The sequence below is a fragment of the Suncus etruscus genome, chromosome 14 (assembly GCF_024139225.1).
Source record: "Suncus etruscus isolate mSunEtr1 chromosome 14, mSunEtr1.pri.cur, whole genome shotgun sequence".
In the NCBI taxonomy this organism is placed as follows: Eukaryota; Metazoa; Chordata; class Mammalia; order Eulipotyphla; family Soricidae; genus Suncus; species Suncus etruscus.
Window position 1 is genome coordinate 96,867,092 of NC_064861.1, and position 277,766 is coordinate 97,144,857.

At 50.8% G+C, this 277,766-nt stretch overlaps 16 protein-coding genes, 1 long non-coding RNA gene, 4 other non-coding genes and 1 pseudogene across 22 annotated transcripts in view; 13 read left to right on the plus strand and 9 right to left on the minus strand.

The window, feature by feature from the left end:
* Positions 1–21,562: 21,562 nt before the first annotated feature.
* Positions 21,563–32,527, plus strand: MZF1 (myeloid zinc finger 1). Its single transcript, XM_049787656.1, is given in 8 exon segments — positions 21,563–21,646; positions 26,459–26,880; positions 27,082–27,265; positions 27,793–27,863; positions 27,972–28,077; positions 31,477–32,140; positions 32,142–32,315; positions 32,317–32,527. Coding segments are annotated over 7 exon segments (1,800 nt in total). The 5' UTR covers positions 21,563–21,646; positions 26,459–26,490.
* Positions 32,528–38,325: 5,798 nt separating this feature from the next.
* Positions 38,326–40,542, plus strand: UBE2M (ubiquitin conjugating enzyme E2 M). The gene is made up of 6 exons (XM_049787107.1): positions 38,326–38,495; positions 39,238–39,332; positions 39,452–39,490; positions 39,575–39,678; positions 39,927–39,990; positions 40,060–40,542. The coding sequence occupies exons 1-6, from the start codon at positions 38,387–38,389 to the stop codon at positions 40,198–40,200; spliced, it is 552 nt and encodes a 183-aa protein (XP_049643064.1). The 5' UTR covers positions 38,326–38,386; the 3' UTR covers positions 40,201–40,542.
* Positions 40,543–41,353: 811 nt separating this feature from the next.
* CHMP2A (charged multivesicular body protein 2A) lies at positions 41,354–42,843 on the plus strand. Its single transcript, XM_049787099.1, has 5 exons — positions 41,354–41,528; positions 41,982–42,161; positions 42,261–42,391; positions 42,481–42,542; positions 42,636–42,843. The coding sequence occupies exons 1-5, from the start codon at positions 41,361–41,363 to the stop codon at positions 42,761–42,763; spliced, it is 669 nt and encodes a 222-aa protein (XP_049643056.1). The 5' UTR covers positions 41,354–41,360; the 3' UTR covers positions 42,764–42,843.
* A 493-nt stretch (positions 42,844–43,336) lies between these two features.
* On the minus strand, positions 43,337–63,146 carry TRIM28 (tripartite motif containing 28). Its single transcript, XM_049787657.1, has 22 exons — positions 63,141–63,146; positions 62,170–62,816; positions 61,355–61,412; positions 53,677–54,225; positions 50,595–50,950; positions 50,186–50,551; positions 49,714–50,035; positions 49,455–49,587; positions 47,146–47,281; positions 46,947–47,063; positions 46,735–46,849; positions 46,161–46,307; positions 45,939–46,053; positions 45,673–45,779; positions 45,518–45,554; positions 45,379–45,424; positions 45,051–45,303; positions 44,648–44,967; positions 44,439–44,562; positions 43,994–44,080; positions 43,767–43,904; positions 43,337–43,683 (listed from the first exon to the last, which is right to left on the minus strand). The coding sequence occupies exons 1-22, from the start codon at positions 63,144–63,146 to the stop codon at positions 43,507–43,509; spliced, it is 4,356 nt and encodes a 1,451-aa protein (XP_049643614.1). The 3' UTR covers positions 43,337–43,506.
* On the minus strand, positions 56,487–56,593 carry LOC126029058 (U6 spliceosomal RNA). The gene has a single exon (XR_007502715.1). It is a non-coding gene; the product is annotated as a U6 spliceosomal RNA (small nuclear RNA).
* ZBTB45 (zinc finger and BTB domain containing 45) lies at positions 62,423–68,182 on the plus strand. Its single transcript, XM_049787036.1, has 3 exons — positions 62,423–62,492; positions 64,198–65,434; positions 67,667–68,182. The coding sequence occupies exons 2-3, from the start codon at positions 64,198–64,200 to the stop codon at positions 67,921–67,923; spliced, it is 1,494 nt and encodes a 497-aa protein (XP_049642993.1). The 5' UTR covers positions 62,423–62,492; the 3' UTR covers positions 67,924–68,182.
* A 1,153-nt stretch (positions 68,183–69,335) lies between these two features.
* SLC27A5 (solute carrier family 27 member 5) lies at positions 69,336–81,998 on the plus strand. Its single transcript, XM_049787015.1, has 10 exons — positions 69,336–70,053; positions 71,471–71,680; positions 71,974–72,132; positions 75,589–75,713; positions 78,746–78,940; positions 79,026–79,116; positions 81,059–81,257; positions 81,428–81,525; positions 81,612–81,742; positions 81,813–81,998. Exons 1-10 carry the CDS (start codon positions 69,366–69,368, stop codon positions 81,987–81,989), a joined length of 2,073 nt encoding a protein of 690 aa, XP_049642972.1. The 5' UTR covers positions 69,336–69,365; the 3' UTR covers positions 81,990–81,998.
* Positions 81,999–83,350: 1,352 nt separating this feature from the next.
* On the minus strand, positions 83,351–86,863 carry ZNF446 (zinc finger protein 446). Its single transcript, XM_049787658.1, has 6 exons — positions 86,558–86,863; positions 86,334–86,466; positions 86,067–86,199; positions 84,710–84,831; positions 84,529–84,600; positions 83,351–84,416 (listed from the first exon to the last, which is right to left on the minus strand). Exons 1-6 carry the CDS (start codon positions 86,861–86,863, stop codon positions 83,917–83,919), a joined length of 1,266 nt encoding a protein of 421 aa, XP_049643615.1. The 3' UTR covers positions 83,351–83,916.
* A 5,575-nt stretch (positions 86,864–92,438) lies between these two features.
* ZNF324 (zinc finger protein 324) lies at positions 92,439–96,091 on the minus strand. The gene is made up of 4 exons (XM_049787659.1): positions 96,077–96,091; positions 95,222–95,348; positions 94,811–94,927; positions 92,439–94,245 (listed from the first exon to the last, which is right to left on the minus strand). Exons 1-4 carry the CDS (start codon positions 96,089–96,091, stop codon positions 92,912–92,914), a joined length of 1,593 nt encoding a protein of 530 aa, XP_049643616.1. The 3' UTR covers positions 92,439–92,911.
* A 9,548-nt stretch (positions 96,092–105,639) lies between these two features.
* Positions 105,640–106,983, minus strand: RNF225 (ring finger protein 225). Its single transcript, XM_049787660.1, has one exon. It carries the CDS (start codon positions 106,981–106,983, stop codon positions 105,640–105,642), a length of 1,344 nt encoding a protein of 447 aa, XP_049643617.1.
* An 872-nt stretch (positions 106,984–107,855) lies between these two features.
* RPS5 (ribosomal protein S5) lies at positions 107,856–112,154 on the minus strand. The gene is made up of 6 exons (XM_049787104.1): positions 112,039–112,154; positions 111,043–111,151; positions 110,114–110,323; positions 109,854–109,982; positions 108,398–108,496; positions 107,856–107,973 (listed from the first exon to the last, which is right to left on the minus strand). Exons 2-6 carry the CDS (start codon positions 111,148–111,150, stop codon positions 107,905–107,907), a joined length of 615 nt encoding a protein of 204 aa, XP_049643061.1. The 5' UTR covers position 111,151; positions 112,039–112,154; the 3' UTR covers positions 107,856–107,904.
* An 8,282-nt stretch (positions 112,155–120,436) lies between these two features.
* A1BG (alpha-1-B glycoprotein) lies at positions 120,437–124,492 on the plus strand. The gene is made up of 8 exons (XM_049787034.1): positions 120,437–120,499; positions 120,597–120,632; positions 120,969–121,247; positions 121,406–121,675; positions 121,783–122,079; positions 122,627–122,926; positions 123,700–123,987; positions 124,302–124,492. The coding sequence occupies exons 1-8, from the start codon at positions 120,463–120,465 to the stop codon at positions 124,307–124,309; spliced, it is 1,515 nt and encodes a 504-aa protein (XP_049642991.1). The 5' UTR covers positions 120,437–120,462; the 3' UTR covers positions 124,310–124,492.
* A 4,239-nt stretch (positions 124,493–128,731) lies between these two features.
* On the minus strand, positions 128,732–132,847 carry ZSCAN22 (zinc finger and SCAN domain containing 22). The gene is made up of 2 exons (XM_049787037.1): positions 132,339–132,847; positions 128,732–130,246 (listed from the first exon to the last, which is right to left on the minus strand). The coding sequence occupies exons 1-2, from the start codon at positions 132,736–132,738 to the stop codon at positions 129,165–129,167; spliced, it is 1,482 nt and encodes a 493-aa protein (XP_049642994.1). The 5' UTR covers positions 132,739–132,847; the 3' UTR covers positions 128,732–129,164.
* Positions 132,848–146,311: 13,464 nt separating this feature from the next.
* ZNF8 (zinc finger protein 8) lies at positions 146,312–167,210 on the minus strand. 2 transcript variants are annotated; one of them, XM_049787031.1, is made up of 4 exons: positions 167,059–167,210; positions 154,917–155,043; positions 154,126–154,221; positions 146,312–148,171 (listed from the first exon to the last, which is right to left on the minus strand). In XM_049787031.1, exons 1-4 carry the CDS (start codon positions 167,101–167,103, stop codon positions 146,790–146,792), a joined length of 1,650 nt encoding a protein of 549 aa, XP_049642988.1. In that variant the 5' UTR covers positions 167,104–167,210; the 3' UTR covers positions 146,312–146,789. The 2 variants fall into 2 exon arrangements, with proteins under 2 accessions (XP_049642988.1, XP_049642989.1); XM_049787032.1 differs by lacking the exons at positions 154,126–154,221; positions 154,917–155,043; positions 167,059–167,210 and adding an exon at positions 153,529–153,608.
* On the plus strand, positions 158,200–158,337 carry LOC126028784 (small nucleolar RNA SNORA51). Its single transcript, XR_007502496.1, has one exon. It is a non-coding gene; the product is annotated as a small nucleolar RNA SNORA51 (small nucleolar RNA).
* Positions 167,211–167,798: 588 nt separating the features above from the next.
* ZNF329 (zinc finger protein 329) lies at positions 167,799–239,267 on the plus strand. The gene is made up of 3 exons (XM_049787038.1): positions 167,799–167,871; positions 234,893–234,953; positions 237,409–239,267. Exon 3 carries the CDS (start codon positions 237,472–237,474, stop codon positions 238,948–238,950), a length of 1,479 nt encoding a protein of 492 aa, XP_049642995.1. The 5' UTR covers positions 167,799–167,871; positions 234,893–234,953; positions 237,409–237,471; the 3' UTR covers positions 238,951–239,267.
* ZNF274 (zinc finger protein 274) lies at positions 175,833–190,309 on the minus strand. The gene is made up of 5 exons (XM_049787052.1): positions 190,215–190,309; positions 180,268–180,747; positions 179,188–179,285; positions 177,540–177,666; positions 175,833–176,797 (listed from the first exon to the last, which is right to left on the minus strand). Exons 2-5 carry the CDS (start codon positions 180,686–180,688, stop codon positions 175,839–175,841), a joined length of 1,605 nt encoding a protein of 534 aa, XP_049643009.1. The 5' UTR covers positions 180,689–180,747; positions 190,215–190,309; the 3' UTR covers positions 175,833–175,838.
* Positions 196,469–196,564, plus strand: LOC126029273 (uncharacterized; annotated as a pseudogene).
* Positions 197,254–197,360, plus strand: LOC126029108 (U6 spliceosomal RNA). The gene has a single exon (XR_007502761.1). It is a non-coding gene; the product is annotated as a U6 spliceosomal RNA (small nuclear RNA).
* Positions 239,268–248,346: 9,079 nt separating the features above from the next.
* LOC126028086 (uncharacterized) lies at positions 248,347–251,174 on the plus strand. Its single transcript, XR_007502375.1, has 3 exons — positions 248,347–248,430; positions 250,471–250,527; positions 250,993–251,174. It is a non-coding gene; the product is annotated as an uncharacterized LOC126028086 (long non-coding RNA).
* Positions 251,175–273,328: 22,154 nt separating this feature from the next.
* Positions 273,329–273,519, plus strand: LOC126028907 (U2 spliceosomal RNA). The gene has a single exon (XR_007502591.1). It is a non-coding gene; the product is annotated as a U2 spliceosomal RNA (small nuclear RNA).
* Positions 273,520–273,807: 288 nt separating this feature from the next.
* ZNF606 (zinc finger protein 606) overlaps positions 273,808–277,766 on the plus strand; it is a 5,559-nt gene continuing 1,600 nt past the window's right edge. Inside the window, exons 1-4 of the mRNA XM_049787661.1 lie at positions 273,808–273,825; positions 274,974–275,100; positions 275,335–275,430; positions 277,353–277,766. The exon at positions 277,353–277,766 is cut by the window's right edge and continues 1,600 nt beyond it. Of these exons, the coding sequence (XP_049643618.1) occupies positions 273,808–273,825; positions 274,974–275,100; positions 275,335–275,430; positions 277,353–277,766 (655 nt within the window). The remainder of the gene's footprint in view (positions 273,826–274,973; positions 275,101–275,334; positions 275,431–277,352) is intronic.

The window sequence follows — 277,766 nt, forward strand, 5'->3', positions numbered from 1 at the left end:
TGAACCAACCACCTTAGGTCCTGAATCGGCTGCTTGCAAGGCGAACACAGCTGTGCTATCTCTTCGGCCCCAGTACTTTTTTTTTTGTTTGTTTGTTTTGTTTTGTTTTTGGGCCACACCCGGTGACGCTCAGGGGTTACTCCTGGCTATGCGCTCGGAAGTCGCTCCTAGCTTGGGGGACCACATGGGACGCGGGATCGAACCGCCGTCTGTCCAAGGCTAGCGCAGGCAAGGCAGACACCTTACCTCTAGTGCCACTGCCCGGCCCCAAGGGTTGGTACTTTTATTTTATTTTATTTTATTTTATTTTGGTTTTTGGGCCACACCCGGCATTGCTCAGGGGTTCCTCCTGGCTGTCTGCTCAGAAATAGCTCCTGGCAGGCACGGGGGACCATATGGGACACCAGGATTCGAACCAACCACCTTTGGTCCTGGATCGGCTGCTTGCAAGGCAAACGCCGCTGTGCTATCTCTCCGGGCCCAGGGGTTGGTACTTTTAATAAAAACATAATAAACCATAGATTTAGTCTGTAGTATGTCTGGCATTAAAAAAAATTACATTTTGGGGCCGGGAGGTGGCGCTAAAGGTAAGGTGTCTGCTTTGCAAGCACTAGCGTAGGACGGACCTCGGTTTGATCCCCCAGAGTCCTATATGGTCCCCCCAAGCCAGGGGCGATTTCTGAGTGCATAGCCAGGAGTAATCCCAGAGCGTCAAACGGGTGTGGCCCAAAAACAAAACAAAAAAAAATTACATTTCTGGGGCCTGAGAGATAGCATGGAGGTAAGCAGAAGGACGGTGGTTTGAATCCCAGCATCCCATATGGTCCCTGAGCTTGCCAGGAGCGATTTCTGAGCATAGAGCCAGGAATAACCCCTGAGCGCTGCCAGGTTTGACCCCCATACCAAAAAAAAAAAACAAACAAACATAAACTTGCCTTGCAGGGGGGATGAATGGGGTTGGATCCCCAGAATCCCACTGAGTGCCCCAGGACCACCAGGAAAAATCCCTAAGTGTGGGCCAGGAGGAAGCCCTGAGCACTCTGGGCCTGGCTCAAACAAACAAAGTTACAAAACATGAACGCCTGATTCTGCAATACCATTATATTTTAGAATAACATTTAAATCTCTTTCTTCTTTATTTTTTTGTTTTGACTTTTGTTTGCTTTGGCTTTCGGGTTTACCTTAATTTGGACTTTAATCCTAACCCTACCCATAACATAACTCTATCTTGAGGTCAAATCTTGACCCTAACCTGAATAGAACCTTACCCACGACACTGACCCCAACAATAATGCAAATCCTAACATTCACTCTTTTTTAAAAAAAAACTTTATTTAGTAATTGACTGATTGATTGATTGATTGATTGGTTATCGGGCCACACCCAGTGGTACTCAGGGGCTACTCTTGGCTCTACACTCAGAAATCACCCCTGGCAGGCTGGGAGACCATATGGGATGCCAGGAATTGAACCAGGTCCCTCCCAGGTTGGCTGCATGCAAGGCAAATGCTCTACTGCTGTGCTATCTCTTGGCCCCCACTCTTAATTTCTTTTTTTTTTTTTTTTTTTTTTTTTTTAGTTTTTGGGTCACACCCGGCAGTGCTCAGGGGTTCCTCCTGGCTGTCTGCTCAGAAATAGCCCCTGGCAGGCACGGGGGACCATATGGGACACCGGGATTCGAACCAACCACCTTTGGTCCTGGATTGGCTGCTTGCAAGCAAACGCCGCTGCGCTATCTCTCCGGGCCCCCCACTCTTAATTTCTAAACTTCACCTGAACCCAAAATTTTACCCTTCACCCAACAATAACCCTATTTCTTTTTTTTGTTTTTGTTTTTGTTTTTGGGCCACACCCGTTTGACAATCAAGGGTTACTCCTGGCCATGTGCCCAGAAATCGCCCCTGGCTTGGGGGGACCATATGGGACGCCGGGGGATCGAATCACGGTCCTTCCTTGGCTAGCGCTTGCAAGGCAGACACCTTACCTCCAGCACCACCTACCCGGCCCCCAATAACCCTATTTCTACCCAAATACCTGAGTCTGAGCATAGCCTCAGGAGAATTCTTTATATGATCATAAAACAAACATAACCCTCATCAAAACTTTCAGCATCAATTTCTTTTTTATTTTATTTTTTGGCACACCCGGTGGTGCTCAGAGGTTACTCCTGGCTGTCTGCTCAAAAATAGCTCCTGGCAGGCACGGGGGACCATATGGGACACCGGAACCAACCACCTTTGGTCCTGGATCAGCTGCTTGCAAGGCAAATGCCACTGTGCTTTCTCTCCAGGCCCTCAGCATCAATTTCGACCTTAGCCTAACCCTAAGACTGTAAGTCCCCCCGCCTCCATAACCTTAACCCAAACTCTCACCCTGACACTTACCCTAACCAAACCCTAACCTCACCCTAACCTTAATCCTACTTGGAACCCAAATTCAAACTCTCTCAAGAGACCTAACTCTTACCCTACCTTAACTTGACAATGATCAAACACTCACCTTCCTCTTCTCTTGAAATCTCACTTTGTACCAAGGCTAAACCTTTACCTTCAGAAGACTGCTGACTCGAGGATTTTACCCAGAGACAGAAGCCTTACCCTAGCCATAGCCCAACTACACCAAATACATTAAATCTAACATTCACGGGGCCAGAGAGACAGCACAGCGGTGTTTGCCTTGCAAGCAGCTGACCCAGGACCCAAGGTGGTTGGTTCCCGGCATCCCATATGGTCTCCCGTGCCTGCCAGGAGCAATTTCTGAGCAGATAGCCAGGAGTAACCCCTGAGCACCACTGGGTGTGGCCCAAAAACCAAAATAAATAAATGAATAAATAAATAAATAAATAAATAAATAAATAAATAAATCTAACATTCACCAGTAACCTAATTTCCATTCAGCTTCCAAAGAAAATAACCCATGGGCCGGAGAGATAGCACAGCAGTAGGACATTAGACCTGGGTTCTATTCCCGGCATCCCAGGAGCCTGCCAGGAATGATTTTGTTTTGTTTTGTTGGCGGGGTGTGTGTGTGTGTGTGTGTGTGTGTGTGTGTGTGTGTGTGTGTCACACCCGGCAGTGCTCAGGGGTTCCTCCTGGCTCTACGCTCAGAAATCGCTCCTGGCAGGCTAGGGGGACGATATGGGATGTCAGGATTTGAACCACCGTCCTGCGTGCAAGGCAAAAGTCTCACCTTCATGCTATCTCTCCGGCCCAGGAATGATGTCTGGGCACAGAACCAGGAGTAACTCCTGAGCACCACCAGGTGTGGCCCAAAAACAAAACAAAACAAAAATAACCAAAAAAAAAACAATAAAACCAACCTATAAAATAACCCTCAACCTAACTCAAACCTAATCCTAACACTAAGCCTATCCAGAGGCCTTGGCCTAACCCTAACACAAAACTCAAGTTAATATTCCTCCAGATCCGAAAATACTTTAATTTTGCTGGGCACATCTCAAACTCAATTTACCTGGGGGCTGCAGGAAGCAAAGTCAGTGTGATCCTTGAGTGCAAAGTCAGTAGTAAGCCTTGAACATTGAATGGGGGTGTGTGACCCAAACAACTAAAACAAAACAAAACAAAAAAAAAAGATTCCTCTAGGGCAGGGCCACAAAATGTTGTACAGAGGGCCCCCTCGGGCTGTGAGTTTGAGACTCCTGTGACTTAAGCTAATCATCTTAAGCAAATAGCAAGAGCCTGGCATAAAATGAGATACAGTAAGAACGAAGTATTTTTTGGCAGATTAGATAGGGAGGGAAGCAGGGAACAGCCTTGGAGGGAGTAGTGCGACAGGCCTCTGCAGGAATGTTTTGACGCAGGCTTCCACCTTGGAGAACCTTCTCCTCTATTCTGTTTATGGCGGCACTCTCACAGCCCCCTCATGGCAGTGTTCCCACAAACTCCTACTTTGTAAAGAAAAGGGTCTTAAAGGGCCCGGAGAGATAGCACAGTGGTATTTGCCTTGCAAGCAGCCAATCCAGGACCAAAGGTTCGAATCCCGGTGTCCCATATGGTCCCCCGTGCCTGCTAGGAGCTATTTCTGAGCAAACAGCCAGGAGTATCCCCTGAGTACCGCCGGGTGTGGCCCAAAAACCAAAAAAAAAAAAAAAAGAAAGAAAAAAAGAAAAGGGCCTTAAGAAGGAACACACTGTTTAAGTATCTTTCAAACCAGTCCAAAGAGGGGTTGGAGCAGTGGCGCAGCAGTAGGGCATTTGCTTTGCATATGGCTGACCTAGATCAGACCTCGGTTTGATCCCCAGTATCCCATGTGGTCCCCCAAGCCAGGAGCAATTTTTGAGCGCAAAACCAGGAATCATGGGGTGTGGCCCAAAAACAAAAACAAAAATAAACCAGGCCAAAGAAAATAGTAACTAGGACTAGTTGAACAGGCAGGCTACAAATAAGAAACTGTAACCTGTAACCTGTAACTTGAGACACATTTTCAAATTTAGGATCATATTTTTATTTAATTTAATTTATTCATTTATTTTGGTCTTTGGGCTCAGGGGTTACTCCTGGCTCTGTGCTCAGAAATTGCTCCTGGCAGGCTCAGGGGACCCTGTGGGATGCCAGCAATCAAACCTGAGTTCATGCCAGGTTGGCCGCATGCAAGGCAAACAACCTGCCACTGTGCTATCGCTGTGGCCCCAGGATTATATTTTTAGAGGGATGACAATTTCCAAATTTCTGCTTGTCCAGCAGTTCCTGTCTTCGATAGGGAGGGCACCTCTATATATCTGTGACTGACTGACTAGCTGATCTGTATACAAGAGTCAAAGGGGAAGAAATCACTCCATTAAATAATGTCTTGCACTTGTGATAACAGGACAGAGGGTAAGGTGCTTGCAAAGAGCATGACAGATGTGAATTTGATCCCCAGGATGGCTTAAGGCTCCCAAGAACAACCATAGTGATTCCGAGCACAGAACAAGGAGTAAGAAATGAGCACTGGGGCCGGGCGGTGGCGCAAGAGGTAAGGTGCCTGCCTTGCCTGCGCTAGCCTTGGACAGACCTCGGTTCGATCCCCCGGCGTCCCATATGGTCCCCCAAGCCAGGAGCGACTTCTGAGCGCATAGCCAGGAGTAACCCCTGAGCGTTACCGGGTGTGGCCCAAAAACCAAAAAAAAAAAAAAAAAAAAAAAAAAAAAAAAAAAAAAGAAATGAGCACTGCCAAGTGAAACTTCCACAAAAAAGTTTAAAGGGGCCGGAGAGATAGCATGGAGATAAGGCGTTTGCTTTGCATGCAAAAGGACGGTGGTTCAAATCCTGGCATCCCATATGGTCCCCTGTGCCAGCCAGGGGCGATTTCTGAGCCTAGAGCCAGGAGTAACCCCTGAGCACTGCCAGGTGTGACCCAAAAACCAAAAAAAATTTTTTTAATATTTTTTAAATTACTATCCATGGGCAACAAGGGGCAGAGGTTTGAAAGCACCATGCTGTTTAAATCAAGACACTTGATTATGTCATTGTTTCAATATAAATAGAAAAATATCTAGACTAGGAACAACAGAGATCTGGAATAGATGACTTTGGGTGGACATATGAGAAACACAACATCGTAGGATAATATTACTTGTCTTCTATGTGCTCTATATGACTGTCAAATTGTCTAATGGGGGACACAGCGATAACACAGTGGGGAGGGCAGGTTTGATTGCCAGCATCCCACCATATGGTCCTCTGAGTCTGAGCCTGCCAGGAATAGAGCTGTGTGCTGCAAAGTGTCAACCAGAAGCCAAAAAGAAGATATATATCATACCTAACTTTTACAAATGCTAAAATTAAATGTAGCCAAAATGTAACGTGAACTCAGATGAAACCCTAAACAAAAGTGTTTCCTTGACTTCCTCTTCTGGTAACCTCTTCCCTCTCTATATAAAAAAAGCCCCCCAGGATTGCAGGACCTTCCCCCATCCTGATGGATTTGGTTCTAGAAAATAATCCACACATGGGGCCGGGCGGTGGCGCTGGAGGTAAGGTGCCTGCCTTACCTGCGCTAGCCTAGGAGACGGACCGCGGTTCGATCCCCCGGCGTCCCATATGGTCCCCCAAGCCAGGAGCGACTTCTGAGCGCATAGCCAGGAGTAACCCCTGAGCGTTACCGGGTGTGGCCCAAAAACCAAAAAAAAAAAAAAAAAAAAGAAAATAATCCACACACACTCATGGAGGGAGAAACAGATCTTCAGAAGTTCCCACACATCTGCCCTTTGCTTCTTCCAAGGAAAGGACCACTCCCAAGGTGGGACCAGTGGGCTCAACACGAATGCAAGGTACTACATTCAAAGGCATTTCCAAATAATGAGTAACAGGCGGATATTTTTGTTTCACAGCCAACAGTGGACTTGGGTAGCAGGGTAACAAGACTAACTGGCAAGTTCTGAACAGTGGGAGAAAATATTAATTATTTCAATATGAATGGAATATATAAAAATACTGGGGCCGGTGAGGTGGCACTAGAGGTAAGGTGTCTGCCTTGCAAGCGCTAGCCAAGGAAGGACCACGGTTCGATCCCCTTGCGTCCCATATGGTCCCCCCAAGCCAGGGGCGATTTCTGAGCGCTTAGCCAGGAGTAACCCCTGAGCATCAAACGGGTGTGCCCCCCCAAAAAAAGGAATATTTAAAAATACTAAATTAGGGGCCTGAGAGATAACTCAGCAGTAGGGCATTTGCCTTGTACATGGTCAACCTAGGACAGACCTCGGTTCAATTCCCGGCATCTCTTATGGTCCCCGAGCCTGCTAGGAGCAATTTTTGAGTGTGGAGCCAAAAGTAACCCCTGAGAACCTCTGAATGTAGCCCAAAAACAAACAAAAACCCCCCACAAAACCTAAATTAAAAATCAAGAAAAGGGGCCGGAGAGATAGCACAGTGGTATTTGCCTTGCAAGCAGCCGACCCAGGACCTAAGGTGGTTGGTTGGAATCCCGGTGTCCCATATGGTCCGCAGTGCCTGCCAGGAGCTATTTCTGAGCAGATAGCCAGAAGTAACCCATGAGCATAGCCGGGTGTGGCCACCAACAAAGAAAACCCAAGTGGCTGGAGAGCTATCATGGAGGTAAGGTGTTTGCCTTTCATGCAGAAGGTCATTGGTTCGGGCCGTGAAGGTGGCGCTAGAGGTAAGGTGTCTGCCTTGCAAGCGCTAGCATAGGACAGACCACAGTTCGATCCCTCGGCGTCCCATATGGTCCCCCCAAGCCAGGGGCGATTTCTGAGCGCATAGCCAGGAGTAACCCCTGAGCGTCAAACGGGTGTGGCCCAAAAGCCAAAAAAAAAAAAAAAAAAAAAAAAGAAGGTCATTGGTTCGAGTTCAGGCATCCCATAGGGTCCCCGGAGCCTGCCAGAAGGGATTTCTGAGTGTAAAGCCAGGAGTGACCCCTGAGGGCTGCTGGGTATGGACCCAAAAAAAAAAAAAAAGAAAGAAAAAAATTTTAAAATCCAGGGGCTGGAGAGATAGCATGGAGGTAAGCCGTTTGCCTTGCATGCAGAAGGACGGTGGTTGGAATCCCGGCATCCCTTATGGTCCCTTGAGCTTGCCAGGATTTCTGAGCATAGAGCCTGAGCGATGCGTGGTGTGACCCAAAAGAAAGAAAAAAATGTAAAATCCAAAATAAAGCAGTTGCACTTGGACTGGTTTGGCAGTGAACGTACGTACCCGCTGGCACCCAGAGACAATACCTGGATCTAGGCTCCAGATCCTGGAGCTCGTGCTGGAGACGATGCTGAAACTTCCTCAAGTCATCGTGCATTGCAGGTCATGGAGCTGTCTGCCTGGACTGCTGCTCACTTGTTTAAAATCAAAGAACTGTAAAAACACAGAAAAAAAGATTCCAGCAGGGGTGGGCACAGGCTTTGCACACACAAGATCCAGAGTTAAGTCACTGTCACTTACATCCCCACATCAACGCAACGTGCTGGTGGTCCCTAACAAGCCCCCTCTGCCGCTGTCAGTGTAGAGGGACAGGCAAGCCATGCATGCCCTGAGATACCATGAATCCATCTGCAGCACAGGATGGAGCCAGAACCCGAGAGTCATGTATTTGAATTATTTCTGAACTACACCCACATGCTCTGACCGCCTTGACTCTGTCTCTCTGCTCAGAACTGCGCCCAGCTGAGAGGACATAGATAGGACATGGGACTGGGTGATTGGGCTGCTAAAGAGACAGAGGGGCCGGAGAGATAGCACGGAGGTAGGGCGTTGACTTGCATGCAGAAGAACAATGATTCAAATCCTGGCGTCCCATATGGTCCCCCGAGCCTGCCAGGAGCGATTTCTGAGCAGAGAGCCAGGAGGAACCCCTGAGCACTGCCAGGTGTGACTCAAAAAAAAAAAAAATAAAAATAAAAAAATAAAAAGAAAGAAAGAAAGAAAGAAAGAAAAAGAGACAGAGATCATTCCCACATTCAAAAGAAATACAGTCTTAGTCATTTATTTTCTTCTCCTTTTTTTGGCCACACCCAGCAGTGCTCCAGGGTTACTCCTGGTTCTGTACTCAGAAATCACCCCTGGCAATCTCAGGACCAGATGAGATGCCAGGGATTGAACCTGGGTTGGCTGAGTGCAAGGCAAACGCCCTGTGCCCTGTGCACTCTCTCAGGCCATGTCTGAGTAATTTTTGAGTGCAGAGCCAGAATAACCCAAGGGCTTCCAGGTGTGGTCAAAAAAACAAAACAAAATAATCTAGAATTAGGGGGCCGGGGAGACGGCATGAAGGCAGGGTATTTGCCTTGCATGCAGAAGGGTGGTTTGAATCCCAGCATCCCACATGGTCCCCCGAGCCTGCCAGAAGTGATTTCTGAGCGTAGAGCCAGAAATAGCCCCTGAGTGCTGCCAGGTGTGACCCCCAAAAAAATTAGAATTAGAATTAAGACAAAATTAAATAAACGGTTACAATGGAAGACAGGTGAAAAGCTAGTCAAAGCTAATTGAAATACAATCTCAATTCAATCAAGCATAGGCAACCAGGCACTCCTGGCTTACAAGTCTCTGGTGCCCCCCAGTGTTCAAAACAGTCGCTGCAGCGGTCCCGCCAAAGACTGCATCCCGTTCCCCATCGCACATGTTCAAGGTCACCAGAAAAGGACATTCTGATTTCTCAACCAAGGAGACCAGCTAGAAAAACTGGAAATGCTCGTTTATAAAATCACAGCTAAACAGAAGAATCAATGCATTCTAGCTGCTGGGTATTTTCCTGGAGGGTGTGGGGAGAAACTGGTCACACCCAGGGACTTTCATGGGTTACTCTTGGTTCTGCACTCAGGAACTACTCCTGGCAGTGGTCAGGGGACCAGATGGGAGGCCAGGGACCGAACTTAGGTTGGCCACATGCAAGGCAAGCACTTAGCTGCTATACCACGGCTCCAGATTCCATGATTCATGCCCACTTATGGGCAAAAAGCACTTGTCAAAAGATACCATCAGGGGCCGGGTAGGTGGCGCTGGAGGTAAGGTGTCTGCCTTGCAAGCGCTAGCCAAGGAAGGACCGCGGTTCGATCCCCCGGCGTCCCATATGGTCCCCCCAAGCCAGGGGCGATTTCTGAGCACATAGCCAGGAGTAACCCCTGAGCATCAAACGGGTGTGGCCCAAAAACCAAAAAAAAAATAAAATAAAAAAAAAAAAAAAAAAAAAAAAAAAGATACCATCTGCCCCAAGACTGAGTCCCTCTCTGAGCCAGCCCTTCTGCGGGGAGGGGTGTGGTTGGTCAGAGCAGAAACTTTGCCCCTTTGTCCTGTAAACGCCCAGGTCCGGCCAGGTACTCAGCTGATTTCATTGAGTCCTCCAGGTACCCCCCAGGCTCCATCAGTATGGCCAATTCTTACTGCACCCTTGAGAGGAATCCGGAGATCTCTGTCAAAGATCACCAGACACAAAGGCAGAATCTAGACAGGATCCTGAGGGCTTTACGGGGAAGACATTGGCTCCTGAGAAGACTGGCTCATGAAAAGAGAAAGGAAGGCCTTTATCTGCTCATTCCTGTCCTCTCCCCATCTTCATCTACAATGTCTCACCCTCTTGCGGGACTTTCTGGGACAGATGGCATCTTGAGACCCCAGGGCACCTGCATCCTCTCAGTGATGGTTCCTCCACACAATTTCTACCAACTCAGGGTTTCTTAGGAGACCAATATAGGCTGCATCAAGTGCTACTGGGGCTGCACTTGCTATCTTGGCCCAGTCTGGGTGCAGATGCATATCATGCATGTCCTCACACTCTGCCATCTTCCCCTCTGGGCACATCCTACACCCATCCACCTCCCTAGTGGTTAAGAAACTGCAGTGCAGAACTAGAGCCATAGTACAGGAGGGAAGGCATTAACCTTGCACGCTGCCAACCTGGGTTAGATCCCCAGCAATCCGTATGGTCACCCGAATCTATCAAGAGTAATTCCTGGGGCCAGTGAGGTGGTGCCTTGCAAGCACGGTTCGATTCCCCTGGCGTCCCATATGGTTCCCCCAAGCCAGGGGCAATTTCTGAGCGCTTAGCCAGGAGTAACCCCTGAGCATCAAACGGGTGTGGCCAAAAAAAAAAAAAAAAAAAAAGAGTAATTCCTGAGCACAAAGCCAGGAGTAACCCCTGAACACAGCTGGATGTGGCCCAAAAATAATAAAAAAATAAAATAGGGGCCGGAGAGATAGCATGGAGGTAAGGTGTTTGCCTTGCATGCAGAAGGACGGAGGTTCAAATTCTGGCATCCCATAGGGTCCCCCGAGCCTGCCAGGGGCAATTTCTGCATGTAGAGCCAGGAGGGACCCCTGAGCACTGCTGGCTGTGACCCAAAAACCAACCTCCCCCCCAAAAAAACCCAAAACTTATGGGGCCAAAGAGATAGCATGAAGGTAGTGAATTTGCCTTGAATGCGGAGGACAGTGGTTCGAATCCCGGCATCCCATACGGTCCCCGAGTCTGTCAGGAGCGATTTCTGAGCATAGAGCCAGGAGGAACCTCTGAGCGCTGCCAGATGTGACCCAGAAACCAAAAAAGAAAAGAAAAGAAAAGAATGGGGGCCGGGCGGTGGCGCTCGAGGTAAGGTGCCTGCCTTACCTGCGCTAGCCTAGGAGACGGACCTCGGTTCGATCCCCCGGCGTCCCATATGGTCCCCCAAGCCAGGAGCGACTTCTGAGCGCATAGCCAGGAGTAACCCCTGAGCGTCACCGGGTGTGGCCCAAAAAAAACCAAAAAAAAAAAAAAACAAAAAAAAAAACAAAAAAAAAAAGAAAAGAAAAGAAAAGAAAAGAAAAGAAAAGAAAAGAAAAGAAAAGAAAAGAAAAGAAAAGAAAAGAAAAGAAAGGTGGTTCTTTATTGAATGTTTACTGTTGGAGGACTTGCTGGTGCTAACACCTGAACATCTCTGGGCCCGAACCAGAATGCAGAGAATTGTGCCAACACAGTGACAGAAAATCCTCAGGACCCTGTGTTCCTGGGAATTGCCCTGAGCAGGATACCAGATTGTCAGTCACGAGGCCCCTAACATAAGAGCCTTCGAGAAACTCTACTCCCAGAAACTAAAGACCTGTGTACACCAAAATCTTAGATAGGACCTGAAAGTCTTTGATCTGTAATGATATATAAACTTGACACTCCTTGATTAAAGCAATGTATGCTTGACATGACAATCCCCATCTCTGGTCTGAACTCCTCACATCCCAGGGCCCAGGCCCACTAGAGATGAAAGTTTACCCCAACCCCAAAGAATTTTCACATCATCCCAACAGGTCCCCAAATCCTTTCCTTCATTGTCACTTCATGACAAGGCTTATGTTCGGGGTAAACATCAGTTATGGCCTGTCTTGTGCGGAGCACATGCGTCTCCCCGTGGCTGATGGGTTTTCTCTGGGAACCGTTGTTGCCTCTCACTTCCCAAGGATGTGCAGGGTAACTGGCATGACTCTATCCCAGAGTAAATGTCGATGTGTGAGCCCTGCAGGAAGTGGGGTCCCCCACCGGCTCCACCCTAAATGGCTACAGTAAGTTATGACCATGCTGGACCATGAACTGGGATCACTGCAGTGATGTTCAGAAATCATCAAAGCTATCAGAAATCTTATCCAGAGTGATGGTGCAGGGGTAGGTAGAGCATTTTTGCCTTGCACATGACTGACCAAGTCGGACCACGGTTCGATCCCCTGGCATCCCATATGGTTCCCCCAAGCCAGGAGCGATTTCTGAGTGCACAGCCAAGAGTAAACCTTGAGCGTCACCAGTGTAGCCCAAAAACAAAAAAACAAAAATACAACAAAAAATATGTAGGGGCCGGAGAGATAGCACAGTGGTAGGGCATTTGCCTTGCAAGCAGCCAATCCAGGACAGGTAGTGGTTCAAATCCTGGCATATGGTGTCCTGTGCCTGCCAGGAGCAATTTCTGAGCACAGAGCCAGGAGTAACCCTAGTGCCGCCGGGTGTAAGCCAAGAACCAAAAAGTGTGTGTGTGTGTGTGTGTGTGTGTGTGTGTGTGTGTGTGTGTATGTTTCTTAGGACTTTAATGTTTAATGCCATTAGCCAGTAGAAAAGTTGGTTTCTCTGTTGTTTCAGTTAGTCTCAATTTACAAGAACTTATTAGACTTAATTTTCACAGTCCTCTGACAGAGTTCTCCTTACAGTCTTATACGGAAAACAGGCAGGAGCTTGTGGGGGGGGGGTTCATCTCATTCCCATAGGAATGCAGTTCAGAGTCCCATCATTTTTGATTGCTCTTTTCAATAAAACAAGACCAGAGGACAAGAGGAGGCAGAGGACCTACTGCCTGCCTTGTAGGTTCATTCAGGGACTATGTCTCAATAAACACCAAAGCCTCTGACTCCACAGAAATATTAAGTTGTCTCTGGTCAGGTTGTCTTGGATTAAAATTATTTAGTTTTAGGGACCGGAGCAACAGCAGAGCAGGGAGGGTGTTTGCCTTGCATGTGGCCAACCCAGGTTCAATCCCTGGCATCCCATAGGATCCCTCGAGCCTTCCAGGAGTGATTTCTGAGTGCAGATCCAGGAGTAACCCCTGAGCTCTGCCAGGTGTAGCCCAAAACCAAACCAAACCAAAACAAAACAAACAAAAAACCTACCTTGCTTCACCAAAATAGAACAATAGTGATAGCACAGCAGTAGGACGTTTGCCTTACAAGCAGCCGATCCAGGACAGATGGTAGTTTGAATCACGGCATCCCAGATGGTCCCCAGTGCCTGCCAGGAGTGATTTCTGAGTGCAGAGCCAGGAGTAACTCCTGAGCGCCGCCACCAGGTGTGGCCCAAAATCAAAACCAAACAAACAAAAACAAAAAGAACAAAAAATAAAATGTAGGGGGCATGTATAGCACAAAAGATGTGCCTTGTATTCAGAGACCCCAAATTCAATCCTAGAACCACTGGTTATAGTCCTGGTGGCTGGCCTCAGCACTACTAAGGAGCCCCACCCACCCCCAAAAAGAAAAATGATTAAAGATGTAGCTCATAGCTGAAGTACACAATTTGCAAGTTTGAGGCACTTAGTTTTATTCTCCGTAAAAGAAAAAATTTGAAAAAGAAATAATAGGGGCCGGTGAGGTGGCACTAGAGGTAAGGTGTCTGCCTTGCAAGCGCTAGCCAAAGAAGGACCACGGTTCGATCCCCCCGGCGTCCCATATAGTTCCCCCAAGCCAGGCGCGATTTCTGAGCACTTTGCCAGAAGTAACCCCTTAGCATCAAATGGGTGTGGCCTCAAAAACCAAAAAAAAAAAAAAAAAAAAGAAAGAAAGAAATAATAAAGTGAGGCCGGAGAGAAAGCATGGAGGTAGAGTTTGCCTTGCATGCAGAAGGACGGTGGTTTGAATTCCAGCATCCCATAGGGTCCCCTGAGCCTGCCAGGGGCAATTTCTGAGTGTGGAGCCAGGAGTGACCCCTGAGTGCTGCTGGGTGGGACCCAAAAAACAAAAAAAAAAAAAAAGAAATAATAAAGTAAGCTGTGCACTTCTCACTCAACATGCTCAAACTAACTTCAAGCTCTTTTTAAGGTGCTGGCGGTAGAGGAAGCGAGAACTGTTTAGGGGGATCTAAGTAGGAAAATGTGGTTAGGTGAAAAACAGGAACCATCAGAGAGAACCCCAAAACATCTGCACCTGAGTCCACCAACTCAAATAACCACTGCCGGATCAGGGTCAGAACCTGGCCTTGCGACTCACGAAGCGAGCTGCCCTTCCCTCCTCCTTGTGGGCTTTTTAGTTTGTTGGTTTGTTTTTGGGCCACACTCATCGGTGCTCAGGGGTTCCTCCTGGCTCTGCACTCAGAAATTTCTCCTGGCAGACTCAGGGGACCATAAGAGATGCTGGGATTCGAACTGGGGTCTATCCTATGTTGGCTGCATGCAAGGCAAATGCCTTACTGCTGTGTTATCACTCTGGCCCCTCCTTCTGGACTTCTAAGGTCCCAGAGGGTTCACCGTCCTCTCCTCTACACCCTCCAGGCACTGCACACACCACCCAGATCTTTTCAACAAGCAAGCTAGCAAGGCAGCACCCGCACTCGCCATCCCAGACATCGTGGAAACACGCTGCTGTGTAGCTTTCATGACTACCCTGAGCTCCCCTCTGCCAAGGGGCTGCTTCAGGCTCTTTGGGCCTCTCCCGTCACTATCTCCCATCATGATGGCACCCCAGATTCCACCACAGATGTGGAAATCTAGGGCAGAAGCATATCGATGATGACTCCCTGCACCAGGAAGTGCAAGGCATAGTCAGGTGGCCACAAGACCCACTGGAACATTAATCAGAAACCATAGAGAAGGGCAGAGCGATAAGACAGATAACACAGCAGTAAGGCATTTGCCTTGCGAGCAGCCAACCTGGAACATTTCTAGGTTTGATCCCTGGCATCCCATAGGGTCACCCGAGCCTGCCAGGAGCAATTTTTGAGTGTAGAGCATGAGTAACCGTTGAACACTGCTAGGTGTGGTTCCCCCCACCAAAAAAAAAAAAAATACAAGAACAAAAACAAAAAACCAAGGGGCTGGAGTGGTGGCACAAGCGGTAAGGCCTTTCCGGTGCTAGCTTAGAATAGACCGCGGTTCGATCCCCTGGCATCCCATCTGGTCCCCCAAGCCAGGAGTAACCCCTGAGCATCACCAGGTGTGGGCCAAAAAACAAAAACCAAAACAAACAAACAAAAAAAAACCCCACAAAAAAAAAAAAAAAGAAAGCCAAACCCTAAGAGCACAGACACATTTGCTAGCGGGCAATGGCCACCAAAAGGGCAATAGAGGTCCCAGGAAACAAGTTCTACATGGTGCCAGCTCCCTCACACTCTGAGAATTGTGGCTAGCTTCGTCTCTTCCCGTGGTCCTGGCTACCCAGTCCCCTTCGTACATACCAAATGCATATATCAGTGCTTGGCCACAGCAACACCCTTGGGTGGTAAGGCACTCAGCCATCAGACTTCTTCCCCTCTGACAGCAGAATGATTCCAATCATCCCTGACGAGTGGCCTTTTCCTTTGGATAAAATCCTAACTCTTTCCCCATCATCGCTACCGTCGGTGCGATGAGGTACTGGGAAAGGCGCACTGCATGCAATCTGGTTGGATGCGTGCTGGGGTCGCACATTAGTCTGCACCGCTGGAACACAACTATGCAGCACACAGAGGCTTCTACTCCTTTCAGATAAGTGACATTTGGAAATGCTTCATCTCCTGCCAGCAAGGTCCCAAAGATTTGTCGCCAGCTACCCAGAAAGCTTTCCCTATCTTTTTTTTTTTGGTTTTTGGGTCACACCCGGCAGCGCTCAGGAGTTACTCCTGGTTCTACGCTCAGACATTGCTCCTGGCAGGCTCGGAGGAGCATGTGGGATGCCGGGATTTGAACCATCGTCCTTCTGCATACAAGGCAAATGCCCTACCTCATGCTATCTCTCCAGCCCAGCCCTCCTTCCCTATCTTGACCTCTTAAAAATAGAACACATATACATCCATCTCTAGACTAGTAGTCCAGAAGCTAGGCCCACCATCCACATTTCCCAATACCTAACAGGTAGTAAGTACTCCTACCTTTTGCAGTTAATGCATTTAGTCACCAACATTCTACGATCTACTTCCCTCTGTCACCCCCTCTTGCCCCTGTCCTCAGGAAACCAAGCAGTGGCTTCATTTGACAATTGTCTCTCTAAGGCCAACTCCTCAAGTCCCTGTCTGGCCCGTGACACGTTGACAGGCAAGCCCTGCTAGTGTTAGCTGGGACAGAGTCAGCCAGAATTCTTTCCTCCATCTTTATTTCCTGGCACTCATGAGAGCATGTGCAGGTACACACAGGTAACTCTGTTGAAAGACAACACAGTGCAAGACATGCCCCCATCCAGGTGAAAACACAGAACTCCTTCCGTCTTACAACAAGCTGGAGTGAGGGGAGGCTGTCTAAGGAGAGTGCATCCGTCGCGATTGGAGATGTAAGTCTAAGGTCAAACAGAAGCTGTGATCCTGAGCTAGTGACAGAACCCTCAGAACTGTATTGTTACAGGAAAGAAAGAAGCCAGGATGGCAAATGGAAGAGGCTCTCCAGTGTAGCAGGAAGCTGCCCCTGGTGAGCTACACTAGGTAACTGTTCTCCCACTGGGTGTGATTTTTGTCACAGAGGGGCATTCTTGAACCCCACAGCTCACCTGCCCAAAGGGACATCCACCTCATGCTGGTGCTACATCACTGGACAAAAACCAGAGAGAAGGGCCCGGAGAGATAGCACAGTGGTGTTTGCCTTGCAAGCAGCCGATCCAGGACCAAAGGTGCTTGGTTCGAATTCCGGTGTCCCATATTGCCCCGTCAGGAGCTATTTCTTTTTTTTTTTTTTTTTTTTTTGGTATTTGGGCCACACCCGGCGTTGCTCAGGGGTTACTCCTGGCTGCCTGCTCAGAAATAGCTCCTGGCAGCACGGGGGACCATATGGGACACCGGGATTCGAACCAACCACCTTTGGTCCTGGATCGGCTGCTTGCAAGGCAAACACCGCTGTGCTATCTCTCCGGGCCCGCCAGGAGCTATTTCTGAGCAGACAGTCAGGAGTAACCCCTGAGCAACGCTGGGTGTGGCCCAAAAACCAAAAAAAAAAAAGAAATATGAGAATCGTTAAGGGGTAAGTAGGCATGTCTGTCCTCCAGAAATAGTCTCCTCAGTCAGGGATCATCCAGTATCATACATTATACATCACACAGAAATTTGCAGAAGTCTGCTTCACAGGCTGTGACCTTAGCCACTCGCCCACCTTCACTAGGGCCCTCTTGGGGCAAGCCTAGGCCTCCTGTCACTCCCTCGCTGCCACCATCCTTTGTCCTGCTGAAGGTGCAGCTACCTGAGACTGTTGCCTCCTTTCTAGCTATAACTCTCGGAGGCAGGCAAGGGCACCATTGACACCATGGGACACCTGGAGACTACGCTCTCGGTTAGGGTCATTTTCTGTGAGGATATGCAGGTCAGTGGCAAAGTGGGCCAGAGCCTGGGAAAAATTCTCGGGGGGTCAGTGCCCTCAAAATAGGTTCCTAAGTCCCTACAAACATCATGGGCTCTGTGAAATCTGGCTCCAGTGTTCCAGAATCCAGGCCTTTCCCTGCTTCCCAGAGTAGCTTTACTGACATCCCCACCCTCTGTGTCCTGTAGGGTACCATGGGGCAGGGACTCCCTATGGACCTGCAGTGGGTGAGAAATATCACACTCAGCCGTGTCCCCATAGGCGACACGGCTGGCCAGTGCCACAACACTTTGTCGGGCCTAGGGCACAGCATTGGCCTCAGGGGCATCAGTGCCCACACACTCAGGCCAGAGCTTCCTCCAGGCGCCGTTCACAGTAGCAGGCTGCAGCTCTGCCCAGAATTCAGCAATATTGTCCACAGCTGTCATGACAGTGTGACTGCGCCAGAACTCCCCCACAGAGGGCAGGTTTTCCCTGTTGTCTCCTGGACCAGCTGGTGAATTGTGCAGTGCAGATAATGGGCCTTGAAGGCAGACGTAATCCCCTGGGCTGGATGAGGGCTGATGTATTCTTCGGCAGGAACTCCACATGCACAGGCGCTGAGAGGTCTCACAGGTGAGAAGGGTGGCAGGATGCACTGTCTCTCAGCAACAGAGCACGGCTCGGGAGGCCGTGGCTGGTACTGTAATTCTCAACAGCCAGGCAGAAGCAGCCAGTTGGCGTGCCTTGTCCCGAATAAGCAGTGTACTTCTGGTCCTCGATACACAGGCTCAGCTGGCGTTCCATGTGGCCCATCAAGACACCCCACCTGGCAGGGCCCAGAGAGATAGCACAGCAGCGTTTGCTTTGCAAGCAGCCGATCCAGGACCAAAGGTGGTTGGTTCAAATCCCGGTGTCCCATATGGTCCCCTGTGCCTGCCAGGAGCTATTTCTGAGCAGACAGCCAGGAGTAACCCCTGAGCACTGCCGGGTGTGGCCCAAAAACAAAACAAACAAACAAACAAACAAAAAAGACACCCGGCAGCAGGCCAACTGTGAGGTGTGACTGCCTGAGAGTTGGCCCAGATCTTGTCCTTGTTGACACAAATAGAAGCCACAGTGGAGGTGGCCAACCCCAGGGCCTGAGCAATCTGGGGCAGCTTCTCACCGTCCTCCAACCTCCGAAGCACCTCCGATTTCACATGGAGGGTAATGGACTTCCGGTCCCGTTTAGCACTGTGCTGGAGACCAGTCCCACTGAAGGGTGCCTTCCCCGAAAGCCTCGGGTAGGGGGTGGTCTTCATGCCGTCTCCGAGACCCATGCGCTTCAACAGGCTCTTTCTCTTCAGTGTCTATTCATAGTAGCTACCACAGTTCTTACCTTGGCAGTCTTTGGGCCATTACCACCTCTCCTGCAAGAGGACATTAAAGTGTAAGTACATGGGGACCAGACAACTACCTAATCTTCCCATGTTGACACATAGCACCTGGCTCTACTAAACTTGTGTTCACAACCAGGTCTTCCTCTTTTTTTTTTTTTTTTTTTTTTTTGGTTTTTGGGTCCCACCCGGCAGCGCTCAGGGGTTACTACTGGCTCTATGCTCAGAACTCGCCCCTGGCAGGCACGGGGGATCATATGGGATGCCAGGATTCAAACCACCATCCTTCTGCATGAAAGGCAAACGCCTTACCTCCATGCTCTCTCCGGTCCCAGGCCTTCCTCTTTCCCATTGCTACCACAACTCCCACTCACTTTCGTATCTTCTTTGCATTTAAAAAATAATTTCACTGGAGAGATAATGAAGGGCTTGCCTTGCATACAGCAGATCCGGGTTCAATCCCTGGCATCCTATATGGTCCCCCAAGTACCCCCATGAGTAATTCCTGACTTCAGAGCCAGAAAATAACCTTAAGCCAGTGATCCTTAAACTACGGTCCATGGATCACATATTGTATTTATTCCCGTCTTGTTTTTCACTTAAAAATAAGAAATATGCAGTGTGTGTAGGAATTTGTTAATAGTTTTTGGTTTTTCTATAGTCAGGCTCTCCAACTGTCTCAGGACAGTGAACTGGCCCCCTGTTTAAAGTTTGAGGACCACTGCTGAACTTCCTAATTTGTGCCACAATATACCGTACTTGCAGGTAGGGATGAAGAAAGCTCTCCAGAGCTTTCTGCCCATGGTAGACAGAACAATTCAGTAAGAACTGTCAGCTACTCTATTATTCTCAGCTCAGATCCCTCCTAAGCGTCCCATTTTTGTGTAGAAATGACAATCCTACAAGTACCATCAACCGCTCAGAGCCTCCTTCTCGCCTTCGCTAATTCTCTGTGCCTCTTAAGAGCTGTTTACATCCATCCATTAAGCCTTTTTTCTTTTTTGGTTTTTTGGGCCACACCCGTTTGACGCTCAGGGGTTACTCCTGGCTATGTGCTCAGAAATCGCCCCTGGCTTGGGGGGACCATATGGGACACCGGGGGATCGAACCGCGGTCCTTCCTTGGCTAGCGCTTGCAAGGCAGACACCTTACCTCCAGCGCCACCTACCCGGCCCCGCATGGTTGTTTTGAGACTACAGCAGGTGGTGCTCAGGGATCATTGTCCCTAGAGTAGTGCTGGAGATTGAACCTAGGCTGGCAGTGTGAAAATCATGTGTCTTTCCCCGGTACCATGGACCTGGCCCCTGAAAACAAACAAACAAAAAAAAAGGGGTGGGCAGAGTGATAGCAAAGTGGGGAGGGCATTTGTTCTTTTTTTTTGTTTTTGTTTTTGTTTTTGGGTCACACCCGGCGGTGCTCAGGGGTTACTCCTGGCTGTCTGCTCAGAAATAGCTCCTGGCAGGCACGGGGGACCATATGGGACACCGGGATTCGAACCAACCACCTTTGGTTCTGGATCGGCTGCTTGCAAGGCAAACGCCGCTGTGCTATCTCTCCTGGCCCGACATTTGTTCTTTATGTGGTTGATCTGGGTTCAATTCCCGGTATCCCATAAGGTCTCCCAAACCCACCAGGAGTGATTCTTTTGGTTTTTGGGTCCCACCCGGCGGCGCTCAGGGGTTCCTCCTGGCTCTATGCTCAGAAATCGCTCCCGGCAGGCTCGGGGAACCCTATGGGATGCCGGGATTCAAACCACCGTCCTTCTGCATCTAAGGCAAATGCCCTACCACTGTGCTATCTCTCCAACCCCTGGAGTGATTCTTGAGTGCAGAGACAGGAGTGTGAGCCTGAGTCTCACTGGGTGTGGCCTGAAATAATAATAATAGTAATTTTTAACAAAAGGGAGTGAGAGTGTGTAAAGGCTGGGTGTAATAATAGGTCTGTAAATCTAGAGAGGCTATGCCACCTAGGCAGAAGGCCTTCAGGTGGGGCATTTGCCTTTCATGCAGAAGGTCATGCAGAAGCATGCCAGGAGCGACTTCTGAACACAGAGCCAGGAGGAACCCCTGAGCGCTGCCGGGTGTGACCCCAAAACAAACAACAGCCAAAAAACAAGGTGCCCTAGGGGTCAGAACGATAGCACCGCGAGGAGGGCGTCTGTCTGTCTGCCTTGCACGAGGCTGACCCGGTTGGGTTGTGGCCCCCAAACCAAAACAGAACAAACAAAAAACAAAATGGAAACAAGAGAATTAAAAACAAAAGAAACAGGGAAGGTGATACAGCCACACGTCCTAGAGCAGCTCTCAGGCACAGGTGAAGGCGGCAGAATGGGGAAACTCCGAGCCTGGAAAAGGTCGAAATTCTGAATCTCTGCCGTTCGCTAAGATTTTTGAGTGCGTCGGTCCATCCCTCCGCGCGCGCGACTCGAGACCGAGACTACATTTCCCAGGAGGCCTTGCGGGCGCGCCCAGCGCCGCCATTGGCCCACGTGACGGACGGCTGCGCGCGCAACACCCTCTCGCCCGCACGCTTTCCCACAGCCCGGGAGGAAAAGCGTCTGGCACGAGTAAGCCGAGCCCGACGCGGACTGCCGCCCTCGTCTCTCCTCGCCTCGCCTCGCCTCGCCTCAGAACCGCGGCTGTGGTCGGCCGCTTCATTTTGTACTTCGAGGCGGAACCTTTAGTCGCTAAGCTCGGCTTCTCGGAGACGGCCGAGCTCGGCCTCCATCTTGTGGGCGTGGCGCAGAGAGGCGGACGACGCTCGTGATTGGCTGAGCCGCGGCACGGGGCCCCGCCCCTCTGCGCCTGGCTTCCGGGAAGGTCTGCAGGCGGCGCTCCGGATTGGAGGCTCCCCGAAGGCCCGCCCCCGCCCGCTCGAGGTACGCAAGGCCTGCCGGGAAGCGTAGTCCACGACGACCCCAAGCGCGCCTGCTTCCCCGTGTTCCTGTCTGTTGTCCTTTGGACCCCGTCTAGCCTTTCTCACTGCTCTCTCTCTAGTTCTTCTCTTTCCCGAACAACTGAGTCTCTACAGACCATCCTTTACCATTCTCATATGTAGTTATATATAAATTCATATTATAGATTTATATTATACAATCATTTTTATATAACAACACATATATAAAAAACCTATAGAGTTCACATAACTCAGGCCAGAGAAGGAGGAGTAAGCATTTGTCTCCGGCCTTCTGCTGTCTCCTGGTCTATCTTCGGCTCCACTTCCAGGGGTCAGACCTGAGCATTGAGCCAGGCCTCTCTCCCAAGCTCCTAAGCACCTACAAAGGCCCCGAAAGAAATAAGGCAATTCAGTGAGCCACTTGCCCAAGACTTATTCACCTTGGGGAGAATGACAGGTTTCAAGATAGGTGAGAAAAGAAATAGGAGAAAAGATAAATGGACTGACACACTAAAGCAGCACAAAGTCAGATCCACTCTAGTCCTTCGCGTACTACTGAACAGCAAGTATTTTTTTGTTTTCTTTTGTTTTGGTTTGGTTTTTGGGTCCCACCCAGCAGTGCTCAGGGGTTACTCTTGACTCTAGGCTCAGAAATCGGCCCTGGCAGGCTCAGGGGACCCTATGGGATGCCGGGATTCGAACCACCGTTCTGCATGAAAGGCAAACGCTTTACCTCCACGCTCTCTCTGGCCCCTGAACAGCAAGTATTTGTAGCTGCCTTTTTACAAAAAGTGTCTAAAAACAGTCTCTTTAAGAACTTTAAGCATTAAGATTAAGTTAAGGGGCAGAGTGCTAGCTCAGGGACTGAGCACAGTTTACAGGCACAACTGTCCGAGTTATGAGGCCAGAGCAATAGCACCGCGGTAGGGCAGTTTGCCTTGCATGCAGCCAACAGGGGACAGACTCCAGTTCTATTCCCAGCATCCCATATGGTCCTCTGAGTCTTCCAGGAGTGACTTCTGAGCGCAGAGCTAGGAGTGACCCCAAAAAAACAAAACAAAACAATCCAGGTTAGAACTCTTATCGCTATACAGTCCCCTGAGGACGAGGAGGGGAGTAACTCCAATAGAGCATTTGTGCCCTACCTCACCCCCCAAAAGTAAATTCTCAGGAAGTTGCTACGTATAGGTAAAAGAAATAGCCGAGAGGATCATGGTAGAGACATCACATATCTTAGAAACTCTCGCACAGGGGCCGGGCGGTGGCGCTAGAGGTAAGGTGCCTGCCTTGCCTGTGCTAGCCTTGGGTGGACCGCGGTTTGATCCCCGTTGTCTCATATGGTCCCCCAAGCCATGAGCGACTTCTGAGCGCATAGCCAGGAGTAACTCCCGAGCGTCAATGGGTGTGGCCCCCAAAAAAAACAAAAGAAAAAAAAAAAGAAACTCTCACACATCTATTAGTCATCCCCCCCTTTTCTTGGCCACATTTGGGGCTACAGGGGAGGGGTTACTCCTGGTTCTGTACTCAGGGATCACTCCTGACAGACTCAGACCATATATACTGCTGGTGATCAAACCCGAACAAGCCGTGTTCGAGGCAAGCACCCCTCCCAAATGGCAAGTTTTTGATATTTTCAGAACAAGTACCTCTGATTGTTCTATCATCATTCTGTATGGCATCTTACCTCCTGTGTCTAAAAACTATCTTATTAGGGGCCCGGAGAGAGAGCACAGCGGCGTTTGCCTTGCAAGCAGCCAATCCAGGACCAAAGGTGGTTGGTTTGAATCCCGGTGTCCCATATGGTCCCCCGTGCCTGCCAGGAGCTATTTCTGAGCAGACAGCCAGGAGTAACCCCTGAGCACCGCCAGGTGTGGCCCAAAAACCACAAAAAAAAAAAAAAAAAACTATCTTACTAGATACAATAATGTTTTTTTTTGTTTTTTTGGCCACACCCGTTTGATGCTCAGGGGTTATTCCTGGCCAAGCACTCAGAAATTGCCCCTGGCTTGGGGGGACCATATGGGACGCCGGGGGATTGAACTGCGGTCCTGATCCTTGGCTAGCACTTGCAAGGCAGACACCTTACCTCTAGCGTCACCTCACCGGCCCCTAAATACAATTAATTTTTATGGGGGTGTATATTTTATGAGAGGGAGAAAGGGACATCCAGCTATGCTCAAGGATTTATTTATTTCTTTGTTTATTTATTTATTTATTGTGGGTTTTGGGTCACACCCGTCAGTGCTCAGGGGTTACTCCTGGCTCCATGCTCAGAAATTGCTCCTGGCAGGCACAGGGGACCATATGGGACGCCGGGATTCAAACCGATGACCTTCTGCATGAAAGGCAAACGCCTTACCTCCATGCTATCACTCCGGTCCTCATGCTCAAGGATTCTTCCTGGTGGGGCTTCAGGGGACCAAATAGGGTGCAGGAGATTGAACCCGGGTTGAACAGGAGCAAGTGAAGCACCCTATCCACTCTACTATTCGCTGTCCCTTTTCCAGACCCCTTCTGTTATAATGATTTGTAACTTGCTTGAATTGCAAGGTCTGTATGTCTGACGATGGACATATAATATCGATTCTTTTTTTTGGGGGGGGGGCACGCCCGTAAGTGCTCAGACATTACTCCTGGCTCTGTACTCAGAAATCAGTGCTGGCTGGTTGGAGGACCATATGGGGTGCTGAAGATTGAACCCAGGTGGGCTGCATGCAAGGCAAGCCCTTACTCACTGTGCTCTCAGTCCGGCCCTGGCATTTTAAATTTTTCTTTGTTGTTTTTTTTTTGGGATCACTCCTGGCAGGATCTAACCTGGGTTAGCGGTGTGCAAGGCAAGCGCTCCACTGACTAGAACTAGAGCTCTGGGCCTTCTGTCTAGATTCTTTCTTTCATCCCCATCACAGGTCCTGCACACCTCAGGGTGTGGCCCCCAAAACGAAGAAACATAAACAAACAGCTAATACCAAAAAACCCCACTTTGCACTCCGTGTTAAAATTCCTGTCGGTGGGACCGAAGAGATAGCAGGGAGGTAAGGCGTTTGCCTTTCATGCAGAAGGACAGTGGTTCGAATCCCGGCATTCCATAAGGTCCCCTGTGTCTGCCAGGGGGGATTTCTGAGTGTAGAGCCAGGAGGAACCCCTGAGCACTGCCACTCACTGTCCGGGTGTGACCCAAAAACAAACAAACAAACAAACAAAAAATTCCTGTCGCTGTCTTTCTTGCACTTCTCTCCTAGCGGGTCTGGTCCCCAGCCCAGGCATCCCTGGGAGACGCCGACGCCCTGGTACTCCCAGCTGGACCCACCTCCCGCCTGGGTGACGGGTCCGGGCGTTGCCGCTGACGTGTGTCTCCACCGGGCGCGGGATTGGTGCGGTGCCTGCTCGTCTCCGGAGGTCCAGGGAGTTTCCCGCGCGCCCGGGCAGGTCCTGCTGCCGGTGCCACTGCTGGTGCCCGGGGTCCCCCGAGGAGCTGGCACCCGCCGGCGGGATTCCGGATGCCTGGACCCGAGGCGGGGCCTGTGACCCGATCCTTGTGACCGAGGGCAGGAGGGTGCGGGCCGGGATGCGGGCGGCTATTGCGGATGCTCAGGAGCTCAGAGCTGGGGGTGGGGGTCCTCCAGGGCCAGTTCGGTTCCTCGGCGAGGCAGGATGTCCCCTTGTGTAATGATCAGAGGTCTGACCATCACAGCAGATGGCTTCTGCGGGGATTCTGGAGCCGCCACCCCGTGGCTGTGATGGCACCAGATTGTCCTGGGCCTCCAGGGCAGAACTTGCCAACGCCAGGAATCCTGGTCATGGTAGTCCAGTTGTGGGACCCTTCGGAGGCTTGTTGGTTCAGGGTTTCAAATTTGCTATTATTCCCAGGGATCAAGCCCAAGACAAGCACTGTCCCCGCCCCTGTCCTGAAATCTTAGAGTTTGAAAGCAAGGGTAAGAATCAGGCAGGTACGAAATGGAAGCCACACCTCACTAAAGACTCTTGCACGAAGTTAACAGTAAGGTCCTAGTTGCAGAAGGCAAGGGACAGGTGTCCCCGTTTTGCCAAGGAAGCCTTGAAGGTTCCCAGAGGCACGCTGACCTCTCAGGGTCACCTCACACAGAGCTCAGGCTTTGCTTGCATGCTCCAGGTGGTAACCTTCCAAAGCATTGTTACTCTGGAGTCCCATCTAAACAAGGAAGCTGAGATAATAGGGCATTTGTAAGTCTAGCCTACAGGGGACTAAATGGGGGAAAGTGAGGTTGGAAGGCACTTCCTGGGAGTTGATCCGCACAGGTGAGGTTACCTGTGGAACTCAGCTCGGAGGGGAAGAGATTTTGTGAGCAGAAATCTGCAGGGCTGGGCTGGGCACTGATGTCCAAGGTAGTGACACTGATTCCCAGGCACTGGGAATGGCTATGAATGTGCCATCCAGTAGAAGAGAAAGAGCTGCAAGGTACAACAGGTGGGGCAGGGCCCGGAGAGATAGCACAGCGGTGTTTGCCTTGCAAGCAGCCAATCCAGGACCAAAGGTGGTTGGTTCGAATCCCGGTGTCCCATATGGTCCCCTGTGCCTGCCAGGAGCTATTTCTGAGCAGACAGCCAGGAGTCACCCCTGAGCACCGCCCGGTGTGGCCCAAAAAACAAACAAAAAAAATGAAAAAGGAGGGATGTCGTGGTTCATAAAGGTCCTACCATGTCACTTTCAGTTTCATCTGCCTCCCACTTGGGGTACAGTTCATGTCCAAGCAGCAATCTTGACAAGAGTCAAATGTCCATCCTCATAGTTGCAGCCTCATTCTATTCTTTTTCCCAGGGGCAGACCCTGGCCTCTGCCCAGTCTTCCCAATGAGACCTGCACCCCTGGGCTCCACGGACCACATCCCTAAAGAAGAGGGACCAGTCCTGGTGAAGCTGGAGGACTTGGAGGATGGCAAGGCCGCCCCATGGGATCCTGGTCCAGAGGCTGCTCGTCAGCGCTTCCGGCACTTGCGCTATGAGGAGACCGTGGGTCCTCTGGACGCCCTGAGCCAGCTCCGGGAGCTGTGCCGCCTTTGGCTGCAGCCCGAGGCGCGCTCCAAGGAGCAGATGCTGGAGTTGCTGGTGCTGGAGCAGTTTCTGGGCATGCTGCCCCCGGATATCCAGGCCCAGGTGCAGCAACAGTGGCCAGGCAGCCCTGAGGAAGCTGCGGCCCTGGTCGAGGGGCTTCGCCAAGAATCAGGAGGACCCCGGAGATGGGTGAGTTGAGTTGGCGGCCTGAACCAGGTTGAAGCTGCACGAATGCCTTTTACCCTGGGGTACCTTTTAGGAGGGTGATGTTGTTCAGTGGCTAGAATCACTGGCACATTATTCCAGGGCATTTCATGATGGGTCAACGAATGCCAATGAAGCTCCTGCTCAGGCTTCTAATGGCGGGGTGGTGCCCACCCCCACCTCCAGATCACAGTCCAGGTACAGGGCCAAGAGATGCTACTAGAGAAGAGGGAGCCGTCCAACTTCCAGTCCCACCCTGAAATGAAGCCTCAGACTCCAGAGACAGGGCCTGAGACATGCCCTGGAACCACACAGAAATTCCTGCTGGGCCTGAAGAGGAAGGAGGAGCCTGAAGTTATGGAGAATCTAGGTGAGAGCAAGGCATGAGGGCCCAGGGCCTGGCCTCAACTGCCCAGTTGGCAGTTCTCTGCTGGGTGGGATAGATCCTATTCCACAGTAGCCCTCACATCCTGCCCAACCGAAGCAAGCATTACATTCCAAACAACTGTTGTTTTTATTTACACATTCTCCTTAGGAGAGACATATTGGAGTTCCATGTATGTGAGGAATTTGGGGTTCACGCCCTCGATTCATCCATTGTGGGACAGTTGGAGAGCAGGCGGACCAGAATACATGTGGGCCTAGACCTGTCCACCCACATACCTGCCAGACTGCATGGCACAAACTTAAGCCAGCCTTGTCCTGGAGCAGCTCTTATTGTGGCCCTTCCAGAGGTCTCAGCTCCACCCCTAATCTTGGTCCTTACAGTTGCCCTGCCCAGCCCTGAACCTGCACCAAGACCTCATCCCACCTAGATTCCATCACCTTGCATATCACCTGATGAAAAGGGCAGAAGTGGCACACCCTTGGCTAGCTGACCCCACCCTTCCTCTCCAGGGCTTCTGGATTTGGGGCTTCTGACCAACACCCAGGACACCGTGCCCACTCCCCTGCCTCAGGAGGCCCAGGTGAGTCCCACAAAGATCAGGCCCAGGTCCCTGGGAGCCTCAGGGGGTAGGAATCTGCTTGTTCTGGCCCTGAGCCAGGCACAAGAGTGCAGTGCTGTCTTGTTTCAGAGATGGGGTTTGGTACTAGACCAGGCCTCTTCCCATGAGACCAAGACTCCATGGAGGGAACACTCCAGGGCGCTGTGGCAGGAGGTCGCTGGGGACATCTCCACAGGTAAGACGGGGGCCCTTCCCTTATCTACTTACTCGTTCTTCTGGCTCTTGTTCAGGCATCCCCGTTTCCTATTCCATCTCTTGCTCTCCATTGGCCTCACAACCTCTTTCTGCTGTTCTCACCACAGTAAAACCTTCCAATGGCAAAGCTTAAGTGTCCTGTGCACTATATGGGCTATATGGGTTCAAACCCAGGCAGCTAAGTGCAAGGTGAGCACCACTCTTCTGCACTATTGCTCAGATCCCCCGTTATTTTATTTTATTTGTTTCGGTTTTTGGGCCACACCCAGCAGTGCTTAGGGGAGCCTATGGGATGCCGGGAATCAAACCCAGGTCGGCTGTGTGCAAGGAAAATGCCCTACCACTGTCCTATCCCTCTGGCCCAGACCGTTATTTTTATTAACTCAGTTTCCCGACATTTTTTTTTTTTGGGTGGTCCTACCCAGCAACGCTCAGGGGTTACTCTTGACTCTACACTCAGAAATCGCTCCTGGCAGGCTCGGGACCATATGGGATGCCGGAATTTGAACCACTGTCCTTCTGCATGCAAGGCAAATGCCCTAATTCCATGCGCTCTCTCCGGCCGCAATTTTCCAACATTTTGTGTGGATTTTTTTGTTTGTTTGTTTTGCAAGGGTGGGGGCCACACCCAGTGGTGCTCAGATGTTACTCCTGGCTCTGAGCTCAGAAATTACTCCTAGTAGGCTCAGGGATGCTGAAAGTTGAAGCCAGGTGCAGGCAAACAGCCTACCTACTGTGCTATTACACTAGCCCCACAATTGCCCAACTTCTTTTTTTGGTTTTTGGGCCACACCCAGTGACACTCAGGGATTACTCTTGGCTGTGTGCTCAGAAATCGCTCCTGGTTTGGGAGACCATATGGATGCCAGGGGATCGAACCGCATCCTAGGTCAGCTGTGTGAAAACACCCTACTGCTGCACCATCACTCCTGCCCTGTTATTAACAGTCTTACCTAATTCTTATTTCTTAGACTCTAAAAGACTTAGAGGATAGCAGGAATTTTTTTTTCATTTTTCTTTTTTTTTTTTTTTTCTTCCGCGTTTGGGTCACACCCAGCAGCGCTCAGGGGTTAATCCTGGCTCCACACTCAGAAATCACTCCTGGCAGGCTTGGAGGCTTGGGAGACCATATGGGATGCCGGGATTTGAAACACCGACTTTCTTGCATGCAAGGCAAACACCTTACCTCCATGCTATCTCTTTGGTCCTTTTTTTTTTTTTTTTTTTTTTTTTTAGTTTTTGGGCCACACCCTGCGGTGCTCAGGGGTTACTCCTGGCTGTCTGCTCAGAAATAGCTCCTGGCAGGCACGGGGGACCATATGGGACACCGGAATTCGAACCAACCACCTTTGGTCCTGGATCGGCTGCTTGCAAGGCAAACACTGCTGTGCTATCTCTCCGGGCCCCTCATTGTTTGTTAACATGTAAAACAGAGATATAAATCTCTTAGACCTGAAGTGTGGGTGAAGAGCATATCAACCATGACAACAAACCACACCTAGGAAACATAGTGGTTGGTTACTCACCCAGGACAATCACTTTCTTTTTTTTTTTTTTTTTTTTTTTTTTTGGTTTTTGGGTCACACCTGGCTGTGGTCAGGGGGTTATTTCTGGCTCCAGGCTCAGAAATTGCTCCTGGCAGGCACAGGGGACCATATGGGGCGCCAGGATTCGAACCGATGACCTCCTGCATGAAAGGCAAACGCCTTACCTCCATGCTATCTCTCTGGCCCCAGGACAATCACTTTCAAGGGGACATAATTATCAGTAGGGCAATGTGGCTGGACTGGTTGGGAGCAGCCTTTTTCTGAGCAGGTCGTTTTTTTCAGTGATTTTTTTGGGGGTTGTTTATTTGGGGGGGGAATCACATCCGGAAGCACTCAGGGTCACTCTTGGCTTTGCGCTCAGAAATCGCTCATGGCAGGCTCAGGGGATCATATGGGATGCTGGGATTCAAACCACCGTCCATCCTGGATCAGCTGTTTGCAGGGCAAACGCCCTACTGCTGTGCTACTCTCTGGCCCATTTTCAGGTCTTTTAATCCTTCCAAGAAAGCAATTTTAGGGCCAGAGTGATATAGTACAACAGATAAAAGCATTTGTCTGGCATGTAGTTCACCCAGGTTTGATCCTCAACATCCCATATGGTCCTCCAAGCCAGGAGTATTTCTGAGCTCATAGCCAGGAGTAACCCCTGAGCATCGCCAGGTGTTGCCCAAAAACAAAAACAAAAAAAAAGTAATTCCCTGATGGGGCCAGAGCAATAGCACAATGGTTGGGCATTTACCTTGCATGCAACTGCCCAGGATGGACCTGGGTTCACTCCCTGGCATCCCATATGGTCCTCCGAGCCAGGAGTGATCCCTGAGCATCACCGGGTGTGGCCCAAAAACAAAAATAGTGATCCCTTTGCACAGTAAGTGGGTACACAGCTGGATGTGGCCCAAAAGTAAAAAAAAAAAAAATTAGTGAGGCTGGAGAGATAGTAGAGCAGGTAGGGCACTTGCTTTTGCATATGCCCAACCTAGGTTTGATCCTCAGCATCCCATATGATCTCTCTCTCTCTCTCTCTCTCTCTCTCTCTCTCTCTCTCTCTCTCTCTCTCTCTCTCTCTCTCTCTCTCTCTCTCACACACACACACACACACACACACACACACACACAAGTGAGGGAGAGGGGAGAGGGTGCTCAGTTAATTTTACTCTCTTGCCAACATCCAGAAGACCATTTTCCCAAATCCACTGACCCATGATTGCCCCAGTCGGGTCTCCCACCCTCAATCCAGCCTTATGTCAGGCATATAGAGATCGTAGAAGCAGCCACAGTGGCCAACATTCACTTACAGTTCTGTGCTATGACCCTGCCACCCTTTCCACTACCTCTCAGCGGGCTGGGAGCCCCTGCCATCCATCTTCACAAGAGGTACCTGGCTCATCTCAAGCCAGGCACATCCAAGTCCCAGCATGTGTTTCCTGCCTTCCCCACCCTCACCTTTTCCCCTTCCCCTTCCTCTTGGCTCCACTTCCAGTCTCCCTCAGACCCAACCACTTCCCTGCACTTTTCAAAGCCATCCTATCATTGCCACCTGGACAGTCCCGGGAGTGTCTCACCCCACCTTGGCACAACAGCCCTCCCAGACAGGCAGTCCTTGGGCATGCCATTCCAGGTTTCGCTTGCCAACTTAAGGCAGACCTAGAAAATAAAAAGGCAGTCATCTCTCCAGTTTTCTCCAGGCGTGGTGTCATCATGCAGAGAAGTCTTTGTCACCTCAGTCTTAGCTCTGGCTAGAAACCGGAATGACCTCCCTGCATCCCCAAAGCAGATGTGGGTCCAGGCATATAGGCTTTATGCAGAAATAAGCGGATCCTTGTGCAATGCAGGGTTTGACCTCCGGACGGAAAACGACTGTGCTGGCTCGGACCCTGTGGGTCCCCACCTCCGAGTGCCGTGGGATCTCGGCGTGGCCAGCCTCGCACGCCACCTCCACTCGCCCTCCCGGGAAGGTGCTTTCTCACATGTGCTCGTGCTCTCCAGCGACCGGGGGAGTGAACAGGACCCCCCAGATGAGGAGGCCCAGGGGGACCTGGACCCGGTCTTTGCCACTACCCAGTGGCATGCCCCCAGGAGCCAGGTCCGGGGCTGCCCAGGCACGGGCTCCGGGGCGGTGCGAGGTGGCCGCTGCGACATGTGCGGGAAGGTGTTCAGCCTCCGCAGCAACCTGCGGAGGCACCAGAAGACACACACAGGTGAGCGTCCCTTCCTGTGCGGCGAATGTGGCCGGAGCTTCAGCCGCAGCTCGCACCTGCTCCGCCACCAGCTCACACACAGCCAGGAGCGGCCCTTCGTGTGCGAGGACTGTGGCCAGGGCTTTGCGCGCAGCGCACGGCTGGAGGAGCACCGGCGGGTGCACACGGGCGAGCAGCCCTTCCGCTGCGCCGAGTGTGGCCGCTGCTTCCGCCAGCGTTCCAACTTGCTGCAGCACCAGCGCATCCATGGGGACCCGCCGGGGCCCTGGGCTGCAGCCCCCACGCCGCCCGGGACCCCTGGGCCCCTTCCCGTGCAGCCCGTGCCGGGAGAGCTTCGCGGAGCGAGCCTCCCTGCGGAAGCACCAAGCTGTGCACTCTGGTGACGAGGGTTTTGGTTGCGTGGAATGCGGCGCGCGCTTTGGCCTCCGCTCCAGGCTGCTGCAGCACCGACGGGTGCCTCGCAGGGAGCGGCCAGACCTTCCTGCAGCACCCCAGCCTCACGCAGCACCAGCGCACCCACAGGCTAGACAGGCCCTTTGCCGGCCGGGACTGCGGTCGCCGCTTCTTCCAGAGCGCCAGGCTCTGCCAGCACCAACGTGTCCACAGCGCAGTTGCCAGCGCCCACCACCGCCTCTCTGCTGTGTCCACCCACCCAGTGCCAGATCCCACAGTTGGTGCTCAATAAAATGTCTGAAACCTGGGTCTCACCCACAGTGCCTCCCACCTTTGTGGGTCTCTCTCGGACTCACCCACCAGCAGCAACCTCATGGCTCCTCTAAGAAACGGGCCCGTGGCCAGAGTCAGCACGAGGGGGAGGGCGTTTGCCTTGCATGTGGCAGCCCAGGTTCAGTCTCCAATGCCCCACAGGGTCCCCCGACCTGCCAGGAGTGACTTCTGAGTGCACAGCTAGGAGTAAAGCCTGAACACCACTAGGTGTTCCCGCCCCCCCCCCCCAAAAAAAAAGAATTGGGCTCTGTGGAGGTGGTTTCTGTCCATGTCTAGATGGGTGTTTCCATGCATCGTGTTTCCTATACCATTTATCCAAGATGCCTCAACCACGCGTCCTCAGTCTGAACCACCTGCCAGGCGAGAACCTCACTCATTAAGACTGGCTGCAGGGACATAATCCTAGTAGAGCAAGAAGGGCACTTGCCTGACATCTGGCTGGCCCTAGATTTGATCCCTGGCATCCCACACAGTCGTCCAGGCCATATCAAGAATAATCATGTAAGCACCGCTGAGTGCGACCCCAAAACCAAGAGTTGTTTTTTTTTTGGTTTTTGGGCCACACCCGGCGGTGCTCAGGGGTGACTCCTGGCTGTCTGCTCAGAAATAGCTCCTGGCAGGCACGGGGGACCATATGGGACACCGGGATTCGAACCAACCACCTTTGGTCCTGGATCGGCTGCTTGCAAGGCAAACGCTGCTGTGCTATCTCTCCGGGCCCAAAACCAAGAGTTTAAGGGGAAAAAGAACCTGGCTTCCCTCCATATTTGTTGCAGTCCTATTCCCCGCCAAACACCCCAGCATGCCCAGGACCAGGGGCATTCTAGCTAGCACCCAACATATCTGGTATTGTCAACAACTGATGGGGAGCACATTTTGTGCAGAGCAGGTGAAGGGACATTGTCCCTCGTCCAGTGATGACATTTGTCCTCTCCAGATACAAAAGAGGCTCTGAAGATCCTGGTCTGAGACCCAGAGAATCAGAATGGTGAGGAAAACAAATGCTGAGCCCCTAAACTTTGGCTAGGACTCAGATCCAGGAACAGGGAAGGACTTACTGTGCTCAAATTCAGGGAGTCCCAGAAATTCAAAAATCCTCTTAGGTGAATTTTAGCAAGACTGCGACTTTATTTAGGAGCCAGGTACTCAGGGCACCATATGCAGTACAAGGGACCAAACTGGAGTTAGCAGGGGCTGAAGAGATATCACAGCCGTAGGGCATTTGCCTTGCACACAGCTGATTCAGGAAGGACGATGGTTTGAATCCCAGCATCCCATGTGGTCCCCCGTGCCTGCCAGGAGCGATTTCTGAGCTCAGAGCCTAGAGTAACGCCTGAGGGCCACTGGGTTGACCCCTCCCCCCAAAAAAAACCCCAACAAACTAGAGTTAGCTAAGGCAGATGCCTCAAATTGTGTGCTAGCTTTCTAGCATCCTATGTGACTTTCAGAATCAGATACTGAGGAAAGGGGCCAGAGAATCAAGCACAGGCGTCTTAATCGTGCTATGTCCATGGCTGACTTAGCTTAGATCCCTCACACCCCAAGCCCTACCAGTAGTGATTTTATGAATACACAGCCAGGAGCAAGCCCTCGACACCCCATCAGTTGTGGCCCAAAAAGAGAAAGCTGCCTTGTTCTTATCTTGGAGAGAAGATAATACAAGAATCAAGGGTGTTTGCCTTGATTATTGGAATCACATAGAGTCTCCTGAGCACTACCAACAGTGGTCTCTGAGCAGAGTCCTAAGCACGGCTGGGTATGGACCAAAAATCAAAACAAAATAGTTAATATACTGGAGTCAGAGAGACAGTATAGCAGGTAAGGCATATGTCTTGAATGTGGTTGGTTCCCTCACATTCTAGATGATGTCCCTGAGCACAGCCTCTTATAGCCCAAAATCCAACTCAGAGTAACAAAAAAGTGAGGTTTGTGGCTAGAAGAGAATGTAAAATAAAGCATGCAAGCAGCCATCCTAAATTCAATCTCCAGCACCCTGTATGATCCCTAAACTTTGCTAGGTATGCTACCTGAGCACAGCCACAAATGGGTCCAAAATAACAGCCAAAAAAGTGAGATTCTACTCATAAAAACTACAGCATGAAAGACCTGGAGATATTAGGCCAGTGGTCCACACTAAAATTTTATGGACCCTCCTGTGGGTTGAACAATAACCCTTGAGTAAAAAACACAGAGAGCGGCTGGCATGGTGGCACTAGAGGTAAGGTGCCTGCCTTGCCTGCGCTAGCCTAGGATGGACCACGGTTCGATCCCTCGGTGTCCCATATGGTCCCCCAAGCCAGGAGCGACTTATGAGCGCATAGCCAGGAGTAACCCCTGAGCGTCACCGGGTGTGGCCCATAAACAAAACAAAACAAAACAAAAAAACACAGAGCAATGTGAAGTCATTTCTGTAGTTAGTAAGAATGCCTCCACAAGTTGGTCTGGAAGCTGGATGGGGGATGAGAACCTAGATGCTGCCGTACCATGAACAGGCTTGGACTAACAGACCATTTAGGTGCTCTTGGCTACAGCCATAAGAGAAACTCTAATTCCCTGGTCTAGCTGGCAAAGCTGCCTATCTGTGGATCAGCTAAACCTGACACAATAGTGTTTGCTCCAAAGCCCAGCTCCAGCCTCCCCATAGCATATTTATAGAATTTTTCTTGCCCCAGCTCTGTCCACCTCCCAGCACTGTTCTTATCACTGCCACCCAGCTGTCTCCCTTTCCTGCCAGTTCTTGGACTCACCTTTCAAAAATCAACTCTTAGGAGCCTGAGCATAGGACTGCGGGTAGGGTCTTTGCCTTACACATAGCCGACCAGGGTTCAATCCCTGGGATCCCATATGGTCCCCCGAGTCTGCCAGGATGATTCCTGAGTAGAGCCAGGAGTAACCTCTGAGCACTGCCAGGTGTAACCCCCAAACAAAAAACAAAAAACCAGCCTCTTAACTTTCCAGTGTCAGTACATAAATGTTCCCACTAACATCCCTAACTTACACCTTCACTCTTTGCAAGCTGAATACTATTTGCATAGTTAGTCTTTCCAAGAAACTGCGCCCAGCTCCTTTCAGGACTTTTACACACACAGATCTTGTACTCCTTTCCAAGATACACACCCAGAATATATGTAACATCGCCCATCATCCTTTGCCAGGGTGACAAGAAAGAAAGTGCTGGTCCTTTTTCTACGCAGCTTCTTGTCTTTTTAATTTTTTTGTTTTGTTTTGCTTTGTTTTTGGATCACAACCAGCAGCACTCAAGGGTTACTCCTGTACGCTCAGAAATCGCTCCTGGCAGGCTCGGGAGACCCTATGGAGTGCCGGGATTCGAACCACCGTCCTTCTACATGTAAGGCAAACGCCCTACTTCCATGCTATCTCTCGGGCCTCTTGTTTAACTTTTTTTTGATAAAGCAGTTTATTGATTTTTTTGGGCCATACCTAGTGATGCTCAGGGGTTACGCCTAGCTCTGAGCTCAGAAATTGCTCCTGGCAAGCTTGGGGGACCATATGGGATGCCAGGAATCGAACCAGGTCTGTCCTGGGTCAGCCACATACAAGGCAAATGCCTTACCGCTGTGCTATCTCTCCGGCCCCCCAGCTTCTTGTCTTAACTCAATCAACTTCTTCTCCCTGGTCCAGACCACGTGCCCCCCTTGCCCCATCATTCTGTTACTTGCCGAGTACCTCGTTGGATAATAAACCATAAGGTGAGAGGTCTAAAGCCCACTTTTTGTTAGCCCAACAACCCTGGAGAACTAACAGCCCACCCGAATATAATGATCTCCATAACTGACCTGCATAGATGTCTGAGCAAACAGAGCTACCCCGGGACTTTGAAAGGATGGTCAATCACTACCTGAAGATATCAGCTCTGAATATAAGAAACAAACAGAAGATGAAGATTTGGTTATGTTGAAGAACACTGGGCTAAGGCTGAAGAGCATTGTGAGGTGTGGCATCGGGGACCCAAGGACGGCATGGAGAAGCCACTGGAGAACGCCAGGCGAGGCGATCAGTCCTTGAGTCCAAGGCCTCCCGCAGAGGAGTGCCTCCGTGAGACACTACGGCACGCACTGCGCGACTCAGGAAACAGGCTAGTCCCTGGGTCAGGGGTTCGGGATACCCTGCAGTCTGGGCCGCGATGGGCACGAAGAAGGTGCCATCCACGCCAGGCCCACAGCACTCGGCTGACTGAGCCGGACGCTGGCAGGCGTTGACTGAACCCTGGTCAGCCATGTGCAAGGCCGCGGACCCTGCGCTCCTCGTCCTGTTGCTTGGACCCCCAAAATGTGTGGCAGTCAACTCAGCCCTTGCCAGAGAGCGCCCAGCAGGTCCGTTGGTCGCCTCGACCTGCCCTGCCCTGCCCGGGTTTGGTTTCAGGACCCCATGTGGCGGATGTGATGAGGGGCAGCTGGGCTTTGCTTTGGGTTATTTGGGGGCTACGACCCGCAGCGCTCAGAGGACCAGGTGGGCGCCGGGGATCGAACCCGGGTCGACCGCCTGCAAAGAGCCGAACACCCAGTGTTCCGCGCGTGGGGCAGTCAAGGAGGGCTCAGGATTCAGGGGCTTGCGAGACGCCGCCTCAAGCACGGTCGTAGTCGGCGCGGACTGCGGGTGAGCTGGTGGGCCGAGAGCGCCAAGTAGCGGGACCGCCCCTGAGGGAAAGGCGCGCAGTGATTGGGCGGAGGGATGACCACGCCCATCCACAGAGAGAAAAGATGCGCAGCGATTGGGCGATCGGTAGGTCACGCCCACTAGCCACAGGAACTGCGTAGCGATTGGACAGGCCATTGGCCACGCCCACTACCCTGAGGAAAAGGTGCACGGTGATTGGGCGAACGGCTTGTCACGCCCACTCGGGGAGGGTACAGCCAGCCGGAAGCGGGAGAGGGCACTCGGCGTGTCGAGAGACCGCTCCGGGTTCGCCTGTGTGACGCCCCACAGGCCTCAGGGGCACCCAGACACGAGTTCTGAATGGGTTTACCTCCACCAACACCTGGGTGCTCGGCCCCGTACCCGCGCCTAAGCCGCGGCCCTCACTTTCCCCCTCAGAGATACGGGTCCGAGTTGGAACGTGGGGCCGCGAGGGGGCCCCAGCTAGCTCCACGGCCCCAACATGGCGACGGCCCCGCCCCGTCCCGCCCTCCCGCCGTACGCGCATGCCCGGAAGCGGCCGGGGAACGAACGGAAACACCCGAGTCCCTTCGCTCGGCAACGCGGGGGGGGGGGGAGTCGCGCGGGTGGCCGGGGCTTCGCAGGCGCATGCGCATTGCGCGGCCAGGCGGGGTGAGGCTGCGCACGCGCACTGCGCGGCCCGAAAGGCGGAGCCGAAGCGGCCGAGTGGCGGAAGTACCCGAAGCGGTGGGGAGCCTCCGGGGCCGTTGCGGACCTCCGCTCCGAGCGAAGCCGAGCCTCCTCCGGGACCCGGCTTCCGCCGCCCCCATCCGCCCGCGGGAGGAGCCGAGCGAGCGGCGGCGGCGGCCCCACGGCCGCGGCAGCCCCGCCTGCGGAGAGCCGAGCGGCCGCGGAGGGGGCGGGGCCGCGCGCGCCGAGGAGAGCCGAGCGCGTCCGGAAGCGGCCGAGCGCGCCCGAGCCCGGCGCGGGCAGGCCGGAGCCCGAGTACGGAAGCCGGCTGGGGCCGCGCTGTGGGCGCGGAGCGGCGCGGCGCGGCGCGGCGCGGACGGGCGGCGGGCGGGGAACGGAGCGACGGCGGCGGGGCCGCGGCTGCTGGCGCGAGGGGCGGCGGCGGAGCGGCCCGGCAGCGGGGGAGCCGGGGGCCGGTCGCGGGCCCCGCAGCGGCGGTCGCGGCGGCAGGATGATCAAGCTGTTCTCGCTGAAGCAGCAGAAGAAGGAGGAGGAGTCGGCGGGCGGCACCAAGGGCAGCAGCAAGAAGGCGTCGGCGGCGCAGCTGCGGATCCAGAAAGGTGGCGGGCCGGGCCGGGCCGGGCCGGGCGAGGGCGAGGCGGGCGGCGGAGCCCCGGACGCGGCCTGGCGAGCGCGGGCCTGCGGCTCGGAGGAGGCGGGGTGTCGGGGTGCGGGGACGGGCGCCGAGGAACGGGGCCCGGTCGGAAGGTCGGCGGGGACGTGGGCGGCGAGGCGGGGCGAGCCGGGGTCCCCGGGCGGCTGCGGGCTCGGGGTGTGGCTGACAGGTGCAGGACGCGAGGGAACGCTGCGAGTGCGACCGACGGGCAGGGGGTCGGGGCCGGGGCCGGGTCTGTGGGATGATGGAGGGGCGGATGGAGCGAGGCCGCCTCGCCCCGGCCGGGGTCTGAAGTCGGGAGCCCGAGCCCGGAAGCGAAGGTCACTCGCTGCGGCAGAACCCGGACGGGCCTGGGGGGGCGGCCACAGTCCGTTCTGGGCATCCCCGGGAGGGGCGTCCATTTCCGCCTCCACGGCAGGACTGCGCTCTCCGCGCTCGCGTTTCCTGACTCAAAACCAACTGTTTACTCGCTGCGCAGAAGCGGGGCGCGGGGGAGGAACGGGCAAAGCTCGAGGCTCGGGGTTCAAAAGCGCCGAGAGCTGGCGCCCAGCCGCCGTGGAGGATGCAGGTCCGGGGGGAGCTAGCCGGAGGAACAGGTACGAGGTCGGGCTTGGGGGCCCTGCTGACAGCCGCACTCATCCGAGTGCTTTCCTCCCCCCGTCGCCCGTCTCTGCGACGTGAACCAGACATAAACGAACTGAACCTGCCCAAGACGTGCGACATCAGTTTCTCAGACCCCGATGACCTCCTCAACTTCAAGCTGGTTATCTGTCCCGATGAGGTGGGCTCCACAGCCATCTTCCAGGGAACGGGGATGGGTGGGGGCACGCAGCCCCACCTGGAGGAAAACCTCTCGTGTCCTGGCCAGACCTGACACCTTCCTCTTCTCCCCCTTCTTAGGGCTTCTACAAGAGCGGGAAGTTTGTGTTCAGTTTTAAGGTGAGTTGTAGGCGGGGTGGGGGAGATGGCTTCCTGGGCCGAGGCCTTGTGGGGCACCTACCGATCTTCCCGCTTTCTCTCCAGGTGGGCCAGGGTTACCCGCATGACCCCCCCAAGGTGAAGTGTGAGACGATGGTCTATCACCCCAACATTGACCTCGAGGGCAACGTCTGCCTCAACATTCTCAGGTGAGGGCGTCAGCCCTGCTGGTTCGTCCCTTTCCTCGCCCTGCTGTCTCCCTCATGTCTTCGGTTCCTGAAGTGGTTTCCCTCCAGGACTGACCTTGGCATCTCCCAGGTGTGTCCAGAAACCCTCCCAAGAGCCCTTCACGTGTCCACTTGGCTCTGCACGCGGGGCCTGACTTGCCCTGTCCAGCGGGGTCTGTGGGCCAGTCCACTCCCCAGCCCTGACCCTGATTCCCTCCCTCTGCCCACAGAGAGGACTGGAAGCCGGTCCTTACGATAAACTCCATAATTTATGGCCTGCAGTATCTCTTCTTGGTGAGTAGCGGGGCTGGGGAAGGGGGACCCTCTGCCCCTTGGGCCTGTTGACCCCCGTCCTGGCCGCAGGAGCCCAACCCTGAAGACCCCTTGAACAAGGAGGCCGCCGAGGTCCTGCAGAACAACCGGCGCCTGTTCGAGCAGAATGTGCAGCGCTCCATGCGGGGAGGCTACATCGGCTCCACCTACTTCGAGCGCTGCCTGAAATAGGGTCGGCGCACACCCGCCCCTGCCAGGGCCACCAGCCCCGGCGTCTCCTGCGAATATTTATTGGGGCCACGGGTGGGGGCGTGAGGCGGCCTGCGGTGGAAGCCCATGCCCTGGCCTGGTCTCCTCTCCCTTCCACCCGCTCCTCCTCGTTATTTTTTTTTAAACCACCGTGTGATTAAGGTCGGCGCAGCCTTCCCCAACCTTCTCGGCGACGGGAAATGAATTGGCTTGCCTAGCGTCCAGCCCCCCATTCCGGCCTCTGGGATGGGGGCGAGGGCCCAGCCCCCCAGCCCTCCATCCCTGGAGGTCCCACCAGGCTATTAAAGGGGAATGTTACTGCATGGCCTCCGCCTCTTCCTTCTATGGTGGGGCGGGCAGGTGGAGTGGCGGGAGGCCTGCGGTTGGGGCGCCCCGACTGCCTGTGCCTTGGCAGCTGAGTTGAAGGTAGCGGGAGGGATGGGGAGGATGGGCCGGACCCCGCAGCCGGCCACCGATTGCCGGTGCCCTGCAGCTCCACGGGCTCTGCCGCTGCCAGGTGCACAGGCTTGGGCCCACAGGGAGAGGCCGGGAACTGCCCCTAAGTCCTGCGGCCCGAGGGCACCGGCGTCACGGGCCTCCTTGAGACACTTACCAGCCCGCCCGCCCACCCACTCCATCCTCCCTGCGCCTGACTCTTAGGCGTCTTGGGCCCGGACTTGCACCTAGCAAAGACCATGGGGAAGTCGAAGGCAGTGCGCACGCGCACGCGCCCGGTCCCGGCGGCCCGCGCGTGCGCAGTAAGACGCCTAGCCTCGCAGCGTTCCGGGTGGGCGGGGCGCGTGACGCCAGCGCGTTCGATCCGGAAACGGCGGCGACGGGCCGAGGAGCGGGGCTGTCGGTGGGCGCGCCGGGGAAGTGGAGCGGCGTGACCCGGAAGCGGAAGCGGGGCCGCATCGCAGCTCCGGTGAGTGAGTGGCTCCGGCGGAGCCGCGGGCCCCGGGTGGGCGTGGGGCGGCGGCCGGGAGGGTCGGGGGCTGCCGCGTCCGTGGCCCCCCGCCGCGGGGCCCGCGCCCGCCCGGAGCCGCCATGGGCGCCGGGGAGCGTTCGGTCCGGTCCGCTCTCCCGGTCTCGCGCCCCTCCACCCAGGCCCGCTTCCCCCGCCGCAGGCCCCCGCAGCCGCCATGGACCTGCTGTTCGGGCGCCGCAAGACCCCCGAGGAGCTGCTGCGGCAGAACCAGCGCGCGCTCAACCGCGCCATGCGCGAGCTGGACCGCGAGCGCCAGAAGCTGGAGACGCAGGAGAAGAAGATCATCGCCGACATCAAGAAGATGGCCAAGCAGGGCCAGATGGTGAGGCACGGCCAAGATGGCTCCCGGAGAGCCAGCTGGCGATAAAGACCAGAGAGAGGGGACAGAGCCGAGTTGGAGGCGGTGGGAAACCCTGCCGCACGGTGGTGGGTGGGGCCGCGAAAACAAGGGTGAGACCAGGTAAAGTTTTAGGTTGGTTATTCAGCCCGGAGAAGGCAGAGAGACCCTTTGTCATTTACTCCAGACTCTTGACAGCAAAGCTCTAAGGACCAGAGAAAATGCTAGATGCTTAGGTCCATTTCCCGGAGTCTTGTCATTACCTAAGCACTGCCTGCAATGCGCAGGGTGTGGCTGATTTCAGCGCTAGTGGACAGGCAAACACCGTAGCCGGACCAGTGGAATGAGGCTGAGGGAATAAGCGCGGCTTTCAGATGTCCCTCAAAGCATCAGGAGGGACGGGGGACTGGCTCAGCTGCCCTCCCCTCGCCTCTGCAGGATGCCGTCCGTATTATGGCCAAAGACCTGGTTCGCACCCGCCGTTACGTTCGCAAGTTTGTGCTGATGCGGGCTAATATCCAGGCCGTGTCCCTCAAGATCCAGACACTCAAGTCCAACAACTCAATGGCACAAGCCATGAAAGGAGTCACCAAGGCCATGGGCACCATGAACAGGCAGGTGAGTCTCTCTCCTCTCCCTAGTCCTCTGCACACTCCCTCTGCCCCTCCTTGGGAACCACGCACACACACGCCGCCGCCCCCCCCCCCCCACTTCCAGCTAAAGCTACCCCAGATCCAGAAGATCATGATGGAGTTTGAACGGCAAGCAGAGATCATGGACATGAAAGAGGAAATGATGAACGATGCTATTGATGACGCCATGGGTGATGAAGATGATGAAGAGGAGAGGTTTGGAGAGGGAAAAGGAGGGTGGGGGTGAATTCCTGCTCTTCTTGCCACAGCCCTGGCCCTCCTGAGTCCCTTCTCCTTTTCTCTAGTGATGCTGTGGTGTCCCAAGTACTGGATGAGCTGGGATTGAGTTTGACAGATGAGTTATCAAGTGAGTGCTGCAGACAGTGGGTGGGTCCTAACCCACCATTACTCCTTCCCATAAAAACTCACTCAACTGCTTTTCATTCCACTTTGTTTGCAGACCTCCCGTCCACTGGTGGCTCACTCAGTGTGGCCGCAGGTGGGAAAAAAGCAGAAGCTGCAACCTCTGCCCTGGTAGATGCTGACGCAGACCTGGAGGAAAGGCTCAAGAACCTGCGAAGGGACTAACAGTCCAAACCCCAGGGACCGGTAGAAGTACCAACATTTTCATTGTATAACCCTCTGATAATAAAAAAATTTTAAGAGTTCTCAAGCCTGATGAATGCTAGGCACATTGAGGACACTTGTGGCAGTATATATATATATATATATGTACAGCATGGAGAAGTTTGCCTTGTAGGTCACGGACACGCCTGTTAGCTACCAAGTGCAGCCCAAATAAGGTTCCACATCCGTTGAATTAATATCATGGCCTTCAACACCTGGTCAAGCTTATCAGAGTTTGATGATACAAGATTACCTGCCAGAGTATCAGGCACACCCATTCACCGCACCATTCTGACTAAACTGCTTAGAATGCAAGTTGCTATTTAAATGATGTGTTATGTATCCTTGGTCTCCCAGGTCTTGCAGCCTACCCGACTGCGGGAAAATTCCCAGTATGTCCACCGCATCAACACACAATGCAGGGAAATGGCCCAGAAAGTATGTTTTATTTACCAGTTAGCTGATAATGACACCCACCTACCAAGTTTGGTAAGAAAGAGGTTCTAGTATCACAACCCACAGCAACACCTGAAGCACTGGTGAAGTTTTTATTAAATCCACATAAGTAAAAACCATCTTGTGAGAGGGCAGGGGATGGGACCACCAAGAAGTAGGAACCAGACCACCAAGGATAGAAGTTGTGAAGGGGGGGCGTTGACAGGACAGAAAACAGCCAGGCTGGGCTGGCTAGGGAAACTGGAGTCTCAGGGGCCACCCCCAGGGCCACTGGACAGCTCCTGGGCTCCCAGGCCAGCACCAGGCAGGCTCAGGGGTGGTGGCTCCACCAGCACAGCAGAAAACTTGGTATCGCCAAAGGCCTCATTCATGCGAGTCTCGAAGAAGCGCTGCAGACCGATGATGGACTGCACATCTGCCTTATCCTGGGTTAGGGAGACACAGTGATGGGTCCTGGCTCTTCCCCTTTGCCCTCTCCTGCAACCCCAGCTAACTTCTTTCGGCTCACCTCTATTAGTTTGTTGAACTGCTTGAACATGCGGCCCACATCCTGGGCAAACTCTTGGGGGGAACTGTAAGGGGGTGACAACTTTTCCTGCAGACGGGCGCGGATGAGTGTGAGATCCAAGGTGCCACCTGGCTGATCCTAAAGTAGAAGCCACAGCCACAGGCTGAAGATGAAGCCAGACAACCCCAGCCCCTGCCCACCTCATCCCAGAAGGTACAGGGACTCACCAGGGAGAAGGTAGAATCAGTAGCCAGTTGGTGCAAGGGCCGGCAAGGTTCATGACAGAACAGGGCCAGGAGGACACGCTCACACTTCTGAGAACAGGACAGTAAGAGAGCTATTAAGGATGGAGGCCAGAGGGGCCAGAGAGAGATATCCTGGAGGTAAGGCGTTTGCCTTTCATGCAGAAGACAGTGGTTTGAATCTCTGAGCATAGAGCCAGGAGTAACCCCTGAGCGCTGCCAGGTGTGATCCAAAAACAACAAAAAGATGGAGGCCAGAAGACCTGCAGGCTAAGGAGACTTAGAGGGCCTAATCTCCAGTACAGCCTGGGTGTGGTCCAGGAACCACCTGCACCACCAGGACCAACTGCAAGCACATGGCTGGTTTTGGGGGCCAGGGAACCCAAACAAGAAAAATAAAATAGAAACTGCTGCTATAGCCCGCCCTTACCCGCTGGTTGGCTGCTGAGAGTTTAGCCACTACCCCAGCGCTGTCTCCACCATCCAGACTCAAGCTGCTGTCCTCCTCCTTCATGTCAGGCAGCACGTGGCAAAGAGAACAACTCCATTCCTCGCTGGAGAGAAAATAAAAGTAAGGAGCTGCACAGAATCCACCGGAGGTAAGCCAGCCCTCATCCCTGCCCAGCCCCAAGAGCGCACCCTGGCACGTCCTGCAGTGCAGGCAAGTGGCATTCCAGGTGGAAGCAGAATTCACACTGGTTGCACATGACCAGGTCACCCGGCTTCTGGCAGACACGACAGATTGTAGCGCTGTCATCCAGGGCACCAGGCCCACCAGCTGGTGCTGAGGTACCCTCTAGAGCCACTATCTCCAGGCCTGAACTGGTGCTACCACTGGGGGAGGCCAGGCGAGGGCCTTCAACGCCAGGCCCCTCAGTCATAGCCATCAGCACTGGTTTGGTTTCTGGTCCCTCAGTGGCAGCCGATGGGGCTCCGATGGCAGCCTCTGTCTCTTCTTCCTGAGTGGGGATGAGGAGTGTGTTCAACACAGTTCAGGCTTCAGCTGCATCCCATCTTCCTACCGTGCATCTGGCAAAGTTACCTTGACAATGGCCATGCCGGGTAGGGGGACCCCCGGGGCCCCAGGGGCAGCAGTCCCAGGCTGGCCTCCAGCAGCAGCAGAAGCAGCACCACGCTCGATGACGATGAGGTTGTAATCCTCAGTGGTGTTGCCCGGGAAGACCTTGAAGACTGGGGGCTGGCTGTCAGCAGTGAGGTCCAGGTCCAGGCGCTCAAGGCTCACCCTTGGCACCTTGCGCATGAGGCCACTCACTTCCCCATCGCCTGAGCGGGACCTGTGGGGACAGCCTCACATAAGCCCTGATCGTCCCATTCCCACCGGGCTCTAAAGGACAGCCACACTCACTCACCGCTTCACGCCAGAAACATGAGGCTCTGCGCTGGAGTAAGGGTCATCTGCTCAAAATAGATAAAGGGAAAGTAAGTTGAGGGGAATCTAGCACCTGGATGCTGGCACTCCCTCCCACCTTTGCAAGCCAACTCGCTCACCTGACCCAAAGCCGTATCCTTCCTGCACCTCCATAGGCTGTGGGCAGAGCAGGGGTACTTCAGTGAGCAGGTGTCCCCCAGAAGCCCCCACAACCCTCTTCTCCCTCCACCCACAACCCACTTCTCCCTCCACAGGCTTCCCCTGCCCTGCTCACCTGATTGCTGCCAGAGCCCTGCTTGCTTAAGGGCCCTGGAGCCCGAGGTGGGGCCATGGATGCTGGGCCTGTTGAATTGGTGCCAGGACGCTCTGCCACAATCTTGCCTGTGATAAAAGACCAAGCACAGATGAGAACAATACCCGAAATGTCAAGCAGAAGAGAAGAGAAAAAGAGAAGAGAAGAGAAGAGAAGAGAAGAGAAGAGAAGAGAAGAGAAGAGAAGAGAAGAGAAGAGAAGAGAAGAGAAGAGAAGAGAAGGCTCACCAAAGGCCTCTGCGCTCTTTGTCCAGGCATTCAGGTCCCACTGGAATTTCATCTCACCATGGGGCTCCACGGGGTCCACAATCATCTTGAGGGCCCGGTGCAACTGGAAGTAGATCTGAAAGCGGCACAATGCATGAGCACAAAAGCAGTGAAGCAGAATCAGCAACACCAGTAGGTGCCGGCCTAGACTCCACCACTATCCCCCGGTCAACCAGCACACACCAGTTTCTTGGACAGCAGTAACGCTGTGTTGTTGTCACTCTCCAGAGCCCATGAAGCAAAGCGCAGAATGTGTTCTTGGTGCTTCTGGATCTTGGTCATGGTCCAATGCTGCCTCTCCAGACGTTCTTGCTGCCCCTCAGTCACCTTCTGTAGGTCGAGAAAAATTATCAAGAGGGCTAAAGTGATAGTATAACGAACGGCAAATCCTGGTTCTATCCCTAGCAGAACAGTTTCCCCACCCCAAATATAAAGTGACCTTTGAGCACAGAGCCCTAATCACTGCCAGATATGGCCAAAAAATAAAAAATGGAATAAAAAATGCAAAGACGGGCCAGAGATAGTGCAGCTGTAGGGCATTTGCCCTGCACAGGATTGGGGTTCACCCCCCCGTATCCCATATGGTCTCCCAAGCCAGGAGCAATTTCTGACCACATAGCCAGGAGGAACCTGAGCGCCACTGCGTGTGGCCCAAAAACTAACAGAAAGCAAAACTGAGCACTGCTGAACCCTACTCAACAGGCCGTACAGGAGCTCAGGGATGAAGGTTTGCTTATCCCACAAAGGGAAAACAAACCTGGGCATCATTGACCAGCACACGGCCCCGCTTATTCAACTCCTTCATAATTTGCAGGATCGCCATCTTTACATCCACCTGCACGCGTTTCTGTACATCAGACACTTGACGAATTCTGGCAGGAATTCAGAAACAAGAAACAGGTCATGTTAAGTAATCAAGACACACAGGTAAGGAGAACGCCACCGCCCAGACTCAATGGTCAAACTTACGAGGTGCGAACCTCCTTGGTATTCTTCTGCAGTGTGGCATGTTTGTCCCCAAGACGCTTCACCAAGGAGGCCAGAAGTTTTCGTTGGTTCCTCACCGCATCCTCCAAGAACTGATACCTGTGGGCAGATAAAAACCACAAATCAACCTGGGGAACAAGGATGGAACACGTATAGGACCCACCCGGCCCAAACGACTCACTGGTGGTCTTTGTGGGCATTAAGCTGGCAGTCCCGACAAGTGAGTGTGTCGCAGCTCTCACAGAACAGTACAAGGGGCTCATGCTTATGCACATTGCAGTACACGGTGCGCTCACCATCCCTGGATTTAGCTGGTCCTGCAGAACAGAAGTCGTAGAAAGGACCTCACAGCATTGCCATAGTAACTCAGGTGCGGGCCAGAATTTGGGCTTCCTGCTGGTCCTAAAGCCATGGACTACCCACTACAAAGCCCAGAGGGTCCTGAGAGCTCACTGCCAGGAGAGCAGACGTGCCAGTCTTGTGCTCTCAAAGCCGTACTCCTGAGTCGAAAACAAGAGACCGACCCCTTCCTCCCAACTGCTGCCAAAGACGATGCATGTATGAATTATGGGTCTCTAGAGATCTTACACCTGCAGCACCCTTTATCGGGCAGACGAGAGAGCTTGGCGCCTAACCCCCACTGGGCTGCCCTGCTTCTCGACTCACAATAGATTCTATGCAGCAGGGGAAGGGACTCTGGCTACTGTGGCAACCCAGCACTCAGGACATTTGCTTTCTAGCACAGAGAATGCAATATTAGGGAGGGCCTACTTCAAAGTGCAGTTTCTTCAGAAACCAAACCAGGTGTGCTCCCTTCTCCTCTGGTGAAGAAGGCCACAACTCCTAAACAATCCAGCAGGTCTGCCAAAGCCTTTTCAGTTAAAGATTTTTTTTGGTTTTTGGGTCACACCCGGCAGCGCTCAGGGATTACTCCTGTTCTATTCTCAGAAATAGCTCCTGGCAGGCTCAGGGGACCATATAAGATGTCTGGATTCGAACCACCATCCTGCTGCATGTAAGGCAAACGCCCTACCTCCATGCTCTCTCTCCAGCTTCAGTGAAAAGATTTTCAACCAGAACCTTCAAATGTGTCAACTCCCACTGTGGGGAGGGTCACGGTATTTAGAGAAACACTCCCCAAAAAGTGTTGTCCAGCTGACAACCCACCCTGAACACAACCTACCACCTATTAGATTAACTTGCAACAAATGTTTCTTTTACGCAACTAAGATACATTAACTATTAAGTAGGGGAGAGAGTGCACAGCGGTTCGGCGTCCCATGTGGTCCCCAGAGCCTGCCAGGAGCTATTTCTGAGCAGATAGCTAGGAGTAGCCCCTGAGCACCGCTGGGTGCCGCCCAAAAACAAAAAAGATGCATTAAAAGTCAAGGGCCTGAACAACAGCGTGCCTTGCTCGAGGTCGGATCCTGGGTATCCCATATGGTCCAAGCCTGCCAGAAGCTATTTCTGAGCGCAGAGGCAGGAATAACCCTTGAGTGCCATGGGTATGGCCCCCCAAGAAACAAAAGCAAGGTACGTTAAGTCAGCAGCAGCCAGGTTTGATCCTTCAATTTCACCCTGACCTTGGCTGGAATCCCAGACACCACACACACCACCGGAGCGAGCCCCTTTTCCCTCCTGGCTCCTTAAACCCTTCCTTATCAATAGGATCCTCCAGGCTTGAGAAGTCTTTAGTAACCAAATTAAGGGTCCCTAAAGAAAAACCTAAAAAAAAAAAAGAAAAACCTGACAGGGCCAGAGAGATAGCATGGAGGTGGGGCATTTGCCTTGCATGCAGGCAATCCCATGTGGCTCCCACCCTCCGAGCCTGGCAGGAGTGATTTCTGAGCGCAGAGCCCCGAGCACTGCCAGGTGTGACCCAAACACCAAAAAACAAAGAAAAAAAAAACCTGACACTAAGACTCTCAACTCCCACTCCCTTTCCACAGACCATTGCCAGCATACAGAGAAAGGGAAAACAAGCTAAATTTTGAATGGGAAATAAACGACGCCGACACGGAAACAGTTCCAAAACTCACGGCTATAATGGGGTTCGTTAAGGCGGGCACAAGAGCACAAGAGCCGCCCTTGCAAAGTCACAGTGGAATATCAAGAGAGCCCGGACTCAATGGGAAGGGGAAACCATTCGCCTACCCTACCCAAGTGGTCTCTCTCTCAGCTTACCACTAGATCTCTGGGACTCCCTGCCTGCCCGAAGCCTTCCTCCAACTCAAAAAGCTTCCTTAAGCCGCTCACACACCACTGTGGCAGAATCCGTCTGCCGGGCACCCCGCCGACCTACTTGGGATCAATTCACCCTCCAAATGACTTTAGAGCGCACCGAGAGGGATGGTTCGGGATTCAGCTAAGGCACTTGGGAGGCTGCAACCCTGAGTGGCAGGCACCCTAGCAGTCCGCACGGTGTCTGGATAGGCCCAGCCCTGCAGGGTGTGGCCCCACAGCGCCTCCCCGAATCCCCTCGCGTAGTACCGGTGGAGCGCACGGTGTGGTCCTTGGTGTACTTGACCCGCTGGTGCGCCTCCACGCACGTCTCGCACAGCGGCTCGGAGCACTCCACGCAGTAGCTGGTGGCGGGCGCGTTGTCCTCGCAGCTCGTGCAGCACTGGGAAGCGGAGGGAAGCGGAGGCGAAGGCGGAGTCGGCGGGCGGGATGCGGGGGCCGGGCCGCTGCCCTCCCGTCCTGTCCGCGTCCATTGGGCCGGTGCCTCCCGTCCCGTCCCCCCGCGCACCTGGTTGGCGTCCTGCGAGTCGGCCGCCGCCTTGCCGCCGCTGTCGCGCATGAAGTAGTTCTCCACGATGTCCTTGGAAAAGCACTGCTGCTTGCACACGGGGCAGTCCACCACTGCGAGGGGGCGGCGGTGAGCCGGGGCGGGACCAGGACCCACCCGCGCCCTCCCGTCCCTCCGTCCGTCCCTCCCTCCCGGGCCGAGGCCCAGGCCCAGGCCCAGGCCGCACTCACCCGCGCCGTCGCCGCCCGCGGCCCCGCCGTCCCCCGCGCTGCTGCTGCTGCTGTTGGCGCCGGCGGCGGGCGCGGCGGGCCCGAGGCAGGCGCTGCAGGCCGAGTGCAGACAGGGCAGCAGGCGCGGCTCGCGGTCGGGGCGCAGGCGCTCGCGGCACACGCCGCAGTTCTCCAGCAGCTCCAGCGCCGCCTCCCCGCCGCCGCCGCCGCCCGCGGGGGACGCCGCCGCCGCCGCCCCGGACGCCGCCGAGCCCGCCGCCCGCTTGTCGCCGCCCGCCGCGCCCGGGCCCGGGCCCTCGCCCGCGCCGGGGCTGCCCGAGGCCGAGCCCGAGCCCGAGGCCGAGGCCGAGGCCGCCGCCGCCGCCGCCGCCGCCGCCGAGGCCGCCATTCGCCCGCGGGGAGGAAGGGAGGGAGGGAGGGGGAGGGAGCGGAGCGCCGCGCCGCGCAGGCGCACACGGGGCCGGGACCGAGCGCGCGCCGCCAACCGCCGCCGCCGCCGCCGCGAGGCCTCGCGCCGCCCCGCGCCGCCGCCCACCGCGCGCCGCCTCTCGGGACCCGCCGCGCCGGCCTCGCCGCCGCCGCCGCCGCGCACACGGCGCTCGGAGCCCCTGCTTCCCCGCCCTCAGGCCCGCGCCGCCCGCGCCGCACGACCGCTCGCCCGCGCGCCCGCTCGCAGAAAGAGCCGCGGCCGGGGGGCGGGACGGAAATAACTGGCGCCGACGCCGACGCGCACGCGCGCTGGCGCACACGGAGGGGCGGGGCCCGAGCCCGCGACCCCCGGCGCCGCGGCCCCCGGCGCAGGCGCCGCCCCGGCCCCGCCCCCGCGGCCTCAGGGACGTCCGCGAGGAGGCCGAGGGCGGGCCGCACGCTGCGTTCCTCGAACGCGCTCGCTCGACGACGAGCGCCACGCCCCCCGCCGCCCGACTGCGCACGCGCGGCCTGAGCGCCTGCGGCTGACTCGGCGCCTGCAGAGGGGGCGGGCCCGCGCGCACCCCGAGATCTGGGTCCTGCGGGGACCGGAAGGGCGCCGCTTAGCCCCCAGGCCGAGGCCGTCAAGAAGCCCTGAACCCTGCGCTGTTGAACGCCGAGCCCTGGGTTCTCCTAGGCCTGCCTTCGGGGGCCCCTTCTCCGTCTCCCCCTTTTCTGATTTTTTGTGGGTTTGTCGGTTTGTTTTCACGGCTTAACACCGCGACCGTCGGTGCTCAGAGGCCACCCTCCCCTCCCCCAGCTCCTTGGTGCTCAGGCCAACCGGAGCTGCCGTTTCCTGACCCCTCACTCCCCTTAGTGTGTCCCGGGGTACCCTTTTGTTTGCTCGCTTGCTTTCGGACGACACCCCGAGGCGCCCCGGTTTTTTAGTCCTGGCTCTGCTCTCAAAAATCGCTCCTAGCAGGCGACGGGGGCCGTAGGAGGTGCCAGGAATCGAGCCCTGATGGGCCGCGAGCGAGGCGAACGCCCTCCCCGCTGCGCTATTGCTCCGAACCCCTGGGACGCCTTTATTATGCGCTGGGCTCGAGGTGCCGAGGAGAAATCGGCCCCTTCCATGCAAAGCGAACACAGGACCCCAAGCACATTTCCTGGCCTACTTTCCCCTTTGGGTTTGCTTTTTTGGCCACACCAGGTGGTGCTCGTGACTGTGCTCAGAAGTCGCTCCAAGAGCAGACCCCGTGCAAGGCAAACGACCTTCTTTCTGCTGTTCTATTGCTCTGACCCTCTTTTCCCTTTTTTTTTTTTTAATGTGGTGGGGGAAACATCTGTTGGCGCTCAGGGCTTACTCCGGCAGGCTCTGAAGTACATATAGGATGCCAAGAATCAAGCCCGGTCCGGTCGGCCACGTGCAAGGCAAACACCATCCGTATCTGCTGTGCCGTGGCTCAGCCCCCCCACTTCCACTTTTTAGTTAACGTCTGCATTCACAGTTTTTCCACCTGGGAGAACTAAACCTCAGTAGGTAGAATTGTAAAGCAGAAAGTGAAATCCCTGAAGGTAAATCTCATCTGGGGAGGAAGCAGGATCTGTAACAGGCATTCTAGAGGCCCAAGAGGCAGTACAGAGGGTGTAGCACTTGCCTTGCATATGGCTGACCCAGACTCAATCGGGCAGCCTATTGTGTTGGGCTCCCCCCAACACTATCAGTAGTTTGTTTTTGTTTTTGTGTGGGGGCCAGACACAGCGATGCTCAGGGGTCACTCCTGGCTCTGTGCTCAGAAATCACTTCTGGCTGGCTCAGGGGACCCTATGGGATACCAGGAATCGAACCCGGGTCCGTCCAAGGCCGACCAAGTGCAAGACAAACGCCCTGCCTCTGTGCTATTGCTCCGGCCCCAGTGGTGATTTCTGAGTGCTGAGCCAGGAGTAGCCCAGTTATGGCCTAAAAGCAACAACCACCGAAAAAAGAGGCGTTCTGCCAAAGTGAAAATAACAAGATCTGCTGTGTAGGGTGGCTTCTGTATGGGGAAGAAGCAAAGCATCTGGAAGGTTCTGTCACCAGGAAAGGAGAAAGCCTGTGAGGCCCCTTTTGAGAGTGAAGCAGGATTCGTACTCAGTCCTTGGGAATGACCACAGTCAACCTACGTTGGGTCCCTGGCACTACATATGGCTGATGAGTGCCTCCAGGAATGATCCTTGAGCATCACTGAGTGTAGTTACCCCCCCCCCCCCCGAAAAAAAAATCTGTGGATGTATCTTGATGGAAAGCGGGATCTGTGGAGGGGATCCTTTCGAGGGAAACAGGACCTGTAGGAAGAATCCTGCGAGAGAAAGCAGGATCTGTGGAAGGGGGGTGGACCCTCTGATGAGAAGCAGGATCTGTGGAAAGAATCCTGTGAGGAGGTTCTGTGGAAAGGCTACTTTGAGAGGAGGCTTCTAAAAGGAAGCAGGATCTATGGAAGGATCTATGGATGGAATGCTGGATCTGAGAGAAGAAGCAGGGTCTGTGGAAAGGATCCTCGAGAGGAAGCAAGATCTGTGGAAGGAATCTTTAGGGGAAGCAAGATCTGTAGGAAGAGTCCTAAGGGAACCAGAACCTGTGGAAAGAATTCTGAGGATCTGTGGAAAGGCTTTTTGAGAGGAAGCAGGATCTGTGGAGGGACTTTCAGGGGAAGCAGGATCTGTGGAAACAATCCTGCGCGGAGGTTCTGTGGAAGGGGTCCTCTCAGAGGAAGCAAGATCTGTGGAAAAGCTCCTGAGAGGAAGCAGGATCTGTCTGTGGAAGGGGTCTTCTGAAGGAAAGCAGGATCTGTGGAGGGACTCTTTCAGGGGAAGCAGGATCTGTCTGTGGAAGGGGTCTTCTGAAGGAAAGCAGGATCTGTGGAGGGACTCTTTCAGGGGAAGCAGGATCTGTAGGAAGAGTCCTAAGGGACGCAGGATCTGTGGAAAGAATCCTGCGAGAAGGTTTTGTGGAAGGGGTCCTCTGGGGGGAAGCGGGATGTGTGGAAGGGAGACGGATCCTCTGATGGAGACCGGGATCTGTGGAGGGACTTTCAGGGAAGCGAGATCCGTAGGAAGGAGGCCAAGGGAAGCCGGATCTGTGTTGAGAATCCTGCAAGCCAGGAGGAGCGGTGGGAAGGCTCCTCCGAGCGAAGCATGGTCTGTGGAGAGAGTCCTGCGGGAAGGGAGGGGTCGGTCCTCTGAGAGGAGAGGAACGGATCCCTGAGGGGCAGCACGAGCAGTGGAGAATCCGCGGGGAAGGGGCGCGGAGGGTCGGCCCGGCCAGCAGCTCCGCGCGAGGACAGACCGTCTCCGAGGCCTGTGTTAGAGCGGTGGACAACGCTGGAGGGCTGCCTCGGAGCTGCCCCGGGGACAGACTCCGGGTGCCGAAGGCTCTGGCCGGGGCAGCGCAGGGCAGGGCAGAGGCGAGGCGTGGGGGATGAAGCGGGGGCCGGTCGAGGGGCGAGTCCGGCGGCGAGCGGCCGCACCTTGGGGCGCCCAGGCGCGGAGGCGAGGCGCGGGCCCGGGGGTCCTTTGTTCGGGCAGGCCTTTGTTCGGCGGGCCTTTGTTCCAGCCTGGCGCGGTCCCCAAATCGGGGTCCCGCCCCTCGCCGCAGCATCGGGGGCCCCGCCCCACCTCCCGCCTGCGGCCCCGCCGGGTCGGCGTCTGGGGGCCCCGGGCTCCCCTGCACCCGCGCGCCGAGGACGTGGCCGGGCGAGGGGGCCTGAGGGAGGAGGCGGGAGCCGCGGGCTGGAGCGGGGCGGCCGGGCCCCGCACCCCGGCAGGGGCTCTGCAGGGGACCCAAGGCCCAGCGGGCTTTGTTGGCTGCTGGCGGGGCGAGGAGCTTCGGGAGCTGCTAGAGGGAAGGAGGAGGCCCTCGCGGGGCCCTGCGCTGCACTTTGGCAGCTGGTCGAGCTCTTCCCTCGCTCTGAACCCCCTCTTGCTTCTCCCCGGGCCTTAGACTTTGCTTTCCCACCTGCCCCGAGAACCCCCTTTCCACCGGGTACTGGAACACGGACAGGCTGAATTTTCTTAATTTTCAATGAATTCATTGGAATTAGTTTCAATTAACTTCATTTTCAAAATGCTGGTGACCCCAAATTTCTGGAAGTGCAAGCGACCAGGCTGAGGCCAGTTCAAAGGAAGGAGGGCCCTGGAAATCAAGGGCGAAGCAGAACCTCTTAGAATTTCTGGTAGTGGCCTCCAGGAAGTCCAGAGCGCATTTCTTTTCTTTTCTTCTCTTTCCAGGGAATGGGCAACACCCAAAAGTGCCTCACATTACTTAAGAAATGTTAGTTTGTGGGCCAGAGAGATACTGCAAATGTAAAGTACAGTGTTGGCTTTACCTGTGGCCAGCCCTGCCTCCATCCCTGACTCCATATGTGGTCATATAGTATGGCCCAGAAATTCAATTTAAAAAATGGGGGGGGGGGGCCGAGCGATGGGATAGTGTGGTAGGGCCTTTGCCTTGCACACGGCTGACCCAGGACAGACCTCGTTTGATCCCCGGCATCCCATATGGTCCCCCAAGCCAGGAGTGATTTCTGAGCGAATAGCCAGTGGTGATTGAATCCGGTCAGCCACGTGTAAGGCAAATACCCTACCCACTGTGTTATCTCTTCAGCCTGTCCCTCCAAAATCTCTTTTATCAGGACTAGAAAGATTGCTCAGAGTAAGATGCCTGGTTTGCCCCTAAGCACCATCAGTTATGGTTCATATGACCGCCCTCAATACACTTTCTTTTGGGGGGGGCCACTCCTGGTGGCGCTCAGGCGTTACTCCTGACTTCAGTGCTCAGAAATCGCTCCTGGCGGGCTCCGGGGACCCTAAGGGATGCTGGGAATCAAACCAGGTCAGTCCTGTTTGACCCTGTTCAAGGCAAACGCCCTACTGCTGTGTTATCTCTCCTCCCCTAATCCACTTTTTTGTTATTATTATTGGGTTTAGAAGCCACACCTTGGTGATGCTCAGCTGTTGTTTTTGTTTTTCATTTAGTTTTATTTTTAAATCACGCCCATTAGTGTTCAAGGCTTACTTCTGGCTCTGCTTACAAAACTGTCCTTAGTGGGCCATTCTCTGCAATGCCAAGGAACAAAATGAAGGAAGTAAAGGAAGACAACTCCTTTGGAACACAAGCTCCTTTACCTGTTCTGTGTTCTCTCTCTCTGTTTCCGTCTCTTTGTCTCTGTCTGTCTGTCTCTCTCCCCTCCTCCTCCTCCTCCTTAGGAAGCTTCTCTTTGCTAGGAATTACCCGGGAAACCTCAGCTCAGGGCTTTTCCAGAGATATATCTGGAGATACTCAGGGGACATTATAGTACTGGGAATTGAGTGGGCGAGCTTCATACAAGGCATGTTCCTTAACCTGTGTAGTAGTCTTTGGGCCCCCAATTTTTGTTGTTGAATTTTTAATTTTTTTACGTGGCTCCCCACGCAGTGCTCAAATGATCTTGGCAGTACTTGGGAAATCATATGTGATGTTTGGAAGTTAAACCATGGTCAGCCTTATGTAAGCCAAATACCTTATTTCCTGTTCCATCTCCATATTTATATTTAAAAGGTGCATCCTGAACCAGAGAGTGATAGCTCAAAGGACTGGAGTGAGTGCTTTGTAGGCAGAAGGCCCAGGTTCAATGACCAGAACAGTGGGTCTCCCAAGCACTGCTGAGAGCAATACCCTGAGCACTGCCAGCTGTGGCTCACAGACACGAATAATGTATCATGTGCCATGGTAGAGCACTAAAACACTTGCCTTACGTATGTGAGGTCCAGGGCTAAGTTCTTGGCACCACACACACACACAGACACACAAAATGATAAAAAAGAGAGATACTCGGGGCCGGAGAGATAGCATGGAGGGTAAGGCATTTGCCTTTCATGCAGAAGGTCATTGGTTCGAATCCCGGCGTTCCATATGGTCCCCCGAGCCGGCCAGGAGCGATTTCTGAGCATGAAGCCAGGAGTAACCCCTGAGTGCTGCTGGGTGTGACCCAAAAACAAAAACAAAAAAAAAAAAAGAGAGAGAAAGATACTCAATGGATGGAGGGCATGATTTGATAAGGCATTCTGGTTTGGATAGCCTGCACTGCTGAGAGTGACCCCTCTGTCTTTTTTTTTTTTTTTAATATGGAACGCTTCACGAATTTGCGTGTCATCCTTGCACAGGGGCCATGCTAATCTTCTCTGTATCATTCCAATTTTAGTATATGTGCTGCCAAAGCGAGCACCTCTGTCTTCTTTAAGCACTGAACAATGTAGCCTATGAGCACTGTCAGATGTAGCCCCTAAGCAAAAGATATGTGGTCCAGAGAGAGTTCACAAGGTAAAGAACTTGAACTTGTCTTATCCATGGCTGACCCTGGTTCAACCCAGGCACCACACAGGGCCCCCAAGTTCTACCAGGAGTGACTCCTGAATACAGAGTCAGGAATAAATCTTAAAAACCACAAGGTGTGGGCCCGGAGAGATAGCACAGCGGTGTTTGCCTTGCAAGCAGCCGATCCAGGACCAAAGGTGGTTGGTTCGAATCCCAGTGTCCCACAAGGTGGGGGCCCGAAGAGATAGCATGGAGGTAAGGCGTTTGCCTTTCATGCAGAAGGATGGTGGTTCAAATCCCAGCATCCCATATGGTCCCCTGAGCCTGCCAGGAGTGATTTCTGAGCATAGAGCCAGGAGTAGCCCCTGAGCACTGCTGGGTGTGACACCACCACTCCTCCGAAAAAAAGAAAAAAAAAAAAAACACAAGGTGGCAGGGCTGGAGAGATAACATGAAGGTAGGGCCTTCCAGAACCCCTGAACGCTGCCGGGTGGGAATGAACCAAAAAAGAGAATTATTCCTGGAGCTGGAGGGATAGCACAGTGGTAGGGTGTTTGCCTTGCACGTGGCCATTCCTGGATAGACCCAAGTTCCAATCCCATATGGTCCCCTGAGCCTGCCATGCTGCCAGGAGCGATTTCTGAGCACAGAGCCAGGTGTGACCCAAAAACAAACAAACAAACAAACAAAGAAACCACACACACACACACACACACACACACACACACAAGATGGGGAGGGGTACAGAGAGGAGAGATAGCACAGCAGTGGGGCGTTTGCCTTGCAAGTAGTCAATCCAGTAGGAACGAATCCCAGCCTTCCCTATGGTCCCTCGTGCCTGCCAAGAGCGATTTCTCAGCTCAGAGCCAGGGGTGACCCAAAAACTAAAGGAAAAACATAAGATGGGGCTGGAGTGATAGCATAGCAGTAGGGTGTTTGCTTTGCAAGCAGCTGACCTGGGACAGACCTGGGTTCAATTCCCGGTATCCCATATGGTCCCCTGAGCCTGCCTGTAGTGATTTCTGAGCACAGAGAGGAGTAATCTCTGGGGTGTGACCCCAAAATAAAATAAAACAGAAAAACAGATATGTTCTGTTCCCCCCACAAAAAAAAATTTAGAGGACAAAAGAGATGGCTCAAAGACTGGATTTCTTTTTTTTTTTTTTTTTTTTTGTGGTTTTTGGGTCACACCCGGCAGTACTCGGGTTATTCCTGGCTCCAGGCTCAGAAATCTCTCCTGGCAGGCACGGGATTCGAACCGATGACCTCCTGCATGAAAGGCAAATGCCTTACCTCCATCCTATGTCTCCGGCCCCAAAGACTGGATTTCTTATACACAGGAACCCAGAATTAGATGCCAGTACCATTAGAGAGACGCAAGTGTTCACTTGGGGTTTTCCATAGCGTACTGGAGTGAGTCAAAAACCAAAAAATGTTGCTCTCTCAGAGACTGAACCTAGGACTTCACACTTGAAAGTCAAGCGAGCTATGTATCCAATACTAGAATTTTCGGGGTGAGGAATCCACACCCATCAGTGTTCAGAGAACATTCCTGGCAATGCTTGAGGGAACACATACCATGCCAGGGACCAAACCAGCCTGGCTGTGTGCAAGGCGAGCATACCTGGCTCCAGGTTCAGAAATTGCTCCTGGCAGGCACGGGGGACCATATGGGACGCCGGGATTCGAACCCATGACCTCCTGCATGAAAGGCAAACGCCTTACCTCCATGCTATCTCTCCAGCCCCCCTTACATTATTTTCACTAGACCAAATATAGATGCAAATGAAGACTGGGCCTCAGAGAAATAGGACAGAGGGTACAGTGTTTGCCTCGCATGTTTGACCCCAGCTTCCCATATAGTCCCCTAAGCGCTACCAGGAATACTCATTTTTTGTTTGGGGGCAGCACCCAGCGGCGCTCAGGGCTTACTCCTGTCTGCTCAGAAATCGCTCCTGGCAGGCTCAGGGGACCCTATGGGATCCCAGGAATCGCACCAAGGTCTGTCCTGTGTTGTCCGCTTGCAGGGCAGATGCCTTACTGCTGTGCAATCACTTTAGTCCAGGAATAATCTTATAGGATACGTAGAGCCGGGAGTAACCCCCGAGCATTGCTGGGTATAACCCCTCCAATTTTTTAATTCTATTTATTTATTTTGGTTTTGGGGCCACACCCGGTGACGCTCAGGGGTTACTCCTGGCTATGCGCTCAGAAGTTGCTCCTGGCTTCTTGGGGGACCATATGGGACGCCGGGGGATCGAACCTCTATCTGTCCTAGGCTAGCGCAGGGAAGGCAGGCACCTTACCTCCAGCGCCACCGCCCGGCCCCAACCCCTCAAATTTTTTAATTCTATTTATTTATTTTGGTTTTGGGGCCACACCCGGTGACGCTCAGGGGGCTACTCCTGACTATGAGCTCAGAAACTGCTCCTAGTTTGGGGGACCATATGGGACGCTGGAGGATCAAACCGTAGTCCATCCTAGGTCAGCCACTTGCAAGGCTAACACCTACTGTTGCGCCACTGCTCCGGCCCCTCAAAAGTTTTTTGTTTGTTTTTGTTTTTGTTTTTGGGCCACACCCGGCATTGCTCAGGGGTTACTCCTGGCTGTCTGCTCAGAAATAGCTCCTGGCAGGCACAGGGGACCATATAGGACACCGGGATTCGAACCAACCACCTTTGGTCCTGGATCGGCTGCTTGCAAGGCAAACGCTGCTGTGTTATCTCTCTGGGCCCCCCTCAAAAGTTTTTAAATAGACCAGATTATTTCCCAACTCGGAACATATATACAGTATATACAGTTTTCTATGAAAATTGCCTCTTTTGGGCCCAGAAGATAGCACAGCGGTGTTTGCCTTGCAAGCAGCCGATCCAGGACCTAAGGTGGTTGGTTCAAATCCCGGCGTCCCACATGGTCCCCCCTGCCTGCCAGGAGCTATTTCTGAGCAGATAGCCAGGAGTAACCCCTGAGCATCGCCGGGTGTGGCCCCAAAACAAACAAAAAAAAAAACAAACGAAAAAAAAATTGCCTCTTTATTTTTTTGTCTTGGGTCACACCAGTACTATATGGACTGATGGAGATAAAACCAGGGTTGACTGCATACTTTCCCTTTTTTGGAGGGGCACACTCAGCAGCGCTCAGGCGTTATTCCTTGCTGTGCACTCAGAAGTTGCTCCTGGCAGGCTTGGAGGACCATATGAGATGCCTGAAATCGAACCCGGGTCTGTCCTGTGTCAGGACAGCAGCGTGTAAGGCAAACATCCTACTGCTGTGCTATCTGGTCCCTGCACACTTTTCAAATTAATCCAAAAATTCCTCTAGAGAACATTCAGGGCACAGGGACTCTGGAGAGTGGGAGAAGGATTATTGTTATGTAGTTCTCTTCTCCTTCATCCCAGTCCACACCGAGACTCACAGGATTTTCTTACTCGTTTACATATGAAAGCACTCTAAGCCCTTTCTAAATAGCTAGTGCTCTTCACTCTACCACACCATTTCCTTCATTGTCTCAGATTTAATCTGTCTAGATTCTGGAAAAGTACCAAAGACTCTTGGCTCTTGGCTCTACCCTCACCCGTTGCTTCTGTAGTCTGGTCACTTCTCTAGCCTGGTGTCAAGTTCTCTGCTGTAGGCCTCAGCCCTCAGCCCTCAGCCCCCATAAACAGATCCAAGCCAGGTCACCCACCACTCCAGTATTCTCTCTCTCTCTCTGTCTCTGTCTCTCCTCCCTCTGTCTCTCTGTCTCTGTCTGTCTCTCTGTCTGTCTGTCTCTCTCTCTCTCTCTCTCACACACACACACACACACACACACACACACACACACACACACACACAGAGCAATGCTCAGATGTTACTCCTGGCTCTACGCTTAGAGATCACTCCTGACAGTTTTAAAGGAAGAATTTGGGGTGGCGACGACTAATCTTGAGTTGGTTATGTGCAAGGCAAACACCCTACCCGCTATGCTATCATCCTAGCTCCTAACTCTGCACCTTAAAGTTATTTCTTTCCTTTGGTGGGGAGGGACGCTCACTTCTGGAAGTGCCCGAAGGACCTTAGAATGCTGGCAATCGAACCAGGGTCAGCCATGTGCAAAGCCAACGCCCTGCGCTCTGGCTCTGTGCTATTGTTCACATCCTACAGTAGCTTCTGTTCTGCTCTTTGGAATGTCCTGTCTGCTGAACTAAGCACCACAGTCACCGCCTCCCCTGTTGACCTTTGGTGGAGGGTTCTGTATCCAGGTGTCTGTTCACACCTAGCCCTAGAGCAGATAGGCCTGGTGCCTCTCCCGCAGGCACCAAGTCTAAACTCTGTTTCAAGACTGAAGGGGACCTAGAGTGATAGCACACTAGATAGGGCATTTGGCTTGCATGCAGAAGGATGGTGGTTCTAATCCCGGCATCCCATAAGGTTCTCCGAGCCTGCCCGGAGCGATTTCTGATCGCAGAGACAGGAGGAACCCCTGAGCACTGCCGGGTGTGACAAAAAAGAAAATAAAAGTGAAGGGGACCCGGAGTAATAGCACCATGGGTGGGCATTTGCCTTGCCGGGTTGTGGCCTATAAACCCAAAACAAAGCCAACGCCCCCCCCCACACACAAAAAAGGAAAGCGAAGGTGGGTCCCTTTCCCCCCTCCACTCGCAGAGAACCACACTGGTTACACAAAGGTTACCCCTTTCCCCTCCTCCTCCTCCTCCTCCTTCTCCTCCTCCTCAGTGGAGTCCAAAGGCCTACTTTTTAAACAGGGGGCCAGTTCACTGTCCCTCAGACCATTGGAGGGTCTGACTATAGTAAAAACAACACTTATGAACGAATTCTTTTTTTTGTTTGTTTGTTTTTTTGTTTTTGGGCCACACCCGTTTGACGCTCAGGGGTTACTCCTGGCTATGTGCTCAGAAATCGCCCCTGGCTTGGGGGGACCATATGGGACGCCGGGGGATCGAACCGCGGTCCTTCCTTGGCTAGCGCTTGCAAGGCAGACACCTTACCTCCAGCGCCACCTACCCGGCCCTGAACGAATTCTTTTTTTTTTTTTTTTTTTTTTTTTGTGGTTTTTGGGTCACACCCGGCAGTGCTCAGGGGTTACTCCTGGCTCCATGCTCAGAAATTGCTCCTGGCAGGCACAGGGGACCATATGGGACGCCGGGATTCGAACCGATGACCTTCTGCATGAAAGGCAAACACCTTACCTCCATGCTATCTCTCCGGCCTCCCCTGAACGAATTCTTATGCACACTGCATATATCTTATTTTGCAATGAAGAAACAAAACATACAAATACAATCTGTGGCCCGCGGGCCACATCTAGCCTCCTCCAAGTTCACCAAGAGACCAACCGCAGGGGAGAGATAAAGCAGCCTAAAACAGGAGGAATAAGGGGGTCACAATTTTTTTGGGTGGGACATGCCCAGTGATACTCAGGGCTTACTCCTAGCTCTGCACTCAGTGATCACTGCTGGGCAACCCCAAGATCAAACCCAGACCAGCCCGGCTGCAATCCGGCTCCGGCCTCTAGGGGTCGGACCTTCCCGCAAGCTGCAGAGCTGCAGAGCGCGGTGGGGGCCGAGGCCGAGGAGGAGCCGCGCGGGCCACGCCCCCGCCCGTCTCCTTAGCGACGAGGGACGCGCGCGTGCTGCCGCCTCAGTCTTCCGACCGGAAGCAGGCACACCGGAAGTGTGTGTCGGCCTAGCGTTTCCCCGCGTGCGGCGGCCGCGCGGACTCGGGTTCCGCCTGCGACGCGGCCGGAGTGTGGCCTGGGCGGTGGCGAGCAGGAGGCGCCGCGGCCCGGCCGGAGCCCGAGGGAGCCGGAGGTGGGGCTGCGCTCGGCCCCGCGCGGGGAGGCTGCGGGCGGGCGCCCCGGGCCGGGGCTGATCCGAGCTGGGTGCATGGGGGGTAGCGAGGCCCGCTGGCCCGCTGGCCCCAGGGGGTGCGGGCCTTTGTCCCTTGTGCGCCCGGGGCCGGAGGGGGGCCCGGAGGGAGGCTGGTGCCAACCCCAGAGGGTGGCACTCGGGGATCTCGGAGGGTGTTGGAGCAGAAGGGGTGATGGGCCCGTGGGGGTCTTTGAGGGGTGGAGGGGCCCAATGCAGCCTGCAGTGGGGTTCTCCTGGCTGCAGCTGGCGGATGGAATTGAGGGGCTGGGCAAGGGCCGTGCCGAGTGACCCAGCAAAGGGGCCAGTTGGGGTCTCGCCTTGCTCATAGAAGGCTTATATATGTCTTAGGAGACTTAGAGTCTAGGCAGATGTCCTGTTTTTCTTGCCCAGCTCCAGCCCTTATCTGTTCTTCAGTCATGACCATCTCTTCTCCCAGTGGGGTTGGGACTGCAAGATCTTTCTGGGGGGGTCACACACGGCAGCGCTCCTGGTCCTATGCTCAAAAATCGCTCCTGGCAGGCTCGGGGGACCCTATGGGATGCCGGGATTCGAACCGCCGTCCATCTGCATGAAAGGCTAACGCCCTACCTCCATGCTATCTCCGGCCCCGTGCCTGATTTTTAAACCCTGAAAGCCTTACACTTTTTTTTTTTTTTTTTTTTTGGCTTTTGGGACACACCCAGTGATGCCCAGGGGTTACTCCCGGCTCTGCACTCAGAAATCACTCCTGGTGGGTTCATAGACCCTATGGGATGCTGGAGATCGAACCTGGGTTTTGCACGTACAGTGCAAAAGCCTTCCCCACTGTGCTATCTCTCCTGCCCCTGTGTTGGGTTTGCACGCTTTGAAGTTGGGGCTGTGGCTCGGAAAACAGTTCCTCTGTGACTGGAGTCCCTCAGTGTTCCTGCCACAGGAGATCTGCTCTTTGGTTAAGACCTGGCAGCCAGTTCCAATGTCTTTGCTTTTGCTCTGGTGCGTCAAGGGGAAGATTTAAGAAGGGAAATAAAACAAGCCCCAAACACCCCGCAGAACTTTGGCATCTCCCTACTCTTTTTCACTTTTTTATGTTTTGTTTTTGCTTTGGGGCCACACCCAGTGACGCTCAGGGGTTACTCCCGAGGATCTAACCGCAGTCCGTCCTAGGCTAGCTCTTGCAAGGCAGACGCCTTACCTGTAGCGCCACCGCTCCGGCCCCTCTTCTTCACTTTTTGTTTGTTTGTTTGTTCATTTTGCTATACTTGGCTCTGCTCAGAGTTTACTCCTGGCAGGCTTCGGGGGACCATATGGGATGCCGGGCATCCAACCCAGGCTGGCAGCTTGCAAGCCAAACGCCCTTACCTCTGTGCTAGCGCTCTGGCTCCCTCTTCATTTTTTTTTTTTTATTTTGGCTTTTTGGCAACTCCTGGTAGTGCTCGGTGGACCCTGTGGGGGTGCGATGGGAATCGAACCTGGGCGAGCTGCCTGTGCCACCCGTCTCTCAGGCCCCTCACCCTCTCCTACAGTGTTGCGGAGAGGCAGAGGGTCATGCTGGGTGGGGACAGCGGCTGCGGAGCTTGTTGCATTGTGTGGGAGCCCCTGGCAGGCGGGCACAGGGATGCCGGGGCCCCGCCTGACCCCGGTCGCCCCCGATCCTCGCCCGCTGCAGATGGCGGCGGCGGCCACCGAGGCCGTGCACCACATCCACCTGCAGAACTTCTCCCGCTCGCTGCTGGAGACGCTCAACGGGCAGCGGCTGGGCGGCCACTTCTGCGACGTGACGGTCCGCATCCGCGAGGCCTCGCTGCGCGCCCACCGCTGCGTGCTGGCCGCCGGCTCGCCCTTCTTCCAGGACAAGCTGCTGCTGGGCCACTCGGAGATCCGCGTGCCGCCCGTGGTGCCCGCGCAGACGGTGCGCCAGCTCGTCGAGTTCCTGTACAGCGGCTCGCTCGTGGTGGCGCAGGGCGAGGCCCTGCAGGTGCTCACGGCCGCGTCGGTGCTGCGCATCCAGACGGTCATCGACGAGTGCACGCAGATCATCGCGCGCGCCCGGGCCCCGGGGGCGCCCCTGCCCGCGCCCGTGCCCACGCCGCTGGCCCCCGCGCAGCTGCGCCACCGCCTGCGCCACTTGCTGGCCGCGCGCCCCGCCGGCCACCCCGCGCCCGGGCACAGCCGCAAGCAGCGCCAGCCCGCGCGCCTGCAGCTGCCCGCGCCGCCCGCGCCCGCGCCCGCGCCCTCGCCCGCGCCCGCCAAGGCCGAGGCGGGCCCCGACGCCCTGGCCGTGGCGCTGCCCGCCGCCCCGGACCGCGCCGGCGACGAGGACGAGGACGACTCCGAGGACGACTCCTCCGGCGAGGACGGGGAGGGCAGCGGCCTGGGGCTGGGCCTGGGCGAGGGCCCGGCCGCCGCCGCCTTCGCCGACTGCGCCCGGGAGGAGGAGCCGCCCGACTACCCCGGCCTCCAGCGGGGCGCCCCGGCCCAGGAGGCCTTCCCCGACGGCTACGCGGCCGCCTGGCCGGAGGAGGAGGCCTGTCCCCCCGCCGCCGCCGAGACCCCGGCGCCGGCCGACTGCGCCCTGGCGGGACCCCGGCCGCCCAGCGCCAAGACCCCGGGGGCGCCGCTCACGCTCTTCCCCTTCCACCTGGGCGCGCCGGGCCCGCCGGTGCCCGCCGGCGCCGCCCCCGCGGCCCCGCCGGCCTTCTACCCCGCGCTTCAGCCCGACCCGGCCCCCGGCGCCCCTCTGGGGGAAGCCCCGGCGCCGCCGCCGCCCGCCGCCGCCACCGCCGCCACATCTGCCGCTGCGGCGCGCACGCCGGGGTCCGAGCCGCCCGCCTACGAGTGCACCCACTGCCGCAAGACCTTCAGCTCCAGGAAGAACTACACCAAACACATGTTCATCCACTCCGGTGAGCTGGGGCGGGTCGGACTCCCTTGCTCCCTGGACTTGCGACCCCCGGGGAGCTGGGCCTTGCTGTTTTGGAGACCCCCAAAGGAGGTAGAAGGGAAGCTCCCGGCACCGGAGTGAGGGCACAGCGGGAAAGGCGTTTGCCTTGCCCTCGGTCGACCCAGGTTCTGTCCCTGGCAGCCCATAGGGTCCCCCAGTACTGGTAGGAATGATTTCTGAGCACGGAGCCAGAAGTAGCCCCTGAGCACCGATAGGTGTGGCCCCAAACAAACAAAGATTTAATTTCACATGCATGCAGGAGAAAAGAAAGTACTGGACATTGGGAGCAGCAGACACTCACTCTTGCTCTTTCCCCGCCTCCCCGAACCGGACCCGGAGAATTAAAACTGGGTTCAGGGGCCGGAGTGATAGCACAGTGGTAGGGCGTTTTACCTCGCAGCCGACCTGGGACAGACACAGGTTCGATCCCTGGCATCCCTTATGACCCCCTGAGCCCCTGGATGCCACCGGGACCGGATGCTGTGAATGTGGATCTCGGGCCTGTGGGAATGGACAGGAGCAGCAGAGGTAGCCTGGACAGGTAGCGGAGGGCTGAAGGAAGGAAGGAACAGGACGAGGCGCCCCGAGTCCTGCCTGAGAATTGACTCCAGGAGCTGGGGAAGAGGTGCTTGATGGTGGAGCCCAGGGAGGATGAAGCGGGGACCAGAGTCAGGGCTGGCACGTCCCAGGTGAGCTCCAGGGCCCAGAGATTCCTGGGGTGTGGTGACGAGCCAGGTCTGTAAGGAAGACCTTAGCTGGACTCTGCGGGAGAAGCTAAAGAAGACCAGTCGGCAAGCTCTGGATGGGCAGAAGCTCGGGTTTCATGGTGTGCGTGCTGCAGAGGGCACCAGCAGTCTACGTTGGAAATGTCTGAGAAAACCTTAAAGGGCACCTTGGGGAAGAAGGAGACAGGGCCTCGGTTGGATAGGGATGCGGTACTCCTGCCCTGTGCTCAGAAATCGCTCCTGGTAGGCTTAGGGGACCATATAAGATTTTGGGGATCCGACCCGGTCTGTCCTGGGTGCGCTGTGTGCAAGGCAAACGCCCTATTACTGTGCTATCACTCTAGCCCTACTTTGTTTGGTTTGGTTTGGGGCCAGATCCAGTGACGCTCAGGGGTTACTCGTGGCTCTGCACTCAGAAATCACTTCTGGCAGGCCCAGGGTACCCTGTGGAATGCCTGGGTTTGAACCCAGGTTGGCTCTGTGCAAGGCAGTTGCCCTCCCCGCTGTGCTCGCACTCTGGTCCCAAGGTTCACTTTCTCTGAGCTACTCTGTTGGTGCTTAGGGGTCACTCCCCACAGTTCTTGGGGACCATGGAGTCCCGGGTCAAACCCAGAGCTTCTGTGTGCTGAGCATGGGCTGAGTCATTCTGGTTCTGTTTAGTGGGGTTAGCTATCTGAGCTGTCTCCTGGCCGGAGATTTGCTTTGCTTCTACCTGGTAACCCCAGGGACCAACAGTCTCCCCTTCTCTGACTCAGATTTTGGGGACGTGATAGGGTCTGACACATCAGGATCTGTGCAACCACAGTGAGTGCAGGGAGGAAGGCCCACCAATGTGCGGCGTAGCTCTTAAGGATGGGTGCTGGACACGTTGACTGACAATCCAGGGTGCTCTGTGGAGCCAGGGAGCCATTTCTAGAAGCACGTGGTCTCGACTTTGATCTCTAGCATGTCATGGCCACGTAAGTGGCACTGAGTGTCACCTTGGTGGCCCCTAGCACCGCTAGGAAGCTCCAAAGTCATGATCAAGATAGTCTATATATAAAAAAAAAAAAAAGAGTAAAAGAAAAAGAGGAGCAATAGCACGTGGGTAAGGCGATTGTCTTGTACACAACCAACCTGGGTTCGATCCTCGGCATCCCATAGGGTCCCCCAAGCCTGCCAGGAATCGTTCCTGAGCTCAGAGCCAGGAGTGACCTGAGCACTGCCAGGTGTGGCTGAAGGGGGGAAAAATAGAATATTCTGTGGGCACGGTGAAATGGAGAAGATGCAATGCTGGAAGCCGAGGTGGGAAGGGACCTGGTCAATCCCTAGTGGGCCAGGCTTGGCCTAGGCCAGTGGGGTTCCCTGCAGGACAGGCAGAGGAGGGTCCGACGGGACAGGACCTGGCCAGTGCAGGGTTTTGGTGACCGGGCCTGAGGGGTGCTCTGCTGACCTCTGCTGCCCCTCCTCTTTCTGCCCCCTCCCCGCAGGCGAGAAGCCGCACCAGTGCGCGGTGTGCTGGCGGTCCTTCTCCCTGCGCGACTACCTGCTCAAGCACATGGTGACGCACACGGGCGTGCGGGCCTTCCAGTGCGCCGTGTGTGCCAAGCGCTTCACCCAGAAGAGCTCGCTCAACGTGCACATGCGGACGCACCGGCCGGAGCGCGCGCCCTGCCCGGCCTGCGGCAAGGTCTTCTCCCACCGCGCCCTGCTCGAGCGGCACCTGGCGGCGCACCCCGCACCGTGACGGGCCAGGATGTCGCCGCACCCCGCCTCACCTCTCCCCTCCCCGGCTGCTGCCCCTTCCTTCCAGACCCAGCTCTCCCCGCACATGCAGCCGTGGGGACGGGGGACGGGGTGGAGGCTGGGACCATTCCTTTCCTGTGCGGGGCTCTGGGTACTGACCCCCGACACCCACCCAGCGAACCCCTCCTCCGTCTGGTCCTCCAGGGCTGGGCACCCCCACTTTGTAATAAAGGACTGTGGGTCTGGACTCCCGGACTGGCTGTAGGGTTTGGCGCCTTTTCAAGTTCCTTTTCTTGGCTCGTGTTGGGACACACCCACCGGTGCTCAGGGCTTACTCCTGGCTCTGTTCGGGAACCGCTCCCGGCGGTCTCGGGCCAGCTGTGTGCCAGGCAGACGCCCTTTTCACTGCTACCTGCCCCGCTTGGTGCCTTCCTAGAGGAGGGAGATGGCCGCCTCTACACCTGCCTGTCTGGGGGGGGGGGGCCTGGGGTGTACCCGAGTCTGGCTCTGACCTTCTTACACCAAGCGCCACTGGGGAAGGGTCCCACCACCCTGGTTGCTGCTCCAGCCCTGGTGCAGGATTGATGCCCACAGTTGTTCAACCGGATCCTCAAGGCCCTACAGATTCCCCTCCCTCGTGGATCCCATGATAGCTGCAACCTTTTGGGATTCTGAGGGGCCCTGGTGCCTATGAAGATGTCTTAACCCCAATATTCCTGCCCAAAGAACTGAGGGTGCAAAGTTCTTATGTTCTTACTTTTTTATGGTTTGGGGGCCACACCCAGCGGTGCTCAGGGCTACTCCTGGCTCTGAGCTCAGGTATTCTGGCAGGGATTGGAAGACCACATGGAGTGCTGGGGAGCGAGCCCTGGTGGGTGATGTACAAGGTAAACGCCCAACACTCTGGCCCTCTCCAGCCCCGGCCCTTTAGGGCGCTAAGTTCTGAAGTAGGTGAAGGTGGGTGAGGGCTGTGGTGGCAGTAAGGACCCGAGACTCCCTCCTAGTGGTGCAGTGTTGGGATGCCAAGTGAGCGTGCTGCCACCCCAAAGGGAAGGGGAGTTCTAGTGAAGGGCAGAGTTGAGCCTTCGGAACTGCCAGCCAGGGGCGTAGTAACCTTGCAGGCAGCCTAAATTTGGCTCACAGAAAGGCTCTTACTAAGCACTTGGCAAGTGACCATGGGTTCCACCACCCCAGGCACTTGGCAGCCATGCCTGCCTGCCTGCCTGCCGGCTTGTTTTGCTGCTGCTGGCTTATATAACGGAGCGCTTTCCAAAGCGGGCCTTCTAAAGGGCTTTTGTCCCAGCAAATGATGACAAAACGGGCCGCAGTCAGCAGAGGGCAGGTGGCATTGAAGAGCCTCGGGGCCAAAGTCCTGGGGGTGGGCCTGGATCTAAACCAGATGGACCGACAGGCACATTTGACACAGTGCAGCCAGGAGGTGCCATGGGGCTGCAGCTGCGACTGGCCATTCTGCTGTCACTGCTGTCTCTGGTGCGGTGGCTGGGGTATCCCATCTGGCCGGCAGCCGGGGCCTTAGCCCTACGCTGGCTCCTGGGGGACCTCGCCTGCTGCGGCTTGCTTGGCCTGGCTGTACTGGCACGGCCATGGCTCGGTCACTGGATGCCCCCTTGGTGGAGCCTGGTGGCCACCGTGCCCACGCTGAGCGCGTTACCTGCCCGGCCACCAGCTGGGCTGCTCTGGCTGCCGGCTGACCTGACCTACATCGCGAGGATCTTCTCTTTGGGTCGCAAAGTCGAGGCACTTCTGGCCCGCCAGCCCCCCCACACCTTTGTGGACTGCTTCGAGCAACGAGCACGAGAGCGACCAGACAGCGTGCCGCTGGTGTGCACGGGGCCCGGGGGACAGTCAGTGACCTACCGGGAGCTGGACACCCGTGCCTGCCAGGCGGCGTGGGCCCTCAAGGACAAGCTGGGGAAGCCCCCGGGTCAGGCTGCCAAGGAGTCGGCTGCCCTCCTGGTGCTGCCTTCCAAGACCATCCCAGCCCTGGGCTTGTGGCTGGGGCTGGCCAAGCTGGGCTGCTCGGTGGCTTGGATCAATCCACAGAGCCGGGGGGAGCCCCTGGCCCACTCGGTACTGAGTTCCGGGGCCCAGTTGCTGCTGGTGGACCCAGGTCAGTTTTTCAAAAATTGGTGGGAAATGGAAGGGAGGGATGTGTGTGTGTGTGTGTGTGTGTGTATGTGTGTGTGTGTGTGTGTGTGAGAGAGAGAGAGAGAGAGAGAGAGAGAGAGAGAGAGAGAGAGAGAGAGAGAGAGAGAGAGAGAGAGAGAGAGAGAGAGAAAGAGAGAGAGAGAGAGTGTTTGGGTTACAGCTGGCTCTGCGCTCAGAAATCGCTCTGGCAGGCTCGGGGAACCATATGGATGCCAGATATCGAACCCAGGTCTGTCCAGGGTCTGCCTCGTGCAAGGCAAACTCCCTACCCTCTGTACTATCGCTTGTGGTCCCTAGGGGAGGGTTTTGCTGGGATTAAGAACCGTGTCCTTTCCTATCATCCTGCCTCATTACTGGCAGGGAGACAAGGGCAGGGAAAGGAAAGATGCTTGCCCTGGGTTCAATCCCCAGCACGACATCTGGCCCCGTAGGCCCCACTAAGTGATCGCTGAGCATTCAAGGTGGTCCAGAAACCAAAACTTTGGGCCCAAGATAGTGCAGCTGCTAGGGCATTAGCCTCGCATGGCCAACCTGGGTTTGATCCCTGAGCTCGGAGCCAGGAGTAAGCCCTGGGTACTGCAGAGTGTGCCCCCCCAGACACAGGAAAACACCATAAAACTTAATTGCCAGAAAGTAATTGAGAGACTTCTTCTGAATTTTATCTTGGAGGGGGTACATCTGATGGTGCTCCCAGGAACATTGAGTGCGAGGGATCAAACCAGGGCTCCCACATGCAAAGATGTGCTCTAGCCCTGTGAACCAATTCCCTAGGCCCAGTTTGTTTGTTTGGGGGATATACTCAGCACGTCGGGGAACCATTTGAAGTGCTGGGGATTTTACCCTGGTCACCTATGTGCAAGAAAAACACCCTCTCCTCTGTATTTTATCTATAACTCAATCCCACATCATTTTTAAATTATTTTTGTTTTATGGGCCACACCCATTGACGCTCAGGAGCCACTCCTGGCAGGCTCAGGGAACACTATGGAATGCCCTTTCTGCTGTGCTCCAGCCCCCATCCCACTCCAGTTTTAACTTTTTCCCTCACTGGAGTAATTTTTGATCCTTTTTTTTTGGGGGGGGGCACATCCGGTGACACTCAAGGGTTACTCCTGGCTCTGCACTCAGAAATCGCTCCTGGCTTGGGGGACCATATAGGACGTCGGGATCAAACCGAGGTCTGTCCTGGGTCAGCCACATACAAGGCAAGCACCCTACTGCTATGCTACCATTCCGGCCCCTTTTTGATTCTTTCTGCCCGAAAGTACTAATTATGTACAGAGGTTTTATCTAGAAGCTGCTTCACCTTTAGGTCTCGGACCCCCTCCTAAGCTCAAGGCTGGGCCTTGCTTCCATGTCTGCTTTGCTACACCCTGCAGACCTGCAGGAGAGACTGGAAGAGATCCTCCCCACACTGCAAGCAAAGAACATCCACTGCTTCTACCTCAGCCACTCTTCCCCTACGTCGGGCGTGGGGGCGCTGGGGCCGGCCTTGGAGGAAGCACCCCTGGATCCTGTGCCTGCTGACCTGCGTGCTGGCATCACGGGAAAAAGCCCTGCCCTGTTTATCTACACCTCGGGGACCACCGGTGAGCTGACCCGTGGCCCTAACCCCCACCTCTGAACATACACACTGACCTGCCCTGGCTTGATATGTGCTGCAACCAGACCTCTGAAGCCTCTCCCCGGTTTGGACCCTGAACTCTGGTCTATCATGAAATCGGAATGGTCGGTGTCATAATCCCGGGCAAGGGCAAGGAAAGCCCAGCTGAGCTGTCGAACTCAGCCTCTGAGCCCTCTGCCAAGCCCACTGCTTGCCCCAGCTAAGAACCTCGATCCAGGACTCGTCCCACTGACCCCTGATCACCCCCCCCCCCCACAGGACTCCCAAAGCCCGTCATCCTGACGCATAAGCGGCTACTTCATATGTGCAACACACCGTCTCTCTGCGGGGTCACCAGTGATGACACCGTCTACACAGTCTTGCCTCTCTACCACGTCATGGGGCTGGTCCTGGGGGTCCTTAGCAGCCTGCAGCTTGGTAAGCTTATCTCTGAGGGTCCTTCCAAGGCATTAAACCACCAGAGTGATAACTCCAGGGAAAAGCCTCCATAGGTTACCCAGAACCCACAAGGGAAAGGACACACAACCCTCAGCCCTGGGGCTACCTGGCCAGACACTTGGATACCCGGATAGTACCTAATGTCTGCTCTACAAGGGAGGACAGGTGCTAAAAATTCCATTGGACGGTCTCCCTGGGTACCAAAAAGGAATTTAAACGGAAAATTCTCCAGTTTTTGCACATGTGCATGTGTTTTTGAGTGTGTGTGTGATGGCTGAGATCAAATCCAGGTATCATGCATAGAAGGCATTCACTGAGCCAATCCTCATTCAAAGTTTTTGTTTGTTTCCTTTTTGGTCATACTGGTGGTGATTAGGAGCTACTCACAGCTCTGCTCATCCTTCAAAGGTATTTTTTTTTGGGGGGGGGGTTGTGGCTACACCTGGCAGCAGCGTTCAGGGATTACTCCTGGCTCTGCATTCAGAAATAACCCCTAGCAGGCTCAGGGGACTTATGAGATGCTGGTATCGAACCCTGGTCCATATCAGGCCGGCCAATGCAAGACAAATGACCTACCACTGTGCTATCACTCTGGCAACCTTCTTCAAAGTTAAAAATCTGGAATGTGGGGGCCAGAGAGATAGCATGGAGATAAGGTGCCTTGCATGCAGAAGGTTGGTGGTTTGAATCCTGCCATCCCATATGGCCCCCTGAGCCTGTCAGGAGGTATTTCTGAGCATAGAGCCAGGAGTAACTCCTGAGTGCTGCCGGGTGTGACCTAAACCGCACCCCCCCAAAAAAACTAGAATACGGAGGCCAGAGCAGGATGTAAGGCGTCTGCCTTGCACGCACTAGCCTAGGACAGACCGGGGTTCATTTCCCTGGCATCCCATATGGTCCCCCAAGCCGGGGCGCTTTCTGAGCGCATAACCAGGAGTAATCCCTGAGTGTCAACTGGTTGTGGCCCAAAAACCAAAAAAATCAAAAACAAAAACAAAATCTGGAATATGGGGGCCAGAGCGATAGCACAGAGGTAGGGCATTTACCTTGCACACAGCCGACTAGTCAAGGACCCGGCATCCCCATATGGTCCCCGTGCCTGCTAGGAGTAATTTCTGAACGCAGAACCTGGAGTAACCCCTGTGCTTAGGAGTGACCCTGAGTATCTCTGGGTATAGCCCAAAAACCAGAAAAAAAAAATCTGGAATATGGGGTTGGAGTGATAGCACAGCAGTAAGGCTTTGCACATGGTCAGCCAGGGATTGACCCAGGTTCAATTCCCAGCATCCCATATGGTCCCGAAGCCTGCCAGGAATGATTTCTGAGCTCAGAGCCAGAAGTAACCCCTGGGGGCTGGTGAGGTGGCGCTAGAGGTAAGGTGTCTGCCTTGCAAGCGCTAGCCAACTGCGGTTCAATCCCTCTGGAGTCCAGAGAATTTCTGGAGTCCAGAAATTGCCAGGGGCAATTTCTTTTTTTTTTTTGGGGGGGAACCACACCCAGCAGTGCTCAGGCGTTCCTCCTGGCTGTCTGCTCAGAAATAGTTCCTGGCAGGCATGGGGGACCATATGGGACACCGGGATTCGAACCAACCACCTTTTTTTTTTTTTTTTTTTGTGGTTTTTGGGTCACACCCGGCAGTGCTCAGGGGTTATTCCTGGCTCCAGGCTCAGAAATTGCTCCTGGCAGGCACGGGAGGACCATATATGGGACGCCGGGATTCGAACCGATGACCTCCTGCATGAGAGGCAAATGCCTTACCTCCATGCTATCTCTCCGGCCCCAACCACCAACCACCTTTGGTCCTGGATCCGCTGCTTGCAAGGCAAACACCGCTGTGCTCTCTCTCCAGGCCCCCAGGGACAATTTCTGACTGCTTAGCCAGGAGTAACCCCTGAGCATCAAACGGGTGTGGCCCGAAAAACAAAAAACAAACAAACAAAAAAAACAAAACCGAAGTAACCCCTGAGTGCTACTGGGTGTGATTCAAAAACCAGAAGAAAAAAAAATCTGGAATATAGATTTCTTTCTTTTTTGGTTTTTAGGCCATACCCAGAGATACTCAGAGGTCACTCCTGACAATGCTCAAAGGACCATATGCAATGCTAAATGAGTCAGGGCTGATCAGATGCAAGGCAAGTGCTTTAACCCCTATACTATTTCTCCAGCTTGAATCAGATTTGTCTTTTGGGGGAGCTGGAGAGATAGCATAGTACATAGGCATTATGCCTTGCATGAGGCTGACCTAGGTTCTATCACCGGCACCCATATGGTCCCCCAAATCCCAGTAGGAATAATTCCTAAGCACTGAGCCAGGAGTAAATCCTGAGCGCACTGTGTGTTGTCCTAAAATCAAAAAGAAATTAGGGGGCTGGAGCGATAGGATAGCGATAGCATGCAGCTAACCCAGAACAGACCTGGGTTCAATCCCCAGCATCCCAGACCTATCAGGAGTGATTTACAAGCACAGGCCAGGGGAAATCCCTGAGTGCCACTAGGTATAGCCAAAAAAATAAATAAAATAAATGTATTCAATTGTTGTTTTTTTTGTTTTGTTTTTTGGGCCACACCCGTTTGACGCTCAGGGGTTACTCCTGGCTATGTGCTCAGAAATCGCCCCTGGCTTGGGGGGACCATATGGGACGCCGGGGGATCGAACCTCGGTCCTTCTTTGGCTAGCGCTTGCAAGGCAGACACCTTACCTCCAGCGCCACCTACCCGGCCCCTATTCAATTGTTTTTAAGCCACCTGGCAGTGCTCAGGACTACTCCTAGCTCTGTGCTCTAGAGGTTGCTTGCACTGGGGCTCAGGAGACCATGTGCTGGGAGGTCAGAGAAGGAAAAAAATAGACTCCAGGGCCTGAATGATCGCGCAGCAGGAAGGCGTTTGCCTTGCAAGCGGCCAAGCTGGGGCAGATAGGGGTTCAGTCTCTGGAATTCTAAATGGTCTCCCAAGCCTGCTAGGGGCAATTTCTGAGTGCAGAGCCAGGAGTAACCCCGGAGCACTGCCGGGTGTGGCTTAAAAACCAAAAATAAAACAAAAACAGACTCATCTATATTGTTTTTGTTTGTTTTGTTTTTGGACATCTGGCGATGCTCAAGGGTTACTCCTGGCTCTGCACTTAGGAATCAATCCTGGAGGGCTCAGGGACCACATGGGGTGCCGGGAATCAAACCTGGCTAAGCGGTGTTGCAGGCGAGTGCCTTATCTACTGTGCTGTTGCTCCGGTCCCACATCTAAACTCATTCTGAAGGGGCAGCCCAGACTGTGCCAGTGACAGATACCTGTCCCTCAGGAAACATCTCAGTGATATTTTGTGTGTCCATATGTGTGTCTGCTGTGCTCAGGACTGACTCCAAGGCCTCTCGCACACACAGCAGTCATTCCACCGATGAAAGTGCCTGCGCATATGACAGGAAGGCTTTTCCTTCCTCCTAGGAGCGACGTGTGTCCTGGCTCCGAAGTTCTCAGCCTCCAGCTTCTGGGACGACTGTCGGCAGCATGGTGTGACTGTGGTTCTGTACGTGGGTGAGGTGTTGCGATACCTGTGCAGCTCTCCTCAGGTGAGGTGCAGTGATTACAGCTCCACAGGAAACTACGCTAGGTCTGAAAGCCAAAGAGCTCCCGGGCAGTGTTCACAGGTAGATTTGGGCACGAGGCTCAGGCAAGAAGCCACAGGTCACACACCTGGCCAAGAGTCCCAAATGGCAAGTCCGGTACAAGGTTTACGTCGGGCTTCTTCAGGAAAGAGCCACCTGGGAGACTTCCCCCTCTCTCGGCTGGGTGTCCTCACTCAAGAGGCTACTGTAAGAATATTTGTAAAGGGCCTTGATCGGCTCTCCCAGGGGAGCTGGCCCCATCCTTACAAAGCACTGACCTGTGGCCCTACATAACTATCTCGAGGCAAGGTACCCAGAGGTCTTTCTAGGTAAGCCGAGAGAGTGGTGTTCAAGGCTACTCCTGACTTTGCATTTAGGATTCACTCTTAGGGGTGTTCAGGGACCAGATGGGGGTCAGGGATTGAACCTGGGTTGTCTGCTTGCAAGGCAAGAACCTACCCTATCTATTGCTCCAGCCCCTTGTAGAAAATTCATGTTAGAGAGACTAGAATTTAGTATAGTAGGTAGGGAGCTTGCCTTGTACACAGCAGGCCCAGGTTCAATCCCAGGTATCCCATATGGTCCCCAGCTCCACTAGCAGTAATTCCTGAGGACAGAGCCAGAAGTAGCCCCTGAGCATCTCTGGGTGTGGCCCCAAAGCAAAGAAAATTCATGTTAGGGGCTGGAGCGGTGACGCAAGCGGTAGGCCACTTGCCTTGCAAACCTAAGACACGCTAACGTAGGATGGACCTTCGTTCAATCCCAGGCATCCCATATGGTCCCCCAAGCCAGGAGCATTTTCTGAGCGCAGAGCCAGAAGTAACCCCTGAGGGTCAACTGGGTGTGGCCCAAAAACAAGAAAGAAAGAGAGAGAGAAGAAGGAAGGAAGGAAGGAAGGAAGGAAGGAAGGAAGGAAGGAAGGAAGGAAGGAAGGAAGGAAGGAAGGAAGGAAGGAAGGAAGGAAGGAAGGAAGGAAGAGAAAGGGCCCGGAGAGATAGCACAGTGGCTGTGTTTGCCTTGCAAGCAGCCGATTCAGGACCAAAGGTGGCTGGTTCGAATCCCGGTGTCCCATATGGTCCCCCGTGCCTGCCAGGAGCTATTTCTGAGCAGACAGCCAGGAGGAACCCCTGAGCACCGCTGGGTGTGGCCCAAAAAACAAAACAAAAAATAAAACAGTTGGTAGGGCTATGTCTTGCATGTGGCATACCTGGATTTGATCTTTTGCACATCCCATTTGGTCCCCAGAGCACCGCCAAAACTAATTCCTGTGTATAAAGAGAAGTAGCCCCAAGTATCACTAGGTGTTGCTAAAAGAAAAAAGAGAAAATTCACATTAAAAACTTAAGTCATCCCAGGATGCCTCTCCATTTAACACCCTAAACCACTTCTCCAGGCTTTCAGATAAAACTTACCTTAGATAAAACTCCAGGTAATTTCCCCGACCTAATTAAAACACCAGAGAAGGGGAACAACACAACAGTATAGGGCGTTCACCTTACCTGGGGCCTACCCAGGCTACCCAGGATTCCCTCCAGGCATCCAGTATAGTCCCCTGAGCCTGCCAGGAGCAATTTCTATTTTTTTTTGTTTTGTTTTTGGGCCACACCTGGTGGTGTTCAGGAGTTACTCCTGGCTCTGCGCTCAGAAATCGCTCCTGGCAGGCTCAGGGGACCATATGGGATGCTGGGAACAGAACCTGGGTCCATCCCGGGTCAAGCTGCATGCAAGACAAACGCCATAGCTCAGTGCTATCTCTGGCCTCCACCAGGAACAATTTCTAAGTGCAGAGCCAGGAGTAACCCCTGAGCACCTCTGGGTGTGGCCCAAAAGACCAAAAAAAAAAAAAAAAAAAATCAAACAAACAAAAAAACACCAGACGGGGCTGGAGACAATACTGTGGGAAGGGAATTTGCCTAGCATGAGACCAACCTGGGTTCCATTCCCAGTACCCCACATGGGCTCCCAAGCCCTGCCAGGAGTAATCCCTGAGCATTGACGGATGTGGCCTCCAAAACCAAAGCCAACCAGAAAAGAATAAAATCCTAGGTATTTCTCCTAGGTTAGCCTCCCCAAAGGAGTTCTGTGAAAATTGAGAATGTGACCTTTGCAGGTGACTCCAAGTAACTAAACTCAGTTAAACTGAATTTAACTGACTGGGCGAGACGTAGCCTTACAGGCGGGTGGTCTGGGTTTGATTCCTGGCACCACACTGTCACAAGTACCACCGGAAAGATCCCCCGGGCTCTGAGCTAGGAGTAGTAACTGAGCACTGCCAGAAGTGACTCAAGGCTCAGAAACTACAAACGTTCTGTCTCTTTGTTTTTTGTTTTTTTTTGGTTTTTGGGCCACACCCGGTGACGCTCAGGGGTTACTCCTGGCTATGCGCTCAGAAGTTGCTCCTGGCTTGGGGGGCCATATGGGTCGCCGGGGGATCGAACCGCGGTCCGTCCGAGGCTAGCGCAGGCAAGGCAGGCACCTTACCTCCAGCGCCACCGCCCGGCCCCACGTTCTGTCTCTTAAGTGGCTCTGCTGATAGCATGTCATTTCTAGGCAATACCTCAAGAACTCTAACTAGCTTTCCCAGTTGAGTTCCCGAGTATGGGGCTGCAAGGGCTGGAGTGATAGATAGCTCGGCGGCAGGACATTTGCCTTGTCTGCTGCTGACCAGGACAGACTCCAGCTCAATCCCTGGAATCCCATATGGTCCCTCGCACTCCTATCAGGAGAGATTTCTGAGCACAGTACCAGGAGTAACACCTGAGTGCTGCCAGGGGTGGCTCCAAAACACCACAATAAAAAAGTATGGGGCTGGAGAGAGAGCACAGTAGGTAAGGTGCTTGTTTTGGACATTCTCCAGCTCCCCGTATGGGCCCCTGTGCACCACCAGGGTTTCCTGAGTGCGAGCCGGGAGTAAGCGGAGCGGTGTGATCTAAGCACCCAATAAAAGAGAGCCTGGTACGCCTGAGCCTCCTCTTTCTTCTTGGACATCCCCGCAGAGACCCGAGGACCAGAGGCACACAATCCGCCTGGCCATCGGCAATGGCCTCCGAGAGGACGTGTGGAAGACCTTCCAGCGGCGCTTTGGCCCCGTGCAGATAGTGGAGTTCTACGGCTCCACCGAGGGCAATGTGGGTTTTATCAACTACGCTGGGCGCTGTGGCGCGCTGGGCAAGATGAGCTGCTTCCTCCGAGTGAGTTGGCTGGCCCTGGGCCGCGCTGCTGTCTGGGGGCACAGGCCCTGTTTACGCCAGGGGCCTCTTCTGCCCTTCCACTCAGATGCTGTGCCCCTTTGAGCTCGTCCAGTTTGAGGCTGAGACGGCGGAGCCTGTGAGGAACAGTCAGGGTTTCTGTGTCCCTGTGGGGCCAGGTATGTGTGCGGGGCACCGTCCTGAATGTGGGAGGGCGGCCAGTTTCCTTCTTGACTGACTGGAATGTTGCCCAGAGTCCAGGGCTGGCGCCTGCATTCCTCAAGCAGTCTGAGCACTCCCTGGAACTCCCCATCAGCTTCTCAGCTCCACAGAGCCCCTGCACTGGTGGTTTGTTCTCTTGGGTTTTTGTGTCCACCTGAGTTTTGCCTTTCGGTGAACCGACACTGGATCTGATCCTGGCAGTGCTCAGGGGACCCTAGGGTGCCAGGGATTGAACCTAGGTGTCTACCATGTAAAATAAGCTCGTTAGCCAGCTTGGGTTTTTTTTTTGGGGGGGGAGCACAGCCCTGGCTATGTGCTCAGAAATGGTTCCTGGCTTGGGGGGCCATATGGTCACGGGGGGATCAAACCGCGGGCCGTCCAAGGCTAGCGCCTGCAAGGCAGACGCCTTACCGCTCCACGCCATCACTCCAACTGGCCTGTTGAGAGCATCAAACGTTCTGTGAAAGTCTGTTTCTCGCGAGTCATTCTCTCCTCCCTTCTCTTAAGGTCTCTTTTTCTGGGGCACTGTAAGGTTCTCATCAAATTCATTGGTCAAACTGTCATTCATCTGCATTTTGTTCATCCTTCTCTTTTTTTTTTTTTTTTTTGGTTTTTGGGTCACACCCGGCAATGCTCAGGGGTTCCTCCTGGCTCTGCGCTCAGAAATCGCTCCTGGCAGGCTCAGGGGACCCTATGGGATGCTGGGATTCGAACCAACAACCTTCTGCATACTATCTCTCCAGCCCCCTCTTTTCTTATTTTTATTGCCCCCCTTTTCTTATTTTTATGGAGTCTTGTTGGTGTACATGTAGCTCAGTAGTACAGCACATACCTTGCATGTGTGAGATCTTGGGTTTGACCCCTGGTTAGTTTTTTGGGCCACACCTGGTGATGCTCAGGGTTTACTCCTGGCCCTGAGCTCAGAAATCGCTTGGCTTGGGGAACCATATGGGATGCTGGTGATAGATCTGAGGCCCATCCTGGATCAGCCGCGTGCAAGGCAAACATCCTACCTCTGTGCTATCTCTCCGGTCCCCCAAAATCCATTTTGTTTTTGTTTTGGGTCACACCCGGCAACGCTCAGGGGTTCCTCCTGGCTCCACGCCCAGAAATCGCTCCTGGCAGGCTCGGGGGACTATATGGAACGCCGGGATTCTAACCAATGACCTTCTGCATGCAAGGCAAACATCTTACCTCCCTGCTATCTCTCAGGCCCCTTTTATTTTGGGCCACACCCGGCGGTGCTCAGGGGTCACTCCTGGCTGTCTGCTCAGAAATAGCTCCTGGCAGGCCCGGGGGACCCTATGGGACACTGGGATTCGAACCAACCATCTTTGGTCGTGGATCTGTGCTCTCTCTCTCTCCGGGCCTCAGGCCCCTTTTAATGCATTTTATGTGACCCTCTCTCGTGTTCTTTCGTTTGGCTTGGTTTTTCGAAGGGGTGTGCCAAGGGGGATGTTCGGGAAGACAAAGGGAAGGAAGGGAAGCCCTCTGCTAGGGATCCCAAACCCTGCCATGCTGCTGCTGCTGCTCTCTGGGCGCTGGGCACACCCGGAGGGGCTCCGAGGCGACTCCCAGGCCGGGGTCCGGGTCCTCGAGTCCAGGGGCCGGAGCCAGGCGCCGAGACCTTGGCTGGAGCTCCCCCAGAGCCCTCAGCTCTCCACTGATGTGCCTCCAGATCCAGCCCGGGCTTTCTGGGTCTGTCTCTGGTCCAGCGGAACGCCCCACTGTTTCAGGGCGCTTCCCGCGCGGGTGCACCGCGTCCCGGCGCAGGCCTCCCTTTCCTCCCCGGGACGGCCGCGGGGCGAAGTGTCCCTCTGCGCATGTGCACACGGTGTCGCGGGGGGGGGCGCGCTTTTGGCGCGAACTTCGGGCCTCCGCGCTGCCGTGTCCCCCCAGGCGAAGCGGGGCTCCTGCTGACCGAGGTGTCCGTCCGCAACCCGTTCCTGGGCTACCGCGGGCCCCGCGAGATGACGGAGCGCAAGCTGGTGCGGGGCGTGCGGCGGACCGGCGACGTCTACGTCAACACGGGCGACGTGCTGGCCATGGACGGCGAGGGCTTCCTCTACTTCCGGGACCGCCTCGGAGACACCTTCCGGTGGGCGTGACCGGCCACTTCCGGCTTCCGGGGCGGGGCCAGCGGGGTCCTCCGGCTAGAAGGGGCGGGACGGGCGGGCGTGTCCCGGGGCGGGGCTCCCAGCCTCGAGGGCCGCGATTGGCCGCCTCGCCCGGGGGCGTGGCCACGACTCGGCCCTCCTGTGCCCGCAGCTGGAAGGGCGAGAACGTGTCCACGCGGGAGGTGGAGGGCGTGCTGTCCCGCGCGGACGGCCTGGAGGAGGTGAACGTGTACGGGGTGCCCGTCCCAGGTGAGGCGGCGAGGCGGGTGGGCCCCCCCGGCGCTCGCGGGTGGACGCGCAGCCTCCCGGCGCCCGCTGACCGCGGCCTCCCGCAGGGTGCGAGGGCAAGGTGGGCATGGCCGCCGTGAAGCTGGCCGCGGGCCGGACGCTCGACGGGGCCGCGCTGTACCGGCACGTGCTCGCGGCGCTGCCGCCCTACGCGGTGCCTCGCTTCGTCCGCGTGCAGGTGAGCCGGCCGGCCGGGCGGGCGGGCGCGGGGCGGGCCGGGCCGCGGGACTCAGCGCTGCGCCCCGCAGGACCGCCTGGAGCTGACCGCCACCTTCAAGCACGTCAAGTCGCGGCTGGTGCGCGAGGGCTTCGACGCCGGCGTCGTGGCTGACCGCCTCTTCGTGCTGGACCACCAGGCGCAGGCCTTCAGCCCACTGACGCCCGACACCTACCGGGCGGTGTGCGACGGCAGCTGGAAACTCTGACAGCCCGGCCCGCCGACTCCCGGACGTGTCCCCAGAGGCCCCGGCCCAGTCGCAGAGTGAGCGTCGGCTGAGGGATGCGACGGGGTGGGCACAGAGAGCTTCCCAAAATCCCTTCGCCTACCACACCACTCTGTGCCCTTTCCAGAAGAGAAAAAAAACTCACTCTGCACCTTCGGGAATTGTCCTATTTGAGAGAGCAAGGAGAGCGCGCACACGCACATCCCCGTCCCATCTGAGGCGACGCTTGCCCCATTGCGTTACTCTACTGTCATAGGGGAGAGTACAAAACCACCCACTTCGGGAAACACTTCAACAGAAGCAGAAGGAAAGATAAATAAACGGGAGACAACCCAGAAACAAGCCTAACACTGTCCACAAACGCACCTGCCGTCTTCCCCTGCATTTCTACCCAAGAACCTCGGCTTACAGTAAGCAGAGATCATGTCTAGAAGGGCCAGAGCTTTGTGGAAGTGTAGCCACACCCAGCAGAGAGGTGAGAGCGCCAGCTCCACCCGTGGGTCCTGCATGGAATTCTGAATGCTGGTCATGCATGGAGAGAGGGGAGGTGCAGCTCTGTTAAGTCAAACCTGGGATTCTGGCTTATTTTTGTTTGGGGGCCACACACGGCAGCGCTCAGGTTACTTCTGACTCTGTGCTTACAAATCGCTCCTGCGGGCCGGCGAAGTGGGGCTACAGGTAAGGTGTCTGCCTTGCAAGCGTTAGCCAAGGAAAGATCACGACCAACCTCCAGCGTCCCATATGGTCCCCCCAAGCCAGGGGCAATTTCTGAGCGCTTAGCCAGGAGTAACCCCTGAGCATCAAATGGGTGTGGCCCCCCCCCAAAAAAAAAAACTAACCAGGGGTCAAACCCAAGATCTCACACAGGCAAAAAAAAAAAAAAAGTCGCTCCTGACAGGCTCAGGACCATATGGATGGGATGCCAGGAATTGAACCCAGGTCATCCAGGGCTGCTGCTCAGACCCCAAACCCAAGATTCTGAATTCTAGAACTACAGTTCTAGACGGTGCAATGACTAGTCAGAATGATGGTGGCCACTTCAGAATAATGTGATCTAAGGGGTTTTTATTTGAGAATAGGGATTCGAATCTGGGTTTGCAATTAAGGGAAGACCACAACTCTTGCCACAACTGCTTGAAGGAAGTCCCTGTGCTTTCACCCACAACACAGAACTCAAAAGCTGCAAGGAGGCATAGTGGGCAGACAATCCAGATCCTGGCTACCGATACTGTGTGTCTCTGGCTCAGCCAAGACCAAGAGCAATGCTCATTTTCTGACCAGCAGGTCTGAGATCAGGATTTTTCTGCAAAAACATTTTAAAAGTAGGACTTGCTGCGCCAGAGATTTAGCATGGAGGTAGGGCTTTTGCCTTGCATGCAGGACAATGGTTCGAATCCCAGCATCCCGTATGGTCGCCCGAGCCTCTCAGGAGCGATTTCTGAGCTTAGAGTCAGGAGTAACCCTTGAGCGCTACTGGGTGTGACCCCAAAACCAAAAAAAAAAAAAAAAAAAGGACTTGCTTAAAACATAAAAAGCACATGGAGGGTAGTTACCCACATACTTGGCCACAGCAATGCCGTGCTCTCCTGGACTTTCCTGCCTGCCACAGGGAGGCCTTGACCAACCATTTAACTAAGGGGTGAAGAGGAAAGTTTGGAGCCTCTGCTCAGGATCAGCAGTCACAGCGAGAAAGGCCCTGAAGGCCACTTGTGGAAGGGGGGATTTGCACTCAGCTCTTACTCTAGGGAGAGCAGGGGGAGAGTGAATAGTTTTTCTTTGTACCTCAGGTTTTTCTCGGGGGATCCTGGGTCGGTGCAGTTCCTCCTGGAACTGATTTACTCAGAACCCCTCAGCTGCCTAGAACCAAGAGCCCAACACCTTGTCCCAATGGTGTTTCTCCAGTTGTCTACTATGAGGTCTCAGGCCGGTGACTCTTCCTGTGAATGACTAGCTGGGACTTCCAGTCAAAACTACGGCCACAGTCACTGCACGAGTGATGCCGCTGGCCAGCGTGGCTCTTCCGGTGGATGACCAGCTGGGACTTCCAGCTGAAGCTGTGCCCACACTGGTCACACGCATAATTCCGGGAGCCTGTGAGTGTGCGCCGGGGGTGGTGAGGTCCAGCTGGCTCCTGGAGACCCTGTGGTAGCTTCTCGGTGGCCCCGAGGGCCTGTGCTGGATTTCGAGCATTCTGCCCAGCCACATGGGTACGGTGATGGATGACGAACACCGACTTCCAGTCAAAGCTCCGTCCGCACTGCTTACACGTGTATGGCTTTCTCGGGGTGCCACTGCCCCCAGGATCTGTGCTCACAGATCGAGGCAGGTTCTGGGGCCCAGGCAGGCCTTCCCAGGCCACAGGTCCCAAGCCCTGTGGCTGCCCCTTCTGGTGGCCATGGCTCTCCTCACCTGGAGGACAGGAGGTGGCGCAGTTGCACTGACATCACCCAGCCCTTCCCCCCTTTGGGGTGACAGGGTTCCCATCCCACCTGAGAGAGGATCCTACTAGAGAAGCACTCACCTGAGCAGAGGCTCCCTCGGCCTTCAGAGCCCGCGTGCAGTGACCCTGGCTGGGCCTCCCCAGTTGTTAACCCTGCTGGGGGGGGGGGCAGTCAGAGCTGTTGGAGGGCGCAGGGCTCGGACAACAGGGCAGCAGGGAGAGGGACCGAGCAGTGCGGGTGCAGGGGTCGGGCCAGGCTCACCGAGGGAGACCACCGTGCCGTACTTCTCCAGCATCACATCCCAGGACAGCTCCTTCTCTGAAGGCTTCAGCGGCCCCCACTCCTGTGGGGATGCCAGCGGGGGCTGCGGAGGAAGCCGAGTGCTGGGAAGCAGACAGGAACATGCTGTTCTTCCACTGCCCAGGGGGAAATGCCAGCACCCGCACCCCTCAGCTGCCCAAACAAGCCCACAGGCTGAAACCGAGGACCCCAGGCACTGAAGTATGCGTGGCATGGGAAGCAAAAACCCTGTGGCACCTCTCTGCAGAAATGAGAGTACCTTGGTGGGGGGTTCTGGGCTACTCCTTGGTGGGGCACTGGCTGTCAGGATTCAACTCAAATCCATGGGACTCTACTTAAACCCACAGTGCAACCATGCTGATGGCAGGCGAGGTGGGCCTGGGGTGTGTGTAAGAAGCTCCTTTGGGTAGCTATAGGCAAGCTGGGGTCTAGGCCATGTTGATTCAGTTAATTAAAAAACCCTTGGAGTTTTGTTCTAGAGCCACACCCAGGTTTACTCCTGGCTCTCTGCTCAGGAGTCATTCCTGGAGGGTTCGAGGGAATCATATGAGATGCTTGGGATCAAACCCAGTTCAGTGTGCCTTACCCATTGTATTATTGCTGTGGCCTCACCCTTGCTTTTGTTCTGTTTGTTTTTTGTTTTGTTTTGTTTTTTGGGCCACATCCAGTGACACTCAGGGGTTACTCTGGCTACGCGCTTGCACTCAGAAGTCACTCTTGGCTTGGGGAACTATATGGGACGCTGGGGGATCGAACCGCGGTTCGTCCTAGGCTAGCGCTGGCAAGGCAGACACCTTACCTCTAGCGCCACCATGCCGGCCCCTGTTCTGTTTGTTTTTAATCCCCAGCAGTGCTCAGGGATTACTTCTGGCAGGTTCTGGGCACCTTATGGGATGCCTGAAATCGAACGTGGGTAGGGCAAAAAACCCTACCTGCTGATATCACACTCTGAGTCTGGCCCCTAACCTGAAATCTCTTGGCTCTCCCTCAAGCCTGCTGAAGATGCTGGGCCGCTGTATGAGCATCAAGGTCAGTGATCTTGCCCTCATTCCCTGCCATATACACACCTGAGAGTTCAGTCCCCACGTTTCGACTCGGGGTGCACGTAAGCCGACCCCAAGAAGTTTAGTCCCACTAAACCAAACTTCTGCTCTGTGACCAGTGTGCCTTGCACCTGGACGGACACCAGAGCTTTGCCCCTGATCCTGGCCCAGCAGGGTGGCCAGGAGGCAGCCCCTCTTGTGAGCAGCAAAGGGCAGGAAGTGCCCACAGAAGACCCTGACAGGCGGACTTGGGGGCGGGGCGGGGGTCTGCCCACCTGCCAGCTGCAGGACAGGCTCTTCCCCTGTGTGCCTCCTCCCTGGGGCGGCTCACCGCAATCCTGGGCCCAGGGAGCGTCGACAGGGTCGGTTCCTCTGGGGACAGGGCTGGAGCTGGAGGGCTGCTGGGTGCTGGAAGCAAGGGGCACAGGGTGAGACGCAAGGAGAGAGTTCCAGCCCCTGCACCTGTCAAGTGGGCAGCGACCCCGGCACCACCTGCCACGGGGCCCCAGCCCTGATGCCATCACCTCACCGGCTCCTCTCACCCCTGTCTGGCCCTTCGGGCGCAGGCTCCTCCTTCACGCAGTGCTCGAGTGGAGCGGGGTGCGGGCCGCCCGAGGGCTCCCGGGTCTTCTGGGCCGCGGGGACCGCGTCTCGCTTCAGCACCTGGGCTGTGATCTGGGGGGAGAGAGAGAGAGGGAGAGAGCCGGTTGGGGCGACGGAGGGGGCCGGCCGCTGCGTGTCCCCGGGCGGCGCGCACGGCACTCACCCAGCCGAGCAGCGGCGCGGGGTCCCGCTGCAGGCCCTCCACCAGGGCGGCGGCCGCCTCGGGGCCGCCGGGCCGCTGCGCTCGCACCCAGGCCTGGAGCTCGGCGGGCAGCGCGGCCACGAACTGCTCGAGCACCAGCAGCTCCAGCATCTGCTCCTTGGAGCGCGCGTCGGGCCGCAGCCACTCGCGGCACAGCGCCCGCAGCCGGCCCAGGGCCTGGCGGGGCCCGGCCGCGTCGCCGTAGCGGAAGCCGCGGAAGCGCCGGCGCGCCGCCTCGGGCTCCCCCGGGCCGGCCGCGGGCTGCATGGGGCCGCGGACGGGGCGCCCCGGGGAAGGGCCGGCGGGAAGGGGCGTGCGCGCGGGCCGGGCGGGCCGGGCGGGAGGCGGCGGCGGCGGCGCTTCAAGCAGCGGCGCACATCTGGGTCTGGGCAGGTGTGGGGAGGAGGGAGCACGACGCCGCTGGACAGCGGCGGGGCGCCCCTAGCCGGGGCGGGGCGCTGAGGCGGACTCCCCAACACTGGGCGCCCGGCCTCGGCGGCGTCTCCCGTCCTCCGTCCCGCCCTCCCGGGAGGCGGAGCGAGGGGCAGCGGCCGGGGCGACCGGCGCCGGCTCTCCTCTGCGCAGGCGCGCGGCCACTTCCGGCGCCGGCCCCGCCCACGCCGCGTTGCCGTGGCGACGACGCCCCGGGAAATCGTCGCGGCGCTCGCCTGGGATGCGCTTCCCGGGAGCCTCCGCCCGCCGGCGGACGCTGCGCTGGGCTCCTGCGACCCGTGGGACTTGCAAGCCGGCGAAGGTCCCAGGCGGGGCCGAGCGTAGCCGCGGACGCGCCCCGCGACCTGTCGGGGTTGTCACCCGCATCCCGGGCCGTGGGGCGGCACGTTCGCCCCCCACCGACGCGGACTCGGAGTCCCCGGCTCGCGCTCAGTCCGTGGCACGGCGCTGGGGACGGTGCTGCAAGGAGATGGTGTTTCTTGGAGGAGAAACAGCCCGTGGGCCGGCGCTTGGGCCACCGGCACCCCCGACCCCTGGAGCCCCACCGGGCCGCACCCCCAAAGCGAGTCAGCGGAGGGCGCCGGACTGGATGCGGACCAAAGGCGGGAGCGACCGAGCATTCGCCCAGGGTCGCGGGGCACACGTGGCCCTTGGACGGGGCGCGTCTGGGCAGGAAAGAAAACGGGCTCCGCTTCGCCGCAGTCGACATCTCAGGGCTGGGGGAGAGACACGCAAGCCACGAGGACACACTTGGCATGCAGGAGGCCCGATTCAAGACTAGATCCCGGCACGGCACGGCACGGCCTCCCTAGTAAGGGTGGCCGACAGTCGCCAGCAGCCCCCGAGCACCCTCCACCCAAAGCCTCGGGACAATTAGAACCCCAAGGCAGGGGCCGGAGCGCTGGGCCCAGCGGTTGGGCGCTTGCCTTGCTTGCGCTCACCTAGGACGGGCCGCGGCTCGATCCCCCGGCGTCCCCTACGGTTCCCCAAGCCGGGAGTCATGATTTCTGAGCGCTGAGCCAGGAGTATCCCCTGAGCATCACCGGGTGTGGCCCCAAACCAAAAATTAAAAAAATCCGAGGGGCCGGAGCCTTAACACAGCACGTAGGGACTTCGCCTTGCACTTGGCCAACCCAGGTTCATCCTACATCCTATATCACACACACACACACCCATCCACCAGCAGCACGCACACGCACGCGCACACACACACACCAGGTTCATCCTACATCCTATATCACACACACACACACACACACCCATCCACCAGCAGCACACGCACGCGCACACACACACACCAGGTTCATCCTACATCCTATATCACACACACACACACACACACACCAGGTTCATCCTACATCCTATATCACACACACACACACACACACACACACACACACACACCCATCCACCAGCAGTGTTTGCTTTCTTTGGGGAGTCACTCCTGGCAGGCTCAAGGGACTACATGGGATGCCGGGATTCGAACCGCCATCCGAACCAGATAGGCTGCTTGCAAGGCAAACGCCCACCGCTGTGCTCTTCTCTCTCCAGCCCCACCAGGAGTGACCCTGCGCGTCGTCAAATGTGCTCCCCAAATAAACAAAAAACCAAGGCCAACGGTAGAGCAGGGTGCTGGCCTTGCATGCTGCTGACCCAGGCTTGACCCTCTGGAACACTGTGGTCCCCACGAATACTCTTCTCTTGAGGACAGGGCCAGAAGATAGACCTAGTACACCTAGGTGTCCCCCCACTACAAAATCAATTCCAGGGCTTGGAGTGGTGGCGCAGAGTAGGGCGTTTGCCTTGTACGCGGCTGACCCAGGACGGAACATGGTTTGAGCCCCCAGCGTCCTATATGGTCCCCTTAGCCAGGAGCGATGTCTGAGCGCAGAGCCGGAGTAACCCCTGAGCATCACCAGGTGTAGCCCCAAAACAGAACCAATTCCACCAGCAGGGCTGGAGCCGGAAGACAGCTGGTAGAGCATTTGCACTGCACCCAGCCAACCCAGGTTGGATCCCCGGCATCCCTTATGGGATTGCCAGGTAATTTCTTTTTTTTTTTTTTTTTTTGGTTTTTTGGTCACACCCGGCGGTGCTCAGGGGTTACTCCTGGCTGTCTGCTCAGAAATAGCTCCTGGCAGGCACGGGGGACCATATGGGACACCGGGATTCGAACCAACCACCTTTGGTCCTGGATCGCTGTGCTATCTCTCCGGGCCCGCCAGGTAATTTCTGAGCAAGGAGTGATGACCACCACTGGGTGTGCCCCATAACAAATTCTAATTGGGACCTAGAAATAGTACAGCCAAGAAGGCTTTTGCGTACAGCCGATCTAGTTTCAATCCCTGGCATTCCATAAAGTCCCCTGAGCACTACTAAGTGTGGTTCCTGAGCGCAGAGCTAGGAGTAACCCTTTAGGATCATCAGGTATGGCTCCAAAACAAAAACCCCACCGGTCTTTTGTTTCTACCGATTTCCAAGTACCCTATCTACCCTACCATGGACAAAGGCTCATAGAAGGGCAAAGGACAGGCAGCCTCCCATAGCACATGGCATCTCCTAAGCAGGATTTCCAAAGCGACCATTTTTGGCTTTGGACAACACCTGAAGTTCTTCAGGGACCATACTGATGAGCAAACCTGGATGGCGTGGACAATGCAAGCACTTTCCCTGCTTTCTTCTCTTCAGATCCAAGACTGTTTGCGAGCTGAATAGGACATTGGCTAAGGTGTACAATCCCAGCATCACACAAGGGTCACTTACCTGCCTTTCCCTAAATGAATGACACTCCTCACTGCCTTCCCCTTTTAACTTAAGCAGGTTGTTACCATGTATATATTTCTGAACCAAGTATTGATCTGACAGAATGCCCAATGTCATTTTTAGTTAGTCTGTTATGTTGGGAGGAGATATGGGGAACATATTTCTACAAGAACTAACTGCCTGGAGGCTGCTGACCAGTCTTGAATTTGGGACATATTTGAAGAGAGTGGAGGAACTGAGGGATAGCAGGGCACAGAAAGCAGAGTGGAAAGCAGTGAATTGGGGGCAAACGCTGGGGGGGGGGCGCGACAGGAAAAGCACCAAACTCAGCTAAAGATATCAGGTTAGGATGGGCTCAAATAGCTTCACTCGGGCCAGAATGAGAGCACAGTGGCAGGGCATTTGCCCGGCACACTGCAGACCCAGGATGAACCCCACATCCCTGGCATCCTATATGGTTCTCCAAGCCTGCCTGGAGTAACCTCTGAGCACCTCTAGGTGTGCACCCCCCAAAGAAAACGCTTCATTCAAGGTATACACAAAATTGCATGTGACTCCTAAATACACACTTGTTATAATCCCATGGGCTTGGGAGTCTAGCGCAACAGTACAGAGGGTAAGGCACTTGCCTTGCATGCAGCCAAGTCAGGTTAGGTCTTCAGCGTCCCATATGGTCTCCAAGCATCAACAGGAGTGATTCCAGAGTGCAGAACCAGGAATAGGACCCAAGCATCCCAAGGCCTCACCAGAAGAAACTGTCATTTCATACACTCCTAGCTGTGCAGACAAAGGCCCATGTGAGTGCTCCAGATTCCCTCATTAAAGTTGGCCAGCCATGGGACTGGAGAGATAGCATGGAGATAAGGTGTTTGCCTTGCATGCAGGACGGTGGTTCGAATCCCAGCATCTCATATGGTCCCCTGTGCCTGGCAGGAGCGATTTCTGAGCATAGAGCCAGGAGTAGCCCGAGGCTCCTGGGTGTGACCCAAAAACCAAAAAAAATAAAAATAAAAAATAAAATAAAAAGTTGGCTAGCCTGGGATAAGATGCAAAGCTAAGGGAAACCCACAGGGACTTATCTAGAGCCCTGGCTTACAGGACCTGTCCTTCAAGGGAAGGACCAGGGGAGAACAGTTCTACATATTCCCTCTCCTTGAGTGAAGCTGAGGTGCTGGGGTGGAGATGGGCCTGGCCATAAAGACAACCGTGTGTGTGCTTCTCTGGTTTGAGGGATGGTTGTGAAGTTTGAACGAGGTGGAACTAGAACAGGAAGTGGAAGGTCAGACTGTAGGGGGCTTGTCATCTGTCCGGATGAGTCCTGTAACTACAGCCAGCCCACCTTTGGCTGTCCCAGTTAGCACAAACAGCAGTTCTGCTCTGTGGCCTTCACAAGAAACAGAACTCTGGGGCCGGGAAGGTGGCGCTAGAGGTAAGGTGTCTGCCTTACAAGCGCTAGCCAAGGAACGGACCGCGGTTCGATCCCCCGGCGTCCCATATGGTCCCCCCAAGCCAGGGGCGATTTCTGAGCACATAGCCAGGCGTAACCCCTGAGCGTCAAACGGGTGTGGCCCAAAAACAAAAAAAAAAAAAAAAGAAACAGAACTCTGTGATATGAGGCACCCCACTGTCAGGTATGCACAGTGCTAGGGATCACATATTTTCAAAAAGGATTTTTTTTTTATCATAGAGCCTCTATAGACTCTCAAACCCTTGAGAATAGTGTTCTGGAAATGGGAGTTGTGTGTCCATCCCAAATTTGAACTTCTCAGGCTAGAGAAATAGTCCAGTGGTAGGAAGTTTGCCTTGCAGTTGGCTTACACAGGATGGACCCAGGTTTGATTCTCAGCAAGCCATGTGGTCCCAAGCCCGCCAGGAGTGATTTCTGAGTGCAGAGCCAGGAGTAACCCCTGAGCACCACCAGGTGTGACCAAAACAAAACAAATAAACCCAAGTTTGAACTTTTCTCAGATGGTGCTCCAACTGCTTGGGGCAACAGAGGGGTTAGTGCCACGGATCTTGGGAGAGCATCATACATGGCCTTAAACCCATAGAAGAATCAACTCTCCTCACCACTGACATCTGAGCACAGGTGAATGCCAGGGTAACCAGACCATGCAGAAATAGCCCCCAGCTAATGTTCTCTGAAAATAATGAGTTACTCCTTGTCTGGGCCACAGACAAATTCTCCAAAAACAAGATATGCTGAATCTTAGTGGAAATGCCTTCACTCTTGATCTGTCATTCCAATACCCCAATTCTATTATTTCTGGGGTGTCCCCAGTTCAGGGGCCCAGGTCAGGCTCCAGCCATTTTCAGTAGCCAGTAGGCTAATATGTGAGGGCTAGATGGTCTAGATGCTGGGCTGGAGGCTCCATCCCCACTGTTGGAAACTGCCATCTTCTCCTATGGTTTGAGAAGTGGAGATGCCACCCACAGCAAATACATCACAGGCTATCACAGAAGGAATTTGGTGGTTGACACTCAAGACGGGGCCTTATCAAGACTGTAGGCTTGAATCTTTTCCATCCTTTCCCCAGGATAGGAAGCTTATGTTTAGAGCATAGTTCCTTGCCCAAGGCCAGCACCAACCACACATTCCCTATCATTTCCTATCTAGAAGCCACCTACCCCCATCAACCTCTTCACCTCAGCTTCCAGTCAAGACTGCATGAAGTGGCATGCAAGAAGTGTTACCACTTCCAACAGTGGATTGCCAAGTCTCAGCCTTTCAAAGTGCCTGCAGCCAAGTCCATCCCTCTCATGTTCCTGCATGGAGACCATGGGGATTTCCTGGGGATGAGACGTTGTGACTGCAATGGCAAATCCTGTTATCATACACAGATAAAAACCACAGTTCACTTCTCCCAAGCGTGGTCTACAGAAAGCACAGGAGGGCCGGAGCGATGGTGCAGCAGTAGGGCATTTGCCTTGCACACGGCTGACCCAGAACTGATTGCCGTTTGATCCCCTGGCGTCCCATATGGTCCCCCAAGCCAGGAGCGATTTCTGAGTGCATAGCCAGGAGTAAACCCTGAGCGTCACCGGGTGTGGCCCACCCCCCAAAAAAAGCACAGGTGTCTTAGCCATGGAGGTACGAACTCAGCTCTCAAACAACTGTGGGACTACAAAGGTATCTGAGGCAGGACTGGCCCCAGTTTCTTTCATGCTGTCCCTGGATGCCCCTGAAGAAGGCCTAGTCTGAGTGCGGGCCCGGGGTCGCATCAGGGCCTTCTCGCCAGTGTGTATCCGCTGGTGGTGGAAGAGGGCTGCGCGTTCTCTGAAGGCCCGACCGCACTGCCCACACACGTAAGGCTTCTCGCCAGTGTGTATACGCTGGTGGCTGAGCAGCACGGAGCCCTTGGCAAAGGCCTTGCCACAGTCCCCACAGCGGAAGGGCCGTTCACCCGTGTGCAGCAGCTGGTGCTGGGTAAGGTTGGAGCTGTGGCTGAATGCCCGGCCGCACTGTGCACAAGTGAAGGGCTTCTCACCTGTGTGTACACGCTGGTGCTTGAAGAGGGAGGAGCCCTGGCTGAAGGCTGCACCGCAAAGTGCGCAAACGTAAGGCTTCTCACCCGTGTGTGTGCGCTCATGCTGAATCAGATGGGAGTTTCGGCAAAAGCGGCGGCCACACCGAGCACAGGCGTAGGGCCGCCCACCGGCGTGAATCTTGAGGTGCTGGCTAAGGTTAGAGCCGTGGCTGAAGGCCTTGCCACACTCGCTGCAGCGGAAGGCCTTCTCTGCTGTGTGGATGCGCTGGTGCCGCACAAGTGAAGAACTGTGCCGGAAGGCCTTGCCACAGGTGGGGCACGCGTATGGCGTCTCGCCACTGTGGATGCGTTGGTGCTGCGTCAGGTGTGAGGTCTGGCTGAAGGCCTTGCCGCACTGTGCACACTCATAGGGCCGCTCGCCAGTGTGCGTGCGCAGATGCTTCAGCAGGTCAGAGCTCTTCACAAACACCTTGCTGCACAACCTGCACTCAAAGGCCTTCTCCCCTGGAAGAAGGCCAGTGCCCACCTGAAAGGCATCACCGAGATGGTCCCAGTTCGTTGGCTCTTGCCAAACTCTGCTGATGCCTGGTTCCTCGTCAGTATGACTAGCCGCAAAGTCTGGAGTTTGTCCAGATGACGTTGAATGGTTTGTGAGGGCCTTTTCCTGGAGTGGGATCCCCTCGGGGGAAATCAGCCGCAGACTGATGTTGGTCTCACTGTTGCTAGGACCCAGTAGAAGCTTCTCCCAATAGATCACTGACACTCCCGTGGACTTTCTCTCCCAGGAAGGGGTGGTTACCTGCAAACTCTGCAGGCTTTTTTCATGTTCACTGGCACCAGTAGCACGGAGCATCCAAGGAAGGACCTGAGGGGGTCCACAAGCTAAGGTTTCTGATTGTGCCACTTCTGCAGAAACAGTTTGGTCCTTTAACACAAGCCGTGAACCTGAAGGCAGAGAAACGGAATGTGCCTGAGTCATCCTGTCCAGAGCAAGCTGAATAGGAACCAAGGGGATCCCAATGACTAGGTATGGGGGCTGGGGAGAAAATTAGGGCACAGTAGCTTTACTCTACGGGTACTGTCCAGCTTGCCTTTGCCCCTTACACCACTGGTGAACTGATGTTATATAGAGTGCCCTCCCATGAACTCTGGATCCAAGTGAAAGCTGTGCCCCAGTGCCTAGAACAGGCCTGGCAACCAGTGTTCAAAAAACAATAAAAACATGGCAAACACACACACAACACAGCAAACAAGTGAGGTAAACACCCATAGATGAGGTGCTGAGACAGAATAAGCAAGAACAGAGGTCACACAATCTAGGCTCAGAGCACTAAGACATGGTGAGCAAGTGTCTTCCTTTCAAAGACAGCCAAGGCTGGCGCCTCCAGTAGAGGCTGCGGAGCAGACATAGAAAAGGAGTTGAAGAGAGGAAGAGGAGAGTCCGGCCCTGAGAGAGGGGTTAGCAGGTCAGAGGTTAACCCCAAATCAGGCCCCTCGAGGCGTCACTCACCAGGGCTTGGCTTTCTGTGGGTGTTCCCGGCTGGGTTCACATTCTTCCTGCGGAGAACCCACGGCTCCTCACCACGCTGGAGCAGGGTAACCACCCGGGGCTTGGAGGTGGCAAGTCCTACAGAGGAGGTGAAGCAAGGGAAGGCCAGAGTCAGCTTGTAAGGACCCAAGAGGAGTCGGGACTTTATGGCAATGGATGGTGCCCTCTGTTTCGAGGACCGCATCAATGGTTTCCACGGGAATCGCAGGAGGCGTGCCACAGAAAAGGGGCTGGGCCAAGCACAAAGGCACCAGCAAGAGGGACAGTCGGCAAGAGGGCTGGGGCTGCCTGAGATGAGAAGGTAGGGAACGGGGGTTGGCATCACAGTCTGCAAACATCTGCGCTGCCCGTGGAGGCCCCGCGCAGTCTTACCCAGGGAGGCCACCATCGCGAAGTTGTCCAGCATCACCTGGCGGTACAGGGCCCTCTGGGCTGCGTCCAGGAGCCGCCACTCCTCCCTGGAGAAGTGCACCGCCACGTCCTCGAAGGCCAGCAGGCCCTGCGACAGCAGGCAAAGGAAGGGGCATGCTCTAGTCAGAGGTCGCTTTGTGTTTCTACGCGCCCTACTGCTGGGGACGGGGCTGGGCATGCTCCCAGTCTGGAGCTCGGCCACTCTGGCCCTGTGGGGTGGATGCTATGGCGGGGTGGAAGCCTAACGGGGTGTCCTCACCCTGCAGGCCTCTCCCTGGACTAAGCCAGTCGCTTCCGGCTACCAGTCAACGAGAGATAGCAGAAGGTCGGTGACAGGGGTCCTCACACTTTTTAAATGGGGCCAGTTCACTGTCCCTCAGGCCATCGGAGGGTCTGACTCTAGTAAAAACAACACTTAGGAACGAATTCTTTTATTTTTTTTTTTTTTTTTTTGGTTTTTGGGCCACACCCGTTTGACGCTCAGGGGTTACTCCTGGCTATGTGCTCAGAAATCGCCCCTGGCTTGGGGGGACCATATGGGACGCCGGGGGATCGAACCGAGGTCCTTCCTTGGCTAGCGCTTGCAAGGCAGACACCTTACCTCCAGCGCCACCTACCCGGCCCCAGGAACGAATTCTTATGCGCACTGCAAAGATCTTATTTTGCAATGAAGAAGCAAAACAGACGCAAATGCAATATGTGGCCCGCGGGCCATAGTTTGAGGACCCCTGCTTGAAAGGGGCCATAAGATCACAGCATCTTAGGAGTCAGCTCTCACAGGGGTCCTCAATCTTTTTAAACAGGGGGCCGGTTCACCGTCCCCCAGACCATCGGAGGGCCTGACTGTAGCAAAAACAACACTTAGGAACGAATTTTTTCTTTTTTTTTGGTTTTTGGGCCACACCCGGCGGTGCTCAAGGGTTACAGGAATGAATTCTTATGCACACTGCAAAGATGTTATTTTGCAATGAAGCAACAAAACAGACGCAAATGCAATATGTGGCCCGCGGGCCAAAGTTTGGGCCCCCGAGATCTCTGAGGACGGAGCCAGGCGGGGGCCCCGAGCGCTGCCCAAAGCCCAACGTCCACGAATGAAACGAAAGAGCGACGTGGTTCGAGACGGCCAAGCGCCCCGAACGGCGGCCCTGGTGGGCCCGAGCGAGGGGGAGCGGGGCGGGCCGGCAGGGGCGCGAAGGCCGGTGCGCCCGACCTCCCCAGGAGCGGCCCCCGGGCTGCGGCGCGACAGAAGGACGGACGGCCGCCTCCCCTCACCTGAGGCACCTGAGGCGGGCCTGCCTGCGCCGCCGCCGCCATCGCCCTCCGCCCAGGCGCCCTGGGCGCGGCCCGCCCGGGCCACGAGGCGCGCGGCCCGAGAGGCGCCAGGAGCCGGGGCCCGAGGCGGCGGGCGGCGCGGAGCGAACGGCCGTCTCTCCGCCTCGGCCTGGCTTCCACCTCGGCGAGGAGGCTCCGGCGACGGGGCGCGAGACGGCGGCGGCCCGAGGCCCGGCGGCGGACGAGCGGCCCGACGCGGAAGTCCCGCCCCCGCGGGGATCTCATTGGTCGAGAGCGCGGCGGACGCGCGAACGGCACTCTGGGGAGCGCGCTCCACCCCGACCCCGCCCCCGTCTCCACGGCAGCGCCTGGGCGTCGCCGCGAGGGGTGCTGGGAAATGTAGTCCGCCGGCCCCGCCCCAGAGTCCCAGGCTTCTATTCTAGCGCGTCTCAGCCGCTGGGCGAAATGATAGATCGCTGCCCGGTGACCCTAGCAGGGCGGACGCCGGAGTTGAAAAAGTGGCAAAAGAGGGGCCTCCTCGGATGAAGAGCACCAAACAAAGCTGGGGGCAGTTTCGACAGCACAGCGGGGGTGGCTTTAGATTTCTGGCCTCCCAGGTGGTCCCCTGAACACCGCCGGGAGTGATGCACAAAAGCAAAAGCAAAGAAAAATGATTTTAAAAAGGCAGAGCGCTTACTCTGCAATGTGTTGGACTCGGGTTCAATCCCAAACACCTTATATAGTTCCCCCAAATCTGGGCTGGGGCCACACAAGGTGGTGGGAAGATACACAAGGCCTATTCCTAGCTGTGTTCAGGAGCGACTTGCCACTCTGTAGATTATTGTGGTATATAATGACAATGGAAATTGGCCACTTTCAAGACAAACATCTTATATCCTGTCTCAGACTAAATGTTTTTATATTGATGAAAAAAATTACTTGAGCATTAATTAATCACCAACTATTTGCATATATGTAGCATATGAAAAAGTTTCCATAAGATGATTCTTGGAATTGTATATAAAAGTGTTTCCTTAGGATTGTTCTTTAACTATTGCCCCACCTAGCCCTTCCAGGTGGGGCGCTGTGAAGTTGGGAATAAATAGCTTGAGGGACAGGAGAGAGGGGTCCTTCTGTGAAAGCTGCTGGCTGCAGGAGGATTCTCTGGCTCTCCTTGCCCGATCTTTTAAACCCTATCCTTCTTGTTTGTGTGGATTATTATTTGCTGCGGATAAATATTACCAAGGTCTTCCCCCGAAAGGGGACAAGGGGATGGGAAGTAATTTCTCATTCTGGGGACTGTTCTTGGATTCACAAATACCCAGCAAAGTTAACAGCGAAGATACATTGCACATATATACTTTGACTAAACTTTGAAATAGCTCTCGTTTTTGTGTTTTGTTTTCCAGGCACACCAACTTTTTCAGGGGCTCTTCCAGGCCCACGCCAACATTTTAAAGACAGATGAAATGTACCATGACCATATGTTTTTGCATACAACATAGACAGACATTATGTATACTACAGACAGACATTAGACATATACTGAGGTGGCCAACACATACACTCATACACACACATAGTCCACACACTGAGGATACATCCATGGGTTACAGCTGAAAGGCTGACCCAGGTGGAATGGGTCAGAACACTTACCATGACCATTTTAACTTAGATGAAATTAAGATACATGTCCGAGTGTGGGTCAGTTATCAGCCAGATGGGAAACGAACCTGCAATGTGTGACTTAAGAATTTCTGCCTTGGGGCTAGAGTAATAATACAGTGAGTAGGGCATTTGTCTTGTGTGCGACCAACCTGGGCTAATCCACTTTCGATCCCCAGCATCCCCAATAATTCCTGGAACCTGCCAGGAGTAACTCCCGAGCGGCACCGGGTGTAGCCCAAAAGCCAAAAAATAGGGGCCGGAGAGATAGCATGGAGGTAAAGCGTTTGCCTTGCATGCAGAAGGACGGTGGTTTGAATCCCGGCATTCCATATGGTCCCCTGAGCCTGCCAGGGGCAATTTCTGAGCATAGAGCCAGGAGTAACCCCTGAGCGTTGCCAGGTGTGACCCAAAAACCAAAAAAAAATAAAATAAAATAAAAATAAAATATTAAAAAAAATTGTTTGTCTTTAAGAGTTTATCTTGGGGGGCCGGGCGGTGGCGCTAAAGGTAAGGTGCCTGCCTTGCCTGCGCTAGCCTTGGACGGACCGTGGTTCGATCCCCCGGTGTCCCATATGGTCCCCCAAGCCAGGAGCAACTTCTGAGCACATAGCCAGGAGTAACCCCTGAGCGTTACCGGGTGTGGCCCAAAAACCAAAAACCAAAAAAAAAAAAAAAAAAAAAAAAAGAGTTTATCTTGGGAGAGCAGAGCCAGGAGTACCGGTAAGCCCAGAACACAACCAGATGTGGCCAACAAGCAAAATCAAAAAGACAATCTATATCTGGGACTTAACTGCAGGGAGGGTTGATTTGCTTGATATGTTTTTGGTTTTTTTTTTTTTGGTTTTTGGTTTTTGAACCACACCCGTTTGAAGCTCAGGGGTTACTCCTGGCTATGTGCTCAGAAATCTTGGGGGGACCATATGGGACGCCGGGGGATCGAACCACGGTCCACCCGCTTGCAAGGCAGACACCTAACCTGTAGCGCCACCTTCCCGGCCCCTGCTTGATATGTTGATAGTAACAGGCAACCACAACGCCCAGAATTAAAGTGCCCAGCATATGTTAGCAATAGTCCTGGAGGGCAATTAGGATCATTAGGATGGAAGTAGAGCAACTCCTGGTAGTGTTCACAGGAGGTGCACCACCAAGATTGGGTATTTAGCGTGGGTTGGGTCTTGGTGAGTGGGAGATGAGTCTGAGTAAGGCGAGAAAAGAAAAACCCTGCGGTCTGGCCATCACCGTAAGACTCTGTAATTCTGAGGCCAGAGAGATAACATGGAGATAGGGCGTTTGCCTTGCATGCAGGACAGTGGTTCGATGGGCCTGGAGAGATAGCACAGCAGCGTTTGCCTTGCAAGCAGCCGATCCGGGACCAAAGGTGGTTGGTTCGAATCCCGGTGTCCCATAGGGTCCCCCGCGCCTGCCAGGAGCTATTTCTGAGCAGACAGCCAGGAGTAACCCCTGAGCACCGCCGGGTGTGGCCCAAAAACCAAAAAAAAAAAGGAAGGGGGGCCGGGCGGTGGCGCTAAAGGTAAGGTGCCTGCCTTGCCTGCACTAGCCTTGGACGGACCGAGGTTCGATCCCCCGGTGTCCCATATGGTCCCCCAAGCCAGGAGCAACTTCTGAGCACATAGCCAGGAGTAACCCCTGAGCATTACCGGGTGTGGCCCAAAAACCAAAAAAAAAAAAGTAAGGACGGTGGTTCGAACCCAGCATCCCATATGGTCCCCTGAGCCTGCCAGGAGCGATTTCTGCCATAGGGCCAGGAGGAACTCCTGAGTGTTGCCAGGTCCAAAAAAACAACAACAACAACAACAGACTCTGGAATTCTTCAGACGTCACCCTATGATAAGGGAAGTCATGAAACCAGCCCCAGCCCCAGCCTCTTCACAACTGGAAAGCAATGGTATCAGAAAAAAGGGATAAGACAGAAAGACATATCATGGAACTGCCAGCAGACACACACTTGCTCTGGATGACAAAAAGGACTACTGTGATCCCACTCCACAACACTTTTGGTTTTGGTGATGGAGAGGAACCCAGTAATGCTGAGTGGCCACTCCCAGTAATAGTCCTGGCATTCTCAAAGATAATACCTACTTGGACGGGGGATGGAACCAGAGTCGGTTACATGCAAGAAATGAGGTGAGGCCAGGGCTGGCACTTACTCACTCTTTACCAGCCTTGCTTGGCAACCCTATGGATCCTGAGGTTTTTGTCAGGAGGGTGGAGTCGTTCAGTGGCAGACAGCTGAGAGTACTGACTCTACATAGACATGGATCGGAGTCCCAATATTGAAGGGCCCTTATGCAATATCGCCTTTATTACCATGTGTTCCAGAACTGTGTGAGGCAGTCAGTCCAGGGTTGGATAAAACTATTATGGTTACCAAGTATAAGTCAACAGGATCCATGAAAATAATTAATGTTCCCTGGAAGGACTTGTTAGACATTGCAAAACAAACACCCTACCGCTGTGCTATCTCTCCAGCCCCCTTATTTTTTATTTATATTTATTTACTTTGGCTCTTAGGCCACACCTGGCGGCGTTCAGGGCTTACTCCTGGTTCTGTGCTCAGAAATCGCTCCTGGTAGGCTCAGGGGACTATTTGGGTTGCTGGGGATAGAACTCGCACCCATCCTGAGTCAGCCCTGTGCAAGGCAACCGCAATATCGCTGTGCTATCGCTTCAGCCCCCGTGTTTTATAGTTTTTTTTTTTTTTTTTTTTTTGTTTCAGGGCCACACTGAGCAGTGCTCAGGAATCACCTTTGGGCGACTTGGATCGTTAAGGGCTGCTGGGCATAGAACTCAGGTCAGGCAGACACGTAGCCAATTTGTGCTGGCCTCTCCTACAACCATTCCCAAGTATATCTTCTCTCTCTCAGTACAGGCCGAGTACCCACCTGGTCGCAAGCCCTTCTACGCAAAGCACGTACATTTTGGGGAGCGGGGGTTTGGGCCACACTCGGATCATTCCTGGAGGGGTTCTCAGGGCCCTATGAGGAGCCAGGGTTGAACAAGACAAGCGAGGCACCACTGTATGATTGTTCGGCCCCCTCCCAGCACATGCAGGCTGCAACTCTGCAGCCCGTCTGGCCTCAGCAGCTCGCCTCCCTGCACTTGGGGTCCCCGGGCTGCCACCACAAAGAGCAGCCAACAGCCCAACCTAAGTTGAACCTGCCAGGGCAGCCCCATCTCTACAGGGGAGACCAACACCCGGACTCCTTCGGCTCCTCCGGCTACAACCCTCGGGAAGCCCCCAGCACCCACTTAGGACAAGCCCGGGCGGGGGACAGAAGAGGCTGTGGGGGCTGCCTCAGGAAGGCGGAGCCACGGGTAAGGGGCTCGGGTTGGCCGAGGGGCCAGGGCTGAGACAGGGATCGCGGGCGACCGACCGCCTCCTCCTAGGAGATGGGTCTCCGGGGCCCGCAACGACCCGGACACCCCGCAGGCCGCACACCTAGCCCGGCCGAGTCGCCGCAAGTCCCGAGTCTCGGCGGCCGCAGGTGCAGCTAAGCGTTGCCAAGGCGACAGGCAGGGGCGGTGCCGCTCGCTTCGTCATGTGACCTCGTCTTGAGCTCCTATTGACGGAGCCGAAGAGCGACGCTCATTGGGGGCGTGTCCTGATGGCTGGCAAGGGGGCGTGTCCCTGTGGGTAGGAAAGGGGCGTGCCCTGGGAGGCAAGGGGTGTGTCCGTATGGACTAGGGAGGGGCGTGTCCGGGCGGAATAGGAGAGTGGGCGTGTCCGGATAGAGTAGAGAGGGGCGTGTCCTCACGAGCTAGGAAAGGGGCGTGTCCTGGCAGAATAGGGGAGGGGGCGTGTCCACATGGGATACCAAAGGGGCGTGTCCTCATAGGCTAGAGAAGGGGCGTGTCCTGACATTTTATGAAAGAGGCTTGTCCTGATAAGCTAGAAAAGTGTCTAATAGTGTCTAGTAGCCTTAGAATGGTTGCATGGGAGCCGTGGCGCAAGGGGTAAGGTAAGGCATGTGCCTTGCCCACGCTAGCCTAGGACAGACCGCAGCTCCATTCCCCAGCTCCATTCCCCGTCCCATATGGTTCCCCCAGGCCAGGGGCGATTTCTGAGCACAGAGTCCGGAGAACCCCTGAGCCTCACCGAGTACAGAGGAGGAAGGGCATTTGCCTGGTATGTACCCAACCCGGCATCCCACAGGGTTCCCCAGCACTGCCAGCAGTGATTCCTGAGTGCAGAGTCAGGAGTAAGCCCTGAGTGCCACCGGGTGTGGTCCTAAACAAACAAACAAACAAACAAACAAAAAAAACCAGGAGGAAGGAAGAAGAGGCTGCAACTTTGGCAAAATCGGCATCCTTGGCATTTGGTCCACTTGCAGAGGCCTAAGGAAAGCGTCCTTGGCTTGAGCTCAGTGAACAATGGTGGAACCTCAACCGTGGGAGGAAAAGAGGGAAAGCTGGGAAAGGCCCTCAAGTGGGATTAATCTACTGAGGTAGCTTTTTTGTTTTGTTTTGTTTTGGGATCACACCTGGTGTAACTCCGGGACTACTCTGGCTCTGCGCTCAGAAGTCACTCCTGGCCGGCTCGGGGGACCATATGGGAGGCCGGGATTTGAACCGGGGTCTGTTCGAATTACCACTTATGCTATCGCTCTGGCCAGATTTACCTACCAAAACTACACCTGGTGCTGCTCAAGACCTTTCTGACCCCATGTTTGCTCAAGAGTGTCCCTGTCAGTGTCTAAGGATCCGAGCAGTAAGCACCCAAGGTTAGCACTATCTCTCCTTCCTGGAAAACAAAACAAGCACCTCACGGACCTACAGAGACAAACAAGGGAAGAGCTAGTGGGGGACTGAAAGTCATTTAGAGCATCGCAAGGGTGGCAAAGGAGCAATCTGGACAGGAAGATGACCCATCTGTTCAGGCTTCCTAGTATGTGATCCCCATTTGCTTCAAAATATGACCCCAAAGCATTCCTGATATGTCACAGATGCTCAATAAATACTACACAAATTATCTCTTCAAGTAAAGATGTTTATTGTTCATTTTACAGAAGAGAAAACAAAACTGACATCGTGGCATCCCTCTGAGCACTCCCAGGCACCAGGCCTGGGAGGAGGAGCAAGCTTGGGGACAGGTCGAGGAGTGGGTAGGGATAGAGCGAGCAGGCTGGGACAAGGCTGGGTGGGCACAGAGATGCCTGGGGAGGATGAGGAGGCCCCCATGGCCCACTTGTTCAAAGGCGGTTGGTGGGCAAACCTAAGGTAGTAATCAGCAAACAGTGATGTTCACTGGCCCGACTCTGTCATCAGCTGTGTTTTATGGTTGAGTGAGGCTTCAGGCTCCTGACAGGGAGGACTGCTTGGGCGCCTGCTCTGAGAAGGAGGCGTCGGGTAGAGAGCAAGTGGGTCATTCCTATCCACTGCCTTCAGCCATCACCTCGATGCCCCAGGTCCCTTCCTCAGTGCCAGCCCTTGTTCTTTTTGTTTGTTTTTTTGGGTCACACCCGGCCACGCTCAGGGTTTACTCCTGGCTCTATGTTCAGAAATCGCTCCTGGCAGGCTCAGGGGACTACATGGAATACTGGGATTCTAACCACCGACCTTCTGCATGCAAGGCAAACGCCTCACCTCCATGCTATCTCTCCAGCCCCAAGCCCTTGTTCTTCTAAGAAGCCTTTTCTGTCCTCTGGCTGACTCCATCCCTGCCCTTCCTTCCCCACTCTCCCACCTTGAGGTGGGAGGAAATGAGTAGGTGCATGCTGAAGACCCCCCCAATATTCTTAGATTACAGAGTGAACTCCTCACCCCTGGGCTCTATGATCCTGGACTTCTATGTCAAAATAAACTTGACACTTATGATCACAGAAGTAAAGACTTCCCAGGAGTATCTCAACAGGTCTAACCGAGTTCCAATGCCCCTGGCGTGAAGCAGCAAAGTTGCACATCAAGAGATGTGAAGACAGAAGAAAAAGCCAAGGAATGACTAGAAGAGTTAGATGCTCTATGTAGAGTCTACAGAAACAAATTAGTCCCCAGAGCTTCCAGAAGAACCAGTCCTGTGGCCATCTCGGTAAAACCTCTCCAAGACTTCCGACCTGCAGAAGTACAAGAGAACCAACACCGGCACTGTTCCAGGGCCCTGTAGGTAACATGAAAGCCTGGCACGGACCAACAACTGGTCTAGGAAGACACTCCCTCCCCTGGACTCCAGGAATTCCTCTCTAGAAGCAGCATTGGGAGAACTCCTCTGACTGGCCTGGGCTGGCAGGCAGTTGGCCACTGATGGGACCAAGAGCCATTTCCGGGCCTCCTCTTGCTCTTGCTTGGTCACTCCCCAGATCACAATGTGGTGCTCATGATGTGTCAAGCATTGAAATCACCCAGAAACAAATCTAACAGGAACCTCCTCTGGCCCATACAAGCAGCATTTCTCTCTGGAAAATGCCGAATGACCAGACTTAACACACAGTGGTACCCCATCCCTGCGTGGAGAAGCAGTTGGAGCCCTAAGAATCTATTGAGAAAAAATGAAAAGCCTATGTTCATCTTCTTTTTTTTTGTTGTTGTTGTTGTTGTTGTTTTTTGGGTCACACCTGGCAGCCCTCAGGGATTACTCCTGGCTCTGCACTCAGAAATCGTTCCTGGTAGGCTTGGGGACCATATGGAATGCCGGGATTTTAATCACCTAGGTTGGCAATGTGCAAGGCAAATGCCCTACCGCTGTGCCATCTTGCCGGCCCTGGAAAGCCTATGTTCTATTTGTGCTGAAGGTGGCCATCTTACCCAGGAAGGCTTCCAGGAGGAAGTGAAGCGCCATAAGCCACCCTCTCTGCAGACTGGCACAAAGAGGAGGGGATGAAAGGAGGAGCAGAGATGTGGGTCAGTGACAGAACTCACTTCACCTGCTGAGGCACTGGTTCAGCTGACACCACCCAGAAGGGGAAAACAAAACAGAAATAGGAGCACTGGAGGAAGGAGTGGTGCTGAGCAGTGGTTTCAGCTCCCCTGCCCATGATGAGCTCCAAAAACGAAGCTGAAGACTGAGGGCACTGCAGCAAGGCCCTTCCGCCATGTCTGCAGGGTCTGGGCAGCCGCAGGTGACAGACACACTCGGGGATCAGAGCCAGAGGATCTAACATCTAGGAGGGCGCACGCAGGAACCGTGTGCACGGAGCCAGGGCGCTTCATAGTGTCTGAGGGACCCTCTGCGGAGGGTCCTCCTCATCCATGTCCTTCTGATAAAGTGATCAAGTGAGCGGGCTCAGCCTGGCCACCTCCGAAGCCATGGGCACTCATCCCGCAACCTGCTAGAGCCGCGGGGACCTGGCCAAGCAGCCACGCACCCACCGCGGGAGGACCGCACCGAAGTTGGGGCGAGCCTGGAGACTGGGCCCAGTCTTGCAGTGCATTAGGGCGGCCCATGCCTCCAGCCCCGAGCCCGCGGGGCCCAGCCGGGGCCGGTCTCAGCTCTGCCAGCGGGGCCGGGGGGGCCAGTGCGCGCCTTGTGTTAGGCCCGGGGACCTGTGAGCATCCCCGTTGCGGCCTGGAGGACCGTGCACGCGTCTCGCGTGGCCCGGGTACCAGTGGACAATCCCTGCGCCATCCGGGGCCCAGTCTGCGCCTTCTGAAAGGTCGGGGGTCCAGCGGGCATCCCCTCCTGCTCGGTCCGGGGTCCAGTGGGCATCCCCTCCTGCCCGGTCCGGGGTTCTGTCCGCGGCGTCTGGAAGGTCCGGGGGCCAGCGGGCATCCCCTCCTGCTCTGTCCGGGGTCCAGTCCGCGGCGTCTCGAAGGTCGGGGGGCCAGCGGGCATCCCCTCCTGCTCGGTCCGGGGTTCTGTCCGCCGCGGCGTCTGGGAGGTCCGGGGGCCAGCGAGCATCCCCCCCGGTGCGCCCCGGAGCGCCGTGCGCGCCTGCTGCTGCGTGGTCGGGGGTCCGGTCCTCCGCCGTCTCCCGGGTGTCCCCGGGCCCCGCCTCCCCCGGCGTGTCCCCCGCAGCCCCCGGCGGTGCGGCCCCCTCGGGGCGCGGTGTCCACGGAGGCCGGGGCGCGGGGGGCCGGGGCGGGAGCCAGGAGAAGCCGGGCGCGGGCGCGAGCGCCACGAGCTGGGGCCGCGCGGGGCCGGAGGCGGCGGAGGAGGCGGCGGCGTGCGGGATGAGGAAGAAGATGTAGACGCCCGAGACCACCAGCCCGGCGGCCACGAGCACGGCCAGCGCCACGGCGGCGTTGAAGGCCCAGGCCTGGCTGGACATGTTCAGGCGGCGCGACAGGGGCCGGCCGAGGCGCAGCGGGGGCGGCGGGGGCGCGGCGCGGGCCTTGCGGGGCGCGGACGCGGGCGCGGGCGGCGGGCGCAGGTACAGGAGGCCGCGGCGGCGGTCGAAGCGCACCTGGCCCTGGCCCTGGCCCGGGTCCTGGCCGCGGGGCGCGCGGGGCAGCAGGCCGGCCTGCGTGGGCAGCGCGGGCAGCCCGCGGCGCGGCGCCAGGCGGGTGGGCGCGCGGCACACGGGGCAGGCCACGGCGTGTCCGCCGCCCGCCGTGGCCAGCGACAGGCGCGCCAGGCACTCGAGGCAGAAGACGTGGCCGCAGTCCAGGCGCTTGGGCAGCTTGTAGACGCCGTCGAAGGGGCAGGCGCAGATGAGGCACTCGGTGGGCGACGCGGGCGGCAGGATGGGGCCGGCGCCCGGCCCGTCGGCGTCGTCGTCCTCGTCCTCCTCGGCCCTGCCCGGGGTGGGGGGCGCCGAGGCGGACCCCGGGGAGCCGGGGCTCTGGGGCGCCCGGGGACGGCGCAGCCAGGGCGGCCGGGGACAGGGCATGGGGACCAACCTGCAGGGAGACGCGGGGCGCGAGGGGCGGTGCGGGGCAGACTGGGGCTGCCACCCGCAAGCGCCAGCCAGGGCCCAGGCCCCTACCCACCCACCCAAGGCGCCCGGGGACCCCCCTGGACCCCCCCCTCGGCTCAGCCCGCCCTACCTGCAAGGATCCTCTCCCTCAGGCTGCTGAGGCGGTAGCCTGTTCTGACCCCGTCCCTCCGGGCCTGGCACACTGAGGGCTAAGCCGCCCCGCCCCGGGTGGGTGCGGGCCAATGGCTCCCGGGTTCCGGCCTGACCTGCCAGACCGCCCGCCCCGCCCCCCAGCCGGTATCACGGGGGTGAGCACCCAGCCTGACTCGACCCGGATGGCGGGGGTGGTGGGAGATGGCTGAGGTTCGCGCAGGTCAGAGACCACGGGGCAGGGTATGCATCCGCACCCCACCCCAAACCCCCGCAGAACTGTCTGAGCCAGGGAGGTGTGGGCAAGGGGCAGCGCTGACACTGTAGTGAGGGGCTGGGCTGCAGCCACACGGACCCCTCAGGCTACCTGGATGGCTCAGGGAGGCATGGCATGCCCTGAGTCCGATCAGATCAATGTGTGGCCCTGACCCCAGAGGGTGGCCTCCATTCAGGCAACACCTCAGGACAGCAAGCCTTCTCCCAAGACAACCCCACCCACCCCTCCTATTTCCAGCACTGGCAGGAAAACAAGTCTGGCATCCAGGCCTCCACCCCAGGGTGCCATGGCTCTGAGTCAGGGAGCAATGCTCCCCAAACCATGGCCCCTACATGGCAGAGCAGCAGCAGCTCCAGAGTGCTTGGGTCCCTTTACCCTACACCTACTGTCCCCAACCCCAAGGAAGTGACACAATAGGTGGAATGTTCCAAAAGGCAGACAAGTTTATTGAAACAGCAGCCTGGAAATCAACGGTTGGATTTGGCCACACGCTCCAGCTCATCCTTCTTCTTGATAGCATAGGAATTGGAAGAACCCTACAAGCAAAGATGAAGACAGTTAGTCCTGCAGAGGAAGATTAGTTCTGAATGTTCAAGAATATCTGAAACCCAGGGGCTGGAGAGAATACAACAGGAAGTGTGGGTAGGCACAGCCCAACCTTGGTCCCCAGCAGTGCAAAGAACAATCCCTGAGCACTGTGTAGCTCCCAATCAAAAGAAATGAGGGCCTGGAGATATAGCACAGTGCGGTGTTTGCCTTGCAAGCAACCGATCCAGGACCCAAGGTGGTTGGTTAGAATCCCGGTGTCCCATATGGTCCCTGGTGCCTGCCAGGAGCTATTTCTGAGCAGACAGCCAGGAGTAACCCCTGAGCATGGCCAGGTGTGGCCCAAAAACAAAAAACAAAAGAAAGAAACAAATCCCTGAAATCCTGAAACCCCCAGCTCATACTCGCCCTCACCTTGGCTGCATTGATGAGCTCGTCAGCCAGGCACTCAGCAATGGTCTTGATGTTCCGGAAGGCAGCCTCACGGGCACCCGTGCACAAGAGCCAGATGGCCTGAGAACACAAAGGCAGAAATCGGCTAAGCCCTAGCAAATGTTTTCAGACTTGCAGCTACCAACTGATCTATCGAGACAAGGCACAGAAGAGCCTGCTATGCAGGACAGCCGCACCAACAAAGATGCAGGTGCCACGGTGCTGGCTGTTTTTCAGGGTCAAGTTCCAGGTCTGATTCTGGCACCACTTGGTTCCCCAAAACACTGCCATGTCACCGGGCCCTAGCACTGAACTAGGTGGCCCGTTGGCATGGCATCACAAGGTTGGCCCCAGGATCCCTAGCACTGCTTAGGAAATGCCTCACCCACCCCAACTAAACCAAGCATGAAGTCATAAAGACTGAAGTTAGGTCACTGGTAACAGTCTGGTTTGCTCCACAGCACTAGAAAAAAAAATAAGGTGGGGGCCAAAATAAACACAAAGCAGGTAGAGCGTTTGCCTTGCATGGGCAGACCAGGGATCGATTCCCACTATCCCATATGGTCCCCCGATCCTGCCAAGAGTAATCTCTTGATGCCACCAGGTATGGCACCAAAAGAAAAAAAGAAACAAGTACAGATGGGAGGGTTGGAGTATAGCAGACGGGGCACTTGCTTTACATGTGGACAATCTGGGTTCAATCCTCAGTCCCACAATGATTCCTGAGAGCAATTAGTAGCTAACTTAATCCAGAGCACTGCTGGGTGTGAACCCAGATCAAAAGTACACAGTAGGAGATATTTTATCACCATCAACTGTCAGTACAGATATTAAGGTGCTTGCCTTGCATTTAATTGACCAGATTCAATCCCTTTGGCACCATGGGAGACTCTGTAGGTATGGCCCAACTCTCCCCACATTTCATGAATAACATTAGGGAGACAATCCTTATTCTTTGGAGAAACCCAGAAGTCACCCCCTTGCATCATCAGTGAACAGTCAAAATGTTAAAAACTTAGCTGGGGAGATAGATAGCTCACAGTGTGAGGGAAGCCTGGGCTAAAGCCACTGGCACCAACCTGTGTTAACACAAGCATGAGCGACTCTGGTGGTATGTGCCAGTATGAACATATTAACGTCTAGCTCCATGTATACCCCCCCCAAAGAACTCCCAAAAGTGACCCCCAAACAAAGATTACCAGCAACGAATTCTCCTATAGTCAAGCAAACACACACGCCCAAATGAAACTGTACCTTAAACCAACACCACCCAGGAGAGGGCATAGTGCTAGAATATGCCTAGCATGGGACAGGAATCCAGGAAGGCTTCCCAAAGGAAATGACAGTCCAAACGAAATATGTAGACAGGGATGAACCTTCCCACCCAACAATCTTGATCCTCAGAGCCTCATAGCCGTGTCAAAGGTCTCAGGCCCACCTGATTCACTCTGCGCAATGGGGACACATCCACAGCCTGTCTCCTCACAGTCCCAGCTCTTCCAATTCGGGTTGAATCTTCCCTGGGGCCACTGTTGATAATGGCGTTCACCAGGACCTGCAGAGGGTTCTAGAAAGAGGGGGGTGTCCATGAGTCTGAAACCCCTCCACCCACAGATCATCTCTAAACACCAAGCAAGAACACAGGACCCGTCCAATATAATTTTTTACTCGGGGCTCTACCTCGCCTCAGGGTCTTACCTCCCCAGTAAGCAGATGGATGATCTCGAAGGCATGCTTGACAATGCGGACAGTCATGAGCTTCTTTCCATTGTTGCGGCCATGCATCATCATGGAGTTGGTGAGGCGCTCCACGATGGGGCACTGTGCTTTGCGGAAGCGCTTGGCAGCATAGCGCCCTGCGCTGTGGGGCAAGTATTTGGCATACTTCTCCTTCACAGCTATGTAATCCTGGAGTAGCAGGAGAGAAGGGACCATGGTGAGGAGGATAAGTCATGAGCAGAGAACAGAGGGACTCAGGATAGTCTCCAGCCACATGCACAGGACCAGTTCTCAACTGGTCTTCCAGAAAACAAATTCTTATGTGTCAGAGGGCTTTTAGGTGCATATCACTAAAAGCGAAAAAACAGGTTCCCCTTTAGTGAAATGCAGAAAAGTGCCTATAAGAGAACCTCCTACAATTGGCCCGCTATGAAGAGAACATGGGAAAAAACCCCACCTGGAAGAGTGGGATCTAGGGTCCACCTTTTATGTTTTTGGGCCACACCCAGCGGTGCTCAGGGGTTACTCCTGGCTATCTGCTCGGATATAGCTCCTGGCAGGCACGGGGAACCATATGGGACGCCGGGATTCGAACCAACCTCCTTAGGTCCTGGGTCGGCTGCTTGCAAGGCCCTAGGGTCCATCTTTTTATATTCGACCTTTTAGTTTTTTGTTTTGTTTTGGGGGTCACACATGGTGGTGCTCAAGGATTCCTCCTGCCTCTGCTCTCAGAAATCGCTCCTGTCAGGCTCAGGGACCATACGGGATGCTGTGATTCGAACCACCGACTGTCCTGGATAGGCTGCGTGCAAGGCAAACGCCCTACCGCTGTGCTATCTCTGCAGCCCCGCTTTTAGTGTCACGCACATCAATTTTCATCGGGAAGGGAATGCCCACGTGCACCTCACCTGCAAGGAAATGTCATTTATCTGCACATCGTCGGTGCTCCACTTGCCGAATAGCTTGATGTCGGGCGTCTCTGCCACTGCAGGTGCAGCCGTCTCCCACTCGGTCATCCTGGGGACAGAAAGGGCCAGTCAGTCGGGAGCCTCCCACCAGACCGGAATGCTAAGAGAGAGGCTCCATCTCCTTTCTTTTTGGGTCCCACCCGGCAGCGCTCAGGGGCCACTCCTAGCTCTATGGTCAGAAATCGCCCCTGGCAGGCTCCACGGGGACCCTATGGGATGCCGGGATTCGAACCACCATCCTTCTGCATGCAAGGCAAACGCCTTACCTTCATGCTATCTCTCCAGCCCCATCATCCTTCGTTCTGACCCTAGGAGAGCGCTCAACTCCAGTCAGGGCCCCGACTCACAGTTGGGCAGGGGACGCCAAAGGCTCTCAGGGATGCAAATCCCGGGCACTGGGAGTTAGCCAACGACTTTGGTCGACACATACTCGGTTCCTCGCCCAACAGGCAGTTAAAATTATCTAGCATCGGGGAGCATGCAGAAGGACGACAGTTCGAATCGCGGCATCCCACATGGTCCCCCGAGTGCTGCCGGTGGGACCCCAAAGCCAAAGAGACAAAGAGGGAGTCTGAACTCGTCCCGCCAGCCAGGTCCTGGGTCTGACCACGCGGGCCAGGGCGGTGGCACCGAGGAAAGGAGCCGGGCAGGCCAGACGGGGCCTTCTGCGCGAGAGGCAACGGCACCGGGAGCGGAGCCCAAGATGGATCGGGCCCGACGCTCAGCCCCGCGCCGAGCGGCTCAGCGGCGGGAAGCAAGGCCAGGCAGGCGGCCGAGGAGACTTCCCGGCTCGCGGCCATCTTCCCTCGGCGCCCGCTTTCCGCGGAAGGGCGTCGGGAGCGCTCGGAGAGGACGTCCCGGACCTTGGGCTCGCCCGCAGCCTCCTCGAAGCCCCGGGGGCCTTCCCGGGGGCCCAGGGCGCCGCGGGACCCTCACCTGGAGGCACAGCGCGGGCGTCTCCACCGCTCGGCGCCGACCACGCGTCGCCTGGCACAGACAGGAAGAGGCCGCGCGTGGCGGACGGACGCTTTTAAAGCGAGCGATCGCTTCCGGGTCGGCGCGCGCGGCGCGTGCGCAGAGGGACGCAAGGACGTCACGGGTCAGATCGCGAGGCGCCGTCAGGGTCGGGCAGGACCGGATGCTCCGCGCGTGCGCAGTCGCCGAAGTGACGCCGAGGCCGAGCCGGGCGGAAGTGCGACGTCCCGTGGGCCGCCTCGGCTAGGCCAGTGGGAGCCCGGTCTGCCCGTCGAAGCGTCCGTCCTGCTCGCCGGTCGAGCGCCCTGTTTCTTGGTCTCGGGCGCGCAAAGCGCAGGAGGCCCAACGATCGCGGGCGAACCTGAGGGAACGGATCTGAGGGAATAGGCCAGAGGGAGCCAGCCTGAGGGTGCAGAACTGAGGGGACGTCCCTGAGGGAGCCACCCTGAGGGAACTGACCTGAGAGATTGGTCCGAGGGAGCCGCCCTGAAAGAACTGACCTGAGGGGACCCGTCTGAGGAAACGGGCCTGAGAGCGACCCTGCCGTGCCTGGGGAGTGGGCCTGACAAGCGGGCCTGAAGGAACTGACCTGGGGGCCCGTCTGAGGGGGCCACCCTGAGGGGACCGACCCGGGGGAGCCGGCCTGAGGGAGAGGCTTTGGGCCCCGCTGCCCCCGGGGCGCTCTTCGGCAGCTCCCCTTCTCGCGGTTCCTCGAAACCGAGCTCCTCTTGGCGATCCCCGTCTGGCGGCCCGAGCCGGTGGGGACGAGGCCTGCCGCAGGCGGGACGGCGCCCTTTCCTTTCTGCGTGCGGGGCGGGTCTGCGCGGGAGAGCCTTCCCCTCGGAAACCCCAGGGAATGCGGGAGAAGGCGCCTCGCCTGCCCCTGCCTGCCTTTCGCGCACCCGCGCCGGCCCCGCTAAATTGGCCGCCGGGGGGCTGAGCGAGAGCTCCCTGGGCCTTGCTGCGCAGGACGACATCTGCCCCAAGGGCCCCAATCTCCGTGCTCACTCAGCCTCTAGGAAGGTGGGGTTTCTTTCGGGGACTCGCTCTGCACTCAGAAATCGCTCCTGGCAGGCTCGGGGGACCCTATGGGATGCCGGGATTCGAACCACTGTCCGTCTGCGTGCGAGGCAAACGCCTTTCCTCCATGCTATCTCTCCAGGCCACCCCTAGGTTTTTTTTTTTTTTTTTGTCATAACCAGACCCCAAGAGATCCTCCTGACTCAGAGAAATGATACAAGAGTAATACAGCCCATCCTTATTGATCCTCAGCTCCCTATACGTGCAGCGCTGCCAGGAGTGACCCCTGAGCAGCATCTGCTGTGGCCCAACACCCTGCACCTCCCAAAAAAAGAGCCTTCTCTGTCAGCCCCAGGGCTCTCTCCAGGAGAGCTCAAGCCTCTACCCACATGCTGATGCACCTCAGCTGCAATTTCTTTTGTTTTTTTTTTTTTTTTTTGGGCCACACCAGGTGATGCTCAGGGGTTACTCCTGGCTATGCACTCAGAAATCGCTCCTGGCTTGGGGACCCTATGGGACCCAGGAATCAAAATTAGGTCCGTCCTAGGTTAGCGCTTGCTTGCAAGGCAAACACCCTACCACTTGCATAACCACTCTGGCCCCCTCAGCTGCTATTTCTGCTCTTAATTCCAGGGAAGTGGCAGGCAGAGACTTTGGACCCTTCTGATAGCCAGTCACAGTTCATTCCACTTCTGAAAGACAGGCCACAATCCAAATAGACTCAAGGTCTCCCCTCAGTCAGTGTTCATGTCATGTAGGGTGATAAGATCTTAGGCAGAAGGGACTCAGAAAAAGTCCACTGTGCAGTGGGCAGATCAGCCCCTTTCAATGTTCTGCAGGGAGAGCATTTGCCATGAACATAGCTGACCCAAGTTCAATCCCTGGGATCCCATATAGTCCCTCAAATCTGCCAGGAAGAACCCCTGAGCACTGCCAAGTGTGACCCAAAATACAAACAAGAAAAAGGAGCCAGCTCCAGACTCTGCACCCAAATTGCCTCACGGTAAAACCATACAAGGAGGGGCTGGAGGGAGAATACAGCGGGTAAGGCACTTGCCTTGCAGGCAACTAACTGACCAGGATAAAATCACCCCTGATAGCTCCCCCCCCCCCAGCATTGTTGGGAGTGATTCCTGAGCATAGAGCCAGGAATAAACCTTGAGCACTATCAGCATGACCCAATGTTCCCCCAACCCTTGCCAAAAAGAGAACTGGGGCTAGAGCGATAGCACAGTGGGGAGGATTCTATTCCTGAGTTCTATTCCTGCTTTCCCGTATTGCCCCCCCCCCCAGCCTGCTGGGAGTGAGTTTTGAATGCAGAGCACCAGGAGTGACCCCCGAGTGCCTCAAATAATAATAAAACAAAACAAAACAAAGAAGCAGGCTGGAAAGGAGCTTGGAGCAGTTAGTGACCTGAGGGGGCTTATGGTGCTTATTCCATGTGCAGGAGCGACCCTTAGGATTTCACCCAGGTCGCCACCCAGTTAGCCATACCTCCCGTCCAGTTTGCCTTTCTGTGTTTGCATTTGGGCCTCCTCCCCTGGATTCTTGGCCAACTTGGTGCTGGTTCAGTAGCCAGCGCCAGGAACTATATACAAGTCTGCTGGGGCCCCCTCGGGCACTTGACCTGCCTCTGCACTCTGCAATGGTGCGTGAGAGAAATGCCTGGGAGCCCAGCAGAGCTGAGCATTTTGTGGTTTCAGCTTCCGTGTGTTTTTCCTTTTGACTTTGGTCCACACCCATCTTTGCTCAGGCCCCCCTAGTTCTGTTCTCAGAAAGCACACCTGGAGGGTCTTATTTTTATTTTATTTACTTTTGTTTTTTTAGGCCACACCTGGTGGTCCTCGGGTTGCTCCTCGGGTTGCTCCTGGCTCTGCATTCAGGAATCACTCCTGGTGGATTCAGGGTACCATATGGGATCGAACCTGGGTCGGCGGCATGTAGGGCAACGCCCTCCTCGTTTTGCTATCACTAGGGCTCCCAGCTCCTGGAGGGTCTTGGGATGTCCAGGATTGCACACGGATCAACACTGTGCAAGGAAAGCGCCCTCCCCGCTGCCTGCTCTCTACGATCCCAAGCTGGGCAGTTTTGACATCAGATTCCGATTTCAGCGGCTTAGCTGAGTAACCCGCTCACCCAGGTATTATCAAGCCCCCTGACCCTCGTGACAGTCGCCCAGGCAGGGAGGCACCGCTTCTTGGTCTTCACTGGCTCACCGCTGCTTACAAGGATTGGGTGCTCATGACAGACCTCCCAGTCGGGCACATTTTGGTGCTCTCATGGGCCTGAGCTCCCTAGGGGTTACTTCATGCTGCCTCCTGGGTGTGTCCCAGGACCCTCAGTCATGATGCTCAGAATCAAGGTCGCCTCCAGGTGGCCTACACTGGCCTTCCTGCTTCCATCTTTGTCATATAACCCAGCTTGTCCCCGCTTCTGTGCAAACTGATGTCTCCTCGTACCTAGGACGTTCTTGACGCTCGCTACCCCCCGAGATCCAGAGGTTCTGCTGGATGCTGCTCTAGGGTCCGCTCTGGCTGGTAGCGGTTGTGCAGGTCTGAACAGGTGCCCGGGCCATGACCTTGAAGGAGTGGCAGCTCTCACTGGAAACCGGGGGCAGGACTGGTAGGAGTGTTAGGGGCCTATTGTCTCTTACACCTGGACAACCTGGTTTCATACCCATGAGACCGGATTCCAGGGTTACACAATCGAGGAAGTACTGTTCCCTCAGAGATGAGGATGCATGAGAACCGGGTGCCTACTCTTTTGTTCAGCACAAGTTGGGGCTCCCTCTCTGGGGAAATGGTAAACAGGAACCCAGGTGTGGGGTTCCCGGCCTTCATTCCTGCTCAGAGCCCATTCCTCTCTGTGTGGGGCCTTGGAGTTGGCCTGGTTGTGTCCCTGCACTCATTCCCTTCCTGGAATGCAGGCAGCTTCCTCAACATCTCTGCTCTGGGCTTTCTTCGGTGATACCTGGTGCTGGGCCTGGAGCAGAGGCCTTCAGCATTTGTGTATATCTAGAAGTTCTGCAGACCCTGTTGTTCTTTTTGGCCACACCCAGCGGTGCTCAGGGGTTACTCCTGGCTGTCTGCTCAGAAATAGCTCCTGCCAGGCACGGGGGACCATATGGGACACCGGGATTCAAACCAACCACCTTTGATCCTGGATTGCCTGCTTGCAAGGCAAACGCTGCTGTGCTATCTCTCCAGGCCCGACCCTGTTGTTCTTATTACAGATTTTTTTTTTTTTTTTTTTTTTGCCACCCCTGGCAGCGCTCCAGTTATTTTTGGTTCTGTGCTCAGGAATCACTCCTGGCAGGCCCATATGACCATATAGTTTGCTGAGGATTGGACCCGAGTTGGCTGCATTCAAAGCTAATGCCTTACCCACTGTGTTATTACTTCAGTGCCAGCAAATGTATTATTTGGAAACTGAGAAATAGTACAGCAATTCCATCTCCAGTACCCTAAATGGTACCCAAGTCAGGTGTGATGCATGAACACCCAGTAACCCTGAGTACCGCCAAGTTTGGTTCAAACCACAACCCCAATTTTTTTGGTTGTTTTATTATTATTTTTGACCATAACCAGAAGTGCTCAGGGGTTACTCTTGGCTCTGGAATTACCCTGGCTGTGCTCAGAGGACCAAATGAGATGCCTGGGATTGAACCCAGATCAGCCACACTCAAGGCAAGCACCCTACCCACTGTGCTATTACTATGGTCAAACACCAATTTTTTTTTTTTTAATTTTGGGCCACATTCGGCAGTGCTCAGGGTTACTCCTGGCTTTGGTCTCAGAAATCTCTCTTGGCAGGCCAAGAGACCATATGGGATACCGAGGATTCAACCCAGTACCGTTCTGTGTCGGCCATGTGCAAGGCAAACACCCTATTGCTGTGCTATCACTCCAGCCCCTACCCCCAAATTAAAAAAAAAATTATTGGAGGACAGGGAGGACCGGAACATATGCTTTGCATGTGGGCACAGTGCCAGGAATGATCCCAAACATGTCCTGGTGTGGCTCAAAGACCAAAATGAAAGAAAATACAATGAAGCACATGCCTCTGTGTGTGATGCCGTCCCTGACGGCACCTGGGTCTTACTGGCTGGACTCACCGGCCTGCTTTGAGGTCTTCAGCCCAGCATGCCAAGGCAGGAGTTTCCCGTCAATGTTGCATTCTGCTCGTTAGCAGTGCTTGGGGCCTGGGGCCACTACACTGTCCATGTGGATATGATAGCTTAGGGAGGTTCAGGCTGGCAGTGCTTTGGATTTGATGGTTCTGGGGTGCCAGGGATCAAGTCAGGGCCACCATGTATAAGGGATACACTCTAGCACATTGAATTCTTTTTCTTTTTTTGTCTATTTTTTGGGGGGACCCACACCTGGCACTTTCCAGGGTTTGCTCCTGGCTCTGCACTCAGGAATCGCTGCTGGCAGGCTTGAGGGACCATATGGGGTACAGGGGTTACACTTGGACTTACCACTTGTCAGGCAAGTGTCCTACCCACTGTACTCTTTCTTTTTTTTTTTTTTTTGGTTTTTTGGGGCCACACCCGGTGACGCTCAAGGGTTACTCCTGGCTATGCGCTCAGAAGTCGCTCCTGGCTTGGGGGACCATATGGGACGCCGGGGGATCGAACCGCGGTCCGTCTCCTAGGCTAGCGCAGGTAAGGCTTACCTTACCTCCAGCGCCACCGCCCGGCCCCACTGTACTCTTTCTAGCGCCAGTAAAGTTTTTGTTTGTTTTTTCTTTTTGGGAGCCACACCCAGGGACACTCAAGGGTTATTTCTGGCTCTGTGCTCAGAAATTACTTCTGATAGGCTCGGGGGACCATATGGGATGTTGGGGATCAAGCCTGTCACATGCTAGGCAAGCATCCTACCCACTGTAATTTCTCTAGCCCCAACATTCTTTTTTTTAATTTTTTGGATCACACCCGGCAGTGCTCAGGAGTTACTCCTGGCTCTATGCTCAGAAATCTCTCCTGGCAGGCTTGGGGGACCATATGGGATGCCGGGATTCGAACCACCATCCTTCTGTGTCTAAGGCAAAAACGCCTTACCGCTGTGCTATCTCTCCAGTACCTCTTTTTTGTTTATTTTATTTTTAATTTTTTTATTTAAACCAATGTGAATTATGAGTTTTTCACAGATGTATTTCAGGCACATAGTGACAGTGAATTAAAGCAATTTCCACCACCAGCATTGACCTCCCTCCATCCTAGTTCCCAGCATGCCTCCTGGACTGCTAGAGTAACAAGTCCCTTTTGTGTCTAGCTTGTTGTAGTTTGGGTCTCTTGATTCAATTATCGTTGACTTTAGGTTGGGTATTTAGGTCTGACCATTTTTTATTTCCATTCAGTGCTCCTGAGACCTCTTGGCTCCTGGGTCCCATCCACTTCCCAATGTTCCTTTTTTTTTTGGAGGGGGGCCACATCTCGTGACCCTCAGGGGTTCCTCCTGGCTCTGAGCTCAGGAATCGCTCCTGGCTTGGGGAATCATATGGGATGCCAGGGGATCAAACCGCAGTGTGTCCCAGGTCAGCCTGTGCAAGGCAAACGCCCTACTGCTGTGCTACCGCTCTGGTCCCCCAACATCCCTTTTGAATGTCCATATAGGCATACCTTCATTTAAGTGCCTATAACTAAGAGAAATAGGGACTGGAGAGATAGCATGGAGGTAAGGTATTTGCCTTGCATGCAGAAGGCTGGTGGTTCAAATCCCAGTATCCCATATGGTCTCTCAAACATGCCAGGAGCGATTTCTGAGCATAGAGCCAGGAGTAACCCCTAAGTGCTGCCGGGTGTAACCCAAAAACAAAACAAAACAAAACAAAAACTAAGAGAAATAAAGAGGGAAACTTTCCAGGAGGAGAAATGGGATCGGCTGTATTCGTCTTTGTTTGAAGGGCTTAACCATAGAACCTACATAAGGAGCAACCAACAGACCTCACCTTCTGCCTCAGAATGAGAGCCCGGGAAGGGCAGCCTCTCACACTCGCACCTTCTTGAAAAATGTAAACATTTCCTTCAAAATGTAAACAGTTCTCTGTGCTTTAATTCGGAAGAGTCAACAATTTGGAAATTCGCAGACCCAAGGCCATTCTCTGTGTGCTGTGTCAGCCCAGATGTGGCCTGTGTGGGGCGGATCAGAAGAGAGATGATCCCACAAGGATCATATGTTTCACACAAGGGCACATATGCATTAAATATGTGATGAACACTTTTTTGGTTTTTGGACTACACCTGGCTGTGCTCAGGTCTTACTCTTGGCTTTGTGCTCAGCAATCACTTCTGGCAGGGTTTAGGGACCACACAGGATGGCTGTCTGATGGGATTGAACATAGGCTAGCTCTATGCAAACCCCTGTACTCTCTCTCTCTGACCCAGGTTTTGTTTCCATTTAAGGATGTGCATAGAAGCAACTGCTGGTAAACAGATCTGAGAGTACAGAAAGGTTCCTGTTAGATAAGAAGAGAAACTGGCTCCTTATCTTTATGGGTATCGTACAGCAGAGCTGCCGCCCCTGTGAAGAGCTCCATAAGTGTCATCCTAGACTTGATTGAAGTAGTTGTGTTTTTTTGGGGGGTGCACACCTGGAAGCACTCAAGGATTACTCCTGGCAGTGCTCTGGACCATATGGATGCTGGGGATTGAACTGCATGCAAGGCAAACGCCCGATCTGCTGTAGCATTGCTCCAGTCCCTTGGTTGAAGTAAGTCCTTCATCCCAGGGTCAGTTTCACGATCTTTTGGGCCTCTTTTCCCATGTGTGAAGTGCAGGTTGTGTGGAAGTGATCCATTGTTGAGACTGTCAGGGAATCCAACAGGCTGGCTGTAAGATGGCTTGGGCCCAGAGTATGAATGATCTTTCCCCCTTTTGTCTTTTGGACATACCCAGTGGTACTTCTAGCTCGCCTTCAGGTTGTTCCTGATGGTGCTCATGGCACCCTGGGATGCCTGGGAGCTGGCCCAGGAGGCTGTGTTGAGCCTTTTGAACTGTTTCCTGTGCTCAAGATGATCAGTTCCTATGATGATGTACTGGTGTGCTGTGTGTGTGCGTGTGCGTGTGCGTGGCCTTGGGCCTGGACCCGCACTGTCCTGCGTGCAGAGCCCGCTCCAGCACCGACTAGTCCGGTCCGTCTCCCTGTCCCCCTCTCCCTCTGCCTGGTCCAGGGTCAGGAGGGTTATCAGGGATTATCGATCCAGCGCGGCCGCCCAGAGGAGGGAGTTCCGCCCCCTTTGTGCCAGCTGGGGGCCCGCCCGCGTTCCCGGAAGGTCAGCGCCCTTCCGCCCCCCGTGGGGTATTATCTGCCCCGCAGGCCTGGGGACAGCAGGCACAGCAGGGCCAGCGGGCCGGCGGGCAGCATGACGGCGTGCACCTTCTCGCTCCTGCTGCTGTGCGGTGAGGGCTTTGGCCCGGGCCCGGGTGGGCGAATCGGGTCGGGCCGGGACTGGGCCGTACTCACCGGGGCGCTGGCTCTTCTTTCTCTCCTTCGCAGGCATGGCCTTGGGGCCCCTGGCCGAGGCGGCTCTCTGTGAGTACGCGGGCTTGGCCTGGGTCTGAATTTGGGTCTGGGGATGGGTCTGGGATCTGGGGCTGTGTCTGAGTCTGGGATCTGGGGATGGGTCTGGTTTTGGGTCTAGGTCTGGGTTTGGATTCGGGGCGGGTCTGGGTCTGGGATCCGGGATCTAAGTATGGGATTGGCTATGGGTCTGGGTCTGGGGTCTGGGGTCTGGGGTCTGGTCTGAGCCTGGAACTGGTTCTGGGTCAAGGTCTGCGTCTGGGGGTCTGGGTTTGGGTCTGAGGTCTGGGGTCTGGATCCGGGGCGGCGGCCCCGCTCAGGGCCCTGACCCGGCTCGGTCGCCCGCAGTCGTGGACACGCGTCCGGAGCTGTGGGCAGAGCCGGGCTCTCTGCAGGAGCCCTGGGCGCAGCTGGAGCTGCTGTGCCGGGCCCGCGAGCCGAGCGGGTCCTTCCAGCTCTTCAAGGACGGCTCGGCCCAGGAGCCCGTGCGCCTCGACGTGCCCGCCCTGGAGCGTCGCTTCCCGCTGGGCGCCGTGACCGCGGCCACCCGCGGCCTCTACCGCTGCCGCTGCCGCCTGAGCGACCACTGGAGCGAGCTCAGCGACCTGGTGGAGGTGTCCGGGCCGGGTGAGTGCGGGGCCGGGGTCCCTGGAAACGTGCGCGCTCGGGCGGCCGGAGCCCGACCCCCCTCCTGGGCTCGCCCGTGCCTGTTCCGCTGCTTAGGGTCCCCAGCCCCGGGTCCCCCCTCCGCCCTGCCCGTCCCATTCGTTGCGCTCCGTCCCCAGGGTCGCTGCCGCCGCCGTCGCTGGAGGCCACCCCGGTGCCCTGGACCACGCCGGGCCTGCAGGTCAGCCTCCGGTGCCGCGCCGCGTTCCGCGGGGTGACGTTCCAGCTGCGCCGAGAAGGCGACGCCGCCCCGCAGGCCGCGCAGAAGCCGGACGGGCGCGAGGCCGTGTTCCCGGGGGCGCAGGCGGGCAACTACAGCTGCAGCTACCGCACGCACGCGGCGGGCGCGCCCTCCGCGCCCAGCGCCACGGTGCTCGTCCGCGAGCTGGGTGAGGGCTCCCGGAGGCGGCGGCGGCGGCGTCCCGGGCGGGCGGGCTGGGTCGGGGCGCCCGGGGGCCGCTCGGGGTGACCCACGCGCGCCCGTGCCGCCCCGCAGCGAAGCCGCCCGCGCCGACGCTGAGCCTGGGGTGGCAGGAAAGCGCGCTCCGGCGGCCCGGCGAGGCCACGACCCTCGTGTGCGCGGCGCCCCTGGACGCCGGCGTGGACTTCCAGCTGCGGCGGGGCGACGAGGAGCTGCGCCTGCCGATGAGCAGCACCGCCCCGGACCGCGTGTTCCTGCGCCTCGCGGACCTGGCGCCCAGCGCGGGCGGCGCCTACACCTGCCGCTACCGGCTGCGGGAGGCGCAGGGCTGGTCCGAGGACAGCGAGGCCCAGGAGCTGCGGCTCAACGACGGTGGGTCCCGCGCCGGCCGGGCAGAACTCAGCCAGCCCTGCAGGGCCGCGGGTGTCCGGCTTTGCGGCGGGGCCTCTCCAGAGTGCTCAGGCCGGTAGGGTGTTTGACCGGCACGCGGCTGACCTGGACGGACCCGGCTTCGATCCCCGGCATCCCATAGGGTCCCCCAGCCGGCCAAGAGCGATTTCTGAGCGTAGACAGCCAGGAGAGGAGCCCCTGAGCTCCGCCGACTGTGGCCCCAAAGCCAGCCAACCAACCAACCAAACCCCAAAACACAAAGCGCTGAGGCCGTGGGCCTGAGCGATGGATAGCCAGCGGGAAGGGTGTTTGCCTGGCACGCGGCCCCTCCCCACCCCGGGGTTCGACCCCCGGCATCCCATAGGGTCCCCCCCAGCCTGTCAGGAATGATTTCTGAGCGCAGAGCCAGGAGTTCCTGAGCATCGCAGGAGGTGGCCCCCAAACCCAAAACAAACAACAAAAAGCCCACCACCCCCTACAAAAGCCTGTGGCCACTACCACCGGGCCTGCATCCTCCTCCTCTTCACAGAGACTCTCCCCGCGCCCGAGCTGTTGGCAGAGCCAGCGACCTCCAGTCCCCAGCCTGGCACTCGGGTGCAGCTGCGGTGCCGGGCGCCCCGGGCGGGCCTGCGCTTCGCCTTGCTGTACCAGGAAGGCAACAGCCACACCCAGGTGCTGCGGTTCCTGAGCCCCGAGGGCTCCGAGGCCCTCTTCGAGCTGCGCGAAGTCTCGGTGGCCGACTCCGGCAACTACAGCTGCGTCTACCTGGACACCAATGCGCCCTTCTCCGGGTCCAAGCCCAGCGCCCCTCTGGAGCTGCGAGTGGACGGTGAGGGGGGACCCTGCTGGGGCCTGGGCGCAGAGAGGCGCAGCCTTCCCCCCTGCTTAGTGACCCCACGGATTTTTTTTTTTTTTGAGTCACACCTGGCATCGCTCAGGGCTTACTCCTGGCAGGCTCGGGGGACCCTATGGGATGGCGGGATTCGAACCACCGTCCTTCTGCATGCAAGGCAAACGCCTTACTTCCATTTATCTCTCTGGCCCCGACTCCAGGGATTGTAAGCACAGACAGGCCCCTTCCTAGGGACAGGTCTTGAGGTTCCTGGGCACGAAGACTTAAGAGGGAACTTAGACTCAGATTTCACCCTTCAAGTCCCCGGAGACTTGGCACCCACGGTTGTCAGTGTTACCCTCACACTTGTCCCTGTGCCCATGACGTCCCTGATGCGTTAATTCCTCTGATGTGCACATTAGCTGCAGTGGGGAGGCAAGTGCTGAGCCCAGAGCCCAGAGTGAGCCTCGTCTTTGGAAGGGCCACGTCCTGCATCCAGGGACCCTGTTTCTTTTCCTTCTCTTGGAATCCTAAGAAGCCTTGGCACACCCCCCAGTCGGGGGACTTGCCGATCTCAAGGAAAGGATAACAAAGACAACACAGTCACCGTGCAGTAACCTTAGAGAGAGGTTGTGAAATGGCACGGGGCGTCCTCTGATATGCCACCTCAAGGCACACAAGCACTGGGCCCTAGTGTGGGGGGGCGGACAGGTGCAGGGGTGCTGAGTGGCAGCTGCCAGAGCCGGCATTCACCAGGCTGTTCTGCCCAGGACCGGCTCCCAAGCCACGGCTCTCTGCCCTGTGGACTGGCCCCGTGAGCCCAGGGCATGATGCTGTCCTACGCTGCGAGAGCCCAGTGGCCAAGGTCTACTTCCAGCTGCTGCGGGCAGGTGACGAGAAGCCTTTCCTACAACGCTGGTCTGATCAACCCTCTCTGGACTTCAAGCTGTCCTACGTGGGGCCCCAGCATGCCGGGATCTACAGCTGCAAGTACAAGCCCAGGGGGCCCAGTCCGGTCCTGTCAGAACCTAGTGACCCAGTGGAGCTGAAGGTGGCAGGTGAGGCGTCCATGGGGCCAGAGGGCTGGACTCCATGTCACAGCTTTTGCCCACATTGTGCCCACTCCCTGGAGCTCAAGCATGTTGGATAGTGAGCCTGGCACTGGAACCACTAGCCCAAGGTCGAGTCAGAGAGTGGTTCAGTCGTTGGGAAGGAGATCCAGGCATAGGGTAGGGGTAGAGGGTCTCGGGTGGCAGCTGACATCACTTCCTTTCCGCTGGCCTCATCCAGGCCATTGAGAGCAGCCCTGATGCCCCTGGGGAGGATAGAGTCACTCAACTCAACCTTTTCTCCGTTTGGCCCATCTGTCCAGTAAGCTGATGCTGCTGCAGGCCCTGACGGTGGATGTCCTCTTGGGAAGCACTTTCTCCACTCTGGTTCCGATGTCCCACTGCTGGAGCTCAACTGAGGCTGGATTTCCTGTGAATGTGTGTGTGTGTGTGTGTGTGTGTGTGTGTGTGTGTGTGTTAAAGGTGCTTCCTTTTCGCTCCCAGAATCAATAAATAAAGATTTAAAACACATCTGGTGTGTGTGTGTGTGTTAAAGGTGCTTCCTTTCCGCTCCCAGAATCAATAAATAAAGATTTAAAACACATCGTTGGTCAATGGGGCAGGACATCTAGGGCTAGGGGAAAAAGTGTGGGCCTGAGTGGCCACTGAGGCCTGCTTGAGTCTGTTTTGGTTTTAAAGGTTTGTCTGGGGTTAGTCCTAAAGGTGGAAGGGCTGAGCACTGGTTCCTAGACCGTTTTTTATTTATTTTTTGTTTTTTTGGGCCACACCCGGCAATGCTCAGGGGTTACTCCTGGCTGTCTGCTCAGAAATAGCTCCTGGCAGGCACGGGGGACCATATGGGACACCAGGATTCGAACCAACCACCGTTGGTCCTGGATCGGCTGCTTGCAAGGCGAACGCCACTGTGCTATCTCTCCGGGCCCCCTAGACCGTTTTTTAAGACCTTCTCCCACTAAGAGGCCACCTCCTCCCTAGGTACTTTTTTTTCTTTTTTGGCTTTTGGGCCACACCCGGTGACGCTCTGGGTTCAGGGGTTCCTCCTGGCTGTGTGCTCAGAAATCACTCCTGGCTTGGAGGACCATATGGGATGCCTCGCATTGAACCGTGGTCCATCCTAGGTTAGCGCACATAAGGCAAGCACCGTACTGCTTGTACCACTGCCCCGGCCGCTCACTAGGTACCTCTGATCAGTCAGCTCTCCATGGATCAACCCCATATGCAATGCAAGGATTCAAACGGGGTGAGTGCACACCAGGCAAGCACCTTTCTTCCTAGTCTCTCCAGCCTTTTAAACAGGGCTACTGACTTGCTCTTCAACCTCACTGTCCTTCCTTGAACATGTATTTTGGTTGCTTGTCTCTATCTTGCTTACAGTTTAGTGCCTACAATATATACCCTCTATATTCCTTTATTTCATTTTATTTTTTTTGGTTCTTGGGTCACACCTGGCAGTGCTCAGGGGTACTCCTGGCTCTATGCTCAGAAATCGCCCCTGGCAGGCAAAGGGGACCATATGGGATGCCGGGATTCAAACCACCGTCCTTCTACATGAAAGGCAAACGCCTTACCTCCGTGCCATCTCTCCGGCCCCTGCACTCAAATTCTATGAGGATCAAATGAGATGATGAGATATCATCAAATGAGATTGTGATTATCCGGCAGAAAGAAAGCACAAGTGGTCATTAAGAAAGATCTTTATTCCCTCTGACTTAACCTCCATGCTATCTCTCTGGCCCCTATTTATTTTTTATTCCTGGGTCACACCTGGCAGTACTCAGGGGTTACTCCTGGCTCTGTGCTCAAAAATTGCTCCTGGCAGGCAAAGGGGACCATATGGGGTGCCAGGAGTTGAACCACCGTCCTTCTGCATGCAAGGCAAACAAACGCCTTACCTCCATGCCATCTCTCCGGCCCCTGCACTCAAATTCTATGAGGATCAAATGAGATGATGAGATATCATCAAATGAGATTGTGATTATCTGGCAGAAAGAAAGCACAAGTGGTCATTAAGAAAGATCTTTATTCCCTCTGACTTCCTCCCCTTTCACATAAAATTGGGCAGGGGATAGAAACATCAATTCTCCGGTGCAGACATGAGGAGAGCAGACATAAGTAAGGCATAAGTAAGAAAAAAGATGGAGACATGAGGAGGAAACCAAATCCTGGGTCAGGCATGGCACAAAGCCCAGTCTTTTCCTAATGAGCAGGTCACCAAGGTTCAGGAGAGTCATCTGAGGGCCCCAGAGCAGCTCTGGCGAGGAATGGGACTCGAGAGTTATGACTTTAGGCCTAGGTCTGTTTGGTCACTTCACTGAGAATGTGTCTCAGCTCTGAGCTTTCCCTGCCCTGGTCAGTTTTCCCTATCTTTCAGTCTTTCTTGGCTACACTATGTGTGACAAACTGTGTCTCAACTTAATGGACAACTTCTCTCCTTGGTTAGTTTTCTAGTCTCAACTGATGTTGGGAGAATGCTCAAAAACTGCCAAAAGCAAGATATTGACAGAGTGAGAACATTATGGCAGGTCAAATGATTCACATATGATGGGATTATTGAAAAAAAAAAAAAAAAAAAGGAAGGCCAACACCCTGACAATTAGGAAAAGAGGCTGCAACTTCCCGTGACAGACACAACCTGTCAAGAGGGTCAGGGATGCAAAACTGTGAGGCCAGAGAGTGTATCAATAGGATACAATCAATACATCAATAGGATGCTGGTACCACTCAGTCTACCTTCTGGGGACTCAAGAGCCACAGAAAGGACAAGATTCAGTACAGTAACATTACTGAGACCACTGAATACTGGGCAGGTGTGAGAATTAGGGACCCTAGAAAGGTCACACAGTTCTGGCCTTCTAGGGTCCATACTTGGTAGGGAGGCAGCTATGTAAACATATATAAGGATGACGTGGGCAGAGTTACTGTCTCACAGAAGGCACCAGTCATAGTCTATCCATTCAGTGGCAATAAGAGCCCTGTGCCATGGATACTGAGGGTAGGATATGGCCCCTGTTTTGGAAGCCCGATAGGCTGCACACTCTGCAAGGAATAAATACAGCAGGTAGGAGGATTGAGAGAGGTAAACAGCAAGTGCTCTGGAAGCAGGGAGGGCAAGCTGAAATCTCAAGGAGCTTGGGGGAGGCTTTGTTGTGAAAATATATTTAGAGCATTTGCCCTCCAGATTTTATCTCAGCACATATTCCCTCAAGCACTTCCAAGACTGATCCTGAGCACAGAGCCAGGAGTCAGAACCTGAGCACTGCCAAGTGTGACTCCAAAACAAAACAAACAAACAAAAATGAAGAGAAAGAAGAGCTCCAATCACAAAGGCACATAGGCTGGAAGAAATATGGCTTCTTTAGGAACCACAAAGAGTTCTACACAGCTAGTTAGTTCTATGTAGCCTACCCTGGAAGGTGGGCCTCAGCAGGAAATGAGACTGGGGTCAGGCCACAAATGATCAGGAATGGCAGAAGGAACTTTTTTTTGTTTTAATTTTTGGGCCACACCCGGTGATGCTCAGGAGTTACTCTTGGCTATGAGCTCAGAAATCGCTCCTGGCTTGGGGGACCAGATGGATTGAACTGGGTCCATCCTAGGCTAGCGCTGGCATGGCAGATGCCTTACCACTCTGCCCCAGACGGAGCTTTGAACACATTTTAACATTGCTATTTACACAAGCAGGTGACTATAACTGAAGAAACTGCTAAGGGCCCAAAGTGATATAGGTAGGCAGATGTGTACCCAACTCAGCCTTGCTATACAGAAATCACAAAGGGAGCTCTCCCTCAGGAAGTGACATGATAAGATTTGGGTTGCAGAAAAGCCCAATGGAGGCTGGTAAAGAATGTACCTGGGGGGCCGGAGAGATGGAGGTAATGCGTTTGCCTTTCATGCAGAAGGACGGTGGTTCGAATCCCGGCATCCCATATGGTTCCCTGTGCCTGCCAGGGGCGAATTCTAAGCATGGAGCCAGGAACCCCTGAGCGCCGCCGGTGTGACCCAAAAACCAAAAACCAAAAACCAAAAAAAAAAAAGGAATGTACCTGGGGGTGGTGGTGGAGAGATAGCATAGAGGCAAGGTTTGCCTTGCGTGCAGAAGGTCAGTGGTTCGAATCTCATATGGTCCCCTGAGCCTGCCAGGAGCGATTTCTGAGCCTAGAGCCAGGAGTAATCCCTGAGCGCTGCTAGATGTGACCCAAAAACAAAAACAAAAACAAAAAAAGAATGTATCTGGAAGCGGGATGGGCAGAAGAGAATGAAGGCAGAAGTGGTCAGGAAGGAGATCCCTGCTGGACCTAGGATAAGAAGTGAGAAGGTTCCCATAAGATCACGATGGTGCTGGGGCCGGAGAAATAGCATGGAGGTAAGGCGTTTGCCTTTCATGCAGAAGGTCATCAGTTCAAATCCCGGCGTCCCATATGGTCCCCCATGCCTGCCAGGAGCAATTTCTGAGCCTGGAGCCAGGAATAACCCCTGAGCACTGCCGGGTGTGACCCAAAAAAAAAAAAAAAAAAAAAAGATCACGATGGTGGAGAAGAGATAAAAGTGAGTTTAGGAGTAAAACCATCAGGGCTGACGAATGTGGAAAGAGGGAGAAATGGGCACTGTAAGAAGCAAGTAATAGCCTTGATTAAAATGGAGCATGTCAGAGACAGGGTATGGAGAAGACTTTCTGGAAAAGACAACCTCACAGGTCAGAGTTAAAAGCATACAGCGGAGAAAGAGAAAGATGTGAAGACACAGGTGGATGTGAACAAGCCCCTTTCTGGGCTAAGCATGAGGAACAGTGAAGAAGAGGAGCCACATGGAACACGAAACTGGACCTTCCCTGCCCAGAGCATCTCGAGACCAACAGTCCTGACAGAGGCTTCATTCAGCCTTGCTCTGAAGGCCAATCAAAACTCTCAGCTCAGCTGTCCTCTGAGATGAGAATGGGGGTGGCAGAATCCTTTGGAAGCTTCTGAAGCTGGCATGAACACTTTTGCATTCATCAAGAGATTCGAGCCACCAAGTGCAGAAGTGTTTCTGGACAGTGCCAAAGCCTGTCCTCAACCAACTTATCCTTTCTGGGCTGTCGTTACTCACCCTATCCTTGGCCCTTTAGAAGCTCAAGATTCCTAGCTGTTGGTCCTGAGGAGAGACTGTGATGTCCAGGCTTTCTCTGGTCACTGCAGCACAGTAAAGTGGATCCTCAGGTGAAGCATGAGTGCTGAGCTGCGGCTAAAGGACTTCCCACAGTCCCTGCACTTGTAGGGTTTCTCCCCGGTGTGGATTCTCTGATGTTCGATGAGGGAAAAGCTCTGCTTAAAGGCCTTGGGGCACATCTGACACTGATACGGCTTCTCCCCAGAGTGGGTCCTGAGATGCCGGATCAGTGCCGAGCAGTCACTAAAGGCTCTCCCGCAAGTATCACACTTGTAGGGCTTCTCGCCAGTGTGGATGCGCTGGTGCTGAGTCAAGTGGGTCCTCTGACTGAAGGCCTTGCCGCACTCCTCGCACTCGTAGGGCCGCTCCCCCGTGTGCACCCGCCGGTGCTGGGTGAGGTGGGTGCTGCGACTGAAAGTTTTGCCGCACTCCCCACACGCGTAGGGCTTCTCCCCCGTGTGGATCCTCCGGTGCTGAGTTAGGTGGGTGACCCGGCTGAAGGCCTTGCCACACTCCTTACACTCGTGGGGTTTTGCTCCCGTGTGGACAACCAGGTGCTGGGCCAGGTGTGTGCTGCGGCGGAAGGCCTTGCCACACTCTCTGCAGGCATGCGGTGTCTTTCGGGAATGGCTCTTCTGGTGTGCCTCCAGGGTCAAGGGGCTCTGGAATGTTTTCCCGCATTGGCCACACTTGGTGGACTTCCTCCCAGAATACAGACGTGGAAGTTCTGTCCCATAACCATCCAATGGGTCAAATTTCTCTTCTAGAGGAGGCTCCTCCTGGGAGGTGAAGTTTGTCCACGCATTGGGCATATTCCCCAAGACACCAGATTCACAGCTGGGCTGCTCGGTAGGAGCATCCTTGTGGAGCACTGATGTTTTCCCGAGATCTATCTCTTGGGTGCCAGACTTGGTCCAGATAACCTCTGAGAGGTCCTCCTGCCGCTCCGAGCTGCCCTCGGATTTACAGGAATTGCCAAAGGTAGATCCCAGGGAAACACACTCTTCCTCAAGAGTTTCAGTGGCCCTGTCTGAAGGTTCTGACTCTTCTGAGTCACTCTGTTTGTCGTTTGCCTCTGACAGTTCGGCTTCTGGTTCCCATCCTGAAACGATCCAAACCACAGCATGACCATTCCTCCACTCTAGGCCTTCTCCACTCCACAGATCCTGGCCTTCCTCTGAAAGGGAAATGGGAACCACTCCTGACACCTGGCCCTATTTCCAAGGCAAGCTTTTCATTTGAAGTCTTAGATGGGATGACAATGGGCACAAGGTCCTTCTTTTTTTCTTTATTGTTTTTGGGCCACACTCAGTGGCACTCAGGGGTTACTCCTAGCCCTGGAAGACTTGGAAGACCATATGGGATGTCAGGGACCAAACCCAGGTTGGTAGCGTGCAAGGCAAATGCCCTACCTGCTGTGCTATCACTCTGGTCCAGGTCCTTCTGTACCCCTGATAAAGTGACATCACAGGTTCTAGTCCCCTCTTCCTTTTCCTTTTCCTCAAATGCTTTTTTTGGGGGGTTTGGGGAGTTTGTCCACACCTGCCAGCCCTCAGGGATTCTGGCTCAGCACTCAGAAATTACTCCTGGCAGGCCTGGGGGACCATATGGGATGCCAGAGATCGAACGTGGGTCGACCATATGCAAGGCAGACCCTCTGTCTTCACGCTGGCCCCAAATGCTTCATTCTTCAGGGCTCCTGATTTTCGCTATGTGTCAGAAGGAAAATACTATTGAGAATAGATAAGAGTAGGGGAACAAGTAAAAGAGGAGGGTGGTGTAGGTCGTCTGTGCCAGGTGCTCTGTACTTGCTCCCTCATGCTAGGCCCCAGCTCCTGAAAGTTCTTTTCTGTCCAAGTCCATGCTCATTCTAACCAGGCATGCTATCCAACCATCTGCTATCATCAGGCCAAGCCAGAGTCTATCACAACTGTCCGCAACTCATTCTGCTTTTATTGGGCAGGGGGTGTTTTGTTGTTTTTTAGGTTACCCCTAGTGGTGCTCAGAGCTCACTCCTGGTTCTGTGTTTGGGGATCATTCCTGGTGGTCTTTCTGGGTTCATATGTGATATCGGGAATCAAACCAAGTTGGACGCATGCAACACTACCTGCTACACTATAGCTCAAAGCACATTTTTTCTCTGAACTGACTCAGATATGGGTTTTTCCTGGCTGGAACATGCCTCTGGCCTGGGACAGGTGTTTTTGTTTTTGCGCAACACCCAATGTGCTCAGGGTTTGCTTCGTTCTGTGCTCAAGGATCGCTTCTGGTGGGCTCACAGGACCATCTTGGGTTCTTAGGTTATGGGGATAGAATAACGGTTGGCTGCATGCCAATGTCTGATCCCTTGGCCCAAGCCCAAGAGGCAATGCAAAGAGGAATCAAAGGAGATGCATAGGGATACCTAAGTTCTGTTCCTCATCCCCACTTCAGCGCAAGGCCTCTTCTGGTACCAGCTGGTTTTCTTTGGGGCTTGCTAAAGACAAGAGTATCAAGCTCGGCCTGAGGGCCTTGCACGTTTTTCCCTGGGGTCTCTCAGTCAGTATAACACAAGCTTGGGGTTGCTGTGCCAACTGGGAAGAAAAGTCACTTAAGGATGAAGCCAATGTAAAGGAAGCTCAAATGAGAAACTGAATAGGAGTCCAGAGCTAACCAGGAGGCTTCTTACTTGGACATAAGCAATCAAAACAGGTGAAGAGTCTGGTAGAGGGAAACACATGAGACTGTGCCTAAATCAAATATGAATACTGCACCCCCACATTCCAGTCCCAAACTAAGACCTGTTTCCTCACCTTTCTTTCTTCTTCTTCTTTTTTTTTTTTTTTTGTGTGTGTGGGGTTGGGTCACACCTGGCAGCGCTTAGGGGCTACTCCTGGTTCTACGCTCTGAAATGGCCCCCGGTGGGCACAGAGGACCCTATGGGATGCCAGGATTCGAACCACCTTCCTTCTGCATGCAAGGCAATGCCCTGCCGTTGTGCTATTTCTCCAGCCCTGTCTCACCTTTCTTTTTCTTTTTTTTGGGCCACACCCGGCGGTGCTCAGGGGTTACTCCTGGCTGTCTGCTCAGAAATAGCTCCTGGCAGGCACGGGGGACCCTATGGGACACCGGGATTCAAATCAACCACCTTTGATCCTGGATCGCCTGCTTGCAAGGCAAACACCGCTGTGCTATCTCTCCGGGCCCCTCCTCACCTTTCTTAATCAGCACTTGAGTCACATCTTCCACCATCACGGCAGCCTCCTCACTGCTCTTGGGGCACTGGGCTTCCACCCAGGTCTGGATCTCAGGGGGTAGTGTCCCCAAGAACTGCTCCAGAACTAGTAGCTCCAGGATCTGCTCCTTCGAGTGCATCTCTGGCCGCAGCCACTGCCGGCACAGCTCCCACAGCTGGGCAAGTGCATCCTGTGGACCAGACGTCTCCTCATAACGGAAGTGCCGGAAGCGCAGGCGGGCAGCCTCCGGGTGGGGAGTGTGGCTGAGGCTAGATTCCCGGACCAGGGGAAAGTCTGCCCTTTCGTTCTCCACCTTCACTCGGAGGAAGTCATCCTGTTTCCAGCACACAGTGCTCAGGGGGCTCTTGGGGATGGCCATTGGACGAGCCCTCCAGCAAGACAAGGGCGGAGTCTGGGAACTGGGTCTGCAGGAGGATCAGAATTTGGTCAGCACAGGAAATCTGGGGCCCCCCCAGGAGACGTGATTCTTACTTGGCAAAGGCATAGATGATCAAAATAATCACGCAGCACCCACTCTTCTAAGTGACCACACGTAGCAACTAACTTAAAATCCACAGCAAGCTCAGGAAATGGAATTTTCCCCATTTTATGGTTACGCATAAACAGACCCTGAGGAAGAAAAGATTTACCCAAAGTTTCCTAAAAGTGGAAGGATGGTGGCTGCTGAGTTAAAAACCAAGGCAGCCTGACCGCGAGGGAGCCTGTTTGGGGTATGTACAGAACACAAAGCCAGATGCTTGCTATCTATTTGTAGCTTCTGAGATAGATATAAGGACCATGCTTTCAGCGTTTGGTCTTTACCTTTCCTCAATTTTAGCTTTTTTTTTTTTTTTTTTTTTTTTGGTTTTTGGGCCACACCTAGCGTTGCTCAGGGGTTACTCCTGGCTGTCTGCTCAGAAATAGCACCTGGCAGGCACAGGGGACCATATGGGTCACCGGGATTCGAACCAACCACCTTTGGTCTTGAATCGGCTGCTTGCAAGGCAAACGCCGCTGTGCTGTCTCCGGGCCCCCCTCAATTTTAGTTTTTGGGTCACACCCAGTGGTGCTAAGGGGCTACTCCTGGCTCAATGCTCTGGGCGCCACATTCTTGTGCACGCAAAGCATATGCTCCTTTTCTTCTTTTCTAATGTATTTATGGCCACATATTTTTTTCTCTAAATGTAGCTTCAGATGCTCATCCTCAAGTTTTGTTACACTATTATTATTTAGCTCAAAATATTTTTTGTAGGGGTTAGAAAGATAGTTCAAAGATCTAACATGCCTACAGGTTAAGTATTCACTTCCTGGCATTGCATGGTCTTCGACTACCTCCTAAACTCGAATTTTGTTGTTTGTTTTTGGACCACACCAGGAAGCAGTCAGGGGTTACTCCTGACTCTGCACTCAGATATTACTCCTGGCAGGTTAGGGGACCATATGGTATGCCGGGATCGAACCTGGGTTGGCCACATGCAAAGCAAAAACCCGACCCACTGTGCTATTGCTCTGGCCCCACAGGTGGTTTTCTTTTTTCTTCTTCTATTATGATTTCTTCCTGATCTTCAATTTATTTAAAACTCTGTAGTTTTTTTTTTTTTTTTTTACTTTTGGGCCACACCCGGTTAGTGCTCAGGGTTTACTTTTGACTCTGCTCGGGGATCATTCCTGACAAGCTTGTGGGGGCCACCTGGGATTGAATTTAAGTTGGCTGCATATAAAGTGAATACCCTACCTACTGTGTACTATTTATAAATGCTCTGGTCCCTTAGAACCCTAACATTTATTCATTTACAAAGAACTAGGTTTTTTTTTTTTTTTTCAGGGGTATACCTAGTGGTATTTAGGGATCACTCCCGGCAAAGCTAGGGGGAATATTTGGGGTGCCAGAAGCAAACCTAGGTCAGACACATGCAAAAAAAGCACTTTACCCATTGTGCTATTTTTCTGACCCTGGGGTTTTCTTTTCTTTGTTTTTTTTTTGGGTCACACCCAGCAGTGCTCAGGGGTTCCTCCTGGTTCTATGCTCAGAAATTGCCCCTGGCACACACACATGAAGGATTGGACAAACAGTACTAGGGGATGAACTGGAGCAATAGTACAGTGCATAAGGCTCTTGCTTTGCCTATGGCTGGCCTGGGTTTGATTCCTAGCAACCTGTAAGCTCCCAATCCAGCCCTGCCAGGACTGATTCCTGAGCACAGAGCTAGGAGTAAGCCCTGAGCACCTCTGGGTGTGGGAAAAATAAATACTGTGTGTGTGTGTGTGTGTGTGTGTGTGTGTGTGTGTGTGTGTGTGTGTGTGTGTGTGTGTGTGTGTGTGTGGTGGTTGTCACACTGGCTGTGTTCAGGGCTTACTCCTGGTGGGGCTTGGGAGACCATATGGGGTGCCAAGGAACTCCAGCCCCAAATCTCTAGTTTGATCATTGCACAGGGTCCCTAAGTACCACTGGAGATAACTTAATGACTTCTGGCCCAATCCTTTGTCACAGAAAACAAAAACAAAAGACCCCAGCATAATGAAATACCATCTTATAGCTGCTTGAAGAAAAAAAGACACACGGGCCTGAAGCGATAGCAGGAAGGGTGGGTACTTGCCCTTCAAGTAGGGTTTGCTTTGAGCAGGGTTCAATCTCTGGCAACACCTATGTTCTTAGAATCTGCCAGGAATGATTCCTAAGCATAAAGTCAGGAGTAACCCCAGGCATTGCTAGGTGAGGCCCCCCAAACAGAACAAAATATAGAAAACTGGTATCCACACAAAAACGTGTACACAGAGGTCCACAGTAGCATTAAACAGTAACAGCCTCCCCCCCCCCGAACAACCTAAATAAATGTCCATCAAATAAGGAATGGGAAAATGTTGTATATACTGGCGACAGACTATTCTTCCTAAATGGGAATGAAGCACTGAGCAGGCTAGAGGCGATCATCAGATAATAATGTCATGGTCACGACCTATGCAGAGGAACAGCCGCACATCTTAACAGGTCTTGTTCACAGCTCTTCTCCTGTCCTTCCGCCGCCAGAGCATTCCCGAGTCCCTTCCCTTCCGGACAGCAGAGAAAACTTTTTGCTTTGGTCGCTTTGGGGCCGCACACCCGGCGTGTTCAAGGCGGCTTACTCTGGGCTCTGCACGCACAATTGCTCCCGGTGGGCCTTGAGGGGGGCCCTGTGGGGTGCTGGGGTTCAGACCCGCACTGGCCACGAGCAGGCAGAAGGGAAAAACACCTTCCCTGCGGTGCGACTGCCTGGGCCCCGGAACTGGGAGAACCTGAGGGGTCCTGGGCACAGGGAGAAGCGGATGTTAAGCGCCTGGGCCTCTTGTCTTCCTGTTCTTTGCTGGGGGAGACAGAGACAGGGAGGGAGGGAGGACACAGAGACAGAGAGGGAGGGAGGACACAGAGACAGAGAGGGAGACACAGAGACACAGAGACAGAGAGGGAGACACAGACAGAGACACAGAGACAGAGAGGGAGACACAGACAGAAACACAGAGACTGAGAGAGACAGACAGAGACAGAGAGACAGGGAGAGACAGAGACAGAGACACAGAGACAGAGAGGGAGGGAGAGACAGAGACAGAGAGACACAGACAGAGACACAGAGACACAGAGACAGAGAGGGAGGGAGAGACAGAGACAGAGAGACTGAGAGAGACACAGACAGAGACACAGAGACAGAGCAGAGAGGGAGAGACAGACAGAGACACAGAGACACAGAGACTGAGAGAGACACAGACAGAGACAGAGAGAGGCGAACCCGGGCTTGTCAGTGCCCAGTGAGCCACCCGGGCCCGGAGGGTCCCTGCGCAGGGGCCGCGCCGCCCGCCCGGCCGAGGCGCACTTCGCCGCCCGCTCCCCGCGCCCGCCCCGGCAGGGCCCCCGCGCCCACGTCTCTCACCGCGCCGCACGCCTCCGCCGCAGCCCGCGAGCCGCCCACTCGGGACTCCGCGCCGGCGGGACCGCCGGACTACGACTCCCAGGAGGCCCCGCGCCGACGCCGGCACTACGGCTCCCAGAAGGCCTCGCGCCACGGCCCGCCGCCGCCCGCCGGACTACGACTCCCAGGAGGCTTGGCGCCGACGCCGGGACTACAACTCCCAGAGGGCTTCGCGCCGCGGCCACCCGGACGCCCCGCCGCGGGGTCCGAGACGACCGGACTCCAGCTCCCTCTGGCCCGCGAGAGTCGCTCCGGGGAGCCTCGGGGCTGCTGCGACGAGAGAGGGCGCTCGCTGCTTGGTGCGGGGTCCGAAGGGGCCTCGGGGACCCCGCGTGGGGTCTGCAGCGGGCGCAGGGGCTTGTCGCGCGCCACACGCGGGGTGCCCAGTAGCTGGACGGGGCTCCCGTCCGCAGGGCCCGTGGGCGCAGGGTGCTGCCAAGTGCATCCAGGCTCCGGACGGACGGATGCGGCGTCGACTTTGTTTTCGTTTGTCTGTCTAGGTCTGTCTGTCTTCTTGGGGCTCCCACCGGCCGCGCCCAACTGGGGTCCCCCCTGGCTCTGCGCTCAGCGATCGCCCTGGCAGCTCGGGGCACCCAGCGGGGGCCGCGATTCGGACCACCGTCCCTCCGCGCTCGCTCCGGCCCGAGGACCCTCGGTGACAGCGCGCTCGTGTGACGGGGGCTGTGGTCTTGGGGCCTGAGCGGCAGCGAGAGTCCGCGGGGGCCTGGGCCGAGGACGGCGCGGCTAGCCACGTGGGGGCCAGTCCGTGACCCTGGACCTGCACCGATTCCTCCAGCTCCTGGCCGGAGCCAGAGCGAGCACCCCGAACCGGACTCGAGTCTTCTGGGGAAAGGACTCGCGTGCTCCGAGTGTCCGCAGCTGCCTCGGCATCCAGCGCCGTTCGGGAGTTTGTACGTCCTTAGAAAGTCATGTAGGCCTGGAGAGATTAAGGGCTCCGGCGTTGGGGACCGGAGAGAGAGCCTGGAGGTTGGGCGTTTGCCTTTCATGCAGGTCAGCGGTTCGAATCCCGGCATCCCATAGGGCCCCCGAGCCTGCCTGGGCGATTTCTGAGCGTAGAGCCAGGAGGGACCCCTGAGCGCTGCCTGGTGTGATCCCAAAACAAACAAACAAAAATTTGTAGGACTAGGGAAGTGCCTCAGCGTTGCTGAAGGAAGCCCCAGGTTCAATCCCTGGTTCCCCAAACACTTAACTGCTGTGACTCCTAAGCACCATGGTTGTGATCCAAAATCTGAAACTAAAAAAACAAAAAGGCTGGGATGGCAGCATAGAACACTTGATAAAAGCGCCTGTCTCAGGGCTGGCCCGGTGGTGCAGTAGTAGTGTGTTTACTTTGTACACAGCAGACCTAGGACGGACCGTGGTTTGAGCCCCCGGCACCCCATCTGGTCCCCCAAGTCAGGGGCGATTTCTGAGCGCATAGCCTGAACGTCACCGGGTGTGGCCCAAAAAACAAAACAAAAAATTCCAGTCTTACACACATGGCTGCCCTAAGTTCAATCCCCAGCACTACATGTGGTCTCCCAAGCACATCTAAGAGTGATCCCTGATTGCAGAGTCAGGCGTAGGCCTGAGCACTACCCAAAACTCACCCCTACAAAAGTATCTGAAGGACCCAAGCACCATTAGGTGTGACCTGGAGGCCATGAGCACTGCTTGGGTGGCCCTGGAAATCTCCAGCATAAGGTGCAAGCAGCAATGCATCCTTGATCCCCCACCTAGATCCACTGGCATGGTTGGCCGGAGTAGCCTTAGACATCCCAAGCAGCACTGGGGAGGGATGCCCCTGCAGTCAGAAATGTTTACAGGATGCCCGGGGAATCCTACATGCTACATGCAAGGCAAACGCCTGAACTGCAGTGCTCTTGCTCTGTCTGACTCTAGGCCTGGGATTGTGGAAACGGAAGTGCTGCTGGGTGAGATAGGCAGCAGCAGAATGGGTGTCGGAGCCAGGATCCCGGAACAGTTTCACTGGGAGACACAAAGATACACAGACAGACACACAAAGAAAAGAGACACAGGGCCCAGAGAGATAGCACAGCGGTGTTTGCCTCGCAAGCAGCCGATCCAGGACCAAAGGTGGTTGGTTCGAATCCCGGTGTCCCATAGGGTCCCCCGTGCCTGCCAGGAGCTATTTCAGAGCAGGCAGCCAGGAGTAACCCCTGAGCACTGCCGGGTGTGGCCCAAAAACCAAAAAAAAAAAAAAGACTATTCAACTACTTCCCTCCACTCACCAGAGAGGATTTGGAAGCCAGATGATTGTGGCATATCTACCCTTCAGTGTTTTGTATTTTGGACCACACCGGAAGGTGGGGCTGCGGACTGAACCCGGGTTGGCGGTGTGCGAGGCAACCACCCTAGTTGCTGTCCCTAACAGATCCATACTTTTGTTTTGGGGCCGCATCTGGTCCTGTTCAGGAACCGCTTCCAGCGATGCACAGGGGTACCACGTGGTGCGGAATACCAACTTAGTCCTCCTGCATGCAAAGCGTGTTCTCAGCTCCTTGACCTCTCTCTCTCTCTCTCTCTCCCCCGATTTTTATTTTTCAAACCCCCCAAAAGTGCTTTGCATCCTGCCGCACTCCCAGCTACAGTTGGCTTCAGTCTGGAATGGAACCTCAGCATCAAGAGAAATTATAATCGAGGCTTTGGCAAGGGGAGGGCTGTTGCAGGGGTCCCCAGGACCCTGTGTGGGTAGCTGGGCACTGCAGTGCGACCGAGGATGTAGTGGCTTCCCCTACACTGCGTGCAAGTGATGGTCTGGACCACCAAAGTGGTGGTCTGAGAACTCCAGGGCCATCAAGAGGTTGGGAGGGTCTTCCGGGACTGGTGTGTACACTTTTCTCCTTTTAAAAAAAGGATAAACCCTGTGTGATACAAATTACCTTCCCTAACTAAGGATACAATGTGGGACATAGAAATTGAACTCAGGAAGACTGAATACAGTGGCACTCAGCTACTCTTATCCATTCCCACTAGATCCCAAAGGGGAAAGGGAAAAAAAATTCCCCTAACTAGCTTCCCTTAGTACCTTTATGTGACTACTGTAAAAGAATTTTCTGCAGTCCCCTGTGCCTGCCAGGAGCTATTTCTGAGCAGACAGCCAGGAGTAACCCCTGAGCATCTCTGGGTGTGGCCCAAAAACAAAAACAAAAGAATTTTCTGCAATAATTTTCTATTTGTAAGTAATGAGTTGAAATTAGTGATTAAACATTTGCTAATTTGGGCTGGAGCAATATAGCACAGTGGGTAAGGTGTTTGCCTGTAACAAAGCCAACCCAGGTCTGATCCCTGGCATCTCATATGGTTTCGAGTCTGCCAGGGGTAACTCCTGAACATCCAAAAAAAAATTTTTTTTTTTGGTCGCTAATTTAAAATTAATTGAAAGAGGGGCCGGTGAGATAGCACAGCGGTAGGGCATTTGCCTTGCACGCAGCCAATCCAGGTCAGACACCGATTCGAATCCCAGCATCCCATATATCCCCTGTGCCTGCCAGGAGTGATTTCTTTTTTTTTTTTTTCTTTTTTTTTTGGGGGGGGGGTCACACCCGGCAGTGCTCAGGGGTTACTCCTGGCTCCACGCTCAGAAATCGCTCCTGGCAGGCACAGGGGACCTTACCTCCATGCTATCTCTCCGGCCCCTAGGAGTGATTTTGTTTTTTTGGGCCACACCTGTCAGTGCTCAGGGATTACTCCTGGCTCTGTGCTCAGAAATCGCTCTTGGCCAGCATGGAGAACCATACGGGATGCCAGGATTCGAACCACCATAGGTCCTGGGTCAGCTGCTAGCAAAGCAAGGCAAATGCCCTACCGCTCTGCTATCTCTCCAGCCCCAGCAAGGAGTGATTTCTGAGTGCAAATCCAGGAGTAACCCTGAGCGTCGCCGGGTGTGACCCCAAAACAAAGAACAACTACCAAAATTACCTGGAAGGTATTCACTTTGAATTTCCTTATAATAGACCTACATAAAAATATTTTTAAACAACTATACTGGTCTGGTTTAATTCTTTTCACATGTAGGTGAGACGACTGTTGCCAATAGAAGTTCCATAAGTTCTATAACATCAAAAGCGGAACCTACTGATATGTAAAAAGAAAGTATTAGAATTTAAAGTAACAAAAGTAGTTGAAAATCCTGGAATGAGGTTGTCACGTGGATCACCCACCTTATCTACCCAAAGGCAAATTCAAAAGCCAAAGATCTGCTATAATAAAAACCTTGCTGCAATCACAAGTCTTTATGGTCCAATAGTCAGTTTTCAAACAGTAACTTAAACCAAGGCCAAAGTGGACTTGGTTATCTCCAAGGGAAACTTGGGCGTCTTCTGCAATTGCATTGCTGTACAAGCTGGGCCAGATACTAGAACCATAGTGTTACACAAGGGTGGAACTTTTTTGATTGGGTACAGGTTTCTTCACTGACATTATGTACAAATAAATTAATGGTTAAGAATTTGCAAGATAATGGGCCACAGCGATATGTCTGCCTTGCACTTACTGACTTGGGACACACTCAGGTTCGATCCCAATGGTCCCCGAGCCTGCTAGGAGCGATTTCTGAGCACAGAGCCAGAAGTGCCGCTTGGTTGTGGCCTCAAAACCATAAAAAACAAACAAACAAAACAAAACGAAACAAAAGAATCTGCAAGATATGTAAAATGAACTTGGTTACTGGTACAATTTTTGTGGAAACACAATTTAGACAGATAATTTAGTAATTTGGTAATTCTTGTTTTTGTTTTTTGGGCCACACTCAGCAGCACTCAGGGGTTCCTCCTGGCTCTATGCTCAGAAATCGCCCGTCAAGCATGGGGGACCATATGGGATGCCGTGATTTGAATCACCGCCCTTCTGCATGCAAGGCAAACACCCAACCTCCATGCTATGCTATCTCTCAGGCCCAGTAACCTGGTAATTTATCTGCCGCAAATTTGTAACTAATCAAGCTAACTCCGGTGAAACTTGTGATTATTTCTACTGTTACCCTGCCCTTCAGACCCGCCGGCTGAAGGACCTTATATATTTTATTTTATTTTTTTTGGTTTTTGGGCCACACCCGGCGGTGCTCAGGGGTTACTCCTGGCTGTCTGCTCAGAAGTAGCTCCTGGCAGACACGGGGGACCATATGGGACACCGGGATTCGAACCAACCACCTTTGGTCCTGGATCGGCTGCTTGCAAGGCAAACGCCGCTGTGCTATCTCTCCGGGCCCAGGACCTTATATTTTATATTAACACAACATGTATAGACCAAAAGCAAATGAAACAAATCATCAAATTAATTTGAAAGTTAGTATTTTATTTTAACTCGTTAATATTTTTACATTTTCAAAATTTAAAAAATATCAAAAGATAAGTAAAGATGGTTCCTCACCCCTTTCCCCCAAACTAGTACGCTAAGTTACTTTGTACTCAGGGTGTGTGTGTAAAATGTTTACATGGAAACAAGCTATAAAGATGTCTTTAACCTATTTAACAAATCTACCTTGGAGCGCTTTCCCACACTAGTATATAGAGTGCCCATTTTTGGTGGGCGAGTGGGTAGGAGAGATTGGGCCGCACCTGGAGGTGCTCAGGGGTCACTCCTGATAGTGTTCCAGGGACCATAATAAGATGATGCAAGACAGAGCACTGGAAATGGAAGCACATTAAATCCCTGTACTCATTGGTCCAATGACTATTTCCAAATTTAAGGCTGTGCAGTTCTCTCCATTCCAATAAATCAGTTAGTCAATCACAAATCACATGGTGGAGCTGTAACTGTTTTCAAGTTTTCCATTTTGAAGTCAATACCATAGTGAAAAGCATAAATAAATCTATAGGATTTATTCTCAGAAATAGGTTGTTAAGACAAAAGTTTTGTGTAATTTTGACAGCAAGAGATAATCTGCTTATTATAGTCTGTGTCAATTTATAGCTCAGAAATCGCTCCTGGCTCGGGGGACCATCTGGGACCCTAGGGTCTGTCCTGGGTCAGCCGTGTGCAAGTCAAGTGCCCTACTCCTGCGTTACCGCTCCAGCCCCAGGAAACCAGTTTTTTAGGAAAAAATCAAGGCTAGATGGAGTATATTGCTATAATACTGGAAGTTTTAGAGTTACATGAAATTCACCATCATAGAAAAATTACAAGTTATCATAAAAAGCATGGGTTACAAGAGAACTAGGATTATACTTTTCTAAATCGATAACCTTATAACTATACATATATATATAGCCACACACAATATATATAAAATTCAGTGTATATATTTAAGAAAAATTTAAGAGCAAAGTGCAAAAAAAAAAGAAGAAAAATTTAAAGTTATTTTTGTTTTATTTATTTAATTTTGGACCACACTCAGCAGTGTTCAAGGCTTACTCCTAGCTCTGTGTTCAGGACCAGGTGCCAGGAACAAACCTTGGCCAGTTGCAAACATAGCAAATACTCTATCACTGTAATATTGCTTCAGCCCAGGAAAATAAAAAAAAAAAAAAATTGATAATATGAATTATCTCTGAACAGTGGGAAAATATGACATTAAAATTTAAATAAAGCTTCAACTTTTGCATAGTTACTTATAAAAAAGACAAATCATATGTACTATTGCTCTGGCCCTATTTTAAGAAATTATACAAAAATCAGATAAACTGAAATCGAAACGAGGAATTTGCAAAGTTCTCCACTGCCTGGAAGACCTGCTTATTGCAGCTATCCACTGAGTTGCGAAAGCGTGACCTTTCAGGAGTTGCTATTCTGGGGGCCAAGGCAGAGTAATACGAGCAATATCAGCTCAACTTTCAGCGTGGCCATGTCTCCCCAAAGAGCCGTGGTAAACTGGAGCATCCTAGACTATCCTTCCCCACTGCTGATGGTCACTGCGGGGCTCTGTGGGCTGGGAGGTAGTATGAAGGATGCCCTGTATGGGGCCAACCTGGCTTGATTTTCATGTGTGGCCCCAAGCATTGGCAGGGCGGCCAAGGTAATCTCTGGCAACGTAGGCTCCAACAACACTGGACTCTTGGCCCTTTCCAGCACGGATAGCCAGGAATCTAAGCACCACTCAGGAGGTCCAATAGAGTTAGGGGAGATGGTGCAAAGGACTTGAGCACATGCTCTGCATGTGGGTATCCTGGACTCACTTCCTGGTACCGTGTGGCTCCCTAAGCACTGGGAATCACCCCAAACATGGCTGGATGTGGTCTACCCTCAACACAGGGGGTCTGATAGCTGGATCACTTTTTGGGGTTTGTTTGGGGGACATACCCAGAGGTGCACAGGGCTTACTCCTGGCTCTGCACTGAAGAATTACTCCTGGAAGTGTTTGTGCAAGGCAAATGCTCTTCCTGCTGCATTATTATCCCTCTGGCTCCTCATTACAGACATTAAGTGAGAAAGAATCTTGCTTTTTGTTTTAGGGCCAAATCTGGTGGTGCTCAGGACTGACTCCTGGCTCTGCGCTCAGGGATCATTCCTGGAAGAGTGGGAAGCACCATATGGAATGCTTGGGGACTGAGCCCAGACTAGCCATGTTCAAGCTAAGAGTCCTCCTTACCCACTGTACTACTGCTCTGGACCTGTGAAAGGCATCTGATTTACACAATGACCTCTGGGTCACTCCTGATAGAATCACGATCCAGCAACCTGACTTACTGTTGCTTCTGGTATTCCCTGTACAAATATCCAAATGGTTTTTCCACATGAATCACATGATTCTATATTGAAAAAAATATTTTTTTTGGTTTTTGGGCCACACCCAGGGACACTCCTGCCTCTGCACTCAAAAATCGTTCCTGGCTTGGGGGACCATATGGGACACCAGGGGATCGAACCCAGGTCCGACCTAGGTCAGCCATGCACAAGACAAACACCCTACCTCTGCGCCACTGCTCTGCTCCCCCCACTTTGGTATATTTTAAAGATACTTGATTTCTGGGATTGATGTTAGGTATCAACTAGCTAATTATAGTATCTGTTAAAATCGAACATATAGGGCTGTTCAATGATAAGGAATTGGAAAATGCTAGCTATAGCATCCTGGGCATCACTTATCTACTTTTTTGGGGGTAAGCCACACCCAGTGGTGCTCGGAAATAGCTCCTGGCAGGCACGAAGGACCATTTGGGATGCCGAGATTTGAACCAACCACCTTACGTCCTGGGTCAGCTGCTTGCAAGGCAAATGCTGCTGTGCTATCTCTCCGGCCCCCATTTATCTACTTTTTCCCATTAAGAACTAATAATTTGGGATGGAGATATAGCATGGAGGTCAGGCGTTTGCCTTGCGTGCAGAATGTCGGTGGTTTGAATCCCGGCATTCTATATGGTCCCCATATGTGACCCCTGAGCACTGCCGGGTGTGACCCAAAAAACAAAACAAAACAAAAAAAAAGAATTACCTACCCATAAAACCTATCAGTAAGAGCATTGTAAAAAAATCACATGGGGGCTGGAGAGATAGCATGGAGGCATGGAGGTAAGGCGTTTGCCTTTCATGCAGAAGGTCATTGGTTTGAATCCTGGCATCTCATATGGTCCTTGAAGCCTGCCAGGAGTGATTTCTGAGCATAGAGCCAGGATAACCTCTGAGCACTGCTGGGTGTAACCCCCCCAAAACAAACAAACAAACGAACAAACAAACAAAAGCACTAATAGGGCCTGGAGAGATAGCACAGAGGCGTTTGCCTTGCAAGCAGCCGATCCAGGACCAAAGGTGGTTGGTTCAAATCCCGGTGTCCCATAGGGTCCCCCGTGCCTGCCAGGAGCTATTTCTGAGCAGACAGCCAGGAGTAACCCCTGAGCACTGCCGGGTGTGGCCCAAAAACCAAACAAACAAACAAAAAAAAAAAGCACTAATAATTTTTGGGGGCCGAAGTGATGGCATGGAGGTGGGGCATTTGCCTTACGTGCATAAGAACGGTGGTTCGGGGGGCCGGGTGGTGGCGCTAAAGGTAAGGTGCCTGCCTTGCCTGCACTAGCCTTGGACGGACCGCGGTTCGATCCCCCGGTGTCCCATATGGTCCCCCAAGCCAGGAGCGACTTCTGAGCGCATAGCCAGGAGTAACCCCTGAGCGTTACCGGGTGTGGCCCAAAAACCAAAAAAAATAAAATAAAATAAAGAACGGTGGTTCGAATTCCGGCATCCCATATGGTCCTCCGAGTCTGTCAGGAGCGATTTCTGAGCACCGAGCCAGGAGTAGCCCCTGAGTGCTGCTGGATGTGACCCAAAAACCAAAAAAAAAAAAAAAAAAGATTTTTTGTGGAAGAGTTGTCTTAACTCTTGCTGATGCTTATAGTGGCATCTCCCTGGCCTCTAGCCACTGTGATGCTTGCCAGTAATGACATCATTAGATAGCACCAAATGTCCCCTGGCTAACAAAATCATCCAACTAAGAACTCTCAATTAGAGCTAAATGATGGTTCTAAAGCTAAAGCAATGTCCTGTTTCAATAGCTGATGACATCCTATAGGAATGCCAGGAATTTTCACATGGACTATCTGTCATTTGAGTTAGTGAGAGTATACCTGAGGGCCAGAAAGATACTACAGGCAGTAAGGCACTTGCAGCACACTGCTGATTCCAATATGATCCCTGGCACAAAATATGGTCCCTAGAGCACAGTCAGGAGTGATGCTAAAGCACAGCTGGGTGTGCCCCCACCCCCTAAAAAGGACAAAAGGATGTGTGGTGACATCCAAGTGTGCTCTTTGATTATTAAGTACAGAACTGGGCACAGTGGAGCACATATGTGTATACGAAATAACCTATAACATATGAATTGGGTTCGTACATCAACTGGACATATAAACACAAATTAATCTAGCATGCTTATAATATTACATTAATTTCCCAGAAATGTTCTGAATTGTTTGATTCAAAAAAATGCTGGAGTCGTCCATTTTGAAAACATACCCTTACAAAAATGTTCTTCACAAAATTTAGTGGTTAATCCTATAGCCTACATACCAGACGGAGCAATGTCCAGGCCTTTAAGAACACCCATACAGTGACATGGCGAGATAGTCCACCAGTTTAGTATATATTATTCTATCACAAATTCATTTTCATTATTCTTTACAAAACAGGCTGTATATATTTTTGACATTAAACACACTTATCAGTAACAGTACAAAGTTTGTGGTCATAGGGAGCAGAATTGAGAAACACCCACCATAGGTGTTTGGGAAGCTTTCTTTACCTAGGAAACCAGGGGTCACCTTCGTGTTTGTTTGTTTGTTTGTTTGGGTCACACCTGGAAGCGCTTAGGGGTTATTCCTGGCTCTGTGTTCAGAAATCACTCCTGGCAGGCTCAGGGGACCATATGGGATGCCAGGAATCAAATCCGGGTCGGCTGTGTGCAAGGCGAATGCCCTATCCTCTTGCAATCAGCTCCAACCCTCAGCATTCTTCTTCTGTCCCTCTTTCTGTAAAATGCTACATGACTTACCTCAGTTTTGTAACCGAGTCTACAAAAATCACCTGAGGAGTTTCTCCCCTATGAGGATTCTCTGATGTCAAGTAACACCGAAGCACCCACAGAAGGCTCTGCAACCCCAATAACATGCACCGGGTTTTTCTCTTGCATGATTTCATGGATGTCAAACAAGGTAAGTGCTCTGGCGGCTGGCTGTCCCGCCTTTGTTCCGACCCCAGCAGTTTCTCCCGAGCATGCCTGCCTACCGATCTGTGAGGGCTGGCGCCTGTTCCGTCCGTGGGGCTCCTCCCTGGTGTGAGTTATCTGATGTCGGATCAGATGAGAGCTCTGAATAAAACATTTTCCACACTGATTGCACTTAAAGGGCCTGTCGGTATGGGCTGCCCGCTCTCCGGGACTCAAAGTGGAGTCACAGCCCAGGGCTTCTGCCCACTCCTGCTTCATCAGCGCTGAAGCCTGCTCAAAGAACAGCCGCTGGCGACACTCGTAGGGCTTCTCCCCAGCATGCTTCCGCTGGTGCTGGGCCAGGGAAGAGCTGTGGCGGAAGCCCTTCCCACAGTGGTTGCACTCGTAGGGCCTCTCCTCCGTGTGGGTCCGAAGGTGGAGGAACAGGCAGGTGGTCCTCGAAAAGGCCTTCCCACACACGCTGCAGGTGTACGGCTTCTCGCCGGTGTGCGTCCGTTTGTGTCGGCCCAGTGAGGAATTCTGGTTGAAGGCCCGCCCGCAGTCCTTGCATTCATAGGGCTTCTCCCCAGTGTGAATTCTCCGATGGACAGTGAGGTGTGTGCTATGGCAGAAAGATTTGCCACATTCGGCACACTTGTAGGGCTTGTCTCCGGTGTGGATTCGCTCGTGCTGAACCAGGGAGGAGTTCTGGCTGAAGGCTTTCCCACACTCTTTGCACATGTAAGGTCTCTCTCCGGTGTGGATTCTTTTATGCACCGTGAGGTGTGCATTATGGTTAAATGACTTCCCACAGTCTGGACATTTGTAGGGTTTCTCCTGACTTCGGGCAAGTCCTGTAGCCTGCATGGCCTGACGGAAAAGTTTTTCATAGTCAATGGGGTCACAAGGCTGCGTTTCTGAGGAGACTGTGGGTTCAGTGCCCAAATCTGAATTAAGTTCCAAGTTTGTAATCTGTGAGTTGTCAGTACTGAAATAATTTCTCCTAGAAATTTCCAGGAATAGATCTGAATTTGGGACATTGTGATCCTCAAGTTGGCGATTTTCATAGCCTCTACCTTGAACTGGTGTTTCCTCAAAACTAAATTCCAACTGCTTCAAATCATTCTGGTCCTTCTTGGGCTCCTTTACATGGTCTTCACCTTCCCATTCTTTCTCCAGCACTACAGGACAAGGAGTAGCTAGGATATGGGGTGACTTTTTCACAGGAAGGCCCTGCTCCTTGGGTGTCATTTTACTTTCAGGTTCAGGCTCCCAGTCTGAAATAAAACCAAAGAGCTGTGAAGAGGCAGCAGAAAACATATGGGGACAGGTCCCCAAACCTTGGGTGTACGTCCACCCCTACCTGCATTACCAATAAATTGGTACAGATTCTGTACTAATTATCAGACTGACTTCTGTACAGAAGTCAGTAACAAATGCCCCAAACAAAAAACAGCCTCATTCATTCAACAAAAATGTTTCTCATTCATTCACTACTTTTGGTTCTACTGTACAGAAGTCAGTAACAAATGCCCCAAACAAAAAACAGCCTCATTCATTCAACAAAAATGTTTCTCATTCATTCACTACTTTGGTTCTTACTCAACAAACATTCTAATTTTAGGACTTAAGTGATAGCACAGAGTATTGGGTGACTCGGGTTCGATGCCCAGCATCCCATATGATCCCACACTAGATGAACTGGAAGTGATCTATAAGTGCAAAGCCATGAGCACCACTGGAGGTGACCCTCACTAAATCAACAAACATTTTGGTTTTGAAAGATAGGATGACGCTGGTGGGAATGTCCATTAGTCTAACTCTACCCGTTCTGGAAACCATTAGATACTCCTAAAAAAAAAAAAAAACCTAGGAATTGAGTTTCCACTGGATTCAGCAACACGATAACTCAGAATATATCCCAAGGAGCCAAACAGAAAGTGAAGAAAAGACATTTGCACCCCAATGTTCTCTGCAGTGTTATTTACAATAGCACAAATCTACAAACAATCTGAGTGCCCAAGAATAATAACTGAATAAGGAAATCATGATATATAAGGCCGGAACGATAATATAGGAGGGTAAGGCACTTGCCTTAACTGCGCTGACCCATGTTCAATCACTGACAGCCAAGATGGTCCACTGAGGACCACCAATAGGAGTGACCTCGGAGCGTCACTGGGTTTGTGGGTCCCCTCCCAAAACAAAACAAAACAAGCTTATGTGTTGAGGTAATGGCAGCTGGACTGGACACATCCCTTGGATACCCCACTGTAATGAGAGTTGAACCTGGACACACCACCTGGTCATGCTGGGTATAAAAGGAAAAACATGAGCCGGAGCGGTAAGGCGTCTGCCTTGCCAGCGCTAGCCTAGGATGCGTTTGATCCCCTGGCATCCCATATAGTCCCCCAAGCCAGGAGTGATTTCTGAGCACATAGCCAGGAGTAAAACCCCTGAGCATCACTGGGTGTGGCCCCCCCAAAACAAAACAAAACAAAAAAAAAGGAAAAATATGAACCTTTCAGGAAGGGGCTGTTCAGGATAGAGACCAGAGCAGTGCCTGCTGCTCGTAGTGGGGCCAGAGATAAAGCATCTGGGAGATGCTACCTGCTTTGTATCTCTTTACTTTCTTTTTTGTACTAGGGCTTCACCCGGCCACCTCTGGCCAGGAAATTTCCTTCTATCTCTCCCTCTCTCTCAGAAACCCATGGGAGGCGGTGGCAGGCCTTAGACTCTAGAAAGAGTAAAAAGTAGATTTGGTTTCTACTTCTCTCCTCTCTTTCTCAGTCCTGGGCAGGCAGTCGTTACATGTTGGTGTCCCTGAGTGGGCACGAGGCCCCACCCACAGCCAGGCCCCATGGGCTCATGAGACTGGAAGCACCAGGCCCTGGCAGGCTTGGGCTGCTGCAGCGTGCAGCCCTGGTAACCTTTGCACTTATGAAACATATACATAATGGAAAATTATTCAACTATCATAAGAGATAATGGTAGAATAACAAATGCCCAAAGACAAAAACAAAGAAACGAGAACTGGTAGACAGTAGGAAAAATGCCATTTGAGTGAGCCAGGGGACAGGAAAAGGGCAATGACAATGGTGGAAAATATCATTCAACCAGGAAGAGGAGATGGTATTAAAATGTGGTTGTGTGGGGCTGGAGAGATAGAAGTGGTAGGGCGTTTGCCTTAGAAGATGCTGAAGGATGGTGGTTCCAATCCCGGCATCCCATATGGTCCCCTGAGCCTGCCAGGAGCGATTTCTGATTGTGGAGCCAGGAGTAACCCCTGAGTGCTACCGGGTGTGACCCAAAAAACAACAACAACAACAACAACAACAAAGAGGTGGTCATGTAAAAAAAAAAAAAAGGTGGTCATGTATTATGTATCAAACCAAAATGCAAAAACTTATTTAAATAAAGGGGCCGGGCGGTGGCGCAAGAGGTAAGGTGCCTGCCTTGCCTGCGCTAGCCTTGGACGGACCACAGTTCGATCCCCCGGCGTCCCATATGGTCCCCCAAGCAAGGAGCAACTTCTGAGCGCATAGCCAGGAGTAACCCCTGAGCGTCAACGGGTGTGGCCCAAAAACCAAAAAAAAAAAAAACTTATTTAAATAATGCTTCTCTCGGGCCGGAGAGATAGCATGGAGGTAAGGCATTTGCCTTTCATGCAGGAGGTCATCGGTTCGAATCCTGGCGTCCCATATGGTCCCCCGTGCCTGCCAGGAGCAATTTCTGAGCCTGGAGCCAGGAATAACCCCTGAGCACAACCAGGTGTGACCCAAAAACCACAAAAAACAAACAAAAAAAAAAAACGCTTCTCTCGGGGCCGGAGAGATAGCATGGAGGTAAGGCGTTTGCCTCGCATGCAGAAGATTGGTGGTTCGAATCCTGGCATCCCATATTGTCTCCCGAGCCTGCCAGGAGCGATTTCTGAGCGTAGAGCCAGGAGTAACCCCTGAGCACTGCTGGGTGTGACCCAAAAACCAAACAAAAAAACCCAAACCCCCCCCCCCAAAAAAAAAATACACTTCTCATAGAGACAGATTGGTGGGTGGGAGGCAAAGTAACAATGATTTTAAAGGGCTGCAGAAGAAGGGGCCGGGCGGTGGCGCTAGAAGTAAGGTGCCTGCCTTGCCTGCGCTAGCCTTGTATGGACCGCGGTTTGATCCGGTGTCCCATATGGTCCCCCCACAAGCCAGGAGCAACTTCTGAGTGCACAGCCAGGAGTAACCCCTGAGCGTTACCGGGTGTGGCCCCAAAAAAAAAAAAGGGGGGGGGGCTACAGAAGGGCTGGAGCAATAGCACAGCAGTAGGGCATTTGCCTTGCATGTGGCCAACCCAGGAAGGCCCCAGTTTGATTCCCAGCATCTGAGAGGGTCCCCGAGCCTGCCAAGAGCAATTTCTGGGCACAGAATCAGGAGGAACCCAAGTGCTGCTGGGTGTGACCAACCCCTCTCCCACCCCACCCCCCGAAAAAAAAAAAAAAGGCTGCAGGAAAAGAGACTGGAAGAATTTTAAAGCTAGTCTCTTTGGCTGTTCAATCTACCAGCTACTGGGTAATGCCACAGAGAACTGAAAGGTGACATTAAAGCTCTTCATATACTGCCTTAAAAATCTTTTTTTTGGCGGGGGTTGGGTCACACCTGGCAGTGCTCAGGGGTTACTCCTGGCTCTATGCTCAGAAATCACTCCTGGCAGGCTCAGGGGACCATATGGGATGCCAGGATTCGAACCACTTTCCTTCTGCGTCTAAGGCAAATGTCCTACAGCTGTGCTATCTCTTCCGGCTCCAAAACTTTTAACATTTTTCTTGGGGGTGTTTGGTTTTTGGGCCACACTCAACAGTGCTTAGGGGTTACCCCTGGCTCCGCACTCAGGAATCACTTCTGGCAAGGCTCAGGGGACTCTATGGGATGCTGAGGATGCAACCTGTGTTGGCTGTGTGCAAAGCAAGTATATCATGCTGTATTACCACTTCTGGCCCATACTAACGTAAATCTTTTTGTTTGTGTTTGGGCCACACCCAGTGATGCTCGGGGGTTCCTCCTGGCTGTGTGCTCAAAAATCACTCCTGGCTAAGGGTATATGGAACCCGGGAGGGACACTAGTGATCGAACCAGGTCCGTCCTGAGTCAGCCGCGTGCAAGGCAAGTGTCCTACCGCTCCGGCCCTACTACCCTAAATCTTTTTGTTGTTGTTGTTTTTGGGTCACACCCGGCAGCGCTCAGGGGATCATAAGGGATGCCAGGATTCAAATCACCATTCTGTATGCAAGGCAAACACCCTACCTCCATGCTATCTCTCCCGCCCTACCTTAAATCTTAATAGGGAGATGTACTAGATTATCCAGATGGACCTTAAAAGAAGTAGGAGAGGCTGAATGTGTCAGAAAACAAGAGGCAGGGGCTGGAGAGAGAGCACAGCGGCGTTTGCCTTGCAAGCAGCCGATCCAGGACCAAAGGTGGTTGGTTCGAATCCTGGCGTCCCATGTGGTCCCCCGTGCCTGCCAGTAGCTATTTCTGGGCAGATAGCCAGGAGTAACCCCTGAGCACCGCCAGGTGTGGCCCAAAAGCAAACAAACAAAGAAACAAACAAAAAAGAAAACAGAGGCAGAGAATGGTGCGCCTGGAATCTGGGAACACTCTTGGCTAACAGAGTGTAAAGAAACAGAAGCTCAATCCCATGAATGTAGGAATTGAATCCTGGCCACAACCTAACAAAGCTGAACACAGAATCTTCTCCAGCCTCTCTGCAGTCCCTCGATCGAAGCTCTGGCCTGTGAGAGCAGTCAGACAAACTACTCTGGTTTGATAGTAATAAGAGATTACCAAGTACTAAAAGCATTACCAAGTATGGCCCAAAAGAAGACTAACAAAAAAAGAAAAAGCAAACAACATACGTTTTCTTTGTTAATCTTCTGAAGGTAGGAGCCCTAAAATGAGTAAGTAGTAAGGCCAGATTCCTTTTGGTATCTGTATTCTTGCCAGTTTCAGCTTTTCATTTTTGGTTTTTGAGCCATACCTAGCAGTGCTCAGACCTTAGTCCTGGCTCTGCGTTTAGGTATTACTCCTGGTAGGCTGGTGAGACCACATAGGGTGAGAGAGGTTAAACCTGGGCAAGCACCCTACTGATCCATATTCATTTAGGGACCCTAAATTCTTCTTTTTGTTTGTTTTTTGGGTCACACCCGGCAGCACTCAGGGGTTACTCCTGGCTCTCTGCTCAGAAATTGCTCCTGAAGGCTCAGGGGACCTTATGGGATGCCAGGATTCTAACCACTGTCCTTCTGCATGCAAGGCAAATGCCTCACCTCCATGCTATCTCTCTGGCCCCAGGGGTCCTAAATTCTTTTGCTCTTTTCTTCATCTTCAGAATCAACAGTGACTTTAAGTCTCACTATCTGATGCCAGATTACTATTTCTTTTTCCTTTTTTGATTTTGGGCCACACCCACGGTGCTTAGGGGATCATATGGGACGCTGGGGATTGAATCCGGGTTAGTTGCATGTAAGGCAAATGCCCTACCCACTGTGGTATCACTCTGTCCCGACATGGACATGTTTAGAGGTCAGATTTCCCTGCTCACTCCCCATCACCTGCTGAAAGCCTGTCCACAGCACACTCTGGGTTCACACCTACATCACAGTGTCCAAATTATGCCAAGAGTCCATAGGTAGGATGTACTCAAACATGTGGATCCAAAGTGAGGAGATTTAAGTGTGTAGAGATTAAGTTGCTGATAGTGTCTGTCAGGATTCTGACCTCATACATGTCACTGTTTTGTTTTTTTTTTTTTTTGGGTCTCACCCGGCAGCGCTCAGAAGTTACTCCTGGTTCTATGCTCAGAAATCGCTTCTGGGGATAGGCTCAGGGGACCCTATGGGACACCAGGATTTGAACCAACCACCTTTGGTCCTGGATCGGCTGCTTGCAAGGTAAACGCCGCTGTGCTATCTCTCCAGGCCCCATCCCCTAGTTTCTAATAAGTTACCGTTATATACATTTTTCTCATGTACTATCACAAATCACTGCGAGGGAAATTCAAGGGTAGCCATATGACTAGCACATTTTCAAGGGATTTTTTCCTTTTGGCATTTCTGTTCCTTTGCCATCGTCAGTGGATCTACAGAGATGGGTGGTTTTGGACCTTTAAACACTATTTTTTCCAAGTGGCTCCTATGTGTCACCTCCTTAGCTGCTCCCTTAAGGGTTCCCACTGGAAGTGTTCTCACCTGAATAATGGGCCCAGGCAATTCCTCTCTCCATGACCCACAGTTCAGCCCCATGTTCCAGCCGCGATATAACTTCAGGTTTGGGAAGTTCAGGCCCTTGAATGGAAAGAACATGACATGAGGAATTTAGGGAGAGAAATAATGAGCCTAGGGTCTAGTCCCAGTTCTACCCACTAAGTCACAGGGATGTTCAGGGATGAAGAGAGCATTATTTACTCTGCATGTGGCAGGCTGACAGGACCTGATTCTCAGCATCCATATGGTCCTTCAAGCACCACCAGGATTTATTCCTCAACACAGAGCCTGGAGCACCACCAGCTTTGCCCAAAACCAAGACCACGCAAAAAAGAATTCATAGTAGAGAGGCCAGAGCAATAGCACAATGGAGGGTGTTTGCCTTGCACGCAGACAACCTGGAACAGATCGAGGTTCAATCCCCAGCATCCCATATGGTCTTGCCAGGAGAGATTTCTGAGCGCAGAGACAGGAGTAACTCCTGAGCACTGCTGAATGTGGCCCCAAACCCCCCCCTCAAATCATAGTAGGGGCTGGAGATATAGCATGGAGGTAGGGCGTTTGCCTTGCATGCAGAAAGACAGTGATTCGAATCCCGGCATCCCATAGGGTCCCCCGAGCCTGCCGGGAGTGATTTCTGAGCCTAGAGCCAGGAGGAACCCCTGAGCGCTGCTAGGTGTGACCCCCCAAAAAAATCCATATAGATGCCATCGGGGGACCATAACCCATGTAATACCATTCGCAAACCATTTGCTCTAGGTATCTGTTGGCCTTACCGACAGAAAGCAGGTGCCCAAATGTTTCCAGCATCACATCCCGGTACAGGGTCTTCTGTGCAGGGCCCAGCTGCCCCCACTCCTCCTGGGTGAAGTCCACAGCCACATCGCGGAAGGTTACTGGTTCCTGAAATACACATCTGTCAGCTCACTGCTCTCAAAGGAAGGAAGAGGGAAAAGAAGACGAGCGCACCAGAGAACTGAGAGAACAGGATAAAGATGTGAAGCATTTCTCATTGGGAACCTCCTGTGCTAGGCATGCAGATGTGGGTTATAAAGTGAGAAAAAGTCAAAGCATCAAGGTAAGATCAACAAAGTCAACCACAGGGGGCCAGAGCGATAGTATGGAGGTAGGGGATTTGCCTTGCATGCAGAAGGACGGTGGTTTGAATCCCGGCATCCCATGTGGACCCTGAGCCTGCCAGGCGCGATTTCTGAGCGTAGAGCCAGGAGTGGCCCCTGAGCGCCGCTATGTGTGACCCAAAAACCAAAAACAAACCAACAAAAAAAGTCAAGCACAGCTCAGCCACGACTCATTAGATGATGGTGCGGAAGCAGACTGGTCAAAAGCACTAACGTGCATGCAGTCTGTGGGCTAAAGAAATAATTATAAGTCACAAATTATAGAACTTTTTCCTATGCCAGTAATTGAAAGATGTTCCCTGAAAAGACGGGATACAGCTGAAATAAAGACTCACCTGCCTCAAGGGACTCACAAATAAATGAAGGCTCAACACAACCTATAAGGGTATCAGTGACATGGTGTAGTGGTAGAGTACATATTTTTCTTTCTTTCTGGGGGACGAGGGCACACCCTGTGACGCTCAGGGGTTACTCCTGGTTATGCGCTCAGAAATCGCTCCTGGCTTGGGGGACCATATGCAACACTGGGGATCGAACTGAGGTCCATCCTGGAGCAGCCTTGTGTGCAAGGCAAGCGCTCTACATACTGTGCTCTCTCTTTAGTCTTCAGTCTCTCTTCAGACACATCTCTCTAGTATGTGTAAGGCCCCAAAACTGATGCCTGGTACGATATGATTCCCAGAGCCCTTCTGGGTGTGGCCTTGTTGAGCATACCCACAGCATTGCTAGGTGTGGTGCTTGTGGGTATCCCTTCCCCAACTCATCTATCCCACCTGAATTCAGAACTGGCCACTCCTGGAATGGGCGGGGAGAGGAGTCTGCAGGGCGGAGAGAAAGGGGAGAAGGAGGAGAGTTAGAGGGAGAAGTGGGAGAGAGCCATCATCCTCAGAGATACAGCATCGAATTCAGCATCAGCAGTTCAGTATCATCAAAGCAGAAGTAACATCACCAAAGGGAGTTGGTCAGCCTGGAAGCAGTTAGGAAGCCTGGTCAAAGCAGCTGAAAGGGAGACAGAGGCCAAGAGAGCCCAGCAGGAGTAGAGAAGTACCTGCTAGGAAAAGACTGAGTATAAGAGGCCATGTGAGGAGGTTTGCATGGCAGTAGGGACTGTGAAAAAAAAACTGGCTGGCTCCTGGAATTTCATCTGACTGCTTTGTGAATCTCTCTGCCCTCATCCTGCAATCTTCAGACCTGCCAGATCATAGGGGCTAGCTGAGAAAGGCCTCACCATCCCCCTACCAACAATAGGACTCCTTAATTTATATTAAGACAACAGTGCTTAGTCAAAAGAAAAACAAGAGGTGAAGGAGTCAAGGAAAGCACAAGCAGACGTCTGCTGAAGCCTTTGCACACAGAGCCTTGAGGCAGACAGGACAGGCAAAGCCACAGTTGCAACGTCTTGTTCTTGATACTGCTGAAAAGTTCTCACGTGCTTTTCTTAGTAAGTCAACAAGTTCATTTTACAAATGTATGTCTTGTTTAAATGAAGTAAAATTTCTGGGAGAAACACTAAGGGTTAACATGAAGCAAGTCTTTGCTAAGCACACAATAAAAGAGCTAAAAAGAGGCTGCTTGGAAAAGAAAGAAAAATGGGGCCGGAGAGATAGCAAGGAGGTAAGGTGTTTGCCCTTCGAATCCCGGTGCCTCATAAGGTCCCCTGTGCCTGCCGGGGCGATTTCTGAGCATAGAGCCAGGAGGAACCCCTGAGCGCTGCCGGGTGTGACCCAAAAACAAACAAACAAAAAAAAAAAAAAAAGAAAGAAAGAAAGAAAAAAGAAAAGAGGAAGCTTGGGGCCAGAGTGGTGGCATGGTGTCTAACCAGATTCAATCTCCAGCATTCCATATCCCCCTCCACCCCCAGCCTGCCAGGAGTGATTTTTGAGCAGAGCCAGGTGTGATTACTGGGTGTGGTCCAAAAACCAAAAACCAAATCAAAATAAAAAGAGGCAGCTTGAGGCTGGGCTGATCTGTAGCTCTCTGCTTTTCCAGTACAATCTCATTTCAGTGCTGCTTGAGTGTTTGGGTACTGGTCTACACCAACAGGAGGAGCTGGAGAGAAGCACAGTTGGGTAAGGTAAAATTGCTTTCTTCTTTTTTTTTTTTTTTTTGCTTTTGGACCACAACCAGCAGCGCAAGGGTCACTCCTAGCAGGCGTGGGGGGACAATATGGGATGCCGGAATCTAACCCAGGTCGGTCCGTGCAAGGCAAAAGCACTACCTGCTGTGCTATCACTCGGGCCCCAAGGAAATTGCTTTGTGCACAGCTGACCTGGGCTCAAACCCCAGTATCCCCATAGGGTTCCCCAAGCCCCTTAACGAGAGAGCCCTGAGCACTAATTTACTGCTAAGTCCCCAAAACAAAACAGAAAGATACCCCAGTGCAGTGGTCGGCAAGCCGAGAGCCGCACGCGGCTCTTGACACTTTTTTTTTTTTTGGTTTTTGGGCCACACCCGTTTGACGCTCAGGGGTTACTCCTGGCTATGTGCTCAGAAATCGCCCCTGGCTTGGGGGGACCATATGGGACGCCGGGGGATCGAACCGCGGTCCTTCCTTGGCTAGCGCTTGCAAGGCAGACACCTTACCTCCAGCGCCACCTACCCGGCCCTCTTGACACTTTCTAATGCCCTCTTCTGTGTACCGGGCGGTCGCTCCAGGAGTCAGGACTCTGCTTCTAGCCTCTGTCCGCCCGGCACACAGAAGAGCCACATTAAAAAGTGTAAAGATTTTGTTATGATAATTCTCAGTGTAATTATTTCTGTAACTGCACTAAACGTGACTGAAGGAGGGAAGTAGAAAGCCTGTCTAGAGTACAGGCCGGTGTGGGGTGGGGAGGAAGGACACTTGGGATATTGGTCATGGGAATGTTGCACTGGTGAAGGATTATATATACATATGTATATATATATGTTAAAAAAGAAAAGCTTCCCAATTCTTACCACAGGCTGTGTTCTTTACACCGACTGTATAGAAAGAGGAGGTACAGTAAATGCACCCCATATACACCTCAACACAGGCCCTTTGCTTGGTCTGTATTGTGATGTGAATTGGGGGACAAAAAAAAAAGTGTAAAGAGCCGCAGCTTGCCAACCACTGCCCCAGTGCTACAATGCGGAGAGTATACTAGGTGAGGTGGTTCCCTTGAGTGCGACTGGCCTGGGTTTGATTCCTGACATCCCACCGGGTCCCATGAGTACTCCCAGGAGCAATCCCTGAGCAAGAATCAGGAATAAGCCCTGAGCACTGCTGTGTGAGGCCCAACCTTTCCCCAAACCCTATTTTTACAACCTATAACTGTTACCCTAACAGTTAAAAAAAGAACTGTGTGGGGACCAGAGCAATAGCACAGCAGTAAGGCATTTGCCTTGCACGCAGCCAACACAGGACGGCCCGTTCCAACCCCAGCACCCCATATGGTCCCACAAGCCTGCCAGGAGTGACTTCTGAGCGCAGAGCTAGGAGTAACCCCTACGCGCCACAAAGTGTGACCTAAAACAAAACAAAACAAACAAACAAAAAGAACTGTGTGGCTAAGATTAAGGATTTTAAGACGAGAATTTCCTTGGACTATCCAGTTGGGCTCTAAGTAAAAGAAATACAAATGTCCTTCTTTTATTACTATTCTCACAGGGACCAAACTATACCAGAGATTAAATCCAGGGTCTTTCATATGCTTAAGCCATTTCTCTAACCCATAAAGGGAAAATTAGAGGGAGATTTACTTATAGTCAATGTGCTCACTAAAATAAAATGGGCCTGGAGAGATAGCATAGCGGCATTTGCCTTGCAAGCAGCCGATCCAGGACCAAAGGTGGTTGGTTCGAATCTTGGTGTCCCATATGGTCCCCTGTGCCTGGCAGGAGCTATTTCTGAGCACACAGCCAGGAGTGACCCCTGAGCACCGCTGGGTGTGACCCCCCCCCCAAATGCTATGTTACTGGCTCTGGAGCCAGATAAAGAGTAATGAAGCAAGGAATGCAAGAAATACAGCTCTAATAGCTGGACAAGGAAATAGATTTCCCTGGCAGCCTCAATAGGAAAGATGGCTTTGCTTACACTTTATTTTTAGGCAAGTGGAACTGTAAACTAGATGGTATGGTTTTAAGTTCAGAAGAGCGGTTATCAGTTATGTTCATGTGGAACTGATAACAATGGATTTTGAAGCTCAGTCTTTCCTAGCTTCCTGTCATGGCTGGCCTCCATTATGGCCACGGATCTCCAGTCCTTGCATAGTAGGTACTCCTGCACTGAGCAGAGTTGATTCGTGTTATTTACACAAAATCTGACATAAAAAAGTCAGATGTGAATCCAGATCATAAAAAGCATCTACTGTGTTCTGCCTACATCATCTGCCCTATAGCTTCCACTTTCTTCTTGCCTAGATCGATTCCCCCAAAAGAAAAAGAATCCTCTTGCTTTCTGTCACAGGAAGAGGGTTAGAGTGACAAAAACAAAACAAAACAAAACACACGCACACACAAAGAATGTGCAATTTAGAAGGTGGAGCCTTCAGCTACAATGATGTTTTTGGTATTAAAAGTCCACACACAAAGAATGAGCAATTTAGGGGGACAGTCGCCCAAGGACTGGGACTTAGTTACTGCTGCTATTCAGGAATAATCCAATTCGGAGAAATTGGGCCACATCATCTGACATCCTGTCCCTAGGGCTTTGTGAGCTTCCCCCCAGAGGATGGACACGACTGAGTGCCTCTCAGAGGAATCTCTACAGAGGTGATGCTCCCAGACCCATGAGCACCTGCGGGCAGTAGGTATTACAGTTTGAAGCCTGTGCTGATCCCCTGGTTGGAACCAGGAGACCTGGGGAAGCGGCAGGGATCCATGTTTGCAGGGCTGAAGCAGTGGTGCAGCAGCAGTGTGTTTGCTTTGTACACAGCAGACCTAGGACGGACCGTGGTTTGACCCCCCCCCCAGCATCCCACACGGTCCCAAGTCAGAATCAATTTCTGAGCGCAAAGCCAGGAGTAATCCCTGAGCACCACCAGGTGTGGCTCCAAAACAAAAAATATGTACTTTTTAATAATGAAATATTCTGGGCCCGGAGATATAGCACAGCGGTGTTTGCCTTGCAAGCAGCCGATCCAGGACCAGAGGTGGTTGATTCAAATCCCGGTGTCCCATAGGGTCCCCCGTGCCTGCCAGGAGCTATTTCTGAGCAGACAGGAGTAACCCCTGAGCACCGCCAGGTGTAGCCCAAAAACCAAAATAATAATAATAATAATAATAATGAAATATTCTTGTTATATTAATAGAATATAGGAATACTGGAATGTTAGAATATTGGAGTATTAAAATATTGGAGAAATGCAATGTAATACTGCAATGTTGGAAATCTTGAAATATTGAGAATGGAATATTGGAATGTTAGGATATTGAAATTATATTTGTATTGTAATTAAAACTACATTTTAATATTGGGTTATTGGTGTGGTGAGATAATGTTGTGAACGTGCAGTGAAAGAATGTGGTATTTTGTGGGAGTATTTTGTTTTTTTTTTGTTTTTCGGGCCACACCCGTTTGATGCTCAAGGGTTACTCCTGGCTAAGCACTCAGAAATTGCCCCTGGCTTGGGGGGACCATATGGGACGCCGGGGGATCGAACCGCGGTCCTTTCCTTGGCTAGCGCTTGCAAGGCAGACACCTTACCTCTAGCGCCACCTCACCGGCCCCTGTGGGAGTATTTTGTATGACTGAATTTCAATCATGAGTATGTTTGTTTCTGTATTTCATGATGACTACATTAAAAACATTTAATTTTAAAATGTATACCACAATCAAAACTGAGTTTTCCAGGAAGGTACAATGTGGATCACAGGGCTCCATGGTTCATTGATGATGGAAGCAGACTTGAAATAGGTGACTGTTAGAATATTTTTTGTGTGTGTGTGTGTGGTTTTTGGGTCACACCAGGCAGTGCTCAGGGGACCATATGGGACGCTGGGATTCGAACCGATGACCTTCTGCATGAAAGGTAAACGCCTTACTTCCATGCTCTCTCTCCAGCCCCTGACTGTTAGAATATTATGTAATGAAATTCTGTTGTTAATAACACTGAAATGTTATGGAACCCAGGGATTCAAACATGCTAAAACACGTGCTTCACCACTGAGCTACATCCACAGTCTAAATTTCAGCCTGGTTCCTTCCTCTCAGTATCTCAACTTAGGCCTTGACCTTTGAGAATCTTTGTTCATTTTAATTTTGGAAAGTTTTTGGGACCACATCTGGTAATGCTCAGGGGTTAGTCACTCCTAACTCTGTAATCAGGGATCACTCCTGGCAGTGCTCAGGATACCCTATAAGATGTTGAGGATGTAACACGGAATGGCCCCATGCAAGGCAAACACAGTGCAAGGAAAGCTGCTTACCTGCTGTTCTATCTCTAGCCCTCTATGCCCATTCTTAAATAAGGGCAACATCTAGCAGTATACAGAGGAATTGCATGCATGGCAAATAATTCAATTTAGGGCCTGACATGCTAGGTATCTGTTCTAACATTTGAGCTATCTCCCTGGCATCTTTTATAAATTATTATCAAGATAGTTTAGCCAGAATCCCCATTATCCATATCTGATAATTAACATTATTTGGGGTGGGGGTAACACCCAGCAGCGCTCTGGGGTTACTCCTAGCTCCCTAGCTCTGTTCTCAGAAATCGCTCCTGGCTGGCTCGAAGCACCATATGGGATGCCAGGATTCGAACCACCCTCTTTCCTGGGTTGGCTGTGTACAAGGCAAACACAGTGCCATCTCTCTGGCCATATTCATTTTATATTTTTGGGCCACACCCTATGATGTTCAGGGGTTACACCTGGCTACATGCTCAGAAATCGCGCCTGGCTCAGGGGACCATATGGGACGCTGGGGTTCGAACCAAGGTCCATCCTGGGCAGCTGTGTGCAAGGCAAATAAATGTCCTACCACTGTGCTATTACTCCAGCCTCCCATTCACATTATTATTATTATTTTTTATTTTATTTTTTTGGTTTTTGGGCCACACCCAGTAGTGCTCAGGGGTTACTCCTGGCTGGCTGCTCAAAAATAGCTCCTGGCAGGCACGGGGGACCATATGGGACACCAGGATTTGAACCAACCACCTCTGGTCTTGGATCGGCCCCACAATATTATTTTTATTTATTTTGCTTTTTTTGGGCCACACCTGGCAATGCTCTGGGGTTACTCCTGGCTTGGGGGACCATATGGGATGCAGGGGGATCAAATGAGGTCTGCCCTAGGTTGGCACGTGCAAGGCAAAAGCCCTACTGCTTGTACCACCACTTTGGCCCCCATTCAATTTTTTTTTTTTTTTGGGTCACATCTGACAGCGCTCAGGGGTTACTCCTGGCTCTATGCTCAGAAATCGCTCCTGGCAGGCTCAGGGGACCATATGGGATGCCAGGATTCGAACCACCAACCTTCTACATGCAAGGCAAACACCTTACCTCCATGCTATATCTCCAGCCCCTTTTCAAATTATTTTTAAAAGTCTTTATCACCCACAATTCTCTACATACTACCTAATACATTTGGCCTGCTTTAGGAAAAATTTGTTTTAGCCTCACATCCCAAGAAACTACAAAAAGATGAACTGGGAAGATAGCTGGAGTGAATGCTATATATGAGTGGCCCAGATCTGATCCCTTGCTCCACATGATCCCCTGAACACAGTTCAGGAGGGTTTCCTGAAGACCAGAATGGATGTTCATCCCGAAAACACACACACAAAGAGGAAAAAAAGCAATAGATAAAACCAAATTAAAGAATGAAAAAAAAAAATAGCTGTAGGTAGGGCATTTGCCTTGCACGTGCTAACCTAGGACAGACTGCAGCTTGAACCTGGACATCCCATATGGTCCCCCAAGCCAGGAACGATTTCTGAGCGCACAGGCAGGAGTAACCCCTGTGCATCACCAGACACCAGGGGATCAAACCTGTATATACCATATATACACAAATAAAACACACAAGGAAATAAAAAAACTATTCCATGTTCATGAATTGGAAGAATCAAATTGTTTTTATTATATATATATATTTTGTTTTTTTGGGCCACACCCATTTGATGTTCAGTGGTTACTCCTGGCTAAGCGCTCAGAAATTGCCCCTGGCTTGGGGGGACCATATGGGACACCTGGGGATCAAACGGCGGTCCTTCCTTGGCTAGCGCTTGCAAGGCAGACACCTTACCTCTAGCGCCACCTCGCCAGCCCCTTATTATACTATTTTGGGGACCACATCTGGCTATATTGAGGGCTTACTCCTAGTTCTATGCTCAGGGATCACTCCTGATGGGCTCAAGGTAACATATATGGGATGCCAAGTATAGACCTATGCAAGAGCAGCCATCGGGAAAAATGAACTCATGAAATTGTCCTATACATGGATGGACATGGAAACTATTATGCTGAGTGAAATAATTCAGAGGGAGGGAGACAGACAGAATAGTCTCAATCATCTGCGGGATTTAAGAAAAATAAAAGAGGGCCGGGCGGTGGCGCTGGAGGTAAGGTGCCTGCCTTGCCTGCGCTAGCCTAGGACGGACCGCGGTTCGATCCCCCGGCGTCCCATATGGTCCCCCAAGCCAGGAGTGACCTCTGAGCGCATAGCCAGGAGTAACCCCTGAGCGTCACCGGGTGTGGCCCAAAAACCAAAAAAAAAAAAAAAGAAAAAGAAAAGACAGTATTGTATAATATAGAGACAATAGAGATGAGAACTGGAAGGACCAGCCCACAATATGAAGCTTACAAGAGTGGTATGTGCAGTTAGAGAAATAACTACACTGACAACTATCAATTCAGTGGTAGTGAGTGAGAGAAGAATGTCTGTGGAATACAGGCAGTGGGTTAGGGAGGATGGAGATGAGGGGCACTGGGAAGGTTGCACTGGTGAAGGGGGGGGTCTTCTTTTTTTTATAACTGAAATCCAACTACAAACATGTTTGTAATCATGGTGCTTAAAGAGAATATAAAAATAGGGGCCGGAGAGATAGCGTGGAGGTGGGGCGTTTGTCTTGCATGCAGAAGGACGGTGGTTCGAATCCCAGCATCCCATATGGTCTCCCGAGCCTGCCAGAAGCGATTTCTGAGCGTAGAGACAGGAGGAACCCCTGAGCACTGCTGGGTGTAACCCAACCCCCCGCCCCCCCGCAAAAAAAGATAATATAAAAATAGGGGCCAGAGCGGTGGTGCAGCACGTAGCTGACCCAGGACGGACCACGTTCGATCCCCCAGAGTCCCATATGGAGTGATTTCTGAGCGCATAGGCAGGAGTAACTCCTGAGTCACCGGGTGTGGCCCAAATGCCAAAAAAAAAAAAAAAAAAAAAGGATATTATAGAAATAAATAGAGGCCAGAGAGATAGCATGGAGGTAGGGCGCTTGCCTTGCTTTCAGGACGGTGGTTCGAATCCCAGCATCCCATGTGGTCCCCAGAGCTAGCCATGCTGCCAGGGGCGATTTCTGAGTGTGGAGCCGGGAGTAACCCCTGAGCACTGCCCAGTGTGACCCAAAAACCAAAAATAAATAAATAGATAAATTTTAAAAAATAAAGATATATGAAGGAAAGAAAAGAACTATGCAAGGCAAGTGCTTAGCCACTACACTGTATGCCGCTACACTGTTTTTCTTGCCCCAGATAAAAAGACTGCCTCCAGGGGCCGGAGAGATAGCATGGAGGTAAGGCGTTTGCCTTTCATGTAGGAGGTCATCGGTTCGAATCCCGGGTCCCATATGGTCCCCCGTGCCTGCCAGGAGCAATTTGTGAGCCTGGAGCCAGAAATAACCCCTGAGCACTGCCGAGTGTGACCCAAAAACCACAAAACAAAACAAAAAAAAAAGACTGCCTCCTTGCATGCAGAAGGATGGTGGTTCGAATCCCAGCATCAAATGGTCCAGGTGCCTATCGGGCGATTTCTGAGCGCAGAGCCGGAGTGCTGCAGGTTGTGACCCAAAAACAAACAAACAAACAAACAACAAAAAGACTGCCTCCTCAAAGCATTATACAGATTCTATATGATTCCTTTTGTTACTGGTGGTGGTGGTTTTGGAACCACACCCGGCGGTGCTCGGTGGATATTTCTGGCTCCACGTTCATTTAATCTCTCCAGGCAGGCTCGGGGGAGTACATGATGTGCCGGGAATCAAACCCCTAACCCCAGTCTGCCCCAGGTCTGCCCTGTGCAAGGCAAATGCCCTACCGCTGTGCTACGCTCAGGCCCCAGATTCTATAGTTCCTATCAAAATTCCGATGACATTTTTCAAGGATATGGAATAATTACCACTAAAAAAAATGTATGCGGGGCCGGAGAGATAGCACGGAGGTAGAGCATTTGCCACGCATGCAGAAGGACGGTGGTTTGAATCCTGGCATCCCATAGGGTCCCCCGAGCCCACCAGGAGCAAATTCTGAGCATAGAACCAGGAGTAACCCTTGAGCGCTGCCGGGTGTGACCCAAAAACCCAAAACCAAAAAAAAAAAAAAAAACAACAGAAAGTATGAAACCATAACTGCCTCCAAATAGTTAACCAGATTCTAGGAAGGATGATGAGAGGCACATTAATCCCTGACTTTAAATTATACTCTAATATTGTATGTTCCCCGTAGAGCAGTGAGTGAGTCCTTAGGTACAGAGCCAGGAATGAGCCCTGAGTCCTGCTGGGTACGGCCCGAACACCAAAACGTAGAAAGAAATTCTATATATACACACAATGGACTCACAGCTGTTAGGAAAAAATTCCCTCTTGCTACAACTTGAACTCGGAGCGTCTGGAAGATAAATACGCCCAGACAGGCCAAATGCCAGATGATCTCACTCCTGAGTGGTTCAGCAAGAAACAAAGAGAGGAACTGGACAGTGGCCAAGGGCAACAAACCCTGGGACTCTGACAGGCGGGGATGGTGCGGGGGAGCGAGATAGCAGTGACAAAGGACGGAGTGAAGGGAAAGGAGGCCCAGTTAACTTTGAGCAAAACGCCAGAAGGAAAACGATTGAAAGCTGTGAACCAAGCCTGCTGCAGTGACAGTCAGAGTTAAAACAGATGGTGGGTCTGGAGCGATCGCACAGTGGGTCTGCCTTGCACGCAGCGGGTTCGGGTTCGATCCAGGCACCCCAGGGTCCGGTCCTTCCGAGTCTGCCGGGAGTGGATTCCGAGCAGTGGCTGGGGAGCTGGAGAGACAGCACGGAGCAGGGCGTTCGCCTTGCATGCAGGACGGTGCTTCGGATCCCAAGTGGTCCCCGAGCCTGCCAGGGGCGGCCTCTGAGCATAGGGCCGGGAGGGACCTGAGCGCTGCCCGGTGGGACCCAGACGTCGAGCAACTGCTGGGGTAACCCGAGAGCCGCCTGGAGTGGCCCCCAACTAAAACAAAAGCAAGTAGTAAATAAAATCATTTTACATTTAAAATCACTGGGTTGTTTTAACAGAGAATATAGATCTAGCATTCAAAATCATGAAATCATAAATATGAGATTTAAGAACGATAAAAAGCAGATTTTTCCTTTGTTTTTGGGTCCCTCCTGGCTCTGCGCTCAGAAACCGCTCCCGGCAGGCTCGGGGGCCCCTACGGGATGCCGGGCTTCGAACCGACGACCTTCTCCACGCGAGTCTCGGGCTCCGCAGAGAACCCCGCGCGCCCCTGCGCCGGAGCCCGAGCGGCGGCCGAGGCGGAGGGCGCGGCGCATGCGCACGGCCGGCCGGCAGCGCGGACCGAGGAGCCTCGGCCGGGCCCGGCGCCCGTCCCTCCCCGTGCCACGGGCGGCTGTTACCTGTGGCCGCTCCGCCGGCGCGCCGGCTTCCCCCTCGGAGGCCATCGCGGCCCGGCCGGCCGAGCACGGGGCAGCGGGAGCCTCGCAGCGCGAACGTCCGCCGCCCAGGGACCGCCGAGCCGCCGCCCGCAGGACAATGGCGCCGCGCCGGAGCCGCCCGCGACTACGACTCCCACAAGGCAGCGCGCGTCCCGGCGTCCGGGCAATGCGAGGCGGGCCTCGCCCCTACGGCGATCAATCGGAGCGCGCGGCGGGGCCTGGGGGCGCGGCCTCCGCGGGGCCTCTAGCCAATGGGAGGCGGCCCTCGCCCGCGCGGTGACCAATCGGAGCGCGCGGCGGGGCCTAGGGGCGCGGCCTCCGCGGGGCGTCTAGCCAATGGGAGGCGGCCCTCGCCCGCGCGGTGGCCAATCGGAGCGCGCGGCCCGCCTGGGGGCGCGGCCTCTAGCCAATGGGAGGCGGCCCTCGCCCGCATGATGACCAATCGGGGCGCGCGGCTGGAACTGGGGGCGGGGCCTCTCGCCGCGCTTCCCTCTGGGCGGCTCGCTCCTCGTCGGAATCTTTCCTGGACCGGCAGGCCAGGGACAGGTGAGCCGGGAGACTCGGGACTCGGAGTCGGCCCCCCGCGGGGACCGTCTGAACAGTCGCCCGCGGACAATGGCGGCCGCACCGGCATCGCTGGAAACTACAACTCCCAAGGAACATCGCGGCGCTCCCTGTAGAGCCCGACCAATGGGAGCCTTCCTCGCCCCGGTTTGACCAATGGGAGCCGTTCGCTTCTGTTGGTGGGCGTGTCCTCCGCCGGCTCAACCAATGGTAAGCTCGACTCGGCCTCGCTCGCTCGCAGTCTTTCCGGAGGTTGCTCCGGGCGCGCTGCGGGGGCCGTGGGACGCGATGGCGGGGCGGGGCGGGCGGAGGCCTCCTGGACGTCTCGCCGGCGCTCGCGGCCTCTCCTGCGCGACGATGGCCAGCGGCATCGGCTCCGGCAGCCTCCGCGGTCTCCCCTGGGCGGCCTGCTCTTTGCGGACTGAACCGGCCGAGCAGCTCCGGGGTCCCCGCCCCACCCCGCCCGCGTCTTTGCTGCCGGAGCAGCCACTGCCAAGCCGGCCCGTCGCCTCGGGTGGGGACAGCACGGGGCCAGCCTGGCCGCATTCCCCCGAGCACGTAACTGGGGACAGACCCAGAAGCGAACCCCGTTTCCCCCTTATTTTCCCCCAGAAATGTGTGAGATGAGGGCCTGCGCGACAGCACAGCGCGGAGGGCGTTGCCCTGCATGCCACCTCCCAGGCATCCAGCCTACGCGTCCCATAGGGTCCCCCAGGCACCGACTGCCGCAGTGACACCTGAGCACAGCTCTGGGAGTGACCCCTGAGCATCGTCAGGGGGGCACCAAAACAAAAAACTCGCCCCCCCAAAAAAAATTTGGGGATTAAAATTAACTAGCTATTGCAAAAATTGGTTTAAAATTTCAGAAGGGGGGCCGGAGAGATAGCATGGAGGTGAGGTGTTTGCGTCCCATAGGGTCCCCTGTGCCTGCCAGGGGCGATTTCTGAGCGTAGAGCCAGGAGGAACCCCTGAGCGCCGCTGGGTGTGACCCCAAAAACAAACAAAAAACAACTTCGGAAGGGAGTGTTGGTGTTCAGTTTTCCTGTTTGGCACAGTTCGCTTTGTGATGGGACCTATAGACCTGTCTGAAGCTGCCTAAAGGGGCTAGAGACGGGGTAGGGAGAATTCTTTGTAGCTGTTCACCTGAGTTAAGAGTCCCAATCACCCCACCACATAAGGTTTCTAGAGCCCCACCAGGAGTGATCTGAGTGTAGAGCCAGGTATATCCCTGAGCACCTGGTGTCTCCCTGACACTTCCCACTTAAAAATAAGTAAATGGGCCAGAGTGGCAGCTCAGTGGTAGAGTATTTGCCTTGCACATGGCCAACCAGGAACTGACCCAGTTGATCCCAGAGGATCCCCTGAGCTTGTCAGGAACAATTTCTGAGTACAGAGCCAGGAGGAACCCCTGAGCGCCGCCGAGTATGCCCCCTCCAAAACAAAAGTAAGTAAATAAAAGTTTATTTGAAAGAAGGCCTTGCACGCAGCCAACCCAGGTTCGATTCCCAGCATCCCATTTGGTCCCCTGAGCCTGCCAGGAGTGTTTTCTGAGTTCAGAGCCAGGAGTAACCCCTGAGCACCACTGAGTGTGGTCCCAAAGCCAGATATGGAATAGAGATCCTCCTCTGATGCCGCGTGATGAGGGGGACAAGCTACCACCTGCACAGGGGTGAGTGACAGTGGCGGCTGGTCTCCTGCCCTGAGTCCAGCCCGAGGGTCCTGAGAAGTTCTCAGGCACCCCCACTCACCTGAGCAGGTGGCAGTGGTTGTGGGAACATGAACGAGGAGCTTCCAGAACAACTTTAGGGATGTGTTCAGAAATCACTCCCGCTGGATGGAGGTCTGGAAACCCCACGTACTGCCAGGGGTTGAACCTGGGTTGGCCTTGTGTGCGGCAAGAGCCTTAACCCCGTGCCATATCTCCAACCCCCAGAACAAATCTGGCTCTGCTGGAAGCCTGAAAAAAATCCCCCGGCAATCCCTCCATCTCTGTGGAATAAAGGCCCAAGAGAACCTATATTTTCTCCATAGCAGCAGCCTCCAGGAGTGGAAAGGTCTGAGGAGAGCCCCCAGGGGCCTATTACCATCTCTTCAGCTCCAAGTCATTTTGTTTGTACTTGGGGCCATATGTGTGGTGTTGAGGGCTGTTTCTGGCTCTGTAATCCAGTTGATTCAAATGGTGCTGGCGATGACTATGTGTTGCCAGACATCAAATTATGGGAGTTGCATGCAAGTAAACAACTTCTGTATTATCCCTTTGGTCCCTTATTTTATCTTGGTTTTGGGTACACACCAAGAGGTGCCCAATATCTACTCCCAGATCTTGGTGGTGCTCAGGAAACCAGACCTCAGAATCGAGGACAGGCTTTCCACATACATAGCATACATGTAGGCTTTTCAGTTCTTTCTCTGGCCAAGCTTTCATTGCTGGCTTGATTACTTTTGTTATTCTTGATTCATTCCTAGCAGTGCTCTAGAATACTCCCAAGTCAGTGCTCGGGAACTCTGGTACTGGCACTTGAACTTAAGGTCTCACATATGTAAATTTGTGAGGCACAAGCTATACCATTGAGTGACAACACAGTCTGTCTTCTTTCTTTTTTGGGGGGGCATACCCGGAGGCATTTATAGGCTACTCCTGGCTCTGTGCTCAGAAATTACTCCTGGCAGGTTCAGGAGACCATATGGAATGCCAACTTGGGTTGGTCCCGGGTCGGCTGCTTGCAAGGTAAATGCCTTACCCACTATGCTATCACTCAGATCCATTCTTTTTTATCTTCTGTTTGATTTTTGGATCACACTTGATGCTCAGGACTGGTTGGGCTCAGGGATCATTCCCTGTGGTGTTTAGAGGATCCTATAGGGTGCCAGGGATCAAACCTAGGTTGGCTGTGTACAAGGCCATACAGCTGTATATAGCTCTATAGTTCTAGCTGCTCTACTGTCACTTTGGTCCTATTCTGATGACCTTACCATCTCAGTACACATTTTTTCAGTTTTGGGGCCCACACCTGGTAGTGCTCAAAGCTTGCTCCTGGTTCTGCCCTGAGGAATCCTTCCTGGCAGGGTCAGGGTACCATCTGGGCTGCTGGGAATTGAACCTGGTTGGAAATTGAACCTGCGTTGGCTGCAAGTGCCCTACTCGCTGCATGATCACTCTGACCAGTGATCTGACCAGTACACATTTTTATGTGGCTGTGACTTTACCTTTCTCAATCTTTGTTGACATGACAGTACGGGGAGAGTAGCCCTAAGTTGGTTCTAGACGTGAATATTTGGTCCCAGCTTGTGAACACTTGTTCCAGGTGTATATACTTGGTCATGGTATGTGAGGACTCGAACCTGGTACATAAACACTTGGTCCTGATGCCTGAACATTTGTTTGTGATGTTTGCTGGACATCAGACATCCACCCTGCTTTCTCAGCCCGACTCTTCACTAGGTCTTGCAATCCTGCTGTACTGTTTACACATCTGAACCTGCAATGATGGCGCATCGCTGATTTAGATGCTGGGGACCCCAGACAGCAGAGCTGCCGGTGGGTGGGTGGCAATAAATATAGAATATGTGGACTGATGCTTGCAAGAAAGCACTTATAATCTCTGAGTCATCCTCCAGTGTAATGTTTTGTGTTTAGATTAATGTTGGCTGTAGTTTCATTACACTTGCTAAATATTTTACATATTCCTGTAAAACAGGTTCTGATGAGTAAAGCTAATTACGCAACAAAATTTAGAGTACAACAGTACTGCTGGGGACCAGCCCCAGTGGACAGGGTTAAAGCAGAAACATCGCAGAGCCAAGGTACTAACAAATGTGTGGACCAAGAGTTCCAACTGTTCTTCACGTAAGGTATTTATTGCTTTGGGGGAATGGAGTGATAGCACAGTAGTAAGGCATTTGCCTTGCGTGTGGATGACCGGACAGACCCAGTTTCAATCCCCAGCATCCCATATGGTCCCTGGAGCCTGCCAGGAGTGCAGTCAGAAGGAACCGGAGAGCCACTGGGTGTGCCAAAAATTTTTTTTTTGCTTTGGCCTGGAGTCATAGAATGAGAACTACATTCTTGGAGCTGGTGCCTAACTAGCCAACTCTAACCAGGCTAAACTCTTGCACATCATCTGGCCTCCGTATATGGGAACAAATCCCTTTCTTGTGGACTTATCTCAGGATTGTTTCCTCCAGGAAGGTAGAGCTAGAGCAGTACCAGGACCATCTCAGTGGTTGTTCACATCAATGAGGACCATTGTCTTGTCTGCCAGGTTCCAGTTTTTTTGCTGCTCTTAGCACTTTGTTCTTCGCTTACTATTTTAGATGCCAGAGACAACAAAATGTGTAAATGCATGTTTGATGAAAGCCGTGCATGTTTGACCCCATTATTACATGGTCCCCCTGCACACTGCCAGGCATGATATGATATCTTTTTTTTTTTTTTTTTTGGTTTTTGGGCCACACTCGGTAACACTCAGGGGTTACTCCTGGCTATGCGCTCAGAAGTTGCTCCTGGCTTGGGGGACCATATGGGATGCCGGGGGATCGAACCACAGTCCGTCCAAGGCTAGCGCAGGCAAGGCAGGCACCTTACCTCTAGCGCCACTGCCCGCCCCCCCCAAAAATTATTATTATTTTTTTTTGGTTTTTGGGCCACACCCTGTGATGCTCAGGGGTTACTCCTGGCTATGCGCTCAGAAGTTGCTCCTGGCTTCTTGGGGGACCATATGGGGTGCCGGGGGATCGAACCGCGGTCCGTCCTAGGCTAGCGCAGGCAAGGCAGGCACCTTACCTTCAGCGCCACCGCCCGGCCCCCCCAAAATTATTTTTTAAAAGTTGTGACTAAGGTCCAAAGAGAGAGCCTAGTGGATTAGAGCACTTGCTTTTGCATGTGATAGGCCAGGGTTCAATCTTTAGCACTACATGGTCTCTGGATAATCAGTAGGAATGATTACTGGTCACAGAACAAGAGTAGATTATGAGCACTGCCAAGCATGATTCTCCCCACCCCCAAAAAAACCCCACAAAAGCACCAACTGATTTTTTTTAAATCATTGATCATATTCAGCTTTCCACCTGAAGGACAAGTGAAAACAATAGTTTGCAAATTCCAAATTGTAGTTTGGAAACTGTAAGTTAACACCATTGGCTAAAGGCCTTTTTAGTCCTTGTTATAGTGACTATGTTCCTAGGTTTCTCAATGTGTCTTCTTATGCTGTGTGCAGAATGAGTCATTGTAGCTTCCTCACAATAATCACATTCACAGGGCTTTTCTCCACTGTGTGTTCTCCGATAGGTTCTCAATAAGGTCCAACCTTTGAAGCCTTTGAAACATGTTGCACCGATAAGGCTTTGTTCCAAAGTGTACTGGCTGATGCAAAATGAGGGGAAACTGGCTGAAAGTTCCCCACTATGACTACATTCAAAAGAGTTCTTCCCAGTGTGAGTTCTCAGTTCAGTATGATGGAATCCACAGTAAAAGCTCTAGCACACTGATTTCATTTATTTGGCTTATTTCCAGTGTGGAGAGATGTCTGGTAAATTAGAATATGCCTAGTAAGTTGAGTGCTTCAAATGAAGATTTTCCACACCAGTGACATTCACAGGATATTTCCTCCAGTGAGTTTGTTTGTGCTCAGGCCACACTCACTCCTGGCAGACTCGGGGACAATATAGGATGCCGGAGGTCGAAGCACGATGAGCCAAGTGCAAGGCAAAAGAAAAAAAAAGGCCCAAACTGCTGTGCTATCGCTCTGGCCCCATTGAGTCATTTTTATTTGCAACAAAATTAGAGCTCTTATTGAAATACTGGAGCCAGGGACTAGAAGTAGTGTTGACTACATTGAAGCGCAAATGCTTTACTTCCTGTACTGTTAGCCCTGGAAGCCCTATTGGCCCCAGTGATCCCAAGCAACTGGCCCTGGCAGCACCACTTAATTAGGCCCTGGCAGTGAACCCTTGGGCCTACCTACCTTTCAAATACTGCCAGGAGTGGCCCCTGGGACCCCAGTTTGCTACATCAGTAGACTAAGAGTCTAGATCGGTAACCTGGATTGAGGCAGAGTTAAGACTTGTTAGTTTCCAGTGGCTTCTATAAAAAAAATTTCCAACATAAAACAAAAACTGGGGCTTGGAGCGATAGCACGGCTGACCTAGGACGGACCTGGGTTCGATCTCCGGCGTCCCATATGGTCCTCCAAAGCTAGAAGAAATTTCTAAGCCCATAGCCAGGAGTAACCACTGAACGTCACTGGGTGTGGCCCCCCCAAAAATAAAACACTAGGTGAGTCATGTTGAGTTTGAAACTGTGGTTTTTGTATTTTGTGTGACTTTGAATTTTTAACAGTGTGAGCTCTTCGACTTTTGAATTTAATATTTTTCATAGCTTAGAATCCTTACTTGTTTTTCTTAAATAAGTTTTTTTTCACACTCCTGACAGGCAGGAGCTGACCCACACTGCAGAATGGATCCCCTTGGCCGGAGGCAGCCTGGCCTCAGGAGGGTAAGAAATGCTCATGCACGTTTGACGTGTGCAAGAAAACCTAGCTCTCAAAAGAGAATAAAGAGGCTCCTACAAAACAAGACTCAGTAAGGATATTAGGTATGACTCTAAGTAAGTTCAGGGTGATAACTCTGATAACACCCTGCTACGGGGCACCACCACCCCTCAGCAGGAGACATCCCTGAGCCAAATCAGCAACACACCTAGGGACCACCTGGAGGGACATCAGGCCCAAGGTGGGACTCCTGTGGTCTTAGGGGGCAGGATTCGAGCCATTTCCCGAGATTGTCATTAGTTAAATTCAAACGCATACAAATCTGTACAACCTATGGAATGCTTTGATCCGTTTGCTAATTACCATGTGAAACTCCTTAAAAACCTGTATGTTAAGATGCTTGGGTTCTCACTGCAGACTGAAACCCCTGCTGCGTCAGGTGGACCCAGAGCTCTCTGTGATCCAATAAAACTGCGTGTGATTGCATCCTCCAACGTTTGTTGTTTCTCAATTCGGTGGTGGGCTTTTCCTCGGACCCTTGGATATCCCTGATCCCGGAGACTCTTCCTCAGGCTCAGGGTATCTCCGACCCGAACTCTAGTCTGGGTCTAGGCCTGGCAGGCAGGATTTAACAGTCATAGTACTACAGTGTTGCATGTAGTCAACCTAGTATTGATCCTTGACATCACTTATAGTCTCACGGGTCTTAGCAAGCCCTTTACTTGCCTCTGACAGGGTCTCAAAAATATTTCTCATAATTGTGGTTGGCTGTGTCCTCCAAGATACTGACTCTAGAACCTGTGAATATTACTTCACATAGTAAGAGACCTGACATTTGATTCGACTCAGAATCTTGAAGTAGTGAGAACATCCTGGGCTTCCTGGGAGCAACCTTTCCAGCCGCCTCTGCTTTCCTTCTCAGTAACTTGCCACCCGGGAGGGGGGTTCGGTACAGGTGGTACAGGTGGTTTCTGGCGTTGCCTCAGGCTCACATCCGGCCCAAACTTCCCTCCTCCACTTCCAGCCAAAAGTGAGGAGTATCTACTTAGATCAGGGATCTCAAACTCAATTTACCAGGGGGCTGCAGGAGGCAAAGTCAGGGTGATCCTTGAGTGCAAAGTCAGTAGTAAGCCTTGAACATTGGGGGGTGTGACCCAAACTGCTAAAACAAAACAAAACAAGATTCCTCTAGGGCAGGGCCACAAAATGTTGTACGGAGGGCCACAATCAGCCCGAGGGCCCGAGTTTGAGACCCCTGACTTAGATGTGGCAAGATGAAGCTGAAATGATCCTGTCACCATGCTTTCTGTCAATCATCTGAAGGTCTCTATTATTTTCCTGCAGCGACTTTGCTTCGGACCCGTTCTCCTCGGATTAGTTTATGGCGAGCGGACCAATACATTTAAGGAAAAGGTATTTGGCGAAACAAAACAAAAACAAAAAACAAACAGGTTCTATCACAGAAATACATAATTTATTTCATGTTCTCTTTTAGTCTCTGTCATAGGCATAAGTATTTTACCTCGAATAGAGTGTCAGTGCAGACTTTGGTTTGTGGGACCAGTCTTTTAAAATCTACAGCATAATAAGCACTAAGTGAACAACTTTTACTCAAGTAGGTTCCCTAAGCCAGGCCTGGTCATGAAGAACCAGGTTGAAGAGATGCCCTCTCTTGTGGTCTGAGGACTATCAGGCAGTTGCTTTCTTCTTGAACTTGGCCCTGCTATGCGTTTTCTGGTGCTCGGTGAGGTGTGTGCTCTGAGTGAAGGCCCTTCCGCACCTGGTACACTTGTACGGGCGCTCTCCTGTGTGCGTGCGCATGTGCCTGATGAGATGGGAGCTCTGGCGGAAGGCTTTCCCACAGTACTGGCACACGTAAGGCTTGGCCCCGGTGTGGGTCCTCAAGTGCTGAGAGATAGCTGAGCGATCGTTGAAAGACCTGCCACACTCCTGACATTTGAACGGCCTCTCTCCAGTGTGAGTTCTGATATGCTGTGTGAGTGAGGAGCTCTGGACAAAGCCTTTCCCACAATTCTGACACACATAAGGCTTCTCTCCGGTGTGGATTTTCTTATGTACGGAAAAGTATCGCGGGTTCCGGAATACTTTTCCACAGGCACTGCATCGGCACCCTTGGCTTCCTTTACGAACCCTGGTGAAGGTGATCTGGTGAGCGCTCCAGACTTTGCTGCTGCTTTCGCTGGTCTTCTCTCCTCTGTAGCTCTTTGGCTGAATTTTGACGACCGAAGTCTGTGTCACATTGCTAACCGGTGAAATGCGCTTGCGCAAGTGTTTCTTAGGAGGATTTTGTGGGAGCGAAACATGGCTTTTATCAGAAGCAGTTTTGGCCTGTGACCTGAGGCTCTGACAGTGCTTCTGAGGAAGGGTCTTTTCCTGAGTAGGCTTTGCCTTTCTAAGTGCAATTAAGGTGACTTTGGGAGTCCCACCTTTTTGGCAGTCTCTGGAGGTGGAGGGCCTGACCTTCTCTCTTGAGACTGCTTCCATTTCCAAATCAGGGACTGGTTTCTGCTTAGGATTGCCAGACTCCTGTTCAGGGCTGCCAGACTCCTGTTCAGGACTGCCAGACTCCTGTTCAGGATTGCCAGATTCTGGAACTAATTGTTTATTTTCCTGTGTAGTCTCCCATCCTGAAAGAGAAAAAAAAGGTGTGTATCTCCAAAGATAAAACTGTTGAACTGCATTGACAGTCTGACCTCACTAAAAATTTCAAAGTTGAGGGTTCAGGGAAATAGCTGCAGAGCATGCTTGGTGCTTGGGAGCCCCAGGTTCCATTCTCCACACCGCATGTCACTGAGAAGTATAGAACAGCAAAACTCAAGCCATCTGAGGCAATGAGCTGACAAGGCAGTAAAGCAGTAAGAAGGAAGCAGTGAGGGGCCCGAGCATGTCACTGAGAAGTATAGAACAGCAAAACTCAAGCCATCTGAGGCAATGAGCTGACAAGGCAGTAAAGCAGTAAGAAGGAAGCAGTGAGGGGCCCGAGCGGAGGCTCAGCGGTAGGGCGTTTGCCTTGCACGTGGATGGCCTAGGACAGACCATGATTCAATCCCCCAGAGTCCTATATGGTCCACGTGCCAGGAGTGATTTCTGAGCGCATAGCCAGGAGTAACTCCTGAGCATCACTGGGTGTGACCATACACCAAAAAACAAAAAACAAAAAAAGAAGGAAGCAGTGAAAGCAGTGAAAATGGCAGGTGGAGTTGTCCCTCAAGGCACTACCAGAGTGGACAGTTAGTCTGCCCTGCACTGTACTTTAGATGCCCCTGTTCACAGAATGTTCACATAGTGCCTCAAGGCCCAGGTCCTCTGAGGTCATGTCCAGTCTTCACAATGACCTCAGAGAAACTAGGGGCCCAGAGTGCAACTCACCTACAGAAACTAGGTGCCCAAAGGTCTCCAGCATCACATCGTGGTACTCAGTTCTCTGGGTAAGGTCCAACAGCCCCCATTCCTCCCTGCTGAAGTCCACGGCCACGTCAAGGAAGGTAACAGGATCCTATAATGTCACACTTGGTGTTTGCTCAAGAGGTTTAGGATTTCACGATAGGGACAGAGGAAGGTTGGGAAATTCTGACAAATCTGGCTGTGATAGGGACACACTTGCTCCCTTTCTCATGAAATCAAGAGTCTGGGGCGCAGGCTGTAAGCAGAGTTACTACTTTATAGGAGGAAAAAATAATACATAGGTCAGAGAAATAAAAGGGCATGTAGAGTGTTTGCTTTGTACATGGCTGACCTAGGTTCGATCCCAGACACCCATATGTTCCCAGAGCCTACCAGGAGTAACCTGAGTACCATTATGTTTGGCCAAAACCCCCCAAAAATGAAGTAACATGAGCAGGGCTGGAAAGAGAGAACAGGGGCCAGGCGGTGGCGCTAAAGGTAAGGTGCCTGCCTTGCCTGTGCTAGCCTTGGACAGACCTCGGTTCGATCCTCCGGTGTCCCATATGGTCCCCCAAGCCAGGAGCAACTTCTGAGCACATAGCCAGGAGTAACCCCTGAGTGTTACCGGGTGTGGCCCAAAAACCAAAAAAAAAAAAAAAAAAAAGAAAGAAAGAGAGAACAGTGGGTACACCGGTGCTTGCTTGGAACTTAGCTGACTGGTTTTGATTTCTTTCACCCTTTATGGCCCCTGCCTCTAAAACAAAACAAAACCAGAAAACTCACAAGCAAATCACAGATCCCTTCTGCAAGAGTGCTCCCAGACCTTCTAGGCCCTGCTCTTCAGTGTTCCACCTTATCCTGGGAACAGCCCTTCCACTGTGGGGAACAACTCCCTGTACCTGCGGCCAAGGGCCAACTGCAGGATTATCCAGGCTCAGCTGTAACTGACTGAATCTTTTTTTTTTTTTTTTTTGGTTTTTGGGCCACACCCGGTGACGCTCAGGGGTCATATGGGACCCCATATGGGACACCGGGGGATCGAACCGCGGTCCGTCCAAGGCTAGCGCAGGCAAGGCAGGCACCTTACCTCTAGCACCACCGCCCGGCCCCGACTGACTGAATCTTTCCAGGAAGGTAACCCCACTTTCTTCTGAGTTCTGACTCTCATTGCTATTTGCCCAGATCTAGGTTATGACCGAGAGAGAGAAAAGCCTACCAAAGGCTGAATGGAAGAGTGCAGCCATTTAGACGCTGAGACTTTGCTCACCACAGCCTTATGGGAAACCAGGTGATTCATGACACACGCCCATTATTTCGTTCACACACCTGAGTCACCTGCAGTACCAATAACACCGACTGACTCCACATAGACACGAGCCTTGGTGAAACTTCTCGTTTTAACAACGAGGCCTGACAGGCCCAGTTGGATTTCCCCACTACTCAGCTAATATTTACTTGGACTCAGACCCAGAATGCAGATGTGACCTCACACATTTCTTCTGTGTGTAAACACTTTGTCTCTCCTTTCTGCACAGATACTGTCTGAACCTTTTCTTGGTCTCCACAAGTAGCTGGAAATGGGCCTGACTCATAGGGATGTTGTTCTTGCAGGTGGTCAGTACTCCTCACTTACCTCAGGCAGTGCTTTCTCTAGACTGGCAGCCATGTTTTCCTCCTTCGCTAGCAGAGTGGTCATATCCAGAGAGTTGCTGGATCCATGGGTGGACAAAGCTGGAAGGAGAAATTAGCTAGATATGGGCTAGCACTCCAAGGAGATGGCAGCCTGTGTCTTCCACCTTCAAGGACAGTTCTATCTCATTAGAGGCCTCACATCTCTCAAGGCAAAGCCCTATTGTTGACATCCATCCTTTCTTCCTTGGCTCCTCACCCATAACGACTTAGACACCTCGGTCCCCGAGCTAAATCCCTCTTTTCACCCTATCCATACCCATCTTAATGTCAATCTGACAAAGTTCCCTCCACTTTAGGAAGTAACAGCCCTGTCTGGCTTCATGGCCCCACCATGCAGCCCAAATTTTCTGTATTGGGCAAGCTTTATGGGCTCTACTGTGATGACACTGCCTCGGGCATCACAAAGAGCAGGGACCCAGCCTGGCCCAACAGACCAGTGCTACCTTTTCACTCATGACTGGTTCAGGTCAACATGGACCCAAAGTCACTCAAGAGAGGCCATGGTCGGAATCTTCATGACAGAAATTCTAAGCAGGACTCCCATGGAGACTGCAGGGGAGTGAGGCATCCCCCCCTTTACTCAGGAAACTTCTATCAAGGAATTCTCCAGACACTGGGCAGTGCTGAAAGTGAATGAAGTGACCAAGTTCAGGCTTTATGCCAGAAATAAGTCTCACGGAGCTGCACTGGCAAATCTTCCCCAGACAGATGCTCTCACCGTATCGCAGGCACAATGGCGGCTATAGGGTACCCATCTGCATCTAGTCTTGCCCTAGTCGCCATCCACAACTTGCTGAACCCAGTGCATCATAAAGCTTAGAGTCAGGGCTGGGAAGAAAGTACTGTGAGTAGGGCACAGGCCAGCTTCAACTCCTGGCCCCCATCTTGAGTTCCAATGTTGGGGGAATAAGGACAACAGGAACAGTTCCTTGGGAAATGCTGTGTTACATGTGTGTGGAGGAGGAAGCGAGTCCCCGCTGTGCTTCCCCTACCTCTGCCCTTGCCCTCACCTTGTACTCACCTTCATCCTCGGAAACCCAGTTCACATCCTCCGCCAGGGCCACAGCTGCTTGGCAGCTCTCAGGGTGCTGTGATTCCACCCACATGCGGAGCTTCTCAGGCAACACCGCCAGGAACTGCTCCAGCACCAGTTGTTCTAGAATCTGCTCTTTAGAGTGGATCTCAGGCTGCAGCCACTGGTGGCAGAGCTCTTGCAGCTGGATCAGAGCATCCTGTGGTCCTGCAGCCTCTTCAAAGCAGAACCTACGGAACCTCTGGCGAGCGGCCATGGCGTCCACTGAACACTGGCCCTGCTGCTGACTAGGGTCCCTGAGTTTGGGGCTAACATCCTCCTGTTCGGCATAGAGGGCTTGTATCTGAGCATTCCGGGTACGAGCCACCTCCTCATTCAACGTGAGGACTTCAACGAGCTTGATTTTCATCAGAGGATTCTCAGCCTGAAGCAGATCAGACTCAGAGTCCAATGGAGCTTCAGGAGCTTCTGAAATGGAAGTAGAACAATACTGATATGTAAGAACCATGTGAGAAGGGGCTCCAGGTCATTTGCCATGGGGAAATACAAAACAAAAAGCCAGATCACGCCACTGCACACTCACTCGGTTGGTTATTAGGAAACATGGACAGCAATAAGTATAGCTGGAGATGTAGAAAAATTTGAACCCTCATCCACTCTGGTGGAAATACAGTTAAGCAGTTTCTCAACATGTTACAGTGTTTGGGTGGTAGAATATGTATAATGGGGTAAGGCACTTAAATTGCACAGGCCAACCTAGGTTCAATCCCCAGCACCCATATGATCTTTTAAGTCCCACCAGGAATGAACTTTTTATTTTCGGTTTTTGGGCCACATCTGGCAGCGCTCAGGGGTTATTCCTGGCTCTGTGCAGAAATCGCTTCAGGCAGGCTTGGGAGACCATATAGGATGCAGGGAATCGAACTCAGGTCTGTCCTGGGTCAGCCACGTGCAAGGCAAACGCCCTACTGCTGTGCTATCTTTCCGGCCCAGGAATGATCCTTGAGCATAGGCACCAGTAGTTAAGTTCTGAGCACTGCCAGTGTGACCAAAGACCAAGTAAGAAGGGCCGGAGTAGTAGGGCGTTTGCCTTTCACGTGGCTGACCTAGGACTAACCACAGTTTGATCGCCTGGCATCCCATTAGGTCCCCCAAACCAGGAGCAATTTCTGAGCACATAGCCAGGAATAGCACCTGAGTGTCACTGAGTGTGGCCCCCAAAAGAAAAGAAAAAAAGAAGAAAGAAAAAACTCCATACTGTCATGCTCATCAAAGCACTATCATAGTTAAAAGAGGAAAATTTAATGTCATAACTAAGTGTGTGTATTAGTTCAAAAGAAAGTTACTTGTGGGGCCGGAGAGGTGGCGCTAGAGGTAAGGTGTCTGCCTTGCAAGCGCTAGCCAAGGAAGGACCTGGTTTGATCCCCCTGCGTTCCATATGGTCCATGGTCCCCCCAAGCCAGGGGTGATTTCTGAGCGCTTAGCCACAAGTAACCCTTGAGCATCGAAGGGGTGTGGCCCAAAAAAGAAAGAAAGAAAGAAAGAAAGAAAGAAAGAAAGAAAGAAAGAAAGAAAGAAAGAAAGAAAGAAAGAAAGAAAGAAAGAAAGAAAGAAAGAAAGAAAGAAAGAAAGAAAGAAAGAAAGTTACTTGTATGGAGGGTTAAAAAATGTTACTTGGAGCTGGAGATAGCATGGAGGTAAGGCGCTTGCCTTGCATGCAGAAGGTCGGTGGTTCAAATCCCGGCATCCCATATGGTCTCCCAAGCCTTAGGAGTAACCCCTAAGAATTGCCGGGTGTGAATCCAAAAACCAAAAACAAAAAAGTTACTTGGCAATAACAAGAAACAAAGTACTTATTTATATTATACAAATCTAGATAGTATTATGTTACAGCAAAGAAGTCAGATGCAAAAGGCTGCATGTTAGATGATTCTGTCTGTATTGTTTATCCAAAACTCACTAGTATGAAAGAAAAGCTGAGATGGGTGCATCCCAAAGATACAGCATTTGTAATTTGGAGGGAAGGAGGTTAAGACATATCAGGTGCTCATCTGTTAGAAGTCATACCCTTCCATTAACCAAAGAGGCATTCCCTCAATTCCCTCTTCCTTTGATATGTAAAGCCCACTTGGACCTCACTCAACCCTCGTCCCAGGTCAGTCTGGCTTGGTATCTAGAGACCTTGAGGGGAGAAGCCACTGACTCCATGACTCTCCTGAATGGCTCGGTTTATTTATTCTTTGAGGCTACCGTCTTCAGACCATTCACCTGGAGTTGGAAATAAAAGAGTGTGTGGGTGATTTTACATGAATCTACGGTCAAGCCTATTTCTTTGCTGAGGGATTCCTGGATGTGCTCAGGGGACCACTGATGGTCCCAGGGATGTAAAACCAGGGTCTACTGCAAAGCAGCCAATCAACTTACTTCCTGTCTCATGGGCTTCTTACTGGGGATAATGAATATGTGCCAAAATTTATGGTGATTGTACAACCTTTCAAGTATATACTTTGAAGGATGAACTTTATGCATTGAAAATTGTTTAATATGGGAATCTTTTTTTGCAGAGGCATTACTTTCATTTGCTATTAACTTGGTACATTCTTTTTTGATATAAATAATTTAATAGAATCCATCATGAGATAGTGACAAAGTTGCTCATGACTGGGTCAGTCCTACAATGTCCAACAACTCCACCAGTGCACATTCTGGCTAACAATGTCTCTGGCTTTCTAACCAGAGACAACCCCCTAAAGTGAGAAGTTTTTTAAAGTTAGAGGAAGAGGGGCCAGAGTGATAGCACAGACAGGAGGTCGCTTGTCTTGCACGTGCCAACCTGGGTTCAATTCCCAGCACCCCTAGGATTATCTCCCACCCATAGCCTGTCCAAACCCAAAATACTTGGGATGTGGTCCCCCCCAATAAAAAGAAAGAAAGAAAGAAAGAGAGAGAGAGAGAGAGAGAGAGAGAGAGAGAGAGAGAGAGAGAGAGAGAGAGAGAGAGAGAGAGAGAGAGAGAGAGATTTCTGTGGGGCTGGAGAGATAGCATGGAGGAGAGGCGTTTGCATGTAGGAGGGTGGTTCGAATCCCGGCATCCCATAGGGTCCCCAGAGCTTGCCAGGAGTGATTTCTGAGCACAGAGCCAGGAGGAACCCCTGAGCGCTGCCGGGTGTGAACCAAAAACCAAACCAAAACCAAACAAAACAAAAATAAAAGATGTGTGTGTAGATGAAGGGAAAGAAAGTTGTTATTTTTTGGGGGGCCCCAGAAACCATGTCGATGCACGGTTATACTCCTGGCTCTGTACTCAAGAATCTGTTAGGCTGGGAGAACTACATGGGATGCCGGAAATTGAACCTGGGTCTATTTTTTGTTCTGTGTTTGGGCTGCACCCGGTGATGCTCAGGGGTTACTCATGGCTATGCACTTCAGAAATCGCTCCTGGCTTTGGGCACCATATGGGATGGCGGGGGATTGAACTGGGTCCATCCTATGTCAGCCATGTGCAAGGCAAAAGCCCTACTACGCCACAGCTCCAGCACCTGAACCAGGGTCATTTGAATGCAAAGTAAACACCTTCCCTGTGAATAATCAATTGGGCTCCAGCAGGCTTTCTATGGAGCTAAGAATGATGACGGAAGACCAGAGTGACAACACATGGGTCAGGCACTTGCACAGATAACATCGAGTCCTGTTGTCCAATGAATTTTCTGGGTTCCCTTTTTTTTTTTTTTTGCTATGATCCATAGTACTCAGATGCTATTCCTAGACTGGTGCTCAGGAAGCTACACATGGTGCCAAGGATCTGAACCACAGTTGATGGCTGCTTCAACCATATGTAAAGCAAATGCCCTACCCTGGGACCATCACTCTGGTCCTCACTATGAATTCTCTGATGTTGAGGGCAGAGGACTCCTACTGAATAGCTTCTTGCCCGACTGTATTCCCAGGCACTCTACTGATTTGTGTCTGTGATGTTTAGTAAAAATTGCTCATAAAATCTTTTCCATAGCCATCATTTTCTCTGGTTTGCAGAGTTCTCAGATATAGTATTCTTGTACTAGAACTTTTCCAAATTCATCACAATTGAAATTTCCTAGTCCAGCATGAATTCTCTCAAGTCAGAGAGAAATGTCATAAATACTTTCTATTATAGTATTCCCAGAAAATCCCTCCTATTTGATTTTTTTTTGTTTGTTTCGTTTTGGGCCACACCCAGTGATGCTCAGGGATTACTCCTTGCTATGCACTCAGAAATCATTCCTGGCATGGGGGATCATATGGGATGGTGGGGAATTGAATCGAGGTCCGTCCTAGGCTAGTGCTGGCAAGGGAGACACCTTACTGCTCCGTGCCACCACTTCGGCCCCCTCCCCATTTGATTTTCATGTTTACAAATTCTTGAAATTTTTAAATTTTAATTTTTCCTGGAAAGTGTTTCCCTCATTTAGGATATTTTCAGATGTTGCTCTCTGTTGTGAGACTTCTCTTAATGAGACCAAGATACCTGAAAGCAAACCTTGTCATATGAACACCTTTTTTGGGGAGTATAAAACTAATTTCTGGGGCCAGAGCAGTAGCGCAAGTGGTAAGGCATCTTCCTTGCGCACACTAGCCTAGGAGGGACCAAGGTTCAATTCCCCAGCATCCCATATGGTCCCCCAAGCCAGAACTGTTTTCTGAGCACATAGCCAGGAGTAGCCCCTGAGCATCACCAGCTGTGGCCGAAAAATCAAAGCAAAACAAAATAATCCCAGTCTCCTTTGTCAACCACATTTATTTATTTATTCATTTATTTATTTATTTATTTATTTATTTATTTATTTTGGTTTTTGGGCCACACCCGTTGACGCTCAGGGGTTACTCCTGGCTATGCGCTCAGAAGTCGCTCCTGGCTTGGGGGACCATATGGGACACCGGGGGATCGAACCGCGGTCCGTCTCCTAGGCTAGCGCAGGTAAGGCAGGCACCTTACCTCCAGCGCCACCGCCCGGCCCGTCAACCACATTTAATGACAGTTCATGAGTACTCTCAAGTTATAAGAGGCAGAAATTAGAGAAAGTTATTCTTTTTTTTTTTTTTTTGGTTTTTGGGCCACACCCAGCGGTGCTCAGGGGTTATTCCTGGCTGTCTGCTCAGAAATAGCTCCTTGCAGGCATGGGGGACCATATGGGACACCGGGATTCGAACCAACCACCTTTGGTCCTGGATCGGCTGCTTGCAAGGCAAACACCGCTGTGCTATCTCTCCGGGCCCGAGAAAGTTATTCTTATATAATTTCTCTGTTTCAGGAGAATAACGATAGCACAGCAGTAGGGCAATTACCTTGTATGCGGCTGACCAATAGAAACCCAGATTCGATTCCTGGCATCTCATATGGTCCCTGCTAGAAATGGTTTCTAAGCACAGAGCAAGGAGTAACCAGAGTGCCACTAGGTGTGGCCCCCAAACCAACAAAATATACATATATAAAAAGAAATCTGTTTCAAGTACATTTGGATACTGCCATTCATATTTGTAGGTGTTTTTAAGGGCTGGAGCAATAATACAGTGAGTAGAGAGCATTTTCCTTACAGTGGGTGACCCAGTTTCAATTTCTAGCACCCCATATGCTCCCGCAAACCCACTCGAGTGGGCAGCCAGGAGTAAACCTTGAGCACAGCCAAGTGTGACCCCAAGACAAAAATGGAAAAAGTGTCTTGCAAGCTTTCCTATGATCATGATCTTTGAATCAATACCTTTCCTCTATTACTTCCATAATAATTAAATCTACATAACAATTTTTCACCCAAACCACACCTGTAGCCCCTATTTCAAATAGTTAACTACACTGTCATCTTTGCTATCATAGAGGAATAAAGGCATGCATGCAAACTGCTTCCATCCTATCCTATTTCTCTTCATTTAAGAGGCATAAATATAGGAGAAAGACTATTGCAGGAAATGGTTGCTTCAACAAACAGTAAAGTATGTACTCCAGTTTCGCACATGCCCAGAAAGCATAGAAAGGGAGCAGTATTCCATTTGGAAGCATCTATATTCAACTGATTTTGCAAACCTCTACATAGATTCCAAGTTCTATATGAGTCATACTTTACTAGTAAGAAGTATTCAAGAGGGCCCGGAGAGATAGCACAGCGGCGTTTGCCTTTTTTTTTGGGTCACACCCGTCAGCGCTCAGGGGTTACTCCTGTTTCTAAGCTCAGAAATCACTCCTGGCAGGCTTGGGGGACCATATGGGATGCCGAGATTCGAACCACTGTCCTCCTGCATGCAAGGTAAACACCCTACCTCCACGCTATATCTCCAGCCCCTATCAAAACTTTTAATTAATTTTTTTGTTTTGTTTTTCTGTCTCTCCAGCCCATTCTTATACTTTTTTTAAGGTGACATGATACACAATGAAATAATATGTGTAGGACTGAAAGATAAGATTGTTCAAAGGAGGGGCCGAAGAGATAGCACAACGGTAGGGCATTTGCCTTGCAAGTAGCTGATCCAGGACGAACAGTGGTTCGAACCCAGCATCCCATATGGTCTCCAGAGCCTGCCAGAAGAGATTTCTGAGTGCAGAGCCAGGAGTAACCCGAGCACCACTGGGTGTGGCCCAAAAACCAAAAACCAAAAAAAAAAAAAAAAAAAAAAGATAATTCAAAGGAGTTAAGTGCATGTTTTGTATGTGGAAGTTCCTGGTTCAACTCCCAGCATTCCATGGTCCTGAGTACTGTAGGGGTTCACACTTGAGCATGGGAGTAGCCGCCAAGCACTGCCAGGTGTGACCCCAAGACAAAATTTATGTAGTAAATAAACCTCTTTTCAAGTTTCTTTTTTGGGGGGGTAGGGAGGGTTGGGTCACACCCGGCAGTGCTCAGGGGTTACTCCTGGCTCCAGGCTCAGAAATCGTTCCTGGCAGGCTCGGGGGACCTTTTGGGATACTGGGATTCGAACCAATGACTTTCTGCATAAAAAGCAAACACCGGGCCCAGAGAGATAGCACAGCGGCGTTTGCCTTGCAAGCAGCCGATCCAGGACCAAAGGTGGTTGGTTCGAATCCCGGTGGTGTCCCATATGGTCCCCCGTGCTGCCAGGAGCTATTTCTGAGCAGACAGCCAGGAGTAACCCCTGAGCACCGCCGGGTGTGACCCAAAAACCAAAGTAAAAAAAGCAAGCGCCTTACCTCCATGCTATCTCTCTGCCCCCCCCCAAAATTTTTATGATGAACTTTTGAAGGGGCCAGAGAGATAATATGGATGTAATGTAGGTATGACCCAAAAATTAAAAAAAAAATTTTTTTTTAAGTTTCACTCAGTCACTTTGCTTTTATAAAGGACCCACATTGATATTACTTCAGTTGTTTTCACCCACTGAAATAAAATGTGTGAGTTTTTCACTATTACAACAAAAAATGTGGTAACACAGTAAAGGTCACAGAAGTAGATGAGCATGGGAGTGGTATTTTCGACAGGCTGTGTTAACCACATATGGAATGATTTTTCATTTATGGCAATCCTAGGAGCTCTACAATTTAAGGTCTAAGCCAAGGGTCCTCAAAGTTTTTAAACAGGGAGCCAGTTCACTGTCCCTAGACTGAGACTACTGGAGGACTGGACTCTACTTTAAAACAAACCTGTGGGGGCCGGAGAGATAGCATGGAGGTAAGGCGTTTGCCTTTCATGCAGAAGGTCATCGGTTCAAATCCCAGCGTCCCATATGGTCCCCCGTGCCTGCCAGGAGCAATTTCTGAGCATGGAGCCAGGAATAACCCCTGAGCACTGCCGGGTGTGACCCAAAAACCACAAAAAAAAAAAAAAAAAAAAAAAAACTGTGAACAGGGGCCGTAGTGATAGCACAGCAGTAAGGCGTTTGCCTTGCACGCAAACAACACAGGATGGATGGCGGCCGATGGTTCGAATGCCGGCATGCCATATGGTCCCTCGAGCCTGCCAGGGATGATTTCTGAGCACAGAGCCAGGAGTAACCCCTGAGCTGAGTGCCGCCGGGTGTGACCAAAAAAAAAAAACAAACAGAAAAAGAGCCCTTGTGAAGTGGCCCGCATGCCATAGTAGTTGGAGGACCCCTGCCCAAGACTGAGAAGGGGTGGGAGACAGTGGAGGGGAGTCGGAAAATACTGCACATGTTCCACACGTGCACACTGAGGGCCCAGGACAAGTCAGGTGCTCAGCAAACAGGCAGTGGTGGCAAAAACACCCAGGCTGGCTCAGATAAATGTGCTCTGTGGGATGCACGTGACCCGTGCGGCAGTAGTTGGAGGACTCTCGGTCCAAGCTCTACCACCTCAGTCCCAACCTGGGCCCGTGCTCCTGCTCTTACAACAGCCAGTGCTATTTTTTGTTTTACGTATTTGTTAGTATGACGTAGGACAACTTCTAACAATGATTAATAGATTATTTCGTAGGTCTGAGAATACTCAAAAAATTTTTCAATGTGAATCAGTGCACATTGCTTCATTTACCATCTCTCTAGAAGGAAAGTTTCAAAGTTACCTCTGTAATTTTGGATAGTAAAGAAACATGCATTACAAGCTATGATAGCAAAACCTCGAGAAGGCAACTTTCCTTTGGCCCACTGAACCCAACTACATGTGGGGAGAAGACCTGCCAAAGCAAGAGTCATGAAGATGGGAGGAAAGTACCAGACTGGCATCACAATGGGATGGAGTGAATGTTTGTTTTTTTTTTTAGGGTCACACCCGTTTGGTGCTCAGGGGTTATTCCTGGCTAAGCGCTCAGAAATTGCCCCTGGCTTGGGGGGACCATATGGGACACCGGGGGATAGAACCGTGGTCCTGATCCTTGGCTAGCGCTTACAAGGCAGACACCTTACCTCTAGCACCACCTCGCCGGCCCTGGAGTGAATGTTTTATATGATGGACAACACGGTGCCCTAAGCAGCTTAGGAGCAATTCCTGGGAACTACCCAAGTGCTTCCCAATGTATGAAAACAGAAATTAAAAATTTTTTTCTTCAAAGCTAAATAAATTATTTTTATTTTATTTTGAGATTACACCCAACGGTTCTTAGAGATTATTCCTGGCTTCTCAATGAGGAATCACTCTTGGCAGCCTAGGAAGACCATATGGGATGACAGGTCAGTCAAATGGAGGCAAACGCCCTACCTGCTACACTATCACTCTGGACCTTCAATCCTAAGTAAATTCAGGGTCAGAACGAAAGCACAGCGGTATGGTGTTTGCCTTGCATGTGGCTGACCCAGGATGGAACTCTGTTCAATCCCCGGCGTCCCATATGGTCCCTCGAGCCAGGAGCAATTTCTGAGTGCAGAGCCAGGAATAACTCAAGTGTCACCACCAGGTATGGCCCAGAAACAAACAAAAATCCCGAGTAAATTCTTGTTTGTGCCAACACTGAACATACCAATTCTGCAAAAAGGACTTTCTAGGGCCAAAGAGATAGCATAGCAGTAGGGTGTTTTCCTTGCACGTGGCCAACACAGGACAGACATTTGTTTGTATCCCCCATATGGTTCCCTGAGCCAGAAGTGATTTGTGAGTGCAGAGCCAGGAGTAACCCCTGAGTGCTGCCAGGTAAGACTCAAAAACCAAAAACCAAAAAAAAAAAAAAAAAAAAAGACTTCCATGCTATCTCTCTGGCCCCCAGAAGTGATTTTCAAGTGAAGCCAGGAGTGTAAACCCTGAGTGCCATGAGTGTAGCCCACCCACCCCCACACACACAAAAAAAAGAAATGAATCCAGGAAGGACTGAAGACAATGAATGGAGCAGTAGCTGTCCGTATAGATACCCTGCAACCAGCAACTGTGTTCCTCAACCACACAGTATATTTACCCTTCTATGAAGCCCAAAGACAATGAATGAAAAAGTCTGATTCACCTTTTGTACACCAACATTTGCTAAGCAGGTAACTATTCCCTGCCAGGACTCCCCTGTGCCTGGTTCTTACCTGAAAAGGAGACTTGAATTCCTCTTTCTGTGGAACACAGCCTTTCTGCCTCCTCTAACTGAGATACCACATCTGGTCTGGAAAGCTGATGTTCTGCTCAGGGAAAAAAAATAGGGCTAAGGATCTGGGCTTGGAAGAAAATACTTCCCTGCCCTGACATGTTTCTTTTCCCAAATTTCTCTGCTGCCAGAGAGTAATTTTTGGCCTACAGCTGAAGTAATCTTATTCATCTCCTTTGTCAATTCTTTCCTTTTGTGACTTCCTAAGCTGCACAGATGGCAGGAACCTAATTCTGGCCAGTGAGATACAAAGGAAGCTGAGGGCTTTGGCTTTTCATACATCATGGCTGTGTCTTCCTTTCGTCTTGATAGGAATCTGTCACAGTCAAAGGACAGATTCATACTCACTGGACAAATCAGTCTTTGAGGATACATCAGCGTCACTTGATACTAACGCGTGCTTCTGAAATTTTTGGTACAAGAACAATAAACACCCACTATTTCTACTAAAAAACAAAACAAAACGGAGTCACCTCCCATGGAATTTCAGGCTTCCGAGGCACCCTTTCTGTAGTTTTTGCTACACCTGCAGAGCCAAGTCTTAGGTTCCGATCTCTGGCAGCCTAAGCCCGAGCAGCACGCTTCAGACTAGAACGAGAGCGCGGCAAGGAAGCGCGGGTCTTCCTTGCTGCGAAGCCTTACCCACGGAGACCAGGTTCCCGTAGTTCTCCAGCATCACCTCCCTGTACAGGGACTTCTGTGCGGCGCGGAGCAGGTCCCACTCCTCCGGGGAAAAGCTCAGGGTCACGTCCTCAAAGGCCACTGGCTCCTGAAAACCCAGATTTCGAGTGAGTGCGAAATCAAAGCGCTTGTGGGGGAGGCTCTGCTCTAGGGGCTCCTTCGCCAGAGCTGACGGCTGGGTCGGATGGCGTCAGACCGTCTAGAAATGCTGCTTGCCAAAGCTTTGGTCCCCTAACTTCTCTGTCTGCAGTGAATCACTTGTGGCGGATGTGTTGCCGGCGTCTCCTCCAGGAGGAGGTTTGACCTTTCTCTCTGGGAGACCACCAGCAAGGGGTTCGGGTGAAGGCGCCTTCTCCAGGGAGGACGGAGTCTCCTGCTTATGGACTCCAGTCCTGCGAACGGAACTGCAGGGGCCAAAGCCGACCCTGCCGGGATCACGCGAGCAGACGGCAGACCTGAGGCTGGCGCGATCTTCACTGGAAAGACCGAAAGCCACAGTGATCGTCGTCTCAGCCGGGGGTCGCGGGGTGCAGGCCCCGATGGGGGGCTCCTCGAGCTGAATAGGAACCTGCGAGCCCCCCCGCCGGCGGCGGCTTCCTCCCCACCCAGGATCCGGGCGCGCAGGGCAGATCGAACCCCGGGCCCGAGCCCGCCACGGCTGACGCTGGGCTCGGAGCCAGGGGACCCCGCGCCCCCAACGCTCTCCAAGAACCCGGCCGGGTTCCAAACGGAAAGGGCCGGCCTCTCCCCGCTCGTGGGGTTCGTGCCGGTCGGGGCCCCACGCCCACGCCTGCCCGGCCCCGCGGCGGCTACTCACGCGGCCCCAGCCCGTCGCGCGTCCGGCGGCCATGGCTTCCGGGCTTCCGGCGGCCCGAGGAGAAGCGCGGAGCCCGCCTCACACCCGCCGGGCCCCGTCAAGGGGCGCCCTGGAGTCCCACCGCCAGGCGCCCGCTCGCCTCGCGCTCGCCTTCCGCCCGTCGGCCGCGCTCCGGGACCCCCGACGGCCCGAAACCCTCCCGCCTCGCACGCGCCCGACGCCCGGCGCCACTTCCGCGCCGCCACACTGCGCGTGCGCGCGCGGCGCCGTGCGTCGCGTCGGCGCCGCCCGGACTACAACTCCCAGGCGCCCTCGCGCGGGGCTTCCGCTCGCGCGGTCCTCTTGGCGGCCCGAGAGGCCTGATCAGAGCGGAAGTTGGCCGGAGGCGCCCCTGGCGCGTGGGCGGGGCGGGGCCTGTCAGTCTCCGGAGGCGACGCAGAACTCTCCTCAGGCCGAGAGAGCTTCTCGGAGCGCTCGTCTCCTCAGGCCTGGCGTCTCTCTGCTCGGAACGGAGGGAAGGGGGCCAGTGGGCCCTGTGGAGAGGCGCAGTCGGTCGTGTCTTGGCGAGAGGGGAGAGCACCGATCTCGGGCGCGTCTCCTCGGGGGCAGAGGGCGCGCTGGTCGGGGCCGCCCCGGGCCTTGGCGTCCCGGGGAGCCTCAGGCCTGTCTGGACGGGCGCACGGCCCGGGCGGGCGCCTGCTGGGAAGGAGGCGTTGGCGGCCCGCATTTGCCGTGTTTGGCGAGAAGGGCCCCTGAATCGCCCTCCTGGGCAGGAGCTAAGCAGGGAGAGTGGGTGTCACGCCAATCTCTGCAGAGATCGCCTGGCACACAGCTGACCCAGGGCGGACCGACGGACTCGAGGAGGGCTGCCGTTGGGGAGCGGAAAGGATGAAGAGGAAACATCAGCTCTGGGACCCCCACGGTCCCAGGGGACAGTGCCCTGCGCAGGGCAGGCCAGGGCGATCCCATGCTAAGGGCCCTTCTGCACAAACTTGGCAGGATTTTTACAAAATCCTTCTGCAACCCAGCACCTAGAAACGCTCTTTGTTGGAGAGAACCCTCTGTTGCACCGAGCAGACATGAAGGCCAGACGAGCAGCAGGTGGCTGAGATCCTAGGTCCAGGCCCTTTGGGGACGGTCAGGTGCCACGTCCAAAAGCCCGAGGACGCCAGGGCTGGGTGCACACATCCTTGGGCTGGACGTGCCGCCTCTTCTACGACGCCCAGGACCTGGGATTTCTCTCTTCGCATTCCGTTTGTGGTGGTCTCTCGTGCTTGGGTTGCTGGGAACACATGACATGTGTCCTGTTGTTTTCTCTTTGGAGACTCACCCGTCCTGGGCCTCCGTATCCTCTGCTAGCAATTCCCTGCAGCCCTCTGCCTCCTTTCAGGACAACGCTCGTATTTAAGCCTGCTCAATGTGTTGCCATGTTTTCTTTCTGTGGACATCACGGAAGGCTTCCACCCGATGACATGTTCTTCATCAAAGTCATTGCAATGAGCCAGTAAGTCTGCCGGTTCTTACTTGTTTGTGCAAATTCTTAATTTTTGTTAGAATGCGATTTTATTTCCTTGATCTTTTTTTTTTTTTTTTTTGCTGCTGGTGGTTTGATACTTTTTACTATTGTAAAAACACTATACTTATTTTACAAGTTGGCTCCTTTTCGTTATTTTTATTTCAAAATGGTTTTACATGCTCTGAGAGGTAAGTCATTGAAGAACAGCTCATGCTTTGCATCTGAGCCATTTGGCTCAGTTTCTGGCACTGTATGGACCACCCCCCCCAAGCACCAGCAAGAGTGACCCCAATGAACTGAGCCAGGAAAATCCCCTGAGCACTCCTGGGTCTGGCCTTGCCCACATTTATTGTTATAGCTCTCAACCCTGACATGGGCCATGTTAGTCATGTCCAAACAGCTGTTTTGACTTTGCTGTGGCTATGGATCTAGTACACTACAACCTATGTGTAGTCATAGGGATCATATAACAAACACACCAGGAATATTCTTCATGACTCAACAACATGCAACTCTCACTGTCAGGTTTTTTAAAATAATTTTTATTGTGACCAACATGAATTACAAATCTTTCACAGTAGGCCGGAGCGGTGGCAAAAGTGGTAGAGTGTTTGCCTTACATGCGACTAACATAGGATGGACTGTGGTTAGATTCCCCCAGCATCCCATATGGTCCCCCAAACCAGGGGCGATTTCTGAGTGCATAGTTAGGAGTAACCCCTGAGTGTCACTGGGTGTGGCCCAAAAGCCAAAACAAAAACAAATAAAAAATCAAATCTTGGGCCGGAAAGATAGCACAGTGGCGTTTGCCTTGCAAGCAGCCGATCCAGGACCAAAGGTGGTTGGTTCGAATCCTGGTGTCCCATATGGTCCCCCGTGCCTGCCAAGAGCTATTTCTGAGCAGACAGCCAGGAGTAACCCCTGAGCACTGCCGGGTGTGGCCCAAAAACCAAAAAAAAAAAAAAAAAAAAAAAACCCAAATCTTTCACAGTAATATTTGAGGTATGTAGTGGCAATGAATGAGTGGTATTCCCACCACCAGTGTTGTCCTCCCTCCACTCCAGTTTCCAGCATTCCCCTCTTTTGCCCCCTGGACTGCTAGTATAACTGGTCCCCTCTGTGTATAGCTTGTTGAAGATCAGCTATCAATTCTGTTGTTGTTGACTTTGGATTTGGTGTGTAAGTCTGATCTTTTTTTTTTATTTCTATTCACTGTTCATATGACTTTGGTTCTGGTACCATCCATTTTTCCCCCTCAATTTATGAGGCAGAACAAGATGATTTGAGTTATGTGGTTCTGTTTGAAAAAACTCACTGTCAGTTTTTAGTTGGTTGGGTTTTGTTTTTTTGTTTGTTTGTTTGTTTTTGGTTTTGGTTTTGGTTTTTGGTCACACCCGGCAGCGCTCAGAGGTTACTCCTGGCTCTACACTCAGAAGTCGCTCCTGGCAGGCTCGGGGAACTATATGGGATGCCAGGATTCAAACCATCATCCTTCTGCATGCAAGGCAAATGCCTACCCCCATGTTATCCCTCCGGCCCCAGTTTTTAGTTTTGATAAAACTTTAGGGTCACAGGGTATATAGTGTTCAGAGAGTTAGAGCCTCTCCTGGTTATGCTTGAATAATCTGTCCCATAGACAACATAATGCTACCAGGCCTGGCCCTATCCAGGGTTCCATGTGATTCTGGGATCAAAGCCTGCAAGACAACACCCTAATCCCTATCTTGTCTCCTGGCCCCTAAACTTGAGGCTTTTACAATCGTAATGAAGCAGCCTTGGAAGACTTTCAGTTCTTTCTTTTTATATGGTACAAGAAAAGTCATGAGCATGGTGGATTTTTTCCTGGTTAATGGAACTACTACACCCAGTGGAGCTAGTGCTTACACCTGGCTCACTCCAGGTGGGCTCAGAGAATTATAGAGGGTACCAGGGCTCAAGCTCAAGTTTGCTGCATGCAAGGCAAATGCCCTATTGAGTAAGGTATGCTCCAGACCCTCAAGGATGAATTTTAAAGCATAGTACTTTTTTTATTAATGAAAGCTAGTTAAATATAACGTATCTTTCAATGTATTTAATAGATAATAGATATCAAGTATTTAAATACAAAATAAGTGGTGTATGTTTTGTTTTGGGACTATACATGGCTGTGCTATGGGCTTATTCCTGGCTCTGTACTCTGGGATCACTCCTGATGTGTTCGGGGAACCATAATATAAGGGTGCTAGAAATCAAATTAGTTTTGGCTGCATACTAGGCAAGCACATGACCAATCCCATTCAATCCCAAGCACTATATAAGGTCCCCAGTACTACCATAAATGATCCCTGAGCACTGAACCAGGAAAAAAGTCCTAAGTACAGGCGGATAGAGCTCCAAAATAAAAATTAATCATAAAATAAATACATTTTTTATCATGAAGGTGACTTAGATGGGGGGAGGGCAAGAGGGCAACGGGAGACATTGGTGGTGGGAATGTGCACTGGTGAAGGGGTTATATATTGTATGCCTGAAATTCAATCATGAACAGAAAGAAACTAACTATATTATAAAACAACCTTGTAACCATGGTGTTTAAAGTAATAAATAAATACAACTATGACACATATACACAATGTAATGCTGTTTCACCATAAGAAAAAGATAAGATCATGAGATGTGTTGCTATACGGATATACCTATAATATATCAGACTAACTGAAGTTATTAGGAGAGACCTACATAGAATGAGCTCTCATACAAATATAAAAATATATAGGGGCCGGAGAGATAGCATGGAAGTAAGGCGTTTGCCTTGCCTGCAGAAGGATGGTGGTTAGAATCCCGGCATCCCGGGCCGGGCGGTGGCGCTGGAGGTAAGGTGCCTGCCTTGCCTGCGCTGGCCTAGGATGGACCGCGGTTCGATCCCCCGGCGTCCCATATGGTCCCCCAAGAAGCCAGGAGCAACTTCTGAGCGCATAGCCAGGAGTAACCCCTGAGCGTCACAGGGTGTGGCCCAAAAACCAAAAAAAAAAAAAAAAAAAAGAATCCCAGCATCCCATATGGTCCTCCGAGCCTGCCAGGAGCGATTTTTGAGCACAGAGCCAGAAATAACCCCTGAGCACTGCCGGGTGTGACCCGAAAACCAAAAAAAAAAATAAAATATATATATATATATATATATATATATAAAATATATAATGTTGAGCTCACTTCGGCAGCACGTATACTAAAATTGGAACAATACAGAGAAGATTAGCATGGCCCTGCACCAAACCTCAAAGTGACAGTACAGTGTTAGAGTAGCCAGTTATTACACTATTTAGAATAATTCTTTGCTTGTGCTTCTCCCTCAAGGATGGGAAATACCTCAGCATTGGCCCCCTACCCCTACATATTTTCCACCCATGGGGTGGTCCTACTCTTCCCAATAAAGACCTTGAGTCAGAGAGACTTCTTTTGGCTTCTATCCCAAAGGTAGCCTGTCTGCCTGCTGACACCTATTGCCTACTTGCATATACCTTGTGGAGGAATTTACTGAACCAGTTTTATCTCCCTAATCCTATGTGGATTATTTCCTGTGTCTGCATTGCTTCCAGAATCCCTTGGGATTGGGGCGTGAAGCTTCCACTACAGCACAGCACATAGGTTGCTTTACTCTCTACTGGCCTGTTTTCATCCCCAGCATCCAAAATGGTCCCCTGAGCCTGCAGGACCATTTCTTAGTGCAGAACAAGGAGTAATCCCGGAGCATTTTTGGTGTGGCCCAAAACCAACAACAAAAAAGAAACATCCGGGGCCGGAGAGATAGCATGGAGGTAAGGCGTTTGCCTTTCATGCAGGAGGTCATCGGTTCGAATCCCGGCGCCCCATATGGTCCCCTGTGCCTGCCAGGAGCAATTTCTGAGCCTGGAGCCAGGAATAACCCCTGAGCACTGCCAGGTGTGACCCAAAAACCAAAAAAAAAAAAAAAAAAAAAAAGAAACATCCGTGCTCGCTTCGGCAGCTCATAAACTAAAATTGGAACGATACAGAGAAGATTAGCATGGCCCCTTCGAAAGGATGACACGCAAATTCGTGAAGCGTTCCATATTTAAAGAGAAAAAAAAAAGAAACATCCACGAGCCACTTGGGGAAATAACTTTTTTTTTTTTAGTTAGGAAAGGGATATTTATATTAGGGGAAAGTAGGGCGTGAACACTGTGTCAGCCAATCAGGTAGAGTGTGAGAACGGATTAAAACGATGTGCTGACCAGAGTAATAGCAAAGCAGATAGGGCATTTGCCTTGCACATGGCTGACCCAGAAAAAAAGCAAACAAAAAAAAAGGTGTGTGCTACTGTGTTTAACCCTAGGGAAGAGGTTATAGGGGATTAGGAAAGCATGCTGTGTGCTTAATGTGTTTAGCTACACCTATGAATTATGATTATCATGTCTTTGATGAATTGGAGGTCTGTTTATAACTGTTACACCTTTACTAAAAGATGAACGATCAGAAATAAGGTCTGTGTCAAGGTACTCTAACCCAGGCTAAGAGAAATACCAGAGAAGTTGCTTGCCTGGCGCCAACCAGCCCTGGTTCCAGGGAATCAAACCCTGATCACCAAACAAGGAACAGCTGTTGAACACCTTAGAGTGCGACCCACTTCATCCCCCCCTCGAAAAAAGATAATTGTTGGGGCCGGGCGGTGGCGCAAAGAGGTAAGGTGCCTGCCTTGCCTGCGCTAGCCTTGGACGGACCGCGGTTCGATCCCCCGGCGTCCCATATGGTCCCCCAAGCCAGGAGCGACTTCTGAGCGAATAGCCAGGAGTAACCCCTGAGCGTTACCGGGTGTGGCCCAAAAACCAAAAAAAAAAAGAAAAAAGATAATTGTTGGAACATCCCGCTTTTATCCAAAACAAAGGCAGTTGGAACACCCTGCCTTTACCCTAAACAAAGGCATTCCAGCTTCATATACCTTTTCACTTATCCCTTTGACATGTCAATGTGATCAAGTAGATCGGTTTATAGGTACTTTTGTCTCTCACTCAACCCTCTCCCCTCCTGATGGGGATTTGAACTGGTAAATAGAGGTTTGAGTTCGCTGGCCCCACAAGGTGAGAAGCCACTTGATTACATGATTCTCTCTCCCTCATTACTAGCTCGGTTTGTTAATTTGCCTGGTGACCCTGCATCAGACCAGCTCACCTGGAATTGGAAATATGGCACGTGAATTTATTTACATCTTGTGTTCAAACTGGGACCCACCCAGAGACCCTAGAAAACCCCAACAATAGTGAGTGACATGACCCCCTGGTGAATAATCACCAAGAAGTCTCCCTCAAGCTGAACTGAATGTGCAATGCCAATGCCCTTCCCCGGAACATGGGTGCACGTGATCCCCCTTCTGAATGGCTTCACATTGCTCGGGTCCATCTACCTGCATTTCTTGCTCTGAACGGTACATGCCAGGCTCCCTGGAGATTCTCCTGTGCACATACCCAAGAGGGGAGGAGTGCTGTACCAGTGGTGACGAGTTCTCGAGCTAAAGGCCTTCCCATGGTTCCCATGGCTGATAATTTGCAAAGTATGAGTTCGCGACTGGCATTAAACCAGAGACACTTTCCCCACCCCCCACCCCCATCTCCCAAGGATGATGAGCCAACTACTGCCTCTGATGCCAGAAGTCAGGTAGATAAGCCAGTGCTGGCAATCCAAGACCTGGGCACTGTCAAAAGGTTCAATGTCTGGAATGGTGATGGACTTATCAACAGAAATGACACCAAAGATGTTTTTGTTATTAATTATAAATTATAATATGAAATAAATATAAATAATATATATTTAACATATATTTATATTATATATTAATAAAATATGTGTGTGATATATTTATATAAATAAAATATAAAATAAATATATAACATAAACTTATAGCAAATTCTAAATTATAAATATTTTAAATAGATATTAATTATAATTATAAAGCTGTTAAGAGATTCCATCTCAGGCAGTTTCTGTGTAGTGTCGGAGATGGGGAAAGCTATGGAGTTTGATGTCATGAAAGGAAAGAGGTGTCTAAAAGCTGCTAATGTATCCAGACCTGGTGGTGTGCAGTGAAGGGGAGAGAACTGAAGACTGGGCAGTGTCCCAGACACTGATGTCCATTGCCTTTCTTCTACTGAAGGCACTTTGTGCTAGGACCTTGGCCTGCCAACATGAGCAGCTTATTGAGATCAATGATGGTGTAGAAGCCGAAGAGACAGCCCCATTGGAGGGGGACCAACAGCAGAGATGAGTGAGTCCTCCCCACCCAGATTCAGGCCCAGATACCAAAGGCCGTCCCAGGTGACCTCAGCAGCCTACCACAGAAGGTGAAGATGAAACCAAGCCCAACCAAAATCCAACTTGATGAGAAACTACTTTAAGAACCTCCTGCACCTAGGTCAATTCCAAAAATTTAACTTTCTGGGGACCAGAGTGATGGCACAGCAGTAGGATGTTCGCCTTGCACCCTGCGACCTGGGAGGGACCCAGGTTCTATTCCTGGCATCCTGTATGGTACCCTGAGCCTGCCAGGAGCAATTTCTGAGTGCAGAGCCAAGAATAACCCCTGAGCACCATCAGGTGTGGCCCTAAAATACACAAAAATAAACAAATAAATGGGGTGCCGGAGCCATAGCACAGTGGTAGGGTGTTTGTTTGCCTTGCATGCGGCTGACCCAGGATGGACCTGGGTTCGATCCCCAGCATCCCATATGGTCCCCCAAGGCAGGAGCGATTTTTGAGCACATAGCCAGGGGTAACAAGCGTCATAGGGCTTGCCCCCCCCCAAATAAATGAGAAATTAAAGAAAATTAACTTTCCTCTAGGTTACTCTCCTGAGCCTATTTTCATTGGTCACTATATTTCTGGTTAAGCTGTGTGTTCTATCTGTACAGATAGACCTTAATAGCTACTTTTGTTCTTTTTGTTTGTTTTGGGGCCACACCCTGAGGTGCTCAGAAATCGCTCCTGTCAGGCTCGGTAGACCATATAGAATGCCAGGGTTTGAACTTGGTTCTGTACCGAGTCATCTGCCTGCAAAACAGACACACTACTGCTGTGCTATTGCTCTGCCGCCTTTTTTTTTTTTTTTTTTAATTTTTATTTCCTCAGTTTACTTGCCTATGCAATTAACAGCCACTTTTCTAGATCCTTTCTGGTGGTTCCCACCTCTTGCAGAAAACAATATAACAAAACTTTATGTGGCCCTTCTGAGTTTTTTATTAACAGAAAAGGGTGAATTGTTGGAATACACTGCCTTTACCCAAAACAAAGTCATTCCCCAGCTTCCTCTTTCCTTTTCACCTATACCTTTGATTGCTTTGTAGGTATTTTTGACCCTCCCCCACCGGTGGGGATTTGAACTGATAAAGAGAGGTTTCAGTTTGGCCAGCCCAAAGGGAACAGAGGCAAGAAGCCCTCGGAGTCCGTGACTCAATTTCCCTCACGGCTGGCTTTATTATGGCTTTATCATGGCAGGGATTATTAGTTTTCATGGCAACCCTTCTCAAAATAGTTCACTTGGGGTTGGAAATACAGTGTGAATTTATTTTCATTAAGTAATTGAAGGGCAGATAGTCTGAGCTTTGGGCAATGGCTGATTACAAACAGCTTTTTGAAAATGTTCTATATCAGAACCAGAATGATAATATGGTGGGTAAAGAAATTGCCTTACTTGTGTTTGTTTTTTTTTTGGGGGGGGGGGTCACACCAGCAGCGCTCAGGGGTTACTCTACGTTCAGAAATGGCTCCTGGCAAGCTCGAGGGACCATATGGGATGCCAGGTTTCGAACCACCGTCCTTCTGCATGCAAGGCAATTGCCTTACCTCCATGTTATCTCTCTGGCCCCCTGACCTGGGTTTTATCTCCAGCATCTGATATGATGATTTGAGTCCACCAGGAGTGATTCCTGAGTGCAGATCCAGGAGTAACCCCTGCACAAAACTGAGTGTGACCCAAAATAACAACAACAACAAAGTATTGATCTTGCTTTATGGTGAGAAGGAAACCTATTAACCCCAAATCCTTCAATAGATTCAATGTAAGAGCAAACAGGATTATAACATGGGCCTTTGAACTATATATTTTTTGGGGGCCACACCCGATTTTCTCAGGGGTTATTCCTGGCTATGCCCTCAGAAATCGTTCCTGGCTTGGGGGATCGAACCATGATCCATCCTAGGATAACACTGGCAAGGCAGACACCTTACCGCTTGCGCCACTACTCTGGCCCAGACCTATGAACTTTTGCCTTTTTCTTTGTACTTCCCGATTCAAAGGAATGACTTCTCCTTATAGGCCATTCATTTCAGTATAACATTCTTTATTTTTTGAAGTAACACCATTTGAATTATGCAGGAGAAGAATATTATTTTTAGACCTCCTTTTATACACATTAGTGATCCTAAAGATGAACAGTTTTTGGTGGCTAGAGTAATAGTAGGTCAGGGTCAAACTGAGTAGGACATTTGTCTTGCACCAACGTTCAATCCTGGCATCCCATATGGTCCCTAAGACCACAAAAAGTGATCCTTGAACAAAAAACCAGGAGTAATCCCTGAGCACTATAGCCAAAAAAAGTAATTAACTTTGTACAATATGTCAATACAGTTCTTGTATTCACTGATGTAAACAGTTGTTACTGGTAACACTACTACATATAGTAGCTATTTATCTGAAACATTTGTTAGACATAGACCCTAAATTCCATCATATGGTATTTTTATGGTAAATTAAGAACATGTATAGACTGTAAGTGCCCAGACTGCTTGCTTTGTCTTCAGGGAGCTAAAAAGGCAATAGGACTAAATTTAGTGACCTATTTCTGAGTCAATGATAGTTTAGAGATCTTGCTTTCTTTTGTAGCTTATTTCTGATGTCAAATGAAATTCCAGGCAATAGCTTTTCTATATTATATTCAGTGAATTTCTTGGAGTCAAAATGAAAACCCGTTTGGCATTAGCTCTTTTCATAAGATCCTCCAGCAGGAGTCCTCAGTTGTTGAATAAAACAAGAACTCTGTTAGAAAACTCACAATGACTACCTCTATAGGATTTCCCCCCAGTATGAGTTCTCTTACTATGTCATAAACATCTTTTTACAGCCTTGCACATACTTTCCTCTGTAGTGTGTATTCTGTGTATATTGAGTGAAGTAGACAGTACTATAAACTAAATTATTTCTCTGAATGAAAGCACTGTAGGGTTTCTCATCTCCAAAGATTCTTATAGGTAGAATTAAACAATTATTCTGATAATTTCTCACAACTAGAAGTTGTACGGTATCAGTAAGATACGTCTATCCATTCATGGTGGTTTATTTTTGGGGGGGAGGTAACACCTGGCGGCGCTCATGTTATTCCTGGCTCTGCACTCCAAATTCACTCCTGGCAGGCTCAGGGGACCATCTGAAAAGCCCCAGGATCCAAACTGGAGTCTGACCAGTGTTGGCACGTGCAAGGCAAACACCCTACCACTGTATTATCTCTCCGACCCCGTTTGTCAATTTTTTTGCCCAAGTTCTAAAATACACTAAAAGGCAATTTTCTCAGTAGAAATTCTTCCACCATTGTAAGGTTTGCCATACCACTGAATATTTTAAGTCTATCACTGAATAAATGTCCTCTTAAGAGTTAATGGGGCTGGAGTGATAGCACAGAGGAGAGGACATTTGCTTTGCACGAGGCTTATCCAGGTTCAGATCCCCAGCTTCCCATATAGTTCCTGAGCATTCCAGTACTAATTTCGGTGCACAGAGCCAAGAGTAACTCTGAAGGTCACCAGGTGTGGCTCACCAAAAACAGTTGAGCAATGTTCAAAGGCTTCTCTACATTCAGATTTGTTATTTTTTCATATGAATTCTTTTTTTTTTTGTTTTTGGGCCACACCCAATGATGCTTAGGGGTTACTCCTGGCTATGTGCTCAGAAATTGCCCCTGGCTTGGGGGACACAGTGGGGGATGAAGTGCGGTTCGTCCTAGGTTAGCATGCATAAGGCAAATGCCCTACTACTTGCACCACCACTCCGGCCCCTAATATGAATTCTTAATGTATAGTGAAAGATGTGAAATGTAACCACTTTCGCTCAGAATCCATTATTATTGAAGCCTCTGTCCTGTTACCTCAAGTCATAGGCTCCATATACATCCAACATACATGTTGGTTCTGCTGCTTCTCTGAGTGGTGCCTACAGTCTCATTTTCTACTAACTGTGAAAGGATTACTAGGTCTGATGTATGGGTTCCTTGTGAAACTTTCTGTTTCTTGGATGACATTCTAAGAGAATTCTGGTTCTAAGAAAAATTCCCTATAGAGTTGAGTATTGCAAGAGACTATATGGTTCACTAAACCAAAACTTAGTGGCCCTCCCAAGTTTGCTACCTTTGTTTTTATTTATTTATTTTGGTTTTTGGGTCACATCCGGTGGCGATCAGGGGTTACTCCTGGCTCTGTGCTTAGAAATCACTCCTGGCAGGCTCTGGGATGCCAGATATCAAACCGGAGTCTGTCCTGGGTTGGCCGTGTGCAAGGCAAATGCCTTACTACTGTGATATAGCTCCGGCCCCACTACCTTTGTTTTTAGTCATTCCTTTGCACTGATTTTTTTTTCTTTGCTTGGCGGGAAATAGAAGGTGGACCACACCCAGCAGTGCTCATCAAGTGCCTTTCCCTACTGTCCCATCTCTCAGTGCTCTGTTATAGAGCAGGACTTGTACTTGCTAAGTGGATAACTCTGGGGCCTACTTAGGGCTTACTCTGGGCTCTGTACTTAGGGCTCATTCTGTATTCAGGGATCACTCCTGCAGGGTTCATGGAACCTTATGTGGTACCAGGTATCAAATAAGTCTGCTACATGCAAGGTAAATGACATACTTGCTATACTCTCTCCTGTCCCCATGGAGCGGTCTTGCAAGTTTCCAGCAATATAGAAGTTATATAATCTTTCAGAGAAGACAGTGAGAAATATTAACAACAATCCAAGTATTTGGTTTTTGGTCAATGAATATTCAAGTAACTCATGTACATCAAATCTTTTTTTTTTTTTTTTTTTTTTTGGGTTTTGAGTCACACCAAGTGGTGCTCAGGGGTCACTCCTGGCTGTCTGCTCAGAAATAGCTCCTGGCAGGCACGGGGGACCATATGGGACACCGGGATTCGAACCAACCACCTTTGGTCCTGGATCGGCTGCTTGCAAGGCAAACGCCACTGTACTATCTGTCCGGGCCCTTTTTTTTTTTTTTTTTTTTTTGGTTTTTCGGGCTGCACCCTTTTGATGCTCAGGGGTTACTCCTGGCTAAGCGTTCAGAAATCGCCCTTGACTTGGGGGGACCATATAGGACGCGGGGGATAGAACTGAAGTCCTTCCTTGGCTAGCGCTTGCAAGGCAGACACCTTACCTCTAGTGCCACCTTGTCAGCATCTACATCAAATCTTCTTTTATTTTTTGGGGTTTTTGGTTTTTGGGTCATACCTGGCGGTGCTCAGGGGTTACTCCTGGCTCTGTGCTCAGAAATTGCTCCAGCAGGCACAGTGGACCATATAGGATGCCGGGATTTGAACCACTGTCTGTCCTGTGTTGGTCACATGCAAGACAAACACCTTACTACTGTGCTATTGCTCTGGACCCATACATCAGATCTAGTAAAGAATTAAAGCAATGAAGTGCCAGAGTAAAAGCACAGTGGTAGGGCATTTGCTTTGCATGCAGCCATTTAGAACCAACTTGGGTTCAATATCCAGCATCCCATATTGTCCCCCCCACCCACCGGGCCTGCCAGGAGTGATTTCTGAGTGCAGAGTCAGAAGTAACCCGAGTGCCACTGGGTGGGGCTCAAAAAACCACGAAAAATTTAAATAAATAAATAAAAAAGCAAGCAATGAATGTATGGTGAAATTCTGGTGGTACTAAGGGGAACAGCAATAAGAAAACGTAAGGTGCTCTGACCTCTGTGAGTCCTGGAGATAATTCAATATAGTCTGCACTTGCTCAGCTCATCCAGTGTGTCCTCTCCGTGCTTCATTATTCTACATATCATTCAAGGAAAGCTTAAAGTTTGCAGAGAACTGTTGCATACTGACCTGGTGAAACACTGTACTTATTGGGGAAGTGGATGCTGATGAAGGAAGAGATTAGTGTTGAAACATTTTACGCCTGAAAATCTATTACAAATGACTGTGATTTCACAGTGACTAAATTAAAACAAAAGCAAAATTGTAAAACTTATTTTATCACCAAGAGAAGCAGTTGTTGGGCCAGAGCAATAGCACATAGTAGGACATTTGATAGAACTTTGGTAGGACATTTGCCTTATATGCAGCTAACCCAGATTCGACCTTCAGCTTCCCTTATGGTTCCCCAAACCTGCCAGGAGTGATTTTTGAGCACAGAAGCAGGAATAACCCCTGAGTGCTGCCACATGTAGCCAGCCCCAAAACAAAAAAGTAAACAAGAGAAGCAGAGTTTTGGGACCAGAGCAGTAGCATAGCAGATAGGATATTTGCCTTGCATGCGATCAACCAGGGTTTGAACCTCAGCATCCCATATTGTACCCCAAGCATGCCAAGAGCGATTTCTGAGTGCAGAGCAAGGAGTAACCCCTGAGCATCACCGAGCGTGTCCCTAAGTGTTCACTATGCTGAGTGAAGCATAGAGATATATTTAGCCTGCCCTTGCACGCAGTGGTGTAAATGTGCATCACTTAGGCTGGTGTGTAAACTTTTTACACTGAGGAAGCTGGAAATTGCTGAAAATCCTGAGCAGCTGTGGGAGATACAAAGAACCTCTCTGGCTGCCGTGGAGAAGGCTATGAAGACAGAAGAGAAATCAGAAGTTTGGTGAGATGATCGCTCTACCTATGGGTAGGTCTGAGCATGCTGCTTGTTGGATCTGCAGCACAATCACATGTGATATGGATCAGGACATATGAAAGTGGTTTAAGGGAGAGGAGTGATAGCACAGTGGGTAGGGCATTTGCCTTGGAAGAGTCCGACCCAGGATCCATCCTTAGCATTCCATATGATTCCCCAAGCTTGCAGGAGTGATTTCTGAGCACAGAGCCAGGAGTAACCCCTACGCACTGCAGGGTGTGGACCAAAAACCAAAAGAAAAAAAAGTTTTGAACCTGTACCTTAGGAATATCACAAATGCTGGTGAACAAGGTTGGTGAGAAGATGAGGAAAGCTGAGATGGCCAAAGCACCTGTGTTTAGTTTGGGCCACTTGATGCTCTTGAGTCTGTTGAGACAGTGACTGCTAGTCTGAAATTCAGGGAAGAGTCCCACTGGCATCATTGAGAGTTCAGGATAAATGGAACACTGACCAGAAGCAGCAGAGAGGTGAGTGTACAACAAGCAGACGTGTGAAAAACACTGAGGAGGATTGTAGCAGGCAGTGAGGCACACTGACCTTCTTGGGCACTTCAGTCCTCCGTGTAAAGAAACTACCAGGGGCCAGACAGCTAGTACAGCAGTAGCCTTTCCTGTGGACAACCCGGGTTCCAGCTCCAACATCCATCTGGTCCTGTAAGCCCACAAGGAGTGGTTCCCGTGCGTACTGCTGGGTGTGCCACCCTCCAGAAATTTTATGAGGCTCGAAAACTGCATAGCAAACAGGGCACTCGACATGCACATGGCTGCCTTGAGTTCCATCTCTGGCATCCCATATGATTCCCAAGGCCACCAGAACTATTTTTTGGGGGGCCACACCTGGAGGCACTCAGGGCTTACTCCTGGCTCTGTGCTCAGATATCGCTCCTGGCAGGCTCAGGGGACCATACGGGCTGCCGAGGATCGAACCTGGGTATGTCCAGGGATGGCCGCGTGCAAGGCAAGCACGCTGCCTCTGTGTTATCTCTCCGGCCCTAGGAATAATTATACTTTTTTGGGGGGTCACACCTGGCAGTGCTCAGGGGTCCCTCCTGGCTCTATGCTCAGAAATCGCCCCTGGCAGGCTTGGGGGACCTTACGGGATGCTGGGATTCGAACCACCAACCTTCTGCATGCAAGGCAAATGCCTTACCTCCATGTTATCTCTCCGGCCCCCACCCAGGAATAATTCTCGATTTTAAAGCCAGGAGTAAGCACCAGGTGTGACCCCAAGCCCCCCCAAAGGGGGGATTAACATCTTACTCTTTTCTGGTTAAAGCCTAAGCCATTGCTTTCCCTCAGTCCCTGGCTGACAGCAAAGCTCAATTGAGGGAACGGTGATTGTTGGCTGCCCCCTGCAGGCCGGTCTGGTGCACCACGCGCTTGCCTAAAGTGAAAGTATGGGTGGGAGAGATGAGATTAGTACAGCAGGTAGAACAGGTAGGGGAATTCCCTTGCATGCAACTGACTCGGGTTTGATCGGACCCCCTGAATCCCATATAGTTTTCGGAACACCATCAGAAGGATTTCTTCATCAGGAGGAATTCTTTTTTTTTTTTTTTGCTTTCTGGGCCACACCCAGCAACGCTCAGGGTCTACTCCTGGTTCTGTGCTCAGAAATCGCTGCTGGCAGGCTCAGGGGACCCTATGGGATGCCAGGAATCAAAACTGGATCTGTCCTGGGTCGGCTGCATGCAAGGAAAATGCCCTAGTGCTGTGCTCTTTTCAGCCCTGTGGAGGTATTTTTGTGTGTAACGTAAGCTCTGATTTCGAGATCCAACCTCCAAAGACCACCAAAGAGACAAACAGGCTGCAACTCATAAAGGAGTTTATTTACCAGCATGCTAGGGTCACCCCTCCTTACTGAGCTCTCGGGCTCCTTTTATTGGCTAACAGAGGCTTCAAATGATCACTGTTACCGTTAAGTTGATTGGCTGTTGTTTAGGGTGTTTCCTTTATGACTTAGATGTCTAGAGTGGAATGTTGTACGTTTTAGGGTTTTGTCAGCTGAAGTAGTACAGGAGGAACTTGGGTGTCCAGTGGCACCTGTGACTGACCACCTGCAGACCCCTGGGTGTTTCTAGTTTATCTGTTTTAGTACATACCCTTGAAGTTCCTGGAAATGGCTGTTCTGACCAAGACCCTTCTGCCATGTATCTGAGGCTTGTCATGGCAGTAATGTCTAAAGCAAAGCCAGGATTGCAGAAGCAAACAGTAGTTCCAAACTTACATTCCCTTCTAGCTTTTCACAGTAAACCCCTGAACATCACTGGTATGACTCTAAAAATAACAAATCATCCCAACCAACAAAAAATAAAGATATTAAAAGTAGGGCCGGAAAGATAGCACAGCGATAGGACATTTGCCTTGCAAGTGGCTGACTCAGGACCTGATTTGGTTGGAATTCCGGCATCCCATATGGTCCCCCATGCCTGCCAGGAACGATTTCTGAGCAGAAAAACCGGAGTAACCCCTGAGCGCCGCCAGGTGTGGCCCCCCCCCCCAAAAGAAAGAAAGAAAGAAAAAAAGACACTAAAAGTAGATGAGGGGCCCTGAGAGATAGCACAGCGGTGTTTGCCTTGCAAGCAGCCGATCCAGGACCTAAGGTGGCTGGTTTGAATCCCGGTGTCCCATATGGTCCCCGTGCCTGCCAGGAGCTATTTCTATTTTTTTTTTTTTTTTTTTGTGTTTTTTGGGTCACACCCGGCAGTGCTCAGGGGTTACTCCTGGCTCCATGCTCAGAAATTGCTCCTGGCAGGCACGGGGGACCATATGGGACGCTGGGATTCGAACCGATGACCTCTTGCATGAAAGGCAAACGCCTTACCTCCATGCTATCTCTCCAGCCCAACCAGGAGCTATTTCTGAGCAGACAGCCAGGAGTAACCCCTGAGCACCGCCGGGTGTGACCCAACCCCCCCCCCAAAAAAAAAAAAAAGTAGATGAGAAGTCACATACCAAGGGACTGGAATTGGAGCTGGTAACCTGGAGCTCGTAACCCAGGTAACCTGGGTGAAGGAAGGGTCATACTTACTTGAGGAATGGGGCACCACACATACTTTTGCCCAGATTCCCTGTTTTGTTTTTGGGTCACATCCGGCGGTGACTAGAGGTTACTTCTGGCTCCGCACTCAGAAATTGCTCCTGGCAGGCTCAGGGGACCACACGGGATACAGAGAATTGAACTACCCGCTGTGCTATTGCTCCTGCTCCAACACACTGCTCGAATTTTTTGTTTTGTTTTGTGTTTGTACTACACCCGGCAGAACTCAGGTGTTAATCCTGAATCTGCGCTCAGAAATGGCTTCTGGAAGGGCGATTGGGATGCCCGGGGTTGAACCCAGGTCGGCCGAGTGCAAGGCAAACACCCAACCTGTTGTGCTATTTCTTCAGCACCCACCTGTTATTTCTTGGTGCCAGAAGACTCATGTTAACACTTAGTATTTCTCCCAGGAATTTTACTTAAGGCATAATATACATTTGTAAAATGTACTTGTTATAAATTACTAAGAAAAGTATATGTATGGGAGCTTTTCTGGAGTGTCAGGGATAGAATATTCAAACTGGTCTCTGAGGTGTGCTTTCTCAGTGCATCTATGGTTGGCATATTAGTGTGTGTGTGTGTGTGTGTGTGTGTGTCACACAGGGTGGCGCTCAGAGCTTAGTCCTGGCTCTATGCTCAGAAATCGCTCCTGGCAGGCACCAGGAACCCTATGGGATGCGGCGATTAGAACCACCGGGTCGGTACGTGCAAGGCCAACGCTCTACCGCTGTCCGATCTCTCAGGCCTCCATGGCTCCCATTTTCACTCTTTCTCTTCCTATTTCCCTTTTAGACACTCTGGCTTGCAACACTGCTACTGAAGGGGTATCCCACACATCATTTTATCTCCTTTCTGCCTTTCAAAGTGATCCTTTCCAACTACCATTGCCACAGTGGTCCCTTCTCTGCCTAACTGCACTCCAGCTATTTGTGGCAAGCTTCCTAGCAGGGATGGGTCCTGGTCTCTATTTCCTTTGGGCATTACTACCTTACTACCTAAAAACTAGATGTGTCACGAGGAAAGGGCAATTTTTAAGTGTAATGGTAATGGTACTTGTATTAACATGTAGCTTTGTAAGGCTCACACTCGGAGAGAGATCCAACACATTCTTCTCTAGTCCAAGTCTAAACCGCTGCTTGTCCCCAGAACTGAACTGAACAAACCAAACCAAACCAAAGCAGGCAAGAGCAACGTCAAGTAAAGGGAGCAGCAGTCGTCGGCTCTCCCTGCTGGCCGGTCCGAGTTCCGCGCGTGGCCGAACGTGAGAGGCTTCCAGCCCAGCCGGCCTGCAGGGAGATCCAGCCCGGGGCACCTGCGCCTCTCACCTAAAATCGCCCCAAGGTCTGGTCCGGGATGAACCTCCACTTCTTCCCGAAGGGGGGCGGGGCGGCGGAGAGGCAAGCGTGGTACGCGCACGCGCATTAGCGGGGGTCGCTAGCCGCAACGCCTTCTGGGAGATGTAGGCGGACCTGGCACGCAAGCGCAGAGAGAGCTCGCCGCGGGGTATTCTGGGAGATGTAGGCCTTGGGCGCGCGGATGTTACTTAATCGGACGGCAGCTCGGCCTAGCAAGAAGCCGAGGGCGGGGTTGATTTGGGGGCCTTCGGGGAGAGCTTCAGGCAGCTCAGCGAAAAGAGGCAAGCGGTGCGCATGTACAAGGTAGAGAGGAGGCGAATTCGCCGGATGGCTTCCGGGAAATATAGCCGATTAGGCGCGTCAGGGCTAGAATTTTGTACCGCGCATGCGCACTGGGAGCAAAATTCTGGCGCGCGTGCGCATGGTTGGAGAAACATCGCTACGCCTTCTGGGAGGTGTAGGCGCGGCGGAAACTCGAGCACAACGTGTTGAGAAAACGTGTGTACATACATTGACCGTGCAATCGCGCGTGATCGCGCAGGGCCGCGTCGCCTTCTGGGAGATGTAGGCGCTGGGCATGAGGGACCATGGTGGATTCTCTCTGAGAATCTTACTCTCTCTCTCTCTTTTTTTTTTTTTTTTTTTTTGTTTAGGTGACTCCCCTTTATTATTTGGACAAGTCGCCTACGTGGATATGAGAAACAGATTCTTTCCCAGCTAAGCCTCGCAGATAACTGAAATGCAAGTAAAAAGACTACTTTTTTATTTGCAAATAAATATGCAAAATAAATTTAAAAATGCAAAAGTAAATAAAGTATTTTCATTGAGTTGTTGGAGCATCACTGTTTATTAAGAGATATGGACACGACTGTATTACTTGCTTCCTTCAGTCATTTTCGTCAGTACTTTAAGGGCTTAAATTACATATGAATCAAGAATGAAGTTAAAATGCCTAAGTTCTATTCAGGGTAAAAACGCTCTGGCAGAAATGGCTCACTCTGAATGGATCAACCTGTGAATCTGCCCAAACAATATTGCAAACACACTGTGCACGTTTAGTTTGCTGGTTAGAACACTCACTGTATACAAAACACTCCAAATATACTGGAATCTTCCCAAATATGGTTTTCTTTCTCTCCTTCCAGTTTTATTAGGAAATAATTGACATTTAAACTGTACAACATGACTTGGCATATATCCAATGTAAAAGGATTTCATCCAACTTGCAAACATGTCCCTCATCTCTACATACTTTGGTTTTAGTTAGAACGTAAGATATATTTTTAGGGAGCTGAAATGCTAGTACATAGGGTAAGGCATTTGCTTTGCATGCAGTCGACCTGGGTTCAATTCACAGAATCCTATTTCCCTGAGTACCACCAGGAGCAATTCTTGAGTGCAGAAACAAGAGTAACTAACCCCTGAGCATTGCTGGCTGTGACCCAAAAGAAAAATAAAAGCCCCACTCATTTTATGTCATTTCAATTATATTATTTATAGTCACCAGGTTTAATTATTTTATGTTATAATTATTTAAATTAAAAGAGCTGGAGAGATAGCATGAAGGTACAGCATTTGCCTTGCATGCAGAAGGACATTGGTTCAAATCCTGGCATCCCATATGATCCCCCGAGCCTGCTAGGAACGATTTCTGAGCGTAGAGCCAGGAGTAACCCCTGAGCGCTGCCGGGTGTGACCCAAAAACAAAACACAAAACAAAACACAAAACACAAAAACAAAGCACAAAAACAAATAAAGTGTTACACATTACATATTAAATCCTGTAGTTTACTTTTTTCTGTTGCACCTTGCTGTGCTCAGGGGTTACTATTGGCCTTGCACTCAAGATTTATTCCTGGTGGTATTCAGAGGTTCATACTGAATATTGGGGATTGAACCTGGGTGCAAGATAAGCATCCTACTCACTGATAGCTGAAAATTGATTTACTTATTTTCTGTTTCTTTCTTTCTTTCTTTCTTTCTTTGTTTCTTTCTTTCTTTCTTTCTTTCTTTCTTTCTTTCTTTCTTTCTTTCTTTCTTTCTTCCTTTTTTTTTTTTGCCACATCTGGTGGTGTTTAGGGGTTACTCCTGACTCTGTGCTCAGAATGATCCTGGCAGGCTTGGAGGACCATATGGGATGCCAGGGATGAAATCTGGGCTGGCTGTGTGCAAGGCAAACCCTACCTACTCTGTTATCACTCTAGCTCCTATAGCTGAAAATTTATACCGTTTTACTCAGCTCCACCAATTTCCTCCTTAGCAGACAATCATTTTTCTATTTCTGGGTTTGACTTTTTTTTTGGGGGGGGCAGGGGTCACACCTGGCATCGCTCAGGGGCTCCTCCTGGCTCTATGCTCAGGAATCGCTCCTGGCAGGCCTAGGGGACCATAAGGGATGCCAGGATTCAAACCTCTGGCCCCGGGTTTGACTTGTTTTAAAGTACTTGAATATAATGATTACACAGTGTTAGCATTTAATTTATGTTAATTAGCATAATGCCCTACAAATCAACCTAATGTTGGAATTATAGGATGTACTCTTAGCTTGGTGATGGTCCTTGCATGGCCTTTAACATCATAGACTGTGTTCTTGTTGGCATGAGTGTGGTTTCCATCTATCAAGCCCAGGAAATGGGCCTTTCAGGGCCATTATCCTGGGGGAATTCTCCGCCTCGTATCCCTACAAAAATGCTAAACAAAAGTTTTCAATTTGGGGCTGGACCAATATCACAATTGTAGGTCGTTTGCTTTGCACATGGTCAACCTGGGACTGACCCAGGTTCAATTCCCAGCATCCCGTGTGGTTCCTCGAGCTGCCAGGAGCAATTTCTCTTTTTGTTTGTTTTTGTGCCTTACCTTGCAGCGCTCAGGGGTTGCTCCTGGCTCTGAGCTCAGAAATCGCTCCTAGCAGGCTCAGGGGACCCTATGGGATGCCGAGAATCAAACTAGGGTCCATCCTGGGTTGGCTGCGTGCAAGGCAAACGCCCTACCGCCATACTATCACTCCAGCCCGCAGAGCAATTTCTGAAGGCAGAGCCAGGAGTAATCCTTGAGTGCCACCAAGTATGGCGTCCCCCAAAACAAAAGTTCTCAAGCTAATGGAAAACAATACTTGATATTTAACTGCATCTTTGAGCAAGAATAAAAGAGTATTATGGCTGTGGAGGGAGCACAGAGAACTAGAGCACACTTTGTACATGGGATTCAGTCCTTGGCAATGGAAGAAGTAATTTAAGAGAATGGTCTCAAGCTGTCTCTGATAATTTCACGGTGAGTCTGAAAAAAGAAATCCAGAAGTTGTAATTGTCTGGTTAAGTAAACAACTTTAAATTTTTTTAGGTTTTGGGTCACACCTAGTGGTGCTCAGGAGTTACTCCTACCTCTGTGCTCAGAAATTACTCCTTGCCGTCTTTGGAGACTGTTTAGGAAGCTGGGTATCAAACCCAGGTTACCTGCATGCAATGCAAATGCCCTCCCTGCTGTGATATCACTCCAGCCTCAACAACTTCCTTTTGTTTGTTTGTTTGTTTGTTTGGGCCACACCGGGCCGGTGCTCAGGGGTTACTCCTGGCTATCTGCTCAGAAATAGCTCCTGACAGGCACAGGGGACCATATGGGACACCGGGATTCGAACCAACCACCTTTGGTCCTGGATTGGCTGCTTGCAAGGCAAACACCGCTGTGCTATCTCTTCGGGCCCAACAACTTTCTTTATTAAATATCTGCATATTAAAAGCAAAAACTATAGGGCCCGGAGAGATAGCACAGCGATGTTTGCCTTGCAAGCAGCCGATCCAGGACCAAAGTGGTTGGTTCAAATCCCGGTGTCCCATATATAAAAACCAAAAAAAAAAAAAAAAAAAGCAAAAACTATAACATCCAGATATTTTTCAGTATGTATAGATATAGATATAGGTGGTGGTAACGAGATCTATATGACTGTGTCTACATTTTGCTTGAAGAGCAAAATACTAACTTTAGACTAAAAAGTTAGATTTGCATTTTAAAATTTCTAGATGAACTACTAATATATAGTACAATTCTAGTAGAAAAATGTGTGCCGGCCAGCAGCTTCAGTTTATTCATGGTCGTGGGAAGGGTCTGCACCTGAAAAGGAAATAGGTGGGAAAAAGGGGACCACCACGGATTCTGATTATAGCGTCGATTTATTTTTGAAATGCCATGACTTAGTTTTTACACAAAGGGAGGAGGGGACAATGCAAACATTTGTCAAGCATTTGTCATCATGCAGTTCAAAAGGTTTGGCATGTGCCTGTTAATTTAACAAGTTTCCTGAGGAACATCCTATTATCACACCAAATACTCTATCTATAGGTCTAAGTTTCTGAAGCCAGAAAAGTGTAACCTTATGGTTCTTTTAATCTGCATCAACTCATGGCCAGTTGGCACATACACAATGTATAGCTCAATTAAAAAACAGGCCCGTTGGGCCGGAGAGATAGCATGGAGGTAAGGCGTTTGCCTTTCATGCAGGAGGTCATCGGTTCGAATCCCGGCGCCCCATATGGTCCCCTGTGCCTGCCAGGAGCAATTTCTGAGCCTGGAGCCAGGAATAACCCCTGAGCACTGCCAGGTGTGACCCAAAAACCAAAAAAAAAAAAAAAAAAAAAAAAAAAAAAAAAAAAAAAAAACAGGCCCGTTAAAAAATGGCAGTTTGCTACAAGATGGCTGTGCTTATGCTAAGACTGTGAGGGGGAATCTGGCTCCCTACAAAAATGGAATGCTAAAATATGTCAAATAATCCAAAGAAGGGAGAAAAGTGTGAACAATACCAAACAAATAGAAGAAAATAATAGTCTATATTCAACATTATCAACAATTACATGAAATATTATCAATGAAAACATACCAACTTAGAGGCCAGAGAGGTGGTGCAGCAGTAGGGTGTTTGCCTTGCACTCAGCTGACCTAGGATGGACTGTGGTTCAATCCCTCAGCATCCCATATAGTCCCCCAAGCCAGAGATTTCTGAGCACATAGCCAGGAGTAACCCCCTGAGTGTCAACCGGTGTGCCCCCCCCCAAAAAAAAATTACCAACTTAAAAATGTAAATGGTCACTTTAGATAAAAGACCATAAAAGAGGGCCAAGGAAATGACAAAACGACAAAGTGCTAGAATACAGCCTTTGCATACAGGAAGCCTGGGTTCAGTCTCTGGGACTGTATGATCCCCTGAAAACATCCAAGGTGACCTTGGAGCACTGCACTGCAAATAGTTTCTTTTTTCTTTTTTTTTTTTGGGGGGGGGGGCCACACCCAAGCTCAGAAATAGCTCCTGGCAGGCACGGGGGACCCTATGGGACACCGGGATTCGAACCAACCACCTTTGGTCCTGGATCGGCTGCTTGCAAGGCAAACGCCGCTGTGCTATCTCTCCGGGCCCTGCAAATAGTTTCTAAGCACTGCTGGCTTGAAAAGAAAACCAGATTTAATTAGAACATCCATTGTACGCTAGGTACAAGAAATTCTTTTTACGTATGATGATACAGGGAAATTAAAAGGAAGAGGACATAGGCATGGCAGATACAAAGGAAAGAAAGATATTATAATGATATTATCAAGGTACACTTCACAGCAACGACAAATATCAGGGAATGTGGCTTAGTGATAAGTACAAGGCCATGGGTTTGAGATTTAGCCCAACGCCCCCTAAAATTAACAGGGATTTTAAGACCATCATTACATAGTGACAAGAAGAGAAATGTCAAGAAGACAATAATTCTAAATATGTATGCACCTTATACTAGAACTCTAAAATATATACTATATTATATACTTATATGTATACTTATCTTATAAATATATACTATATTTATATACTATAAAATATACTAGAACTCTAAAATCAATGAAGCCAAAACAGGTATAATAAAGTTCTGCTGGTGAACTAGTAGTGGTGAATTAGCTCAAAGGGCTGAGAAAGGTCCTGGAAGATTTTCATACCTGACTTCATGGACCAAGCAAGCATTACCATTATGATTATTCTGCTTGACCCTGTGCTCTTTTGGGGGAAACTGCATCAAGCTTCAAAAAGAAAAAAAAGATGAACTAGATCTATAAATAAAATTCAAAAATTTAACATTCCTCTGTAATAGAATAAGTATATGGAACATCTGTAAGGATGAAGATTTGAAAATCACTATCAATCAACTTTACTAATTTGTGATTTGGGCCTATAAAAACAAAGTTAATTTCTAGGCTCACCTTTTTTGTGGGGGACCATGGAGGGGGGAATGTATTCTGGGCCACACCCGGTGGTACTCAGCGCTTGCTACGGTTCAGAGAACAAGGATCACTCCTGGTGGGCTCAGGGCCTATACAGGACAATGAGGATGTAATCCATAGAACCCAGGTCAGCTGTTGGTTGTACAAGGTGAGCACCCTATCCTAGATAAGCTCCTCTTTCTTTTTTCCCTTCCCCTTCCTCTTTCATTTTATTTAAAAATGATTTTAGTTTTATAGACTTTTTTTTTTTTTTGGTTTTTGGGCCACACCCGGCGGTGCTCAGGGGTTACTCCTGGCTGTCCGCTCAGAAATAGCTCCTGGCAGGCACGGGGGACCATATGGGACACTGGGATTCGAACCAACAACCTTTGGTCCTGGATCGGCTGCTTGCAAGGCAAACGCCGCTGTGCTATCTCTCCGGGCCCTATAGAAGAGTTTTAAAAATAGTAGAGTTCCTGGGCCCGGAGAGATAGCACAGCGGCGTTTGCCTTGCAAGCAGCCGATCCAGGACCAAAGGTGGTTGGTTCAAATCCCGGTGTCCCATATGGTCCCCCGTGCCTGCCAGGAGCTATTTCTGAGCAGACAGCCAGGAGAAACCTCTGAGCACCGCCGGGTGTGGCCCAAAAACCAAAAAAAAAAAAAAAAAAAATAGTAGAGTTCCTAGTGAATCACCCGCCATGTTAACATTTTCATAACATAATATATTTGTCAAAACTAAACAATTCTATTAAAATGAAAACATAAAATTATAATCTCTCTGGCCTCCAAGAAACCCTCTCTCTGTCTGTCTGTCTGTCTGTCTGTCTGTCTGTCTGTCTGTCTCTCCTTTTCTTTCTCTCTTTCTCTCTAGGACCTATAAGGCAATGTACACTGCTTACTTCAGCCTCTGCGCTTAGGAATCACTCCTGGAAGGCTCAGGGAACCATATGGGGTCCTGGCAATACCCAGTACTATCGCTTTGTTCCTCAGAAGCCCATTCTCTGGATTCTAAAGCTGACTGTTGTATTGCTTTCTCCATACCATTGATTTCTTGCTAATGGTCTTTTTACATTTACATATTTTAAATTAATATCTTTATTTAAGCACGATGATTACAAACATGTTTGCAGTTGGGTTTCAGTCATAAAAAGGACATACTCCAGGGCCCGGAGAGATAGCACAGCGGTGTTTGACTTGCAAGCAGCCGACTCAGGACCTAAGGTGGTTGGTTTGAATCCCGGTGTCCCATATGGTCCCCCATGCCTGCCAGGAGCTATTTCTGAGCAGACAGCCAGGAGTAACCCCTGAGCGCCGCCGGGTGTGGCCCAAAAACAAAAACAAAACAAAACAAAAAAAGGACATACTCCCTTCACCCGTGCAACATTCCCAACACCAATGCCCCCATCCTCCTTCTCCTCTCCCACCCCTGCCTGCAATCGAGACAGGCATTCTACTTCTCTCACTACCATTGTCATTATAGTTGTCAGTGCAATTTCTGTAGCTGCACTCACTTTACTCAAGGTAAGCTTCTTATTGTGGGCCGGTCCTTCCAGCCCCATCTCTATTGTCTCTGAGTATTATTACAATAATGTCTTTTCTTTTTCTTTTCTTTCTTTAACCTTTTTTTTTTGGGGGGGGGGTCACACCCTGCAGTGCTCAGGGGTTTCTCCTGACTCTATGCTCAGAAATCGCCCCATATGGGATGCTGGGATTTGAACTACCATCCTGCATGCAAGGTAAATGCCCTACCTCCATGCTATCTCTCTGGCCTGTCTTTTATTTTTCTTAAATCCCATAGATGAGTGATACTATTCTGTATCTTTTTCTCTGTCTCTGACTTATTTCACTCAGCATATAGATTCCATGTCCATCCACGTATAGGAAAATTTCATGACTTCATCTCTCCTGATGACTGCCTAATAGTCCATTGTGTATATGTAACACAGTTTCTATAGCCAGTTGTCCTTGGTTGTTTCCAGAGTCCAGCTACTGAGAACAGTGCTGCGATGAATAAAGATGTGCAGAAGGCATTTTTGTATTGTGTGTTTATGTTCCTGGGGTTTATCCCTAGGCTAATGGTCTTAACTAAAAAGAAAGAAAGGAAGGAAGAAGAAAAGAAAAAAGAATGAAAGAAAGAAGGAAGGAAGAAGAAAAGAAAAAAAGAAAAGAAAAGAAAAGAAAAAAGAATGAAAGGAAGGAAGGAAGAAAGAAAGAAGAAAGAAAAAGGAAGAAGAAAGAAAGAGAGAGAGAAGAAAGAAAGAAAGAAAGAAAGAAAGAAAGAAAGAAAGAAAGAAAGAAAGAAAGAAAGAAAGAAAGAAAGAAAGAAAGAAAGAAAGAAAGAAAGAAAGAAAGAAAGAAAAAGAAAAGTAAAAAGAAAGGAAAAGGGGAGGATGTTTGCCTTGCTCGAGGCCTACCCCATCGGGACCCTCACACCCTTACACGCGTCCCCGAGCACCGCCAGGGCTGATTCCTGAGCGCAGCGCCAGAAGCACGGCCAGGAGCGGCCCCAAACCAAAACCCAAAACCCGCAAGAACAGACGGTGCGCGGAGCGTCGGGACTGCCCGGGGCGGGAGTCGGAAGGCTTTCAGGGCTGCACCGGAGTCCGGAACGTTGGCAACCGGCGGCGGGGAAACCCGGAGCCATTTGGGGCGCACACCGCCGGCCCCACTGCGCACGCGCGCCGCCTTCCGCCGCGGTCGCCGCCGCCGCCCCGGCCCCCGAGGTAGTGTGGCTCCGAGCTCCGGCCGCCTCCGTCGGCAGCGCGGCGTGGGTGCGGGCTGTGGGCTCCCCGGGCCTGGGGCGGGCGCGTCGGTCTTCTGAGGCTCCGAGAAACGTTTCCCGGCACGCCTGCGACTTCTAGATGGCGACGATCACATACTACATGTAATGACTATACGTCCCTATATTGCATATACTGCATCATCAATATATTATCGATACATCATACATTACTGATAACATTTCATTAACATAGATTACGATATACAGTACATGATTGCATATAATTGATTTGTATTGTATATTGCATTATACATTATTATAGGATGACATATTATTGATATGTATCATTCTATGATTATGTTTTATTATTGATATATACTATATATTGCTGTAAAATTACATATTATTGATATGTTGTCTATCATAATAAATACTATGCACAATTTCACAAATATATGATGACTTATAATCAAGTCATCTTAAATACAAAAAGGCCAAGAAGAAACTCACAGCAAGTCATTTTTTTGGGGGGGCAGTTGTTGAGTTACTCCTGGCTCTGTGCTCAGGAACCACCTCCGTGGGCTGGGGGACCTTAGGGGAATCGGGGATCAAACCCAGGACTGCTCTGCCCCCCACAGCCAGTCACTATTCTCTTCTTTCTCTCTCCCATCCGACTTTTTTTTTTTTTTTGGTTTTTGGGTCCCACCCAGCAGCGCTCAGGGGTCACTCCTGGCTCCACGCTCAGAAATCGCCCCTGGCAGGCTCTGGGGACCCTATGGGATGCCATATGGGATTCGAACCACCATCCTACTGCATGCTAGGCAAACACCTTCCCTCCATGCTATCTCTCCGGCCCTCCCATCCGACTTTTTATTTTAACAAGTTTGATATCTGCAGGAAAGTCACAGCAAGAGGATTGGAATAAGGCACCTTCGCCCCCGAAACTTGTCCCTTATCCCTGACTGAAACTGATTGGGCCACCCTAGCCCACTGCTTCGGGGGCCTTGCCGTCTGCATGTCTCAAGGCAGAGTTTTTCTTTCTTTTTTTTTTTTTTTTTTTTTTTTTGGTTTTTTTTTTTTTGGTTTTTGGGCCACACCCTGTGATGCTCAGGGGTTACTCCTGGCTATGTGCTCAGAAGTTGCTCCTGGCTTCTTGGGGGACCATATGGGACGCCGGGGGATCGAACCGTGGTCCGTCCTAGGCTAGCGCAGGCACCTTACCTCCAGCGCCACCGCCCGGCCCCAGAGTTTTTCTTTCTTTCTTTTTTTTTTTTTTTTTTGGTTTTTGGGTCACACCCAGTGGTGCTCAGGGTTACTCCTGGCTGTCTGCTCAGAAATAGCTCCTGGCAGGCATGGGGGACCATATGGGACACCGGGATTCGAACCAACCACCTTTGGTCCTGAATCCGCTGCTTGCAAGGCAAACGCCGCTGTGCTATCTCTCCGGGCCCAAGGCAGCGTTTTTCAACCTCTGTGCCATGGCACACTAGTGTGCCGTGAGATATTCCTCGGTGTGCCCTGGGAAAAATGACAATTTCATCCGTAGCATGCGTCTTCGGCTCACACAGACCAGTCAGGGCTGAACAGGCCCAGATTTTGCACTGAGTAAGTAAAGAAAAATATGAACCATTATAAAATACTTTATTATTTCATAATAAAGTAATTCTAAAATAATTTCTTTGTGTTTATGTGATTCCTATTCCAGAGAATTACTTTATATGTAGTCCATATAAGCACAGTTAAATTCTTTTTAACATTTTCTTTTTTTTTTTTTTTTTTTTTTGGTTTTTTTGGGCCACACCCAGCGTTGCTCAGGGGTTACTCCTGGCTGTCTGCTCAGAAATAGCTCCTGGCAGGCACGGGGGACCATATGGGACACCGGGATTTGAACCAACCACCTTTGGTCCTGGATCGGCTGCTTGCAAGGCAAACGCCGCTGTGCTATCTCTCCGGGCCCTTTTTAACATTTTCTAATGGTGGTATGCCTCATGATATCTTTTCATGAAAAAAGTATGCCTTTGCATAAAAAGGTTGAAAAAACTGCTCTCTGGGATATTAAGTCCTATCTCTCCAGCCCCTCTAGAAACTATGTTAAATACAAAAATACCAAGATGTGCCCCCCCCTGCACAGTGAGTCACTTTATTCTCTTCTGCTTACTCTCTCCCATCTGACATCTGAAGGAAACTCGGAGGTGTAGTTCAGGAAGTACTTGTGAACTCAGCCAGATTCTAACACTACATACGGTAAATACTTTTCCACATTTTTTTTCATTTTTTTTTTCTTTTTGCCTCAAGCATGTCCACACACTTTGTTTTCTTTCATTTACTCATTTATTTTTGCACCTTGGGGTTGAACTTGAGCCTTACATGTGCCAGGCAAGTGGTCTTCCACTGAGCTGCAGCTCTCACCTGTTTCCTAAAGTGTTTTCACTGGAAAATATTTTCCTTTTATGGTTCATGTTGTGATTCTGACTGGGTGTCACTCATGCCTGCCTGGGGTATTGGGTCATCTCACTCATGGTGCTCACCGGCGTGAGGCTTCAGTGCTTTCACACTGGCCAAGCAGGGTACTCACTGCATTTCCTTCATTGTGGTGCTTGCACATATGATTGTTAGGAATGCATTGTTTCTCCACCACCAGTTTTTAATGGCGAAAAAATATATATTTTAAATAGCCAATGGAAGTGAATTTAGATGATCTCCATTTTGCTGGCAGCATCCAAGGTATCATGGTCAGAGCCAGCCTGTTCTCAGTCAGGTTTGCGGACAGTGACTGACCACCTCTGTCAGAGGGGCTTCACGGGCTGTTTAGCATGGTGCTTATCAACCTTAACATCCTCGGTGGACACAGCTCCAGTGTCGTCATCTTCGCTTACTAAGTCAGAGAGAACTTGATGCGTCATGGTATGCTGTGTTCTGGGGTGCTGTTCTGGGAGATGAGGATTGCTGGATGAGTTGCAATGTGATGGATTGGGCAAAGGTAACTTAAGGTTTATATTTGTGGTGTTCAGGGAGTGGCAGGTTTTTTTTTTGTTTTGTTTTGTTTTGGTTTTTGTGTCAAGCCCACAGCGCTCAGGGGTTACTTCTGGCTCTATGCTCAGAAATCGCTCCTGGCAGGCTCGGGGGACCATATGGGATGCCGGGATTTGAACTACTGTCCTGCATGCAAGACAAACATCTTACCTCCATGCTATCTCTCCGGCTGAGTGGCAGTTTTGACACATTCTAGTACTGTTTTTTTTTTGGGGGGGGGATCTCACCCAGCAGTGCTCAGGCGTTACTCCTGGCTCTACACTTAGAAATCGCTCTGGTAGGCTCGGGGAACCATATGGGATGCTGGGATTCGAACCACCGTCTTTCTGCATGCAAGGTAAACACTCTACTTCCATGCTATCTCTCCGGCCCCATTCTAGCACTGTTTTCTTGACCCTAAAAGCTTTTTTTTTGTTTTGTTTTGTTTTGGGGCCACACCCGTTTGATGCTCAGGGTTACTCCTGGCTATGCACTCAGAAGTCACTCCTGGCTTGGGGGTACTGTATGGGACGCCGGGGGATCGAACCACGATCCTTCCTTGGCTAGCACTTGCTAGGCAGATATCTTGCCTCTAGCGCCACCTCGCCGTCCCCTAAAAACTTTTTTTGCTGTGGTTGGGAATTTTTTGGAAAAGAGGCCCACACCTGGCGATTCGAAAGGACTACTCTTGGCAGCACTCGGGAGTATATGCCATGCTGGGGGTGGAAGTCAGGTCAACCACATCCAAGGAAAGCACCCTACCCACTATGCTCTTGTCCCTAAAAACATTTTCTTTGGCTTCAGCTTTTGGAGGGACCAGAGCTTTTTTTCTTTGACTTTGGGGTCATCTTTGTGAAAAGGCTTCTTCCTGACTAAGCTCAGGGGTTACTCCTGGTCACACTTGGGGGAACTGTATGTGGTGCTGAGGATGAGCCTGGGTTGGCTGTGTGCAAGGCAAGCACCTGATCACTTTTACATCTCCCTGGCCACATGGGGTTCAGTCTAGCACTCACAGCTGTCCTTGTTGCAGAGCTTTTTGGAACTGCTTGTGTTCATGCGTGTGCTCCTCGGTTCACACTTCCTGCCCATGGTATCTTCACATTTTTTTATAGTGCCCACACTTACTTGGACTGTACCTTTGAGTTGTGCTCTCAGACACGTCTCTGTGTCCAGAGATCATTTGGACACTGGTGATTCAGAAATTAGAGTTGTCAGGGCTGGTGACATCTGGGTTTGTACTCGCATACAAGACTGATTTCTAAGTTAATGAGTTATCCTTCACTCCTTGTGGTACACTCCATGCAACACACTAGCAAGCTGTCACACAGTGTGACAGTCTTGGTAAAACTGGGTAGGCTTTCAGGTAATTCAGAAGTTGGCTGAGAGCAGGAAAAGGACTGGCTGGGCCATTATGATTAGAGAATGGATCTGTTTTGAGGTTGGTCTGTACTGTTGGTAATGGGAACTTCCTGCCAAGGAGAAAGTGCTCAGGCTTCCTTTTTAGTTTGTTTTGGGGACACACTCAGCAATGCTCAGGGATTACTCCTGGCTCTGCACCCAGTCATTACTTCTGATGGTTCTCAGAGCACCAGATAGGATGCTCAGTATTAAACCCAGGTCAGCTGTGTGCGAGCATCGTCCCTGCTGTACTGTGGCTCTAGCCCCAATGCTCAGCCTTTGTTAACCTGCTTAGATGTGGACTGGAAGAAGAAGGGAGCTAAATGGAGTGAATGCAGTCTAGATGGGTTTTTACATTTCAAAAGCCCTGGGAGCAAGGGTCAGAGTCTTTGTATCAGAATAAAATAAGGTGTGACCTAACAATTCCCTCTTTTTTGTTTACTGAAATACAGAAATATGAGATAAACCATATGGGTCATGTTTTATTGTCCTCACCAGAGGTGGGAGCCCCCAAATCAGAGCTTATAAAAATGACTGGTATTTTGCATAGGCACAGTAAAAGCTGGGAAATGAAAAGAAAACACTTAACCTAGATAAGAGCAGAATAGCCTTTTCCCGGAAGCATTTGGTCATACATTCCAACTGCAGGCTTCAGACCAGTCTATAGTTTGCCTAACTCGAGAGTCTTTCTTTTGGGTCCTGGGTAAAGTAAAAGATTCCCTTTCCTTTCCTTCATCTTCTCTTTGGTGGCTGTCGTTGTCAGGCATTGTACTGATTCCTTGGGTTCTTACAAGCCCTGTATATTGCGAGGGTGTCATGAAGTTTGCCCTAGTAGCAAGTCAATGCCAGGGTAGTGTGAAGCTTCCTCCTGATTGCCAAGTTGGCTTGAAACCTGCCCCATTTCTGTTGATGGGACCCAAAGTTTGGGGGTGTATAACCAATATCAGCAACTGAAGCTTAAGTCAAGCCTAATGACAAATGTTCAGGACTTAGGACCCATCTGCAACATATTAATTTTGGAGTTCCTATCCATAATAGATGGAACTCCTGACTCTAATAAGAATTCCCAATTTTACTGGGTCTATGCAAAAAAGAAAAAAAGGTTAATGCCACAAAGTAATATCAAGCACTAGGGCCTACAGTTAGGTAGTAGTATCTATCCCTCAGAAGATAATCACACTCTGGGGCTGGAGAGATAGCACAGTGGCAGGGCATTTGCTTTAGATGCAGAAGGACGGTGGTTCAAATCCTGGCATCCCAAATGGTCCCCCGCGCCTGCCATGAGTAACCCCTGAATGCTGCCAGGTGTGACCTCCCCCTCCAAAAAAATCATACTCTGTAATCCCTGATACATAAGTATAACACTATTCCCCAGGAAACACATACAAAGATATACAGATTCCCCCAGCAGTGTTCTCCAATAAAGAAATGAACTTATCCCCAGTCTGTTGTGATTAAGTCCAAAATGGGTAAAATCTGGATTACTGCTTCAGCTAAAGAGATGATCTGTCAGTTGAGGCCGGTAGGGAGGTAGGCGGCGGATTTGTCCTGCAGCTGCCTGGTGGAGACAAGGGCTGAGATGAGTTCTAGAGCCAGGGCCCACTGGAAAAGTTGAGTGTGGTCAAGAGTGGCTGTCCATAGTGACCAGAGGTTGAAAGGGGGTGGGGCATGCGGGAGTAGGTGATACTCCACGGCCCAAGGTCTGTTGTGTGTAGAGGTGATGGGGTTTAATAGGGAAAGCAACAAATTGAGGATAGGTGAGCATAGGGAAACAAGAGAAAAGGTTTTGCTGAGTTACAAGCAGCAGGGGGAAGGTAGAAGGATAGTTACAACACAGGCAGACATTATGTATAACACAGACAAATGTAAGACTGACAAAAGGGGCCAGAGAGATAGTACAGCAATAGGGCATTTTTTTTTGCACACAGCCGATGCAGGACAGATGGTGGTTTGAATCCCGGCATCCCATATGGTCCCCCGTACCTGCTAGGAGCGATTCCTGAGCGCAGAGCCAGAAGTAACCCCTGAACGCTGCCAAGTATGACCCCCCCTTCCAAAAAAAGACTAACATAAAGGTGGCCACCACAGTACACACATACAGTTGATTGACCAATACGTTACAGCTGTATAACGGACCCATCTAGGGTGGTAAACAGGATTGGGTCAAAGTACTTCATAAATAAAAAGCCAACAAGTAAGGTGGTGAGGAAATTTTAAGTCAGTTATTGTTATAGCTAATTCCTAGGAATCATTGCTAGTGAGGGTAGACTTGGATGTAAAAGCATCATAGGTTAGAATGTGTAGGCATGAATGAGCCATAGAGATAGCACAGTGGCAGGGCATTTGCCTTGCACGCTGCCAATTCAGGACAGTGGTTTGAAACCCAGCATCCCATATGATCCCCTGTGCCTGCCAGGAGCGACTTTTTTGTTTGGTCACACTCGGCAGTACTCAGGGGTTACTCCTGGCTCCATGCTCAGAAATTGCTCCTGGCAGGCTCAGGTGACCATATGGGATGCTGGGATTCGAACCACCGACCTTCTGCATGCAAGGCAAACACCTTTCCTCCATGCTATCTCTCTCTCTGGCCTTGAGATTTCCTTTTTTGGTTTTTGGGTCACACCCAGCAGTGCTCAGGGGTTACTCCTGACTCTATGCTCAGAAATCCCTTCTGGCAGGCTCAGGGGACCATATGGGATGCTGGGATTTGAACCACCAACCTTCCGCATGGAAGACAAACACTTTACCCAGGAGCGATTTCTGAGTGCAAAACCAGGAGTAACTCCTGAGCACTGCCTGGTGTGACCCCAAAAAACCCAAAAGAAAAAAGGAATGTGTATACATCATTCTCAAACCAATTGGCTTTCCATAAGCTTTATTTATAAGTTACTAAACATTTTTATACTGAGCATATAATATGAGTCTAGCCTAGGGGTCTCAAACTCGGGCCACAAACAGCCCTCCGTACAACATTTTGTGGCCCTGCCCTAGAGGAATCTTTTTTTGTTTTGTTTTGTTTTAGTTGTTTGGGTCACCCCCCCCCCAATGTTCAAGGCTTACTACTGACTTTGCACTCAAGGAGCACCCCGACTTTGCCTCCTGTGGCCCCCAGGTAAATTGAGTTTGGATACTAGAGTATACAAGTTCTCTCTCCATAAAGTTTTGTGAACAAGAACATTAGAATGCTGTTTCAGACATACATGCCGTATTTTCCGGCGTATAAGACGACCCCTAATTTTGCAGTTAAACCATAGGTTTAGGCCTATATTCGCTGTATCAGACAGAACGTTCCTGTGCTACAACTGTATGTCCCACAGTGAGCCAATCACATCAAGCAAAGGTTCAAAGGTTCTACTGGAATAGATGTCCTCTCTGATTCTGGTCAATCTGAGCAGACTTTTTTTTTTTTTTTTTGGGCCACACCCGGCGGCGCTCAGGGGTTACTCCTGGCTGTCTGCTCAGAAATAGCTCCTGGCAGGCACGGGGGACCATATGGGACACCGGGATTCGAACCAACCACCTTTGGTCCTGGATCGGCTGCTTGCAAGGCAAATGCCGCTGTGCTATCTCTCCGGGCCCCTGAAATTCTTTTTTTTTGTTGTTGTTGTTGGTTTTTTTTTGGGGGGGGTTACACCCGGCAGTACTCAGGGATTACTCCTGACTCTGCTCAGAAATCGCTCCTGGCTGGCTTGGGGGACCATATGGGATGCCAGGATTTGAACCAATGACCTTCTACATGAAAGGCAAACGCCTTACCTCCATGCTATCTCTCCGGCTCTGAGCAGACTTTTTATAGTCCAGAACATTGTCTAATTTGCATGCATCAAAAGCCTGCTTGGATTGACTGAGTCAGAGAGGCGGTCCGAGCAGCCTGGCAGTGATTGGTGCAGGATCGAGTTGGAAAATTTCGTTTTGTGGCAATATTCAGACAATTTTCGTTTAGCGGCATATTGAAACATTTTCGACCCCCGGTTTTCAGTCGACTTTTTTTTTTGTTTCAAAAGTCGTCTTATATGCAGGAAAATACGGTAAATAGAAAATAAGTTAAGACATTCTTGTAAAAAAAAAAAAAAGAAAAAAAAAGACATTCTTTTAATGAGTATCATAGTAAGAGTTTATTGGGGCCGCAGAGATAGCATTGAGGTAAGTAAGACATTTGCCTTTTATGCAGAAGGTCATTGGTTCAAACCCCAGCATCCCATATGGTCCCCCGTGCCTGCCAGGAGCTATTTCTGAGCAGACAGCCAGGAGTAACCCCTGAGCACCGCCGGGTGTGGCCCAAAAACCAAAAACAAAAAAACAAAACAAAAAAAAAACCCCACTAAATTACTCACTGTAATGCAAGTCTAGGGTATTCAGGTCTCTTTCCATAGACCAACGTGAGCAAAAACATTAGAACATAATTTCAGGCATCCTTAAAAAGAAAATAAGTTGCTAAAGCATTCTGATTATGAGCACTGTAATAGGAGTCTATAGCTCCGAAGTTCCTTCTCGATCGACTTCTGTGAGCAAAAACATGAGAATGTTATTACAGACACATTTACTTTGAAAATGAGTTGCTGAAACATTCTTTAATTCTTAAATTCTGTAATAGGAGTCTAGTATCCAAATTCCTTTCCACATTAGAACACTTTATTATATTTTGTTTGGATTTAGGCCACACTGGGGCGCTCAGGGGTTCCTCCTGGCTCTACATTCAGAAATTGCTCCTGGCAGGCTCAGGGGATCATATGGGATGCCGGAATCGAACCTGGGTTTGTCCCTGGTTGGCCAAGTGCAAGGCAAACACCCTACTGCTGTGCTATCTCTCCCACCCCCACATTAGAATATTTTAAAAGTAGAAGTTCCTTCCTCGCCCCAAAACGGAAGCTTCAAGGGTCTGCAAGACAAGTTTACTATTATTTAGGGGTGGCTCAGGTACAGGAGTTCTGAGAGCAGCTTCTCTTCTTTGGGTTAATTTCCTTTTGTGGCTTCATGTTGAAAGAGCTAGATGCCTTTCTGAGTCTTGGTGAATTCAACTTCTGATGAGATGTCATGGGACCCAGAGTTTTTTGGTGGGGCTGCCATCTGTGGAAATAGAAACATAGCCTTTTCCTGCTCCACATTCTTTTTTTTTTTTTTTGGTTTTTGGGCCACACCCGGCGGTGCTCAGGGGTTACTCCTGGCTGTCTGCTCAGAAATCGCTCCTGGCAGGCACAGGGGACCATATGGGACACCGGGATTCAAACCAACCACCTTTGGTCCTGGATTGGCTGCTTGCAAGGCAAACGCCGCTGTGCTATCTCTCCGGGCCCCCCTGCTCCACATTCTTTGCAATTTTCAAACAGATAGGTGAATTGACTGTTTCTGAGTTTGTGCTCCTTCAAAGGGTCTTTCAGCAGCTGTGTAAGGTAAATTCAAGAATTTAAAAATATATATACTTTTAGGGATAAGTCAAGTGGTGTTTTTGTTTTCTTTTTTTTTTTTTTAATCTTTTTTTGCTTTTTGGGCCACATCCTGTGATGCTCAGGGTTACTCCTGGCTGTGCACTCAGAAATCGCTCCTGGCTTGGGGGACCATATGGGACGCCAGGGGACTGAACTGTGGTCCATCTTAGGTTAGTGCATACAAGGTAAATGCCCTACCGCTTGCGCCACTGCTCTGGTCCCATCTTTTTTGTTTTTTAATAATTGAGTTTTGAGGGTCCTGTGAGCATGTTCAATGATGCCTTGTCCCTAAAGAGTGTAAGGAATTCTAGGGATATGTTTAATCTTCTATTCTTTTTGTTTTGTTTTGTTTTTGGGTCACACCCTGCAGTGCTCAGGGGTTACTCCTGGCTCGACGCTCAGAAATCACTTCTGGAAGGCTTGGGGGACCATCTGGGATGCTGGGATTCAAACCATCTTCCTTCTGCATGCAAGGCAAATGCCCTACCTCCATGCTATCTCTCCGGCCCCTGATCTTCCATTCTTTACAGAATGAAAAGTTTTATTAGTATAGGCTGGGGCATTTTATCAGTTTTAATGGAATGCGAACTCCCATGTCAGAAAAACATGTCATATAAAGGAACAAAGGGCTTTAGCTTTTTCAGAAGTCAGAGGAGCAGCCCATATAAAACCAGAGTAAGAGTCAACTGCTACATGAAGTAAAACTTTGGAAAAAGGATGTGTTACATCCTTCTAAGAGAATTCATTTGTCTTTAGATCTCAGAGGTTAGCTAGTAGTTACTCCTGAATGCAGAGCTGGAGCTATTTCTTAGCTCAGATGGTTGTGGTCCAAAAATTAAACCTTTTTTTGTTTGTTTTTGGGCCACACTCAGTGACGCTCAGGGGTTACTCCTGGCTGTGCGCTCAGAAATCACTCCTGGCTTGGGGAACCATATGGGGCGCTGGGGATTGGACCCTGGTCTGTCCTGGGCAGCCAAATGTAAGGCAAATGCCTTACCACTGTACTATCACTATGGCCCCGAAATAAAAGTTTTTATGCAATTTTCTTCTTTTTTGATAGGAGTGGCTTTAGAAGTGCTCACTCAAGAGGCCCAGGGGTGCCTTTCTAGGATTCTTGGCCAACTGGTCAACACTCCAATACAAGGGCACAAGGATGTGCTTTTCAGGCAGCAGTGCCACCCAGTGGTACCAAGACCTCCAGGCTGTGCTCAGTGATGCTCAGTTATTATGTGGTATTAGGGATCAAACCAGGGTCAGCTGCATGCAAGCGGCATGCCTTTTTTTTTTTTTTTTGCTTTGTTTTGTCTTTTTTTTTGGGGGGGGGGGAGGCATACAGGATGATGCTCAAGGTCACTCCTGGTTATGCGCTCCTGGCTTGGGGGACCATATGGGACCCCAGGGGATCAGACTAGTTTAGTGCACACAAGACAAACGCTCTACCACTTGTGCCACCGCTCTGGCCCCATCACTCTATTTCTACATTTTTCATGATCCCCTCAGAAGAAGCCTTGCAGTCATGCCTTGCCTCTGCCATCTCTGCCAACTCTGGGCAATCATACTTTTAGTGTCTGCATTTGTTTATATTAAACATTGCATATGAATGGCCATTTATTTTCTTTTATAGTTTGTCTTTATTTTGAGCCACACTCAGTGATGCCCAGGGCTTATTCCTGGTTCTCTATTCAGGAATCATTCCTGGCAGTGTCCAAGGACCAAATGGGATGCAGGGAATAAAACTGGCTGGCTTCATGCAAAGAAGGGTCATACCCACTGTACTCTTTCCAATCTTAGCCATTTATTTACTTTCTAATCCTTTTTGTCTGCTCCTTTGATTGAGCATATTGTTTGTGTGTTTGTGTGTGTGTGTGTGTGTGTGTGTGTGTGGTTTTTGGGTCACACCCGCCAGCGCTCAGGGGTTACTCCTGGCTTCATGCTCAGAAATTGCTCCTGGCAGGCACGGGGGACCATATAGGATGCTGGGATTCGAACCGATGACCTTCTGCATGAAAGGCAAACGCCTTACCTCCATGCTATCTCTCCGGTCCCGATTGAGCATATTGTTTTCAAGATTTGTTTGTGTTGTAACATGTGTCAATACTTACTTTATTTATTTATTTTGTATTTTGGGCCACACCCAGTGACGGTCAGGGGTATTCCTGGCTCTGTGCTCAGAAATCGCTCCTGGCTTGGGGAACCCTATGGGACACCGGGGATCAAACCACAGTCTTTCCTAGGTCAGTGCCCTGCTGCACCACTCACTGCTGCAGCCCCTTTATTTTTATGGATGAATAAAATGACATTGTATAGCTGTGCCACATTTTGTTTATGCGTTCACCAGCTAAGAAACGTTTGAGTTGCTTCTATTTATTTTATACTAGACTGCTTCAATAAACGTACATATTTTTGTGTTTGAGTACTATTTTCTTTAGTTACCTTGAGTAGGACTAATTACAACTACACTAGTTGATATGAAGTAGAATCACTTTGGTTTTGATTTGCACTTATTGATTGTAAATGATGTTGAACGTCTTTTCATTGTACCTGTTGGCCATTCATTTCTTTCAAGCAGAAGGGGCTTGCAACTAGTGCTGTGGAGATTTGGGGGCCACTTGGTGAGTTTGGCCATCCAAGTATAAGGGCCCATAGATGCCAGGTTGCAGTGCAGGGGATGCCCAGGCTGCTTGGATATTAATGGGATCCTCCAGAGCTGTGCCCAGTGATGGACGAGTGGTCTTGAGTGGTGGGAGTTCCTCTGAATGCTGGAGTGCTAACTTACTAGTGATGTTCTAGAAGGCACAGGTTTTTAACTTCTTTGGAGGGGTCCTACCCAGTGGTGCTCAGGGCTTACTCCTGACTCTGCACTCATGAATCATTTCTATTGGCTTGGAATAGGAATTCCTATGGGGACTTAGGGATCAAACACAGGTTGGTTGTTTGCAAGGCAAATGCTCTCCATACCAGTTCCAAGGTAGATTGAACTGTACTTCATGTACTGAAGTCCTTTGACCTATCTCAGCCTTCCATCTTTCATTTCTATGGAAATCCCTTAAGCTGCTCACCCACCACTTAAGCAGGTCACCCACCACTCAGACAAGATAGACTGTGTTGAGGCTGGCGAAGTCAGATCCCAGGCAAGTAGAGAGCTTATGAATTCAAAAGCCGTCAGCCTTCTGGGGGAATAACTCCAACAACCCTTATTTCAGGTGGGGAAGGGATATTTATAATGTGTCTTAGCCAGTCAGGTAAACAGAAAAAAACAGAATTTAATCAGGTTAGGAGGAATCCAAGGGGGCCGGCGAGGTGGCGCTAGAGGTAAGGTGTCTGCCTTGCAAGTGCTAGCCAAGGAAAGAACCACAGTTGGATTCCCCGGCGTCCCACATTTTCCCCCCCAGCCAGGGGAAATTTCTGAGCACGTAGCCAGGAATAACCCCTGAGCAGCAAACGGGTGTGACCCGAAAAACCAAAAAAAAAAAAAAAAAAAAAAAGAAAGGAGGAATCCAAGATAAGTGCTCTGTTTAAGGTCAAAACAGCAAAACAGTAGGGGGGCTCTTGGGAGAAAAACAGGATGAGTGCTGTTGGGCTCTATGTGTTCAGCTACAAAAGACAAATGCAGAAGCATGTAGCTAGGCACCATGGAGTATGGAACCCATGATGACCTGACCCCTTCATCCCACTGCTGAACACTGAGGATATAGCAGAGGTATTTGTTGGACCTACAAAGTGAAATGTCTTTTCCTAATTTCAAAACTAACAGTTCTAGTATTTACTCTGGTGTAATATTCACCTTAATTTTGACCTAATTCATTAGAGGCTTCCTTACAATGATTTCCAAACTTCCTGTATAGGCAGTAGTTTTGACTATTGTTTTTCTTGTTGTTTTTAGATGATAACCGGCAGCACTCAGGGGTTACAACTCCTGGCTCTGTCCTCAGAAATTGCTCCTGGCAGGCTCAGGGGACCATATGGGATGCTGGGGACTGAACCCAGGCCCATCCCAGGTTGGCAGCGTGCAAGGCAGATGCCCTCCATGTTGTGATAACACTCTAGTCCCATCTATTTTGACCAGGAATATGCATGATAATTCTGTTTTCTCGGGTTAAGAGAGAACATAGGAATTATATCAATAGATGCTATAATGTTCTGTCTGTCATCTCTTTGTTTGCTATTTGGTTTTGATCCACACCCACCAGTTTGCAGAGGTTAATCCTGGCTTTGTGCTTAAGAATTAATTCTGACAGACTCAGGGAACCTTTTGAGGTGACGGGGATTGAACCTGGGTTGACTGCATGCTGTTCTATTGCTCCTACTCTCATTCTTACTCTGATTCTAGCCAACATTTTCATTATAGGAGCTCTGATTTTGTTTCTTAGTTAAATTTACCTTTTTTTTTTGAGGGGCCACACCTGCTGGTGCTCTGGGGTTACTCCTGGCTCTGCACTCAGAAATTACTCTTGGCAGGCTTGGGGGACACTATGGGATATTGGGGATCAAACCCGGTCAGCCTCATGCAAGGGAAATGTCCTACCGACTGACTGTGCTATCTGTCGCTCTGACCCCTTTTAAATTTACTTTTATGACTAACAATACTTTCATATGCCTTCTTGCTCGTTTTTATGATCTCTTGTTGTTTTGTTTGTTGTGGGGCTACTACACCAGGCAGTGCTCAAGGTTTACTTCTGGCTATTTATTCCTGGTGGGCTCTGGGAACCATAGGATACTAGGGATTGAACCCCGGGTCAGCCACATGCAAGGTTAGCACCCTACTCACTACGATATCTCTCCAGCCCCTGTTCTGTTTTGGTACTATGATCAAGTGTCATCAGTAACATCAGTGAAACCTTTGCCATTATTACATTAGCCTATTTTCATTCTTTTAGTTTGTTGGCAACAAGTCATAAAATGGTTTATATTCTTTCAAACTTTTTCTTTTGTTAAGCGTGTCTGTTAAATTTTTTTTTTTTGGTATTTTGGGTCACACCCGGCAGTGCTCAGGGGTTATTCCTGGCTCCAGGCTCAGGAATTGCTCCTGGCAGGCACGGGGGACCATATGGGACGCCAGGATTCGAACCGATGACCTCCTGCATGAAAGGCAAACGCCTTACCTCCATGCTATCTCTCCGGCCCCGTCTGTTAAATTTTTTGGTGGGGTGCAGTAGGCAGTGCTTAATGCCCAAGGACTATGCCCACCATCTTGGTGGTATTTAGGGGGGTATTTGTAGTGCCTGGGATCTAACCTGACAGTGTAAGGCCATTTCCACAATACCTGTAGTAGCTCTCTAGCCCTTTCTTTTTTTTTTTTTTTTTTTTTTTTTTTTTAGTTTTTGGGTCACACCCAGCGGTGCTCAGGGGTTACTCCTGGCTGTCTGCTCAGAAATAGCTCCTGGCAGGGATGGGGGACCATATGGGACACCGGGATTTGAACCAACCACCTTTGGTTCTGGATCGGCTGCTTGCAAGGCAAACACCACTGTGCTATCTCTCCGGGCCCCCTTTCTTATTTTTTAAATATAATCTTACAGTGTCACTGTCTGACCCTATTTTTTTGTTTCTTTGTTTTTCAGTTATACCTGGTGGTGCTCAGAAGTTACTCCTTGCTTGGCTTTCAGAAATTATTGCTGGCAGGTGTGTGGGACCATATGGGATGTCAGGGATCGAACTTGTGTCAACCCTTGCAAGGCAAATGTCCTACCTGCTGTACTATGGCTCTAGCCTGACCCTTTTTGTTGTTCAGGTTGTTTTTTGTTTTTGTTTTTGGGTCACACGCGGCAGCGCTCAGGGGTTATTCTTGGCTCTATGCTCAAAAATAGCTCCTGGCAGGCTCGGGAGACCATCTGGGATGCTGGGATTTGAACCACCGTCCTTCTGCGTGCAAGGCAAACACCTTACCTCCATGCTATCTCTCCGGCTCCCCTTATTTTTTGGGCCACACCCTGTGATGCTCAGGGGGTTATTCCTGGCTATGAGTTTAGAAATCGCTCCTGGCTTGGGGGACCATATAGGATGCCGGGGAATATAATTGCGGTTCATCCTAGGTCAGACGCATGCAAGGCAAACGACTTACTGCTCTGCCACTGCTCCGGCCCTATTTAGGTTTTTGTTTGTTTGTTTGTTTGTTTTTTGTTTTTAGCAGTGCTTAGGGCTTACTACTGGCTCTGGGAATCACTCTTGGAGGTGCTCAAGGGACCATTTAGAATGCTGGGGATTGAACTTGGGTCAGCTGTTTCAAGACAAGCATTCTACCTGCTGTTCTATCTCTCAAGTTCTCCCAGGTTTTGCATTTTCTTTTTTTTTCTTTTGGTTTTTCGGACCACACCCATTTGATGCTCAGGGGTTATTCCTGGCTAAGTGCTCAGAAATTGCCCCTGGCTTGGGGGGACCATATGGGACGCCGGGGGATCAAACCATGGTCCTTCCTTGGATAGCGCTTGCAAAGTAGACACCTTACCTCTAGCGCCACCTCTCTGGCCCCAGGTTTTGCATTTTTGTCCCATCCTGCAGGACTCCATTATTCCGTGGGTGTATAGAGGGGTCCCAGCCTGTAAAGAGAATGGGGGAAAGAGAGACGGAGACCAAGTAAAGTGCCTTATCAAGGTCTCGCTTTATTGAAGGGTACAGGCTCTTTTAAGCACGTTTAAACAGGGGGTGGAGAGGAAGCAGAACGGAACAGCCAGCATTACAGTCAGTCTCCACAGGGAGCATCCTGTGAATAAACTTTGTATGCTATCTTTACACAGGAACCATTTTCACCCTAAGTTAGTGAAGCTTCAAAGATGTCCCAAGCTTCCTGGAATGTGCGACTGATAGAATGCTGCGGCATTTCTTTGAGCTCTTGGACTAGTTAATAGCTAATGCTTTAGGTTACTCATTCAGGCCACACAGAGTAGCTTGTCCTACAAAATTCCATAGCAGGGTTTGGTCTCTGGCAGTCTCTGACACATTTCCTTATATTCTGTCTTGAAGGATAATATTTGAGACTTTTTTTTTGGTGGTAACCATAGTACCATAGCACTTGACTTATAAGTAATCAATACTTATTTTCAGGGGGGGACTTGGGGCCACATTCAGTTGTGCACAAGGGTTACTCCTGGCTCTACATTCAGAAATTGCTCTTGGCAGGCTTGGAGAACCATCTCAGATGCTGGGGATTGAACTCTGGTCAGTCCTGGGTCTGCTCTATGCGAGGCAAACTCTCTACTGCTGTGCTGTTGCTCCGGCCCAGTAACCAATACTTTTTATTTTTTTATTAGAAATCTATTTTCTCGGTGCTGGAGAGATAGCATGGAGGTAAGGCATTTGCCCGGCATGCAGAAGGACAGTGGTTCGAATCCCAGCATCCCATATGGTCCCCCAAGTCTGACAGGAGCAATTTCTAAGCGTGGAACCAGGAGTAACCTCTGAGGGCTGCAGGGTGTGAACCAAAAACCAAAAAAAAATCTATTTTCTCCCTAGAGACCATCACTTTTGGTATTGATTGAATTTTATTTGTGCCTGGGATTCTTCTTGTATCTACAATGCTTCAGAGGGGCAGGGGAGGGGCCAAAGTGGTGGCGGCAAGCCAAAGCCATCTGCCTTGCCAGCGCCAGCGATCCCCCAGCATCCTGTATGGAAAATGAAGTGTTGCTTATGGACGTGTCTCCCATATTTTAAACCTAAAACGAATACTTTTGGTGATATTTATATTATATATTTCTTTTTTGTTGTTGTTGTTTTTGGGTCACACCCGGCGGTACTCAGGGCTCTACACTCAAAAATTGCTCCTGGCAGGCTCAGGGGACCATATTGGATGCTGGGATTCGAACCACCATCCTTCTGCATGCAAGGCGAATGCCTTATCTTCATGTTATCTCTCCGGCCCCTATATATATTTCTTGATACTGTTCTTCCTTCATTCTTCCTAGAATGCTGTGTGCTTCTCTTGGACTTGTTTGCTCCATCCTTTGACTCACAGTACTTCCAGTTGTACAGATACAATGTGAAAAAGAAAACAAGTAAAAATAACGCATTCACATGCTTACCCTGACATTATTCATCTATATAACGTCGTGTTCTAAGTATTTCTTTTCGTTCTTTTTTTTAGCAAGGACACAAGATTGGAAATGACAGCTCAGGATTTTCCTAAGAAGTTTCTCATCACAAGAAAATGGATGGATTTAAGGGAGAAGGTTTACATTTCTCCATTCTAGGTGACAGCTGGCACTATAAGGACCAAGAGCGACATTTGAAGCCATCCTTTTTAAGTGAAGAAAACCCAGATATTCAGAAAGCTACGTGTGCATACCCTGGACTTGGGGAGCATTTCATTGCAAGCTCAGACTTTGAAACAAACAGTTTTCATATATATGACTCAGATGTCCAAAGTTTAGATTATGACCAAATCTTGCATACTTTTCAGAAAAGTTATGCATCTATGAGAACTGGTGACAATGACAACTGTGAAAAAACCTTCAATCATTCTACAGAACTTATTCAACTTGGAAGAAATCAAACAAGAGAGAAACCTTGTAAATACTCTGAAAGTGTTAAATCTTTCCATCATTTTGCCTCTCTTGGTGAACAAAAAATAATTAAAAGAGGGAAGAGATTTTATGAAGACTTTGGAAATATCTTTACCTTTAGTTCATCTCTTAATGAAAACAGAAGGAATCACTCTGGAGAGAAACTATATAGATGTACTGAATGTGGTAAATGCTTCAAACGTAATTCTTCCCTTGTTTTGCACCATCGAACTCACACCGGAGAGAAGCCTTATTCTTGTAATGAGTGTGGAAAATCCTTCTCCAAGAACTATAACCTAGTTGTACATCAAAGAATTCATACAGGAGAGAAACCTTATAAATGCAGTAAATGTGGGAAAGCCTTTAGTGATGGCTCTGCTCTGACACAGCACCAGAGAATTCACACTGGGGAAAAACCTTATGAATGTCTAGATTGTGGAAAAACGTTTAACCGAAATTCATCCCTGATTTTGCATCAAAGAACTCACACAGGGGAAAAACCATTTAGATGTAATGAGTGTGGGAAACCTTTCACTGATATATCCCACCTTACTGTGCATATCAGAATTCATACTGGAGAAAAACCTTATGAATGTAGCAAATGTGGCAAGGCTTTTCGAGATGGTTCATACCTCACCCAGCATGAAAAGACTCACACTGGAGAAAAGCCCTTTGAATGTGTGGAGTGCGGGAAATCCTTCAATCGTAACTCTCACCTCATTGTGCATCAAAAAATACATACTGGAGAGAAGCCCTATGAGTGTAAGGAATGTGGAAAATCTTTTATTGAGAGTGCTTACCTTATCAGGCACCAGAGAATTCATACTGGTGAGAAGCCCTATGGTTGTAACCAGTGTCAGAAGCTTTTTAGGAATGTTGCTGGTCTCATCCGGCACAAGAGAACTCATACTGGTGAGAAGCCTTATGCATGTAATCAGTGTGGCAAAGCTTTCAGGGACAACTCCTGCCTGACCAAGCACCAGAGAATTCATACTAAGGAGACCCCATATCAGTGTCCAGAATGTGGAAAATCATTTAAGCAGAACTCTCATCTGGCAGTACATCTGAAACTTCATAGCAGGGAAGATTCCAGCCAGTGTCTGCAACGTGGAAAAACATTTTGAAAGAGCTCATCCCTCATCCGACATCAAAGAGTACATCCTGGAGAGCAACTCCTAGAGACAGAATAAATGTGGACTTCACTCATCTCTCACCTTGATTTCATCGAGCAATGTATTCAGAAAGACTTCTCCCTGATGGTTAGAAAAGTCCACTGAGCTGGTGAATGTGAAGGCATTCCTTAGCTACACTTTTAAGTCTGTACATTTGGGAACTCCTAGAGATGTACATGATAGTAAATATGGGGGAAACTCTAGTAATGATTGAGTCTGTAGCAAACAATAGCACATACACTGGATTAAAACCTATGAATGTCAAGAAATTTTCCGGATATAACCTGTTGTAATAGTGTTTAAGAAACTGGGAATGTGTTTTGATTGCCATATAATTTATAATGAGTACTTAATAGGGAGTTTGGCTTATGGGAAACATTTGAGGGGTATTACTCCTTGTTCTGCACTCCATGGAATTACTCCCAGTCGTGCTCAGTGGACCGTATGGGCTGCCAGGGATCAAATTTAGGTTGGCCATGAACAAGACATGCCCTCTTTTTTCTCTTGGTTTTTGACCCACAGCTGTCAGTCCTCAGATTAATCTTGGATCTGCACTCAGGAGCAATTACTCCTGGCAATGTTGGGAACCATCTGGGATATTGGGTATCCAACATGGATTCACTATGTCAAGCACCTTACCTGTTGTGTTATCCTCTGACCTTACTCTCATTTTTTTTGTTTTTTGGGTCCCACCCAGCAGCGCTCAGGGGTTCCTCCTGGCTCTACACTCAGAAATCGCTCCTGGCAGGCTGGGGGACCATATGGGATGCCGGGATTTGAACTACTGTCCTTCTGCTTGCAAGGTAAATGCCTTACCTCCATGCTATCTCTCCGGCCCCTTTACTCTCATTTTTATAACAGCTCTTCTGATAAAAGACCTCACACTACACAGCAACCAGAGAATTATAATTTTTGCTCTTTGAGTGATTGCTGTCCTCTTAGACATTGGGAACATATTTCAGAAGGGAGAAGGTGTTTGTGAATGAACAATAAATCAGTCTCTTTGGAAAAGACTATAACAGACTTAGATGTAAAGGTCTGCTACTAAGGAATATGGTATGCTGCTTTGGTTTACACAAAAATACCAAGATGTTTTTGTTATTGCACCTCATTTTATGGGGCTCTTTTGGACCATACCCAGTGGTGCTCATGAGTTATTCCTTGCTCTGTGCTCAGAAATCACTCCTGGTGGGCTTGGGGAACATATGGACTGCTGGGGATTGAATCTGGGTTGGTCTAGTGCAAAGCAAACACCGTACCTCCTGTGCTATCGCTTCGGCTCCTGCACCTCATTGCTACTTGAGGACTTTTCTACATTGTTATGTATAACCCATCTGAAAATCTGTAAATATTTTGTTGTCAACTTGAAAATGCCTTAATATGGTAGACACCAACAAAACCACACAAAATAACTATGTATCTTAAATATTACTGTGAAAGAGTTATAATTTACTTTGTCCACAGAAAAATAAAAACACACACAGAAAAAAATGAAAATTTACCAAAATTAAAGTCACTTAAAGATATTGTTAGGTTGGGCCCACAGAGACAATGAGACACCAGATAGACAGTTAAAAAGTGTTTTATGGAGCCAGAGAGATAGCATGGAGGTAAGGCGTTGACCTTTCATGCAGAAGGTCATTGGTTTGAATCCCAGCTTCCCATATGGTCCCCAGTGCCTGCCAGGAGCAATTTCTGAGTGTTGAGCCAGGAGTAGCCCCTGAGCACTGCTGGGTGTGACCCAAAAAAACCACAAAAAAGTGTTTTATTAGAGCTCAGGGCTATTGACCCTCAGGCCAAAGAGACCTTTAGAGCCTCAAGCAGCCTTTTAGCACACTTTATATACTTTTCTTATATAGAAGCTGGGGAAAATAAGGCCACATTCCCATCTGATTTGATACTCAGCAGAGAAATTGAGAGCAGGATAAGAGGACCCCAAGATATCCTTGTAAGTTTGTGGCATTCATTAGATCATCTGCCTTGAGTGTTGTCAGTCTCTGGAAAAGCCCTTTCCCCTTTTCTCAGGATAATTACAACAGGTGCTCTTTTTTTTTTTTTTTTTTTTTTTGGGTTTTTGGGTCTCACCCGGCAGTGCTCAGGAGTTACTCCTGACTCCATGCTCAGAAGTCGCTCCTGGCGAGCACGGGGGACCATATGGGACGCCGGGATTCGAACCGATGACCTTTTGCATGAGAGGCAAACGCCTTACCTCCATGCTATCTCTCCGGCCCCACAACAGGTGCTCTTTATCTTATGTTTACAGCTCTCTGGGAAGTGACCCTTTGAAGTTCATCCTGTTTCTATTCTGGTAGGGTTGGGCTGCCTTACAATACCAATTCATGACCTGCTTCCCAATTTCCAAACTCATCCTTGGATTGAGTTAAAGTACTCCTGAACATACCCAAAATAAAGAATACATAGTGGTTAGGATATTTTGACAGACTTGGGACATACAGACATCAGGTTCAACCTAACTTTGGGGGTGTTCTAATTTTGGCTTCCCAGCTGGGAATTGTCTTTGTTCAAGGATAACTTTAAATTTTTTTTAAATTTATTTTAAAAAATGCATCACATAGTTGATATAACTGTTCATAATAAACTTTTTCCAGATAGTGAAAGCAAAGTTATGAAGAAAACAAATAAAGTAAATAAAATGGGAGATGAAAGAAAAAGTACAGTAGCAAATTCATTTGTGAAAATTATTGTCCAATGAAGTCATTAATACAATGACAGAGGTTTAGTAAGCTCTTGTTATATGTCCAATCTTTTTTTTTTGTTTGTTTTTGGGTCCCACCTGGCAGCGCTCAGAGGTCACTTCTGGCTTATGCTCAGAAATCGCTCCTGGCAGGCTCTGGGGACCATATGGGATACCCAGATTCAAACCACCGTCCTTCTACATGCAAGGCAAACGCCCTATCTCCATGCTAACTCTCCGGCCCATGTCCAATCTTTTAAATTGGTGTGTTCCTTTAGGGGTGATACATCAAACAAATGTATCCAGAAATTCAAAGCTACAATATTTAAAATTTTATGGGCAAATACTGAGTTGCAGGGCCTCCTGAAGGCAGCCTGTTTTGAACACAGTGGCTGCGTTTGTGGTTGTGTTTACAGCTGCCAATGTAACTCATATTCGGGGGCTATACTGTCTCACACTATGCTTATGGTGTACACTGGAAGTTGATTATGAAAAAATTGCAGGGCTATTCCTCTATTGGAAGTTGTACATTTTGGGCCCGGAATGATAACACAACTGTAGGGCGTTTACCTTGCACATGGCTGCCTAGGATGGATCTGGGTTCTGAGAGCATAGCTAGGAGTAGCCCCTGAGCATCACCGGGTGTGGCCCAACCTCCCCAAATAAAGAAGTTGTACTTTTTTGGGGTCACACCCGGCAGTGCTCAGGGATTACTCCTGGCTCTACACTCCAAAATTGCTCTTGACAGGCTCGGGTGACCATATGGGACGCTGGGATTTGAACCACCATCCTTCTGCATGCAAGGCAAATGCTTTACCTCCATGCTATCTCTCTGGCCCCAGAAGTTGCACATTTTGAAGGAACATGCACACCTGGCAGTACTCTGGTGTTACCTCTGGCTATACAGAACTCAGGAATTACTCTTGGCAGTGCTTGGGGTCCATATGGAATGCAGGGGAGCGAGCCCTGGTCAGCCTTGTGCAAGGCAAGTGCCCTCCCCACTGTCCTATATTTCCAGCCCCAAAAGTCGAACATGGTTTTGATGTGAAAAAGAAAATATGGGAAGTCAGCCAGACTTGATGGTTCAAAGGCATGGAGTGCATGTTTTACATGAGGAAAGCCTAGGGCTTTATCTGGATACTACAGGAATCCAAGCTTTGCCATGATGTCCTCCCAAAAAAGGAAACCAATGAGTTAAGGGTTTTTGTTTTTGTTTTTTTTTTTTGTTTTTTTTTTTTTTTTTTTTGTTTTTGGGTCACACCCAGCAGCGCTCAGAGGTTACTCCTGGCTCTATGCTCAGAAATCGCCCCTAGCAGGCTCAGGGGACCCTATGGGATGCCGGGATTCAAACCACCATCCTTCTGCATGAAAGGCAAACACCTTACCTCCATGCTACTCTCCGGCCCTAAGTCTTTTTGTTTTTTTTGTTTTTTAATTTTTATGGGCCTTGTTTATCAGAAGGGCTTTCCAGGGTCACAGAACTCCCATAAGCATGAGGGATGTGTGATGACCGGGAAGAAACTTAAAGAGAGCATTAGAACATGTTCTCTGACTTGGTTGGGTGATTGATTGTGAGTCCCATCCGAAAGGTTGGAGGAGGCAGCGGAGAGCTCTGATTAGCTGCAACCACCTGAGGCACTGCAGTGGTGGTTATGAGAGCAGTATAAGCTGGTGTTCCAGAGCTCAAGGGTGCCTCCTGGAAGTTTTGACTTCCCTGTGGAGGAAGAGTTAAGTCAAAGCCACTGATTCTAGATGTGAATTAGAATCCAAATGAGTCACCCGACTTTCCTCTTCCATTCTCTGATTCAGGAATCCTTAATAAGTAGAGGAAAAGGCCTAGAATAGAGAAGCTGTGTAAGGACAGGCAGATGGCTCATAGGGCTAGGGGCATGCTTTGCACATGGAAGCCTCAGTGGTCCCCAGCATTTATTTTTGTGGTTTTTGGGTCACACCCAGCAGCGGTCAGGAGTTACTCCTGGCTCTATGCTCAGAAATCACTCCTGGCAGACTCAGGGGATCCTATGGGATGCTGGAATTCGAATCGATGACCTTCTGCATGAAAGGCAAACGCCTTATCTCCATGCTATTTCTCCGGCCCCCAGCCCCAGCATTTTTTAAAACATTAAAAGTACAAAGTGGGGGGCCGGGCGGTGGCGCTAGAGGTAAGGTGCCTGCCTTACCTGCGCTAGCCTAGGACGGACCGTGGTTCGATCCCCCAGCGTCCCATATGGTCCCCCAAGCCAGGAGCGACTTCTGAGCGCATAGCCAGGAGTAACCCCTGAGCGTCACCGGGTGTGGCCCAAAAACCAAAAACAAACAAACAAACAAACAAACAAATAAAAAAAAGTACAAAGTGGGGGGCCGGGCGGTGGCGCTAGAGGTAAGGTGCCTGCCTTGCCTGCCGCTAGCCTTGGATGGACCGCGGTTCGATCCCCCGGCGTCCCATATGGTCCCCCCAAGCCAGGAGCGACTTCTGAGCGCATAGCCAGGAGTAACCCCTGAGCGTCACCGGGTGTGACCCAAAAACCAAAAAAAATAAAAATAAAAATAAGTACAAAGTGGGGGGGGGGCAGAGAGATAGCATGGAGGTAAGGCATTTGCCTTTCATGCAGAAGGTCATCGGTTCAAATTCTGGCGTCCCATATGGTTCCCCGTGCCTACCAGGAGCAATTTCTGAGCATGGAGCCAGGAGTAACCCCAGAGCACTGTCGGGTGTAACCCAAAAACCACAAAAAAAAGTACAAAGAGAGACCTGAGCACACAGCAGACCCTGCACTTGGCAAATCTGGGTTTGATCCCCAGCATCCCATATGGTCCCCCTGAGCCTGCCAGGAGTGATTTCTGAGCACAGAGCCAGGAAAAAAAAACCTGAGCAACACTGGGTGTGGCCCCAACCCCTCCAATAAAAGTACAAAGGGACTATGATATATCTGTCAAAATGGTTATAATAAAAACAGCTGGAGCTGTAGTACGACAGCAGGTGGGACATTTGTACGTGGCCAACCTGGGTTCGAACCTCACTAAGAATGATCTCTGAGAATAGAATCAGGAGTAAACCTGATTAAGATCACTGAAGGGAGCCGAGAAAGAGCACCAGAGTTTTCTGAAACAATGGAGAAGATTCACAAGTACATTTGAGAAGATTGGCCCAGAGATGCACCCAGGCATTTGCCCCAGAGAAAGAAAGACTTAACTTCTATACAGGGGCTGGAGTGATAGCACAGCGGTAGGGCGTTTGCCTCACATGCCACGGACCCAGGACAGACCCAGGTTTGATCCCCAGCATCCCACAGTCTCCTGAGCTTGCCTGATTCCGGAGCGACCTGATTCGCTGAGTGAGGAGCAGGAGGAACGAACCCTTGAGCACCGTTGGGTTGGGTGTTACACCAAACAAACAAAATGTCACATACAACCAGTCAGGCTACTCAGGCCTCTCAGGGGTCACTCTACCTTATGGGGGTCCCTCCCTGGATCTCCCTCTCCATCGCAGACCCAGAACTCCTGTCTGCATCTCCCTTCATTTTGAAGCTCAGGTTCCTGCCACGTGCCTCTGAGACACTGTCTCCACGTCTCTTCCGCACCTTTTCCTACATTCCATCCATCATTCTTTGCAAGGGCCCAGCATGTGGATCAAGGCTCTGGAGGGAGAGTGTGTCCCTCGTGTGGGGTGACAGGGTCTGGGTGACCCTGGTGGGTCGAGGTCAAGGCTGAGGTGCCCCTTGTAGGAGTGTCCAGTGTGCCCCAAGTGGGCCTTCCTGGGGCCGCCCTCCTGTCCCTAGCTCGGGGGACCAAATGGGATGCTGGGGATCGAACCCGGATCTGTCCTGGGCCAGCTGCGTGCTAGGCAAGTGCCCTACCTCAGTGCTCCACTCCCGCCCTAGTGGTAAATTTTGAGAAGGTCAAGTATTTGCACTTTTATTTTTGGTGGATCCACATCCAGCAGTGCTCAGGGGTTAGCCCAGGCTCTGTGCTCAGAAATCACTCCTGGAAGGCGAAGGCGCAGGGAACCTGTGGGATGCCCAAGATCGAGCCTGGGTTGGCTGCGTGCTAGGCCAAAACTCTTCCCATCACTATGTGCTATAGCATCGCCCCCAGATCCCCTCATCTTGGAGTAACACTCAGACTTTTGCAGGCCAACACCCTACAAAGTCTCTGCAGGAGATGGAGAACCCACAGAAGAAGGTTTTGTATAGGACACAGATGCCCTGCGGGTTTGGGGTCCCACCACCTGCAGTGTTCAGGGCTGACTCCTGGCTCTGTGCTCAGGGGTCGCTCTGATCCCCTTCCCTTTCCCTGACACTCCCACAGTCCCAGGGACGCTTTTCTTTTCCATCCTGTTGGGAGAGTGAACGCCTCACCCTAACTGGAGGGAGGGCAAGCCACACACAGCCTAGCAGGAGCAAGATTTGCTCTGAGAAGGAGCGCCAGCACGTTTGCCTCGCACGCAGCAGACCCGGGTTCTATCCCCAGCCTCCCACATGGCCTGCCACGAGTGACCCTGGAGTGCAGAGCCACGAGTAAGCCCTGAACACTGTCAGGTGTGATCAAATAAAAATTTTAAAAAAAGTAGATAATCTTTTTTTACTTTTATTTTGACCAAAGTGGATTACAAATCTTTCCACAGTAATATTTGGGTATATAGTGACATTGAATCAGGGGCATTCCCACCACCAGTGTTGTCCTCCCTCCACCCCTGTTCCCAGCATGCATCCCAGATCCTCCTCCTTTGACCCCCAGTGTAGAATTAAATAATTAACGATGGAGCTGGATGGAGGTGGATGGAGGCCTTTATTCTTAGGCCCTGGCCACATGGCTTCACCCCCCATCAACTGGCGGGTCTGGGGTCCAGGAAAGCGACGGGTATTGAACTCACTCACAGGCAGGTCAGGAAGCATCAACTTTATTCATGCCCTATCCACCACATGTGTGGCCTATATCATAACCTTCTAAGCATTCAGCCATTCTTAGCTAGCCCTGCATCTTAACTCCTTTCAGCCATCTTCCCTTTGACTTCCATGCTGGCCAAAGACCAAAAGGGGCCTAATCCCCTCTGGTCAAAGCCTTATCTACCCTTTCCAGGACCCCTCCCAGGAAATGGATGGGGTCTTGCAGGTAAGGTCAAGTTACCTAGGAAGAATGGGGGGTCTGAGGCTTCACCCTGGGTTGCTAGGCTATGTGGTCCCCTCTGTATCTCGCATGTCTGATCATTTTATTTTATTTCTACTTAATGTTCATATGACTGTCTGGTCTTGGTACCCTCCATTATTCCCCCCACAATTTGTGAGGCGAAGTAGGATGGTTCAAATTGTGTGGTTCTGTTTGAAGGAAATATAGTAAAATAAAATAAAATGGGGCAAAAATCAAACAAGCAAAAAATGGGAGGAGTCCTTCTACAGGTATAAATATCAATGTAGGCGGAGAAAGGGGGAAAGGAAGAAACAAAGTAGGTCATCTCTAATGGCTGCAAGTGGATTTGCGCCAGGGGGAGCCCCCCTGTGGGCAGATAGTACTCCTCAACACTCTAACTGCTAGTGGGACGGGATCCCGGATGCCCAAATGGAGAATGAATAAATGAATGACCATCTACGTACGGTTTTAGGCAGCCGGCGCTGGGCGTATCCTGCTCCAGGCATGTCCTGGAATACGATTTATGGCACCCTAAGCAAGGCTTTCTGGAACTACAATTCCCGGCAGCCTCCGCGCGGCGCGTCCCGGCAACGGTTTCTGGAACTACAATTCCCGGCAGCCTCCGCGCGGCGCGTCCCGGCAACGCTTTTTGGAACTACAATTCCCGGCAGCCACCGCGCGGCGCGTCCCGGCAACGCTTCCTGCAACTACAATTCCCGGCAGCCCCGCGCGGCGCGTCCCTGGCAACGCGCTCTAGAACTACAGTTCCCAGCAGCCCGCGCGCGCCACGTCCCGGCGACACTTCCGAGAACTACAGCTCCCGGCCGTCCCTGCGCCGCGCGTGCGGGTGACGTGAGGGGGCGCGGCCGCCATTGTCCGCGGCGGAGGTGAAGCGCTCCGACCCTGTGGCGCCCGAGGAAGAGCCCCGGGGGGCCGGAGCCGAGCGGAGGCGCAGGTGAGCCCCGCGCGCCGGACAGGAGGCGCCCTGGGGAGGCGCCCTGGGGAGGCCTGGCCGCGCGGGCGGGCGTTTCGTCCCCTTGGGGGCGCCTGCAGCTCGGGGCCCCTGCTGGGATGCTCCGCGCGCAGACGTCGCCCCTGCAGCCGGCCACCTCGGCTCAAGTCCTAGACGTGGGGGGCCAGATGGGCCGGGACGTCTGCTGGACGCGGAGGAGAGGACAGGGGCGACTCCTACGTCGCCGGCGTCGGTGGCACTTGACCTTGCCAGCAAAGCAAGGACTGACCGCGTTTCTGTCCTTCTGTAAAGCCCTTTCTTGGGGGTCCCACCCGGCAGCGCTCAGGGGCGCCTCCCGGCTCGCCTTCTGTGTCTGCATCCGCACCCCTGGGATTGGCCAGGGCCACTCCGTGGACAGTCCTGGGACTGGGATCGAGGGAGTGAGTGCAGCGCTTCTCTCCAGACTTTCCAGGCAGCTCCTGGCCCCAGACGCTTTCTTGCAAGGCTTCTTGTTGGTCTCAGGGTCTTGTACCTGAAAGCACTCTACCTCGTGTCTTTTTCTACTTTTGTCTTTAGGTTGGTATCGCAGTTGTTTTCCAGCTGTCACTGGAGCCCAGTACCGGAGGTATGGCTGCTGTAAATCCTTGGACGTCCTGGGGTGAGTTCAAGTCCTCTTTCTGGACTTGCCAGCTGTGATACTGTAGCGAGAGGTCAAATCTGGGAAGGGGCTGAGAACTTTGAGAGATGGCAGTGTTTGTTTCTTTTTTCTTAATATATATATATATATATATATATATATATATATATATATATATATATATATATATATATATATATAATTTAAACACCTTGATTACATGCATGATTGTGTTTGGGTTTCAGTCATGTAAAGAACACCAGTGTTTGTTTCTTGATAAAAATAAAAAAAATTAGGGGCCGGAGAGATAGCATGGAGGTAGGGCATTTGTCTTGCATGCAGAAGGATGGTGGTCCGAATCCCTGCCTCCCATATGGTCTTCCAAGCTTGCCAGGAGCAATTTTTGAGCATAGAGCCAGGAGTGGACCCTGAGTGCTGCCAGGTGTGACCCCCCCCCCCCAAAAAAAAAAAAAACCTAAAAAACCAAACAAAACAAAAAACGGTGCCCAAAGAGGGATAGCTGGTAGGCTGCTTGCCTTACACAAGTTGACCTGGGTTCATTCCCTGCACTATATATAATCCTATATAATCCCCCAAGCCTACCAGGAGTGATTTTGAACTCAGAGCCAGGAGTATTCCCTGAGCACCGCCAGATATGGTCCCCAAACCAAAAACAAAATCTGTGGGCTAGAAAGATAAGTACAGCAGGTAGAACCTAGACCTTGTGGCCAGAGCAAACAGTACAATAGCTAGGACTTTCCTTGCATGCTACTAACCAGTGTTTGATCCCGACATCTCACATGGTCCCCTGAGCACTACCAGGCATAGTTCCTGAGAGCAGGACCTGGTGCAACCCCTGAGAATTCCTGAATCTGACCCAAAACCAAGAGGAAAAAAGGACACTTGCCTTGTTCATGGCTGACCCAGCTTCAATCTATGGCACTTCATATAGTCCTCTAAGCATCACCAGGAATAGCCCCTTAATACTGCTGGATGTGTCCTCCCCAAGCCCCACCAAAAGTGTCATTTAAAAAAAATACTTATTTTGGTTTTTGGGTCACACCTGGCAATACTTAAGGGTTATATGAAACCAGAGAGCTAGTAAATTTGCCTTGCATGCAGATATGGCACATCCCTTGCAAAGTACAGCCAACCAAGGTGCAATCCCAGCACTGTATATATTGCCCCTGAGTACCACTGGGGCTACTCACTGTCGCCCTAACAGTGTCACCAGAAAAGAGAGAAATTATTCATATATAGAAGCAAAATTTCTCTATGTTTTAACTTTACAACTCTCATATAATATTTGTATGTTATTTAATGTTAAGTAGTAGTGTGATACTGTATCTTTAAGGAAAGTTCCAAGTTTTACAAAAACAATATGGAGTCTCTATTACTATTTTTTTGAAAGTTGCGTATTTAGCAGATACAGTTATGACCCTTTTTTTTTTTTTTTTTTTTGGTTTTTGGGTCACACCCGGCAGTGCTCAGGGGTTATTCCTGGCTCCAGGCTCAGAAATTGCTCCTGGCAGGCACGGGGGACCATATGGGACGCCGGGATTCGAACCGATGACCTCCTGCATGAAAGGCAAACGCTTTACCTCCATGCTATCTCTCCAGCCCCCAGTTATGACCCTTTAAGCGATTCTGGTCTTTGTTTTGTGTGGCATGATTGGTCAGTGATGCTATCATGTACATCCTGGACAGTGATTAGCCTTTGTACTTCCATTACAAATACGCCTTATTGAAAGTTTTCATGTGCTCCTAGGCTTGTCTTTTTTTTTTTTTTTTTTTTTTTTTTTTGGTTTTTGGGCCACACCTGGCATTGCTCAGGGGTTACTCCTGGCAGGCACGGGGGACCATATGGGACACCGGGATTCGAACCAACCACCTTTGGTCCTGGATTGGCTGCTTGCAAGACAAACACCGCTGTTCTATCTCTCCGGGCCCGCTTGTCTTCTATATGTAGAAAGAACTTTTGCTCCTTGCATTTGTTCTCTTTAGTCTCTAGAATTGAAAACTTATTGTCCCTTCTTGTCCTATCCTGGTTTTCTGATGTAGGTATCTTTACGAACAAGCCCTGGAGGATGGCAGCTGTTGATCCATGGACCTCTTGGGGTGAGTCAAGAGTTAGTCTCCCCCATTAGTTGTGTTGGCTGCTATGTAGTGGCCTCTACCATTAGTTACCGAGGTGAGGATTTTAGCGCATGGGTTTTGGCCCATATTTGCAGAGTTGAGATAGTGAGGGATCAGAACACCCAGTTAAGTATAAAGTGATCGTGCCATCTCCAGAATAGTGTGCATGAGAATAAACATGTGACCACTTAAGTCTCAGCTCTATAAAAACTATGAACAGGCCCTACTTCAAAGAGACTGTGCCCTAGACTGGGCAGAATTGTTGTTTCACGTGCTTTGGCACTTGTCCCTTATCTTTTCTGAACTTTCCTTGTCTATATAATGAGAAAATGTGTCTCTTCCCTTACTCAAAGGGATAGAACAGAACTTGACTCTCCCCAATCCCTCCAGAAGGAAACCTTTGAGGCAGGGAAGACTGACTTTATATCATTGGTTTTCCTCCCCCAGCTCTGTGTCCTCAGGATTCTGCCTGCTGCATAGAGGAGGTCCCTGACGAGGGGAAGAGGGCCACCAGGATCCCACCAGACCAGGTCCAGGTGAGATGGGTCTTCTGCCCTTTTTTTTTTTTTTGCTTTTTTATGAAAAACTGCCCAATGCCTGAAGGTGTCAGGATTTTCCATAGCCATCCTAACTGGCATTTTTTTTTTTATAGGTTTAAAATAGAGAATGAGGCTGGTCCGATGGCAGTGGTTTATCAGAACTTATTAACGTTAGTATCACAAAAGTTGGTATATAACTCCCCACTGCTCAATTTGACTAGCTTCAAAGAAAAAAAATAAAATAGAGAATGAGGGCTGGAGCGATAGCACAGAGGTAGGGCGCTTGCCTTGCACGTGACTGACCTGGGATAAACCCAGGTTCTGTTCCCAGCATCCCTTATGGTGCTAGGAGTGATTTCTGAGCACAGAGCCAGTAGTAACCCCTGAGCGTTGCTGGGTGTGGCCGAAAAACGAAAAAATTAAAAATAGAGAATGAGTAGTAATCAGACAGGATTAGCACTTCCTGAGCATACAAAAGGAGAACTAAGTTTTCCTAACTCATTGTCAAGCCAGCTTATTTTATTTAAGCCTGTTTGAACCCATAAAAGAGAGCCACCTGGGCTGGGGCTCTCCCTTTTTTCCTCTCACCTTTCACATATTTTGTGGTGAGCCAGGATGCTGTTGTCTGGTGACCTGCTTCCTGGAGGGGAGCAAGGACAAATGCAAACCCATGTCCCGAGGATGTCCCAGTGTTTACAGGATGATTCACTCAGCTAAAACTTCACAGACCTGCACCTGGTGGAGCCCAGGGAGACTGAAATGAGTCAGGCAGTAGGACGGAATCTCCATAGGAGTTCACAGGATGACTGGTACTTTTGCTGAGAGGAAGAAATAGCACCCAAGAGGCAAGATGTGAAGAGGTAATGGGGTCTGCAGTGATAGTATGGTAGGTAGGGTATTTGCCCTGCATATTGCTGACCTGGGTTTGATCCCCAGCACCTCATATTATCCTCCGAGCCCACACCAGAAGTAAGCTCTGAGTACCTCCCAGTGTAAACCCCTCTAAAAAAAGAAAAATAAAAAAAAGACTCTAGGGGCTGGAGCAATAACACAGAGGTAGAGTGCTTTCCTTGCTGACCTGGGACAAACCCCGGTTCGATTTCCGGCATGCTATATTGTCCCCCAAGCCTGCCAGGAGCAATTTTTGAGTACGCAGCCACTAGTAATCCCTGAGCACTACTGGGTGTGACCCAAAAAACCTTAAAAAAAAAAAGGAACTCTTGGGGCCATTGCGATAGTACAGTGGTTACCCATATGGTCCCCCAAGCCTGTCAGGAATGGTCGCTGAGTCAGGAGTAGCCCCTGAGCACGACCAGGTGTGGCCTAAAAACCAAAACGGGGAAATGGGGGATTCTTGAGTATTAGGTCATGAGGATGATTCCCAAGAGAAAAAGGACAGCAGATTGATGTTAAGAATGTATCACATGGGCCGGATCAATTGTACGCTGGGTAGGTAGGGTATTTGCCTTGCACATTCCTAACTCGGATTTGATTCCCAGCATCCAGTATGGCTCCCCAAACCCTCCAGGCGTGATTCCTGAGCACAGAGCCAGGAAAGTAGGAAGTAACCCTGAGCACCACTGGGTGTGGCAAACAAACACACTAAAAAAGAGATGTTATTGTCCAGGTGCCCAGCTTTCTCAGCCACTTACCTTTTTTAAAAAATTTAATTAAAGAATTGTGATTTATAAAGTTATTGATAATTGAGTTTTAAGCAGATATTTCAGCACCAATCCCATCACAAGTGTAAACTCCCTCTGCTTTTTTTCCCATATCCTATCATCTTCATAGACCCCCATCCTTGCCACTTACTATTTTTAATATCATTGTAAACATGATCTTCATATACCCCGTAAAGTTCACTTCTTTAAGGATTTAATTCTAGAATGTTTTCAGCACCTAGGAAAGGTGCCATACATTCATGAGTTTTTTGTTTTGTTTGGTTTTGGTTTTAGTTTTTGGGTCACATCCGGCAGTGCTCAGGGGTTACTCCTGGCTGTCTGCTCAGAAATAGCTTCTGGCAGGCACGGGTGACCACATGGGACACCGGGATTCAAACCAACCACCTTTGGTCCTGGATCAACTGCTTGCAAGGCAAACGCCGCTGTGCTATCTCTCCGGGCCCCCCACTTACTATTTTTAATATCATTGTAAACATGATCTTCATATACTCCGTAAAGTTCACTTCTTTAAGTATAAAGTTCTGGAACAGGATTGAAGCTTAGTGCCTCTAATGCATGAGGTTCTGGGTTTGGACTTCACACCCATCAATCAAGGTGTACAGTTCAGTAGATCTTAGTTACTTAATATATCCCCACTATCAACAGGATTTAATTCTAGAATGTTTTCAGCACCTAGGAAAGGTGCCATACATTCATGAGTTTTTTGTTTGGTTTGGTTTTGGTTTTGGTTTTGGTTTTGGTTTTGGTTTTTGGGTTACTCCTGGCTGTCTGCTCAGAAATAGCCCCTAGCAGGCACGGGGGACCATATGGGATGCTGGGATTTGAACCCGGATTGGCTGCTTGCAAGGCAAACGCTGCTGTGCTATCTCTCTGGCCCCACATTCATGAGTTTTAATGCTATTTTATTTTTATTTTGTGTAGAGGTAAGAATATTGGGCCACAAGAAAGTGCTCAGGATTGACCCTTGCTTGATTCATGATACTACGCTTGGGGTGCTAGCATGACCATCTGTGGCACAGGGGACTTAGATAAGCTCATATAAGTTATATCAGCTTGAAATAAGTGCCTTATCTGGGCTACTGTCTCGCTGGTCCAGTTGTCAGTTTAGGTATCAGCTTTGTTTTTGTGCCAGACCCAGTAGTGCTAAAGGCTTACTCCTGGCTCTGCTCCGGAATCACTGCTGGTCTGGCTCAGGTGATTCTGTGTGGTGCTGGGCATAGAAAACTGAGGTCAGCTCCCTTCAAGGCAAGTGCCCTACCTGCTGTGCTATCACTTTGGTTCTGTGTATTTTTCTTTCCATCATTCAGGTGACCCATTTTTAATTGTTCAGCTTTCTTGGGGTCATCTTCATATTTCTAAGTAAAAGATTTGTTTTTGCCTTAATTCATCAGGTTTAACTTTATTGCTTTTTAAAATATCTTTTATTTCAAAGTTAAAATAAGTAAATGTGTGATATTAGTATAAAAATACAATAATATTCTTAGGGGCCATGGAGGGAAGGCGTTTGCCTTACATACAGAAGGACGGTGGTTCAAATCCCAGCATCCCAGATGGTCCCCCGAGCCTTCCAGGAGTGATTTCTGAACGTAGAGCCAGGAGTAGCCCCTGAGCACTGCTGGATGTGACCCAAAAACAAAACAAAAAACAAAAATAATAATATTCTTATGCCTTCCCCTGTTTTAAACTAAAAGAGCTCCCACATTTTCAGAGCCGACTGAGTGAAGTGCATTGTGAATATGCTGTCTCATATCATGGATGCAGAAGATGCAGAAGGGTCTGAACCAGGGGTGTGGTTGGTTGATATCAGAATTTTGGGGGTTTCTCTGTTCAAGTATATAGTCATTTTTAGATCCTGTAACAGACTGAAAGATGAGCCCTGAAGCAGTCTTTGGCAGCAAGCTAGTTGTAGCAAAACACTGAAGAATCCTGATAGCTGTTACTCTCTGCTCTGCTCGTTATTTACCTGAGGTTTTCTGAAAAGTACTGAATTAGCGCCAAGAAAATAAAGCTGCTATTTAAGTAACATCACCCTCCAGTATCTGAAGAGTTGTGACTTCTGAGACCATGTTCCTGGCCCCTTTCCTGCACTCGCTTTGGATCTTTCCCACTGGGAAACTCAGGACTCGAATCACATCAATTGTGTCAAACAAGGTCTTCTGGAACACAAATGAGAGCCTTATCCTTCTGTGTTCCCTCTAAATTAAATAAATATGTATTGAAATAAAGCATTCATCTCTGAAAACCTCAAGTGCTGTCATCCCTTGTTATCTGAGTAGTCTATTCATGGGCATTCATTGGATAGTAAATTTTCAGTGATACCATTATTTTGAGAAATACAAAAGGTAACAGTGTCCCATCCTACCTAAAAGTGCATCCAGCCTTCCCAAATAGATCTCTGAACCCCTTTCACAATGCACCGAAGGACTTTTGCATTCTAAACATACTAGGTATCTTAAGGACTAGAATACTCTTCATCCATCCTTGGCTGTCTGAGGATGTGTGAAGAATATCCCTCCTTAAAGAACTTGCAATAAATATTAACAAAGTATGAAATTTCGAAGATGCCTTCTGGATTTCTCCAGGTTTTATGAAGGGGACAACAATCAGAATAAAGGTCATAATGCAGGAGCAGACTGATGAACTTTTATCTGGCCCAGTGCTGTGACTAGAGTTAGGGCCCTGTGCTTCTTATTCCTCCCTCAAAACTTCCATGATTTGGGGCCAGACAGATAGCACAGCCGTAGGGTGTTTGCCTTGCACGCTGCTGACCCAGGACTCAGTGGTTCTGTATGGTCCCCCGAGACTGACAGTGATTTCTGAGTGCAGAGCCAGGAGTAACCCCTGAGCGCTGCCAGGTGTCACCCCAAAACAAAAATCTTCTCATTATTTAATGTGACTGCTGTGTTTGATTTTATGAAATGATTAAAAATTGCCTGGATTAATGATTTTACATGTGTACGTGCTAGAATGTTTACAAAGATTTGGATGAAGCATCTCTGAAAGTCATCCCAGCAGATGATGTTTGTTTATAAAGAGACACTTTGGGGGTTGGAGAGATAGCATGGAGGTAAGGCATTTGCCTTTCATGCAGGAGGTCATCGGTTTGAATCCCGGCACTCCATATGGTCCCCCATGTCTGCCAGGAGTGATTTCTGAGCCTGGAGCCAGGAATAACCCCTGAGCACTGCCGGGTGTGACCCAAAAACCACACACACACACACACACACAAAAGAGACACTTTGGAGGGCTGAAGCCACAGTGCAGCAGGTAGTGTGCATGATATATGGGCGATCCCTGGCACCCACGTGGTCCCCTGATCTCTTCCTGGAGTGATCCTTGAACACAAAGCCAAGAATAAGCCCTGAGTCCAGTTGGGCATGGCCAAAAACCACAAAGGGGAAATAAAAATAATTGGGAGTTGGCTCAAAGGGGTGGAGCACATGGGTTTGCTGGAGAGGTTCTAATTCCATCCCTGATATTGCATATCTCTTCCTGCCCTCTGCTCCCAGTACATCCGAGTATGTTGTGGGTGGCTCCTGTAGGCCTGAGCCATACGGTAGAGCTTGGGACCAATCCGGCCCACAGTCCACCAGACTCAGCAGGAATACACACTTCCCTCATCCCTTGGCTGAGAGCACTACTGGGGAGGCCCATGTGAAGGACATTTAAGACTGAGGCTACAGGGCCCAAAAAGATAGCATGGTGGTAGGGTGTTTGCCTTGCATGCAGAAGGACGATGGTTCAAATCCTGGCATCCCATATGGTCGCCAGAGCCTGCCAGGAGTGACCCCTGGGCGCTGCCGGGTGTGACCCAAAAAAGACTGAGGCTACAGCTCAGTGATAGAGCACTTGCTTTGCATGAGGGAGACCCCCAGGTCCTAACGCTGTTTGAGCAAAGACTTAAAACAGAAGTTGCCTTTGGGACAGGACTTTGTTCCTCCTTGGGTAGGCTCCTTGCCTTGAAGCAGTTTCAGATCTTAGTGTAGTTAAGCCTGGGTTTCTTCTAGTCTGCAGCGCCAGCTTTTTCCTCTCATTTGTTTGCATTTTTTTTTTATTCCTGAAGCCTTTTGAACTGTTGGCCCTCGTGGAGGCCTCCTTAACTGAAGATTTCTTGGTTTGTTTTGGGTCCACACTGTCAGTGCTTAGAGGTTACATTGGTTCTGCACTCAGAAATCGCTCCTGGCATTGTCTGGGGGGAACCATATGGGAGGCCGGAGTCAACTTTGAGATGGCCTTATGCAAAGCAAATGCCCTACCAGCTGGCATAGTTTTACCTTTCTGGCAGTTTGTGGGCCCTTCCAGTTTGCTAGTGTCTGGTTCTCTATCCCTTTTATCTTCCCTCTTTCTACCGCCTTTGATTTTTTATTTTGGTTAGCCACACCTGGTGATATTCAAGGGTTACTCCTGGCTCTGCTCTCAGGAATTATTTTCTTTTTTTTTTTTTGTTTTGTTTTTGTTTTTGGGCCACACCCGGCAGTGCTCAGGGGTGACTCCTGGCTGTCTGCTCAGAAATAGCTCCTGGCAGGCACGGGGGACCATATGGGACACCGGGATTCGAACCAACCACCTTTGGTTCTGGATTAGCTGCTTGCAAGGCAAACACCGCTGTGCTATCTCTCCGGGCCCAGGAATTATTTTCTTGCTTGGGGAACCTTATGAAGTGCTGGAAATGGAATCTAGGTCAGCCACTTGAAGAACAAATACCCTACCATTGTACATATATGTCTCTGGTCCTTTTTCCTGCACTTTTGTGCAGGGACTCACTTGCAGGACAATGGGCACTAATACTGAGTGTGCCCAGTTTCAATCAGTTCTGGAACTAAACATGGTCAGCATTACTTTAAATTGACATAACTTTGAATAAACATGATCAAATTTATTTTGAGTTAATGTTTTGTCATAATTGATCTTTTCTTTAAATATAATGCCCAGTAATATTATTTTCCCATAGGCTCTGAGAAGAGACATCCATATTTATGAAGCTATTTCATTTCTATGCACACACAAAGTTTTCTGTTGAGGCCTATCTTAGCAATATTCTTACTGTGTGCTTTAGGGGCGGGAGAGAGAGATCATGGAGGTAAAGCGTTTGCCTTGCGTGCAGAAGGTCAGTGGTTTGAATCCCGGCATCCCATATGGTCCCCCATGCCTGCCAGGATCAATTTCTGAGTGTAGAGCCAGGAGTAACCCCTGCACGCTGCCGGGTGTGACCCCCTCCAAAAAAAAATTGTGTGCTTTAAATGTAGCTTTTCTGTAGCAGTCTTTACTCATTTAATGTTAAATTTGAAAGACCCCATTCCTTCAGTGTGCAAGGTCTAATTCATGCCATTTTCTGCCCATCGGAAACTACACTCAGTTCCAGCTTTTAAATTTTGCTGACCTTAGCACAGTTATATTTTATTTCTTTGCTTTTGGGTTTTGTTTTTGTTTTTGTTTTTGGGCTACACCCTGTGACGCTCAGGGGTTACTCCTGGCTATGTGCTCAGAAATCGTTCCTGGCTTGGGGGACCATATGAGATGCTGGGATTCGAACCACCATCCTTCTACATGCAAGGCAAATGCCCTACTGCTGTACTATCTCTTCAGCCCATATATTTTATTATTATTATTATTTTTGGTTTTTCAGGCCACACCCATTTGATGCTCAGGGGTTACTTCTGGCTAAGCACTCAGAAATTGCCCCTGGCTTGGGGGGACCATATGGGATGCTGGGGGATAGAACCGCGATCCTTGCTTGGCTAGCACTTGCAAGGCAAACTCCTTACCTCTAGTGTCACCTTCCCGGCCCTATATTTTATTATTTTAACTTGCATTTCCTTTATTGCTAATGAGGTTGAATATCTGTCACCTCTTTTTGTTTTTTTGTTGTTTTTTTTTGGGGGGGTCACACCCAGCAGTGCTCAGGAGTTCCTCCTGGCTCTACACTCAGAAATCACTCCTGGCAGGCTTGGGGGACCATGTGGGATGTTGGGATTTGAACCACCATCCTTTTGCATGCAAGGCAAACGCCTTACCTCCATGCTATCTCTCTGGCCCCTGCCATCTCATTTTTATTTATTTTTATTTTCCATCCTCCCTGTTGTCACCCCTATCTTTTTTTAGAGAACAGTGTCCTCCCCAGATGTGGTTGGGGGCAGGAGTGGGATACACTGCTGTGGTGGTCTTGCTGGCAGGTGCTCTTGGTTTGGTACTCACTCTGCCATGTGACACTGCTTGGATTCATGGTGACACCCTGCAGTGCTTGCTTGGTGATCAAACTGCACCTTTAAGCACATCCCAAACATGTTTTCCATCTATTTGTGTCTATTTCTTTTTTTTTGGGGGGGGGGTTGGGCCACACCCGGCGTTGCTCAGGGATTACTCCTGGCGGTCTGCTCAGAAATAGTTCCTGGGGGCCGGGCGGTGGTGCTGGAGGTAAGGTGCCTGCCTTGCCTGCGCTAGTCTTGGACGGACTGCGGTTCGATCCCCGGCGTCCCATATGGTCCCCCAAGCCAGGAGCAACTTCTGAGCGCATAGCCAGGAGTAACCCCTGAGCGTTACCAGGTGTGGCCCCCCAAAAAAACAAAAACAAACAAACAAAAAAAGAAATAGTTCCTGGCAGGCACGGGGGACCCTATGGGACACCGGGATTCGAACCAACCACCTTTGGTCCTGGATTGGCTGCTTGCAAGGCAAACGCCGCTGTGCTATCTCTCCGGGCCCATGTGTCTCCTATTTCTAAATTTCTACTTTTACCATGCATTTGATCCTGAGTCTTTTCCAGGTAAAGCTAGCTTCTTTGGGATTGCAACTTTGTGGTGTTTTTCATCAAATGTGTTTTGATGCATGTTCAAGTTTATTTGTCACAGATGACTAAAGATTTTTTGTCTCGAGAGGGTTGACAGTGCTAGGGGTTACACCTCCATATCGTGCTTTACTGCTGAGCTACATCTGGCTCCTTTTGGGAATTTTTTGGGGGAATTTGAGAACATAGATTTGTCCTGGCTGTGCTAAGGGATCGCTCGGATCAGTGCTTGGCATGACCATATAGTTTGCCAGAGATCAAACCTTGGGTTGGCTGCATGCAAGATAGAAACCCTACCTACTGTAATATATGGCCCCTATTTTGGTGACTTTTAATCCCAGAGTGGGACATGAACCTTTTTCAGTGTCTTGTAGCCTATATCTCAGTTTCTCACTGAATTTCTTGTTCTGAATCTAGAGATGGGTGTGATATACCTACAGACTGTACTCCTGAAGAGTCCAGAAGAGAATTTGCTTCCTTTAAGCAATTGCTTGAGGCCACCTGCATTTCTAGGTTTATGGTCCCTTTCTCCCCTTTTTAAACTTTTGTGAATTTTTGAATTTTGGACCACACCAAGTGATGCTCAGGCCATTCCTGGATATGTGCTCACGAATTACTTCTGGTGGCTGTAGTGATAGAACAGTGGGTAGGGAGTATGCCTTGCACACAACCAACCTGGATTCTATCCCCAGCACATCATATGGTCCCTCAAACACTGCCAGGAGACACACACACACACACACACACACACACACACACACACACCCCAACCCCATATTTTCCGGCGTATAAGACAACTTTTGAAACGCGCGCGCGCACACACACACACACACACACACACACACACACACCATATTTTCCGGCGTATAAGACGACTTTTGAAACAAAAAAAGTCAACCTGGGGCCAGCGAGGTGGCACTAGAGGTAAGGTGTCTGTCTGCCTTGCAAGTGCTAGCCAAGGAAGGACCTCGGTTCGATCCCCCGGTGTCCCATGTGGTCCCCCAAGCCAGGGGCAATTTCTGAGCGCTTAGCCAGGAGTAACCCCTGAGCATCAAACGGGTGTGGCCCGAAAAACAAACAAAAAAAAGTCAACCTCTTCAGGGGTCGTCTTATATGCCGAGTATATCCTGAAAAATGTTTCAATATGCCGCTAAATGAAAATCGTCTGACTATTGCCACAAAACAAATTTTCCAACTCGATCATGCACCAATCACTGCCAGGCTGCTCAGACCGCCTCTCTAACTCAGCCAATCCAAGCAGGCTTTTGATGCATGCAAATTAGACAATGTTCTGGACCCGAATCTACACTGTCAAAAGCCTGCTTAGATTGGCCAGAGTCAGAGAGGAAGTCTATTCCAGTAGAACCTTTGGACCTTTGCTTGTTGGGATTGGCTCACTGTGGGACATACAGTTGCAGCACAGGAACATTCTGTCTGATACAGCGAATATAGGCCTAAACCTATGTTTTAACTGAAAAATTAGGGGATTGTCTTATAAGCCCAGTCATTTTATATGCTGGCAAATATGGTATATATATATATATATATATATATATATATATATATATATACACACACACACATATATATATATAATATTTAAGCAGCATTATTGTAGTTGGATTTCAGTCATAAACAGAATTCCCCCCTTCACTAGTGCAACATTCCCACCACCAATGGCCTCCCTCCCTCCTTCCCAACGCTTGCCTGTATTCGAGACAGGCATTCTACTTCTCAAATTAAGATTGTCATGATAGGGCCCGAAGAGATAGCACAGCGGTGTTTGCCTTGCAAGCAGCCGATCCAGGACCAAAGGTGGTTGGTTCGAATCCCGGTGTCCCATATGGCTCCTCGTGCCTGCCAGGAGCTATTTCTGAGCAGACAGTCAGGAGTAACCCCTGAGCAATGCTGGGTGTGGCCCAAAAACCAAAAAAAAAAAAAAAAAAAAAAAAGATTGTCATGATAGGGCCAGAGAGATAGCATGGAGGTAGGGCATTTGCCTTGCATGCAGAAGGACAGTGGTTAGAATCCCAGGATCCCATATGGTCCCCCGAGCCTGCCAGGAGCGATTTCTGAGCATAGAGCCAGGAGGAAACCCTGAGCACTGCCGGGTGTGACACCCCTCCCTAAAAAAAAAGATTGTCATGATAGTTGTTAGTGTAGGTATCACCCCAACTGCACCACTACTCTTTGAGGTGAGCTTCATATCGTGAGCCGGTCCTTCTGACCCTCCTCTCTATTGTCGCTGGGCATTATTACAATAATGTCCTTAATTTTTCTTAAAACCCATAGATGAGGGAGACTATTCTGTGCCTCTCTCTCCCCCTCTGACTTATTTCATTCAACATAATAGATTCCATGTACAGATCCTCCTCGCTTAAAGACCTACCTGTTAGCGACCGCTCGCACTTACGACCATCCCTTCACCGTTATTTTATTTTAAATATCCTTTTTCCATCTTGGACACTCTACAGTACAGTACTGTGGTTTTTGGTGCTTTCATGGACCTACTTTACTATGTTCTGTAATCCATTGCAGTACTGTGTGTAAATGACACAACCTATGCAAATTAAAGCAAGTGCAAGCTTTCAGTTTGATCTTTCTCATTATTTTACTGATTCAGAGTACTGTATTGTCAAGTACTATGCATATACTGTACTACTGTATACAGTACATGCAGTTCCTCACTTAACAACCAATTCGCTTCACGACCAAGTCTTTGAAACCGAACTTGGTCGTTAAGCGAGGAGTATCTATACTTCCATGTATAGGAAAATTTCTGACATCATCTCTCCTTTGGCTGGCTAATATTTCATTGTGTATATGTACCACAGTTTCTTTAGCCATTCATCTGTTGAAGGACATCTTGGTTGTTTCCAGAGTCTGGCAATTGTAAATAGTGCTGTGATGAATATAGGTGTGAAGAAAGGTTTTTGTATTGCATTTTTGTGTTCCTATGATTTATCCCTAGGAGTGGTATAGCTGGATCATATGGGAGCTCAGTTTCCAGTTTTTTGAGGAATCCCCATATTGTTTTCCATAAGGACTGGACGTGAAGGCATTCCCACCAACAGTGAATTAGAGTTCCTATCTCCCCACATCCTTGCCAGCACTTATTGTTCTTGATCTTTGTGGTATGTGCCAATCTCTGGGGTGTGAGATGGTACCTCATCGTTGTTTTGATTTGCATCTCTGATGATTAATGATGTGGAACATTTTTTCATGTGTCTTTTGGCCATTTGTATTTCTTCTTTGAGGAGGTATCTGTTCATTTCTTTTCCCCATTTTTTGATGGGGTCATGTTTTTTTCTTGTTAAGTTCTGTCAGTACCTTGTTTATTTTCGATATTAGCCCCTTGTCTTATGGATATGGTTGAATAGTTTCTCCCATTCTGTGGGTGAGTTTTATATCATAGGCACTATTTCCTTTGAGGGACAGAAGCTTTTCAGCTTAATATAGTCCCATCTGTTTATCTCTGCTTCCACTCGTTTGAAGAGTGCTGTTTCCTCCATGAAGATGCTTTTAGCCTTAATGTCATGGAGTGTTTTACCTATGTGTTGTTCTATATACCTTATGGTTTCAGGCCTGATATATCAAGCTCTTTAATCCATTTGAATTAGACCTTTGTGAATGGTGTTAGATGGGGGTCTGAGTTTGCTTTTTTGCAAGTGGCTAACCAGCTATGCCAACACTACTTGTTGAAGAGGTTAGGGTTAGGGTTGCTCCATTTTGGATTTCTTGCCCCTTTATCAAAGATTAGTTGATTCTTGTCAGGGGTGATTCTAGAGTGCCCAGAGCATCACTGGGCAAAAAAATTACACCAGGCTAACTTGATGGATTACATGGGTGCCAAGGAACCTCTGCACATCCTTTCATGTGATCCAAAAGCCAAAAATAAAAAAAAATTTCTTCATTTTTGGGCTACACCTGGTGACGCTCAGGAGTTACTCCTAGCTGTGCACTCAGAAATTGCTCCTGGCTTGGGGGAGACCATATGGGACGCTGGGGGATCGAACTGTGGTTCATCCTAGTTAGCACATGCAAGGAAGACACCTACCGCTTGTACCACCACTCCTGGACACACACCCCCAAATTTTTTTTGGTTTTTGGGTCACTCCAACAGCGCTCAGGGTTTACTCCTGGCTCTAAGCTCAGAAATCGCTCCTGGCAGGCTCGGGGGATCCTATGGGATGCTGGGATTCAAACCACCATCCTTTCTGCATGCAAGGCAAATGCCCTACCTCCATGCTATCTCTTTGGCTCCCCCCAAAAATTTTATAAAACAATTAACTGTTCATGATAGGTAGAACAGAAAATCTGTTTTCAGGTGGAGGGGAGGAGCTGATGCCCAGATATAGCCAAGGAAGGAAACTACAAGGGAGCGGTACTGTGGGTTTGTTACACTCTTCATATGACACGCTGCTCACTGTCCCAAGAGGAGGCATACCCTCCCCTGACCAGGAAATGCCCAGAAACCTAAGGATCCACTGATTCATAAGTTTTGATTCATCTTCCTTGTTTTTCTCTGTCTCTCTCTCAGTTTCCATCTGTCTGTGTATGTGTGTGTCTCTCTCTTGGTTTTAAGGCCACACCCTAGGGGCCAGAGTGATAACACAGTGATAGAGCGTTTACCTTGCACGTAGATGACCTGGGACGGACCAGTTTAATTCCTGGCATCCCATATAGTCCCTCAAGCCTACCAGGAGTGATTTCTGAGTGCAGAGCCAGGAGTGACTCCTGAGCACCTCTGGATATGGCCCCCCCCCCCCAAAAAAAAAAAAGTCCACACCCTAAAACAGCTAAGTCATTGATCGAGTTACTCCTGGTTCTACCTCAGTAATTACTCCTTGTGGGCTTGGGGACCATATGGGATGCAGGGAATCAAACCAGGTTGACCTTGTGAAAGGCAAATTCCCTGCCTGCTAGACTATCACCATTCTGGGTCCTCCCTTTACATTTTCTATTTAGAGTTCTTGATTCTAATCTCCCTAAAATCTTGTGGAAAAAGAAATTTGTGGGGAACCATACCTAGTGGTTCCCAGGGGTACCCCTGGCTCTTCACTCAGGAATTACTCCTGCCAGTGTTTGGAGACCCATATGGGATGCCGGGGATGGAGTCTGGGTGGGCTACATGCAAGTCCAATGCCCTACCAGCTATATTATTGCTCTGGCCCCTTCTGTGAGTTTTTAAAGACTGAGACCTTTAAATTGAAGATGGGGTGGGGAGAGTGATAGCACAGTGATTGGGCATTTGCCTTGCATGCAGCTAATCCAGGACGAATCCTGGTTTGATCCCCAGTGTCCCATATGGTCCCCGGTGCCAGAAGTGATTTCTTTTTTTAAAAAATAATTATCTTTATTTAAACACAGTGATTACAAATATGATTATAGTTGTATGATTACAGTCATGTAAAGAACACCCTCTTCACCAGTGCATCATTCCCACCACCAATTTCCCAGATGTCCCTCCTCCCCACCCCCAACACCTGTACTCGAGACAGGCTTTCTACTTCCCTCATTCACATTGTTATGATAATTTTCAGTGTAGCCATTTCTCTAACTGCACTCAGCACTCTATGTGGTGAGATTCATGTCATGAGCTGCACCTACCAGCCCTCATCTCTCTTGTCTCTGAGATACTGTTAAAAATGTCTTTCATTTTTTTTTTTTTTTTTTGGTTTTTGGGCCACACTCGGCGGTGCTCAGGGGTTACTCCTGGCTGTCTGCTCAGAAATAGCTCCTGGCAGGCACGGGGGACCATATGGGACACCGGGATTCGAACCAACCACCTTAGGTCCTGAGTCGGCTGCTTGCAAGTCAAACACCGCTGTGCTATCTCTCCGGGCCCTCTTTCATTTTTCTTAAAGCCCATAGATGAGTGAAACCATTCTGTGTTTTTCTCTCTCCCTCTGACTTACTTCACTCAGCATAATAGATAATCATGTACATCCGGGGCCGGAGAGATAGCATGGAGGTAAGGCGTTTGCCTTTCATGCAGGAGGTCATCGGTTTGAATCCATAAATCCATATGGTCCCCCGTGCCTGCTAGGAGCAATTTCTGCGCATGGACCCAGGAATAACCCCTGAGCACTGCCGGGTGTGACCCAAAAACTACACACACACACACACACACACACAAAAAAAAAAAACACCCATGTACATCCATGTATAGGAAAATTTCATGACTTCATCTCTCCTGATGGCTGCATAGTATTCCATTGTGTATATGTACCACAGTTTCTTTAGCCACTCATCTGTTGAAGGGCATCTTGGTTGTTTCCAGAGTCTGGCTATTGTAAGTAGCGCTGCAATGAATATAGGTGTGAGGAAGGGATTTTTGATTGTATTTTTGTGTTCCTTGGATATATTCCTAGGAGTGGTATAGCTGGATTGTATGGAAGCTCAATTTCCAGTTTGTGAAGGGATCTCCATATCGCTTTCCATAGAGGTTGTACTAGACGGCATTCCCACCAGCAGTGAAAAAGAGTTCCTTTCTCTCCACATTCCCGCCAGAAATGTTTTCCTTTTTTGTGATGTGTGCCATTCTCAGTGGCGTGAGGTGGTACCTCATAGTAGTTTTGATTTGCATCTCCTTGATGATTAGTGATATTGAGCATCTTTTCATGTGCCTTTTGGCCATTTGCCTTTCTTCTTTTACAAAATGTCTGTTCATTTCTTCTCCATTTTTTGATGGGGTTAGATGTTTTTTTCTTGTATAGTTCTGTCAGTACCTTGTAAATTTTGGATATTAGTCATTTATCTGATGAGTATTGGGTGAATAATTTCTCCCACTCAGTGAGTGGCCTTTGTATTCTGGGCACTATCTCCTTTAAGATGCAGAAGCTTCTCAGCTTAATATAGTCCCATCTGTTTATCTCTGCTTCCACTTGTTTGGAGAGTGCTGTTTACTCCTTAAATATGCCTTTAGTCTCAATGTCATGGAGTGTTTTACCTACATGTTGTTCTATATACCTTATAGTTTCAGATCTGATATCAAGGTCTTTAATCCATTTGGATTTTACCTTTGTACATGGTGTTAGCTGGGGGTCTGAGTTCGCTTTTTTGCAAGTGGCTAACCAGTTGTGCCAACACCACTTGTTGAATAGGCTTCCCTTGCTCCATTTAGGATTTCTTGCTCCTTTATCAAAAACTTGGTGGTTAAATGTCTGAGGAACATTCTCTGAGTACTCAAGCCTATTCCACTGATCTGAGGGTCTGTCTTTATTCCAATACCATCCTGTTTTGATAACTATTGCTTTGTAATACAGCTTAAAATTGGGGAAAGTAATGCCTCCCATATTCCTTTTCCCAAGGAATGCTTTAGCTATTCGAGGGTGTTTATTGTTCCAAATGAATTTTGGAAGTGTTTGATCCACTTCTTTGAAGAATGTCATGGGTATCTTTAGAGAAATCACGTTCAATCTGTACAATGCTTTTGGAAGTATGTGTTTCCATTTCCGCTTGTCCTCTCTTATTTCTTGGAGCAGTGTTTTATAGTTTTCTTTGTATAGATCCTTCACATCTTTAGTCAGGTTGACTCCAAGATATTTGAGTTTGTGTGGCCCTAATGTGAATGGGATTGTTTTCTTTCTTTCTTTTTTTTTTTTTTTTTTTGTGGTTTTTGGGTCACACCGGGCAGTGCTCAGGGGTTATTCCTGGCTCCAGCCTCAGAAATTGCTCCTGGAGGCACGGGGGACCATATGGGGCGCCTCGAACCAATGACCTCCTGCATGAAAGGCAAATGCCTTACCTCCATGCTATCTTTCCAGCCCCAGGGGATTGTTTTTTTTTTTTTTTTTGGTTTTTGGTTTTTGGGCCACACCCGGCATTGCTCAGGGGTTACTCCTGGCTGTCTGCTCAAAAATAGCTTCTGGCAGGCACGGGGGACCATATGGGACACCGGGATTCGAACCAACCACCTTTGGTCCTGTATCGGCTGCTTGCAAGGCAAACACCGCTGTGCTATCTCTCCGGGCCCCCGGATTGTTTTCTTAATGTCCATTTCTTCCCATCATTATTGGTGTATAAAAAGGCCATTGATTTTTCTATTTTAATTTTGTAGACTGCCACTTTGCTATATGAATCTATTATTTCTAGAAGCTTTTTGGTAGAGTCTTTAGGGTTTTCTAAGTAGAATATCATGTCATCTGCAAACAGTGAGAGCTTGACTTCTTCCTTTCCTATCTGGATTCCCTTGATATCTTTTTCTTGCCTAATCACTATAGCAAGTACTTCCAGTACTATGTTGAATAGGAGTGGTGAGAGAGGACAGCCTTGTCTTGTACCAGAATTTAGAGGGAAGGCTTTTAGTTTTTCTCCATTGAGGATAATATTTGCCATTGGCTTGTGGTAGATGGCCTTAACTATATTGAGAAAGGTTCCTTTTAGAGCCTGGAGAGATAGCACAGTGGTGTTTGCCTTGCAGGCAGCCGATCCAGGACCAAAGGTGGTTGGTTCGAATCCCGGTGTCCCATATGGTCCCCCGTGCCTGCCAGGAGCTATTTCTGAGCAGACAGCCAGGAGTAACCCCTGAGCACCGCCGGGTGTGGCCCCCCCAAAAAAAACAAAACAAACAAAAAAAGGTTCCTTTTATTCCTATCTTGCTGAGAGTTTTCATCAAGAATGGGTGTTGAACCTTATCAAATGCTTTTTCTGCATCTATTGATATGACCATGTGATTTTTATTTTTCTTGTTGTTGATAGATTTACGTATGTTAAACCATCCTTGCATTCCTGGGATGAAACCTACTTGATCAAAGTGAATGATCTTCTTGATGAGGCACTGGATCCTGTTCACCAGGATTTTGTTGAGGATCTTTGCATCTGTGTTCATCAGGGATATTGGTCTGTAATTTTCTTTTTTCACAGCATCTCTATCTGGTTTTGGCTTCATAAAAGCTATTTGGAAGTGTTCCTGTTTTTTCAATTTCATAAAAGAGCCTGGCCAGGATTGGTAGTAGTTCCTCTTGAAAGATTTGAAAGAATTCATTCGTGAATTCATCAGGGCCTGGACTTTTGTTTTTGGGCAAATTTTTGATTACGGTTTTAATTTCCTCAATAGTGATGAGGGTGTTTAGATATGCTACATCTTCTTTATTCAACCGTGGAAGGTTATATGAGTTCAAAAATTTATCCATTTCATCCAGGTTCTCATATTTAGTGGCATAGAGTTTCTCAAAGTATTCTCTGAATACCCTTTGAATCTCTGCAGTCTGTAGTGATCTCCCCCTTTTCATTTCTAATACGCGTTATCAAGTTTCTCTCTTTTGCTTTGTGAGTTTTGCGAATGGTCTATCAATCTTGTTTATTTTTTCAAAGAACCAACTTCTGCTTTCGTTGATCTTTCGGGTTTCCATTTCATTGATTTCTGCTCTCAGCTTTGTTATTTCTTTTTGTCTCCCTATTTTTAGTTTCTTTTGTTGATCTTTTTCTAATTCTATAAGCTGCATCATTAAGCTATTCATGTATGCTTCTTCTTCCTTCCTGATGTGTGCTTGCAAAGCTGTAAATTTTCCTCTCAGTACCGCTTTTGCTATATCCCATAGGTTCTGATAGTTTGTGTTTTCATTGTCCTTTGTTTCCAGGAAATTTTTGATTTCTTCTTTGATTACATCTCAGACCCACTGGTTGTTCAGTAGTAGACTGTTTAATTTCCAGGTGTTAAATTTTTTATTCTGTGTTTCTTTGTAGTTCACATCTAACTTCAGAGCCTTGTGGTCAGCAAAGGTAGCCTGCAAAATTTCTATCTTCTTGATTTTATAGAGGTATGTTTTATGTGCCAGCTTGTGGTCTCTCCTGGAGAATGACTGTGTACGTTGGAAAAGAATGTGTATCCAGGTTTCTGAGGATGGAGTGTCCTATATATATCTACTAGGCCTCTTTCTTCCATATCTCTTTTCAGGTCTAGTATATTTTTCTTGGGTTTAATTTGGTTGATCATCAAGTGTTGACAAGCCTGTGTTGAGGTCTCCCACAATTACTGTGTTATTATTGATATCCTTTTTCAGATTTGTTAACAATTGTATTAAATACTTTGCTGGTCCCTCATTGGGTTCGTATATGTTTAGGAGAGTGATTTCTTCCTGCTGTACATATACCTTGATTAATTATATCCATCTTTGTCCCTTACAACTTTCCTGAGTATAAAGTTTGTGTCATCTGATATTAGTATGGCCACCCCCACTTTTTTTTGTTGTTGTTGTTTTTGGGCCATACCCGTTTGACGCTCAGGGGTTACTCCTGGCTATGAGCTCAGAAATCGCCCCTGGCTTAGGGGGACCATATGGGACGCCGGGGGATTGAACCTCGGTCTGTCCTATGCTAGCACTTGCAAGGTAGACACCTTACCTCTAGCGCCTCCTTCCTGGCCCCCACCCCCACTTTTTTAAGGGTGTTGTTTGCTTGGATGATTTTCCTCCAGCCTTTGATTTTGAGTCTATGTTTATTCTTTTTTTTTTTTTTTTTTTTTTTTTTTTGGTTTTTGGGCCACACCCGTTTGACGCTCAGGGGTTACTCCTGGCTATGTGCTCAGAAATCGCCCCTGGCTTGGGGGGACCATATGGGACGCCGGGGGATCGAACCGCGGTCCATTCCTTGGTAGCGCTTACAAGGCAGACACCTTATCTCCAGCGCCACCTTCCCGGCCCCATGTTTATTCTGACTATTCAGGTGTGTTTCTTGTAGGCAGCAGAAGGTTGGGTTCAGTTTTTTGATCCATTTCGCCACTCTGTGCCTCTTAATGGGTGTTTTTAGTCCATTGACATTGAGAGAAAAAATTGTCATGGGATTTATTGCCATCTTTGTGTAGAAGTTTGGTGCATTTTTTTGTTCTGTCTTGTCTTTAGAATAGATCTTCCAGTTTTTGTTTTAAGGCTGGTTTTGAGTCTATAAAGTTTTTGAGCTGTTGTTTATCTGTGAAGCCATGTATACTTCCTTCAAACCTGAAAGTGAGTTTTGCTGGGTGCAGTATTCTTGGCGAAGCATTTATTTCATTGAGTTTTGTCACTATATACCACCACTGCCTTCTGGCCTTGAGTGTTTCTGGTGAGAGGTCTTCTGTAAATTTCAAGGATGCTCCCTGGAATGTAATTTCCCTTTTTGATTTTGCTGCTTGCAGTATTCTATCTGTGGGATTCATCATTGTAACTAGGATGTGTCTTGGGGTGTTTTTCCTGGGGTCTCTTTTAGCTGGTACTCTTCGGGCATGCAGGATTTGGTCACATGTTTTCTTTAGCTCTGGTAGTTTCTCTGTGATGATGTTTTTGTTTTTGTTTTTTGGTTTTTAGGCCACACCTGGTGATGCTCAGGGGTTACTCCTGTCTATGTGCTCAGAAGTTGCTCCTGGCTTGGGGGACCATATGGGATGCCAGGGATTGAACCGCAGTCCATCCTAGGCTAGCGCTGGCAAGGCAGACACCTTACCTCTAGTGCCACCGCACCGGCCCCTGTGATGATGTTCTTGACTGTTGATTCTTCCTGGAGATTTTCTTCTTGGGTCTCTGGGACTCCAATGATTCTAAGGTTGTTTCTGTTGAGCTTATCAAAGACTTCTATTTTTATCTGCTCATATTCTTTGAGTAATTTTTCCATTGTCTGATCATTTGATTTAAGGCTTTTTTCCAATCTCTTTTGCTGTGTGGAGTTTTTTTTTTTTGTTTGTTTTGTTTTGGTTTTGGTTTTGGTTTTTGGGCTACACCCGGCGATGCTCAGGGGTTACTCCTGGCTGTCTGCTCAGAAATAGCTCCTGGCAGGCACGGGGGACCATATGGGACACCGGGATTCAAACCAATCACCTTTGGTTCTGGATCGGCTGCTTGCAAGGCAAACACCGCTGTGCTATCTCTCCGGGCCCTATGTGGAGTTGTTATGCATCGCATATTCCAGCACACTAATTCTATTCTCAGCTGCTGTTAACCTGTGGGAAAGCTCATCCATTATGTTCTTCAATTCGTCTACTGAGTTTTTTAGACCTGTTATTTGATCTGATATTTCAGTTTGGAGTTTTCTGGTTTCTATCTTCATATTCTCTTGATTTTTATTAGTGTTCTGGTCTATACTTTCTTTAAGTTCTGTGAGCATCCTCCATATTTCTTCTCTAAACTCCATTTCTGAAAGACTGCTTAGGTGGTTGGTCATTGTTGGGTCTTCAGAGTTTCCATCTTCATTCTCTATGCCTGATGTTGGTCTTCGTAGTTTCCCCATTGTCACACTTGTGTTGTGGGTTTTTCTACGTGTTGTGGTGGTATTCATTGGCTAAGCTTCACGGCCATGCTCCTCTGCTTCGACCCCTTATAGGTGGGCTTAAGGGGCCCAGCAGAGTCAGCTTTATCCGCAACTCCGGCCCGGAAAGACTCACCTCAGCCGAGGCAAGCTGTCAGGGGATGAATGCCAGAGAAGATCAAAGTTCCCAGGTTGTGATTTCTAAGTGCATAGCCAGGAGTAACCCCTGAGCGTCACAAGGGTGTGGCCCCAAAAAGGCAAAAGAAAAAAGGAAGAAGATGGGGTGGGGAACACCTTCATTGCATACTTGAGTTTCCCAGGTCTATTTCCTCAGGGGATATCATATACCCTACCCCAGAACTCATGGTATAGTTTCCTATGTGGGGAGGCCCATATATAAAAGCAAGAATATGAGCCAGGAGCTAGTACAGCATTTACTGGACCCGAATTGGCCTACCAGCCCCACAAGGTGCCCAGTACTGACAGGTACAGCTCTGGAGGCCCCCAGTACTGCACAGCTGGCCTGGATGTCTCTGATATTGCGCCAGCACAACCTTTGGCCCTTGCACTCAATCACTAAGTGGTTGGCCAAGAGTCACCAGTGGGGCTCCCCCAATCATCTGAGTAATGTTTGGGAAGCTCCCCAATATAAAAAACTTAACAGATCTAGGAAATACAGCTTTTAGGGAGTAGGCCTTGTATGTACCTGACCTGTTTGATCTTTGGCACCACATAGTTTCCTGAATATTGCTGCATGCAACTGCAGTGGCCTGAGCACCACTGGGGTGACCCAGGTAAATCCCAGAACCTTAGAGCCCGGGCAACATTACAATGTCAGGCCTTTGCATTCTGTCTCCAGGCTGAGAATTGCTTATGGGACCCTCAGGCCTCCGAAACATTTCCTTAGAGTCCCAAAAGTAAAATATATACATGGATGTACACAGAATCTATTATGCTGAGTGAAATAAGTCAGAGAGAGAGAGAAAAACGCAGAATGGTCTCACTCATCTATGGGTTTTAAGAAAAATGAAAGACATTCTTGCAATAATAAATTTCAGACACAAAAGAGAAAAGAGCTGGAAGTTCCAGCTCACCTCAGGAAGCTCACCACAAAGAGTGATGAGTTAGTTAGAGAAATAACTACATTTTGAACTGTCCTAATATTGAGAATGTATGAGGGAAATGTAGAGCCTGTTTAGAGTACAGGCGGGGGTTGGGTGGGGAGGAGGGAGATTTGGGACTTGGGTGATGGGAATGTTGCACTGGTGATGGGTGGTGCTCCTTTTATGACTGAAACCCAAACACTATCATGTATGTAATCAAGGTGTTTAAATAAAAAAAAAAAGTAAAGTATAAATATGAACAAGAATTTGGGGGAGGGTTGGGTCACACCTGGCAGTGCTCAGGGGTTACTCCTGGCTCTACGCTCAGAAATTGCTCCTGGCAGGCTCGGGGACCATATGGGATGCTGGGTTTTGAACCACCGTCCTTCTGCATGCAAGGCAAACACCTTACCTCCATGCTATCTCTCTGGCCCCTGAACAAGAATTTTTAAGTGCATCGCTTCTCAGCCTTTTGGCTAAGATCAAGTGTAGTATCTGTTCTTATCAGTTTAATATCTGACACTTCATCTATCTGACGTCAATATGTTAAATAGATTTTTGGCACTAGGAACTGGAATAGGAGCTTGCTCTGTCCATTCCATACATCGACCTGGTATTGCAGTACCTCCAGGAATGGTGCACCCCCCAAAATTTTTTTAAGCACTTTGATAGTAATTCTAACAGACCCTCTTTGGCCTGGGAGAAAATCTTTTTTTTGGGCGGGGGTCACAGAGGCAGGGGTTACCCTTGGCTCTATGCTCAGAAATCGCTCCTGGCAGGCTCAGGGGACCATATGGGATGCCAGGATTCCAACCATGGACCTTACCTCCATGCTATCTCTCCAGCCCCAGGGGATATCTTTGAAACCTTCCCTACCATATCTAGGGAGACAGTCTGTTATTATTAGCTACCCTTGTGAGAAGAGCTAAATGATCATGAACAGTCTAGCCAGGGTAGTTTGTGCTAGTAATTGGCACTTGTCATGATTCTGGACTTGGTTTAGTGTTTTTTTCCTCCGGAGAAGGGGACATCTGCTCATAATAGCCAATGTTAATGACTTGTGGAAGAATTTCAAATCCCCATCTTGTGATTATTTTGAGTATGGGCATCTGATTTCATTAGGGCATATCCCAAATGTGGACCACTGGTGGCTTCCTGTGAGACTTGGCTCTGTCTGAATATTGCTTATATCCAGGACAGCTCCTCCTTATCCTTTCTCATTCCAAGACCGCACTCCTAGGAAATGAGGTGTAATAAAACATTTGATATAGTTCCCATTTGTATAAAATATTTCTCATTTGTGGGCCCGGAGAGATAGCACAGCGATGTTTGCCTTGCAAGCAGCCGATCCAGGACCAAAGGTGGTTGGTTCAAATCCCGGTGTCCCATATGATCCCCCGTGCCTGCCAGGAGCTATTTCTGAGCAGACAGCCAGGAGTAACCCCTGAGCACCGCCGGGTGTGGCTCAAAAACCAAACCAAACAAACAAACAAACAAACAAAAATTTCTCATTTGTATCTTTTTTTTTTGGGTGATGCTCAGGGTTTACTCCTGGCTATGTGCTCAGAAATTACTCCTGCCTTGGGAGTGAATATATGGGACGCTGGGGATCAAACCGAGGTCTGTCCTGGATTAGCCGCATGCAAGGCAAACACCCTACTACTATGCTATCGATTCGGCCCCTCTCATTTGTATCTTAATTATTTTCTGTTGGTCTTGTTTTCCCATTGCCCTTTCATCTGGATTTTTTCCTGGGCAAGGGCTTTGATTGGATCTCAATAAATGGAAGGCAGGAGAGCCAAGCAGGGAGCTGCCATCTAGGCTTGTGGTTCCATGTGGTGGAGTGACTAGCCTGTGGGTGAACGGCTTGCAGTGTGAGTTTTCTTGCCTGCTTTAACCTCCATATCTGTGTGGATTGCTTATTGTGGGGAATTGCTACTGAAGCAGCTTCTCCAGTCCTCCCTGGATGGGGGAATGGGCTGTCCCTTTTCCTTCTGGGAACTGTGGGATAACCAAACCTCAAGCCAACACCCAAAGAATGTCTCATTATACTAGGATACAAGTCCTTTCAAGCTGAGAAGGAATATGTGTGATCTTCTAGGAACCAGTGACCTTCAAAGATGTGGCTGTGAACTTCACCAGGGAGGAGTGGGGACAGCTGGATTCTCTTCAGAGGACCCTGTACCGTGATGTGATGCTGGAGACCTACGGACTCTTGCTTTCTGTGGGTAAGGCAGGCGCTGCTCAAGTAAACAGTCATTGCCATTGCAATTTTTTGTCGTCTCCATAAAGTTCTCAGAAGGTCAAGCTGATACTGAGCCCTGAATTCAAGGATTAGTTCCGGAGGCTTAGGAAACATGAAATAGGAGAAGCCATGTTTATCCTGCCCAAAAGTTAACTTAAAGTTTCAAAGGAAATGTACCTGGCTAAATAAATGAGTCCATGTTTTTGTCCATGCTTAGGAAATCAAACTGCCAAGCCCAAGGTGATCTCTCTGTTGGAAGAAGGAGCAGAACCATGGGTGGTGGAGCAAGCACCTTCTCAAAGCACCTGTCCAGGTGAGAATGGGCCCTCAGGAGGAGAGGAATATTCTTCTGAGCCCTCCTTGTGTGAGATAGGAGCTGAGGCCATTGGAATTGATACCCAGAGTGCAATCACAATTTCCCTCCCTTCTGATTTATATCCCAGTTACTGCTTTTTTTTTGTTGCTGCCATTGATTCAGAATAAGATGTCCGCCTATTACACAATTCTTCACTTTTTCTCCTTCATGTCCTCTCTCCTATGCACTTGATGCCCTTCTCTTTTAGGGACTTCTCATTCACTTACTTGGCTTGTAGTTTGTGGGAGATGGATCCTTCAAGTAGTACTCAAGCTCTGAGACCACCACAAGTGATATCGGGTCCTAGCTAACTCGGCAGGTGTGTGGTTCACTATGGATATGGTGTTTCATGAGCCTTTTAGTGCCAAGGCCACCCAAGTACTGCTCGGGCTCTGCAGGGCTCACTGGGTCTCCCAAACTACACCTTGTGAGGCCAGGCAGAACTGGAAATTGACCTTGGGTGTGTGTGTGTGCAAGACTCCATAATTTATTCCTGGCCTCTGCTTTGTTTTATTTTTTTCCTTTATTACCCAAGTTATACTTTATAGTCTTCTAATTGTGTTTTTTAAAAAGTGGGGCCGGGGGCCGGAGAGATGGCATGGAGGTAAGGCATTGGCCTTGCATGCAGAAGGATGATGGTTTGAATCCCGGCATTTCATATGGTCCCCCCCGAGCCTGTCAGGGCAATTTCTGAGCATAGAACTAGGAGTAACTCCTGAGCACTGCCGGGTGTGGGCCCCCCCCAAAAAAAAGTGGGGCCAGAGCGGTGGTGCAAGTGGTAGGGCGTTTGCCTTGCACGTGGCTAACCTAGGACGAACTGCGGTTTGATCCCACAATGTCTCATATGGTCCCCCAAGCCAGGAGCTATTTCACATAGCCAGGAGTAACCCCTGAGCATCACCAGGTGTGGCCCAAAAAGCAAAAAAAAAAAAAGTAGGGAGGGGATTTTACTGAATCTAGAGATAGTAAGGTGGGTAAGAATTTTGCCTTGCACCTGGCCGGCGCTGGTTTGAGCCCCAATGTCCCATATGGTCTTCCAACTACCACCACGAGTGATTGCTGAATGTGGAGGCAAGAGTAACCCTATCTGAGCATCTCTGGGCATGCTCCGAAAAACAAAAACAAAAACCCATGTACTTTGTTTCCTCTCAGCTTAGCTTCCTACATCTTTTTCCTTAGCTGAAGATGCTTTGTGATCTTTCAAACTACAACAAAGTAACTTCTGAGTCCTCTGAATTTAGGGATGGTCATCTGGCTCTGATTTTTGTGCTCCAATTCCTGATCAAAGAAAACAGTGAATGATGCTTAGGTGAAGTTAACAAAAGATAATGAGCAACCGGTACTTTAAAACCCAGATGTAAGTTATTAAAGGCCTTCTAGGAATGTGCAGAATTTGACCACCTAAAGGACCAGGATTACACTCTCCTAGACATCCAAATTTGGCCATCTCTTTCATGGAATAATATTCCTAGTAAATCTTTTTTTTTTTTGTGGTTTTTGGGTCACACCCGGCAGTGCTCAGGGGTTATTCCTGACTTCAGGCTCAGAAATTGCTCCTGGCAGGCACGGGGGACCATATGGGGTGCCGGGATTCGAACCGATGACCTCCTGCATGAAAGGCAAACGCCTTACCTCCATGCTATCTCTCCAGCCCCGATTCCTAGTAAATCTTATTACAATCAGTGTATGCTTCGTATTTTGATTAACTATTTTTGTTAGCTTTTTATTACTCTTTTCTCCCCTATTGCCTTTCTTTGAATTATAAATCATCTCAAAAATAAGTTTGCATTTTCCTCTTTAGAAACATGAAAAAGAAATTTTACTCTTCTGCTGTATTCTTATATTTATGTTCTCATGGCTTTTTCCCCTGTTTATTTCAGAATGGAAGAAAATTCATGAAAGTAAAGCATTGATCCCAACACAGAATATTTTTCAGGAAGAAAAATCTCATAGCATGAAATTCAAAACGTATATTTGGGATGATCCTTGGTTCTCAAAGTTGGAAATTTGGGGACTTAAAGACCAATTAGAAATGTACCACACGAACCAGAGCACAGCTATGAGGCAAATGGTTTTCATGCAAAAGAAGACTTCTCAGACAGACTCTAACTTCTGTAAATTTGAGTCAGAGTGTAACCAGAGATTAAATTTTGTTCCATCACAGAGAGTTTCTCAAGTAGAACATTTATGTAAGCTTGATACAAATCCTGAAAGCTGGAGATATGACTCAGCTATAATGTATTCAGACAATATTACTTGTGAAAACGATTCTGATGAAGCCTTCTCCCATTCCA

What these genes read in the sequence shown, in the direction of transcription:
- ZNF446 (XM_049787658.1), bottom strand. Translation starts at nt 86,863, where the DNA reads ATGCAGCCCGCGGCCGGCCCGGGGGAGCCCGAGGCGGCGCGCCGGCGC. An exon ending in CGGCACGGTGGTCTCCCTCG is followed by an intron (nt 84,601 to 84,709) that starts GTGAGCCTGGCC and finishes CCCCCCCAGCAG; the next exon opens with GGTTAACAACTGGGGAGGCC. An exon ending in CCGAGGGAGCCTCTGCTCAG is followed by an intron (nt 84,417 to 84,528) that starts GTGAGTGCTTCT and finishes CCTGTCCTCCAG; the next exon opens with GTGAGGAGAGCCATGGCCAC.
- RNF225 (XM_049787660.1), bottom strand. Translation starts at nt 106,983, where the DNA reads ATGCCCTGTCCCCGGCCGCCCTGGCTGCGCCGTCCCCGGGCGCCCCAG.
- ZNF329 (XM_049787038.1), top strand. Translation starts at nt 237,472, where the DNA reads ATGGATGGATTTAAGGGAGAAGGTTTACATTTCTCCATTCTAGGTGAC.
- CHMP2A (XM_049787099.1), top strand. Translation starts at nt 41,361, where the DNA reads ATGGACCTGCTGTTCGGGCGCCGCAAGACCCCCGAGGAGCTGCTGCGG. An exon ending in TGGCCAAGCAGGGCCAGATG is followed by an intron (nt 41,529 to 41,981) that starts GTGAGGCACGGC and finishes TCGCCTCTGCAG; the next exon opens with GATGCCGTCCGTATTATGGC. An exon ending in TTTGACAGATGAGTTATCAA is followed by an intron (nt 42,543 to 42,635) that starts GTGAGTGCTGCA and finishes CTTTGTTTGCAG; the next exon opens with ACCTCCCGTCCACTGGTGGC.
- RPS5 (XM_049787104.1), bottom strand. Translation starts at nt 111,150, where the DNA reads ATGACCGAGTGGGAGACGGCTGCACCTGCAGTGGCAGAGACGCCCGAC. An exon ending in TAAATGACATTTCCTTGCAG is followed by an intron (nt 110,324 to 111,042) that starts GTGAGGTGCACG and finishes CTGCTACTCCAG; the next exon opens with GATTACATAGCTGTGAAGGA. An exon ending in AGCTCATCAATGCAGCCAAG is followed by an intron (nt 107,974 to 108,397) that starts GTGAGGGCGAGT and finishes CTTTGCTTGTAG; the next exon opens with GGTTCTTCCAATTCCTATGC.
- ZSCAN22 (XM_049787037.1), bottom strand. Translation starts at nt 132,738, where the DNA reads ATGGCCATCCCCAAGAGCCCCCTGAGCACTGTGTGCTGGAAACAGGAT. An exon ending in TCAAGTGCTGATTAAGAAAG is followed by an intron (nt 130,247 to 132,338) that starts GTGAGGAGGGGC and finishes GGATCGTTTCAG; the next exon opens with GATGGGAACCAGAAGCCGAA.
- SLC27A5 (XM_049787015.1), top strand. Translation starts at nt 69,366, where the DNA reads ATGGGGCTGCAGCTGCGACTGGCCATTCTGCTGTCACTGCTGTCTCTG. An exon ending in GTTGCTGCTGGTGGACCCAG is followed by an intron (nt 70,054 to 71,470) that starts GTCAGTTTTTCA and finishes TACACCCTGCAG; the next exon opens with ACCTGCAGGAGAGACTGGAA. An exon ending in CTCGCTTCGTCCGCGTGCAG is followed by an intron (nt 81,743 to 81,812) that starts GTGAGCCGGCCG and finishes TGCGCCCCGCAG; the next exon opens with GACCGCCTGGAGCTGACCGC.
- A1BG (XM_049787034.1), top strand. Translation starts at nt 120,463, where the DNA reads ATGACGGCGTGCACCTTCTCGCTCCTGCTGCTGTGCG. An exon ending in CTCGCTCCTGCTGCTGTGCG is followed by an intron (nt 120,500 to 120,596) that starts GTGAGGGCTTTG and finishes TCTCCTTCGCAG; the next exon opens with GCATGGCCTTGGGGCCCCTG. An exon ending in TCTGGAGCTGCGAGTGGACG is followed by an intron (nt 122,927 to 123,699) that starts GTGAGGGGGGAC and finishes TGTTCTGCCCAG; the next exon opens with GACCGGCTCCCAAGCCACGG.
- ZNF274 (XM_049787052.1), bottom strand. Translation starts at nt 180,688, where the DNA reads ATGAAAATCAAGCTCGTTGAAGTCCTCACGTTGAATGAGGAGGTGGCT. An exon ending in TAGAGAAAGCACTGCCTGAG is followed by an intron (nt 177,667 to 179,187) that starts GTAAGTGAGGAG and finishes GTGACATTATAG; the next exon opens with GATCCTGTTACCTTCCTTGA. An exon ending in TGGGCACCTAGTTTCTGTAG is followed by an intron (nt 176,798 to 177,539) that starts GTGAGTTGCACT and finishes TTTCTCTTTCAG; the next exon opens with GATGGGAGACTACACAGGAA.
- TRIM28 (XM_049787657.1), bottom strand. An exon ending in GCACTGCAGGACGTGCCAGG is followed by an intron (nt 44,563 to 44,647) that starts GTGCGCTCTTGG and finishes TTTTCTCTCCAG; the next exon opens with CGAGGAATGGAGTTGTTCTC. An exon ending in AGTTCAACAAACTAATAGAG is followed by an intron (nt 43,684 to 43,766) that starts GTGAGCCGAAAG and finishes TCCCTAACCCAG; the next exon opens with GATAAGGCAGATGTGCAGTC.
- ZNF324 (XM_049787659.1), bottom strand. An exon ending in CGCGATGGTGGCCTCCCTGG is followed by an intron (nt 94,928 to 95,221) that starts GTAAGACTGCGC and finishes CCTCCTCTGTAG; the next exon opens with GACTTGCCACCTCCAAGCCC. An exon ending in CCACAGAAAGCCAAGCCCTG is followed by an intron (nt 94,246 to 94,810) that starts GTGAGTGACGCC and finishes CTCTGCCTTCAG; the next exon opens with GTTCACGGCTTGTGTTAAAG.
- ZBTB45 (XM_049787036.1), top strand. Translation starts at nt 64,198, where the DNA reads ATGGCGGCGGCGGCCACCGAGGCCGTGCACCACATCCACCTGCAGAAC. An exon ending in ACACATGTTCATCCACTCCG is followed by an intron (nt 65,435 to 67,666) that starts GTGAGCTGGGGC and finishes CCCTCCCCGCAG; the next exon opens with GCGAGAAGCCGCACCAGTGC.
- ZNF8 (XM_049787031.1), bottom strand. Translation starts at nt 167,103, where the DNA reads ATGGCCTCCGAGGGGGAAGCCGGCGCGCCGGCGGAGCGGCCACAG. An exon ending in CGCCGGCGGAGCGGCCACAG is followed by an intron (nt 155,044 to 167,058) that starts GTAACAGCCGCC and finishes TGTGTATTTCAG; the next exon opens with GAACCAGTAACCTTCCGCGA. An exon ending in TGCCTGGGCCCATTATTCAG is followed by an intron (nt 148,172 to 154,125) that starts GTGAGAACACTT and finishes GTTTTATTTCAG; the next exon opens with ACTGGGAGCCTGAACCTGAA.
- UBE2M (XM_049787107.1), top strand. Translation starts at nt 38,387, where the DNA reads ATGATCAAGCTGTTCTCGCTGAAGCAGCAGAAGAAGGAGGAGGAGTCG. An exon ending in AGTTTGTGTTCAGTTTTAAG is followed by an intron (nt 39,491 to 39,574) that starts GTGAGTTGTAGG and finishes CTTTCTCTCCAG; the next exon opens with GTGGGCCAGGGTTACCCGCA. An exon ending in GCCTGCAGTATCTCTTCTTG is followed by an intron (nt 39,991 to 40,059) that starts GTGAGTAGCGGG and finishes TCCTGGCCGCAG; the next exon opens with GAGCCCAACCCTGAAGACCC.